Consider the following 288358-nt stretch of genomic DNA (forward strand, 5'->3'; position numbering starts at 1 on the left):
CACCCTCGCTGCTGCACTGATTAGAGTCTGCCCTCTAGTGGTGGGGTGGGGGTAAGAAAAGGAACAGCAGGCGAAGATCGAGGCTGGGAGGTCTGGGGCAGGAACAGCAGGGGGTGATGGGTCAGGAGTCAGTGTCCTTGGTAGCTCCGTGGGCGGGGCCTGGAGCAGCAGGGGTGATCAGCTCAAGGGGGGGGTTCTCGGTAGAGCTCTGGCAGGTGTGTACAGAATCTTAGAACATAACAAATTGCTGGTGTGTTTAGCTGAGAAAGGTGAAAAACGTACAGGTAAAGCACAGGAGACTGTAGTGACAGAGTCTGTTCTGTGCCTGTAAGATGAACCAGGAAGTCCCAGCGCACACAGAGAGGGGCAGACGCACAAGCACAGACACACCCACTGCACACAGAGAGAGAAATGAAAGTTACCTTTACTTCCTGCATTTCTGAATCATGGCGGCAGCAGCTCAGCTCGGGGACCTCCAGGAAGAGGCCACTTGTTCCATCTGTTTGGAATATTTTACTGATCCAGTGATGATTATTGATTGTGGACACAACTTCTGCCGCTCCTGCATCACTCAGATCTGGGAGGGAAGAGATGAAAACTTCCCCTGTCCCGAATGCAGAGCAACATCTTGTGGAAAAAACCTTCGACCCAACAGGCAACTGAGGAACATGGTAGAAATTGCAAAACAGCTTCAACTTCCCCCAGTAAAGCCCCCGGAGGAGAATCAGTGCAAAAACCATGATGAGAAGCTGAGGCTGTTCTGTGAAGAGGATCAGAGGATGATATGCTGGGTCTGCCGGGAGTCCAAGGAGCATAAAACTCACTCAGCAAGTCCTATAGAGGAGGCTGCAGAGGAGCACAAGGTACGTCTGTGGGCTTTCAGGGACAACTAACTCACACTATGAACCCTGTGAAGCCGGCAAAGGTGAACATGGTGTGTGTGTGTGTGTGTGTTTGTGTTCAGTATGGACTGCAGATGAGCACAAGATAGATCTGTGGACATTCAGAGATCAGAAAGTCACTCGGTGCTTCACATCAAGGGGCAGCCTGAGCACAGACCCTGTGTGTACAAATGTTCCGGGGTCACAGGTCACCCTGTGTGTCCCTCGGAGGAGGCTGCAGAAAACAACAAGGAAAGTGTGTGGATTTCGAGGGTTCACAAGTAAAGACATTGTAAGTTCCACACAGGAAGAAGTTGCAGAGGAGCACAAGGTATGTCTGTGGGTGTTAAGGATTTACAAGTGAATTTACTCGTTAAGTCTTGAAGAGGAGTATATTTTGGGGGGGGTGAAGGGATCAAAATTCACACCATCAATCCCATAGAAAAGGGTGCCTAAGAGCACATAGTGTGTATGTGGGTAGTCAGGATCCACAAGTGAAGAAACTCACGGAGTCACGAAGAGAAATTCGGGGAATATATGTCAGCTTTCAGGGATCACAGGTTGTATATGTACTGTGTGCTCTTTGGCTCCCTTCTCTTTAGGACTCTCAGAGTGAGTTTAGATCAATTAAAACACCAAACATACTTTGTATCCCCTTAAAGATTTAATGAATCACTTATGAATCCTGAACACCGACAAATATCCCCAGCTTCTTACTCTGTGGAACCCTATAGGAGGCTCGTCTCTGGTGGTCTGTTCCCTGTTGCAGACCCTGTATGAGGCTGGTCTCTGGTCATCTGTTCTCGGTTGCAGACCCTGTATGAGGCTGGTGTCTGGTTCTGTTCTCTGTTGCAGACCCTGTATGAGGCTGGCGTCTAGTTGTTGGTTCTCTGTTGCAGACCCTGTATGAGGCTGTTTGTATCCCATGTATGGGTTAGCTTCTGTTCTCTCACTCTCTGCACTTGCTTCTGCTTAGGGGTTAGTAGTAGAAGGCATTGTTCTATAGTGAAGCCTCAAAGAGGGTTCACTGTAGGCCACGGCCTGATGTTATTTAAAGGGAACTGGAAAAGAGACACCCTGAGGGTACCTCACAAATACAAAAAGACTGAGGGTATATATTTAATTAGTCAGGGAGGTATAGATGTAAATATTAAAGAGGAATATGGATACGTGTGGCCAGAATTTACAATCTTAGTTTTTGTTTTTGGTACGTACAATCTTGATATATTTTGCTAGTATAGAGCAGTAAACCAGGTGGGTCGCTAGGAAGACACAATTGTCGGGGAAGGTCAAGGGTGGGCTGCCGGGTCAGGGGTTGAGCTCCTTGAAGAGATGCTTCTTCAGCATTTTTCTATATTGTAGGAGACTTGAGCTGATGTCATATGGATAGGGATGCTGTACCAGATGCTGAGAGCATGAACAGATAAGGCTTACCTTCTATTTTTTTACCATCTTACGTTGTTTTGTCTCCAGTGAGGTGATACCATGATCCTGAACTAATGTTGTCCCCTTGACTTGGTTAGTTTATTTGCCAGGTAAGCCGGGGTCTTGTAATCGAGCGCTTGATAAGTGATGTAGATGATTTTGAAGATGGCCTGGGCTGGACGGGGGAGCCAGTGTAGGTCTTTTGATGTGGACATGATATGATCAGAAGACTAAAGTAGGTAACAGGTGATAGGGCGCACTGCAAAGGATTTTGGCTAAATTAGATTCACAAGTTTCTCAGGTTGCTACTAGGCAGAATAGGAAGGTTACCTAACTCCCCAACTAGTTCCCTGGTTCCAGGGAGCTTATATAAATTCAAAATTCCTGCCGAGCAATCAAAAGATGTATATAATATACATATACATGTACACAAACTGAAGTCTTAAAGTCCATATATTGTCCAATAGCCAGTTAGACACAAGAGTCCTGATATACGTTGATCCGTATTTATTTTCAGCTTCAAAGTTCAAAATTAATCTTTATATCCAAATAGCCAAGAATCAAAACTTTCTCTGTCGCCAGATTCACAACATTCTTTGTAGTCAGATCAGCCAACACGTGTTTCGTTGTAAAAACAACTTCATCAGGGCTGCAAGCCAAAAGCAACATATAAACATTTATATAATTACAAAACATCTCTCATTGTTTAGAAGAACTTTTATGTTAATTAATCTAACACCACCTAAGTGAGAGTGAAAGCACATAGTTCCCAGCATATAAGTGCCATTTGTTGGTCGGTTCTAATAAATTATATGTGACTCCCGGTGTCAAAAATCGATGCACAACAAAAAACATTCGGGTATTTCGCCATACATTGTGAACAGATGTATATTTTACCTAGTTTACACAGTTTATCTTCCGTTATTTTCAATCTGTAGTTTTATCGTGAAAAAGATATTTTTCATCCTTGTTATCAGTTAAAGTCTCTGGAATGATATAAGGAAACTCTTAGCTCTGTCCTAAAAATCACAACCAGTTAAACTGAATATAAAGTTCATCTGATAAATGGTTCTGATGGTTATTATATATGCTCTACCGGTGGATCATAACTGAAAACAGCTTCCACTAAACATATATTCTTAAAGTTCTACTTAAAGTCATTTTACTTTATCGTTGGACTAGTCATTTTATCATTACAAATAGTGTTATGTTACCTCGTTAGTATTCACGTCGGTCACTCAATATTGTGGTCTTTCGACATTTTTTTATATTGTTATTTTGTATTTTTGCAGGTTCTGTTAGGATAAATCGACATTAACTATTAATCCTTGTCCTCCATATTTGCATATCTATTATACCTATTTGTTAAATTCCGCTTACCAATCCAACCGCAGAATCTTGTATATCATATATTTGGTCCTTAGTTTGTATATTTCCGTTATCACCGTCTTAGGTCGTATCTCATTTATAAAGTCTATTAAAACTAGAAGAGGAGATCTGTAGATCCATATCCTTCGTTATTTTGATAGTTTTCGACTTCTAATGGAGTAACGCTTACCTTTTTAGTCTCAGTATCTTCCGCTTCATCCTATCGTGGTCGGTTTCTCTGGCGTCTGTCTTCAGCGCCATCTTCATTAAGTACTCTATGATCTAGTCGATACCGTGTAGTAGTTTAGGGCCGCCATCTTGTGTAAGTTTTTACAGCGTCTTATACAAAACCGATATAAAGTCACTATATAAAAGTTGCTATCTCGATTTTTTACTTTCTCTACGGAGGCAGAGTTATATTTAATTTATTTTTTGTAAACTTACATGTTATCTGCAATTTTAGGAAATAAAGCGTTTATCTTCAGCGCCATCTTCATTAAGTATTCTATGATCTAATCGATACCGTATAGTAATTTAGGGCTGCCATCTTATGTAAGTTTACCGCGTTTTATACAAAAACGATATAAAGTCACTATATAAAGGTTGCTATCTCGATTTTTACTTTGTAGTCCGAGGCATAGTTATATTTGATTTATTATTTATAATTTTTCATGTTATCTGCAGTTTTAGGAAATTATTAATATCTCTAAATTATCGTTTTATATGACAACCCTAATTATTATACGATATATGGGAAATATAATTGTTCATTAAATCGATAGAGTAACATAGATGCGGCTCGTTATATCGCTATTTATACTGTCAAAAATTAGCCTAAACTGACGAAACCTACTGATGGAAATGAATATTCTTGTCCCGCCATATTGGAATGGTATATCTGCCCATTATAATCATGGTCTAGTCTCTGTACACTATATTAATTTGTCTTGTTTCGGTTGCTAAGGGATATATAGGGATAAAGAATCCAGTTATATATCTTGAATTAAAGAATAGAGGTAACTTGGAGTTCTCACGGAGGCGATTGTCAGTGACAGAGTGTCAGGCACCTCCTATCATTCCATTACAACTTCTAATTGTGGTAATATATTGGTTATAACAGCAGAAGGGGTCATGGCAATAGCATTTAAAGCACCCTCACATCATAAAGAAAAATCATAATGTGCTTTTTTCAGACGGTATAGTCTGTTCTAGACTTGAGGAGCTAGTTCATAATCAGAGGTAATATTTATTCATATTCTTAATGTTCACCCAAGTAATATTGAAGTTCTGAATCTATGTTAAGTCCCTCTTCAACTGCTCGAAGGACCATAATCCATCTTGCCTCTTTACGTCTCAGGTTAAGTAGCCTATTTCCTCCTCGTCTATCTGATGCCACTTGTTCTATACCATGATACAAAAATGTGTGCTTTTTAGAGTCATTCCCATTTTGTATGAAGTGTGAGGCAATTGGGTACCTTGTGTCACCATTTTTTAGTGCACGATAGTGTTCAGTCATGCGATCTTTAAGTTTCCTTACTGTGCTTCCTACGTAGATTTTACCACAGAGACAAGCAATAACATAAATTACAAATGTTGTTTCACAATTAATAAAAGAATTGATCAGAAATGTACCAGTATTGTTATATTCAAATGTCTGTACTTTCCTCATTGCCCATCGGCATGAGCTGCAATTTCCACAGTGATAGAAACCTTTTGGGCGAGTTCGAAGCCAGTCACTCTGGTTTGCTAGTGTTATTGGTTTTGGGTAACTTGGGCTCACAATATTAGCTAGAGACATTCCTTTTCTGTACGTGATACTTGGTCGCTCCGTTAAAAAGGGCTTCAGATCTTTATCAGAAATGAGCATTTGCCAGTATTTGCTCAAGATATTAAAAAGTTTATAGCTCCCTCTTCCAAAGTTAGTAATCAGTCGAATTTTCTGATTATTTCTTGAAGCTTCAGGATTGCTTTTAGGTTTCAGTGTGTCATCTCTCTGTAATTTGTGGGCTCTTCTAGTCGCCTTATTAATTACAGTGTCTGAGTATCCTCTATTTTTAAAACGTTTAACCATATCTTTTACATTAGTATGAAAATCTTCGTCTTTAGAGCAATTCCTCCTTGCTCTAATCATTTCCCCATAAGGGATTGAATTGATTTGGCTCTTTGGATGGCAACTGTCTGCTCGTAGTAGTGCATTGCAGCTGGTTTCTTTACGAAACATACGGCTGCCCAGTTTGTTATTTTCCACAAACAATTCAATATCTAGAAAAGTCCATTTTTCTTTACTGTAATGAGTAGTGAATGACATATTCAAATCATTTGTATTGAGATACTCAAAGAAAGAATCTAATTCATCTGATGTACCTCTCCAAAATAGCAAACAGTCATCAATGAATCTACCCCAATAATATATATGGTCGATCCATTGACTGCCTTTAGGGCCCCAAATAAGCTCCGCCTCCAGCCTCCCCATAAAGAGGTTCGCGAAGGACGGAGCAGACTTGGAACCCATCGCAGTCCCAATCTTTTGTTTGTACCAGGTAGATTCAAAAAGAAAATAATTATTTTCTAATACCATCTTTGTCATCTCAAGTAGCATAGATGTATGATTCAGATATTCCACTGGTCTACTGTTTAAAAAGCTTTCAATAGCTCGTATTCCTTTCTCATGGTCTATATTAGAATAAAGAGATACTACATCTAGTGTAGCTAGAATCATATCATTATCCCACAGTACATCATTCATTGTGTTAAGAACATGTTTTGTGTCCTCAATGTGAGAGGGTAAGTTCTGCACATAAGGTCTGAGGTATGAGTCTACAAATTGAGATAGTTTCTCAGTTGGCCCCCCTATGCCTGAAATTATTGGTCTCCCCGGTGGTTTTTGTCTGTTCTTATGTATCTTAGGAAGGCAGTACATGCATGGGGCCCTCGGTGAATCAATTTTAAGGAATAAATATTCATCATGATCTAAAAGACAATTTTCATACCATTCCTTAAGCTTCATATTGATTTTATTTTTAATCATTTCTAAGGGATTGGAGCTTACTCTCTCATAGTATCTATTATCTCTCAATTGAGATAAAACATCATCAATATAGTCTTTACGGTTCATAACAACAATGTTGCCACCCTTGTCAGCTCTACGAATCATACGTTCTGAATGGTCTGTTAGTTTACGTAATGCTTCCCTTTCATCCATTTTTAAATTGTCTGGAAAATTTGTTTTATGCTGGTGATCCCTTTTAATCAGATTATCTATCTCCAAATTAACAGATTTATAAAAAGCATCTACCACATTACCCGTGGATAACTGGGGTGTCCACTTAGATCTCTCTTTAAAACCACTCCTGGATGCTAAGCTTGGGTTTATCTCAAGATCATTCAAAAGAGAATTCATGGTTATTGGATCTTCTTCTGATTCCGTTAGGGATAGCAATAGTTTTGTATCATAAAGTTCTTGAATAGTAAGTTCACTCAAAACAGGTTTATTGGTAGTTTTAACCACATCATCATCTTTGTTTGAAAAGAATTTTTTAAGCTTTAGTAAACGAACAAATTTATACAAATCAATCTTAGTGGCATACCAATCAGTATTTTTAGTAGGGCCAAATCCAAAGCCTTTCTTAAGTATATTAGTCATACTTTCAGACAACTCAATAGATGAAAGGTTAATTACCTCGATCTCATTAGTTCCTGTAGTCACTTCCTCCATGACCTCAGTCTCTCTTTCATCCCTGGGGCCACTTCTCCTGCGCTTGCCACGTCTCCCCCTCCTTGTCTTCCCATTTGATTGTTGCCATATCTCTCTCCTATATTTCGATTGCCTTTCCTGATTCTTTGAACTTCCACTAAAAAATTATTGTTGGAAGTTATGCTATCTCCACTAGGGACAGTGGGAGCCTCAGTATTGTCATCATTAGTAGATAGGCTGCTTGTTGATGTATTTACAGCCGAACTCAAGGGAGTGGTAGTTCTAGTCTTTCCCTGCCCTTTAGGGAATAAATAATCAAATTTGCGGGCAAAGGTAAATACTCTACCCGCTAGATAATCTTGTTCATCCCTCTTTATTTTACGTGCTTTTCTCCTCTTAATGTCTGCCTGTAAGTTCGCCAGTATCTCATCTAACTTGTTATAGTTTTTAATGGTTGCTTCCGGTAAGTTTAATTGTTTTATTTCATCCTCAATTGTTTGTATTTCTATCAATAATTTCGCTATCTTGCGTTCTGCATTATCAATAAGAATTCTTATCAGATTACACGAACTAGTAGTTAATTCATGCTCCCATTTGTCCAGTAAGTCTGGTTCCAGGTCTTCATAAGCTGGTATAATAGTCGATCTCAAACCTCTTGGGATTCGATTAATGGTTAGGTACTGTTTTAGTGTTACAGCATCCCACCATTTGTTAAGTTCCGCTATTTTCAGCCTTTCCAGTTTAACAAATTTGGCTCTAAGACCCTCTTGTTTAGTGTGCGTTGTAGAGGCTACCGCTACATTTATAGAGGAGCCTGTGCTTAGATTTTTGAATAGATCTTGCGCTTCTTGTTCACGATTCATTTTTATTGCAAGCCACAAGCGGCAGCCCAACCTAATTACAAGACTAAAGTAGGTAACAGGTGATAGGGCGCACTGCAAAGGATTTTGGCTAAATTAGATTCACAAGTTTCTCAGGTTGCTACTAGGCAGAATAGGAAGGTTACCTAACTCCCCAACTAGTTCCCTGGTTCCAGGGAGCTTATATAAATTCAAAATTCCTGCCGAGCAATCAAAAGATGTATATAATATACATATACATGTACACAAACTGAAGTCTTAAAGTCCATATATTGTCCAATAGCCAGTTAGACACAAGAGTCCTGATATACGTTGATCCGTATTTATTTTCAGCTTCAAAGTATGACTAATATACTTAAGAAAGGCTTTGGATTTTGCCCTACTAAAAATACTGATTGGTATGCCACTAAGATTGATTTATATAAATTTGTTCGTTTACTAAAGCTTAAAAAATTCTTTTCAAACAAAGATGATGATGTGGTTAAAACTACCAATAAACCGGTTTTGAGTGAACTTACTATTCAAGAACTTTATGATACAAAACTATTGCTATCCCTAACGGAATCAGAAGAAGATCCAATAACCATGAATTCTCTTTTGAATGATCTTGAGATAAACCCAAGCTTAGCATCCAGGAGTGGTTTTAAAGAGAGATCTAAGTGGACACCCCAGTTATCCACGGGTAATGTGGTAGATGCTTTTTATAAATCTGTTAATTTGGAGATAGATAATCTGATTAAAAGGGATCACCAGCATAAAACAAATTTTCCAGACAATTTAAAAATGGATGAAAGGGAAGCATTACGTAAACTAACAGACCATTCAGAACTTATGATTCGTAGAGCTGACAAGGGTGGCAACATTGTTGTTATGAACCGTAAAGACTATAATGATGAAGTTTTATCTCAATTGAGAGATAATAGATACTATGAGAGAGTAAGCTCCAATCCCTTAGAAATTATTAAAAATAAAATCAATATGAAGCTTAAGGAATGGTATGAAAATTGTCTTTTAGATCATGATGAATATTTATTCCTTAAAATTGATTCACCGAGGGCCCCATGCATGTACTGCCTTCCTAAGATACATAAGAACAGACAAAAACCACCGGGGAGACCAATAATTTCAGGCATAGGGGGGCCAACTGAGAAACTATCTCAATTTGTAGACTCATACCTCAGACCTTATGTGCAGAACTTACCCTCTCACATTGAGGACACAAAACATGTTCTTAACACAATGAATGATGTACTGTGGGATAATGATATGATTCTAGCTACGCTAGATGTAGTATCTCTTTATTCTAATATAGACCATGAGAAAGGAATACTGAATAATATTGAAAGCTTTTTAAACAGTAGACCAGTGGAATATCTGAATCATACATCTATGCTACTTGAGATGACAAAGATGGTATTAGAAAATAATTATTTTCTTTTTGAATCTACCTGGTACAAACAAAAGATTGGGACTGCGATGGGTTCCAAGTTTGCTCCGTCCTTCGCGAACCTCTTTATGGGGAGGCTGGAGGCGGAGCTTATTTGGGGCCCTAAAGGCAGTCAATGGATCGACCATATATATTATTGGGGTAGATTCATTGATGACTGTTTGCTATTTTGGAGAGGTACATCAGATGAATTAGATTCTTTCTTTGAGTATCTCAATACAAATGATTTGAATATGTCATTCACTACTCATTACAGTAAAGAAAAATTGACTTTTCTAGATATTGAATTGTTTGTGGAAAATAACAAACTGGGCAGCCGTATGTGTCGTAAAGAAACCAGCTGCAATGCACTACTACGAGCAGACAGTTGCCATCCAAAGAGCCAAATCAATTCAATCCCTTATGGGGAAATGATTAGAGCAAGGAGGAATTGCTCTAAAGACGAAGATTTTCATACTAATGTAAAAGATATGGTTAAACGTTTTAAAAATAGAGGATACTCAGACACTGTAATTAATAAGGCGACTAGAAGAGCCCACAAATTACAGAGAGATGACACACTGAAACCTAAAAGCAAACCTGAAGCTTCAAGAAATAATCAGAAAATTCGACTGATTACTAACTTTGGAAGAGGGAGCTATAAACTTTTTAATATCTTGAGCAAATACTGGCAAATGCTCATTTCTGATAAAGATCTGAAGCCCTTTTTAACGGAGCGACCAAGTATCACGTACAGAAAAGGAATGTCTCTAGCTAATATTGTGAGCCCAAGTTACCCAAAACCAATAACACTAGCAAACCAGAGTGACTGGCTTCGAACTCGCCCAAAAGGTTTCTATCACTGTGGAAATTGCAGCTCATGCCGATGGGCAATGAGGAAAGTACAGACATTTGAATATAACAATACTGGTACATTTCTGATCAATTCTTTTATTAATTGTGAAACAACATTTGTAATTTATGTTATTGCTTGTCTCTGTGGTAAAATCTACGTAGGAAGCACAGTAAGGAAACTTAAAGATCGCATGACTGAACACTATCGTGCACTAAAAAATGGTGACACAAGGTACCCAATTGCCTCACACTTCATACAAAATGGGAATGACTCTAAAAAGCACAAATTTTTGTATCATGGTATAGAACAAGTGGCATCAGATAGGCGAGGAGGAAATAGGCTACTTAACCTGAGACGTAAAGAGGCAAGATGGATTATGGTCCTTCGAGCAGTTGAAGAGGGACTTAACATAGATTCAGAACTTCAATATTACTTGGGTGAACATTAAGAATATGAATAAATATTACCTCTGATTATGAACTAGCTCCTCAAGTCTAGAACAGACTATACCGTCTGAAAAAAGCACATTATGATTTTTCTTTATGATGTGAGGGTGCTTTAAATGCTATTGCCATGACCCCTTCTGCTGTTATAACCAATATATTACCACAATTAGAAGTTGTAATGGAATGATAGGAGGTGCCTGACACTCTGTCACTGACAATCGCCTCCGTGAGAACTCCAAGTTACCTCTATTCTTTAATTCAAGATATATAACTGGATTCTTTATCCCTATATATCCCTTAGCAACCGAAACAAGACAAATTAATATAGTGTACAGAGACTAGACCATGATTATAATGGGCAGATATACCATTCCAATATGGCGGGACAAGAATATTCATTTCCATCAGTAGGTTTCGTCAGTTTAGGCTAATTTTTGACAGTATAAATAGCGATATAACGAGCCGCATCTATGTTACTCTATCGATTTAATGAACAATTATATTTCCCATATATCGTATAATAATTAGGGTTGTCATATAAAACGATAATTCAGAGATATTGATAATTTCCTAAAACTGCAGATAACATGTAAAATTATAAATAATAAATCAAATATAACTATGCCTCGGACTACAAAGTAAAAATCGAGATAGCAACCTTTATATAGTGACTTTATATCGTTTATGTATAAAACGCGGTAAACTTACATAAGATGGCAGCCCTAAATTACTATACGGTATCGATTAGATCATAGAATACTTAATGAAGATGGCGCTGAAGATAAACGCTTTATTTCCTAAAATTGCAGATAACATGTAAGTTTACAAAAAATAAATTAAATATAACTCTGCCTCCGTAGAGAAAGTAAAAAATCGAGATAGCAACTTTTATATAGTGACTTTATATCGGTTTTGTATAAGACGCTGTAAAAACTTACACAAGATGGCGGCCCTAAACTACTACACGGTATTGACTAGATCATAGAGTACTTAATGAAGATGGCGCTGAAGACAGACGCCAGAGAAACAGACCACGATAGGATGTAGCGGAAGATACTGAGACTAAAAAGGTAAGCGTTACTCCATTAGAAGTCGAAAACTATAAAAATAACGAAGGATATGGATCTACAGATCTCCTCTTCTATTTTTAATAGACTTTATAAATGAGATACGACCTAAGACGGTGATAACGGAAATATACAAACTAAGGACCAAATATATGATATACAAGATTCTGCGGTTGGATTGGTAAGCGGAATTTAACAAATAGGTATAATAGATATGCAAATATGGAGGACAAGGATTAATAGTTAATGTCGATTTATCCTAACAGAACCTGCAAAAATACAAAATAACAATATAAAAAAATGTCGAAAGACCACAATATTGAGTGACTGACGTGAATACTAACGAGGTAACATAACACTATTTGTAATGATAAAATGACTAGTCCAACGATAAAGTAAAATGACTTTAAGTAGAACTTTAAGAATATATGTTTAGTGGAAGCTGTTTTCAGTTATGATCCACCGGTAGAGCATATAAAATAACCATCAGAACCATTTATCAGATGAACTTTATATTCAGTTTAACTGGTTGTGATTTTTAGGACAGAGCTAAGAGTTTCCTTATATCATTCCAGAGACTTTAACTGATAACAGGGATGAAAAATATCTTTTTTACGATAAAACTACAGATTGAAAATAACGGAAGATAAACTGTGTAAACTAGGTAAAATATACATCTGTTCACAATGTATGGCGAAATACCCGAATGTTTTTTGTTGTGCATCGATTTTTGACACCGGGAGTCACATATAATTTATTAGAACCGACCAACAAATGGCACTTATATGCTGGGAACTATGTGCTTTCACTCTCACTTAGGTGGTGTTAGATTAATTAACATAAAAGTTCTTCTAAACAATGAGAGATGTTTTGTAATTATATAAATGTTTATATGTTGCTTTTGGCTTGCAGCCCTCATGAAGTTGTTTTTACAACGAAACACGTGTTGGCTGATCTGACTACAAAGAATGTTGTGAATCTGGCGACAGAGAAAGTTTTGATTCTTGGCTATTTGGATATAAAGATTAATTTTGAACTTTGAAGCTGAAACTAAATACGGATCAACGTATATCAGGACTCTTGTGTCTAACTGGCTATCGGACAATATATGGACTTTAAGACTTCAGTTTGTGTACATGTATATGTATATTATATACATCTTTTGATTGCTCGGCAGGAATTTTGAAATGATATGATCAGAGTCCTTCAAGACCTTGCTGAGAGGTGTCGCTTCGTGTATGCTTCCTTTAATGGTGCCAGGGTGGTATTGGGAAGGAGTTGAGCAGGGCTTTGCCTCCACCCTCATGGAAGAGGACTTGTACTATTGTTCTGATGTTGCTTTGTGTATGCAGCCTTTCAGGGGTGCTAGTGTAGTGTTGGGGAGACCATTGAACATGGCTTTCCCTACTTCCACTCTCGAGAGAACTTGTTTGTTTATTCTGAAGTCATCTTCCAAGCGAAATAACTTAATTTTCTTCTAGGGAGAGATTTGGAACCAAGCGTACTTCTTTCCAGTGTCTGGCTTGAATGAGAGGGGTGTGTCGAGTGTGGGAGAACAACCGGTAGTTGGAAAGTCAGGCTTGAACCCAGGGCTGTTTTGAGCCGGTGGTATACAGGAAGCACTCAATCTTTGTGGGGTTCAAATTTAGTACATTAGTTGACATTGAAGAATGGATGAGTTTGGGGTAGGATTTGGGGATGTTGTTTGGTTAGGATATTTTTGGGGTGGAGTTGAGTATTATCTGCATATTGAAGGATCTTGATGCTGCTGTCTGTAAGGATGGATCTGAGAGATCCCTTGTAGAGGTTAAAGATGATGAGAGAAAGTAGGGAGCCCTGAGGGACTCCGGGAGAGACAGGGAATGTCTGTGATATGGTGGAACCTCTTTGCATCAACTGCAGATGCTATGATTTCTCTCTTCTCTTCCAGGTATCCCCCTTGTTCGGTTACATATTTTAATAATTTTGAAGGGAAGGTGTGTGATTAATATAGAATACAAGGTTAGTTTGCCATTTTTCTTTGCAACCTGATAATCAAGCCTGCTTGAACGTATTCACATAATTTGATCTGAAGCGGGTTGTTCTGTTCTAAATTATTGTTATTGAATTGTGGACAAGATTTCATTTATTTATTTTATTTGAAAGGTTTTATGTAGCGCTGGCAACAGTTGATGTTGTTGCACCAAGGATATTGTGCGGCATAACTAAATACTTATAAGGTCCCAAAAGTGAGAGCTATTGGCGATGCCAATGCTTGTTCTAAGAAGATCTCCGGTTAAGAGCCCCGTCTTGAGTGTCCATTAGGCATTGCAGCACTGGCCTAACGAGGAGCTGCCCTATAATGAAGCAAGTCAACCAAGTGGCTGGGTGAGGGCTCTTCCTCCCGATTTACTTATGCTCATACGACCTGCTTTATATCAAGGGATGACAAAGTTTTGCCCTTGTAACTTTAGAAACTGCATACCCTTCTATCCTAGTACTGCTATTCTGTACCTATTCCACATATCTGAAATGAGCTTTCACTGCTGTTTGCTTTCCTTTACTTTCTGTGTAGGGGATGCTCACACTGATGCTGAACATACTTTATGTATACAGGGTGTGTGAGGAACGCCTGCACTGATGTTTCCCAGCCTCTAACTGATCAGTCTGTGAAGGAGGCTTGCCGCAAGCTGCATTTGTCCTGTGTTTGAACATAGCTTGCAGACCGCTGTGGATGTTACAGCCATTCGCCATGAGAAACTCGAGACATAACTGCTGTAAAAAGACATGTTCTGTGTGAGGAAATATTTCACTTCAGCTGCCTGAACTGTGCATTCTATCCTGTGACAATACCTTTCTCGCAGTTAAGTAGTTGGTGCCTGATTGTATGAGTGAAGGAACATGACACCTGCTGCTCAATGAGCTGTATCTGTGAGCTGTGGGAAGCTTGCACTGCCCCTGGCTGTGGTGTAACTTTTCTGTCTGTAAGGTCTAGTGCTGCTGTGACAATGTTGTACCTCTTCTGTGTATGCATGGAAGCATGCACCTTTGGTGGCTTCCTTGTGATGCTGTTGGATAAACCATGCTTGTGCAGTTAGCGATGCTTGTGAAGATCTTTTCACTGTACAAATTCCACCATGCCAACCGGTGATTGCTGAGTTTGGAATCGTGATGACAGGGTTCACAGGCTGTTGTTCATGCTCTTATGTGTTATATAGAGGGCTCAATTCTACACTGAGCATTCGCCCTAACTATTGGACAACCTAACCATCCTAAGACTTCAGTAGTCATGAGAAGCCACTTCAACTCTCTCCTCATCCATCACACATGAACAAAATCAGGCCAGCCCTGGACCGGGCTCCCTTTTTGTGCAGTAAAAGCCACACTACCAGTGTCTCGACAAAAAATCACCACAGGTGCAACTAGAGCAAAATCTCGGGGGATGGGGGGGCTAAGAAAAAATGTCGGGAGGGGGCTGAATCTTTAAGCAACAGGCAGAGTGTAGCTGAAGGGGTTCTTAGAAGAGGTGAAACAGCAGCAAGGCCTCATTAACAAGCAAATGATCTTTTAAAGACCTGTGAAGTGCTTGAGTCTGGCTGTGTGTGTGCCCCGGAAGCTGTCTCATCCCGGGCTGCTACACACGACAGGGGGGCTGAAGCCCCTTGAGTCCAATGGGCGTTGGGCGCCTGTCAATCACTGTAATACAAACTAAACTCCGCCAAAACAGTGGCATATCGAAAGGCACACACCTGTACACATTACAAGCTGTATTGTATATATATCAATGCTGGTGATCCAATACAGTTTGTTTGCTCTCGGCGCTGCAATCCTCCTAGGTAACTCTGGCAAGGAACGCGTGGACGCCTGCCAGGGTCTATGCACTCTATGGAGGACATGTAAATATACAGGTACGTGATTTGTAAACGCCCCATGCTTGTTGCAAGTAAACAAAGGGCTGGCAGGGACTCCCCATTCATAATATGCTGACTCTGTCTGAAGTCAGGTTCCGCCAGGGAGGCGCTGGCCTGCGATTCATGCTTTCCTCTGGCTCGCGGGTATGTCTCCAGGAAGAAGCCGGCTTGCATTCACAGTGTTCCAGGGAAAAGGACAGAGATTGCAAAATAGAAACCCGAGAGGCGTGCAATACCAAGATGTGCAGCTTCCCGGGGCACATTTCACAGTGTAAACACGCAAAGCCATCACTCAGCTATAATCTCCACAATTTTTAGCCTTCAACATGGCTGGATTCAGCAAAGCTTAGGGACATGCCGGGGAAAAAAAGTAAACATTTGTACTGGGGCCGCCACAAAGTGGTGGGGAGAGAAAGCGGGTGAGAGACTCTTGGCTGGGCCAACAATGGCGGAGTGACAGGTCGAGGAGGGGTGGGGGTCAGGTATGTTAATCTCGCCCAGCAATGCAATTAGGGTAAGAGCTGCTGGCATGCGGCGGGTCCCGCGGAATCCTGCCAGGAGGGAGTGTCTGCCAGAGTTTTTTTCTCCTTTCTTTTTTAATGCGGAGGCTTGCCATTCCTGCACTACCCTCATTACTGTGAGGCAAGGCTATGCTCAGGCCAGGACCTGTCTAGCCGAGCAAACACAGCGGCCCGCGCCTCTGCATCCCACATAAGGCGCGCATGGATGTGGCTTTTAACCGAGCACAAGTGAGTGTTCACTTAAACACCGAAACTGCTCCCAGCTGCGCTCCCCCCCACCTGAAAGGTCAGTGTTGATCAGATTGGCCTGATTTCTCGCTCTTTCTACTTTGATCTGTATCTCTCCATCTTTGTTAAATTTGGTAGAGTCAAGTGTATGTCTTTGTAAGCGCGCGACCTTTGTTCGTTGTAGCCTGTCTCATCACACAGAAGCCCGTGCCTTATGTGTGTAGATGATGTTTTCATGCTGTAGAGGGTTGGTTATGTAGCTAAATTAGGTTTCTTGTACAAGGACGGAAAGAGAGCAGTTAAAGCAGCACATGGTGCTAAAATGTGAACAACTCTGGGCTGAGCATAAGGATATTTACTTTGGTGTAGCTCATAATATTAATGACTGGCATGTTTCCAATTTGCCACATAAAGAAATCGAGACACATGATGATTTCAACGAAGCAGTGAGGCCAAGATTTAAGCACAGGTTTTCTGGTTCCAAACTTAATAAATCACTTCTCAGGCTCGGCATTTACACAAGCGCGGCAGCGAGTGGAGAGAGGAAGGGGCCTGCGCGATTCCCTTGCGGGAGCCAGCGGCTGGCGCCACGATAATTAATAACATTCGGCGCCAGCTGCTCGCTCCCGCGAGTAAATAGCCAGATGTGCATGCGTTGCCATTGGAAGCAATGCAACGCGTGCACGTTTTTGACGGGAAAGCTGTACCTATGGATAAAGGTCTCTTTCCTATGCAGCGCATGCGCGCTGCGTAGGTGACACCTAAATTATAAATGGGTGTAACAATGTAAGGCAGAGAAGAGAGGATGATATGTAAAGAGGGTGAGTGAAGTAAGGGTCAGGAAAAGCTGAAAGATAACTAATGCAGGGGAAACAGAAAGCAGGGTCAAAGGAGAGATAAGGACTCCAGTATATGTTGAGAAGGTGGTATTTAATGTCTTTTTTAAAGCTGAGGTAGGATGGGTTACAACCCAGGTCCTTTGGGAGGGCATTCCAGATGTTCGGGGCGTTACCGGAGAAGGAGCGAAATTGGGTGGATGTCTTTTTTAAAAGCGAGGGGACAAGAAGGAGCGCATTGGTGCTTCTTATCATTCTGGTGCTGCCCGCTTTATTGAGTTTGTTAGTTAGGTACAACGGGGTTAGTTGGTGAAGAGCTTTGTGCGTGATGCATGCAGTCTTAAAAAGCCAGGCATCTTTCTTCAACGGGTAGCCAGTTTATGGCTTTAAGGGCCAGGGAGATGTGGTCAAATTGTTTACAGTCAGTGATGAGCCTGGCTGCTAAGTTAAGCACAGCTCTAAGGAGGGGCTAGATGTACTTTGGGGGTTCTGGTGAGGATAGTCAAGTTTAGATAGGACTAGTGATTGGACAACCCAATTGAAGTCATCTGAAGGAATGAAGGGTTTGATTCTCCTAAGGTGTCGGAGAGTGAAAAGTGCTCCTTTAGCCGAGTTTTTATGTGGTCCTTAAGAGCCAGGTTTTTGTCCAGAGTGAAACCTAGGGATTTCGCCGAGTCGGATAAGGAGAATTGAGGGCATTGAGGTCAGTGATCCAGCCTTGGATGGGCAGCCGATTGTTTTTTGGAGAAAAGAGAATAATTTCAGTTTTTTTAGGGTTCAGTTTGAGATGGTTGGAGTAGAACCAGGATTGGATCTTACTTAGGGTATTGTTTAAATGAAGTATATCCGAGTGGGATTTAGTGTTATAGTAGAGTTGGGTGTCATTGGCATAGAAGTGATAGCTGATCCCGGCTTGTTTCAGAATGAGGGTGAGAGGTTCCATAAAAAGGTTGAAGAGAGAGGGGGAAAGAATAGAGCTCTGGGGGACGCCCAGGGAGACAGGTGTAGGATTAGAGAGGCAGGCGTTGATTTTGATTTGTTGTGTTCTGTGTTGGAGGAAAGAAGAGAACCATTTGAGGATCACACCATTAAGGCCAAAGCGGGCTTTAAGCGAATTAAGTAAGGAAGAATTGTTAGCTGTATAGAACGCAGCAGAGAGATCGAGGAGTATCAGAAGGCAAGCCTCACAATTATCTAGGGCACTGTGAAAGTAAGTAAGTAAGTAATTGTTTATTTGTACATGATTAATTAAAATCTTTACAAAACAATAAAACATTGCTAAAAATTGCTAAAAATTAATTGTATGCGTTCTCCTCAGTTTTACAAGTTTACTTAAAATCAGTTAATAATTGTCAATAAAATATTTCAGCGGTCGTTATACGTCTGGCTTTTCTTTGTCCGCTCCCAGGGTGCTCTTTTGTCTTTTTTCTGCTAATACAAAAAACATTATGACCCAAAAGTTTAGTTTTGTTTTAGTGGGGTTAAAACATAGTTTGACAGCCTGCCTGCATGTCCGAACGCCATGTAGTTTGAAGGAAGGACGTAATAAGTTGTACCTCAAGTCCTTTAGTTTAGGACAAATGCACATAACATATCAGCTTTACACAGGCGGCACTGCTGTGTGCAATTTTTTCTCACCCAGGGTGGTAAATGGGGGGTAGCCGGGATAACACCAAGACATAATTTTAAAAATGTTTCTTTCGTCTTTAGGTTCATTCCAATGTTAAGATATGCTTGTGGTTGCATTCTTCCGTAGTCGCTGAGTGTGATATAGCTGTGCACTCTTTTTGTTAATACCTCCTTGTCCTCAATACAGGAGATAATTTGTGCTGATTTTTTTTCAACTTTTTTGAAAGACAAGAGATTTAGTTGTAGTGCCCCAAAGGTCTGATAGACCCAGGACTTGAAGTGAGTAAAATAGATAATCTCTGGTTGAGGATTTGCGATGTCGGAGCAGCTCTTCCCATAGGTTGGAGTTTAAAGAGCCAACCTCAGCGCTGCAAATCTTGTGCCAACTGGTAACATACGTGCTCCGCCGGTCTAGTGTTTGTTTCAAAAGACCAAATTCTAACCGGATTTGTGTAAGGGAGATATATCTTGGCAGGTTAAAGATTGCCCTATATGAGTTAGCTATCACTGTGTCCAGTAATGCAGCATCCTTCCCTTGAAGTGGTTCGCTCCCATATGTGAGAGTCGGCTGTAACTTTGCGCGCAAAAACCTGAAGCAGAGGGTTGAGCATTAGGTCGGGTAGTTTGGCTTTTAAGGATTTTATCGCCAAGTGAGTCACGGTTCCCTTTCCTCCTAATGACTCCAATTGGGGTTTGAACGAGTTCTTGTGGTCCAGAATTACTCCCAAGTATTTATAGGTGGTTACCATGTCCAGCCCTTGTCCGTTTACGTGCCAATTGATTTTCCTTTTTTTCTGTAGTTCACTGCCATAACCTTGGATTTGTTGAAATTTATTTGCAAAGCATTCTTTTCTGAAAAGGAGTGGGCTATCTTCAGAAGGTGTTGGAGGCCAATTGGTGTCCGACTTATCAGCACCAGTTCATCACAGAGGCATTTGTCAAGTTCCCCTGCCAAATCTGCGAGAAAAAGGTTAAATAGAAGCGGAGCTAACACGCAAACGTGTTTTAACCCTTTTGTTGTCGGAATAGGGTTAGAGAGGTTTGTTCCTGCTCCTAGTTTAACCTTAATCCAGGTGTTTGAATGGAGTAATATCAACACGTCAAGAAGATGTTTAGGTATTCCCCAGTTGTCCAGTTTCTGCCAGAGTTTGTTGCGATCCACTTGGTCAAATGCGGCTGTATAAGCAATAAAGGAGAGGAATAGGGGAGATTTGTTCTCTTTTACTGCATCCATCAGCAGGGTCAATGCCATGATGTTATTTGTGGTCCCTTGACCCCGGCAGAAACCAGTTTGATTGATCAAGATTACGGAATTTTCAGATGCCCAAGATGTTAACTCCTCCAGTATGGTTCCTGTAAAGTACTTAGCCTCCACGTCTATGAGGGCAATAAGCCGATAACTGTTTGGATGTTTGCTGTTGTCGTGTTTGAAAATTGGACTTATTACTGATTCGTGCCAGGATTCCGGAAGAGTCAGGGTGTTCTTAATATTTCTGAATATTGGTGGTAATGCTACGCTCCAGAATTCCGCGTCTGGGCACTGTGGATGTCATCCACAATGTTCAGCATGGTGGTTTCTGTGCTGCATCCTTTCCTGAAACCGGATTGAAAGGAGTTGAGTAAGTTGAAATTGCCTATGTGTTTGTTCAGTTGAAGCAATGCACATTTTCAAGGGCTTTAGCAAGAAGTGGGAGGTTAGACATAGGGCAGAGATTATTAAAATCATTGGGGTCAGTAGGGAGGTTTTTAAGATTGGGAGTGATCTGTCCCAGTTGGAGGGAGTCAGGGACACATCCAGTGGCAAGGGAGGTATTGATCATTTTAGTCCAATAAGGGGCAATGATTTGGTTAAGATTGTGAACTAGGGAAGAAGGGAGAGGGTCTTTGGTATGCGAAGTCGGCTTCAGTTTAGCAACGATATTAAAGACTTCGAGCTCAGTCATAGGACGGAAATTATGCCATGAGCCGTTATTTTTCAGTTGTAAGTCAGGAAGGATGTTATCGGGCGAAGTTGGAGTGGGTAGGTGGGTGGTAGGATTAGATGGTAAGGGTCGTGCCGACCCCGAAAATATGTCCAAGGCAACGTCAAAGGTATATTGGGGGTTGGGCGCGTCCTGGATCAGAGGTAAGGATTGGTCAATTTTGGCAATTTTATCCGTGAGGGAGTTGGCAATTTCCTCATATCTCACAATTGACGCCGTCAGCTCTGGAGGGGCAGATGATGTTTGCTTTGTGACAATGTTAAACAATTCTCTGGGCCTGTTTTTTGTACGATCAAGTTCAGCTCGGAAAAAGGATGCCGTTTCATTTGACAATGTGCTTCTTATAAGTTGATCTAGTTGATCTAAGGAGGGCAAGATTTGAGGATTAAGGGTGTTGTGTCCAAGTTCTTTCAGCATGTCTAAGTTGTCGTCTTTCGTTACTGAGTTCAGGATTGAACCAAGATTTGGATTGAATTTTTCTTTGTTGTTTTAGTTTAAAAGGGGCAACTTGTTCCAGGGAGTAAGTAATGGTCTTATTGAAATGTTCAGTGAGCTTGTTAGCATATTGGGAGCGAGGTTGAGAGACCAAGTTGAGCTTGGAGTTTGGACTCAAGTTCACCAGGGGGGATTTGTTTAAGGTTTCTGGTCCACTTCATGGGTTTGTTATTTGTTATAGGAGGGAGTGGGGTACTGGTTGCGATCCTAAACAGAATTAGGTGATGGTCAGACCAGTCAACGGGGATGATGTTGGAAAGGGAGGCCAAGTCTGTGTTGGAGATGATCGCGTCTAGTGTGACCCCATTGATATGGGTTGGATTATGACATAGTTGCTTAAGGTTGTACATCTCTACAAGGTTGATGAGGCACATGACAGTGGGATGCATTGCTTTTTTCCAGTGGATGTTAAAGTCTCCTAAAAAGAGATTTTTCGAGTCAGAAAGGGAGGAGTGTGTGAGAAGATTGGATAGTTAATTGGCGAAGAGCAGAGGTTCGCCCGGAGGGTGGTAAATTTTATGTAGTCTAATCAGAGAGGAGCCCTTGACAGTGAGTTCAACACCAAGGTATTCAAATGTTAGGTGGTCCGTGTTCTTTAAAAGGGAGAGTTGAAGTTCATTTTTATGGATTATAGCTAGTCCGCCCCCTTTTCTGTCGGGTCTGTCTTGCCTAATGATGGCGTAGCCTGGAGGGGTGAGTAAGTCAAGAATAGCCGTCGAATGGTCATTGAGCCAGGCTTCGGTGAGGAATGCAATGTCAATAGCATTACTGAGGATAGTTTCAGATATTTCAGTCTGCCGATCTGCAGTTAACAAGCATGCAGGAAAGGGGATTTGGGTTATCTTTGACAGGCTTAAGAGACTGGATGGTGGTATATTGTGTTGGGGCTCTAGGTGAGGTGGGTGAGGAAGGAATTCTGTTAATGCCCAAAATAACTGGGATGTTGGAGTACGGGACGGGAGGATCAGTTATCAGATAATTAGGTAGATAGGTGTTACATAGGTTAATTTGGTCAGAAGTGGAGAGGTAGCTAACAGTACAGATTGGTCTATGTGTTCAAATGCAAAAGGGAGTAGTCTGCCATCGGGTGTGTTGGGAAATGTTATGGGGGCAGCAGCAAAAGGTATCAATGTGATTGGGGAAGGTCTTGGAGTTGAGGGAGTTGATATCTCCTCTAAGTCGTGTTAGTTCAATAGTCATTGCTGAGAGCTTCAATTCTATGTTGATAAGTGTCTGTGTTAAAAGATTGTGGGGAAAACCAGCTGAAAAGGAGGATGAGGTAGGGTTAGTGTTGACAGGGGAAGGAAATTCAACAATCGGAGTTTCATGAGGGGGTATGTGAGTATGGGAGGAGTTTATGTGAGATTCTGGGAATATGGAAAGGTCAGGGGGGAGTCAGTCGAAAGTGATAGGAGAGGTCGGAGTATAAGACATAGCGGAGAGTGAAGAAGACGTCCGAAGAGGGGGCAAGATAGTAGGTAGAGAGTTATGGGGAGAGTAAGGAAAGGTGGTAGGAGCAGGAGGGGAAGGTTAGATGATAAGAGTAGGATAGGGAGACGAAGGGTTTGACAAAGAGGAGAGTACCGGCAGGGTCCCGGGAAGGGGTAGGTGAGTCAGGGAAGAATTAGGGGGAGAGTCGGGAAAGAAGAAAGGGGCATGAGGGTAGCAATCAATGGTATGAGTGGGGGAGAGATCTAGAGTTCTTGGAGGGGTGGGAGGGGAGGTCCTACGCGAAGGATTGGGGCCTCGTCAGAGACGGTGAGAGAGGTTGGGCCTGAACCAGGGTGGCGGTAGACGACCTATGGGAGTCAGGTAATTGGGTTGATGGAGTGTTAAGAACTAGTTGGGAGAGTTGATAGGACAAGGAACTGAAATGGTTATCAAAAATGCTGAGGTGGTATTCAGAAGCTTGAACAAGAATGTTACCAGTTTTGAATATGGAAATGTCAATTTCACTGAGAAAGGCTGGGGAAGGTGTAGTTGACAGTTTGAATCCGTATGGAATTTTGCATGATTTAGTGATGGAAAGGTGGAGAAGGAAAGTGTTTTTCCATTTAGTGGGGCATTTGGAGAACAAAATAAAGTTTGTTTTCATAGGAGAGGACAGGCTGTGGTAGGTATCAACTATTAGCGTTTCAGGGTGATGTATCAATAATTTATGTTTGAATTTTGTCTTGGCGTTTTTTGAAAGATTAGACAGGTACGATGATCCATGAGTTGGGGCTATGTGTGGAAAAAGCAGGATCAGGGGGCGTGAGAGGGGAGTTGGGGGGACATGGTCGGACCTACAACAGGATAAGGAGGGGAGAGAAAGGAGAGGAGGTAAATATAGCAACAGGATAAAGGGAGTGAGTTATGGAGAGTAAGTAATTTGAAAAAGAGGAGAGTCAAAAGCTGGGAAAAAAGAGGGGTGATTTGTCAGAATAATAAACAATAAACAATTAAAAAATATCTAAAATAAGGCACAGGAACGGTCTAGTAATCAAGGCAAGGCAAAAAAACAATCACATCTAAATAGGAATATAACAATTTTAAGTAGGGCAGCCAAGATTAGAAATGACTATGAATTAAGAAAGACAAGGCAAAGCATAAAAAACAATTATATTAAAATAGGAATATAAAAATTAAAAGAAAGACATCAGAAGCAAAGAGCAAAAATCTTTTTTTCTTCTTTTTTCCAAGTAAGACATCGCTCTAGTGGTGGCAGTCTTTAATCTGTTTCATCAGAGTTCAGTGAAAAGAGAGAACTTTGTAAATTTTCAAGTCAATAGTTATAAGTACTAGCTTTGATTAGATGAGTGGAGGATGGTTTGTACTCGTCGCCATAGTAAAAGGAAAAGAAAAAATGTCCTAAAATGGGTACCCTCTTATGTGTACATCGCGATGGTCGTGAATAAACAAAATAGCAGTGACAGCGCAGGTGGGGATTGTAATAGGGACACTGTCCAGCAGAGCGAATGGTCGATGGCCAAAAAGATGGTAAACGCTGGTCATGGAACACAAGCGCGTCAAACAGCGTGCGCGTGTGCAGCGCGTCTCCCGCAAAGACTCCCGGTCGGACTGGACTTGTCACCTGTTGGGCTCCTATCTGCACTGCAGCCGCTGGAGGTCAATACCCTCCCGTGCATCATCAGTGGCAGCCCGTGAGACTCAAGTATGAGGGAGGGGGGTAGCACTCATCAGACTCCGTTCAAAAACTACCCCTCAGCTCGCAGACCCACAAGATGTGAGGGAGACGGCCGGGGGTTGGAACTCACTCCGGAATCAGCTTCCTGCAGCCAGAAGTGGTACACTCAAAGCAATAACCACTCCACGCATCAGTTAGCGTAAAAGGCCATTTATTAGGACAGGCATGACATTCACAAATAAACATAACATCATTAACTTAAACAATCCCCCAACATCCTGCCTTTCACCCATCATCCACTTACGTGCTCCCCCAGTCTTTTACTTTCCAACTCCTCCATCATCTCCATCCATCGCACACCCGTCTACCACTCCCCCCATCCTGCACCTGTAACCCCCTCCCCGGAAGTATGATTCTGCCCGTCATGGACTCCCCACCCCTCCCAGTTCCCGCAAACACCCCCTACTGTGCCATCCTGTCCTAAACTGGCATGTTGCCCAACTTGGCAACTCAACAAAACGCCCAGCGTCCCCCCTTTCAGCTGTGTAGGGTGGGTGGGCGGCAAAACTGGCTTCTCCCTGAGGCACTAGGGACAGGAAAAGGAAGTCCTTCCCCTCCTATCCCCCTAAATAGCCTCCTAACCCCTCCCACCCCTGACCTAAACCCCCTACCTAACTTCCTGCCTGTCCTTATCTCGCGCGAACACCCCGGGGAAAAGACTGGTCTGCCGACCTGCTTTCCCCGGGGGCCGCATCCCGCAATAACCACTCTACGCATCAGTTAGCGTAAAAGGCCATTTATTAGGACAGGCATGACATTCACAAATAAACATAACATCATTAACTTAAACAATCCCCCAACATCCTGCCTTTTACCCATCGTCCACTCACGTGCTCCACCAGCCACTCCCAATTCACACCACGACCTCTTTGCATATCATTCACTTCCCCCTTTCACTTTCCAACTCCTCCATCATCTCCATCCATCGCACTCCCGTCTACCACTCCCCCCATCCTGCACCTGTAACCCCCTCCCCGGAAGGGTGATTCTGCCCGTCATGGACTGCCCACCCCTCCCAGTTCCCGCCACCCAGGGAACCCCCGGAGGGCGGTTACCTGCCCCACCAAGCGTGCACCTTTCGAGCTCAGTTTCTCTTACACCATATCGATTCGTTCCACAAAAAACTAATCAGATCCCGCAGCTCCATCAGGTAAAATGCATTTTCCATGTGAGGAAGGTGCACGCCGTCATCCCTGAAAAGAAGTGGCTGTTCCAGCTGAAGCCCGACATGAGCCAGCACTTTAATACCCTGATCCGCACAGAAAAGTCTCATCGCTCTGTTCAAATTTCTGCGGGCCCTTTCAACGGCCGCAGGCTTGAGTGCACCCCTCCAGATCCTTCGTGGGATAAATTCAGTCCACACAATACAGGCGCCAGCCAGATTGCGTTTCATCGCCTCCAGATCCCTCTGCATCAAATGCAACAGTGACACCCCCGATTGCCTCATCAAGTCATTTTCCCCCAAGTGGATGATAAGCATGTCCGGGCAGCCCAGCTGCAACACTTTCCTTGTTAGCCCTGGCAGCAGTTCACCCCAGCGCATTCCGCTCTTACCCCACCATTGTACTTCGTGATGGCTGCTCCTCAGGCCCAGGCTACGGCCGTACACCTGCCTGTCAGCGTATTTCGAAGCCCAGTGCACAAAAGAATGCCCAACGACCAAGGTGACCGTCTTGGCCCCCGGTCCGCGAACACAACCTATGAAGAGAAAGAGATTAGTACCCCAGCATAACAAGGAAAACAACAATCAGCGCAGCTGGCCAAGCAGCACGCCCCGCGCCCTCACTTGCGCACGTAGCGCTCACAGCACCGCGACCGCCATCGACCAATCCTCCGGATCTCCTCCCACGACCAACCCAAACCCGACGCCGCAGTGGCTGCCCCAATCCAAAATGAGTGTGTGCCAAACCAAGCCGGATCCCTGCCCAGTCTCCGCAAAGCCAACCGCAGAACCACCAGCAACTGGAATGACGTCAGGTGCTTTCGCGACGCGTGCACAAAAATCTCCCCTTCCAACCTCTGTACTCGACCACAAAACCCTAGCCACTCTCGCACCGGGCACACACCTGCACACCCACTCTCCGACAGCCATACCCATTTGCCCCGACCCACCTGGTCCGTCTTAGAACGCCCCAACCATATGCCCAACCGAACCCCATCCACACGCACATCCGTAAACATCCGTCCCGGCGCCCCTCGGGTCCCCAGCAACTCTGACACCCGAAATGCACCAAAAAACATCCAGATCATGCACAGACGAAACAACGCCACCTCCTCCCCATCATAACAACAGAAATGCAACTCCCTCAAAACCTTCTCCAACAAGTCAAACGTGACCGCCTCACGGGGCAACTCCCCCCCACCCATTTCCGCCCGCACCCGCCCCCAACCCTTCAACATTCGACTCAGCAGATCCGATCTAGCCGGATCAAAACCCAAATATACCATGCTGTAGAAAGAAACTCCCGCCAACTTGCCAGCAATCGTCGTCTGCGACAATCCCTTATCCATGCAGTCCAACACAAATTGCACCACCCTTCGCTCACACACATCTTTGGGCAACCTCCACTCTCCTTTTTCCCAACCCACAAAGGCCCCAAACTCAGCCCATGCCAACCTGTACGACCACCTAGTGGACTCCGCTAACGAACTCTCCCCCAACCCAACCACTCTCACTCCCCCCATGCCCAGATACCCTCCGGCACCTTGGTCTTGCAAGCTTCCGCTACCTGCGCCAGCTTCCTGAAGCGCTGCCACTGCGAACGAGATAACGCATCCGCAATTTCGTTACTCGTGCCAGGCACATGTTGCGCGCGAAACCGCACATTGAAACGCAGACACAGCAGCATGAAACTTCGCAGCAAGCGCAGCACTCGCAGGTCCCTCGCCTTTTGGTTGTTCACCAAGTCCACCACCGTCATATTGTCCACATGAAGCAACACCGACCTGTTCATGAATTCTGGGCCCAACACAAGCAGTGCAACCAACAAGGGGAAAAACTCCAGAAATGCAATGCTCCTGCCCTGGCACAGCCAATGAGCTGGCCACTGCTCCGCACACCAGCGACCGTCCCAGAAGATTCCGAAACCTGCCGCTCCCGCCGCGTCAGAGTAGAGTTGAACCTGCCACACCATCCTGTCCCGCGTAAAATCGAAAGACACACCATTGAAGTCTTCCAGGAAGACCAGCCACACACGCAAGTCCGACCGGACCCCCAGCGTGACCCTGATCCTGTGGTGCGGGAGGGCCGCCCCCGACATGGCCATGCCGAGCCGCCTACAAAACGTCCTCCCAGCCCTCAACTATCCCAACAAACGCTGCACAGACCTCAACTCAATCTTTCGGCCCTTCAGCGCGCCTCTCAAGGCTTCCTGCCTCTCCGCCACCTTCCGTACTGGTAAACGCGCCTGCCAAGTTACCGAATCCAGCTCAATACCAAGGAATGTCAGGCAACAACTAGGCCCCCCCGTCTTCTCCGGTGCCAACGGCACCCCAAAATCCTGCGCCAACAACTGAAACTGCTGCAAAGCCGCTCCACATTCGCCAGATTGACCCACACCCACAAACAGAAAGTCATCCATATAGTGGGACACCAGCCGGTGCCCACTGCGGTCCACGAAGGCCCACTGCAGAAAGGAGCTGAAAGTCTCAAAGAGCGCGCAGGAAATCGCACAACCCATCGGCAACACCATGTCCACAAAGATGGCCCCGTCAAACTGCATACCCAACAAGGGGAAATCCGCCGGATGAATGGGGAGAAGGCGAAAGGCCGACTTGATGTCACACTTGGCCAACTCTGCCTCCCTCCCACAGGACCTCACCAAACCAATGGCATCATCCACTGACCCATACAGCACTCTGGAGTCCTCCTGCGCGATAAATTCATTCACCGACCCTCCTTCCGGCCAGGACAAGTGATGAATCAATCTGAACCCCCCAGGCTCTTTCTTGGGCACCACCCCCAGAGGTGAGACAATGAGATCCGACATCAGCCAATCAGTAAAAGGTCCCGCAATCCTGCCCTCCGAAACCTCCTTCTCCAGTTTACGCGCCACAACCTCCGGCAATTCCTTGGCGGACCGCAAGTTCTCAGACCAACGCCTCTCCCTCGGCCCCTGATAACCAATTCGAACCTTCCATGAACCCCCAATACAATCGCAACGCCACCTTCTTATCAGGGTACCGTGAGAGCCATGGACCCATGGCCTCCACCTTAACCGGAGTATGAACCCTTCGGCCCAGGCTGCCCACTACCCTTGGCAAATTTCCACTGCTCTGATGGCGTAGCCAGGGTGAGGCACTGCGAGACTGCGTGACGCCCCCCGCACTTTGAACACTCATGTTTAAACTTACAAGAGGGACGGTTGCAGAAACCCTTATTGAACCCCCACCAGGCCCCAGAAGACACTGGCTTGTACTGTTGCCCCGCTGCCCCAGACCACACAGCTTGGTTTCCCTGCCCACCTGAAGCTCCCTGACTAACCGCCCCAGACTGGGCGGGGCGCGACTGAAAAGACCGATAAGTGACCGGAAGACCACTGGCCGTATGCGTAGACGCCACCGCCTGCGTCGAAGACATCCACTGAATCCAGAGTTCCTGGTCTACGTCCCCCAATGGCGTGTCCGGATTAACACTGACCCTGGCCCTGAACTCCTCGTCATAGCTCAACCAGGCAAAACCCCCGAAATGGAGCTGCGCCTTCCTGATCACGTCCATATACTTGAACAATGCAATAGCCCGATCCCCGTATTTCTCGCAATAGATACTCGCATAAATCAAAAAGGCCGACGTCCAATTCTCCATCGTTACCGGCACTCTCGGCCGCCTGGTCAACTCCCACTCCTCTTCCTTAGACCCCTCTTTCGCCTGAATCTCCCTATGCAGAAGCTTAAACACATCAACATATTCATGCCTCCAGATCTTTGCCCTCGTCTTATCCGACAAATGTGATCCTAGAGGCATCGCCAGCCCCATGTATGGCAACTTCTTCCGGAGCTTCTCAACCCCTTCCTCCTTACCCCCATGTCCTCCGTCTTGTCAGTCTGCGCGCTGGCCGTCGCGACCTGCTTCCCCCCATCAGCTGTCACCGGCACCACCCCACCTGGGGACCCTGTCCGTACAGACCCATCCCCCACCCCCACCGACCGGCAGGGCTTCTTCCTTCCCCCATTTGCCCCCTCCGTCCAGGCGTCCCACCAAGCGCCCTCACCTGACAAAGTTGCAGGAGCGTCCCTCTCCTGCCGCCGTGCGTCCACCAGCTTTCAGCTCCCTTTGTTGGCCCGACTGGCGCCGTCCCGTGCCTCCTGGAAAACACCAACCTTGGCAGTTGCCACCCTAGCTTTGCTCACACTTCCAGGTTCACGCAACTCACCCTCTTCCAAATCATTCTCCTCATCCTCATATTCCAACCACTCATCCTGCACATCCAGCGGCACCACTTCCGTCACAACTCTCTTAGCACCCTTCCCTTTCACTCCAGGCATAAATTCGCACTCCAACATCGCCGGTGCCCGCTCCCTCGCTGGAGCGCAGGCCGCCGCGGACCCCCCTGCTTCTTCGCCCCGGTGTTTGGAGGCCGTGTTGCGCCCCGCCGGCCCACCCCGGCCTCTGCCAGCTGTCCCTGCTGGCTTGCTCCCAAACCCCCCCCCCCCCCCCGAGCCGTATGCGCTCGGGGAGGCCCCAGTGCCAACAGGTCTCTGATCCGTCAAGGCAGTCCCTGAACCTTCCACCCAGACCCACTGCCCCTGGGCCCCAGGCACCCCCCTTCCTCGACCCCCAGCCGACCCCCTACCACACGCAGGTGCCAGGGCCCCATCGCCCCTGGGAACCCCACCCTCCCTGGCCTCGCATAAGCGCTGCCACTCCCTCTCATATTCAAGCAATGACGCGACGCTGGTCGCGGGCCCTCTCCTCCTCGGACATGTGCTCTCACCTGTCATACATGGAAGACTGCCCCGACTCCCCCACTCCTCCCTGCCCGGGCACGGGTGCCGCAGCACTCCCCGCCGCCTGCCCCAGCCCAACCTGCTGCTGCACCTTCAGAGGGCCCTTGCCCTTGGAACCCTGAGGCCTGACAACTCCTTTCCGGCCCCCCGAAAGGTCGACCGGCTGCTTAAGGATGAGGAACACCTCCTCCCCCCCAGACTCCCCCCCTGACAACGTGAGAGCAAAATCCTCTCCAACCGCCGCCTCCCACTCACCCAGGTCCTCCCCCCCCACTGCTCTCACTGCTCTCGTCATACCCTACCAACTGGCCCTTGCTCCCTGACCCCCCGGCCTGTGAAGCCAGTGGAGCCTGACCCTGCCCGGGCTCCCCAACGGCACGCTTCCCCGACCTCGGTCCTGGCAGGGAGCAGGGAGGCTCAGCCGCCTCCCCCCTCTTTTGGGTGCCTCCTGCTGCCTTTTCCCCCTCCCCCGCTTGGGCATACCTTCACGAGCCCCAAAGGGCTCATCCATGCATGCTGCGACGACCGCAGCAACCCCCGCAGACACTGACCTAGGCGTGCGGGTCATCGCGACCCACGCCTGGTCCAGGACGCCGGGCTGGAGGAGATCAGTCCTCCCAGCCCGGCCGAGCACTAGGAGCGCAGCCCGCACCGCCTCTGCATCGGGCGTGGCCAATGTAATTCCCGAGCACTCGTTCCGTCCGCGAGATGCGTGAGATATTGCACCTACTCTCGCCGCACCGGGGCACCAGTGGCCACACGCTGTTTCGCCTAAAATACCACTCCGCCTACCAACAAACAAAGGAAACTAAGCTAATCGCCGCACCGGGGCACCAGTTGCGACGTCCAAACCTCTAATTTACACTCCGCCTACCTAAAATGACACTCCGCCTGCTACTCTCAAAACTGGCTTCTCCCTGAGGACAGGAAAAGGAAGTCCTTCCCCTCCTGTCCCCCTAAATAGCCTCCTAACCCCTCCCACCCCTGACCTAAACCCCCTACCTAACTTCCTGCCTGTCCTTATCTCGCGCGAACACCCCGGGGAAAAGACTGGTCTGCCGACCTGCTTTCCCCGGGGGCCGCAAAGTGCGGAGACTCAAGCAGGGAGGAGGGAGGGTAGCACTCACCAGACTCCAGCATAAGCCAATAGGTCCCGCTTTTGGGACCTTATAAGTGTTTAGTTATCCAGCACAATATCCTTGGTGCAACAACATCAACTGTTGAATGGCTAAACACTGATAAGGTCCCAAAGGCGAGACCTAATGGCTATGCCAATGCTTGTTTTATTTGTGCATGTTTGAGAATTAAATATAATGTGCCATCATTTGTGTAATTTGTGTGAATTTTTTTTCTGTACTGTTTGTGTGTTGTCTTGCGTTCAAAGCATCGATTATACTTCGGCTGTGGCCATCGACTAGCAGCCATTTCTCAGTGGGGGGGGGGGGTCGGATTCCAATAATGATTAGGGGGGGTGGGAGTCTCCGGGTTCCAGTAATGATTATTTGGGGTTCCCAGAAGTCTAACGTTTGAGAGCCACTGCAGTAGACAAACTGCTGTAGTGAGTGACAGATGTAGGTAGCTGCCTCTGTGCCTCACCTGGAGTTACTCTCCTACGAGGACTCAGGCTCCATGTTTGGGCTCTGAAACAGTGCTTCAGAAAAGCAGTTTCCCACTCTGCTTTCACGGTAATCAGCAAATGGGTCTGCGCGCCTCCCATAATCTTTTTTATGGCCACATTTCAAGGAAGTGATGAATATGTGTTTCTGCTGCAGGCTGCGGAGCTGAAACTTGTCATTAACTAGATCAGGACGCCAACGGATTGTCGGTAAAAGCAGCTTTAATTTCAAATGCCTTGTCTTTTGTTGATTTGTTATCCATTATTCCTGGCCATCAAAGCTTCTGTGCACACTGTGTGTACCTGGGATGAGCTAGGAACTTTGAATGCAAGAAGCCTCGAGGTGAAATCTTGGCTCAATCGCTTGACGCACTGTGTGGTCTTTGGCAGCTATATCTCATCTTCTCCTCTGGGGATTTGATAGTAGTCTCTAGATTGCAAAGGGGGCGCAGCGAGTTGCCACAGGGAAAATATTTTAATTCGACGATCCTGTAGGGTCCTGCTGTGGGACACGTTCTAGTGTCCCGCAGGAAGCTGTAATCCCAGCCACTCCCTCGAGGGCTGGACACACTGCACCCCCACACCCATCCATCACGGGTGCCACGAGTGACGTGCCCAGTCAATAAAAGGACCCGGGTCATTACCAGTTATTAAGCTAACCCTCCTGATGTCAGAGTCGGTTATTTTTATGATGTGGGCCTGAGACCCAACGTCACAGATCCAGCACTGGTGTAGGTATTGGGGGGTGAAGGAGGTTTGGCGCGGAGCTGCTTTTGGTAGATTTTGTTCTCCTGCAGAATGCCAAAACACAGCATCATATCTCTCCAGGAGTTAAGTCAATGGCGAGAAGATAATGCTGTGTAAATATGTATTTTATATATGTCCAACCCTAACCTTCTTCAACTTTCATTAAAATGTAACCTTGAGTGAATTTTAAAAATTAGTATAACCACTAGTGTCTGTAGTTGACTTTTGTACTTACTACCATTCTTATGTGAATTTTGAGTTTTTCTGTTTGTATCTTTTATGTAATTTATGTACTCTGAAGTCCTTATGTAATGTAACTAGTCCTTTTGTAAAGCGCTCTGACACCTTAGGGTAGAGTTTGCGTTATATAAAATCACATTAAATAAACAAATAAGGGCATCTAATATTTAAAAGCACTCAAGTTTCAAAGGTCCATGGGAGTCGCTAATCGAGTTAAACTTTTCCGAAGTGGCTTCCACCGAGCACAGACTTTGACGGCCATCTTGGAATGGTCTAACAACCATTTCAAGATGGCCAAGATGACCAATTTTGGAACGGGTGGTGTGAGGGGTCTGTGGAGACAAGAGGGCACTGGGAGGCCTCATATTTTAATAAAAAAAGAGATTGTGGATGGAAAGGGCGCGGGGACAGGAACATACATCGCGCAATAAGAACAACCACACCAAATATTTGCACTTAGCATAAAAGGTCACTTTATTAGGCCAGGCAACATAAATTAGAAACTTGCTACAATAAACATTCTTGGAACAAAAACCCCATTGTCATTACTCTTGAAACTTTTTGCTATCCAAACAAATATTCCCCACAAGATTTCTTAGCAAAAATACCCCATGAAATGCACAATCACAATCAACCTTTCCAACCTCCCTCCCCCACCCCAGAGGGAAGAATAAGCCCGCTCCAGACCATCCAACCTGCAAGAAAAAACACCACCCAGGAAAACCAGAGAGTTTTCCTGGTCCCCCCCTCCCTATAAACAAAAATTATGTTTGCTGCCACAAACTTAGTGGATATTAAAGGAACACCAAAGATTCTCGCACCAAAAATCCGCCAGTAGATCTCTCAACTCCATTAAATAGTATGCCTGGCCCATTTGTGACAAGTGCACCCCGTCTTCCCTGAAAAGATGATATTCCTCACCCGTGATTTTATCATGAGCTAAAAACTTTATCCCCATTGCAGAACAAAACATTTTCATTTCCCGATTGAGTTTCCTGCGAGCCCTTTCCATTGCCGTGTGGTTGCGAGCGCCCCTCCAATAGTGCCTGTAAATAAATTCAGTCCAAGCCAGAGTTGTACCTACCCAGTTATTCTTGAGCACCACCAAGTCCAATTTCGTTTTCTTCAAAAGGGATAAACCGGACAATGCCACAAGATCATTTCCCCCAAATGGATTATTAATAAATCAGGGATACCTCTAGCAGAAGACAGCTCAGAGAGCATAGGAAATAAATCATCCCACTTCATCCCCCTTTCCCCTGCCATACACGTTCAAGTCCCTTGCTAGGCAAACCAAGAGCTCGGCCATAAATCTGCTGTTGGGCGAAGCTGGCTGACCACTTTACAAACGAATGGAACACTATCCATGTCCGCCTCTTTGATGATAATGAACTTTTAACACGACCTAGGCGGGAGAAAACCAAAATTAGTTCTCATAGTAAATAACATCTAATTTCCTTACATAACGTGTGCAGCAATCAAATTTCTATCTCCCAATCTTTTTAATGTCATCCAAACCCCAACTCAATCTGTAGGCTTCAGTCGCTGCCCCTATCCAAAAAGAGTGAGTCCCAAAAAGTGTGGGGGTTTTTCCCAACAATGACAACGTTTTACGTAAAACTGCCAATAGTTGTCCACTAGTAATTTTACTCCCATTCTTGTGAATGAATATGTCCCCACGTTGCAGGCCTAAGGAAATGAAAAATGACTCCCATTCCTTCACTGGACAACAATCCTGCACTCCGCTACCCTTTAAAAAGATACAAGTGCCTCTACCCAGCGTATCACTTTTTGACTTCCTCAAAAGAATCCTAACCTTCCCACCTTGCACTTGAATATCCTCCACCTGCATGCCCTTCTGTTCCAGCAGACCTACCAACTCAGAAACTCTAAAAGCGCAAAAAAACAGCCAAATCATACAAAGTCTATAACGTGAAACCTCCCACAAATCATAACAGCACACTGTTACCTGCTTTAAAATTTGTTGCAAAATGTGAAAAGTGATTGGCACACGTAACTCCGAAGAAAAGAAACATTTCCTCCCCAGACTCTTCAACATACGCCTTAATAAAACATCCCCTGTAAACTCCTGTCCCCACCACAACTGACTATAAAACGAAATGCCGGCCAATTTTCCTGAGATTGTTGTATGAGATAACCCCAAATTGACCAAATGCGAAACAAACCGTAACATAACCTCATTCCCCCAGCGCCCAGATGTCTTTCGGGATCGAAGTTTTGCAGCCATCCGCCCCAGCGCCAAACTGCGAAATTTCTGCCAATTGAATCGAGACAGAGCATCCGCAATTGAGTTATTAACACCTGGAATGTGTCTCGCTCGAAACACAATGTTTAATCGGAGACTTTGCAGCATAAAAACACGCAACAGGTGTAATACACGCACATCTTTTGCCATTTGCTTGTTAATTAGCTCCACAACAGCCATATTGTCAGTATGAAAAAACACATTCCTGTCCTTAATCTCTTCCCCCCAAACTAAAACAGCCGAAATGAGAGGGAACAATTCAAGAAAGGCTATACTTCGGCCCTGTTGTAGCCAATGTGGAGGCTATTTTTCCGCACACCAACGACCCTCCCAAAAAATGCCAAAGCCATGCGTGCCAGAAGCATCTGAAAATGCCAGATGGTATCATCCTCCACAAAATATAGAGAGACTCCATTAAAATCCTTCAAAAATTGCAGTCAAATTAGTAAATCCTCCTTAATCTGCTTGGTGAGCCTAATCCTGTGATGAGGAAGAAATGCCCCAGACCATCCCCAAGCGTCTACAGAAGGTCCTGCCAGCATGCACCACGCGGCAAGCGAAATTCAAATAGCCCAAGAGACGCTGAACCTGCCTGAGCTGAACTTTTTCCTTGTCAATGATCTCCAATAAAAATGACCTAATCTCAGTCTTAGATGCTGGCAAGCTAGCCATCATAAGTTCTGTGTCGATTTCAATACCTAAATGTAAGTTTGGTACCTGGACCCTCAGTTTTTTCTCGAGCCAAAGGAACAGCGAAATCCTCAGCCAATTGTTGGAAAATGTTCAGGCATCTGTGACACTGATGTGACAGAGCTTTGCCAATAAACAAAAAATCATCTAAATAGTGACATACCGGTTTGTGACCACTTTTTTTCCGAAAAACACCACTGAAGAAAAGTACTGAACATTTCGAAGAGTGCACATGACACCGAACAACCCATTGGGAGGACTCTGTCTATGTAAAAAGAATCATTGAAAAACATGCCCAACAGCTCAAAATCTGATGGGTGAATGGGCAGTAAACGAAAAGCTGACTGGATATCACATTTAGCTCGTTCCTCACCACTCCCAGCTGTATGTACCATCCTCAGGGCATCATCAACCGTTGTATAAGACACATTGGAGTCTGACGGGGAAATTAAGTCATTAATAGACTGGCCCTCCTACCATGATAAGTGATGGATTAGTCTAAATTCACCTGCCAAATTTTTGGGAACCAAACCCAACGGAGATATCATCAAATTCTTCAAAGGGCAGTGCTGAAACGGACCTGCTATCCTGCCCTCCTGGATCTCTAAATCCAATTTCTTCTGCAACACTTGAGGCAACTCCTTAGCCGATTTTAAATTGTCAGACCATCTATTATAACGGGACACTGATAACCTATCTTAAAACCCTCCTTGAAACCCCAATAGAGTTTTGAAGCTGATTCTGTATCAGGATACCCTTCCAACCACTGTGTCATGACCGATAACTTAATTGAGGTATGAGCCCTTTGAGATAAACTGCGGAAAAGCTCCCCTACCTCTTGGTGATTTTCCCTGATCCCCAAACCTTTGGTTGGCAAAATACTGGATGATGGCATGTTTCCTACCGCACTGTGAACATTCGTGCTTAAACCTGCAAACTTGCCTGATGCAGGAACCTCAATCAAAGTTCCAACAGGATCCCGTAACTGGTAGTTGTCCACTTCCCACAACACCCACCCCAAATTGGGCGGGGCGAGGCAGAAAGGGCCGATAAGTAATTGGGAGCCCGCTTGCAGTATGTGTTGTCGCAGGCGTCTGAGACGAGGATATCCACTGAAGCCACAGTTCCGGATCCAAATCCCCCCCCAAGGCTTATCATGGAAAAGACTTACTCTAGCCCTAAACTCCTCATCATAGTTGAGCCATGCGAACCCCCGGACTGTAAATGTGCTTTGCGTATGATATCAATATACTTAAACATTGCAACAGCCCTGTCCTGATGTTTTTCACAATAGACGCTTGCATAAAATAAAAATGCTGCCGTGCAATATTCGATATTTTTTGGAACCCTAGGACGCCTCGAAAGCTCCCACTCTTCTTCCTTGGACCCCTACTTTGCTTGAATATCCCTATGAAGGAGCTTGAATACGTCTACAAATTTGTGTTCCCAAATCCTCTTCTTAGTTTTCTCAGCCAAATGCGTACCCAGGGGTATGGACAAACCCATGTAAGGTAATTTTTTATGCATGGGGTGAACGGCACCTGAAACATGCCCAGATGAGGATTCAGACCCATCCAAAACCTGTTTATCAGTGCTAACTTGTTTATCAATGCTTGACGCCTTATTTGATCCCACAGCACCTGATCCCACTCTCACCTGTTCTGCAGATTTACCAACCGCCTCCCCTGCCCCGCAACCCGAACCTTCCTTTACTGAGTCATCACCCACCCCCACTGAACGTACACTGGGCTTGTCTGTCAAAGGTTGCGGCCACGAAGACCACCACTGAGGCCTACCTGATGTCAATTTAGTAGCCCGCTTCTGGAACTCCTTAGGATCCTCTCGCCGTTGTTGCCCCCAAAGCCGTTCCTGCTCCGCTGTCTTGCCCAATCGTGACCTCTGAAAAATACTAGCAACAACAGTTGAACCCGACCCCTTTCAAACCGCTACTTGTTCTTGACCCATAGCTCTTGTATCAAAAATCCCTTCATCAAATAGAAAACCTTCATGTATATTTTCGTCCACCAAACCTTGACCAGCATATTCATCAGGTATGACCAAATCATTATTACTCCCACTCGGCATTTCCCCGTCTCCCACCCCGCCATCATAACAATCCCAATTGGTCACAGCAAAATCTGCCTTTGATCCGCTCTGTGACACAACACCCTTACCAACAGCCGCACCATGCTTCGCCTTCTTGTACTTGGACACGCCCGCCGCCATCTGCGGGACTGTTGGACTTGGCCCTTCTGGCAGGTTCACCCTCAAACTTTTTGCTTTGTGTGGTGACACAGTGGTAGTGATTTTTGGTTTCTGCGCACTTTACCACTGTGTCCCAGGGTAAAGCGCGTGCGTGTAGTGAGGTTGGCCTGCCCTCCCCTAGGAATGCATGGGGAATGTATCTGTCCATGTTAGTTCCTGATGCGTGGGGAGGGCAGGTGCGAGTTTGGTATGTGCGGACTCGTGTGATTAAATGCTGCGCAATGATGTATGCGGCATGATTGTGTCTAGTGTGGAAGTGCCACTTCTAGACATTGGTGTGCGTGTGCAGTAAGGGTGCTGGCGTGTGATTGGCTGGAGCTGGCTGGTGAGCCTGGCTCCAGGAGTCTGGATGGGTCTGCCCCGGTGGTGAGTGGAGAGATTAGCATGCTGATGTGAGGGAGGGGTGCACCTGGGACCTGAATAGGGCTGGGCTTTCCCCACACAATGCTGGCTCCGCCCCCTGTGGTGCGACTGATGTCCCTAGCCTGGCCAGTGAATAGTGAGAGGGGCTGAGCACATCAAGAGTGCTCCAAACCAGCTGCGACTGGTTTGTCCCCCAACCTGCACCTAAAGACAAAGGTTTTTACTGTATAGAAAGGGGCTGTGTCCCCTTACAAAATGTTCTCTTCCTGGATCCTTTTCCTGCGGGGGGCTGCTGCTGCTGGGCGCCAGGAGGACCGCCACTGGGGATTGCCTCCCTGCCTAGGAGGACCCTGTGAGCTGGCTCTGGGCCCAGCCTCGCCCCCCACCTCCTCAAAGACTTGTTGCTGGACTTTGGTGGCCTGAACTTTGACCTATAGCGCCTGGGAGCGCTTGATTTTCCCCCTAGCGCTTGGGAGCGCTTTATTCTCTCTTCAGCGCCTGGGGGCGATTGAATTGCCGATATTTTACGTCCTCGAGGGATTCCCTGGCATGGGGATCCCCCTTTGTGCCCCCAAGCGAGTGCCCACCTCGCATTTGTGCCGCTCGTGGCATAATTTAGCTAGCGGGTGGCCAGCCCGCTTTATATTGAAATTAAAGAGGGAGCCTACCCCTCGTGTGGCCCCGTTTATTATTTAACTCGAGGGAGCCTACCTCTCGGTTGTGCCAGGATAGAGAGAGGAGTCTCCGCCGCCGCCCGGCTAACCCGGAAGTCAGGCAGGCCGGGGGCGGGACAAGCGGGACGACAGGAAGCCAACGGGAGCCCACCCAGCGCTCCTGCACCAAAAGAGAAGGCCCCGGAGAAGAGAAGACCCGCTGACTCTTCCCTCCGCTTCCCCCAGTCTGGGGAAGCCAAGCAGAGACCGCGACCGAGGAGAGTCCCGAGAGCAGGAGCTCTCCAGCCAGCCGCCGCAAGACCGGTGAGTGCACCCGAGAAGGAGAAGGGGGCGCGGGCCACAATGCCAGTGCCCGCCCCTCCCCTCCAGAGCAGGGCCGTCATATCAGAAGGCCCGTGGGGCCTTACTTAATTCCGAGTCCCCCAGGGAGAGACTCCATTGTCCGGGGGCATCGGTATTGAAGAGCCCAGAGAGGCTCAGGCGGCATTACGTAGTTATTGAGCCCAGAGAGGCTCCAAGCGGCCCAGTTGCTGACGAGCCCAGAGAGGCTCGTGGGGGCATATTTGTCTAGGGCCCCCGTGGCTCGTGAAGGCCGCACTTGTTTTTGAGTCCCCAGAGAGGGACTCCCACGTAATCTGGGGCATTGTTCAGGTGTGAGAGCGGCCCCGGAAGGCAGCGGGCCACTCCCACTCGCCCCCCAGTTATTCTCGGCCCACAAGGGGCTCCAGGGGGCACATTTGTATTTCAGAGCCCGAGGCTCCCAGCCCACATTATTGGTTGAGCCACAGGAGAGCCAGGAGGCACGCTGGTGCCAGGCTCGAGTTCCCAGCTGCCCAGCACTTAGTGGGCAGCTGCCACGTTTTTCTTTGGCTGCCTGCAGCCGGGCCTGACATTTGGGACACATTTCTATTTTGTGCTACAGTGATTTTATATTCTATGTTCTAAGTGCTAATTCTACCAAGTGCTAGTTCTGAAGTGCATATTCCTGACAGTGGTCCATGTGGCCCTGTCCTGTACATATCCCCTGTAAATTCTGACCGTGCCTGTTGGCACATTGTAAAGTGTGTGTTTTTATCTACTGTGTTTGCTACAATACAAAGGCTATTTTTATACATAACCTTGTGTGGAGTTTCCTTTGTGGTGGGCCTTGGGTGTTGTTGCTGGGTGCGCGCGCAAACGCTTAACTTACATAGCCTCCGAGTTTAGCCTTACTACTCGTGTCACGTTACCAAGGGGGTGAGCAGGGGTTATCTTGGCGTGTAACTCCCTTGCCCTGACTTAGAGTGGTGGTCTCTGACTGACTTTGGCGCAAGCCTTGGCCAGCCAGAGATCCCATTTCTAACATTGGCGGCAGCGGAAAGGATAAGGATTTCCGTTTGCGTTGTACCGCAGTGGCAACTGGCCGCACTGCAAAACTCAGCATTTTACATTTTGGGGATTATTGTTTTTGAAGTTCCATTATTTCTTCTCCTAAGAGTGTCATTTTCAAATTGTGTCCAGTACATTTGTTCCCCGCCCTGCTCCCAGAGTTTGGTACCTGTGTCACGTGTGGTCAGGTTGAGAAATCAGGGGTGGTAGAAACTGCCTTACCAGTCCGAGGGGGGGGGTTGTGTGTGGATGAATGGTGTGTGGCACTAGACAAGTGAGTGTGAGTTTTCTGGGATAGGGAGCTTGCTGAATCCTTTTGTAAATTTTGCACTCTTGCTTCAGCTCTGACAGTTAAGTCCCCTGTGTTGCACGTGTCTGAGCATCCTGCCAAGATGGAGCCTGCTTTTGATTTCTGGGAACCTGCTTATGATTTCTGTGATCTAGGTAGATACAGTATGTGGGAGTTGCAAAGTTTCTATAGAGAGAGAGACATAGGGGTGGATGAGTCAGACACTCAGTACGGACTTAAGAACAGCCTGATCCTATGGCAAAAGGGTCAATGGGATCTTGAGCGCAGTGAGGAAAGGGCCCGGGCCTCACGCCATGAGGGTGGTGGGTCTGTGGGGAGCCCTGAAGAGTCTGAAGAAGAGGGAGAAGATGACAGTGCATGGATACCAGCAGATAGTGAAGACCCCATAGAGAGGGAGTCCCTTGCTGGATCCAATAGCGGAGGCAGCGCGTAATCACTTGCCCTGTCTCCAGAGGAGTGGGAAGATAGGAGGAAAGAAAGGGAGCCCCAGCTGGCTTTAGAAAAGCTCAGGCTAGAGCATGCCCAGGCTATGGCACAGCTGGGTGTTAGAAAGCAACAGCTAGAGACTGAGAGGGTCTTAGCGCAGGAGAGGATAGAGGAGGCTGAGAGGGCCTTCACCAGAGAGAAATTACCTCTAGAGGGTAGACTATCCCCTGCGCACAGTTTTAATTTTCTGGACTCCCCAAGGAGGGTTGAGTCCAGTGGTGGCAGCTATATAGAGCCCAGTGCAAGAAGTCCCACTCCCAGTTCCCAGAGTATGCTACCTGTTTCCCTAGAGGAGGAGAATAGGTTGAAATTCAGGGGCAGTAGGAAACTGATTTTCAGGAGGACTGTCTTGGAGCCCTGTGGGCTTGGGTAGAGATTTGCACGGAATCTGAATTTTACATCCTGTTCAATATGGTTCTCAGAGAGCACCTGCTCAGTTGTTGTTCGCCAGGGTTGCGCCAACACCTGTTGGAATATGGGTCTACTGATCCAGAGCTCCTGGCAAGGGAAGCAGACCGCTGGGAAGGTGCCAGAGGTTCTGAGGAGTCATTGGAGAGTGACTCCAAAAGTAGTGGTTCAGGTATCTTCCAGCCCAGTGTGGTGGAAGAGGCTCAGAGTAGCCCAGCTAGGTCCCAGTATAGTGAGAGGGGTGGAGAGGCTTACTACCTGGCTCAGTGGAGCAGGAGTCAGTGGGTGGCTGAGAGTCCCCAGATGCCCGAAGCCCTATCTCAGAACCTGGGTGGTTTCTTGAGGGAACACCAGGTTGGGGACCTAGGCTGTCCTGTTAGTCCATTTGAGGAGGATCTCCTAGTGTCTAGGGAACCTGGAGCATCTGTAACTAGAGCTCCAGGGGTTCCAGTGTCCGGCAGTGCTACTCCAGTTGGGAGGGCACAGTAGTCCGAAGTGAGGAGTGATTGGGGGATGAGTTCCCCAGTGGAAGAACCAGTGGGTCAGGGACTACCCAGTTGGGCTAGGTTCCCGTGTAGTGACCATGGTGACACCACTTCTGTTCTTGGGGCTCTTCGCGCACTGTCAGATGGACAGGGGACGGGAGATGTGCGCCACACAGACAGTCACACGACACATGAGTCATGTGTCAGCCTCAGAGGGATGGCGTGTGAATCCCCAGAAGTCCTGGAGTGCCAGGCAGTTATTCCTCCAAAGGTTCTAGACCAGAGGTTGGAAGGCCAGCTTCAGGATCCGCCTGACCTAAAGGGTAGGACGTCTGTAACCAGCGTCCTGACCGGTTCATCTTCCAGGGGTACCACTCCAGCTTGGAGGGTGCGGAACCATGGAAGGGGGTGCAGAGGGTGGGAGAGCCCGCCTCTGACCCCGGTGCAACCTGAGGGGTTAAACCCTAGGTTGGGAGAATGGCGTTCTAAGGTTCCCCCACGCAGGAGGTGGAGGAACCCTAGAAGAAGAGGTAGGCGGAGGAGAGCCTTCCCCGAGACTCCTGGTCCGCCTGAGGGTGTAGACCCTAGGCTGGAGAACCAGTGGCAGTCTAGGCCTGTCTTATAGAGAGGAAGAGTGGAGCATGGCTACTATGTACCAGGGGTTACTACCCCCCACTCTGTGAATAAGCAGGGACCAGTGGCACCTAGGGGGCCTACGGCCAGGTCCTGGCCGCGGACAGCTTGGGAGTACCAGTGGGGTAGCCCAGTTGTTCAGATAGTGTTTCGAGAAGGAATCCCATGGGTTCACCGTGGCGTAGAACAGGAGGGTGTCCCTGCAGTTGCGGGCCCGCGTCCGTAGTCTATCGCCCCAAGCAGGGAAGCCCATCACAGTGGTGATTGGTCTGCCCTGCATTTTGGCTGGAAGGGGGTTTTGTTGGACTTGGCCCTTCTGGCAGGTTCAACCTCAAACTTTTTGCTTTGTGTGGTGACACAGTGGTAGTGATTTGTTTTCTGCGCACTTTACCACTGTGTCCCAGGGTAAAGTGCGTGCGTGTAGTGAGGTTGGCCTGCCTTCCCATAGGAATGCATGGGGAATGTATGTGTCCATGTTAGTTCCTGATGCGTGGGGAGGGCAGGTGCGAGTTTGGTATGTGCGGACTAGTGTGATTAAATGCTGCGCAATGATGTATGCGGCATGATTGTGTCTAGTGTGGAAGTGCCACTTTTAGACATTGGTGTGCGTGTGCAGTAAGGGTGCTGGCGTGTGATTGGCTGGAGCTGGCTGGTGAGCCTGGCTCCAGGGGTCTGGATGGGTCTGCCCCAGGGGTGAGTAGAGAGATTAGCATGCTGATGTGAGGGAGGGGTGCAGCTGGGACCTGAATAGGGCTGGGCTTTCCCCACACAATGCTGGCTCCGCCCCCTGTGGTACGACTGATGTCCCTAGCCTGGCCAGTGAATAGTGAGAGGGGCTGAGCACATCAAGAGTGCTCCAAAACCAGCTGCGACTGGTTTTCACCCCACCCTGCACCTAAAGACAAAGGTTTTTACTGTATAAAAAGGGGCTGTGTCCCCTTACAAAATGTTCTCTTCCTGGATCCTTTTTCCTGAGGGGGGCTGCTGCTGCTGGGCGCCAGGAGGACCGCCACTGGGGATTGCCTCCCTGCCTAGGAGGACCCTGTGACCTGGCTATGGGCCCAGCCTCGCCCCCCCCCCCCACCTCCTGAAAGACTTGTTGCTGGACTTTGGGGGCCTGAACTTTGCCCAATAGCGCCTGGGAACGCTTGATTTTCCCCCTAGCACTTGGGAGCGCTTTATTCTCTCTTCAGCGCCTGGGACGCTTGAATTGCCGATATTTTACGTCCTCAAGGGATTCTCCGGCGAGGGGGTCCCCCTTTGTGCCCCCAAGCGAGTGCCCACCTTGCATTTGTGCCGCTCATGGCATAATTTAGCTAGCGGGTGGCTAGCCTGCTTAAATTTAAATTAAAGAGGGAGCCTACCCCTCGTGTGGCCCCGTTTATTATTTAACTCGAGGGAGCCTACCCCTCGGTTGTGCCAGGATAGAGAGAGGAGTCTCCGCCGCCGCCCGGCTAACCCGGAAGTCAGGCAGGCCGGGGGCGGGACAAGCGGGACGACAGGAAGCCGACGGGAGCCCACCCCGCGCTCCTGCACCAAGAGAGAAGGCCCCGGAGAAGAGAAGACCTGCCGACTCTTCCCTCCGCTTCCCCCAGTCTGGGGAAGCCAAGCAGAGACCGCGACCGAGGAGAGTCCCAAGGAGCAGGAGCTCTCCAGCCAGCCGCCGCGAGACTGCACCCGAGAAGGAGAGGGGGGCCTCGGGCCACATTGCCGGTGCCCGCCCCTCCCCTCCAGAGCAGGGCTGTCGTGTCAGAAGGCCCGTGGGGCCTTACTTAATTCCGAGTCCCCCAGGGAGGGACTCCATCGTCCGGGGGCATCGGTATTGAAGAGCCCAGAGAGGCTCAGGCGGCATTACGTAGTTATTGAGCCCGGAGAGGCTCCAAGCGGCCCAGTTGTTGACGAGCCCCGAGAGGCTCGTGGGGGCATATTTGTCTAGGGCCCCCGTGGCTCGTGAAGGCCGCACTTGTTTTCGAGTCCCCTGAGAGGGACTCCCACGTAATCGGGGGCATTGTTCAGGTGTGAGAGCAGCCCCGGAAGGCAGCGGGCCGCTCCCACTCGCCACCCAGTTATTCTCAAGCCCACGAGGGGCTCCAGGGGGCACATTTGTATTTTAGAGCCCCAAGGCTCCCAGCCCACATTGTTGGTTGAGCCACAGGAGAGCCAGGAGGCACGCCGGTGCCAGGCTCGAGTTCCCAGCTGCCCAGCACTTAGTGGGCAGCTGCCACGTTTAGGCTTGTACTTTGGCTGCCTGCAGCCGGCCCTGACATTTGGGACACAGGGCGTCCTAGCCCCAGAGAGGCCAGTTGGCTTGGGGACAGCCACCGGTTGTGGCTTACGTAATTTCTGGGAATTATTCAGTGCTGCACCTCTGAATGTGTTTTGATGCGTCATGTGCCTTGTTCTTACACCGCTGAATGTCTGTTTATGCATCATATGTTTTCCTTCCCTGCACCTCTGAATGTTGTGATGCATCATGTGTAATGTTTTCATGCCTACACCCCTAAATGTATAGTGATACTTAGGTGGTTCTTCTTTCTAGTACAGGTGTTGCTAGAGAGCTCCTGGTTCCCTGCGTGACATTCTCCTAAGGTGGTTAGGGTTGCGTAGGTGGTACTTACCTCTTACCAGTAGTTACTGGTTGTGTGCTCTAATTTCTATTTTGTGCTACAGTGATTTTATATTCTATGTTCTAAGTGCTAATTCTACCAAGTGCTAGTTCTAAAGTGCATATTCCTGACAATGATCCATGTGGCCCTGTCCTGTACATATCCCCTGTAAATTCTGCCCGTGCCTGTTGGCACATTGTAAAGTGTGTGTTTTCATCTACTGTGTTTGCTACGATACAAAGGCTATTTTTATACATAACCTTGTGTGGAGTTTCCTTTGTGGTGAGCCTTGGGTGTTGTTGCTGGGTGCGCGCGCAAACGCTTAACTTACATAGCCTCCGAGTTTAGCCTTGCTGCTCGTGTCACGTTACCAAGGGGGTGAGCAGGGGTTATCTTGGCGTGTAACTCCCTTGCCCTGACTAGAGTGGTGGTCTCTAACTGACTTTGGCGCAAGCCTTGACCAGCCAGAGATCCCATTTCTAACAGGGACCTTGTAAGATGAAGACTTCCAGCCGCTCCTGCCAGACGCCGCTACCATCTTACCACCATCCAGAAACTGCATGGCACTGCCCTACGCCGAAGATGAAAGAGTGGCATGATCCACCCAGACCCATTGCCCTCGACTTGGCCCTAATGCAGAGTCAAAAGAAATCTGTGAGAAACAAGGAGGAGAACAAGATTCCGGACAAATAGCTTCAAATCCTGAAGAATAACCAGGAGGTTCAGAACGTGACGTAGGGTATATATTGTGAGACAGTGAGTCAGCAACATCCAATTTCTGAACCTCCTCAAACGCTGAGTCTGTTAAATCAACAGCTAAAGTGTTGATATTGTCTTGTAAATATGAGTTGACATACTCCCCAGGCGGGCCCCTAGGCACCGGGGCCAAAAACACCTCAGGAATGGCTCCCTCCCCTGCAGTATCCTGCACCAGAGCAAAAATATCGTTCGGACTATTGTGCTATCCCGCTGCCAAATTTTGCACCCTTCACTGTCATCACCACTGTCACTGGAATAATCCACCAAAACAGCAGAGCGTCCCTCAAAAGACACAGGAGGCGCAATATTAATGGAAGACATTCCTTGAAAATTAGCAATGTTTGTGAGCACCTTGATACCGACGTGCGCTCAGTGTTGGATAGTGTAAGGGTAATTTGCGTTGTAATGGTATGTGTTGTAATGATTTGCGATGTAATGCCTGCGTTGTAGTGACATGCGTTTTAATGGTATCCGTTGTAGTGACATGTGATGTAATGGTTGGTTGTAATGGCATGCGATGTAAAGGATGTTTCGATGTAATGACTGCGTTGTAAATGTAGTGTGATGTAAAAGTTGCGTTGTAAAGGTTGTTTCCCCATTAAAACGCATTGTACCCTTACACTATCCGACACATACCCTACTGTTGCACTCACTGGAGCTAGAATAGTACATTTTACCCCTACACTATCCAACACTAACCTACTGTTGCACTCACTGGAGTTAGAATAGTAATTATTACCCCTACACTACCCAACACTTACCTTAAATGCGATGAAATGGTATGCGTTGAAATGGTGTAATGCGATGTAATGGAATTCATTGTAAAGGTAGTTTCTAAAAATGCGATGTAATGGCATGCGATGTAAAAGAATGCGTTGTAAAGGATATTGCGATGTAAAAACTGCATAGCAAAGGCATGCGTTGTAAATTTATGCGTTGTAACGTCATACATCTGTTGTAATGGTATGCGTTGTAATGACTTGCGATGTAATGCATGCGTTGTAGTGACATGCGTTGTAATGACATGTGTTGTAGTGACATGCGATGTAATGGCTGCGTTGTAATAACATGCGATGTAAAGGATGTTGCGATATAATGACTGCATTGTTTCCCCTGAAAGTAGGACCAAAGGAAGCCCTTCAAAAACACCTCTAAGTACGGAGTGTATGAAAGCTGTAATTATGCAGAAAATGGTCTGAAATGTTAAGAGACCTGATCCAAGTCTATTAAATAAATGTACCATCTCACTTGTATCAGACATGTTAAAGATACGATGAACCATTTCTCCAAAATGGATTGGGAAATTTGTACAGACCAGGGCCTGTATCTCTGCTGAAGACCTTGCAACCTGGAGATCAACCGTCTCTCGGGCTGAAGTTAAGGCCACATTTTGTTGAAATAACATGGCTTTCAGTCTACTCAGAGAATCAAACCCTATACTGGAAATATTCAGTGAAGGCCACAGTGGCGCCTCCCTAACTGTGCGAGCTGGGGGAAACAGTACTTGCTTACAATAAATAACCCTGGAGTTCACGGTCACTAGATATGCGATGCATGACGTGATCCTGCAAAAGCCTTGATCATTCAGCATTAAGTAACTCCCATTCAAAAATAACTCAAAAACGGTATATATTACAGCGGCTGGGGAGCCCTTCAAGTAGCACGACAGGTTCACTATTGACGCATTACATGACCTGTGAAGGGAGCCTTCTTTCATACTGAAGACCCACTTAAAGCCTTCACATAGTCTGTACCGCTTAAGAAAACCTCAGTGTCCTTATTCCTGCACACATATCTATACGGTAGTTCCCTGGTTTCCTGTATCTACCCTTCGCCTAACGCTTCATACCTGCCTGCTGGGTGATGTTTAAGGCAGGATTGGAACTGGAATTTCGTGATTGGCAGTGTGATATAGAAATTGAATTAACCATTCCGTAGACGGTGACTCTGCTACTGTAAACTGTAATTTCTCCAGTTTTTAAATGGTCAGCATGGTGTGCATCTTATCTACCGCCATGGAACGTGGCCGGAGCGCAATGATTGTAGCGTCCATCTTAAAAGCATAATGGAGCGCAATTGAGATTGCCCATGTTGTAGAATAGGCAAATCTTGTTCTATTATGTCAATTGCTGAGGACACAGTGTTACCCAGTGAATAAATTTGTGAAGAAAGTGCGGTCAATCCATTATCTACCACGGCTAAAGCTTTTTCTAGGTTAATTCTATCAAACTCATGTAGTCTCTCAGCAGCTTCCTGTTGGGAGATTTTGTTGTAGATGGCATTTAAGAAGCGTTTTCTACGTTGTTTCTTGGGACCTAGCAACAAATCCCTAAGATTCATGTCAGACAGAAGAGACAAGTGTTGCTTCACCTGTGACAGTGTCGAGGTTTTTAGCCATTGTAGGCACAACTTCCAAACATTGTAAGAAGTCACTACCCCTGGGTCGTCTGTGTACATAGCGTGGGTCAGGCCTATGGATACAATTATTATTATTTTTTTAAACAAACTTTATTGAGCCTTTATTCAGGGTGCATTACATCATGGCAAATGGTCTTGGCGTTTTACATTTTTCATTGTGGTGCAACATAACCCATTATTCACTATGGTTGAGTATACAGACTTTAAACCTTGTACCCATCAGTTTCATGACATAAAATGTACAATGCAATAAACACGGCTTGCAGTTTCATTCATGGTAATTACTAATGTCACTAACGTGTCGTGACATGAATTTTTATTTTTCATCCCCAAAATTAAACAAACTACTCCCCCCTCTCCCTCCCCACCCTTCCTGGTCTGTCAGTGCATTGCCATCTAGGTAGTCTCCTAGTCGTTCACTATCAGGAGTGTGAACCTATATCTTCGGTGTACTAGGGCCTTTCCACTTAATCTATTCTGTTTGTCCCTGTTGGTGTGGTGAGTGCCGTAGCGGATCAGGGTAGTGAATCCAGTCATGGAAATGGGATATCTAATTGCGTGAAGTCTTCTAACATAACGTCCCAGTCCATGGAAATAGGACGTTTTCGCAACCCCCTTGCCTCCTCCCGTCTAAGTGCAGCGCTTTCCGTGTTACCCCATCTAATTACTTCCTCTTTCCATGCATGTAGTGGGGGGCTCCTTGGGGATTTCCATCTCATCGTAATTGCTCTAATCGCTAGTATAAGTACTAAATCCAGAAATCTCAAGTGCACCTTCTGGTCTTTGGTGCGCCTGCTTGGGCCCAATAAGCCCTCCAATATGTTATCTGTCATTGGAAGGTGTGTGATTTCTCCCATCATATTACGAATGTGCCCCCAGTAATCTTTGAGGCGCGGGCAAGCCCATAACATATGTACGAAACCAGCCTCCTCCTCCCTACATCTTGGACAATAATTCTGGGCTTCTGGAAACATGCAATGTATCCGTTTCGGGGTTAAATACGCTCTATGGAGACACATGTATTGTATAAACTTGAGTTTTGCGTTACCGGAGACCCGCTTAGGGTGTTCTAAAATACCCTCCCAGGCTTTGTCGGTGATTACCATATCTGTTGCTTCTGCCCATTTCCCACGGAGGTTTGAGGCCTATGGATACTAAACCTTCCGGTGGTACCCTTGAATCTTGATTGACCCCTTTTTGTGTTGGTAGGCCAAACCAAACATCCCCTCCAATTGTGACCCGAAGAATTGTATGCACCATTCTGTATCATTGTACCCAGCATCTCCTCACTTATCAGTGTATCATTCAATATACCTTCAATAGGTTTGGGTGAGGGGATGCGTGGTGTTTTCAGGTCTTTTATTTTTGCAAACTCGTAGCAGGTAGTCTGTTGCATTGTTCTATTCAGGAAAAAGATCTGTAATGTTATGAGGCAAGCTCTAAATAAAGCCTCTGTTCCCTGAACCTGCCATTCTTTTGTCCCCCAGATGGATTTTGTGTCTATCATGTCCCTCCAATAGTCGAAACCCTGTATAGACAGTTGGAAGATGAAAGGTACTGAATATATCAGCTTGGTGTATGTCAGCATAATTTTCACTCATCGTTGCATTAGTATGTGTGACTTTATAATAATATGATGCTGGGTCTGATGACTTGAACCCTGAAAAGTATGCAAATTTCTGTGTGAATGTGGCAGAACTACCTTTCGGTGCTGTCGGGCAATGTTCTCATTGATGACAGGTGTCAATAGTGCGTGGGGCACTTGCTCTATGCAAAAAGTGATGATGGTAACAATATATAGTGTCAAAGTCAGTGGTATCCTCATACAATACACTGTAAGAAAATGCACAGACTGTTCTAAATCTGAAAGTATGGTAATGACAGGTTCAATGTCCAAATCATTAGAGAGTGTACCCTGGGTAATGAAATCATTGAATGAAAGTATAAATATATGTGAATTTGAATTTAATCTTCATTGTTTAGTTAATTAAAACCATAAAAAATTTCCTTTACAACTCAAGTAATGTTAAAAATACGTTCAGATAAAAAGGGAACCCAATAAGGGTTACATTTCAACGAGTGAGGACCAAATGATAACTCTCCTAAAATCTAAAATTGGAATAAGAAAAAAAGAGAGAAAAAAAACAAACAAGAAGACAATTGTCCTAATAAATCTTAAAGATATTAAATTGCCTTCAAGCGATTTTCAAAAGCCAGCATGAACTTTATCAATTTACAGTTAATTTGAGGAGCTGTTGAGTCCAAGGCACCAATGACTGCAGTCCTGCAAGTGCGTAGTCTCTTAACCAGAAAGATGTTCTTTAGGAAGAACGTTTGCTCCCGGTTCAGCTATTTACAGTGGCATATATTATGAATTAAATCTTCTTTAGTGGTGCCACAGAGGCGACAAGCAACAGATTCAATGTTTTTCCAGGTAGGCTCATCAGCCAAGGTTGGAAATTTGCCGAATCTCAAGGCCATCAATCTTTTTTTGATAAAAACAGAATAAGTTGAATCCAAGTAGGCTGCCGAAGTAAGTTTTTTATAACTATTGATCACAGTCCATGAATGGGAACGATGTGAAAGAATTTCTTTGTCAGTGATCAATGAATGAAATTTGGCAGCTTTATTTAATGCCTGTTTAAATGAAGTAAATGGCAAATTTCTGTCCCAAAGATTTGTAGAGCAAGTTAACTCCAATGCACAAGACAGGAATTTGTTTGCCTCTGATTTTTTTGCATTTCTAGTTCCTGCCAAAGAAAATTATTAAGATTGTTATCGATGGCATTTTTCTTAATCCGGTACCACACCTTGATGCATGTATACAATCTTCCCAATGATTCGTTCATTAGACCAAATTCTAGGCGCATAAATACATGTGTAATTTTCTAATGTTCAGTAGGAAAAATACATCATATGAAACCATATCCCAAACTATACCATCAGGTACTGGAACGGCTGTAATGTGCACTAGGAACAGGTCTTTTTGTTCATGATGAGATGACATATGAGGTTTCAGGACCAAGTTCACAGATTGTACTGCAGAGCGATGTGGAGGTAATGGCCATTCAGTAATAGGAAAAAGACAGCTACTATACCAATCCAAATTAACAGGAACAGGATTCCTAATGCAAACTAAAGATGCAACCAAGGGGACACTAATAAAGTCCTTTTCAGCCAGAGATAGAATTGTCAAAAATTCTCTTTTTTGGAAATGGGTGGTGTTTGCTCAAGTTCACTTGGATCTGAAGAACAGTAATTGAAGTTGATGAAATAACTAGACGCAGTTCGATCTATCTATGGAGTAAAAGCAATATCCCTGCAACAAGGAGCAAGACCCGCGGAAGGCCTCCAAAGACGTTTCCGAGGAGAGAGTGTCATGTAGTTCCTAAGAATCCCCAGGACCTGCACGTTTTGGATGACTTAACTGAGGGCTTGGTGTACAAACAGATTCCGGACACCCCCACAGGATATATCAGCCTTTACACCAGTTAGCTCTACAGTGCCACTACAACCCCCTGTATCCTACAGTGGTGTAGGTTGTTTCTGGCAACCACTGAACATGACAACACTGATTCCTCAGGGATCGTGGAAAACAGTACAGTACTTTTCGCCTAGTCACTTGTGCTTGCCTTATTCTCAGAACACACAGAAAGACGATTGGGACATTTTCAATTCGTATTTATTGGTCAAGCGTCAGTCTCGTGTAAAACATGTTTGCTGCGGCAATCAGGAGATAGGAGCATACAAAAGTAATTGCGAACACCAATATAGTAAACAGTAGCTACATTTCTACCTTAGAGCTAAAAAGATGAACATGGGCAGTTCAGATAAAACAATAGCATTTGCGTACTTCTACAATGCGCACCCTACCTAATTTGCCTAAATGTATCTAACCTAGATATGTAGGTGAAGCATGTATACGTGCATATGTGTGTGATAAGATATAGCCAAGAATCACCTAGGGAACAACCAACCCCCTCACCTGATGGTAAAGAACGAAGAACTCCGCCTCTGCTTCTGAGGAAGACACCCCGCGAGGGATGTCAGACCGCTGCATGTCGAAGATTCAGCATGCAGGAACCCGGCTCAGCTTGAAAGGAATTCTCCTCTGATTTGTAGGGGGAAATAAGGGTCTTATATACTGCAGTTGTCTCTCAAGGGATTTTTCTAGGATTGATGTTTTTTTAAAATAATTGTGAATGTTTTTCAAAACAAATGCGATCATGTACAGCGGGCCTTATGTTCAGAATGATGAAAAGTGATGACCTTTTTATAGAGTAACTATGCATTGCCTGAGGACCTCTTTATGTACGTCAGGTACATTTATTATGATAATACCAAGAAGCAGCATGTAAAGTAGAAGAGCCTGGTCGTGTAGAGACAGGGAGAAAACTACTGGGTAAAAGGTCACCAGTCAGAAGCGTTATTATCGTGTGGATAGGATCATTTATGTAAAAGAGGGCATACATGACAGGACTAGCCTGGAGAACAACAAGAGTGGATGAAGGACGGAATACCCCATAACACCATCTGGAAGGTGCTGACCAACCCAGAGCCAATGCTCCTGAAAAACTCTGCAGTTCCAGTCGTACTAGACATGTTAAAAATACGGTGCACCAGCTCCCCAAAATGTAGTGGGAAGTTGGTACGGAGAAGCGCCTGTATCTCCGAATAGGAACGCGCCCTCCTGAAGATCAAACGTCTCCTTCGCTGAAGTTAAGGCTGCATCTCTTTGAAACAAAGAAGCTTTCAGTTTGCTTATGGTGTCAAAGTGCACATTGATAAGATTAACTGAAGGCCACAGCATATCCTCCCTAACTACATGGGCAGGCGGAAACAGCACTTCTGTGCAACATGTTACAGTGGAAAAGATATCTGTTGATCAGAAAGATGGTAAGGTGAAAACAGATTTGCGATTTTAATCTATCGCCAACGCACGTGGCCTGAACGCAATGTTTGCAGTGTCCTGCTTAACAAAAGAATTGGCCTAAGTTTGGACTGCCCATATTGTAAGGCAGACAATTCTTACTGAAACACGTCTATTGTAAATCAATCAATCAATCAGGGGTTGTTAAGCGTAGCTACTCACCCAAGAGGGTCTCAAGGCGGTGCGGGGGGGTGTAGCTCCTGGATGTTCACAGCGATTCGTTGAAGAGCCAGGCCTTGAGGTTCTTCATGAACTTGGAGAGTGTATGTGTTTGTTGGAGGTGGAGAGGGAGGATGTTCCATGGCTTGGCCATGAGGAGGGAAAAGGAACAACCTCCTGTTCTGGTCTTCTTGATGCGTGGCATCATGGCACGGGAGAGCTGGGCTGAGCGGAGGGTTCTTTGGGGTGCGTGGAACGAGAGGCGGTGGCTCAGGTAGGCAGGTCCGGTGTTGTGAAGGGCTTTGTGGGCGTGGGTGATAAGCTGCAAGGTGATTCTCTTCTCGACGGGGAGCCAATGTAATGTCCGCAGCTGTTGGGTGATGGGGCAGTGGCAAGCTAGGTTAAGGACTAGTCTGGCGGAGGTGTTCTGGATGTTCTGGAGTTCATGGGTGAGGCTCTTGTTGATCACGGCATAGGGTGCATTGCCATAGTCTAGTCTGCTGCTGATGAGGGCTTGGGTGACGGTTTTCCTGTGTTCAAGGGGAATCCAGGTGAGGGTCTTTCGTAGGAGATGGAGGGTGTGGACACAGTAGGAAGAGCCAGCGTTGATTTGGTGGTCCATTTTGAGTTCGGAGTCCAGGATGATTTCGAGGTTGCGTGCATTGTTAGTGGGGAAGGGTGAGTTCCCGAAGGCGCCGGACCACCATGTGTCGTCCCAGATGTTGGGTTGTGGGCCCATGATGAGTACTTCGGTTTTGTTCATTTTAAGTTGTAGGCAGCTGTTCTTCATCCACCTGGCGACTGCTTCCATTCCTTCTTGAAAGTTGTGTTTGGAGATGTGGGGTTTGTTGGATAGGGAGAGGATGAGTTGGGTATCGTCTGCGTAGGATACAATGTTGAGTCCGGGGCGGGGTCATGTAGACATTGAACAGGGTGAGGCTGGTGAAGGTTCCTTGGGGAGCTCCCCAGGTGGTCGGTGTGGGATCCGAGAGGAAGGGTGGGAGTCTTACCCGCTGCATTCGGCTGGGTAAGAATGAGCGGATCCAGTTGAGGACCTTGTTCCGGATTCCTGCATCGTGTAGTCTGCCGGCTAGGGTGCGGTGAGAGACTGTGTCAAAGGCTGCGGAGAGATCCTGAGAGGTCCAGGAGGATGAGGGTCATGGTCTCTCTCATGTCGTCTGTCGCGGTGAGCAGGGCGGTTTCGGTGTGTGGTTTTTCCTGCAACCCCATTGGGTGGAGGCGAGGATGTTGTTTTCTTCTATGAAAGAGGCGAGCTGGCCGTTGACGGCTTTTTCAATGACTTTTGCTGGGTACGGGAGAAGGGAAATCGGTCTGACGTTTTTGAGGTCAGTGACGTCCACTGAGGATTTTTTCAGGGCATGGTTGATCTCGGGGAAGGAGGTGGTCTCGAGGGAGCGGTTGATGATTCGTCGAAGCTCGGGCGATGATGTCAGTGGCTCTAAGGTAGATGTAGTTGAGCACGGGTCCGTGGAGGCCCTGGAGTGGGTTGACATCAGTCTTCAGGGTGTCTTTGATGGTGAGGGAGGGCCAGCTGTCAAGTGTAGGCTACGTGGTTTGGGGAATGGTGGGTGTAGGGTCTACATGTAGGTTGTGCTAGTAAGGCACATGTAGTGCGTGTCAGAAAAAACATATTCGTTTTTTAGAAGGCCCTCATCCACCAACCTAGGTGGTGGCATGCTTCATCATCGGGCCCCACCCAAGGCACTGAGTGTACCTCGGGTGTGTTACAACGTCTATTTACAGCAGAGCGGATAGTATCAAGTGAGTGTGCAGTGATGTTGTTAAGTGTGTATGTTAAAAACTGTCCTAAGGGTCCCAGGATACACAGGATGATTTATTCATGGGCCCTTGGCAGTATTAAAAGCAAGGCTAGTGGATGTGGTTGGAGAGACTTATGGGCTCCTACATCCTGTGTGGTCAACTAGTTTCAGCCAGGCCAAGTGTTAATTCTGGCTTTCATCAGGACCAATGTGTGAGAGTGAGTTAAAAAGAGGTTTACAAAGTGTGTATATGCTCCTAAGTGACGCACTCGCTAAGGTGCGGTAACTGTAAGAGGAGGGTTTCCTCTAGGTTTGTGCCTGTGAAAAATAAGGGGACAAAACAACATAAAGACACACACATGTAGTTGAGAATCATGTCAGGCACGATTGTTGTGCTGACTTCACTGCATCGTGCCTAAGTGATTGTCGGATAAAACCGGAACTGAATGTGGTTTGTGTCGGCATGTGATTTAGACTGCTGAGATGCGCAATTATTCGTTACTGTGCTATAGATTAAAGGTGGGTTGGTGATACCTTAATTATGACCAAGGTGCTGAGCGCGACAGAAATCGGTAGTGTGCTTACTCTTATGTTGCAGAGGACAAACTCCATGAGTCCCTGGAGGGGATCTAGTTTAACAGTAGCATTCTGGTGATAGGTAAAGGAAAGTTAACGGAAAGAAAATGAGAAAATAGTAAGGCGTCGCCCTTTGGCACGCTCAGTGGCGCCCTTCACTCTCTAAATAGAGAAAAGTAGCCCGGTCCGGGTCATGGGGGCGTTTTACAAGGACATGTCAAATGTCCAGAGATCCCCCATGCCTCACTTACTTGGTGCTTGCTCAGAACCGACTTCTCAACCTGATGCGGCCACACAGGAACTCTGTCGATGGTTTCCGGCATTTCGTTCAGCGCTTATGTAGCATCCTGGCGCCGCAGCGAGTTCAGTGCACGTCGCGTTTCGCTGGCCTGAGTAGAGTCTGTGGGGAGAACAGTTGACATAGACAACCGACTACAACCGTGTTGTCCAATCGGTGTATATATGTCTGTATAGAAAAGGTATTCACATTAAAATATTCAGCGTGATTTATATGCTGAAAAAAGTGGCTATGGCAATTTCGGCACAAATGTGTGATTGAGATGAATTAATCACAGGAAAAGATTCATGATACATTTTTAGACGCCGTTTGAATGCAGATGGCAATCTCGACTAGAATGTATGTAAAGATCGCTAAGGCAAGAGTCAATTGGAGTGAGTGTGTTTGACTCGTTGGCAGAAAGAGTATGATTCTGAGCAGAGTGCAACCTGATCGAGGTTGTTCAGAGAGATTTTGAGGCAGGCAAGAGTTCTGCTGCTATTATAGTCAAGACAGATGTAGTAGGGTCTGGGGTTTCCCAATCTTTCGGCATGGGGAGTGTGAGCCTTTAATAGGAGGTAGACTAACAGAAGAGTGGTTACATAGTAGTATGTGGCATTCGGACATCACATATACGTGTGATAGATCTATTGCATGATGAGATGTGTCCCATGGTGGTATATATTGTATGGAGCTGGAGGCTGGTACAGCTATGTCGTATGGCAGTGTCCTTACTTGTGGTTGACTTATGCCTTGAGCCCACCCACTGTGTTATTTTCGTCCCAAGGGTTGAGCACACAGGTTATAAGATTCAGCGGCTGATACTGTTCCAAGGTATATTATCATTTAATCCTTGTGTATGAGTCGAGAAGCGGTATATCCAACGCTGTTCTTTATCAAGTAGGATTTTGTTGTTGTTGAAGGGATGATTTGCTATATGTTCAATCACTGTCCAGGACATATCATTGGGAGTGTGTACTTCTTGTAGGTAGTGGTCCATTAGTTTACTGTTGGTATTTTTGCATCAAATTGTACTACGATGCTCTTCAATTCTTGTCCTCACTTTCCGGGTCGACATTCCTACGTACCAAAGTTTGCATTGGCACTTGATGAGATATATTATGTTGGTCGAGTTACAGTTTGTATGTTTAAGTTGGTGCCATGTTTGCCTGGTTCTAGATTTAATGTCTTGCTGGGCTGTGTCAAGTGGCAATCACCGCATGGGTGGTGGCCGACCACATTCGGAAGGCCCCGTGCATTGAGAATTGTGTTGGTCATAGGTTTTCAGTTATTTGTGGGCGGGTGGAAACCAGTCGATCTTTCAGACCACTTATTTTTTTGTATGCAAATAGAGGTTTTCCTAGTTTCTGGTTCCTGTCTTGAGAAATCCTCCAGTTTTTCCGAATTATTTTAGCCACATGGTTGGATATTCCGTTGTAGGTTGTGACACAGGTCAGTGGTGCCGGTGTATCAGTCTGTATGTTATCCTCCAGTAGCGCCTCTCTGTTCTGGTTATGGGCGAGTTTTTTTGTGGTCTTGATGATTTTATTGGGGTAGCCACGTTCGTGGAGTTTTAACGTGAGGTCTGCTGATTATTTTCGGTAGTCATTAATGGAGCTACAATTGCGTCGAATGCGCAAAAATTGGCCAAACTGTAGGTTCTCTCTGAGGGGGCGTGGGTGAAAGCTTTTGAATTGGAGCAGAGAGTTTCTGGCAGTGGGCTTATAGTATGTAGAGGTTTTCAGGGTTCCGGCTTCTGCCTCGAGGTAGAGGCCAAGAAAGGCTATACTTCGTGCATCAGCAGTGCTGGTGAACTGTAGATATGGGTCACACTCGGTTAGCCAGTTGAGGAAGGTGCTCAAGGATTCCTCTGTGCCGGTCCATATCATGAGAATGTTGTCGATATATCGGCGCCAGAACCCAATGTTGTTAGTGTATGGGTTGGTTGTTGGTAAGATATGTATTAGTTCAGCCTTTGGTTGTGTGGAAAGTAGGCTTGAGGTGATCCAGAAAAGACAGGACTATACCACTGAATGTCACAGACTACTCAGCGATGAACGCAACTACAGACGCCTGAGAGATGACCCAACAAGCACACTGCAGACTACCATCACCTCAATGGTAGAGACAGCAGAGAACCACCAATACATCTCCAAACAGGAAGAAGACTACCTTTGCATGAAAAACCCTAGAGTCCCCTACTTCTACACAGTACCAAAAATTCACAAAGAGACAAGACCACCGCATGGACGCCCCATCGTCTCCGGCATTAACTCTCTCCTGAAACCTCTGTCCTGGTACTGCGACTTCTTCCTAAACCCACTGGTCCAGAAGGCTTTGACCTACATCAGAGACACCAAAACATCTACTGTCTCTGATTAAAGACATAAGCTTCGATCCTACCACACAACTTCTCGTGGGGCTGGACATTGAAAGCGGGTACACAAGCCTCCCCCAAGATGCCACCCTGAAAGTCCTCTACGACATGCTAATGGAGACTCTGTGGGAATACTCCACCCGAGAGAATTCATTCTACAGTGCACCACGCTTGCCCTAAAGGAGAATTAATTTGAATTTGAGGGGAAATTTTATCTCCAAACAAATGGCGGGACTATATGTATATCAATTTGAACTAATACATATCTTACCAACAACCACTCTGTGCCTTGGGTGGCATCTGATGATGAAGCATGCCACCAACTAGGTTGATGGGTGAGGGCCTTCTAAAAAACAAATATGTTTTTTGACACGCACTAGATGAGCCTTACTAGCACAGCTAACTCTCTTTGATTATCATCATAATCCTACGAGGAAGTGAACTAGCCACTCCTGTTCCTCACTCTCCTTTTGATAGTATCATCTGCATGTGGGTTGTCATCATCAAAGTTGTCATAGATGGTCTTGATTTTGTGATGGAGGAAGGCGCTGAGTCTGTCGCAGAGGTCCTGGAGGGGGGTTTGTTGTTTGTCTCACTGTTGGTTGGGCGAACTCTTTGAAGATGCCGAAGAGCTCCTTGCTGTTGTGTGCGTGGGCGGAGATTTTGTTCTGGAGTGTTTTCTTCCTAGTGTATCTGATGAGCTTGTGGTGGGCGGCAATAGCTGCTTTGAAGTTGTCAAGGTCAGCTTTGATTTGGAGTTCCTTCATATCTTTTCTAGGCATCTGCATGTTCGTCTTGATTCTCGGAGTTCGGTGGAGAACCAGCTGGCTCTCTTGGAGTGTGGGTTGGTAGTTATTCTTGAGGGGGGTGATGCTGTTGGCGCAGTCGGTGATCCAATTGCGCAGGGTTCGGGCAGCGGTGGTTGGGTCGTCATACGTGTCGGTCGGAACAGAGCTGCTGAAGGAGGCGGTGAGCTGGTCGTTTGAGATCTTGGTCCTATTCCTGCGCTGAAGCCGGTGTGGGCGTTTGCGGGTGATGTTAGTTTTGATGGTGAAGTGGACACGACAATGCCCCATCCATGGGAGTTCGGAGGTGTGGCTGAAGGTGATGGAGTTTCCTGCTGTGAGGATTGGTTCGATGGGTGTGTCCTGCTGAGTGCGTGGGCTCTGGTACGATATGTTTGAGTCTGATTTAGAGGAGGTTGTCCAGGAGGGAAAAGGAGTTGGGGTCTTGGAGGTTGTCGAGGTGGAAGTTGAGGTCTCCAGCAAGGTGTAGTCGGTGGAGGTGATGGCTTGTGGGTGATGACGTCAGTGATGGAGTTGGAGAAAAGGGCACGGGTCGGGGGTTTGCAGATGAGGGAGCCTCGGAGGGTGGGGGTCGGGTTGGTCTGAATCTTGAAGTGAAGGTGTTCCATCAGGTCTGTGGGCCCGCCAGTGTGGATGCTCAGTCGGAGGTATGATTTGTGATCAATGGCGAGGCCTCCTTCCGGGTGATCTTGTAGCCTTCTGGGATGGCAATCACGATGTCCGCCGCAAGACTGGTCCTCAACCTGCCAAAACACTGCCACATCTCCCAGCACCTGCGCACACTCCACTGGCTCCCCGTCGAGGCGAGAATCACATTTAAGATGCTCATCCACGCACACAAGGCCCTCCACGGCACCGGACCAGCATACCTGAACAGCCGACTCAAATTCCACGCACCCCAAAGGACCCTACGATCAGCCCAGCTTTCCTACGCTGTGGTCCCCCGCACCAGAAAGACCAGATCGGGAGGCCGCTCCTTCTCCTTCCTCGCGGCCAAAGCATGGAACGCCCTTCCGCTCCACCTCAGACAGACAACATCGCTCCCCATCTTCGCAAGAAACCTCAAAACCTGGCTCTTCGACAGACCCCCTCCTTGATGGAATGGAACCTGCACCCCCCCCCCCCCCCCACCCCTAGCGCCTTGAGACCCTTACGGGTGAGTAGTCGCGCTTTAACAAACTCCTGATTGATTGATTGATTGATTGATGTCCGGTCCCGAAGCAGCGTTCATCCAGGTTTCTGTGATGAAGTTGACGTTGAGGGTTGTGCTGTCGCGGAGGTCCCAGAGTTCCGCCGCTTGTCTGTGTAGGGAGCGGACGTTGGGGAGGATACATTGCAGGGTTTGGAGTGAGGTGGAATTGTGGGTGGAGAAGTGTGGCTCAATGGTTAGAGCGGCAGACCCTGATGCAGAGGTCTGGCCCGGGACCAGGGTTCAATTCCCGTCTCGGCAGGTCTTGGGCTCAATTTCCTCGGACCTGATTTCTCGCCTCGGTGCCTATTCTAATCATGGGTCCCACTCTGCAACTCTGGGCAATAGCTTGCTTAATCTCCACAACGGCCCCAAAAGCGCTGGGATGCCTGGCTGCACCTGGGGGGTGCCCAGGAGTGGACATTTCCCAGGGAAGCCAGGAAGGGTTCCTAAGCGGTATACGGACAGTGCCGGGACACCTCCGGTGGAGGTAGCTGTGCGCTTTACAAATTCCGACATTTACATTTGTTTATTTATTTTTGAGGTGGGTCCTGGATCTCGGTTTAGGCAAAGGAGTAGCAACAGTGGCATCAGGTGAAAGTTCCTTGGGTGTCGATGGGAGAAGAATGCTTGCAGTTGTTGCCCTGTCCGGTTTTGAGTGTGCACAGGGCCGAGGAGCTGTAGTGCTGGCGGGTCAGAGGACTAGTGTCTCTGGCGCTGGTCACAGTCACGGACGGGTGCAGGCGGATTTGCCTTTGGTGCGCTTTCGGCGCACCAGTGGCACGCCTGCTGCACGCATCTGCACAGCGGCCGCCATTCAGCAGGGGTCAGGGGGACAGCTGGGAGGTGGGAGCAGGAGCACCCATGAGGGGGACGGGCCGCGGCGGCAGCAGCGGTGGGGAAGAAAGGAGGCAAAGACAAAAAAGGAAAAACAGGAGGCAAAAGGCAAGTCAGGAGCGAGGCAAGGCATAGGGCCTCGAACACCGATCAGTAGCAGCTCTGGAGGCAGAGCCACTCACAACAGAGCTGCACAAGGCGAGAGCGGTTTCCTGTCCAGCAGGTCAGAGGTCTTGCTCACCCTAACACGCAGCGGCTGCCATTAAGTAGGGGTTGGGGAGGGTGGGACAGCTGGGAGGTGGCAGTGGGAGCCCCGTTGGAAGGGGAGGGGCCATGGGGGCAGCAGTCGCGGGGAAGAAAGGAGGCAAAATCAAAAAAGAAAAAACAGGAGGCAAAAGGCAAGTCAGGAGCGAGACGAGGCACAGGGCTTCAAACCCTGTTCAGTGGCAGCGCTGGAGGCAGAGTCACTCACGACAGAGCTGCGTGAGGGGATAGCAATTTAATGACCAGGAGCTCAGAGGTCTTGCTCACCCTATCGCGCAGCGGCATCCATTAAGTAGGGGTCGGGGGACAGCGGGACAGCTAGTAGGCGGTAGCCCCACTGGAGGGGGAGGGGCCACAGGGGCAGCAGCGGCGGGGAAGAAAGGAGGCACAGGCAAAAAAGGAAAGACAGGAGGCAAAAGGCAAGTCAGGAGCGAAGCAAGGCACAGGTCCTTGAACACCGGTCAGTGACAGCGCTGAGGGCAGAGGCACTCACAACACAGCTGCGGGAGGGGAGAGCAGTTTCCTGACCAGGAGATCAGAGGTGTTGCTCACCCTATTGCGCAGCGGCTGGCATTATGTAGGGTTCGGGAGAGGGTGGGACAGCTGGGATCTGTGAGCACGCAGGAGGGGGAGGGGCCGCGGGGGGCAGCAGCGGCGTGTAAGAAAGAGGGAAAGGCAAAAAAGGAAAAACGGGAGGCAAAAGGCAAGAAGGAAAAACAGGAGGCACAAGGCAAGCGGTGAAGAAGGAAAAACAGGGGGCAAAAGGCAAGTCAGGAGCGAAGCACACCGGTCAGTGGCAGCGCTGGGGGCAGAGGCACTCATGACGGAGCTGCGCGAGGGGAGAGCAGTTTCCTAAGGCAAAAGGCAAAAAAGGAAAAACAGGAGGCAAAAGGCAAGTCAGGAGTGAAGCGAGGCACATGGCCTCGAACACCGGTCAGTGGCAGAGGCACTCAAAAAGAAGATGTATGAGGTGAGAGCAGTTTCCTGACCAGGAGGTCAGAGTTCTTGCCCCCTGATGAGACAATTATATCTAAGAATAAATTCTAGATGATAAAATAGTCATTCCGTTGTCCACTACTGCAATAGCCTGTTCTAAAATGGCCCCGTAAAGCTCATGCAGTTTTTTAGCAGCTTATTGTTGAGAAATTTTCCATATCTCGTTATAGACATGAAAATAAAGATAAAATATATTTGTAAAGCGCTCGTTTGCCGCGGCGTCTTGGCGCTAGTAGAATTGTGAATAGGGAGCTGCTCTGTTTGATCCTGCACCTAGTTGGAGGGAAACAGCCAGGATTTGAGCAATTTCCTAAAAGACTGCCTGTTTGACTGCAACCTCATAGCCACTGGCATCTTATTGCATAGTTTGGCTGCACAATATGATACGGTCCTCCCTCCCCATCCAACACTGTGGACTTTGGGTACTTGTACAAGACCTACGTTTGCGGATCTAAGACTTCTCGTAAGTGCGTACTGTACAAACAGTTTTTGCATATCCACAGCCCCACATCCATAAAGTGCCTTATGCACCAAACAGATGGCCTTAAAATGCACTCTTGGCTGAATCGGAAGCCAATGTAGTGACCTAATACTAGCAGACGTGATGTGTCCTTTAGTAATGCTCAGTAGTAAGGGTGCCGCTGCATTTTGTAGGGACTGTAATTTAGTCATATGCGCCTTATCAATGCCCACCAAAAGCGTATTGCAATAATCTATTTTAGAAAGAATAAGGGCTACCACTACAGTTTTCCTAAGTTCCTGCGGTGTAAAAGGTAAGATCTTACGTAATATCTTCAATAAGAAGAAACAGGAGGACGTTAACCGATTGACTTGGCCTCAGAAACTGCGTTGGTTATCAAGGATCACTCCTAGATGCCTGGCCTTAGCTGTCAGGGTAGGACATTCACCCGCCTCAGTTGGCCATCATGTTTGGTTCCACAGCGATTAGCCATTACCAAATTCCATGATCTCCATTTTATCCGTATTGATTTTAAGGACATTTTGACTCATCCAGCTTATGATACTGGTGAGACAATTATGGAAGCAGATGACAGTAGCCTCCGGATGTTTAGATACGGATATGACAACCTGAGAGTCATCCGCGTATGAGACCAGCCTGAAACCAAGCTCTCTGATAAGTCTGGCTAACGGAGTTACAAAGATATTAAATAGGGTTGGTGATAGCGCCAATCCCTGTGGTACCCCGCACGGGAGATGGAAAACCTCTGATTGTAGATTGTCCCAATGTATTCACTGTGCCCTAGACGCAAGAAATGAGGAGAGAAGGGGGATAGCTGATTCCCTGATCCCCATAGCCTCCAGTCACCACGCTAACAGCTTGTGGCTTACGGTGTCAAATGCTGCTGATAGGTCTAATAGGATCAAGACGGCTCTGCCCCCCCCCCACCCATTCACCTGTCTGCGAATCTCCTCCGTAGCCATTATCAGAGCCGACTCTGTCAAATGACGTGGTCGAAAGCCATGCTGAGTGGGTTCTAGCAGATTGTTGTAGTCAAGATGTTGGGTTAGCTCACTGTTTACTGCTTTTTCAAGAATTTTGGCTGCTATTGGCAGACAGGATATTGGTTTATAATTTTTGACCTCAGTGAGGTCCAATGTGGGCTTTTTCAGAATCGGCCTGATACAGGCTTTTTTCCAAACACAAGGAAAATTACCAGTTTTCACTACATTGTTTAAAAGTGTTTTCAGTGGAAACTAATCTTTTCTGATGCCAGATGTGAAATGGCAGGGGGGCAGGGATTGTTGGGAGTTCCAGATTTTGTTCTTAGAAGAATGATGTTCACTTTCTCTTGAGTAAGAGTCATAAAGCCGGTTAATTGGTTCTGAAAAACATTCTCCTCTAGAAGTGGCCTGTTAGATTTAACAGCATCGGGTTGTCTTCAGTAGGTCATCGTATATATGATGAACCTTCATTTGAAAAAAGTCAGCCATGTTGTTACAGAAGGCTTGATCAGGCCTGAACTGATTGGCCTGCTGACGTTTGGATAGTGCTTGGGCTGATTTAAAAAGCTCCTTAGAGGAGTTTTTTGCAGCTCCGATTTTTGTTGTAAACTAATCCGTTTTGGCTTTTATAATAGCCTCCTTGTAATACCAACTTATGCTCCTTGCTATAATCGTTCGGCTCTCCTACATTTGGACTTGATGCTTTTAAGGTCAGTTCCATACCAGGGCGATGTCGCCTGGTATCTTTTAGTCCTAATAGTTTTTTCTGGTTGGCCACTACTCTGATCCAGTTCTCAAACTGGAGAGCTGCTCCTCGTTTGTATCCATGGCCTGTAAGAGGCGGGGGGGGGCACTTATCAAGAGACTGTTCTAGGTAATTTCTCTGTATTTTATGCCAAGATCAGATTTTTACAGATGGCAGTCTACTTGAAATGCCGCTGTTTGGCTGCATTAGTTTAATTTTAAAATGTATTGCCTTATGATCAGTCAAAGGGAGATTTTGACCCAGGAGATGTCATGGTTATTGGTAAATATGCCGTCCAGTGTATGACCAGCTGTGTGAGTAGATTCAGAAACAATTTGCATTAGGCCATACGCCTCCAGATTGTCAAGTAGCCTTCCCGTATCTGGATTGTTGTTCAACTCTAGGTGAAAATTAAAATCACTTAGAATAGTGAACATAAGGGATTCTAGGCAGGATTCAAGAAAAGTCTGGAGAGCCTGGATGAATGCTGCTCTGGGTCCAGGTGGACGATGCAAAGGAAGGCCATGAAAGGTAGAAGTGTTATATATTTTAACAGTATATAGCATGGCCTCAGCCGGAAGTTGGGTGATGGTATCTACTCAATCAATCAATCAATGAAGCACATTTGTAGAGCGCGCTACTCACCCGCAAGGGTCTCAAGGCGCTGGGAGGAGGGGGGGATGGTGCTGCTACTGCTCGAAGAGCCAGGTCTTGAGTTGCTTCCTGAAGGAGAGATGGTCCTGGGTCAGCCGTAGGTGGGTGGGGAGGGAGTTCCATGTCTTGGCCGCCAGGTAGGAGAAGGATCTTCCTCTGGTGGTGGTTCTGCGGATCCGTGGGACGGTGACGAGGGTGAGTGTGATGGAGCGGAGCTGGCGGGCGGGTGTGTAGAACGTGAGGCGGTTGTTGAGGTATTTGGGGCCCATGTCGTGGAGGGCCTTGTGTGCATGGGTGAGGAGCCTGAAAGTGATCCTCTTGCTGACGGGGGCCAATGCAGGTCTCTCAGGTGGGCAGAGATGTGGCTGTGGCGGGGGATATTCAGGATGAGTCATGCAGAGGCGTTCTGTATGCGCTGGAGTCTTTTCTGAAGTTTGGCTGTGGTCCCAGCGTAGAGGGCGTTCCTGTAGTCCAGACGGCTGGTGACGAGGGCCTGGGTGACCGTCTTTCTGGTTACGGTGGGGATCCACCGGAAGATCTTTCGGAGCATGCGTAGGGTGTTGAAACAGGATGACGAGACAACGTTGACTTGCTTGGACATCGTGAGGGAGGAATCCAGGATGAAGCCCAGGTTGAGTGCGTGGTCCGTGGGCTTGGGGGCGGTGTCCAGTGCGGGGGCCACCAGGAGTCATCCCAGGCGGAGGGGGATGGTCCGAGGATGAGGACTTCCGTCTTGTCCGAGTTCAGTTTCAGACGGCTGAGCTTCATCCATTCCGCGATGTCTTTCATTCCTTCCTGGAGGCTGGCTCTGGCGGTGGCGGGGTCGTTGGTGAGGGAGAGGATCAGCTGGGTGTCGTCAGCGTAGGAGATGATGTTTAGGTTGTGTTGGCGTGTGATGGCTGCGAGGGGGCTCATGTAGACATTGAAGAGGGTGGGGCTGAGCGAGGAGCCCTGAGGAACGCCGCAGATGATCTTGGTGGCTGCAGAGTGGAAGGGGGGGAGGCAGACTCTCTGAGTTCTGTCGGAGAGGAAGGAGGTGATCCATTCCAGAGCTTTTTCTTGGACCCCGGCGTGGTGGAGGCAGGATGTTAGGGTGCGGTGGCAGACTGTGTCGAATGCGGCTGATAGGTCGAGGAGGATGAGGGCAGCAGTTTCTCTGTTGTCGAGCAGGGACCTGATGTCGTCGGTGGCTGCGATGAGGGCGGTCTCGGTGCTGTGGTTTGCTCGGAAACCGGACTGCGATGGGTCGAGGGAGCCGTTTGTCTCGAGGAAGGCGGTTAGCTGTTTGTTGACGGTCTTCTCGATGACTTTGGCGGGGAAAGGGAGAAGCGAGATGGGGCGGAAGTTCTTGAGGTCTGTGGGGTCCGCGGTGGGTTTCTTCAGGAGCGCGCTGATCTCTGCATGTTTCCAGCTCTCCGTAAAGGTGGCAGATGTGAAGGAGATGTTGATGATGTTCCGGAGTTGGGGTGCGATGATGGAGTCGGCTTTGTAAAAGATGTGGTGTGGGCAGGGGTCGGCTGGGGAGCCGGAGTGGATGGTGTTCATCACGTGGGTGGTGTCTTCAGTGCTGACGGAGGTCCAGGTGCAGAGGGTGGTGGTGGGGGGCGTTGGTTCGGTGGTTGGGTGTGTGGTCTGGGTGCCGAAGCTGTTGTGTATGTCGGTGATCTTGTGGTGGAAGAACGAGGCGAGTGAGTCGCAGAGGTCTTGCGAGGGTGTGATGTCGTTGTTGCTGGCGCTGGGGTTGGAGAGCTCTTTAACGATGCTGAAGAGTTCCTTGCTGTTGTGGATGTTGTTGTCCAGTCGTTCTCTGAATGCTGTCCTGTTGGTGGTGCGGATCAGCTGGTGGTGTTTGCGGATGGCGTTCTTAAGGGCTATCATGTTTCCTGTTGACTGGCCGTGGCGCCAGGCTTTCTCGAGGGTACAGCAGGATTTCTTGGAGTTTTTGAGGTCGTTGGTGAACCACAAGACTTTCTTGCTGCCGGGCCTGCTGGGAGGAATCTTCAGTGTTGCAAGGGCATCGGCGCAGTTGGTGAGCCACTGTGTGAGGTTGCGGGCTGCTTCGTTGGTGTCCGTAGTGTTGGTGGGAGGGTTCTGGCTCAGCGAGGTGGTGAGCTGGTCGGCGGTGATCTTAGTCCAGCATCTTCGGGGAGCCTGTTGCGGGTGGTGGTGGGTCGTGGTTTTTCTGAAGTTGAAGTGGACGCAGCTGTGATCTGTCCAGTGTGGTCCGGTGGAGTGGCTGAAGGAGATGTGGTTGCTGGAGGAGAAGACTGGGTCAAGCGTGTGGCCGGCGTAGTGGGTAGGGGTGTTCACCAGTTGCTTGAGTCCAAGGTTGGTGAGGTTGTCCAGCAGGGTGGTGGTGTTGTTGTCATTGTTGTTTTCCAGGTGGAAGTTGAGGTCCCCTAGGAGGATGTAGTCCAAGGAGGTGAGGGCAAGCGGGCTGATGAAGTCTGCGATGGCTTCGCTGAATTGTGTGCATGGTCCCGGGGTTCTGTAGATGAGGGTACCTCTGAGGGTGGTCTTAGGATCGGTGTGTATCTGGAAGTGGAGGTGCTCGGCGGCGGTGGGGGTGTCGTCGAAGTTGGTCGTGATGCGGATGGTGTTTTTGTGGACGATGGCGATGCCTCCTCCGGTTTGGTTGACGCGGTCCCTCCGGGCGATCTTGTAGCCATCCAGGATGGTTATGGCGATGTCGGGGTCTGAGGAGGCGTTCATCCAGGTTTCTGTGAGGAAGGCGACGTCCGGGGCTGTTGTGTCGAGGAGGTTCCAGAGTTCGACGGCGTGCTTGTGGACGGAGCGGGTGTTGAGCAGGATGCACTTGAGGTGGTTGTTGCTGGTGTCTGGCCTGGCGGGTGCGGTGCCGGTCCGGCGGCAGGTAAATTTGCAGGCTTAGCAGGTGAATGGTCCGTGGGTGCGTTTCGGGTTGGCTCGGTGGCACGCGGGGGTCCGGCCGGTGTTGAGTGCGTGGAGGGTGTCAGCGTCGTAATTCATTTGGGTGGGATGGCATCGTCGAGGGCCAGGGGTCCCGGCACTGGGCGCGGTCCAGGCGCGGACGGGCGCAGATGGGCTTGCCTTAGGCGCGCCCGCTGCGCGCCGCTGCACAGCTTCCTTATGAGGGGGAGCTGGAGGGAGGAGCAGCTGGGAGGCGGAAGCGGGGCGGCCAATGGGAAGGGGGGGCGGGCCACGGGGGACGCGAGCGGTGGGAAAGGTGGCCCAGAAGGCAAGGGGGCAGGGGGGGGAAGGGACGGGCACAGCGGCAGAAATCAACAATTAAATAGCAAAGGGCACAAAATAAAGAGGGGGAAGTCTAAAGAACAGTCAACAGGAAAAAGGAGAAAAACGAGCAAAAGACCAGTCTGCAGGCAGCAGATAGCACAAGAGGCAGCAGCAGAGCACAGGGGGTGTGCGCGGTGGCAGAGGGAGCGACCTGCCTGGTTACAGGGTCAAGGGTCGCTCCTCTCACCGCCGCGCGGCCTCCATATGAGGGGGAGCGGGAGGGTGGAGCAGCTGGGAGGCGGGAGCGGGGCGGCCAATGGGAAGTGGGGGGGGCGGGGCCCCGGGGGACGCGAGCGGCGGGAAAGGTGGCCCAGAAGGCAAGGGGACAGGGGAGGGGAGGGACGGGCACAGCGGCAGAAATCAACAATTAAATAGCAAGGGGCACAAAATAAAGAGGGGGAAGTCTAAAGAACAGTCAACAGGGAGAAGGAGAAAAACGAGCAAAAGACCAGTCTGCAGGCAGCAGACAGCACGGGAGGTAGCAGCAGAGCACAGGGGGTCTGCGCGGTGGCAAAGGGAGCGACCTGCCTGGTTACAGGGTCAAGGGTCGCTCCTCTCACCGCCGCGCGGCCTCCATATGAGGGGGAGCGGGAGGGAGGAGCAGCTGAGAGGCGGGAGCGGGCGGCCAATGGGAAGAGGGAGGGCAGGGCCGCGGGAGACGTGAGCGGCGGGAAAGATGGCCCAGAAGGCAAGGGGGCAGGGGGGGGAGTGGAGGGGGCACAGCGGCAGAAATCAACAATTAACCGCATGCGCGCTAGCGGTTTTCCCGCTGTGCGCTGCGTTTTGCGAAAAGCCGTGTTACATGACGAGCTCAGCTCGTCATCAGCGTACGATTGCCGTAACTGATGACGAGCTGAGCTCGTCATCAGCATCGAAGGGGTTAAATAGCAAGGGGCACACAATAAAGAGGGGGAAGTCTAAAGAACAGTCAACAGGGAGAAGGAGAAAAACGAGCAAAAGACCAGTCTGCAGGCAGCAGACAGCCTGAGAGGCAGCAGCAGAGCACAGGGGGTCTGCGCGGTGGCAGAGGGAGTGACCTGCCTGGTTACAAGTTTCAAGGGTTGCTCCTCTCACCGCCGCACGGCCTCCATATGAGGGGGGGCGGGAGGGAGGAGCAGCTGGGAGGCTGGCGGCAAATAGGAAGAGGGGGGTCGGGGCCACGGGGGACGCGAGCGGAGGGAAAGTTGGCCCAGAAGGCAAGGGGGCAGGGGGGGAGGGGGGGCACAGCGGCAGAAATCAAAATTAAATAGCAAGGGGCACAAAATAAAGAGGGGGAAGTCTAAAGAACAGTCAACAGGGAAAAGGAGATAAACTAGCAAAAGACCAGTCTGCAGGCAGCAGACAGCACGGGAGGCAGCAGCAGAGCACAGGGGGTCTGGGCAGAGGGAGCGACCTGCCTGGTCGAACATTTAAATGTAAATGTAAATGTAAATGTAGTATACTTTTAAAGTGCACAGCTGCCCCAGCAACGGGGCGTCCCGGCGCTGTATAACGCTGTGGAACCCTTCCTGGCTCTCCCCGTGAGATGCCCCTCCTGGGCACCCACAAGGTGAAGCCAGGCATCCCAGTGTTGTTGGGGCCATTGTGGAGATTAAGCAAGCTATTGCCCAGAGTTGCAGAGTAGGACCCATGATTAGAGTAGGTGCCAAGGCAAGAATTATCGAGTCCGCGGACATTGAGCCCAAGACCCTGCCGCGTCGGGACTTGAACGCTGGTCCCGGGCCTGATCTCTGCTTCAGAGTCTGCCGCTCTAACCAGTGAGCCACACTTCTCCAGATTGAAATGGTATACTGTAGCAATATCCCCTCCTTTTTTCCCTACCCTATCTAGACAAAGTAACCTCCTGGGAGTGCTAAGTTACAGCCGGAATCAGATGCCTGATTGGTCCCGGTCTCAGTCAGAAAGACTATGTTGGGCCTAGAATGTTGTAACATGCACTCCAATTGATGTTTGTGCTTAATCAAAGATCGCATATTGAGCAATGTACAATGAAGAAATTCTTCCTGACTGACCTTGGTGCCCGTGCTATCTTTTGGCGAGCTAGCTACTGAAGTGTTTATACCCATTGAAGAGACTTGTTGTACTCCAGGCTCTCCTTTCATTTGTCCTGGGCCCAGTTTGAAAGTAGCTGGACCAGGTTCAATGTAACACTGCTACAACCTAACCCCCCACATTTCCCCACTTGACATTAAACATCAGGAGAAAGGCACTCGCCCCTCATAGACATTATAAAGAAAGTGGTTTTCACATGGTTTCCAGGGTCTTAACAAGAAGTCTTGTAATTCTAAGTCATCCGATAAAAGGGGCAAGTGCTGTTGTACCTGTGTCGAGGTTTTAGCCAATCAAGGCACATCTTCCCAAAACTGTAAGTTCTTGCCACCCGAATGTTCACTCTGCACATATCGTGCGTCAGGCCTGTTTACTATAAATCCCTTGGTGTTGCCTAGGAATCTATCCTGAAATTTGTTAGTGTCTAGTGATCACACTAACCATCCCTTCGAATTGGGATCTTGATGAATTATGTCTACTTTTACACAACATAGAATCTATAGGGTGTCATCACTTGGTGTTAACTGCTGCCAGTTGTCAGATTGTGTAAGAGTGGGAACCCTTGCTGTGTTCAAATCTTTTATCTTGGCTAAGCCAAGACACAGTGTGTGTTGCACAGTTTTATTCAGGAAAATCATCTATTGCAGTATTATACAAGCCCTAAATAAAGCCTTGGAGCCCTGATCCTGCCAGTCCTTCGTCCCCCAGATAGATTTTATATCTATTGTATCCCTCCAAAAGTTCAAACCCTGTGTAGAGAGCTGGGAAAGGAAAGAAGCAGAGTATATGCGCTTAGTATCAGTTAACATATTTTTCTTTGTAGGTGAAGGTGCAGGCCTATAATAAAATCAGGCTTCGTCAGAACCAGAAAAATAGTTAAACCTCTATGCAAATGCCTTTGAACTGACCCTCGGGTGGTGGGCAACGTTCCCATTGTGTAAAGTTAAACACGTCATGAGGTGTGCTAGCCTTGTGTATAAAATGATGACCGTAATGTTGAAAACAGAATATCTCATCAAAATTTGCCATACCATCATAAAATTCATCAGAGAAAACCACAGTTGAAAGTTCTAGATCTTCTAACATTTCATATACTGTATCAATATCCCAGTCATCAGAAACTCTACTGGGGGTGATAATGTCATTCAATGAAATGTTAAACAAATGTGGAATTTGTAACAGTTGAGTGGGACCATGCACATCAAATGATACCTTATCCCATACAATCCCAGCTGGAGCTCCAACAGCTCAAATGTTCCCCAGGGACAAGTCTTTTTGCTCATGGTGTGATGATCGGTGTGGTTTCTGAGCCAAGTTCACAGTGTGTACCACAGAGCATTCTAGGACAAAATGTCGATTTACGAGAAGGAAGAACACAGTCACAAAACCAATCTAAAGAACTAAGAATAGTAAGGCAATTGTAATCCAAAGGTGTAACCATGGAGAAATAAAATATGTTCTTTTCAGCCAACGATAGAAAACGCACGCCTTTAGTTCGAATGGCGGTGGGAGTGGTGAAACCTCCAATGTGTCGGAGCAGAAGTCAAAAAGTCGATGAAATATCCAGATGCCATCCAGTCTGTCTTTGGCAGTTCAGCAGGCTGGTTCAAATTTTATGCAGATTCGATCTGTGGTGCATTGACGTAGACCTTGTTCTTTTCAGGATTCTGAATAGAAATCTAATTTGATGTACTTGTAGATTGCAAAGTTGTAGTTGTTTTTGAAATGGGTAGAAGGCATACATTGTTGTTCACCGTAGTCTCATGTTGAAGAGAGCAGGCTTCATTTACAACTAAAGCTTCCATCTGAACCTCCTGTAAGGCAGCAAGAGAAAATTGGTAGCTATCCAGGCGCCTGCACAGCTTACTGTTACAAATCGGCCACATAGTGTGGTTCTATCAGATCAATAGAGACAAACTTTTTGTTGTGGCATCTAGCAAGGGACTTAAGAACTACAGTTCATGTACCTTCAACAGCCAGGACCAGCACAGGCGCTCTGTAAGATGGCCTAAACTCCTTTGATCCACAATCGTTTCTCTTACCAGATTCCCGATCTTTTTGATCCAGCCAGTGCTTGCCAGAACAACTTTCACTTCACCAGTGGCAGTGCGTTTCACTTGTACGTTGCTTTGTTCATCCTGGAAATCATTCAGTTCCTATAAAACAGCCTAACGTTCAGTGATGTCAAATGGTGTTTCGGCCACCACTGTGCTGGCACTATCAAGGTCTGGGACCCACTTCTTAAACCCAAACAAGATCTCATAAGGGGTACGACCACCCAGGGACTTTCTTGGCATGTTATTTAAAGCCCTCTGGATCCCATATAGGTGATGAACCAAACTGCGACCAGAGCCTTGTACCCTTGCTGTTAAAGACTGCTTTAAGCCCTGGCTTTTCCTCTCCACAACCGTGTTTCCATCAGGATGGTATAGAGATGAGAAACGCAGGGTCACACCCAAACGTTCAATGGGCTCTTTGTAAGCCTGCGGTAAACAACAATAGAGTGCGGAAATTTGAATGGGGTTATGTCCTCTTCCCCAAGTTAAGCAATAAATAACATGGACATACCCACAGAGGGATATGGTCACTGTTAGTGACCTATACAACTTTGAACAGGAGCACAGACAACCAGTGGTTGTTTGAGAAGACAAGCTACTCAAAAAGAGGAATTCTCTACCTATTTAGAATAATAATGTGCGTTACGTCACAATTGTGTAAACATCTGAATTACTGGCCGACAGACAAGGACACATAAATGTGAAAATATCAGATCAGATCAGAATAATGTTATTATTTTCAATTCATAAATAGAAAAAAGATTTTTTCAATAAGTGAACTGAAAACATGAAAATAATAATACTAAGGCACATCCCTCCCACACCACACACACTCAATCATACAACAGACGGAAACACGTATCATGATCCAGGCGGTGGTGCTAGAGAGCCAGAGAAGCCTGAGAGCGGAGGACGGAGGACGGAGCGGGAAGCCGGAGCCTGAGCCTGCAAACAAGTGAGCGGAGCCACAGAGCTACAGAAAGCGGAGCACAGTAAAGCTCTCGGAGCTCCCGGGAAAGCCAAAAGCCGAAAGTCTAAGCTGCTCCGCACCGCACCATACGTGTGTGGAGCCGAGCCGAGCCGTGCCGAGAGCCGGGAGCCGGGAGCCGGGAGCCGGGAAAGATCCGGCGAGTGTAGCAGTAGCGGTTTCTCTGACACTCAGCGGCGGCGGCGGCTACGCCTACCATCTGCTACTGCTATTGTCTCCAGCGGCAGTGGAAAAGGTGACCGGAGGTGAGCGGCGGGCAGCAGGAAGAGTGAAGAGTTAAGAAGTGAAGGCAAAGGCGGTGGTGGGCGGGCAGGCAGGGGGCTGAAGGCAGAGGAGAGAGTTAAGTCCTACAACCCTGCCTACAACCCTGCCTTCTAGGCCTCATCTGCCTAATAACACCCCGCCTCAGATCGTATTGCGCTACACTGTACCTCCATTAGACAGGGGATTGGCGATTCTCCAGTCCAAATTCACCGGACACCACTTCACCAGTTAACCAAGCCTGCTGGAGCCTGGAGCCAGGAGCCGGGTGGCTGCAAAACGTGTGTGGTTTGCTTGAGTTCAGAGGAAGAGAAGCATCAGCTTTGTCACTGCTGGGTGGCGCTGTTGAGCTGTTGCAGCTGTTGAGCAGTCGAGTTGTTGAGCAGAGCGGAGCAAGAGTGTAGTCTGAGGTACCTCGTAGTCCCGGTGGCCAGACGGGGGTCGGTGTGCAGCCGAATCGCCCAGGCGCCGGGAGTGGGGGTGCATGAGTCCGAGATCGGGGTGACATTTTTCCATACCTGTAAGGACCATTGAGGACCATTGAGGACCATTGAGGAGGCTCCCGTGGAGAGGTGCTCCCCTGATTGAATATTTGAACATCAGAATATTGGAATATTTGATCACTTGGAAGCTGCCCCGCCCTCGCCCTCGAATCTGTCAAACCCTGTCAAAACCTGAATCCTATTTGAATTAAGAACTTTGGTCACACAAACTCAAAAGTGAGAAGGAGAGAGAAGGAGTAGGTGGTCTTTTGTGTAAGGTGTAAGGTGTAAGGTGGACTTTGCGTGTCTAATGATGATGAGGTCCGGTCGCCAATGTGGGGGTCCACAAAACTCTATACAAATTCAAAAACCAGAGGAGACAACAGAGATTACAGAAGCCCCTCAAATGTGCAGGGATAAGGATAATGGAGAACAGGAGGGAAACATGCAAATTAACAAAAGAAGTGCCTGTTCAGAGGAGAATCTGTGTAACCCAGCTGAGGAAAAAGTGTCTTCTGTCTCCCTTAGTAAAGACTTGTGTCATATCCGGTCTCCATGTGTGGCGCAGTCGTCAATAAAGAGTTACTTTTTTAAGTACCATCAAACTCTATCTGATAAAGATAATTACGAAGATGATCGCAAAGATAATCATAAAAGGAAGTCCTCATATAAGGAAGACACTAGTGGGGGGGTTAGTGAATGTTCACTGTCTTCCCCTTTGCCTCCCCCGCTGTGTAAAAAAGAGAAAATAAGTTGCTCAGATAGTTATCTGATCCAACCTAAACTGCCGGAAAAATTGGATGCTGTAGTGGTTAATCAGGATAGGCGAGCAGTAGGCGAAAATGCTGTAACAGATAAAGTGTTGGCATCTGTCTCCACACCCCCATTCCATCCTTCAATGGTAGCTGGTCTGTTACAGTCTCAGGTACAAATTCATATCTGTGATGGGGGAGCTCAGGGGGTGACTCGGCTGGCCAATGATCTTGAAATTACCAATCAAGAGGACGACCTATAAAGGGGAATCTGGATTGTGCGATTTGTCTCCTTGTATGTCTAGGAAAGTAAATAAACATGATAATGTATATGATCTGGGAGCTGAAGCTGAAGCTGAAGTCAGTACCGAAGTTGGAAAGTTAGTATTTAAGGACGGCCAAAGTGAACCAATTCTAGTTACACAAGACTTACTGCCAAGCCCAATTAACTGTTCAGTTAAAGGTGATAATGTTAGCTTTTTAATCCGGACCAGTCAAATATAACAATGGATAATAGCCTTAATAACACTATATCATCATTCTATCAAGGTGTTGGCAGTTCTGAGAAGATTCTTAATACACATAAACAACATAGCTTAGAGCAGTCTAAATCAGTGAATATACTGTCATTATCTAAAGTAGAGGTTGACCAGCATGGAACCCCAGGTGACTCAAAAAGGGGTGAGCTTAGCACGGAGCAGGGTTTATGGGATTGCCTTTTACACACCATGGGCTCAATTACTAACTTAATTTCCACTCAGACAAACTGGATATTCAGGTGGATATTTTAAACACGCTAGCGTCCCATGTGGCGGGCATTGACACCAGACTCTTGCATCTGACTAACCTGATTATGAAGGTGCAAGCAGATAAAGATAGTCCATTCATAACCTGCACCTGTGCACAGTTGATCGATAAGATCTCCGATTTGCCCTCAATAGTAAGTTCTATGGTGCAAGAAGTTAAACTGCTATCGGGTAGAGATGACCAAGGTAGAAATGTAATCATTGAACCACCAAATAAATTAAGTATATCCATTGACGCTAATAAGTTGCCACATGTAAAGGAGGATAGCAACTTACAAGCAACCGAGCCCCCTATCCGAAATTCGAAAGCGACATAAATAATGATAGCTTGGTAAAGGAGGATGTGACTAGCGATTTTTCAAGGTTAACTAATGATTCAAGTATTATAAAAAAGACATGTTCAAAACAACACCAAGATCCAAGCGGATCATTAAAACCAACAAACCTTTCGAAAAGGACTAGAAAAAGGTTAAGGAAAGCTCATAATAAGAAAGCACATGAATTAAAGTCTATTAGTAATAAAATAAGTGATGATTCTAAATCCTTGAAAGTAAAGGAAGTTGAAATGAAATCATATTTCCCGATTTTTGGACCCAATAAGAAATCAGGATTTAAGGTAAAGGCAAATCAAACAATGGAGTGTGACATTGAAAAACTAGAGGACGTAGATCACAATTTTAGTTCTGGCCTCATAGACGAAGCTCCAAGAATAATAAAAGATAAAGCTTCTGATAAATCACTAATTGTGGAAGTCATTAGTACGCAACCTAGTCATATTGAGAATATAGTGGACTCTAATGATCAAGTGGGTACTATGAGCAACGAACTGGGGTTTAAATTAAGCCGGAAATCAAGTAATGAAGTAGTGGTTGACCAATATGCACAAAATAATATTGTTAATCAGAATTTAGTGAATCACATTTATCAGCAAGGTGTAAATAGATTCGATCAAGTGGCCCTCTGTGGAACACAAGAGCGATTAATAAAGGAAGTTAAAGAAGTCAACTTGATAACGGAAAGGATTCCTGTGCCCGTTAACCGCATGCGTGCGGGCGGAATTCCGCCCGTACGCTGGGTTTTTCGTAATCGCACTTTACGTGACGAGCTGGGCTCGTCATGAGCGTGCGAGGAGGCTACGCCATGACGAGCCCAGCTCGTCATGAGCGTCGAAGGGGTTAAGGATAATCCATGTCCGCAAATTAAAATTGAGAAAGATAATATTGAGCATTTAAATTTGTCGACCGATATGAGGAAAGTTGCCTTTAGCCCTCAATACACTTCAAGAGGCCTACATGATATCTTAAATCGTGGTAACATCCTGAAATTACTACATGCTACTATAGATCTTAAAGATGTGGTAACAACAAATCTGGAAGCTGTGGAGTTTAAAAAAGAAAGTGAAAAATGTGATAGAGAAATAACAATTACAACTTGGTCAAGTATAGAAATTGTTGATAAAATAATGGCGAACAGTAGTGTATTTGAAAAATGGGGCATTAAACTTTGGCGAGTTCAAGCATCCAGCTACCCGATGTTGCTAATACCAATTGAATCAAAAGGGGATGATAAAAAATTAGCTATGGCTACTCAAAAAATTGATGACAAAAAAAGAGACATAGTGGAACAAGTTAGAGTTTTAAAAAATGCGTCAGGCGCATCTAAGGAATTGAATTTAGCATATGGCATCAAGATAAGAAGTAGCCCGTCTGGTTTGCGAACCTGCGAGGAATTGAAGAAAGTCCCAGAGTTAGTAGAGGATTGGAGTTGGCTTCCAGGAATTCTAGCAAATCATAATTTTGAAACGAAGAATTGATATATATCAAATCCTTTGATTCTTTGTTCCTGGAACACCAATGGCCTAAAATCGTTAATCGAGGATCAATATGTAATTGATGTTTTAAAGGCTTTTGGTTTATTGATGTTTCAGGAAACTTGGATCACGTCAAAATAACCTTTTATAGGTTATGTTGAATACTGTAATGTTGCAACATGAGAAGCCAACTCAGGTCGCCCATGTGGTGGTCTTTCCATATATATATCATCAAAACTAAAAGCCTCTCACTTTGAAATTGACCTTCATATAAAATGGTTACAGTGCGTTAAACTAATAGCAAGTCACTCAATTATTTTGATAAATGTGTATTTAAGTTGCAAAAAGAAGGTTAGATCTACCCAAATTACTCAGCTTTGGGGGATGATAAAACATTATATTATGAGCACTTGGATTCAGTATTTATTATTTCTGGTGATTTTAATATGCACTTTGTTGCTCTTAAAAGGCAGACAATAGACTCAAAATGGTTAGCACAATGGACGGATTTTGAGTTTAAAAAATACAGCTTAAAGATTATGCATGACCTTGATAATATTCCGACTTTCAACAAAGCAGACAGCTCCTCTGTAATAGACTACACTATAATGTCAGAGAAATATATAAGTTAGTAAAAAGCTACGAGATTGCCCCAAGAATTGAAAGTGATCACAATCCACAAGTGATCAATTTTGATATAGATCTAGACCAGTGGTTCCCAAACTTTTGACTCCTGAGGACCCCATTGAGTCAACACTGGGAGCCGGGGACCCCCAAGCAATTTACATTTCATACGTTAAAACAGTCATAAAAAAAAGCTTAACACTGCCTTGTAAATAAGGCCCCCTTTCGCGTAATGCTTAGCGTGAAAGGGGTGGGTAGTGTGTTTTGCCGTGGAAGTTCCATCGCAATACCCATTGATTTTGATGCTGCCCCTTTTTACATGGGCAGCGTAAATAGGAGGCAGCGCCACAATTACGACCAGGGAAAACCAGGTCTTAACTTGGCGAAACGAGGAGAAATGCTCGTTTTTGCTTTTTCCATGTGTGCTGCCTTGTGCAGCACACATGGATAAAGCAAAACGCCTTGGATTGTTTATTTTGAAGAAGGTGACCCTTCCTGCACACAATCTTTTAAAAATGTCCTTGTACTGAATGGTCTCATGAGCATTGTTAATAAAACGATTTTTTTTTTTAATGCATTTTGTAACTTCCATGTGTGCTGCTAAGTGTAGCACTGCGATACAAAAGGGGATGATGGACGGAGAGTTTGAACAAATCAAACACTCACCCCCAGTCAACTGATCTGGGTTTCATCCATCACCATTCTTTAGTTCACTCAGCCACCCCAGTTCAGACATGGCTATATGCAAATCAGTCTGACCCTGTGCCTTATGGGAACAGTCCAGCCCGAACTGCCAAGCCATGTCTTCCCTGGACCGGAAACAAGCATCCTGGGACCGGTTTCGGATTCATAATCCTCATCAGCCAGGCTATCTTGAATCCAGTGGCCAAGTGAACAAGGGACTCATGTCTGAGCATACCCTGCCACACTTAGGGCGAACAAAGCTATGCAAAAGGGGATGATGGACGGAGAGTTTGAACAAATCAAACACTCACACCCAGTCAACTGATCTGGGTTTAATCCATCACCATTCTTTAGTTCACTCAGCCACCCCCTTTTGTACCGCTTTTGGCCGCCATAAGTGTGGCAGGGTATGCTCAGACGTGAGTCCCTTGCTCACTTTGCCACTGGATTCAAGCAAGCCGGGCTGAAGACGGCTGGAATGCCAGAAACCGGTCCTCGGAAGCTTGTTTCCGGTCCAGGGAAGGCATGGCTTGGCAGTTCGGGCTGGACTGTTCCCATGAGGCACAGGGTCAGACTGATTTGCATATAGCCATGTCTGAACTGGGGTGGCAGAGTGGGCTAAAGAACGGTGATGGATTAAACCCAGATCTTTTGACTGGGTGTGAGTGTTTGATTGATTCAGATGCTCCGTCCATCACCACCCCCTTTTGTACTGCTAAGTGTAGCACCTGCATAGGCCGAAATGTAGGGCTGCACCATATTCTTGTAAATATGGTGCAGGCCTGCGTTTCTGAAGTGGCGGAGCGTGTCGTTAAGCCATGGAGGCGAACGACACGCTCCGCCACTTCTTTTGTAAATATCCCCTTTAGTATTTTATATTGATAGAATTTGAAAAAACAAACATTTTAATGGGAAGGTTGGTGCTGCATCTCGGTGACTAACTTTTAAATAGTTGCTTTTATTTCGCAGTACTAGGCTCCTACTCCTGCCAGGGCCGGACTGGAAACCCAAAGCAGTCCTGGCGAATGTTTTCAGACCAGTCCCCATATGGTGCACCCCGAGTGCAGTGAGTGTGCCTGACCACTACAAAGGGGGCTTTGGGAGGCTTCCCCCCCCTGAGATTTAGGAAACAATGGTGCAGTTGACAACACATTTATAATTATATATTGAATTGTATTAGCTTTTAACGAATAGTAAATGAAGACCTCACTATGCACCAGGTTACGACAATCTTTGTTGGGGTTCTTCAATGATTTCCTTATAATCACCCTCCAACAGTGCCTCTCTTCTCTCCATAGCCCCTCTGTCACATGTATTTAATTTGTTTTATAGCATCTCCCATACCATTGTAGGATGCAAGAGCACTTTACATCACACACATATATAGACAATTAATCATAAGTGTAAATCAGTGTATATAAAATGTTCCATAAGGCAAAGAGGACTACAAGGTGTAGGATTCACATGTCATTTATACTGGTAGGCATTTTTAAAGAGTGCTTGGTCTGGAGAAGCACAAAAAAACTCGGGATTCAGAACATAAGACAGTGGTTCGCATCGACTTTAACAACAAAAATGTATTTCCACCCTAATAAACCTTTTTAGCAGCATCTGGATAATAAAAGACAGGAAAAAATCATATGTGACTAACTTGGACCTTGCAGTTTGCAAGCAGCTCTTTGATGACAGTTTATAGGTCACTGTGCTAGATTAAGGTTGTCACTTATGTACTGAACAGTAACAAAATAATCTTTGTGACAAAAGCAGTGACCCACTCACCTATGCACATAAAATACTGTTATTTAAAATGCCTGGTACACATTCTTTGCAGTAGGCATATTAACCCTCTGTGCTACATTAGATAAATCAAAGCTGCTACAGGACAAAACTCTCACCTTTCTCCAGCAGGTACATTAATCACTGGGGTTATCTTGACACTTTTATTGTTGCTCGAAAACTGCTAATCATACAAGTGCAGTGATTTTTAAACTGCTGCCTGCGGACCCCCTGGGAAAGGGTCAGGGACCCCTGGGGGTCCCCGGACCACAGTTTGGGAAACACTGATCTAGACTATTTACCAGAAACTAAGATTCTGGTAAAAGCACCAACATCCTTTAATCTTAAAAGATTAACATGGAATGCTAAAACTGAGGATAAAATCTTGAGAGTGCTTGACTGTTTAATCCAGGATGTTCATGCAGCTTATGACGAAGGGAAAGCTATGGTTGACTTACGGGCACATTTATGTGATGAACTGTTGGCTAAATCTGCTAGAGATGAGCCCTCTAATGGTATTATATTACATCCTAAGAAACCAGGATGGTACTCTTCTCATCTACTATATCAAAAAGAAAGCTTAATAAAGAGATAAGATCACTGCACCGGAACAAAAATAGGCTATCGTTGCAAATTGCATCGTTTAAAATCAGAGAGTTAAAACAGAGATATAAAAGGGAAATCTGGAGGGCTAAGCAAGGTTTTTATGAAACAACATGGGCAAAAGTCCATCATGCTTGTAAATCCAAAGATTTACGATTATTTTGGAGCATTATTAATAACATCGAGAACGGCAATAATAGAAGCAATAGTGCTAATGTTGATGAAGTGAGTTGGGTGAGCTTCTTTAATAAGAAAATAGATACCCAATGCCTAGATAATGATAAATGTTTTAATATTAGTCCAATTGATATGCATAAAATAATAGATAGAGGGAGTGAGGGTAGTATTCCCCCTTCCCAATGTAGAGTGGATTTGGGGCCCTGGCCGCTCGATAAAGTAAAAAAAATGATAAATAAGATTAGATCCAACGGAGCACCAGGTCCAAATGGTATCCCAAACGTAATATTTAAAGCTGATATAAGTAACTGGCCAGAGCTGCTAATGCTTCTCTTTATTGAAGTTCTTAAAACAGGTCTTATTCTGCTATCTTGGCATGGGAGTGTTATTCAACCGATATATAGGAGTGGCCCACAGGATAATCCGGCCAATTATCGTTTAATTACGCTCACCGATGTAGAAGCAAAAATATTTGCTAGTTGCCTGTTGGAAGAACTAGAGGCTTGGGCAACAATGGAAGATCTTATCCCCAATTTCCAAACTGGGTTTAGAAAGGGAGAATCTACCCATACCAATTTGATTTTATTAACATTATTAGGTGAGAGAGCCAAAACCAGGATGCAAAGATTATATGTGTGTTTTATCGATTTAAAAGCCGTTTTTGATTATGTGCCGCGAAATATTCTCTGGGGTAAGTTAAGGAATTGGGGTATTCCAGAATCTTTGTTAAAGATGATTATACTTTTATACTCCCAGACCTGGGTACAGATCAAAATTGGCGATGGAAAGCATATGACCCGTCGATTGGATACTAATGTGGGATTAAAGCAAGGCTGTGTGTTGGCTCCTTGCCTTTTTAATCTTTTTATGGCAGATTTGCCAGCCCATCTTAAAGATAGTAATTCACATTCACCTTTTATTCAGAGTCAAGAAATTAAATACCTGCAATATGCAGATGATACCATTTTATTGAGCCAAACAAAAATAGGGTTAAAAAGGTTAATTGACTCTTTTAATGGCTATGTTACACAAAATGGACTAACAATTAATACAAAAAAGACAAAAATAATGACTATGGGAAAAGGGAAACATAGGACTAAAGAGTGGAATATTAATGGCCTGGTAATTGAAAATGTGAAATCTTATAAATACCTTGGGATTACGTTTGATGACGGCCTAAAATTTAGACAACATTTTAATAACCTTGAAGCCAAGGGTTGTTCTCTTGCATTTGCCTTCAGGAAACTAAGAGACACATTATTATGCCCTAATTATGATCATTTGATGAAGGTGATGAGAGCAAAGTTAATTCCATCTTTGGACCACTGCTCACTCATCTTTTGGGGTAAAGACGCGAAAGTGCTCGACGACATAGAAATTAGAACGTATAAAGCTGTTTTTTAAATTCCTAAATATATCAGTCGAGCAAACATAAGATTGGAATTTGGATTGAAAAACCAATTTGTGGCGCGTCAATCGGCATTTCTGAAGTCCTTAATATCATTAGCCTGCTCGGAGGAAGGATCGTTAGCAAAGCTTTGTTGGCTCGAAATATCAGGAGAATATTAAAAAAACTGGCAGCTCTACCTAACTGAATGATTATATAATTTTGATTGCACTAATTTAGAAAATGAAATGAGGAGTAAAGTAGTTTTAAAAAAAGAACTGAATCAAATGGCCGCACTATTAACGGCCATGGCTGACAAAGAAGAATTAAGGAAAAGAAATCATTTCTGGTCAATTGCTAATTCCTTTGGTAAGCTGATGCCTCAACCCTATTTAGCATATCACTTAAAACCAAGGTTCAAGAATAAATGTATGCACTTAAGGTTGGGAAGATATGCGACAAAGGATGGCATACCAAAATGGGAAAATCAATGGCCATCAAGCATTTGCAGGCTTTGTAGGCAAAGGGATGAAACAATAATCCATATTGTAACCTTATGCCCAGCATTGGCAGACGCTCGGAAATCCATCTTAAAATCAATCTTTAATGAATTAGGAATTAGAACATGTAGACAAGCAATTATTACCTGTTTGAGTGGAGAGAATATTAAACTTACTTATCTTTTTGTTAAGTTTATTATTATCGCAGAGAAGAAACTCAAGGGAGTAGAACGGATAAATAACTGTATTGCGATATAAAATATGTAAAGGAACATAACTTAAGGATCATTGGATGCAAAGTGTTAATTTAGCTTAAGGGACTAGGAGTATATTTTAATATAGTCATGCATATTGCACTTCTTTGTATTGCTTGCATATGGAATATAGTCAAATTTTGCATATGCAATTGCAACTGCTAACAAAAGTCACTTTATGTAAATTATGCTATATTAGTTCTTGGAGTATTTATAAGGCACTTTTAGTAAGTCTTATGTATTTTAATTGTTGTGTAATGTAATAATGTTGTATTTTATCATTGTTCTTATATGAATTACAGCTAAATTCGGTATCTGCCAACACAAGTCATTTATGTAAATGCTGCTATAATAGTTTTTGGGGCAATTATAAGGCATTTTAGTAAGTCTAATGTATTTTAATTATTTGCGTAATGTATGAATGTCTTAATGGAATGGTCATCTACCACTGTATATGCTTGTTTTACTTGGTTGTTTTTATCTTTTCTTAATTGTAATGATTTTAATTAATCAACAAATAAATACTTTACTTACTTACTTACAATCATACAAACATCCAGTTGCATGCCATCACATACTCATACGTCCTGAAGCTCAAGTATCCAGTTATACATAATTTACAATTGGAAAAAGCAAGTGGACCACATCCCGTTATAGGTATAAATAACATCAATGTTTGTGATATATATGGGTATGAGATACTCGCAGAGAAGAAAAACATTAACAAAATAAGCAATGGAGAGAATGTCCACAATATATCATCAAATAACACATATACTTGGAATCAATGTTGCAAATATAAATCTTAGAGAAGATCGGGTGGCCTACCACTGGATGGCTCCTACTCCCTTCATGCCGCATATAGCGGTGGAAGACTGGATCGTGCACCCACTCCCGCTCAACGGCCTGCTGCACTGTCCTGAGATGTCCATCACCACATCGAATACCTCGGTTTCCTGCACATTAGATGCATGGCGCCGCATTGCTAGGCGACTGTTATGCCCGCTGCCCTACTCCCCCAGACTACCGCTCACCTATCATCCACAACTTTCCCTGTTATCAGAACTGGGATTCCGTCACCTCTGTGATAACCTACTTGTCACCTGCTGGGGTGATCTGTTTCATGAGAGTCAGTTCAAGTCCGCTGACCTATTTTTTAAAACGCATGAGCGTACTCCCCTTGAACTCTTTTACTATATTCGGCTACGTGCGGGGATGCGTGACATCCTGCCCGACTACCCCGATGAGCCTGAGATCCTGTCACCGCTGCACTTCCTCTTGGGATCGCACGACGGGACCCACCTGGTATCTGGGCTCTACCGCCAGGTCCGCAGTGCTGCTCCAGAGCAGGTCTCCACTGCTCGGCTACGCTGGTCTACTGAACTTGCCATCGATATCTCAGATGACCAGTGGACACACTGCTGTACACTGACTTCCCGCATCTCTGCCAGCTGCAGATTGAAAATTATTCATTACAAATTCCTTCAGCGGATATATTACACGCCGGTACGGAAGCATAGATTCGGGTTGGCTGATAATGACCGCTGTGAGCGTTGTCGTGCCGACCATGCTGATTTTCCTCACCTGGCATGGGACTGCCCCCAGATTGCTCGCTACTGGCGACAGGTGATGGAGGCCATTGCGGAGATGGTGGGGGAAGGCGATCCCTGCGGACCCTCTGATAGCCATCCTCGGCTAAACGATGCAAGTGCCTAGAGATTGCAGAAAATTCGTTGACACAGCTTTGCTCTTGGCCAAGCGGCGTGTTGCGTGCCGCTGGAGCAGGGGGAGGGCGCCCAAGTTCAAGGACTGGCTTACAGATTTGACATATTGCCAGGATCAGCATGCTACCTTTGCTGAGCTGCTACCTCTCTTGTGTCGACCCAGAGATATTTGGGATCCACTGGTGCACTACCTGCTCAAGCGCTCGGATGATGACGCGCAGTCGGGCGACTTCCCTATCACTCCTCGGCACCCTGAGCTCTCTCCTAGAACTTGACCTATAGATCCTGCTGCGGCATTCAGGCCTCCCTCTCTTTGTGTGCCCTCGTGTCCCTACGGACTCCCTGGCGATATGGGCTGCCCTGCCCCGATCGCCCTGCCCCCCCCTCCTCTCTGAGCATGTACACCCTCTCTCGCACTCACGACACGATTTCACACCTCTGGAGGGTGACATCCCGGGACACCCCGCGCTTTCCTAAGATAGACCTCTACTGAGTTTTACAGCACTGGGATGGGAGTTCTGGACACGACATCCCCCACACGCCTCTACCCGCCCGGACTGCCACAATACACCACTATCACTCATTACTACTACATGGTCATGCACTGCCTCTTTGTTGTTACCTCGTTGGGATGTTTTGGTTCCTGTTCTACAAAATACAAAAAAAAAAAGGAGAGACTCTTCTCTCGATCGAAAAACTCTGTTCGACTGCTGCTCATCCTTGCTTGTCCTACATCACCGGATGCGGAACCAGCGTCATATATGTCTATAATGTGCCGCCGGGCCCCCGGGATGCCGGCTTCCAGGCTGTGTATTGTTCATCCTCTCCTGCTGCCGGCCTCCGGGTTGTAGGCGAACCGAGCTGTGTACCATACTCTGTTTACTCCAATAAAGCAGATTTGAACCACCAAAAAAAAAAAAAAAAAAAGAGAAGATCGGGTGGCTAGGATTGATGGACAGAAAGGGTTCCACAGATATTTAAACGCTGACGTGCGTTTTGGTGTTCAACCCAAATTTGGGTCTCACCTTCCTCAGGGCTTAAACGTCAACATAGCAACATAGCCAAGGGACGTGCCTGGATTCAATAGAGAGCAACATACAGCAGGGTAATAGCAAAGGTTCAAAGGACGTGAATGTAACAACAGGTCCCAAATGAGACCACTCAGGGCAGCGCGGCGGTATGGAGGGAGGTTCAACAATCAGATCAACATGGAGTCCAAGATTAAAATTGCGACTGAGTCACGTGATATCAAGTATCCAAAGACTGCAGAAGGGTCGCTCCAAGATTGTGAAAGATTGTGCAGATTAGAACCCTCAAAGAGCAGCCTCCGCGATGTCCACACAAACTCCTAGATAAATAGGTAGCTCCGAGTGTGAACCCAAGGGAGAGGACGTATGCGATTTAAAAGTAATGCCGCATCGGTTTAAAAAGAAAAGGCTCTAGCGAATTTGTCTCCTTACGGTCAGCCAAGGCTCTGCCGGCGGGGAATCGGCAAGTAGCCGAATTCTTCAAGGATAGCTGTTCTCTCTTCTAACCTACGGTGTTTGGTCAGGATCTCGCCGTTGAGATCCTGACCGAACACCGTGGGTTAGAAGAGAGGGCAGCTATCCTTGACAAATGTTTGACTTCAGGAAGCTCCCCCTTTGGCAGGATCAGTAGGTCCACTTAAACAGTGAGTCAAAATACTCGCCTTGAAGGGTTCATAAGTCAAACGAACCTACCACACTCACAGCACGCTTTAGGACATGTGCTGATACGTTCATTTTTAGTGGCTGCTCCACTTTTTGGCCACTTCACATTTTGGTCCTGAAGAAAGCCTCACGAATATCGTAGAAGGCATAAACTAGTCGACCCACACATTGAAGGGATATTGAGGTACAATTTTCGACCTCTATCGTATCCAGACCATGTTTTTAACTATGTCTAAGTCCCTTTTATTAAACTCTCCCCAAGGGCATTTCTTAAAGACATTTTTAACATTTAATCACATTTCACGTAGCACTTCACCTCATCTCGATAATACCTGCTCCTCTGTAAATCAGGTGTTGAAGCACAGCTGGGTTGCATTCGGCAATCCAGCTGGGACCCAATGATGAAGCATGCCACCGACTATGTAGGTGGGTGAGGGGTCTTCTCAAACAACCACTGGTTGTCTGAGCTCATGTTCAAAGTTGTATAGGTCACTAACAGTGACCATATCCCTCTGTGGGTATGTCCATGTTGTTTATTCCTCTTTCTAAGCCTGACAGCAAAACACCTGACCCTGGCAAAATGTAATGTTCCAAAGACTTGCAGATTCTCTATAACAGTTCGGGCGTCAGTCGATTCCTGTGGTCAACCCCTCAGGAATCGAGAGCAGGAATCCATCACCGCCAAGATATACTTGTAAGCCCCATCCGATGATAGAGGGGCACAGTGGTCCAAATATACACATGCCAGGGGCTTGTTTGAAATCAAAAGGCGTGTCTGGGGTGGACGTGCCAAGGTTGAACCCCTCATATTTTGACAGATGTCACATCTTAGGACAAAGTCCTTGGTCTGTTTGTACAGACTTGGCCACCAGTAGCTTTGCTGGAATAATGAAATTGCAGCATGTGCAGAAGCCAGACCCTCATGGGCAGCCAGTATTATTCTTAGTTTGCAAACACTGTTTGGTGTTTCTCTATCCCCCCATCCCCGGAATCTGAGCATACGGTATATTTTGTGCATCTCGCTTGTAGGAGTAATTGAGTGGAAAGCCTTTTGGCAGGTGTGTGTTGTTGCGTGCAGTATTGACGGCCACCATTATAGCTCTGTCTATTCTCACAGTTATTGCAGAAACCGCGGAAGTGCAAACTGTTACCTTTGTGGCTTCCTCAGCCAATGAATTCCCTGCAATGTGCTCGCCAACAGGTTTATGACTCAATGTATGCATAACATGAGCCTGTGGCAAGCATTCTTTCAGCTTCACAACCTGTTCCCAAAGCAACTTGTGCTTCTCTGTGCAGCCTTTCGAATCCCCGAATCCATACTGACTCCAGTATTTAAGAAACTCATTATATGACTGCACGCAGTAATAAGTATCACACACAATGAATGTGGGGAATCCAGCATCCGTATTCTGTAGTGCCAATACTAGAGCCTTTAGTTCAGCCAGCTGTGGCATGCAGTCACCAAGTGACTGCTTGTAGGTCTTCTCAAGATTGAAAGTCCCATCATGCATACGTCCTTTTACTACTGTGCATGCGGCTGAATATTGCTGTTTTGTCTCTACTGCAGGCTGTGAAGAACCATCGGTGTAAATGATATAGTTATAGTGACCTAGAGGCATAACTTCATTAGGCAGAGGATATCATGCTCGTATTGGAGAGATACTTGTGTTTGTAATGTACAGTCAAATCTGTAGTCCACATCTGTTGCAGTGAGGGAGTTTGCCCATTGTATCCATCTTGGATGTAGAGTTTTTGCATTCGGAACATTGGCTCTTGTAACCGCCTCTAAAGTCGGTACTGGGGTCACAACAACAATTGGTTTCCCTTGTGCCAGTGCACCATCTCTCACTACAGCAGTTTGAACTGCAGTCAATATTTTTTTCAGTCGGTGCAAAATTAATTTAAGCATTTGTATAGAGATGCGATTTATATGCAATCGGTACTGTCTCAACTTCATTGAAGTTCACATATGTGTATCCTGATGTCCCTGCGATCACACGGATCACGAGGTTCATTGTGTTTACACGTGTGTGTAAATATTTGGAAGCTATCATGTCAGCTTAGACGAAATGTAAAGTTTCTGTGTATACTTCCATCCAATCTGTACTCTTAAATCAGGATGAGTTAGGTCATAAAATGGTTTTACAAATTCTGCGTAATCAGGAATGTATGTTCTGACAATATTTAGAAATCTTAATATGGACTGTACCCTGTTTAATGTGCTTGGTGTTTGGAGCAACACACATTTCTCTAAAAAAAAAATGGATTGTCAGACTCTTGCATTCACTTGACATCTCATATCCCAAAACTAAGATATTGAGATGGGCAATTTCAGATTTTTTTTAAATTGAGTTTGTATCCCATGTGAGCAGACCCCAGAATTATGCAGTCCACTCTGGTCAAGTGCTCTATCAGGCCATCGTCTGTTAAGTATATGTCATCGACATATGACAATGCTTGATCATCAAAATTCTCAAGTAATTCTTTGACTCTGGCTGAAAACAGCCGAGGGCTATTCTTATACCCCTGTGGCAAATGGCAGTATTGTTTCTGAGAGCCTGATGCCGTAAAGGCTTTCAAATATTTGCTTCCAGGTGCTAAATTTTGAAGACTAATCCATTTGAGATATCCAGTGTTTTGCAGTTCTTTCCACATTATGTTATTCATTAGTGTGGCACTGTGTGCATTTTGTACTACGAATGTTCAAGTAGCTGTGTTCAAATGTCTGTAATCTTATACTAGACAGTATGATTGATCTGGTTTCATTACAGGAAACAGAGGATTATTCATTGAAGAGGTGCAGGTTTCAATTACACCTTGATATTCAAATTGTTCTAATATTTCCCTAACTTGTTGTTTTGCCTCAGTTTTTATTTGGATATTGTCTCTGAGGTTGTGTGGTTGTCCTTAATAGTATATCATAATAATGTGGACTGTCATCCTACCCCACCCCACATGGTTCGCTATATAATGCAGGAGCTAGTACTAAAGCCCAATCCCTGGCGTATGATTGTTTAATGGATGCTGGAACGAGGTTGGAGAAAGCCGGTAAAATTACTGTTTCCCTCTTTGTGCAATCCAATACAAAGTCAGGTGGCCAATCATTTTTGACCAGCAAAATGTCATAACACTGAGTGAGTTCCTCCGAAAAGAGGAATTTATAAATCTGGGTACGTCCCCTTCCAACCATAACTGGACGTTCGTATAAACGGTGTGGAACGCTGACCCTGGAATCAGGTGTTTCCACCGTGATAGACTCACTCAGCGTTATCCCACCAGGCAATCCATCAGGTTCTGGTGAACGATTGTGACTTCTGCCGTGCTGTCCAGCATTGTTGATACCCACTTCCCATTCAGAAGCAGAGTCCTCAAAACCCGGGGCATGTCTGACCTTAAGTCCGGCTACCTTCTTCTTTTTAAATTGAGATTTTGATAATTTTGGTTTGTTTTCCTGTTTATGTATTCAGATGAGCATTGTGGGTCATTCCTGTGTTTCACTGCTCTTCTGACCTTCGCTCTGACCGTCCTCCTCTCTCCGAACGTCAATCGGGTGTATTCTGAAAGGAATGAAAGGAACATGTATCAATATCCTGATATCTATCAGGCAGTTTAAGATTATCCCAGTTACGTAAATTGTAAAAAATGTTGGTAGAGTCTTGAGTAGGAGACCCATTCTGTGACTTTGTTTTTTCTTTGTTTTTCTTATTGTCCCACTTCTTTTTTGTCTCGCTCCCAAATTATCTCTACTAAGCGTAGCATACGTTTCTTCGATAATTGTAGGCAATTTTCGGCAATTCGCGCTCCTGCTGGGCAGGAGTCAATTCCTTTAGGCGTATAGCTAACGCTGCTGTTTCCTCATTAATGTTACTCAACATTATGGCAGATACTGTGGCAAAATTTCCCATCAGTTTCATCCTTAAGTCCTGGACAGGTGCTGCCCCGTGCTCTTTCTGCACCTGTTTTAAAACTTCAGGTAAAACTGCCAGAGAAGGTGTACCATGTGCTCTGATATATACTGCAGAAAAGACTGTACCCCAAGTGGCCCAATCTTCTATGGGGTAGCCATCCCCATTGTTAAGCAAACTATTACTATTCTATCTTTCTCCTGCGGGCCCATATGGGGAAATACTGCTTCAAGCTGGTTTGGTTTTTTTGCAATCCAAAATGAAATTTCTTCCCTTTGGTGGGTATTTTCCCCATTACTGCATTCAATGTTTGCGGGCTATTGCCCGGTGTAGCTTACTGTGGTGCTACCACTTGAACTGTTCGGCAGGAGTGAGTGTTAATGTTCTCATCACGTATTGTGTAAGACTTCCTTATATTGTTCTAGATTATTGTAAAGTCCCCGTATTTGGCCTGCAGTTAGACGATCAACTTTGGGATATGGTGTGTAACTGGCTAGGACTGGCCATGTCACGCCCTCATTGCTGACTGAGCCCAGTCTCACTGTTGTATACTATGGGGAAGGGCACCTTTAAACCAATTAGTATGTTCTTGGTAAGTTAGTGGTATTTCTGTCTTCTTGGAAGGAGTGTATTATTCTTGTGTTTCACTTACTTCATATTCTTGAAATAACTGTGTAGCATCATCTGCAGCAGGGAATTTAACCCAAGAGTAAAATACCTCCATCCTAAATGCTTCGTGTGCCTCTACCACAAAGGTAACAACCCCACCAGCTAGTGTGAAGCCGTGTTGTAGTAGTTTTTGAGTGACTACATGTCTGCAGTTCTCGGAAATATTCTGTTCTATGTTATGTAAGAAATAAATTACAGAGTTCGGCTCACACAGCGGGAACAATATCCTTTCAAGCTTGAATTTACCAACGGCCGATACATAGGATATACCTACTGAGCTCAGGAGGATATTCCCTACCACCACGGACGTCTCCCATTTAATAGGTGTGTAGAGATCACTGAGCACAATTGAACTACTCCGTTGATTATTATTATTATCACTTATAGAGCGCATGGCTACCCCCGACGGGGGTGTCTCAGCGCTGGCAGCAGCAGGAGAGGGAGGCTAGGAGAATCATGGAAGGTTAAATAGCCAAGTTTTCAAAGCCTTCCTAAACAGTCTCTCTGTCTTGGCTTTCCTGATATGTATTGGCATGGTGTACCACAGTGCAGCTGTCTTAACAGTGAATGAGCAACCGCCGAAACGCGCTTTTTTATAACGAGGAACAGATAAGAGTTCCTGATTGTTGGATCTCAGGGATCTGGTCTGGGTGTATTTCTGTACTCCAGCTTTGAGGTACTTGGGACCTTTCTCTGTCAAAGCCCTGCGTGCTATGGTTAAAGCTTTGAACTCTATTCTTCTCTTTACTGGGAGCCAGTGGAGGCTCCGCAGGTGAGGGGAGATGTGATGACGAAGTGGGATGTTCCTGATCAGCCTTGCAGCTGAGTTTTGGATAATCTATAGTTTCCTGATAAGATAAGCAGGGAGGCCCAGATAAAGACTGTTGGCATAGTCTAATTGTGAGGTGATCTTCCTGCTGTCCATCGGGAGATAATGAAGAAATCTACGGAGCGTTTTTAATTTCCAGAAACATTGAGAGGAGACGTAATTAACCTGTGCTTTGCCGGAAAGAGCAGAATCAAATTTAAAGCCCAGGTTTTTGCAACCTGCGCAGATTCAGGTGGAGGGTTCAGCTCCCTCGGCCACCACATCTCTGCTCTTGGTGGTTGTGCCTGATTGAAGAATAACACCTCGGTTTTATCCGTGTTTAACTTCAGACAGTTGTCTGTCATCCAAGATGCAATATTGAGCAGACACTGCATGAATTTGGAAAAAGCTGCCTCCGTGTGCTCTTTGAAGGAGAACACCAACTGGGTGTCGTTCGCGTAGGGTCAGCCTTAACATCCCATTCCTCCACCAGATAAGCCAGTGGGGCAATGCAGGCATTAAAGAGCGTGGGGCTTAATGCCGACCCTTGCGGCACCCCACATGTAAGAGCTTTTGCTGATGAGATGTGAGGATGGAGGGAGATTAACTGGTGCCTGTCTTCCAGGAATGATTTGAACTAAGCAAGCACAGTGCCCCCTACACCCATCTTTTCCAGCCTTTTAATCAATATCCGGTGGGAGACCGTATCGAAGGCCGCAGAGAGGTCTAATAGCACCAGCAAGGCGCAATTTCCCTGATCAATTGTAGCACGCACCGTCTCTGCCACCTCCAGTAGAGCTGTCTCGGTGCTGCAGCCAGACCTAAAGCCTGACTGTGAATCATGAAGAAGGACATTAGATTCGAGGTGGGCAGTTAACTGTCTCTGGACCTCTTTCTCCAAGATTTTTGCCGATATAGGTAGGATAGAGATCGGCCTAAAATATTTAAGAGCGGAGGGATCAGCATCTTCTTTTTTTAGTATGGGTCTCATATATGCTGTCTTCCAGGGTGCAGGGAAGGAACCTGATTTCAAAGAGGAGTTCCAAATAGCATTGAGGACAGAATTAAGGACCGTGGCCAGTGATTTAAAAAATATGGCCGAACAAGGATCCATAGGTGAACCTGAACTTATGCTATTTAGATCAGCCAGTGAGGTATCCAGGCTGAATGGGCTAAATTCTGACCATTGACTCCCCAGTTGAGAGACACAAGGTGAGTTGTCTATCTTCTCTGCCTGCGAGAAAGAACTATAAATTGTCTGTTTTTTCTCCTGAAAATAAATGGCTAGATCTTCACACAGAGCAGGTGATGGAGTTACCCAGCTCTTCAAAGCCTGTGGTTTAACAAATCCTTGTACGAGGTTAAAAATCTCTTTAGTCAGGTTTTTTGAGATTTTGATCTGCTCCGCAATATAATCCCTGATAGTGTGTTGTTTAAGTTTCTTAAATTTCTTCAGCTCGATTTTGTATGTAATTTTTCCTGCAGTATCATAGTGTTTTCTCCATATGCGCTCAAGTTTTTTACAGGCGCTTTTACATGTCCTAAGTTCTATGGGGAACCAGGACGCAGATGGTTCCTTTCTAGCAGATTTTATTGATTTTTTTGGAATAGTATTATCGAGTGTTGATGACATCAAATGAAGAAAGGCAGAATTATCCTGGCTAAGGTCGCCTGTTAGCTCTGGGGAGGTGTTTAATAGATCTTTTTCTAATGATTTTAGATCTAATTTCTTCCAGTCTCTTATAGTCTCATAGGTGAGAGCCTTCTGTTTAACGCAGGAGGTGCGAGTCAAATTGATCCATACAAAATAGGAAACCAACCAACGTAGACGGCGCAATGTCGTGTAGTTTTCACTAATCAGTAGGAACTGTGCGTTTGCGGACGACATAAACTTAAGGTGTACAAAAGGGGGTGGTGATGGACGGAGCATCTGAATCAATCAAACACTCACACCCAGTCAAAAGATCTGGGTTTAATCCATCACCGTTCTTTAGCCCACTCTGCCACCCCAGTTCAGACATGGCTATATGCAAATCAGTCTGACCCTGTACCTCATGGGAACAGTCCAGCCCGAACTGCCAAGCCATGTCTTCCCTGGACAGGAAACAAGCTTCCAAGGACCGGTTTCTGGCATTCCAGCGTCTTTAGCCCGGCTTGCTTGAATCTAGTGGCAAAGTGAGCAAGGGACTCACGTCTGAGCATACCCTGCCACACTTATGGCGGCCGAAAGCGGTACAAAAGGGGGTGGTGATGGACGGAGCATCTGAATCAATCAAACACTCACACCCAGTCAAAAGATCTGGGTTTAATCCATCACCGTTCTTTAGCCCACTCTGCCACCCCAATTCAGACATGGCTATATGCAAATCAGTCTGACCCTGTGCCTCATGGGAACAGTCCAGCCCGAACTGCCAAGCCATGTCTTCCCTGGACCGGAAACAAGCTTCCGAGGACCGGTTTCTGGCATTCCAGCCGTCTTCAGCCGGGCTTGCTTGAATCCAGTGGCAAAGTGAGCAAGGGACTCACGTCTGAGCATACCCTCCCACACTTATGGTGGCCAAAAGCGGTACAAAAGGGGGTTGTGGTGATGGACGGAGCATTTGAATCACTCAAACACTCACACCCAGTCAAAAGATCTGGGTTTAACCCATCACCGTTCTTTAGCCCACTCTGCCAACCCCAGTTCAGACATGGCTATATGCAAATCAGTCTGACCCTGTGCCTCATGGGAACAGTCCAGCCCAAACTGCCAAGCCATGTCTTCCCTGGACCAGAAACAAGCTTCCGAGGACCGGTTTCTGGCATTCCAGCTGTCTTCAGCCCGGCTTGCTTGAACCCAGTGGCAAAGTGAGCAAGGGACTCACGTCTGAGCATACCCTGCCACATTTATGGCGGCCAAAAGCGGTACAAAAGGGGGTGGTGCTGGACGGAGCATCTGAATCAATCAAACACTCACACCCAGTCAAAAGATCTGGGTTTAATCCATCACCGTTCTTTAGCCCACTCTGCCACCCCAGTTCAGACATGGCTATATGCAAATCAGTCTGACCCTGTGCCTCATGGGAACAGTCCAGCCCAAACTGCCAAGCCATGTCTTCCCTGGACCGGAAACAAGCTACCGAGGACCGCTTTCTGGCATTCCAGCCTTCTTCAGCCCGGCTTGGTTGAACCCAGTGGCAAAGTGAGCAAGGGACTCACGTCTGAGCATACCCTGCCACACTTATGGCGGCCAAAAGCGGTACAAAAGGGGGTGGTGATGGACTGAGCATCTGAATCAATCAAACACTCACACCCAGTCAAAAGATCTGGGTTTAATCCATCACCGTTCTTTAGCCCACTCTGCCACCCCAGTTCAGACATGGCTATATGCAAATCAGTCTGACCCTGTGCCTCATGGGAACAGTCCAGCCCGAACTGCCAAGCCATGTCTTCCCTGGTTAAACCCAGATCTTTTGACTGGGTGTGAGTGTTTGATTGATTCTGATGCTCTGTCCATCACCACCCCCTTTTGTACCGCTTTTGGCCGCCATAAGTGTGGCAGGGTATGCTCAGACGTGAGTCCCTTGCTCACTTTGCCACTGGATTCAAGCAAGCCGGGCTGAAGACGGCTGGAATGCCAGAAACCGGTCCTCAGAAGCTTGTTTCCGGTCCAGGGAAGACATGGCTTGGCAGTTCAGGCTGGACTGTTCCCATGAGGCACAGGGTCAGACTAATTTGCATATAGCCATGTCAGAACTGGGGTGGCAGAGTGGGCTAAAGAACGGTGATGGATTAAATCCCAGATCTTTTGACTGGGTGTGAGTGTTTGATTGATTCAGATGCTCCGTCCATCACCACCCCTTTTGTATCGCTTTTGGCCGCCATAAGTGTGGCAGGGTATGCTCAGACTTGAGTCCCTTGCTCACTTTGCCACTGGATTCAAGCAAGCTGGGCTGAAGACGGCTGGAATGGCAGAAATAGGTCCTCGGAAGCTTGTTTCCGGTCCAGGGAAGACATGGCTTGGCAGTTCGGGCTGGACTGTTCCCATGAGGCACAGGGTCAGACTGATTTGCATATAGCCATGTCAGAACTGGGGTGGCAGAGTGGGCTAAAGAACGGTGATGGATTAAACCCAGATCTTTTGACTGGGTGTGAGGGTTTGATTGATTCTGATGCTCCGTCCATCACCACTCCCTTTTGTACCGCTTTTGGCCGCCATAAGTGTGGCAGGGTATACTCAGACGTGAGTCCCTTGCTCACTTTGCCACTGGATTCAAGCAAGCCGGGCTGAAGACGGCTGGAATGCCAGAAACCGGTCCTCGGAAGCTTGTTTCCGGTCCAGGGAAGACATGGCTTGGCAGTTCGGGCTCGACTGTTCCCATGAGGCACAGGGTCAGACTGATTTGCATATAGCCATGTCAGAACTGGGGTGGCAGAGTGGGCTAAAGACCGGTGATGGATTAAACCCAGATCTTTTGACTGGGTGTGAGTGTTTGATTGATTCAGATGCTCCGTCCATCACCACCCCCTTTTATAAACTTAAGGTGTGCCAGACTGATTCCATGTTCCCCCATTAGGATATGTTGTTCTTTGGACCAGCTAGCTCGTAGTGCCACCGTTGGCCCCCTAACCTGGTGGGTAAAAGTGTAGGACCCCTTCTTGATCCAGAATTGGACACTTCTCACAAAGATGTCAGTCAGCTGCTAGGCGAAAGCTTCAACATGCAGGGACCCCACAAAAGTGTCTAGCACCTTTTGCAGTATTATACCTCAAATGATACTTTGTTTTCTCTTGTAACTGCACACTTGTCACTTTTTCCTCCTTTGCACTTTTTACTACCTCATGTATTTTTGGCTGCTCACAATTTTTACTACCTCATGTATTTTGTTTGCTCACAATTGTCACTATTACCTTTACTACCTCATGTATTTTTGGTTGCTCACAATTTTTACTACCTCATGAATTTTGTTTGCTCACAAATGTCACTATTACCTTATGTAACGTAACGTATACTTTTGTAATCTGTTCTTTTGTAATGTTTCTCATTATGTTTCATTTCTGTTCCTTTTTGTGAAGCGCTCTGACACCTTCGGGTAAAGTCCGCGCTATATAAAAATGCATAAATGCATAAATAAATAAATAAATAAATAAATAAAGTCAGCAGAAGTGTCTCCTCCTATTGTATTTGGAAACAAAAGGATATCTATAGAAAAGGTCATCCTTGCATCGGGCTGTGGTTGTGATCAGGGTGCCTCTTGTTTGTATCCCGCATATAGCTACGTGGCCATATTGACTTAATAATAAACACATTTGTATCACATACGTGAAGACCTAATACATAATGCCATGGCAGTATGATAGTGTTCTCACAAAGTTATTTTGTGTCAGCAAGGCAGGCAAACTGATTCAAGCATTCTAAATGCAAATGTGTGTTAAAAGTTGTGACAAAGAGAAGGCAGCTTTAGGAAAGAACTGTGTAAATGTGGCACTACTTTCTACCAGGCCTAACTCGGGCAGATCACTATACCTATTTTAACAAACTTAGGGGCACATGCATCATTGTTTTTTGCGGTCGTAAATGGGCAGATTCGCAAAATCTGCCCCTTTGCGAGTGCAATTTTTGCATTTGGAATGCATCATCCCAAATGCAAAAATTGCTATTTAAGCAATAGCAAAATTTGTGATTACTTAAATTGTGATTGCATTTAAGGAATCGCAAATTGCAATTCCCTTAATGCAATGCAACAAAACAAATTGCGATTTCGCTTCTAAGAAACGCAAATTACCAACCACATGAAAGTTGATGGTAATTTGTGAAAACTTTGAAAAATGCACAGAAGTGCATTTTTCAAAGGTGTATGTTGCACACAAACATGCCCTTGGGACATGTGTGGGTGCAACATGTTTTTGAATTGCACTTTCAGGGGTGCATTACTTTGTCCTTTTGGCACCCTTGAAATTGCATGCACAATTTGTGAGTACCTATTTGGTACTCTCAAATTGCGCATGCAAATTCCATTGATTCTTAAGCCCATAGGAATGAATGGGAAGCCATTCCTTATTTGCGATTGGTGATTTACGAGTCGCAAATAAAGAAAGTGTAGGAATCACAATTTTTTTTGCAATTCCGGCATGCATAAGGAATTGTAATTCCTAGAAAGTGATTTCTTAAAAATCGCAATTTAGGAATCGCAATTCCTAGGTTTGATTCATGTGGCCTTTAGATATTTTATCTATCTACTTGTAGATTTTATGTTTGATGTATTTTTATATCTAGGAAATTCTTTGTATCTTTGTTTTTAAAGTTTGTATTTTATGTGTGTGCTTTTATGGTTTTATACAAAATAAAGCTTTCTAAATTTACTTTAATTGAGTGCGCTAGGATAGGATTTCATTTTAGAAATAAATCTTGACAATGTTTTCATAGTCTCCTAGTGTTCATGAGTGTGTTCTTCCTTAACTAAAGCAGGGTTGGGTTCCTGTATCTTTGTTTTTAAAGTTTGTATTTTATGTGTGTGCTTTTATGGTTTTATACAAAATAAAGCTTTTTAAATTTACTTTAACTGAGTGCGCTAGGATAGGATTTGATTTTAGAAATAAATCTTAACAATGTTTTCATAGTCTCCTAGTGTTCATGAGTGTGTTCTTCCTTAACTAAAGCAGGGTTGGGTTCCACTAAGTATCCTTGTAATGTCTCATGGATTTGATGAAGACCAGCCGACTGAAATTGAACTCAGACAAAACGGGGGTCCTCATTCTCGGCTCCACCCTCTCTGCATGGGACAACTCTTGGTGGCCGACCTCGCTGGGAGCTGCCCCGACACCCACAAACCACGCTCCCAATCGGGGGTTCATTCTGGACTCAACGCTCTCTATGGCCCAGCAAGTCAACACTGTCTCCTCCTCCTGCTTCAACACCCTCCAAATGCTCCGCAAGATCTACAGATGGATCCCCACTGAAACCAGGTGAACGGTCACCCAAGCACTTGTCAGCAGTAGGCTGGACTAAGGCAACGCCCTCTAGGCAGGAATCTCGACTACACTCCAGAAGAGACTCCAACGCATACAGAACACCTCCGCACGCCTCATCCTCGGACTGCCCCGCCACAGCCACATCACCACCCACCTAAGAGATCTGCATTGGCTCCCGGTCAACAAGAGGATCACCTTCAAACTCCTCAACCATGCTCACAAAGCACTCCACAACGCTGGAGCATACCTCAACGGACGACTGTCCTTCTACACCCCGAACCACCAGCTTCGCTCCACCGACCTCACCCTCGCCACCATCCCACGCATCCGCCGAACGACCACCGGTGGCAGATCATTCTCCCACCTCACCGCAAAAATATGGAACACCCTCCCCGCCCACCTGCGTCACACCCAGGACCTGTTGACCTTCAGGAGACGTCTCAAGACCTAGCTGTTCGACCAATAGCTGCCGCCCCCCACCCCTTGGCACCTTGAGACCCTCACGGGTGAGTAGTGCACCTCACACATATACTTGATTGATTGTTGTGGGGTGGTTGTAGTCAAACTAGTTTCTGTCTCTGTTGGCACATTAACCGAGGGTCAAATTTATATTTAGACGGACAGCCTGTTTCTTCGCCAGGGTGAGGGAGTAAATTACTCTGTGACGTAGACGGCAAGGTTTTCTTGATGGTGATGGACAATGAAAACTGACTTCTAATACCGCCCATCTAAATTAGGTGGGTGGGATTTGAGTTCGGCCTCCGATGGCTACAATTCCACATGTCTATTGGAGTGGTTTAAATATGGTGGAGACGGAGTAGTCTCTCTCTTGATTTAACCTATGGTCCGCTTGCATTTAAATCTGGTAGGTGGACCTCTATTTTGGCAGGAAGGGAACACCATGACAGTTGCAACATAGTTCCCTCTCAGACAACATATAAATTAGGCTCTAAGTCATTAGTGTCAGGGCATCTAGACAACCGAATTCTGGGCTGTGTTCCAGAGGATGATCTAGAAAATGTATCCCAGAGGTCCAGGACCAGGAGGTCAGTGGTTGTTCGTCTCATTGAGGACGAGGGCATAATTTACTGCTTGGAGTGTGGCTGTCTGAGCGCTGCAGAGAGGACCAGGACCAGGAGGTCAGTGGTTGTTCTTCTCATTGAGGACGAGGGCGTCATTGACTGCTTGGGGTGTGGCTGTGAGCACTGCAGAGAGGTCCAGGACCAGGAGGTCAGTGGTCGTTCTTCTCATTGAGGACGAGGGCGTCCTTGACTGCTTGCAGTGTGGCTGTGTCAGGGCTGCTAAGCGGTCCAGGGCCATGAGGTCCGTGGTTGTTCTTCTCATTGAGGACGAGGGCGTCATTGACTGCTTGGAGTGTGGCTGTGTCAGGGCTGCTAAGCGGTCCAGGGCCAGGAGGTCAGTGGTTGTTCTTCTCATTGATGACAAGGGCGTCATTGACTGCTTGGAGTGTGGCTCTCAGCGCTGAAGCGTGGTCTGAAGACAGATTGTTATTTCTGTGAAAGATAATTCTTGCAGATCTGCTCCTGCAGCTGGGTGGTGACAGCTTTCTTGATGATTTTCTCTATAAATGGAAGGTAGGTAATAGGGCAGACGTTTGTGAGGTCGGCAGGGCCCAGGCATAGTGTCTTTAGCAGGGCAAAGATCTGACCTACTTTCAGAGCATCAGAGAGAGCCCCTTGACTGAGAAACATGTTGACAGTGTAGCAAAAGTGTGTAAGGCCCCCTCTTTGGAACAGTCTGATGATGGATGAAGGAAGGGCGTTGTCTTCATTAGAGGTTACCTTGAGAGGGTTTAGGATATTGGCGGGACCCATGGACAAGACTGAATTGATGGATGTTCTTTTGGTGCGGAGGCAATCGAGGGTAGTTGGAAGTTGGGGGACGTCGAGGAGGTAATAATATTTGATCTGATTTTGTTGATCTTCTTGATGGAGGAGAGTTTGATGGCATTGCATCTGTCGACTGCTGCAGGGACTGTGGGCTTTGGGAGAGGATTGGTTCAATATCTGACAGCCTTGAAGAAGGCGTTGCTTCTGTTAGTTACCTCACTGATTGCTGCTATGACGAAGGATCTGCAGTTAGTGTTTTTAGTAGGCTAAGGCCATCTGGGAATTTGAACGTCTCCTGTTTTCATATGATACATTTATTTTTGTTAAGTTCTGACATCTGTGAATGGCTGAAGTGTTCTGGCAAGTTCTTGAATTTTTTCAGAAGTATGTCTTTGATGGAGTGGAGGGTTATTTATCCTCTTTTCTTTTACCCTTCATGCTGAGCTGTAGTATATGACGGTGAAGGGGATTGTGAGGTACATGTTTTGCTATTGGAGTCGGTTGGGTTTTTGATGAGTTCTGTTATTTCCAGTTTGTTGAGAAGTGTGTAGAAAGCTTCCTCCAAGCTTTGTGTTGGAGTTATGGTGAAGGTTGAAGTCTCCGAGGTTTGTGGAGTGGTTGTGATGGATGGAGGTAGAGGTGATAATATATGATATTTCTTCTGTTAGGTGCTTGTTTGGTTTGGGAGGTCTGTAGAGCATCAAAAAGGATGCTGTTCTGGAGAGTGATAGATGGAAGTGGCAGGAGAGAAGCTTGAAAAACATGGGCACGTTATAAGTTATATAGTATCAACAGTTGTGACAACAGTGTAAAGATGCATCAAAAACATAAAGAAAGCGAGTAACCAGACAAACATGAGACAGAAGAGTTCCATCTCTTTATAGCACATTGACCGACTGAATATAAGAATGATCATGCTAAGTTCACTCAAAATAGTTGTAAAGGTATATACATATTAGATTCGTATTGTGTCATAAGCATCTGTCAGATCACTAGTAAACTAACTACCTGCTGGGCTGTGATGTCTATTAGGATACATCTTGTGATCTCTCCGGAGGGATCTGACTTCACACCAGGTGGTCTAGTAGACATATTAGCTATATTAACTATGCCGTTGATTATGGTAGGAATTTGCTCATTAAATAGATCTTTGCTTCCATATTGAAGATTGCAGGGATGCTTCTAATGTTCTAAGGAAGCGAGTTCCAGACTCTAAGGGCGGCTCTGGAGAAAGATCTGTTGTAAGTTTTCTCCTTTACAGTACCTATTTGGCTTTTTCCAGTTATTGCCTTCTACACCCATGTGCATTCGTACAAAACCCTGTTCGACTTTGTTCCCACAGTGGAGTTAATTCCCCCTGTAGGAGAGTAGGGTCTGCTTCCTATGGTCACCCCCACTTTTTGCTGTGATTTTCTGGTTATTCGACTTTAGTGTGGCTGTGTGCCTGCTAATCAGACCCACAGCCCAGCTGTTCTCTCTCTAAATTGAGACCATGTACATTAGGTACATACCAGATTGGTTACTGGGTCACCTTTGTGAGCCCCTGTATAGTGTATCATAGGTATCAGGGCATAGGTGCATCCAAGGCCTACCAGGGGCTGAAGCATGTATTATGCCACCCCTGGCTGGCCCTTCAAACTGACACCACAGGCCGATCACTCAGCTTGGGTAAGGTGGTGTAATCACCCCTTACTTAGATATAGTATACCTATATCTACCTTATATATAGACACATATGCACCTTTAAGTCACTCCTATGGTAGGCCTCGACAATCCTGGAGGCAGAGTGCTTGATTTTATGTGAGAGGGTGCCCTAGCATAAGCTGAGCCCCTCTGCAGCTTTCGGAACCATCTCCTTATAGCTGTTCTATGAAATAGCCATACCATATACTCTTAAGTGCATTATAATCCGCGCGGTTAATGCTAACTTTGGTTTGGCTTTATCAAAACATGTTGTGTAAGGTGTCAAACACTTTGGAATACTACCCCCCCACCAGTTCTGGTGGCGGGGGTGGCATTCTACCCTTCTAGAGGGAGAATGTTAAATGTTAAATGTTGTATACTTGTAAAGCGCACAGCTGCCCCAGCAAAGGGGCGTCCCGGCGCTGTATACCGCTGGGGAACCCGTCCTGGCTTTCCCTGTGGGATGGTCCCTACTGGGAATCCCCAAGGTGGAGCCAGGCATCCCCGGCGTTGATGGGGCCGTTGTGGAGATTAGGCAAGCTATTGCCCAGAGTTGCCGAGTGGGACCCAAGGTTAGAGTAGGCACCGAGGCGAGAATTGTCGAGTCCGCTGACATTGAGCCCAAGACCCTGCCGCGTCGGGGATTGAACCCTGGTCCCGGGCCGACTTCTGCTCCCAGGTCTGCTGCCTCTAACCAGTGAGCCACACCACTCCGCATGTAGTTACTGCTAACCCCGGTTAAAGTAAATCAGAGCCTCAGCATCACAAAATGGGACAGCTTGAATCCAGCTACTGGTCATCGTCGATGCCTCCTGGTCATCGTGGCTGCAAAGACAAGCTTCACCTCTTCACCTGAATCAACTCAACATCGCCTGGTTCCTTCCTGGTCACTGGCTAGTGACCCAGACTCTGTCCCCTCTGATTTCGGGTTCTTCTCATCTCTGTTCCACCCGGACACTTTTCCTCTGGTCGCCTGCAGCACTTCTTTGCAGATCTCCATAGAAAACATCGAAGAAACCCGACACGAAAAGACACCTATGCACCCGGCTTCCCTGGGTGAGGTAACTCAAGTACTCCGGTGCTACCGTGGGTGCTGACTCTCGAAGTGTCCTAGTTTAAAGGGGTTTTACCATAGTCCATCCGGAAGTGTCCTTAATCAGTAACTTTGTAACTTCTACGTTCTCCATTATAAGTCAATGGTAACTCGCGACTGTGGTTAGACACTGCACGCGTCTCCCGTGGGTCTCCTACTTCCTAACCTTTGGTTGTCTAGTGTAGCCCCAGCAATTCCCTAGGCCCTAGGCCTATTCACTATTTCTGAAGTTGTTCTTATACCACTTACTTAGTATATGGTTGGTGAGGCCCCTAGGGCAGAACTGTATTTGTGCAATTTATAGTATGCTTAATGAGTAACTTGAGATGTATTTCGATCTCTGACCTCATAAAGAGAGCAGAGGGGTTGTGTTAGAAATAAATACATATAGATTTGATATATACCTTGTGTGGTGTCCTTTCATTTGGTACTCAAGGGATTATAATAGGCTAAAACTTCAGAGAGCATGTAAAGCAAGCTGTTTTACCAAAGACTGCTGGACCATGCTACCACTAGGATAGCTTTTCTTTAAGGTTGACTTTACAACTACCATCAATAAGGGTCGTTTAGACTGGTGCAAGGTGCCCACTAGAACAGTGGACATCATATGCCAGGCTAACTTCTCACACCCATGATATTTCCCTTGCAGGACATCTTGGCCAGAACAAGACTTGGGACAGGCTTGTCCCTCACTTTCACTGGCCCCACATGCAGAAGACACAAAGGAGTTTTGTTGCTCCTGTGTCACCTGCCAAGCCAGTGGCAAATCAGGTGGCACCACAAAGGCCCCCCTTATACCACTACCTTTGGTGGGGGTTCGCTTTGAAAGAGTAGGGATTGACATTGTTGGACCAATGGATCCCCAAACAGCATCTGGACACAGGTTTATTCTGGTGGTAGTGGATCATACCACCAGGTACCCAGAAGCTATTCCCCTAAGGACCACAACAACACCTGTTGTGGCAAGAGCCCTCCTGGGAGTTTACTCAAGAATGGGTTTTCCGAAGGAGGTTGTCTCAGACAGAGGTGCAAACTTTATGTATCGATATTTGACTGCTATGTGGAAGGAGTGTGGAGTGAACTACAAGTTCACCACACCCTATCATCCACAATGCAATGGTCTAGTTGAGAGATTCAACAAGACCTTAAAGGGCATGATTAAGGGTCTCCCTGAAAAGCTTAGGCGGAGATGGGACATCCTATTGCCCTGCCTTTTGTTTGCTTACAGAGAGGTCCCACAAACGGGGGTTGGTTACAGCCCTTTTTAGGTCGAGCAGACCTACTCTCAATGCGTGAGCATTGAGAGTGTCTGCTTCAGACCTTTTGTGGCCCGTATATAGGAGAGTGGACAGCTACCAGACGCGCGCTTTGACGAGGTCGGATTTCACCTCGGGAGCGAGCGTCTGGTAGCTGCGCATGCGCAGTGCAAATCCCTTGCTCACACACAGACACAGGCAGCCCCCACCCCTCTGCATGCACGCACGCACACACACAGGCGCGCGCATGCATACGCAGGCATACGGCACACCTACAGGCACACATACAGGCACACTATCCCCTACCTCGCATTCTCTCTCAATCACACACAGTCACGCATGCGCACACACATTCCCTCGCGCACACACGCGCGCACATACACTCCCCCCCCCACCCCCAGGCATACACACAGGCACGCACGCACTTCACATCAGCCCTGGGCCCCACTCACCGACTGCGCTTTTCCGGCGGGTCTCCTCTCGTGCTCCGCGTCTCGTCTCCTCTCCTCTTCTGAATCGGGGCTCCCTCAGGTCAGAGGAGCCCCACAACAGGCGCCACACTCCTCCTTCTCCTTGGCCCCCTCCTGGGGACCCGGGCTACCCCGGACCGGCAGGGCGCTCCATGCGCCGGCATGCCTGTTCACGGACCTCGGGAGGCGGGACTTCCGGTCGGCCGCGAGCGGATTGGCCGGGCCTGCCCTCAGAAGTGATTGCCGTGTACTGGCTGTGACTGCGCAGGAAGAGGGGGGATCCCGGATATCGTGACCTCATGTCCTGGAACAGCCAGGAAGGAAGTGAGGTCGGTCAGAAACGGCGGGGTATTTGACTGGAGTTGTGGTGTCCGCATCTATCTTATCATCCGCGCCATAAACTCTGAGCGTGCCCCTGGCCTCCAACCTACGCATATTACCCGGGGTTGCATGCCAGACTGCAGCTCTCTTTGTCAGTCATGGCCGCGCATGAGAGAGGCCTCGGGGAGAGCTACCTGCAGTGCTGTAGGGTCGCAGCGAGTGTTCAACTCTTGTTTACAGAAAGTATGAGACACTACTAGTGCCAGCTGCCTGTTAGACTACACAGAGCAAGTAAGTACATTGGCCAGGCTGCCTACTGCCACTGACTTCAGTAGTGTTGTTGTTCATGTAATTTACGATTTAAAATCTGCCCTGAGAAGGATGCGCGAAGAGGAGCAAAGAGAAGGGAATGAGGACTTGAGCTGATGTGTGATTGTCTAATTCAAAGCTCGTAGGAGTCTATAGTCACTGGAGCAGATTCCTGCACTTCCTCTTCAGTCCCTCTGATTTGAACTCATGGTACACTTAATTGCCGCAGTCTGCTTCTTTTTTGTGATATCGTCGTGCTGATGCCGCTTGTACTTAGCTGGCCGCGGTGCAGTGCACAGTGACTACAATAAAAATATTGACTCAGACTGACAGACATAACTACCATTGTTGAGTTAACCACGATTATAACACCACTTAATAATTTTAGCAGCCCGGGCGTCTACCTGGTAGAAGGCTGCTTACAGTGTCTCGAGCCTTCATCGGGCTCTTGCCACGGTTTTGGTGCTGGGCTCAGCTGGCTGCATTAGCAGCTGAGACCCCACGATTGTCTCAACTCTCTGTCACGTGGCTGATGCCTGCAGAACTAACTTCTGTGCCCGGTCCCTGTGCAGGTCATTTACATCCATCGCACAAACTGCCTGAACCCGTGCCTTGCTCGTCAACACTGTTATCTTTAAATAGACAGTCAGTGCCTCGTGTGTATCCAGGGGGACTGCGCTTTGCCTTTTCACATCTTCTGCCAAGTTGCGCCTCTCACTGTACTCATGCAGTGGTTGACTTCCGAGGCAAACACAACAGTGGGCGCCTGCTTAAAGTTTTGTTTTTCCACGCGCCCAACACTCCTGCTAGTGCTAGCGTCAAGTGTTGCCTGGCCTCCGTCGGAGTTAGGGGATCGAGTGTGTCATTCTGGGACCGTTCGATGCACCATGATTCTTTACTACTGGTTCCGGTACACAATCTACAGTGTAGGGCTGCAAGTCCTTCATATAACATGTAGACAAAACATGCAGCAAAGAATTACGATTCATTTTATGACATCATGCTACTTATGATGTCTCCTAAAACCCCAGCACACACACCCTGTTTCCGTATGGTACAACACCACTATAAACTAACCTGTGTCTGGTACTTGTAGTGCTTTTGCTTCAGCTACGGTTGTTTCCTTTCCACCAACAAAATACTGGCCAGTTGTTGTTTTAAAAGTCTGAAAGTCCCGTGTATCATATGTAAATGTAAATGTAAAGGAATTTATATAGCGCAAATCACCGAGCGGTTTCTAAGCGCTTGCTTAGGGAACCCGTCCTGGTATTCCCCTGTGAGATAACCCCGGCAGGGTATCCGCAAGGTGAAAGCCAGGCATCCCGCCGCGAGGGGCCGTTGTGGAGATTAAGCAAGCTATTGCCCAGAGTCGCAGAGTGTTATGAAATATGATTTTAAACAAAATCATATACATTTATTTATAACATCACTTTTTTGCCTTTGTTGCCTACAATTATTAACCAGGTCTCGTTAAAGTAGCCCAAGCACACATTTAAAAGTGCTTTATATTTATTGTTTGAAGTATGTACAGATAATGTATACAAATACTGCTTTCGTGATTTTGCTTATTGTTGTGCCAGCCTGTACAGCAAAATAAATACCAGTGGTGCTGGTAGAACACTGGCCAGGTCCCAACACAAGCCTCAGCAGTCCCTCCTCCCGGAGCATTTCACCCTCAACTGGCACCGGGCCTGCAGGCACTGAACCCGTCCCTTGCCCTCCCAGGTGTGTTGTGAGAGCAGAGTTGGGGCTGCAGGGCCTCGTGTCCCTCCGAGAGAAGTGAAGCAGCCTGTCAAGGTAATGACATGACCCAGCCTGCTGTGAGAATGAGTGACAGTATATCTCCTTGTTGCACTCGCTATGCTGTAAGATTTGTTTTTTAGGCTAGCGTGCGGTTATGAAGGATCCAATCAATGAGACAATCTCAGCAGCTGCAGTGCCTGCCTTCCCTCTGTCACTGAGAACTGCAGTCCCTCAGTCCGTCTTCAGTCATTGTCCTTCCATTTCTGGTGCTTTGCAGGAGTTTTAAGAATTTCTTAGTTTTTTGTTGCTCAAATGGGTGTAATTTGCGATATTTGTATTTTTCCCTCGTCTTCATTGCTTGGTTTTGCTTGTGAGAAAGTGTCACTCATAGTCCTTGAAATGTCACTCATAATTACACTGAAATTATGAAAATGTCACACATAGCAATCTGAAACCTTGGCAGCTATGCAGACTGTGTATTTATTATTCCTGGCCTCCCGTGAGGACTCAAACCCCCTTCAGTGCATTGGACCCTCCAGACCATCAAACATAGAATGTCAACAGCTCCGTGCGTCAGCCCTGGGACCCGGAGATAAACAAATTCACATTCGAGACCCTGGCTCACCTGAGAGGGTTCTGGAAGGGGGAGGGGCTTCTTGTTCCCCAGATAGCAGCGGTAGGCCAGCTCAGCGGAGGAAGATGTGCCCCTCTGCACGCGCTGACTCCGAGAGCAGTCTCGAGCGCAGCTGCGGGTGCTTCCTACCGTGTCCTAATGCCCCAATTATCAGCTTATTGTTTTACAGTAGCTGAGAAAAACCTTTTAATATTGCCAAAGGACACGGTGCAGCAGAGAGTCCGCAACAGAGGTTTATACATTTCATTCGAAAACAGTGCTGGGCCGACAGGATAAGCGCCAGGGTGGACAAACTCTTGGTTTATTAAGGATTTCGCTCCTCTTACCTCTCGCTGCCCTCCAGAGGCGACGGGACCTCAGGACGTCCCCTCGGATTAGCAAACTCCCACTGCGCGCCAAAACTTTGAAAGTAGCAAAAATAACCAGGTTTCGTGTTCCTTGTTAGCTGGCTGACAGGCAGCTGAGGGTGCTAATTCTGAAGGGGCTAACAACCGCGCTAGGGTCCTATCTGGCACGTGCCCTACAGGGCAGTTATATGTGGCACTGCTGAGAGCCGAGCCACAGAGATGCTTATCTGCGGATGACACTGATGAGGAGTACCTCGGAGGAAATGAAGAACTGACTCTCCCACCCACTCACTGACTCTCCCACCCACTCACTGACTCTCCCACCCACTCACTGACTCTCCCACCGGCTCACTGACTCTCTCACCAGCTCACTGACTCTCCCACCCACGCACTGACACTCCCACCCACGCACTGACTCTCCCACCCACGCACTGACTCTCCCACCCACTCACTGACTCTCCCTCCCATTCACTGACTCTCCCTCCCACTCACTCTACCTCACACTCACTCTCCCTCCCACTCACTATCCCTCCCACCCACTCACTCTCCCACCCACCCACCCACTCACTCTCCCACCCACCGACTCTCCCACCCACTCACTGACTCTCCCACCCACTCACTGACTCTCCCACCCACTCACTGACTCTCCCACCCACTCACTGACTCTCCCACCCACTCAATAACTCTCCCACCCACTCACTAACTCTCCCACCCACTCACTGACTCTTCCACCCACCCACTCACTGACTCTCCCACCCACCCACTCCACCCACCCACTCACTCACTGACTCTCCCACCCACCCACTCACTGACTCTCCCACTGTCACGCTCTCCCACTCTCAACAATACATATATTGCATTACAAATGCAATAGGTGTCACATTTGCGAAAGTATAAGCTATTGGCATTGTAAATAACAATGCTATTAATTTATCCATTTTCAAAACCAACACATAAAAAAAATATTGTCATTTACAATGCCAATAGCTCAAACTTTCCTAATGCGAGACCTATTGCATTGCAAATGCTTGTTAACTTTTGTTTGGGCAACTTGGCAGAGGACCCCTTTGTCTGGTGAAGGAAGGATGGGAGTTACCTCTCTCAAAGCTCCAAAGCAAGACATTGTGGACTATGTACTTGGTCTCCACTCCAGGATGGCTGAGTACATGAAAAGGGCATCCAAAAACCTTGAGGCTAGCCAGAAATTACAAAAAGCCTGGTATGACCAAAAGGCTGTTCTGACGGTTTACCAGCCAGGGCAGAAAGTGTGGGTGTTGGAGCCAGTGGCCCCAGCAGCTCTCCAAGACAAGTGGTCTGGACCCCACACCATTGTTGAACAGAAGGGAGAGGTAACCTATTTGGTTGATCTTAGAACTCCCAGGAGCCCCCACACAGTGCTTCATGTCAACAGACTGAAACCATATGTTGACAGGGCTGATATGGGCTTGCTCATGGCTACTGATGAAGGACAGGAGGAAGAGAGTGACCCTCTCCCAGACCTGCTCTCTCAGAACCCTGATGATGGGTCAGTTGATGTTGTAGCCTTGGCAGGCAGCCTCACTGATCAGCAGCAGAGGGACTGCAGGCAAGTTCTGTAGGCCTACAGACATATGTTTTCACTGACTCCAAGACAGACTACCTGGTGCACCCATGAGGTGGACACTGGGGACAGTGTGCCTGTTAAAAATAAGATTTACAGGCAACCTGATCATGTCAGGGACTGTATCGGGATAGAGGTCCAAAAGATGTTGGAATTGGGAGTCATTGAGCCCTCAGAGAGCCCTTGGGCCAGTCCTGTAGTCCTGGTGCCTGAACCTCACACCCAAGATGGTAAGAGAGATGAGGTTTTGCGTGGATTACAGAGGTCTCAGTGCTGTCACTAGGACAGATGCCCACCCAATACCAAGAGCAGATGAGCTCATTGACAAATTGGCTTCTGCCAAGTTTTTGAGTACATTTGACTTGACAGCTGACTACTGGCAGATCAGACTAGCTGATGATGCAAAAGCCAAGTCAGCATTTTCAACCCGAGGAGGTCATTATCAATTTGTGGTAATGCCCTTTGGTCTGAAAAATGCACCTGCCACATTCCAAAGGTTGGTGAACCAAGTCCTCTCAGGTCTGGATGACTACTGTGCAGCTTATCTTGATGATATTGCTGTCTTTAGTTCCTCTTGGGAAGATCACCTGATCTACCTGAAGAATGTTTTGGAGGCCCTGCAAAAGGCAGGTCTAACTATCAAGGCTACCAAGTGCCAGATAGGGCACAGTCAGGTTGTATACCTGGGCCACCTGGTAGGTGGAGGTCAGGTTCAACCATTGGAGAGCAAGATCCAGACCATAAAGGACTGGACTGCTGCCACAACCCAGACACAGGTCAGAGCTTTCTTGGGCCTGTCTGGTTACCACAGGAAGTTTGTCAAGAACTATGGGTCCATTGTGACACCTCTTAATGACTTAACTTCAAAGAAAATGCCAAAGAAAGTTCAGTGGACAGTAGGCTGTCAAAAGGCATTTGATGTCCTGAAGCAGGCCATGTGCACTGCACCTATTCTGCAAAGTCCAGACTACTCCAAGGAATTCATTGTTCAAACAGATGCTTCTGAGTTGGGGGTAGGTGCTGTTCTTTCACAACTGAATAAAGATGGTCAAGACCAGCCAGTAGCTTTTATTAGCAGAAGGCTGACCCCTAGAGAGAAATGTTGGTCAGCTATTGAGAGGGAGGTCTTTGCTGTGGTTTGGGCCCTGAAGAAGCTAAGGCCATACTTGTTTGGTACTCACTTCAAGATTCAGACAGACCATAAGCCACTCTTGTGGCTAAATCAGATGAAGGGTGAAAATCCCAAACTGGTTAGGTGGCCCATTTCCCTACAGGGGATGGACTTTACAGTGGAACATAGACCTGGGACTGACCATGCCAATGCAGATGGACTCTCCAGATATTTCCACTTAGAACATGAAGACTCAACTGGTCCAGGTTAGCTTAATGTCCCTACATTTGTGGGGGGGAGGGGAGTTGTGTAGGAGAGTAGGGTCTGCTTCCTTTTATCACCCCCACTTTTTGCTGTGATTTTCTGTTTTTTCGACTTTAGTGGGGCTGTGGGCCTGCTAATCAGACCCACAGCCCAGTTGTTCTCTCTCTAAATTGATACTATGTACTTTAGGTACATACCAGATTGGTTACTGGGTCACCTTTGTGAGCCCCTGTATAGTGCATCATAGGTACCCAGGGCATTGGTGCATCCAAGGCCTACCAGGGGCTGCAGCATGTATTATGCCACCCCTGGCTGGCCCTCCAAATTGGCACCACAGGCTGATCACTCAGCTTGGGTAAGGTAGTGTAATCACCCCTTACTTAGATATAGTATACCTATATCTACCTTATATATAGACACATATGCACCTATAAGTCACTCCTATGGTAGGCCTCGACAATCCTGGAGGCAGAGTGCTTGGTTTTATGTGAGAGGGTGCCCCAGCATGAGCTGAGCCCCTCTGCAGCTTTCGGAACCATCTCCTTATAGCTGTTCTATGAAATAGCCATACCATATACTCTTAAGTGCATTATTATCCTCGCGGTTAATGATAACTTTGGTTTGGCTTTATCAAAACATGTTGTGTAAGGTGTCAAACACTTTGTAATACTTCCCCCCCACCAGTTCTGGTGGCGGGGGTAGCATTCCACCCTTCTAGAGGGAGAAGATATGTAGTTACTGCTAACCCCGGTTAAAGTAAATCAGAGCCTCAGCATCACAAAATGGATGCTGCTGCCACAGACACGAGTCTGACCTCCTATTGCTGGGGGAAACTCCAGCAAGGGCAGCCTGGACAATAGGTTTCCTGTCCAGGGAGGTGCCAGCACCTCCCCAGACAGGGTTTTGTGTATTGGGACAGGGAGGGCTGCCGCAACAGATACTGTTTGAGACACTGCCTGGGGCACACAAGGTGCTCCATGCATAGCCCGGTTCAAACCAGTTGCTGGGGCACTCCAGCCCCGCTCTGGCGCGAAACTGGACAAAGGGAAAGGGGTGAAACCACCCCCTTCCAAGGTCCACTCATAGGAGGGACCTAGCAGGTAATCCAGCCCCTTTCCTTAGTATAAGTATAGGAGCTGTGTCCCCAGGACTTTAGATTATCCTGGAACTAAACATTGCTACAGAATTCTTGGACCTTCGACATTCTATTCTGACTAGAAAACAGAAGACATCTCCCTTGTGGTCAAGGAGTGACCACCCTGTTCAAACAGGCACCACCAGTAACTTGCCGGTCTGCTTTGTCGACGCTCCGGCCGGAACCCGAAGACTCAGCAACTAAGGACTGAACTTCCAGACTTCGCAGACTCCGACCTGCATCCACAGCAAAGCTGAGACCCGTGGCGGACACGAGAGATGTGGGACCAGACTCCCTAGACATCCTGTATTTTGCTAACTGCATCGACTTCTGAGGTAACTCAAAGTTGTGCATTGGGGCTCGAGAAGCCCCAATACCCGAGCACCATTTGCACCGAAGCTCAGCCCTCCACACTCCACGAGTGCCGCGTGGGGCCTGCTCTTCTATTTCAGCTTGATGCATCTTCCTGGTTCCTAGTCCGTTGGCTAGTGAGCCCCCCAAAGACTTACTTTTGAATTTACACTGCTGGCCTGGTTGCTCCAGGCTTGCTCGAGTTTCTCTCCAAAGGAAAAGAGCCCCAGATCTTTCAGGTCTGACTCGAAGCCAATCTTCACTTCCCACGTGGGTTGCGTTTGCCATGGCTTGTTGGGTCCAATCTGGATACCTACACCGCAGTCAACTAGATCCTTCGTGGGTCAGCTTGAACCCAGCTCCTGGTTGTCGTCGACACCTCCTGGTCCTCGTGGCTGCAGAGACAAGCTTCACCTCTTCACCTGAATCGATGCAACATTGCCTGGTTCCTTCATGGTACCTTCCTGGTCACTGGCTAGTGACCCAGACTCTGTCCCCTCTGCTTTCAGGTTCTTCAGATCTTCGATCCACCCTTGGATCCATCTGGACACTTTTCCTCTGGTCGCCTGCAGCACTTCTTTGCAGATCTCCATAGAAAACATTGACGAAACCCGACACCAAAAGACACCTATGCACCCGGCTTCCCTGGGTGAGGTAACTCGAGTACTCCGGTGCTCCCGTGGGTCTTGACTCTCGAAGTGTCCTAGTCTAAAGGGGTTTTGTCGTAGTCCATCCGGAAGTTCCCTTAAACAGTAACTTTGTAACTTTTAAGTTCTCCATTATAAGTCAATGGTAACTCGCGGCTGTGTTTAGACTCTGCACGCGTCTCTCGTGGTTCTCCTACTTCCTAAACATTGGTCGGTTAGTGTAGCCCCAGCGATTCCCTAGGCCCTAGGCCTATTCACTATTTCTGTAGTGGCTCTAATACCACTATTTTAGTATATGGTTTGTGAGGCCCCTAGGGCAAAACTATATTTGTTCAACTTATCGTATGCTAATTAAGTAACTTGTGATCTACTTTTACCTCTGACCTCATAAAGAGTGCAGAGGGGTTGTGTTTAGAATAAATACATAAATATTTGATATATACCTTGTGTGGTGTCCTTTCATTTTGTATTCAAGGGATTATAATTGGTAAAACAAACAGCTTCACATGCTCTTTGGAGTTTAGCCTAAGACTGCTGGTCCATGCTACCACTAGGATAGCTTGTCTATAAGGTTGACTTTGCAACCACCATCAATAAGGGTCGATTTAGGTTTAAAGTATTTTATTGCATCTTTGAAAACAATACAAACAAATGAATACAGTCGTCTCGAAAGAGGTAGTGCAAAGTTTCTGCCACTGGAGCGCAACCAGCGTGCAAGGTTCTGCAATTATAACGTCCCTCAGAGCATGGTGCCAGGTGCGTATGCGGTGACGACAAGTTCAAGAACCAACACCCCCTTCCCCAACTCCCCCCTCCCATCCCACCCACTGGGTCCCCTTCTTCCCTCCCCCGTACCGTGCTAAAGTCGCCCTCCCCTACCACCTCTGCAATGTGCCCACCCCTCCCGCCCGACAATCCTCCCAGGCATATTAGGTGGATGGGGTCGTCAGGGATGTCAGCCGTAGCAGCCGAAGATATCGGGGACAGGTAATTTCCTTGAATTCTGACTGTAGTAAGGTATGGAATGGCAGCCACAGCTCTTCAAACTTATCCACCTCCCCCGCCACCATGAGGGATAGCTTCTCCATTCCCAGGACATGCCACAACCTATGTAACCAACCAACAGTGGTGGGGAGCGTGGTGGTGCGCCAGTAAATGAGTATGTTCTGGATCGCCGAGCCCAAGGCGATCGCTATCTACCTACCCTTTCTAGACCTCAGAGGATACATCAGGCCGTTGGGCAAGCCCAGCAGGACATAGGCGGGGAAGCGAGGCAATTCAATGTCAAAGCACAGGTCTATCTCATCCAAGACCTCCTTCCAATAGGGACTCAATAGAGGGCAATCCCATAGAACATGTGTAAGCGTGCCGATCTGACCACAATCTCGCCAACAGGCGTTCACAATGTTACGATTCATTTCATGCAATCTCTCCGGCGTGTAGTACCAGTAGGTGGATATCTTGGTGAACGTTTCCGTGAGTCCGGCATGGTACGCGGAGTGGCGTGCCCGGTAGGAAATGTGGTCCCAATCTGTGTGGCTCAGAGCCCTTCCCAGCTCCCATTCCCAGCGCTCCCGCCCGGGATTGTAGATGTGGAAAGGGGGGGCTGCAGGAGCTTATACAGATCTGAGATGAGTTTGGAGTCCGAGGTGCCCGTCGCCAGCCATTTCTCGTAAGGCGTGAGCTTCCGGTCAGCTAAGTCACGTACCTGCGGCTGAAGCGCCCAGTGACGCACCTGCATATACCGCATCCGTTCGGTCTCAGGCAGGTGGTATTCCTGCCTGAGATCCTGGAATGATATGGCACCATCCGGGCCGTACATGTGAAACAGCGCACTGCATCTAGCCGTCCGCCAGTGCGTGAAGGCTCCGGGTTCCATCCCAGGATGGAAGTCCGGGTTCTCGACTAGCGGCGTAAACGGTGACGGGAAGGTGGTGAGCTCATGCTTAGCATTCACGGCGTCCCAGACTCGCGTGATGAAGGACGCGTAGAGGTTGGGGGGACGGTGAGCTCTGCGTAGGAAGGGCACCTCCTGCAGAGTACTGCCTGCCACTGCCTGATCTTGGAAAAGCCAGTGCTCGTCAGATTCCCACCTGCTCCACTCCACCAGATACCGTAGTTGCGTCGCCTGAAAGTATTTGTGAAGATCCGGTATGCCAAGTCCCCCGGACTCAGGTGCCAGTGTGGACAAGGCTCTCTTGAGTCTGGGTTTGCGGCCCTGCCAAATGAAGCGCGCGATATCCGCCTGAGCCTGCCTAATCCACCCCTTCGGGGGTTGAAGTGGCAGGGCCCGAAATAGATATAGTACCTGTGGTAAGAGAGTCATCTTCACCGCGGCTATTCTGCCCAGCAACTACAGTGTTCCCTTGTTCCAGCGGGTCAATTCTCCTTAATTTTCCTGCCTAAGGCTGCATAATTGGCTGTCACCATGGTAGGTAAAGAAGGCGCCAGTAGTATGCCCAGGTAGGGCACCAGGTCTTTAGACCAGCGCATGGGGAAGAGGCCCTGCAATTCGATTCTCGTGGCGGTGGTCAGCGAGATGTCCAGGGCCGCCGATTTCCCCATATTCATCTTGAAACCCGCCACTGCAGCGAAGGTTTCCAACTCGGCGACGCAAGCAGGAAGCGCCTTTCTCGGGTCTTCAAGTGTCAGAATCACGTCATCCGCGTAGAGGCTAACGGTGTGGATATACCTCCCTTTCCGAACGCCCGACGCATCCGGATTCTGGCGAATCCTCTGGGCAAATGGCTCCATATAAAGAGCGAAGAGCAGCGGTGACAACGGGCACCCTTGTCTGGTGCCCCGCTCTATCGCGAATTTTTGGGAACTGCAACCATTCACTCTCACTACTGCAGATGGAAATCTATAGCAGTTGAATACCATGGCGCGGAATTTCTCCCCTACGCCTATTTTGCAAAGTACCCTCTCCAGGTAGGGCCAGTGTACCCGGTCGAAAGCCTTCTCCGCATCAATCGAAAGAAGCATTCGCTCCCCAGGAATTCGGGAGGCCTTTTCCAGGATATGGACCACTCTCTTGGTGTTGTCTACCTTTTGTCTACCGGGGATGAACCCCGCCTGGTCCGGATCCACCAGCCCCGGCAGGTGAGGTGCCAGACGCGCCGCTAGGATCCAGGTATACAGCTTGAGGTCCACATTCAAGAGTGAGATCGGCCGGTAGGAGCCGCACTTAGTCTGGTCTTTTCCCGGCTTGGGGATAACCGACACCGTCGCTTGGAGTAGGTCTGGAGGAATAGCCCTCGGCTCAGAGAACGAGTTAAAAAGGCGCGTCAGAAGCGGCGCCAATTCTGGGCAGAACGTTTTATAGAAAAGAGGGGTATAGCCGTCGGGTCCTGGGGCCTTCCCATGTTTGAGTAGGGAGATAGCCGTGATCACCTCCTCGATCCGAATGTCCCGTTCCAAGTGCTCTGCCTGCTCCGGGGCAAGGGAGGGGAGGTCGACCGAGTCCAAATAGTCTGCCTCAGCTTGCGCCGAGGAGGGCGCGCCCGCATATAAGTCGGCGTAGTATCGGCGGAAACCGTCCGCAATCTGGCTATCCTCTGTGGCCGTCGGAAGCCGATAGCTCCTTCACCCGATGTTTTTTGTGCGTTATACGAAGCTTATTTGCCAGGAGCCGGCCGCACCTATCGCCGCCAGAGTAATACGCATGTTTCAGGTGCAACGCCGCGTACTCTGCCCTATCCATGTCTAGTGCCGACAGGAGTTTTCGGGCAGCTTTAAGTTGCCTCCAGACTCTGGGGGCCCCGGTTCTCTGATGCACCTGTTCCAGCTCTCTCACCTTGCAAGTAAGTTCGTCCCTCTTTTGCTGCCGTTCACTATTTTCCGCTGAGGAAATGGCGATAAACTCGCCGCAGAGCACCGCCTTCAAGGCGGCCCACTGTGTCGCTCGGTTGGTGTCACCATTATCATTGTGCCGCTGGTATTCGCTAATCGAGTCCCGTACATGTTTCACTACTGATTGCTTATGTAATAGGGTGTCCCTGAGGCGCCAGACCCCTCGCTCGGGAGACACTGGCGGTAGCCGGAAAGTGCCCGCTACCGGGGCGTGATCCGACAGTGAAAGAACTCCCATATCCGAGGCCGTGGCCAGTTCGTAGACCGGTCCCGTCACCAGGAGATGGTCCAATCTCGCGTATGTCTTGTGTGCGTGTGAATAGTAGGAGTAGGCTCGGGCAGTTGGGTGGAGGCGTCGCCACAGGTCATGCAAGTCGAGGTCTCCCATGTGGGATTTGCTCAGTTGCGAGATCTCCCCTGTTTGCGTGCGTCGCTGCGCCGATCTATCTAAGGACGAGTCGAAGACCATATTCAGGTCTCCACCAATAATTACGTGCCTATCTGGGGTGGTCGCGACGTCCTCCAGGGCCGAGTGCAGAAATCGCTCTTGGTGGTCATTGGGACTATATATCGAGCCAATAGTAAACACCAGACCTCCCGCCTTGACCCTATAAGCTAGGAGCCTCCTTTCTGTTCTGTCAATTTATGCAAGACCTCCCCCTTAAACTTTCTAGAAACCAAGATTGCAACCCCTGCTGTTTTGGTAGCTCCGGAGGAGAAGAACTGTGTTGGGAATTTCGGTGACCGCAGCCTGTGGCAGTCTTTGGGCAAAAGGTGTGTCTCCTGTAAGAGACAAATGTCTGCCTGAGCGTTTTCAAGTAAGGACAGCACCGCGTCCGCTTGACCGGGTTGTTCAGCCCTTTCACATTAAGGGTGACAATCTTAAGGGCCATCAGCGATAAGGGTAAGGGCACAGCTTAAGGAGCCGGTCGCGGCCCTGGAGAGGCGGCGCCAGTGTCAACAACGTGAAAAAGTGGTGTGAGGTTAAAGCAAATGCAGCAACAGTACAGTACGGTCCCCGAATCCCTCTCTCCCCCTCCCTTAGAACGACCCTCCAACAGCCCAACTCCACATCTCCCCGTCCTCCCAGTCCACCCCCCCTCAACCAACCCCGCAAGCAAACACCCAACCCCGTCTCTCCCCTTCGGGACCCGCCCCAACCCTCTCCTCCAGCCAACCCCCCCCCCCCTCCCAACTCCCCCAGCCATCCCACCCCCCTCCTCTGTCCCTGCAACCCACTGTCCCAAAAACTCCATTGTCCAAGTCCGGTCCCTTGTGGACAGGCCTACGGTAAGTTACTCACGTGGACGTCCAGCCACAAAACACCCTCCCTCCACCCACCCCCCGCCCGGGACCCCTGAACCTGCTTAGATGACGAGCTGTGTCGATCTCCCCCCGGAGTTCTCTCAAGCTGTCAAAGCCGTATCGCCAGACGCCGTGTCTCTGGCCACCACTCGAACTGCGCTGTCCATTTCAGCCTGGATGGTGGGCGGGTCTGGCCGCTGGGACGACGAAGGAGATCGCCGACCGGGGATCGTTTGCCAGCCGTCTCTGGTGATACGTCTACGGCGGGGGGTAGGTGCATCCTCGTCCGTTCGTCCGTCGCGGTGATTCCTAAAACACTACAGGTGTCTTGGAGGGAGCGAAGTTGATGTAGAGTCCTGTTCCACCGGAAGATGAGTCTAAAAGGGTGGTCCCAGGAATATTGCGTGTCGTGTTCTCTTAGAAAGTCCGTCGCTATTTTAAATGATTTGCGCTTTTGTAGCGTGATGGCTGATAAGTCTTGGAAAAGAGCTACCCTGTGTCCACGGAAACTCAAGGACTGTTGTTTCCGTGCTTCTCGGAGTATCCGTTCTTTCAGAGGGAAGTCTGGTAGAAAGGCCAGGATGTCCGGTGGTGGCGCCGAGGTGCGGCGCGGCAGGCCTACTCTGTGCGCCCTATCAATTCTTATAGGGTAGTCCCCCGGTTCGCCCAGGATCTCTCTAAACATGTCCCTCAGATATCCAGCTACGTCGTCGCCCTCTTCTTTGGACGGAACCCCCCCGGACTCGGATGTTATTGCGCCGAGATCGGTTCTCCAGATCTTCATTATGCGCCTGAAGGTCAAGCTGCTGATCCCGCAATCGTACCACTTCCTGTTGTAGCTGAGCGATCTCGTCATCTCGAGCGTGTCCGGCCTCCTCCACGGTAACCACCCTCTCGCCAAGCGCGTCGACTTCTCTCCGTACTTCCCGAACCTCGCCCGCCACCTCATGCTTCAGTGCCTGGAAGTCGTCTCTGAGCGAACTGAAAAGGCTTTCCAGGAATGATCTGGTGACCAGAGGCTCTCCCCCTTCTGCCCCTTGGGAGCCTCCCGAGGTACCCGGTGAGTGTTGGTTCTTATCTTGTCGTGGGGGACCCTTACCCAGCATTTCCGGCAATGTCCGGTCCCCTTTCTTGCCCCCTCTGTTGCCAGCCATCTTGAAAGCGGTGGGGACACACCAAATGACGCAGCGTGGTGATGGCAATCGCAAGGTGCGGCCCCGCTCCTAGGGTCCTGTGTGTCCAGCGGGCCGAGACCCAGTGGGATCGAGGACAGTGCCGCTGCAGTGGGCGTCGCGATATTCGCCAACTCCTGCCCCTGGGCCGTCAGGTCGCACGAAGGATCGCGACCGGAGGGGAGGCTAGGGTCCGACCCGAGGGATCGTCGCTTCAAGGCTCCGGACCACGCGACTCGGGTGCGCTCCGTAGCACACGACCAGGGAGGGGCCGGTCCGGTGCAGGTCTCCCTGGTCTGGCCTCGCTGCCCCACACATCCCCGCGGGGACCCCGCACTTCTCGACGTAGGGGTCGCGTCGCGGCCGGTCCCCGCTAAACCCCGGGGTGTCGGGCTATTATGGGCCTGACGCAGTCAATCCGGTGGCACCTGTGGGCTCTGGTCCGGCAGTGTCTCCGTTATGGTACCCGGGCCACTTGGTTTTTACTGCTGCTGAGATCCACGATAGGAGGGGGAGGGGGACCGCTTCTCTGGCAGTCCAAGTCCGGCCAGCCCCCTGCCCCACAATAACCATCGAGGGCCCAGGACGTTCCGATAGCAGGCCGCCCCCCGGGATCCGCTCAACAACTCCCCACCTGCACGGTGCAACAGCACCTCCGTCGGCTGCTCCCGGGCCTCTCCGTGTCTGTGCTTGACCGGGGGAGCCGTCGGTCACCCCCCGGCGCCGAACGTCTGCAGAGGGCCGGGGGTCGCGCTGCAAGGGCCTACTTCCGGCTCCGACCCCGGGCTGGCGTAGCGATTCAACGCCGATCTGTAGCCGCGGTCCCGGCTCCTCACCCCCGATGCACCTGGGAGGGCAATCACTGGGCAGATCGTTCCGATGGCAAACCGCCTCCAGGCCGCGCTCACTCAGGACGTCGACACAGCTGCCAGGGCCGTCCCCAGCGGCGGGAGTGCCGAACAAGCTCTTCTCTCCTCGTCCAGGGAGGTCCGCCGACCCAGAAGCTATTCACAAGATGGCGCCGGAAGTGCAGGCCGCAGCGGCGGTGTCGCGTAGTGTCACCAAGACCCCGGCCGCCTCTCGAGGCCTCTACCACGCCGCCAGGGTCACTCGCTGCCCAAGGGACACTGCTCGGCTCCCCTCCGCTTCTCCCCCGGAGCACCGTAGGCCGAGGGCGTCCCCCGGCGCCACCAAGGTCCGGCGCACAGGCCGCAGCCCCGGCCTCGCGTAGTGTCTGAGGCCGGAGCTCGTGTCTCAGCTCCTCCGCGTCCAGCAGCTGGTCATCCCGGACCACCGGGACCCTCCCCAAGGTCCGGTAGGCACCGCCGTCCCCTCCAGGCAGGCTCCGCAGTGTCGAGGTACTCCCCGGACGGCACCACCGCCGCGATGCAGTTCCCGGCTCCGCCTCCGGCCCACGTTCAGGGCCTCCGTTGTTCTCGGCGGTGCCTCCGAGGTCCTCACGCCACTTTCACAGGGTTCTCTGTCGCCCCGGCCGGCGTCACCGGGGTCTCCCTTCCTCTCGTCGCCTTTGTGCAGCGACGTGGGGGGAGATCGGCGTTTATTATCGGCTCAGGGACCCAGGCTCGGAGGAGCTTACGGAGAGTGCGACCACTCACTCCGCCATCTTGGCCACGCCCCCATAATGTGTATAAGGATCGATTTAGACTGGTGCAAGGAGCCACTAGAACTAGTGACATCATATGCCAGGCTAACTTCTCACACCCCCTAACAACCCTTCCCATTTGGATACAGAGGGTCCCAAGTTATCATTTTGGTTCCCCGTTTTCAGTTTCATACAATTATATGGATCAGTTATTTCTCAGTCAAATTTTTGTCAATACACCCAGTGGTTCCAAACCCACACTTCTCTTAGAATCATACCGCAAAACCTTTACACTCACCATTTAATAAAGATAAAACTTCCTCTGCCTGGCCTTCACTTTCTAATCCAGGTGCCAAGAGCGTTTTTTCCCCCTGGTATCCCTGTTCATTATTTGTAGGAAACCTAGAGTGTTGTGCAATACAATCACTCTGGGAGAAAGGAACGATCGAATATACATTTACTCTTTACTATTTCTTGAGGGTGTTTTTATACATATCCATGCCTTCCTCACCTGTTCATGTACTAAACTGTTCTAGTTTTCTTATCTTTCAGATATCTTAAGGCACTTGTGTAGGAGAGTAGGGTCTGCTTCCTATGGTCACCCCCACTTTTTGCTATGATTTTCTGTTTTTTTTACTTTAAACTGGCTGTGGCCCTGCTAATCAGGACCACAGCCTAGCTGTTCTCTCTCTAAATTGATACCATGTACTTTAGGTACATACCAGATTGGTTACTGGGTCACCCTTGTGAGCCCCTGTATAGTGTACCCTAGGTCCCCAGGACATAGGTGCATCCAAGGCCTACCAGGGGCTGCAGCATGTATTATGCCACCCCTGCTGGCCCTCCAAACTGACACCACAGGCTGATCACTCAGCTTGGGTAAGGTGGTGTAATCACCCCTTACTTAGATATAGTATATCTATATCTGCCTTATATATAGACACATATGCACCTATAAGCCACTCCTATGGCAGGCCTCGACAATCCTGGAGGCAGAGTGCTTGGTTTTATGTGAGAGGGTGACCTAGCATGAGCTGAGCCCCTCTGAAGCATTCGGAACCATCTACTTATAGCTGTTCCATGATATAGCCATACCATATACTCTCAAGTGCATTATAATCCTCGCGGTTAATGCTAACTTTGGTTTGGCTTTATCAAAACATGTCGTTTAAGGTGTCAAACACTTTAGAATACTACCCCCCCCCACCAGTTCTGATGGCGGGGGTAGCATTCCACCCTTCTAGAGGGAGAACACATGTAGTTACTGCTAACCCCGGTTAAAGTAAAACAGACCCTCAGCATCATAAAATGGATGCTGCTGCCACAGACACGAGTCTGACCTCCTGCTGCTGGACGAAACTCTGGCAGGGGAGGCCTGGACAATAGTTTTCCTGTCAGGGGAGGTGCTGGCACCATCCCAGACAGGCTTTAGTGTATTGGGGCACGGAGGGCTGCATTGACAAATGCTTTTCCAGACACTGCCTGGGGCACACAAGGTGCTCCATGCCTCGCCCGGTTCAAACCAGTTACTGGGGCACGCCAGCCCCGCTCTGGCGTGAAACTGTTCAAAGGGAAAGGGGTGTAACCACCCCCTTCCCAGGTCCACCCATAGGAGGGACCTAGCAGGTAATCCAGCCCCTTTTCCTAGTATAAGTATAGGAGCTGTGTCCACAGGACTTTAGATTATCCTGGAATGAAACTTTGATACAGAACTCTTGGACCTTCGACATTCTATTCTGACTAGAAGATGGAAGACATCTCCCTTGTGACAAGGAGTGACCTCCCTGTTCAAACAGGCACCACCAGTAACTTGCCGGTCTGCTTTGTCGACGCTCCCGCCGGAACCCGAAGACTCGGCAAATAAGGGCTGGACTTCCAGACTTCGCATACTCCGACCTGCATCCACAGCAAAGCTGAGACCCGTGGCAGGCACAAGAGACGTGGGACCAGACTCCCTGGACATCCTGCATTTTGCTGACTGCATCGACTCCTGACGTTACTCGAAGTTGTGCATTGGGGCATGAGAAGCCCCACACCCGAGCACCATTTGCACCGAAGCTCAGCCCTCCACACTCCATGAGTGCTGCGTGGGGCCTGCTCTTGCATTTCAGCTTGATGCATCTTCCTGGTTCCTAGTCCGTTTGCCAGTGAGCCCCCCAAAGACTTACTTTTAAATTTACACTGCTGGCCTGGTTACTCCTGGCTTGCTCCAGCTTCCCTCCAAAGGAGAAGCGGCCTAGACCTTGCTGGTCTTACTCGAAGCCAATCTTCACTTCCTGCGTGGGTTGCGTTTGCCAAGGCTTCTTGGGTCCAATACAGATACCGACACCGCAGTCAACTGGATCCTTTGTGGGACAGCTGGAACCCTGCTCCTGGTTGTTGTCGACACCTCTTGGTTGTCGTGGCTGCAGAGACAAGCTTAACCTCTTCACCTGAATCGACGCAACATCACCTTGTTCCTATCTGGTACCTTCCTGGTCACTGGCTAGTGAGCCAGACTCTGTCCCCTCTGCTTTCAGGTTCTTCAGATCTTCGATCCACCCTTGGATCAGCCCGGACACTTTTCCTCTGGTCGCCTGCAGCACTTCTTTGCAGAACTCCATAGAAAACATCGACGAAACCCGACACCAAAAGACACCTATGCACCCGGCTTCCCTGGGTGTGGTAACTCGAGTACTCCGGTGCTCCCGTGGGTCAACTCTCGAAGTGTCCTAGTCTAAAGGGGTTTTGTCGTAGTCCATCCGGAAGTGCCCTTAAACAGTAACTTTGTAACTTTTACGTTCTCCATTATAAGTCATTGGTAGCTCACGGCTGTGTTTAGACACTGCACGCGTCTCCCGTGGGTCTCCTACTTCCTAACCTTTGGTCGTTTAGTGTAGCTCCAGCGATTCCCTAGGCCCTAGGCCTATTCACTATTTCTGTAGTGGCTCTTATACCACTATTTTAGTATATGGTTTGTGAGGCCCCTAGGGCAAAACTGTATTTGTGCAACTTATCGTATGCTAATTAAGTAACTTGTGATGTACTTTTACCTCTGACCTCATAAAGAGTGCAGAGGGGTTGTGTTTAGAATAAATACATATATATTTGATTTATACCTTGTGTAGTGTCCACTCATTTGGTATTCAAGGGATTATAATTGATAAAACAAACAGCCTCAAATGCTCTTTGGAGTTTAGCCTAAGACTGCTGGTCCATGCTACCACTAGGATAGCTTGTCTATAAGGTTGACTTTACAACCACCATCAAAAAGGGTCGATTTAGACTGGTGCAAGGAGCCACTAGAACTAGTGACATCATATGCCAGGCTAACTTCTCACATTGGTGGCAGCGGTGGGATGAGAGCTTGCATTTAATTTACCATATAATCTTGAAATATCATTTGAAAGATCACATTAAGGTACCTGTAGGTACATATAAATCAAGTTCTTATAATACATAAATTCTACTGAACTTAGCAGTTGTAGGATTTAAGGGCTTAGCACACCCTGACTACAACTACTTGATAGGGTCCAGTAGAAAACATTTTGTGTTGGGAGGTGCACACACCACACCTCACTAGAAAATGTCCTTGGAAGCAGGGCCTAGTGTGCCTCTGCAAGAAGATGCCCCTAGGGTACCTTCTAAGTATGACAAATTCACTTTTCAAGAACTGAGAAGTGTGTATTCAGTCAGGAAACTGAGACAAGGACAGCGTCCAACCTTTAACCACCTGGTAGATATCTTAGTGGAGTATGATGAAGAACAGGCATCAAATCCAGATAACCATGGTCGTATAGAGGGGGGCCATCCCTCAACAGAGGATCCCATTGATGAAAATCAAGGGGGCACTGATGATGATGTGGATGCTAACCAGGTAGAAGTCAGGGAACTGCACCAGGTTAACCTAGGACTACATGGGACTGAGAATGGAAGGATCCAATCCAGACCCCAAGGTAGGACTAACACTGAGCACAGAAAAGAGCATAAAGCTAGGATGAGGGAATCCAAGCTTAGAATCAAGAGGCAAGAAGTTGCCATTGCAAAAGAGACCTTGGCTCTTGAGAGAGAGGGGAAATTGTGTGACTAGAGTCCACTGGTGGCAGCATAATTCCTAGTGATAAGGAAAGGTCTTATGGCCATAGAAAACTGAGTGAAATTGTGCCCCCCTATCAGGTAGAGGATGACATCCACAAGTGGATCACTGCTTTGGAGAGGGTCTGAAAGTACAGCAGGTACCCCAGAGTCAGTTGGCAGCAATTTTAGGCTCTCCTTTGCAGACAAAGGTAGAGATAAGCTGCTAACAGTTAATGAACAGGATGCTGCCAACTACACTGTCCTGAAGAGTACTCTGATAGAATGGTTTGGCTTAACCACTGAGCAGTACAGGTTGCTGTTCAGAGATACCCAGAAGACACAGACTCAGGACTGGACTGACTTTGTAGATTGTTCCACTAAGGCTCTGGAAGGCTGGTTACTGGGCAGTAAAGTAAGTGACTATACAGGATTGTATAACCTTATTATGAGAGAACAGAGTCTTAATAATTGTCAGAACCAGTTATTGCATCAACACCTGATTGACTCTGATTTGACCTCTCCCCAAGAATTGGGTAAGAAGGCAGACAAATGGGTCAGAACCAGGGTGAAGCAGAAGGTACAGAACCAAGGTGGCGATCAGAAGAAACAAGACCAAAAGGGTGGGGAGAAAGCAAAATACCAGAATTCTTCTCAATGGCCCCAAAAAGCTTCTACTGGTGGGGTTACCCAACCATCCAAAAAGAAAGAAGGTCCTAAGAAACCATGGTGCAAAGTTTGCAAATTAAGTTCTCACTGGACCTGTGATTGCACCAAAAAGGAGGCAGCTCCAGCCACCATTGCCCCTAAGGCAACTGTTCCCCCTAGTACAGCTAATAGTGGTGGTTCTCAACAGAAGGGTGTAGTAGGATCAACCCTGGGAACTGAGGTGGATTCTGGCCTAGTCAGAATACCAACTTAAGCTGTTCTTGTCTTTGATGTGGACATGGTTATGTTCTCTACTGTGAGCCCCAGTAACTTGGGTAAGTACAGACAGACTCCTTTAATTAATGAAAGAGTGGCTCAGGCCTACAGGGACACATGTACTAGTGTCACAATGGTGACGCCCAGCGTTGTGAACCCTGGACAGATCATACTAGGTTAAAATGATCTAGTGACCAATGCAAGCAATGTCACTACCACCCATAGTATGGCTATGGCAAATTTCTCCTGGGGGGGGGGTAACTGGCCTCAAAAGGGTTGCTGTTAGTTCAGACCTCCCTGTAGAATGTTTGCTTGGCAATGACCTAGAATCTTCAGTCTGGTCTGAAGTGGAGTATAGGACTCATGCAGAAATGTTAGGTATATCAGCACATGTCCTTGCTGTGACCAGGTCACAGGTCAAAAATTGCAACACTGAACAGGCCCTGGATCCTGAAATTATGGACCAGTTGCCTACCAGGAGGAGAAGCAGTAGGGTTAAGGCAGTGCCTCCCCCCCTTGCCTCAGAATGAGGATCAGCCTTCTGAGGAAGCTGATTGTGAGACCCAAGAAGGAGCTGTCCTAGAAGAGCTTGAACCTGATCAGGTTGAGTTTCTTGGGACAGGGGGACCTTCAAGGGCAGATCTGAGGCAGGCGCAGTTGGACTGCCCTTCTCTTGAACCCCTCAGACAGCAAGCTGCTGCTGAGGCTGCAGGGAATGCTAATGGAACCCATAGAGTGCATTGGGATGAAGGGCTCCTGTATTCAGAGGCTAGAGACCCCAAGCCTGATGCTTCTAGGAGGTTGTTCATACCTTTGGCATTCAGTGGCTTCCTTCTTACATTAGCCCATGATATTCCCCTTGCAGGACATCTTGGCCAGAACAAGACTTGGGACAGGCTTGTCCCTCACTTTCACTGGCCCCACATGTCAGAAGACACAAAGGAGTTTTGTCGCTCCTGTGTCACCTGCCAAGCCAGTGGCAAATCAGGTGTCACCCCAAAGGCCCCCCTGATACCACTACTTGTGGTGGGGGTTCCCTTTGAAAGAGTAGGGATTGACATTGTTGGACCAATGGATCCCCCAACAGCATCTGGGCACAGGTTTTTCTGGTGGTAGTGGATAATGCCACCAGATACCCAGAAGCTATTCCCCTAAGGACCACAACAGCACCTGTTGTGACAAGATCCCTCCTGGGAGTTTTCTCAAGAGTGGGTTTTCCGAAGGAGGGTGTCTCAGACAGAGGTGCAAACTTTATGTCTGGATATCTGACTGCTATGTGGAAGGAGTGTGGAGTGAACTACAAGTTCACCACACCCTATCATCCACAATGCAATGGTCTAGTTGAGAGATTTAACAAGACCTTAAAGGGCATGATTAAGGGTCTCCCTGAAAAGCTCAGGCGGAGATGGGACATCCTACTGCCCTGCCTTTTGTTTGCTTACAGAGAGGTCCCACAAAAGGGGGTTAGCTACAACCCTTTTGCACTTTTGTTTGGGCACCCTGTAAGAGGGCTCCTTTGTCTGGTGAAGGAAGGATGGGAGTTACCTCTCAAAGCTCCAAAGCAAGACATTGTGGATTATGTACTTGGTCTCCGCTCGAGGATGGCTGAGTATATGAAAAAGGCATCCAAAAACCTTGAGGCTAGATAGGAATTACAAAAAGCCTGGCATGACCAAAAGGCTGTGCTGACTGTTTACCAGCCAGGGCAGAAAGTGTGGGTGTTGGAGCCAGTGGCCCCAGCAGCTCTCCAAGACAAGTGGTCTGGACCCCACACTATTGTTGAACAGAAGGGAGAGGTAATCTATTTGGTTGATCTTGGAACTCCCAAGAGCCCCCACAGGGTGCTTCATGTCAACAGACTGAAACCATATGTTGACAGGGTTTGACATGGGATTGCTCATGGCTACTGATGAAGGACAGGAGGAAGAGAGTGACCCTCTCCCAGACCTGCTCTCTCAGAACCCTGATGATGGGTCAGTTGATGGTGTAGCCCTTGGCAGGCAGCCTCACTGATCAGCAGCAGAGGAACTGCAGACAAGTTCTGCAGACCTACAGACATATGTTTTCACTGACTCCAAGTCAGACTACCTGGTGCACCCATAAGGTGGACACTGGGGACAGTCTGCCTGTTAAAAGTAAGATTTACAGGCAACCTGATCATGTCAGGGACTGTATCAGGACATAGGTCCAAAAGATGTTGGAGTTGGGAGTAATTGAGCCCTCATAGAGCCCTTGGGCCAGTCCTGGTGCCTAAACCTCACACCCAAGATGGTAAGAGAGAGATGAGGTTTTGCGTGGATTACAGAGGTCTCAATGCTGTCACTAGGACAGATGCCCACCCAATACCTAGGGCAGATGAGCTCATTGACAGATTGGCATCTGCCAAGTTTTTGAGTACATTTGACCTAGCAGCTGGCTACTGGCAGATCAGACTAGCTGATGATGCAAAACCCAAGACAGCATTTTCAACCCCAGGAGGACATTATCAGTTTGTGGTAATGCCCTTTGGTCTGGAAAATGCCCCAGGCACATTTTAAATGTTGGTGAACCAAGTCCTCACAGGCCTTGGATGACTACTGTGCAGCTTATCTTGATGATATTGCTGTCTTTAGCCCCAACTGGGAAGATCACTTGAAGAATGTTTTGGAGACCCTGCAAAAGGCAGGTCTAACTATCAAGGCTACCAAGTGCCAGATATGGCAGAGTAAGGTTGTGTACCTAGGCCACCTGGTAGGTGGAGGTCAGGTTCAACCATTGGAGAGCAAGATCCAGACCATAAAGGACTGGACTGCTCCCACAACCCAGACACAGGTCAGAACTTTTTTTGGGCCTGTCTGGTTACTACAGGAAATTTGTCAAGGGGTATGGGTCCATTGTGACACCCCTGAATGACTTAACTTTCAAGGAAATGCCAAAGAAAGTTCAATGGACAGTAAGCTGTCAAAAGGCATTTGATGACATGAAGCAGGCCATGTGCACTGCACCTATTCTGCAAAGTCCAGACTACTCCAAGGAATTCATTGTTCAAACAGATGCTTCTGAGTTGGGGGTAGGTGCTGTTCTTTCACAACTGAATAAAGATGGTCAAGACCAGCCAGTAGCTTTTATTAGCAGAAGGCTGACCCCTAGAGAGAAACGTTGGTCAGCTATTGAGAGGGAGGCCTTTGCTGTGGGTTGGGCCCTGAAGAAGCTGAGGCCATACTTGTTTGGTACTCACCTCAAGATTCAGACAGACCATAAGTCTCTCTTGTGGCTAAATCAGATGAAGGGTGAAAATCCCAAACTGATCAGGTGGTCCATTTCCCTACAGGGGATGGACTTTACAGTGGAACATAGACCTGGGAGTGACCATGCCAATGCAGATGGACTCTCCAGATATTTCCACGTAGAACATGAAGACTCAACTGGTCAAGGTTAGTTTAATGTCCCTGTGTTTGTGGGGGGGGGGGGGGGTTCGTGTAGGACAGTAGGGTCTGCTTCCTATGGTCACCCCCACTTTTCGCTGTGATTTTCTGGTTTTTCGACTTTAGACTGCCTGTGGGCCTGCTAATCAGGACCACAGCCTAGCTTTTCTCTCTCTAAATTGATACCATGTACTTTAGGTACATACCAGATTGGTTACTGGGTCACCCTTGCGAGCCCCTGTATAGTGTACCCTAGGAACCCAGGGCACATGTGCATCCAAGGCCTATCAGGGGCTGCAGCATGTATTATGCCACCCCTGGCTGGCCCTCCAAACTGACACCACAGGCTGATCACTCAGCTTGGGTAAGGTAGTGTAATCACCCCTTACTTAGATATAGTATACCTATATCTACCTTATATATAGACACATATGCACCTATAAGTCACTCCTATGGTAGGCCTCGACAATCCTGGAGGCAGAGTGCTTGGTTTTATGTGAGAGGGTGCCCTAGCATGAGCTGAGCCCCTCTGCAGCTTTCGGAACCATCTCCTTATAGCTGTTCTATGATATAGCCATACCATATACTCTTACGTGCATTATAATCCTCGTGGTTAATGCTAACTTTGGTTTGGCTTTATAAAAACATGTTGTGTAAGGTGTCAAACACTTTGGAATACTAACCCCCCTCCCCCCAGTTCTGGTGGCGGGGGTAGCATTCCACTCTTCTAGAGGGAGAAGACATGTAGTTACTGCTAACCCAGGTTAAAGTAAAACAGAGCCTCAGCATCACAAAATGGATGCTGCTGCCACAGACACGAGTCTGACCTCCTGCTGTTGGACGAAACTCCAGCAGGGGAGGCCTGGACAATAGGTTTTCTGTCAGGGGCGGTGCTGGAACCACCCCAGACAGGCTTTAGTTTATTGGGTCAGGGAGGTCTGCATTGACAAATGCTTTTCCAGACACTGCCTGGGGCACACAAGGTGCTCCATGCAAACCAGTTGCTGGGGCAGTCCAGCCCCGCTCTGGCGCGAAACTGTACAAAGGGAAAGGGGAGTAACCACCACCTTCCCAGGTCCATCCATAGGAGGGACCTATCGGGTAATGCAGCCCTTTTCCTAGTATAAGTATAGGAGCTGTGTCCCCAGGACTTTAGCTTATCCTGGAACGAAACTTTGATACAGAACTCTTGGACCTTCGACATTCTATTCTGACTAGAAGACGGAAGACATCTCCCTTGTGGTCAAGGAGGGACCCCCTTTGCAAACAGGCACCACCAGTAACTTGCTGGTCTGCTTTGTTGATGCTCCCGCCGGAACCCGAAGACTCAGCAACCAGGACTGGTCTTCCAGACTTCACTGGCTCTGAACCACATCCACAGCAAAGACGTGGGACCGGACTCCCTGGACAGCCTGCACTTTGCTAACTGGATCGACTCCTGATGTAACTCGAAGTGGTGCATCGGGGTACGAGAAGCACCATACCCAAGCACCATTTGCAATGAAGGTCAGCCCTCCACACTCTACGAGTGCTGCGTGGGGCCGGCTCTTGCATTTCAGTTTGACGCGTCTTCCTGGTTCCCAGTCTGTTGGCTAGTGAGCCCCCTGAAGACTTACTTTTGAATTTACACTGCTTGCCGGGTTGCTCCTGGCTTGCTCCAGCTTCCCTGCAAATGAGAAGTGCCCCAGACCTTGCTGGTCCGACTCGAAGCAAATCTTCACTTCCTACGTTGGTTGCGTTTGCCAAGGCTTGTTGTGTCCAATCCGGATACCGACACCGCAGTCAACTAGATCCTTTGTGGGACAGCTCGAATCCAGCTCCTGGTCATCGTCGACACCTCCTGGTCCTCGTGGCTGCAGAAACAAGCGTCATCTTTTCACCTGAGATCGCGACATCGCCTGGTTCCTTCCTGGTACCTTCCTGGTCACTGCCTAGTGACCCAGACTCTGTCCCCTCTGCTTTCAGGTTCTTCAGATCTTCGATCCACCCTTGGATCCACCCGGACACTTTTCATCTGGTCGCCTGCAGCACTTCTTTGCAGATCTCCATAGAAAACATCGACGAAACACGACACCAAAAGGCACCTATGCACCCAGCTTCCCTGGGTGAGGTAACACGAGTACTCCGGTGCTCCCGTGGGTCTTGACTCTCGAAGTGTCCTAGTCTAAAGGGGGTTTGTCGTAGTCCATCCGGAACTGCCCTTAAACAGTAACTTTGTAACTTTTACGTTTTCCATTATAAGTCAATGGTAACTTGCGACTGTGTTTAGACACTGCACGTGTCTCCCGTGGGTCTCCTACTTCCTAACCTTTGGTTGTTTAGTGTAGCCCCAGTGATTCCCTAGGCCTACTTACTACTTCTGTCATGGTTCGTATACCACTATTTTAGTATATGGTTTGTGAGGCCCCTAGGGCAAAATTGTATTTGCGCAACTTATCGTATGCTAATTGAGTAACTTGTGATGTACTTTTACCTCTGACCTCATAAAGAGTGCAGAGGGGTTGTGTTTAGAATAAATACATATATATTTGATATATACCTTGTGTGGTGTCCTTTTGTTTGGTATTCAATGGATTATAATTGGTAAAACAAACAGCTTCACATGCTCTTTGGAGTCTTAGCCTAAGACTGCTGGTCCATGCTACCACTAGGATAGCTTGTTTATAAGGTTGACTTTACAACCACCATCAATAAGGGTCGATTTAGACTGGTGCAAGGTGCCCACTGGAACTAGTGGACATCATATGCCAGGCTAACTTCTCACAACTTGTCTTTATACAGAAAGCTTGGGCTGTACTGAACTTCCTGAACTTGGTAGGTGGCATTTAGAAACTTGCCTCAATTCCTACGTCGAGGAATTTGCTCAACCTCGATGTCTTATATGGATCCTAAGCTCCCCAACACTAAAATATGACTGTGAAAACTCAAAATAAAAACCCTAATCAGCAAGGAACAGTTCATGTTAATGTTTTATTACCGGTAGACAGTACTGTACGAGCAAATTTCTTTCCTTGAAATGGTGCTTGATCAATTTTTAATGGGTCACCCAATTTGTTGAATATTTTGGTGGTTGTTATTATCTATAAATAAAAGGGACAAGAACTATCATAGTTCCTAGCTGTACCCTACATATAGATCATAGATGGAGAACCTTAAGATCGTCTGGCATTAGTGGGCTCTTATATGCAAACAGCCCAAACTCTATTGACACCATATCCCATGCAGTCTGATACCCCTGGATGAATTTGTTACTTAAGAAGGGGGGGGAAGACTGTTAGATTAAATTACAGACATCCCGTGTCCTCTCTTTACAGAGATTATTGGTGAATATTATAGCACTCCTACCCGTCTTTTATTTTTAGGGTACACACACCCTCAGTCTTAGTTCCCTGCTGGTTTCGCCTACATAGCCCACACCATATTGGCATATGAGGAGGTATACTACATTACTGCTACTGCGTTATTCAGGAAGTTTGTTGTAAACTTGACTCTCTATTATGTAGTATACCTCCTCATATGCCAATGCGGTCCAGGCTATGTAGCATTACATGGGCATCGATATGTAGTGATTGTATTGCACAACACTGCAGGTTTCCTACAAATAATAAGCAGGGAAACCAGAGAAAGAAAACACCTCTTGGCACCTGGACTAGAAAGAGAAGGCCGGGCAGAGGAAGTTTTATCTGTATTAAAGGGCGAGTGTAAAGGGTTTGTAGAATGATTGTAAGAGAAGTGAGGGTTTAGAACCACTGGGTGTTTTGACAAAAATGTAACTGAGAAATAACTGATCCATATAATTCTAAGAAACTGAAAAATGGGGAAGAGATCGTGACAGCACCTGAAATGTAGAACTTTCATCTGTGCATGCTAAGGTACGGGGTCCACTGCCAACACCCAGAGATCTGGGGAGAGGAGTTGGCCTAACGGCTAGGGTGGTTGACCTCGAATCTGGGGAACTGGGTTCGAGTCTCGGCAACAACGCTGAACATCCTGTGATTCTGGGCAAATCACTTAATCTCCCCGTGCCTAACTGTGACAAGGCTCGTTCGCTGAACCCGAAACGTGAGCCCGATGTAGACTGATGGACTGCATTGCCTCTACCTTCCCCTTCTCAGCAGGACGAGTGGAAGATACAAAACGCAACTTTGTTGACACCGAAGGAGGACAAAGACGAAGTCGGCTCCTTTAACTGGGGCTTCCAATATGACGAGGCCCCGTCCCCGGCAGACATTAGCGCGTACCCGATGATAAGATTTAGAGAAACCGGGAAGTCGTTGTGCATCAACACCGGAGTGGAGAACGGAGACTTGGAAGTAGGAGCGGTTGCGGCAAGCCAAGGAGAAGACGAGGAAGGAGGGAGAGACGAAGGGACGAGACCATCAGGAGCCCGGGCTGAGCCAGGAGGCCACCGTCTCACGGGGGAGCGTGGCTTACACAGGTACGAAACAAGGTCTCGGGGTGGGTTGGGAGGAGGGACGGCGCGACTTCGTAAGCGGGAGCCCCAACAATACCGCAAAACCTCACAACCTGTTTTTTTTGTTTATACTCGCGCACTGATCACTGATCACCCTTCCGTTTTTGTTTGAACATGCACAAGAGTGTCTGGTGGATCCTTTACTCCCCGGCCCTGTAGTTGTGGACGTTACACTGGACCCTATCCTGACACATTGTTTCTTTATTCCTTACATGCCACTTTACCATGATCGGACTACAGAGACAACTTACCGGACCCTGGGAGAAAGAGACAAAGTCCTCACGAGGGAGCCAAGAGACATCCAGCACCACGGATCCCGCCAAGTTCGCCGCAGAAAGACTTACCAACCGTCATAAACGAGTTTTTGGCAAAATAAAACCCTATCTAACTAGACCTGGCCTCCGACCTGTTACTTCTACCCTGCCACGCTAACCAAAATGAATGGGTGTCCTCATGTAACGTAACTGGTGCCGTGTAAAGCACTCTAATACCCAATTCGGGTCAACGTTCTATATAAAACTCTAAAGATTTTTTTTTCTTCTGAGATATAACCACTTTGCTTTGGTAGAAGGGGAGAGGGGTTAGGCTACCCTGTATCATATAATAACACCTTTTATGATTTATGGACTACTTACATTGTCTGCATTTGTGTTGGGCATCTTCTTACTTATTGTGGCACGTATACTGCATACAAGAGTACAATAGTTAAAATAGACATTTTAAACTTTTCTTGTGTCTCTGTCAGATCTTATTGTGTACTATTACAAGTGTGAGAGCGAAAGGGTGTGTCCTGCAGTCGCGATTCCTAAGAGAATCAGGAGTGTTGTGTCCTGGGGTGTCTAATCACTTGTAGTAAAGTTAGACTTTAGGTCTAAATGTAGACTTTTGGTCGACGTTTACCTTTGTGAATCAGACATTGGGCTTGTGCAGTTGTCCCTTTAGCGATTCTTTTCTGTAAGTGGGACCACACCCTACCGATCTTTACATATTTCTTGCACTCTCATCTCTGCAGGTAAAACTTCAAGAGTGGCTGCGTCTTCTGAAGAAAGAGGAGGAATATATTCTGGAGTCTAAAGTCAAGGAAGAGGAACAATATAAAACCTTGAGGGTGAGTGGCTGCAGTGAACCCTGTGGGTCAATTCATGTCTGCGCCTTTGTCTCTGTGTGGACCTGATAAGGTTCCAAACATATGAAAACTGACGAGTCACCCAAAAGAATGGGTTATCATCCCCACCAGGTAAATTCACTGACCGGAGTCACTGCCGTGGATATTGGGGCTCACATTTTCCAAGGGTTGTCCTCAAATAAACAAAGTGTAGTGTGCTCAAAGACATTTTTTACAATAGAGATTTTCTCCGTTCCTAAAGGCTATTTGGTGGCCGACCGAAGGTCAGACCAAAATGTATATGTATTACGTTTCAACATAATAGTTGGGGTGCACCTAAATCAAACTTAGCTGCCTTGTAATGTATAATTTCTAAAATAAAAACACGAATTACTCTGCTGACCTTAAGGTATTTGGTGTGTAATAGTGTGTGTATGTTCAATTGTGGCATTATCTAGCTGTGAGTATGTACTAGTTTGTCTAAGCATGTTCATGCTTGTGTGTGCGTGTCTTAGGATGTGTTCATATGTAGATGGGTCTGGAGTTATCTTTGGGAGTGCATTTATGTCTGCACATATCTGTTTCTGTGGGCATAGGTAAGTGTGTGTGTATGCATTTATGGATGTTGAGCCACAGAGTATGCAAATTCATGTGCACATTTCTGTGTATGTGTATTAGCGGGTTGTGTATGCTTTGGTCTGTATTTATTTCCTGAGTTTGTACTTGCATTTGTGAATGCCTGTTTATAGGTTTGCATATTGCAAGGTCCGGTAGTGTTTGTGAGTATGTAAGTGCATGTGTGCTTCTTTATGAGTGTGTGCACTGAGAGTACGTGCGTGCATGGGTGTGTCCATGCGAAAGTGGGTATCTGTGGGTTGTGTAAGTACTGTTTAGAAATATTAATCGCTATCTATGCATCTGTGTGTCCACACTCTAATGTGTGCATCTGCGTGAGTGGGTGCCTCTGTAAGGTTTTGTATGCACGGAGTTCAGATATCCATCTGTGAGTATGGGCAAGAACCTATGCATCTGTGAGTGTGAACACTAATGTGTGCATCTCTATGAGTGTGTGCCTCTGTGAGGTTATGTATGTATGGAGCGGAGATATCCATCTGTGAGTATGTGCATGCGTCTATGCATCTGTGAGTGCGTACACTAATGTGTGCATCTGTATGAATGTGTGCTTCTGTGAGGTTATGTATGCACGGAGCAGACAGAGATATGCATCTGTGAGTATGTACATGCATCTATGCATCTGTGTGCAAGTGTGATCATGCATTTGTGCCTATGTAAGAGTGTGTGCCTCTGTAAGTTTGTGTATGCGTGTATCGGAACACTGTTCAGAGGGCCACGCGGCTACTGGACCCAACTAAGGTGTCTGAGGCCTTTTACTCGCGATGTCCCAGGGCCCGCCCTCCTATGGATCCTGTTCACCTGGGTCAAGCACCTCCTTCTGCTACTGAATCTCAGTTGGGTAGTGTAGGTCAAGCAGTCAAGGCTCCTTTGGGGGAAGCTCAGATCAGTGAACATGACTCATAACTCAACGTGCGAGCAGTGTGAACAATAAGGGCCAGATTCACAGAACTAACTTAAGACAAAATCCTAAACTTTCTACTTTTGGTATTCACAGAAGTTAGGATTTTGTCTTAAGTTTGTCTTAAGACAGACTTAAGACCGACTTAAGACAGACTTAAGTTAGGATTTTGTCTTAAGTCTGTCTTAAGTCTGTCTTAAGACAAACTTAAGACAAAATCCTAACTTCTGTGAATACCAAAAGTAGTAAGTTTAGGATTTTGTCTTAAGTTAGTTCTGTGAATTGGGCCCTAAGTCAATGTTTTTACAAAAAAAAAGAAGTATTTTAATTCTAACTACACAAAAAAGGTAAACAACATTCAAAAGCAATATTACAAAAAGGACCTAATACGATACCTACTGCACTTAAAATCTATCTACTGTTTTATATATTGTATGCCAAAGAGCTGCACAAAGGTATTTACGGGTGAGGGCATAGCCGTTATCATTGTATATTACGAGGCCACCTCTCCTCCAGTGCCAGCGCATGGAGTCAGACTATCCTTCCAAATAGCATACCAATTCGGTTTGTATACTACAAGGGGCATTTTTCCTTCTTTCTGGCATGCCAATTTTGCATGAATTAAAGAAAACAAATAGGCATACAATGTGAGAAGTTGGCCTGGCATATGATGTCCACTAGTTCTAGTGGCACCTTGCACCAGTCTAAATCGACCCTTATTGATGGTGGTTGTAAAGTCCACCTTATAGACAAGCTATCCTAGTGGTAGCATGGACCAGCAGTCTTAGGCTAAGACTCCAAGGAGCATGTGAAGCTGTTTGTTTTACCAATTATAATCCCTTGAATACCAAATGAAAGGACACCACACAAGGTATATATCAAATATATATGTATTTATTCTGAACACAACCCCTCTGTACTCTTTATGAGGTCAGAGGTAAAAGTACATCACAAGTTAATTAATTAGCATACGATAAGTTGCACAAATACAGTTTTGCCCTAGGGGCCTCTCAAACCATATACTAAAATAGTGGTATAAGAACCATGACAGGAATAGTGAGTAGACCTAGGGCCTAGAGAATCGCTGGGGCTACACTAAACAACCAAAGGTTAGGAAGTAGGAGACCCACGGGAGACACGTGCAGAGTCTAAACACAGTCGCGAGTTACCATTGATTTAATGGAGAACGTAAAAATTACAAAGTTACTGTTTAAGGGCACTTTTGGATGGACTACGACAAAACCACTTTAGACTAGGACACCTCGAGAGTCAAGACCCACGGGAGCACCGGAGTACTCGAGTTACCTCACCCAGGGAAGCCAGGAGCAAAGGTGCCTTTTGGTGTTGGGTTTCGTCGATGTTTTCTACGGAGATCTGCAAGGAAGAGCTGCAGGCGACAAGAGGAAAAGTGTCCGGGTGGATCCAAGGGTGGATCAATGATCTGAAGAACCTGAATGCAGAGGGGACAGAGTCTGAGTCACGAGCCAGTGACCAGGAAGGTACCAGGAAGGAACCAGGCGATGTTGCGATGATCTCAGGTGAAGAGGTGAAGCTTGTCTCTGCAGACACGAGGACCAGGAGGGGATGTATGACGGTACCACGCGTACTTTTACAACGCGTACCGTTACCACGCTACTTTTACCACGCAAGTCGTTACAACGACTTGCGTGGAGGGGCGCTGGATAGTAAATTATTTAATTTACTATTCCAACTCCAGTCCCCGTGGACTCTAGGGAAAGGAGTTGGATAGTAAATTAAAGTATTTACTATCCTGGAGCGCCCCCCAGCGCATGTCGTTGTAACGACATGCGTGGTAAAAGTAGCGTGGTAACGGTACCGCGTTGTAAAAAATGCGTTGTTACCGTTGTATACCCCAGGAGGTGTCGACGACAAGCAGGAGCCGGATTCGAGCTGTCCCACAAAGGATCTAGTTGACTGCTGTGTTGGTATCTGGATTGGACCCAACAAGCCTTGGCAAACGCAACCCAGGCAGGAAGTGAAGATTGGCTTCGAGTCAGACCAGCATGGTTTTGGTCGTTTCTATTTTGGAGGGAAGCTGGAGCAAGCCTGGAGCAACCAGGCCAGCAGTGTAAATTCAAAAGAAAGCCTTCAGGGGGCTCACTAGCCAACGAAATAGGAACCGGGAAGACACATCAAGCTGAAATGCAAGAGCAGGCCCCACGCAGCACTCGTGGAGTGTGGAGGGCTGAGCTTTGGTGCAAATGGTGCTCGGGTCTGGGGCTTCTCGTACCCCAATGCACAACTTCGAGTTACCTCAGGAGACAAAGCAGTTAGCAAAATGCGGGACGTCCAGGGAGTCTGGTACCACGTCTCTCGTGTACGCCACAGGTCTCAGCTTGGCTGTGGATGTGGGTTGGAGTCTGAGAAGTCTGGAAATCCAGTCCTGAGTTGCTGAGTCTTCAGGTTCTGGCGGGAGCGTTGACAAAGCAGACCGGCAAGTTACTGGTGGTGCCTGTTTGCCCAGGGTGGTCACTCCTTGTCACAAGGGAGATGTCTTCCGTCTAATAGTCAGAATAGAATGTCGAAGGTCCAAGAGTTCTGTATCAAAGTTTCATTCCAGGATAATCCAAAATCCTGGGGACACAGCTCCTATACTTATACTAAGAAAAGGGGCTGGATTACCTGCTAGGTCCCTCCTATGGGTGGACCTGGGAAGTGGGTGGTTACACCCCTTTCCCTTTGTCCAGTTTCGCGCCAGAGCGGGGCTGGAGTGCCCCAGCAACTGGTTTGAACCAGGTTATGCATGGAGCACCTGTATGCCCCAGGCAGTGTCTGGAAAAGCATCTTTCAATGCCGCCGTCCCTGCTCCAATACACTAAAGCCTGTCTGGGGTGTTGCCAGCACCTCCCCTGACAGGAAACCTATTGTCCAGGCCTCCCCTGCCGGAGTGTCATCCAGCAGCAGGAGGTCAGACTCGTGTCTGTGGCAGCAGCATCCATTTTGTGATGCTGAGGCTCTGATTTACCTTCACCTGGGTTAGCAGTAACTACATGTCTTCTACCTCTAGAAGGGTGGAATGCTACCCCCGCCACCAGAACTGGTGGGGGGGGGGGTAGTATTCCAAAGTGTTTGACACCTTACACGACATGTTTTGATAAAGTCAAACCAAAGTTAGCATTAACCGCAGGGATTATAATGCACTTAAGAGTATATGGTATGGCTATACCATAGAACAGCTATAAGGAGATGGTTCCGAAAGCTGCAGAGGGGCTCAGCTCATGCTAGGGCACCTTCTCACATAAAACCAAGCACTCTGCCTCCAGGATTGTCGAGGCCTGCCATAGGAGTGAATTATAGGTGCATATGTGTCAATATATAAGGTAGATATAGATATACTATATCTAAGTAAGGGGTGATTACACGACCTTACCCAAGCTGAGTGATCAGCCCATGGTGTCAGTTTGGAGGGCCAGCCAGGGGTGGCATAATACATGCTGCAGCCCCTGGTAGGCCTTGGATGCACCTATGCCCTGGGTACCTATGGTACACTGTACAGGGGCTCACAAGAGTGACCCAGTAACCAATATGGTATGTACCTAAGGTACATGGAGTCCATTTTATATGGAGAGCAGATAGCCTGGGGCCCTGAATAGCAGGATCCCAGGCCAACTAAGTCAAAAACCAGCAAAACACTAGGCAAAACGTTGGGGTAACCCTATAGTCAGATTTCCACCTTCCTACAAAACCCCCGCCCCAAACGAAAGGAGATAAGGTTATCCTTGTCCACGTACGCCTATATTGCCTAAGTGGCCATATAAGGAAGTACCTGCACTAGCATGCTTACCCCTGTCTAATGGTCCACTAAGCAAGCCCTCACCCTGAGGGTATCAGAGGGTCTCCACCATAGGGAATCTCTACCTGTGGTGTGTTTTGGCAAAGTAAAAGGCTGGTGCTGGGATGGAGTACCAAAGTGAGGCTGCACTAAGATTGGGCTCAGCTTCCTCCAATCACTATCCACCATGTAGGCCTTTCTTTCTATGACTGAGTTGCACTGTGCTCTCAGGGTCAACCTCTGGCTGCCTACAGCTGGAGGCTGGGTCCCTTTGGTTGGACCACTGGAGGGACAGGTCAGGTTGTGGGCCACTGGGTCCCAGGTTTCCCTGTGCCCAGCAGAGTCCATCTGGGGGAGGCTCCTACCCAAGGGTAAGGGGGATCCCTGAGAGGTTGAGGGATTTTCACCTGGCTAGGGTTGCTAGACTGGGTGCCCGTAACTGCTGATGGGGGGTTCCTCTGGACAGGGGGCCTGGGGTCCACTGGTTTCCCTGATCTCTACAGCCCTGGGCTGACTGAGGCAGGGTAGAGAGGGGCAGGTTACCTGCTCCAGACTGGGTCCCACCTTGGAAGGGTCCACTGACATCAGGGGCTCTGCCAGGCCAGGCCTGACTACCTCTAGGGCAGTTCCTTCACAAGGGGTAAGATCAGTTCCCTGAGGAGGCTGACCCTCACCTAATGTCTGGTGGGGGGGAGACTTTTCTTCCTCCCCAATGCTCTCTGTCTGAGTGGAGTAATCCGTAGTTTCAGGCTTCACAACACAAAAATCAGTTTGAGTTTGGGCTGTGACCATCACAGCCCTACCAACCTTTTCAGGAAGGCCTACCATTTTGGAATGGGTTTCTTTTTCTATCTCAGCCCAGGCTGAGATCTCAAGATCATTGCCCACAAGACAATCTACAGGCAAGTTTGTAGACACTGCCACTCTCTTTGGGCCAGTGACACCTCCCCAGCTGAGATTTACTACTGCCATGGCATGATCTTTCTGCACTACATCAATGTTGGTCACCTGGTATGTGAACCCAGATAGAAGCTGTTCTGAGGGGAATAGTCTCTCAGTCACCATAGTGATGCTAGCCCCTGTGTCCCTATAGGCCTCAGCCTTCTGACCATTGATGTGGGGCTCCTGTCTGTACTTTTTTCTAAGGCATTAGGACAAGCAGTGAAGTTGGCAAACCCCACACCACCATCACCGACAAGAGTTGCTGTAGTAGGGGACCTGGTTAGGCCAGAGTCCACCTGAGTTCCCCAAGAATACCCAACCACATTTTTGGGTATACTGCCACCACCTGGGGGATTACTACTAGTAGTAACAGGAGGTGTTGGAGTGTTTCTTGGAGGAATATGTTCCTTACTGTTGGCGTTTGGGTCACTGCTGCCAGTTTTCCAGTGTCCAGGTATCTTACATATATGACAATAAGGTTTCTTAATAGTAGAGGAAGGAGTTTGGGACCCACCCCCTCAGAGGATTTTTGGGGCTCTGTTGTGGATTTATCTTTTGATTTATCCCCACCTTTCTCTTGTGGTTTAGTAGAATCTTTCTTCTGGTCACCACCCTGATCTTTAGGCCTAACCCTGGTTCTGACCCAATTGTCTGCCTTCTTACCCAATTCTTGGGGAGAGAATACATCAGAGTCCACCAGGTGCTGTTGTAGAAGCTGTTTTTGACAATTATTAAGGATCTGCTCCCTCATAATCAAATTATACAATCCTGCATATTCATGTACTTTGCTTCCCAATAACCAGCCCCCAGAGCCTTAGCAGCACAATCTACAAAATCAGTCCAGTCCTGAGTCTGTGTCTTCTGGGTGTCTCTGAACAGCAACCTGTACTTCTCAGTGGTTAAGCCAAACCCATCTATCAGAGCACACTTCAGGGCAGCGCAGTTGTCAGTATCCTGTTCACTAAATCTCAGGAGCTTATCTCTACCTTTGTCTGCAAAGGAGAGCCATAAAATTGCTGCCCACTGACTCTGGGGTACCTGCTGTACTTTGCAGGCCCTCTCCAAAGCAGTGATCCACTTGTGGATGTCATCCCCTACCTGATAGGGGGGCACAATTTTACTCAGGTTTCTATGGTCATGAGACCTTTCCTTATCTCTAGGAATTATGTTGCCACCAGTGGACTCTAGTCCACACAATTTTCTCTCTCTCTCAAGAGCCAGGGTCCCTTTTGCAAGGGCAACTTCTTGCCTCTTGATTCTAAGCTTGGATTCCCTCATCCTAGCTTTATGCTCTTTTCTGTGCTCAGTGTTAGTCCTACCTTGGGGTCTGGAGTGGATCCTTCCATTCTCAGTCCCATGTAGTCCTAGGTTAACCTGGTTCAGTTCCCTGACTTCTACCTGGTTAGCATCCACATCATAATCAGCACCCCCTTAATTTTAATCAATGGGATCATCTGTTGAGGGATGGCCCCCCTCTATACGACCATGGTTATCTGGATTTGATGCCTGTTCTTCATCATACTCCACTAAGATATCTACCAGGTGGTTAAAGGTTGGACTCTGTCCTTGTCTCAGTTTCCTGACTGAACACAGACATCTCAGCTCATGAAAAGTGAATGTGTCATACTTAGAAGTTACCATAGGGGCATCTTCTTGCAGAGGCACACTAGGCCCTGCTTCCAAGGACATTTTCTAGTGAGGTGTGGTGTGTGCACCTACCTACACTAAATGTTTCCTACTGGACCCTCTCTAGTAGTTGTAGTCAGTGTGTGCTAAGCCCTTACCATCTACAACTGCTTAGTTCAGTAGAACTTAAAGTATTATAAGACTTGATTTATATGTACCTACAGGTACCTTAATGTGACCTTTCAAAGGATATTGTAAGATTGTATAGGAAAACAAATGCAAACTCTTATCCCATCCGCTGCACACCAATGTGAGAAGTTAGCCTGGCATGTGATGTCCACTAGTTCTAGCGGGCCCCTTGCACCAGTCTAAATCGACCCTTATTGATGGTGGTTGTAAAGTCAACCTTATAGAAAAGCTATTCTATTGGTAGCATGGACCAGCAGTGTTAGGCTAAGACTCCAATAGGCATGTGAAGCTGTTTGTTTTACCAATTATAATCCCTTGAATACCAAATGAAAGGACACCACACAAGGTATATATCAAATATATATGCATTTATTCTAAACACAACCCCTCTGCACTCTTTATGAGGTCAGATGTAAAAGTACATCACAAGTTACTTAATTAGCGTACGATAAGTTGCACAAATACAGTTTTGCCCTAGGGGCCTCACAAACCATATACTAAAATAGTGGTATAAGAACCACGACATGAATAGTGAGTAGGCCTAGGGCCTAGAGAATCGTTGGGGCTACACTAAACAACCAAAGGATAGAAAGGAGGAGACCCACAGGAGACGCGTGCAGTGTCTAAACACAGTCGCGAGTTACCATTGGCTTATAATGAGGAACGTAAAAGTTACAAAGTTACTGTTTAAGGGCACTTCCGGATGGACTACGTCAAAACCCCTTTAGACTAGGACACTTCGAGAGTCAAGACCCACGGGAGCACCGGAGTACTCGAGTTACCTCACCTAGGGAAGCCGGGTGCATAGGTGCCTTTTGCTGTCGGGTTTCGTCGATGTTTTCTATGGAGATCTGCAAGGAAGTGCTGCAGGCGACCAGAGGAAAAGTGTCTGGGTGGATCCAAGGGTGGATCGAAGATCTGAAGAACCTGAAAGCCGAGGGGACACCCGAGGTGGACCCCAAGGACCCCAAGGACCTCAAGAACTTTCGGCCCATCTCCCTGCTCCCCTTCCCAGTGAAAGTCACGGAGAAGATCGTCAGCAGACAGCTGACCCGCTACCTTGAAGATAACAACATCCTGGACCCATCCCAGTCCGGCTTCCGCAGCAACCACAGCAGCGAGACCGCCCTCATCGTCGCCAACGATGACATCAGGATCTCCATGGACAAAAGAGAAACCGGCGCCCTCATCCTTCTCGACCTATCAGCAGCCTTCGACACAGTCTGCCACCGCACCCTAACAGCATGCCTCCACGACGCCGGGATCCAAGAGAAGGCCCTGGCCTGGACCACATCCTTCCTCTCCGGCAGAACCCAGAGCGTCCGCCTCCCACCCTTCCGCTCCAAGACCACCAAAATCATCTGCGGCGTTCCACAGGGATCCTCCCTTAACCCTACGCTGTTCAATATCTACATGGCACCACTTGCCCATGTCGCACGACAACACAGCCTCAACATCATCTCCTACACCGACGACACCCAGCTGATCATATCCCTCACGAAGACCCCCACACCGCCAAAGCCAACGTGCACAGAGGAATGAAGGCCATCGCTGAATGGATGAAGGACAGCAGGCTGAAGCTGAATTCAGACAAGATGGAGGTCCTCATCCTCGGCCCCACCCCATCAGCCTAGGACGACTCCTGGTGGCCTACATCACTAGGAACAGCCCCAGAACCCACCGACCACGCGCGCAACCTGGGGGTCATCCTCGACTCCGCCCTCTCCATGAGCAAGCAAGTCAACGCCGTCTCCGCGTCCTGCTTCAACACGCTCTGCATGCTCCGCAGGATCTTCAAATGGATCCCCCCCGACATGAGATAAACCGTCACCCAGGCCCTCGTTACCAGCAGACTGGACTACGGGAACACCCTCTATGCAGGAACAATAACTAAGCTCCTGAGACGGCTGCAACGCCTCGGCACGACTGATCCTCGATGCCCCCCGTCGCAGCCGCATCACACCCCACCTGAGAGTTCTGCATTGGCTCCCGTCGACAAGAGGATCACCTTTAAACTCCTCATCCACGCACACAAAGCCCTACACAACGCCGGACCAGCATACCTCAACGACCGACTCAGCCTCTACACCCCCACCCTCCGCTCTGCCAACCTCGCCCTCGCCACAGTTCCACGCATCCAGAAATCCACCTCCGGCGGCAGATCCATCTCCTAACTCGCCGCCAAGACTTTGAACACTCTCCCTACCGACTTACGACAGACCAAGGACCTACTGGCCTTCAGGAGACTTCTCAAGACCTGGCTTTTTGATCAGTAGCAGCCCCCCCCCTCCAGCGCCTTGAGACCCTCACAGGTATGTAGCGCGCTCTACAAATGTAATGATTGACTGATTGATTGATTGACAGAGTCTTGGTCACTAGCCAGTGACCAGGAAGGTACCAGGAAGGAACCAGGCGATGTCGTGATGATCTCAGGTGAAGAGGTGAAGCTTGTCTCAGCAGCCAAAAGACCAGGAGGTGTCGACGATGACCAGGAGCTGGATTCGAGCTGTCCCACAAAGGATCTAGTTGACTGTGGTGTTGGTAACCGGATTGGACCCAACAAGTCTTGGCAAACGCAACCCATGCAGGAAGTGAAGATTGGCTTCGAGTCAGACCAGCAAGGTCTGGGGTGCTTCTCCTTTGGAGGGAAGCTGGACAAGCCTGGAGCAACCAGGCCAGCAGTGTAAATTTAAAAGAAAGTCTTCAGGGGGCTCACTAGCCAATGGACTAGGAACCGGGAAGACGCGTCGAGCTGAAATGCAAGAGCAGGCCCCACGCGCCACTCGTGGAGTGTGGAGGGCTTAGCTTCAGTGCAAATGGTGCTCGGGTGTGGGGCTTCTCGTGGCCCAATGCACAACTTCGAGTTATCTCAGCAGTCGATGTAGCTAGCAAAATGCAGGATGTCCAGGGAGTCTGGTCCCACATCTCTCGTGTCTGCCACGGGTATCAGCTTTGCTGTGGATGTGGGTTGGAGCCTGAGAAGTCTGGAAATCCAGTCCTGAGTTGCTGAGTCTTCGGGTTCCGGCGGGAGCATCGTCAAAAGCAGATGGGCAAGTTACTGGTGGTGCCTGTTTGCACAGGGTGGTCACTCCTTGACCACAAGGGAGATGTCTTCCGTCTTCTAGTCAGAATAGAATGTCGAAGGTCCAAGAGTTCTGTATCAAAGTTTCGTTCCAGGATAATCCAAAATCCAGGGGACACAGCTCCTATACTTATACTAAGAAAAGGGGCTGGATTACCTGCTAGGTCCCTCCTATGGGTGGATCTGGGAAGGGGGTGGTTACACCCCTTTCCCTTTTTCCAGTTTCGTGCCAAAGCGGGGCTGGAGTGACCCAGCAACTGGTTTGAAGCGGGTTATGCATGGAGCACCTTGTGTGCCCCAGGTAGTGTCTGGAAAAGCATCTTTCAATGCAGCCCTCCCTGCCCCAATACACTAAAGCCTGTCTGGGGTGGTGCTAGCACCTCCCCTGACAGGAAACCTATTGTCCAGGCCTCCCCTGCCGGAGTTTCGTCCAGCAGAAGGAGGTCAGACTCGTGTCTGTGGCAGCAGCATCCATTTTGTGATGCTGAGGCTCTGATTTACTTTAATCGGGGTTAGCAGTAACTACATGTCTTCTCCCTCTAGAAGGGTGGTATACTACCCCCGCCACCAGAACTGGTGTGGGGGGGTAGTATACCAAAGTGTTTGACACCTTACACAACATGTTTTGATAAAGCCAAACCAAAGTTAGCATTAACCGCATGGATTATAATGCACTTAAGAGTATATGGTATGGCTATATCATAGAACAGCTATAAGGAGATGGTTCCGAAAGCTGCAGAGGGGCTCAGCTCATGCTAGGGCACCCTCTCACATAAAACCAAGCACTTTGCATCCAGGATTGTCGAGGCCTGCCATAAGAGTGACCTATAGGTGCATATGTGTCTATATATAAGGTAGATATAGATATACTATATCTAAGTAAGGGGTGATTACACCACCTTACCCAAGCTGAGTGATCAGCCTGTGGTGTCAGTTTGGAGGGCTAGCCAGGGGTGGCATAATACATGCTGCAGCCCCTGGTAGGCCTTGGATGCACCTATGCCCTGGGTACCTATGGTACACTGTACAGGGACTCACCAGGGTGACCAAGTAACCATTCCAGTATGTACTTAAGGTACATGGAGTCCATTTTATAAGAAGAACGGATAGCCTGGGGCCCTGAATAGCAGGATCCCAGGCCAACTAAGTCAAAAACCAGCAAAACACTAGGCAAAAAGTTTGTAACCATATAGGCAGATATCCACCTTCCTACATACAATATATATATATAAAACAGTAGATACATTTTCAGTGCAGTAGGGATTGTATTAGTTCCTGTCAAGAAAGCTTTGGGATCGGCTTACGAAACATGTTGACCCAGTAGGGGGCATCTCATTAAAGCATACCCCATACGTCTCTTCCCACATTTTAATATTTCCAGCTAGGGAAGTGAATAAAATTAGTTTTTTTCCACCAGCCAGGGAATTTTTACAACTCACCCCACATTCTTCATAGACCCTACCACTCTCACTCTCACACTACACATAGCCTATTTGACAAAAAAGTGCATCAGCGTCTCCGTAGGTTGAATCACGCCCCCCCACCCCCTGTAGAGGGACGGGAAGACCCTTATGACGAAGCATGACACTAAGGGATTCTTAGTATGTGAGGGGTAGTTTAAAAACACTGTGGGCCCAATTCACAGAACTAACTTAAGACAAAATCCTAAACTTACTACTTTTGGTATTCACAGAAGGCATTTAGTAGTAGTAAAGTTAGATTTTGTCTTAAGTTTGACTTAAGACAGACTTAAGACAAACTTCAGACAGACTACCAAAAGTAGTAAGTTTAGGATTTTGTCTTAAGTTAGTTCTGTGAATCGGCCCCTTAGTGCTTTCCCATGACATCTCATAGATCACTAATACGCCTATTTCTAACCACTAAAAACGAAATATAAACTTCTTTTTGTAGGGTAGAATCTTATTGTTTATCGAAAGTCTGAACAGGAAGTTGATTATATCTTTAGACCTCTTTACTCCCTCCCCCATTTGTTATTTTTCTTCCTACCTATGACCTAGCCATGTAGATGGTATATGCAGTCCCATGACTTCTGGCAAAGCTGTTTACAAAGAGAAACTGACATCTTGATAGTTTTCCTTCTCATAAATTGCACATTATCCAGGGGATTATCTTCTGATTAAAGAAAACAAATATTTATTGTGATTTTGAAACCATGAATAGTTAAGTTCCTATAAACCAAATGCCCTATAATCTGGATACGTTTCAGGATATATACATTCCCTTCTTCAGGACAAATGCATTTCTAATCCTCAAATCGACATGGGCAGAGTACTGTTTAAGCTACTGACTTCAGACATTAGCTGATCAACACAGTCCTCACTTCGAGGTTCATCTGAAAGTCTAATAAATTGGTAATAGTTTGAAGTGGGATAATTTATGCCTGCATTCAACTGCTCTTAGAGGGACAGGGCATACATGAACGGAGCTCCCCAGTAGAACTAGTGTACGCAGTCCTGGCTTATACTGGAAGAAAGGGCAGGCCTGTAACATGGAACCACCATTGGCACATTTATCGCCACTCAGACATAGGAGTTGACTGCATTAAGCCTCATCTTGGACGTGACATTTAAGTGTTCATCGAGGGGGTATAGCAGGAAAGTCAGAGAGAGTTTCAATATAAAGATTTTGGTGGCATCTCATAATCCCTCTCAGAGTTTTCAGGAAGTATTTTCCTAATGTATACCCTTCACTCTGTAGTGGTTGTTATTTCATTTGTCGTTATACACTCAATAGAACTGAGAGCCGACTGACCCGTTCATTGCTGCAAAACTCTGGGCATCAGATCATAGCTCTGCTCACCAGCCTCAGGGTTCCAACTATTCCCCGGAAAACCCGACCAAGGGCATCCCTTTCTGCACTTGACTCTCAGGGTAGCGAGGTTGAGAAGTCAAAGTGTTCTTGGGGAGGTAACCGGGTGCGGCAAGCATTCAGGACTAACCAGTCAATCAACCGACACAGTAATGTTATGTGTAACCCTGTGCTTACTTTTAGTTAGAAAGAAATTCCTTTAAATTCACAGCAAAACAAAAAACACATAATTCAGTAAAGTTATAATTACAGGATTGCTATGTACAATCCCAAGAAAGGTCCAGCACCCCCCCTGGTGCCCTCTTCCCTCCCTAGGAGTTCTAATGTTTATAGTCCCCGGTATGTCGTAGGGACCTATGCATGATTCACACACAGGTTCAGTTCGACCTGGATCTCCTTACTGGCTGCTGCATAGATCAGTTCAATGACTTATGTCTCAATGAGTTCATATGGGCAGAAACTATATTACTCACACTGCAGGTTTCTCCTAAACCTTTGCTCTTTCAGTTTGTTCTAAGTTAGGACTGATTTGTGGCTCTCATGGCATTGGTGGACGTGCTGGGCATGCCCGTTCCTGTATCTGCATCTTCAGTAGTGTTGAGCTGTAACAGCAGCCTCTCTCGGGTCAAGGAGTGTTGACGACAATCATTTCAGCAGGCCTTCACAGTAAGGTTCATCTTTGACAGATGCGGCCTCTCACAGCAGTTGCGACCTAGGGTCGGGTCTTCAGTGAATGACTGTTATTGGCATTTGCGGGTTTCCAGGACGGATCAGTGGTTTTGCATCAACGTTGATGATGGTTTTTCTTGGGGCAGTTCTGACATCAGACAGCGCGGGCACATATTAGGGCACCAGAAGATACAATGTTGATTAGAACATTGAAATGTTGAGCGCTCCATTGAAAATAATGGAGTGCTTCAGACTTCTAATGGCCGGTAGAAGCCCCGAGCATCAACATTCCAATGTTCTTTTCATTTCACAGCTGTTGCTGTGAATAAAGACCTCATGCAGCCCGAGGGGCATTCAAACCCCTCGGGCTCCATGAGGCCTGTGTTTGACTAATTAGAACATTCTGCCTCCTAGGGGTGGAATGTTATAATCACCTTATACCCGTCCGTAGCAGGCTTTACCGGCCTTTAAAGGCCCGCTCCCTTGTTAAAGGCCCTCGCCATCGGTACTGGCATTTAATGCTGGGGAGGGCCTTTAATGGCCGGTAAGGGCCCCCCACGTTGGGCTATAAGGCTACATTCTCACTTGGAAACTTTGGCACAGATTGCTTTGAGAAATGGTCTGAGAGCCTGGAGAACCCACACAACATCATATCTGGCTTTTCTCCTACTGGCTGTCAGCTTTCTCTGGGTGTTTCTCATCCTGAGATTATGCTAGTTTCTCTCCTGGACAGACTTTGCTTCTGCAGGGCCTGGAACTCTCCTTCCGTTTCTCACCAGGCAGGCCTCTAGGTGCTAGCAAGACCTTCAGCTCTTCCACAAGTAGGGCAGACTTCAGGTTCTGTCCCCTCACCCCTGGGAGACTGTCTGTTATGCAGACACCAGCCCTGGTTTCACAGTAATCCTTTGAGTACTCTACATAGCGCAGCCTTCCTTGGTAAAGAAATAATCTACTCAGACCCTTCCCATACCCAGAGTACTATTACCACATGTGCTACACATCCACCGTGCCGACAAGCACTGGACATGCACACGGAGGGTTAGTACAAGGGTCTGAGGCTCACACCGAACAGTACAGTAGACATCTCACACAGGAAAGAGGTCTGGTCATAACTAATTATCCAAAGAACGTGGTACACGGCCACCACCACCTCAGGTGGCTAACTCAGGACTTGGGAAGTCGTGTCATATGGGTAATGGGGTCACGCTTGGCGCGCCTCTTCACATCAGCAAACAGGTTATGAAACTCACATTACCAAGGAAAAGGCTAGGCCTCTTTGCACACATTATATTAGGGGGATTACGGGCCTCACAAAAAGTCAGGGTACCAGTTTCACATGCAGTCAGGCACTCCGTGCAGGGGTACATGCCAGGTTACCATTCTGGAGGCAACTCCTCTCCTAATCTACCCTACTGTACTGTTCACTCAATACCTTCTGTACAGGTACCCTGTCTCGCAATATTTCTTACCCAATCGTGCTGTGGAATGCAGAGGGTGGATGTTTCATATGGTCAACTGGTTCCCGAAACTAACAACCCTGTCCTGACAAAGACCCCATTGAACCACGTAGGCTAGAAACACATCGTGTTGACAACATGGAGGAAAAGTATGAATTCAAAACTGAATATGAAAGGTCTTGCCTGTAAATCATTCCACTCAGGGAAGCATATATTTGATAACCCTTGGACGCTTATGAAAAGCCACATTGATCAGCTTTGATCTCCCTAGAGCACATTCCTTTAACTTGGGTGGACCACAAGTCCCTGCAGTATATATAAAAATAAAAAAATGGTAAATAGGGATGATGATGATGAACTATATGATTCTCGCTTTAATCAAAGCACTATTCCAGTTATATATGCAACAGATATACTAATGATAATACAAAAGAAGCTGCATATTAGATTTGTCTGGTGTGCACCTTTAAATATTTCTAAAATAATTCAAATCAGCCAAGAGACCGTGACAGATCCATATTCCTCTAGAAATGTCTTTAACGCTAACATATTGGAGCTAGTGGTCAGCTCTCTGCATGTTCACTTTTGGTCACTTCTGACCACGAGAGAAATTCCTCACTTGTACTCATTGATGAAACAGCCACAGACTTCCCCAGAGCATTTCACTAAATTCCCAGTTTCAAATGTGTTCACCGAGAGCATTCTGACATGTGTTGCAAATAAACATTTACAAAACAATTAAATGGAAATAAACCTCAGTCCCACCTATGTTTCAGGGAGCTATACCATTACACTTTCACACAACACAGGAACACTTTCCTTATTAGGACTTGTGACACAACACGAGGACACAACCCTCTACCAGGGAGCGAGCTAATAAGTGCAACGCTCTGCCAGGGTTTGTGACACAATACAAGAACTCAACACTACAAGTACTGGTTGCATATCACAATAGCACAATCCTCTGCCTGAAAACTAGTGACACAGCACAGACACACAATCCTCTACCTGTATACTAGTGATACATCACAGGAGCACGTCCCTCTACTTGTGTACTGGTGACACAGCACAGATGCACAACCCTCTACCTGTATGCTATCGACGCATAGAGGAGCACAACAGTGGGTAAACAGCTGGAGACAGACACAGAGAGTGCGATACAGGAAGACTTGTATTCAATCTCTCCTGGTTCCAAACATAGAGGCAGCACGTCTTGGTTTACTTTGTTTCCTTATCGTCAGGTTTTAAGGGTAGGTCTTTTACTGGTTCGTCCTCCGCTTTCATTCAGTTGAGGTTGTGTACCATAAAGAAAGAATGAAAGAAAAGAGGAATAGATGTCACACTAGGTTCTTTACCACACACGTTGCCTGGGTAAAGGAGTGAGGAAAGAACACCCGAACCGTCATCAAATGCAGCACATGAACGCTTGGGAGGGAGAGGCGGGGGGGGGGGGGGTGAGCAGACCAGCAGAACAAGAATATGTGTGTGAAAAAGGCCGCTTTATTGAAACAGGTGCACATTAACAAATTTTAAAACCTCGGCCAATGCCTTACAAAACTAAACCTCACTAATTAATACTAACTTCCTTCATTTCCCCCATCCCACCCCCACCCCTAAAACGTCATTGACCCCGCCCCCACCCAAGCATTACATCATTACAAAACCAACAATGCAAAACCCCGCATAAACATTTCAACTTATCAAACCCTCCAAACCATAAAACAATCTCCACAGTTTGCCCTCAACCCCTCTTGGTCCCCAACGTATGCAACCATCCCAAACCGTCAACATGCCCCAATACCCCAGCCGAATGTGCCAACCAAGTAAAAACCAACCCCAAAACTTACCAAGCCTGACAAAAACAACTAAACCCCGCACAGCACCTGTTCCAAGCGACAAATATAACAAAACAGAGCCCATGTCCACCTGTTCCAAATATAAACGCCTAAAAAGAGAATACAAAGGTAGAAAAAACCCAGAAGAAAAAACATACCGAAAAAAGAAGGAGGGAGGGAGGGAAAAAAATTCTCACAGCTAACTCCCGGCCACCAGGTCACCAAACCTAAAATGTTGGCCGGGAGGAGGAGCCAAAAGCATTTATGCTTGGGCTCCCCTAGTAGTAAAAGGAAGCCCAAATTATGAAAAACCGCCCAAGGCCTGAACACCCACCCCCCCGCCTGCCCCTCCCAAACTGCCCGGGGGGGGGGGACCTCCCAGGGGTCGGCTGCTCCCCCCAAGCCCCCCTTTGGAGGGAGAGGCGAGGGGGGGTGAGAAGACCAGCAGAACAAGAATATGTGTGTGAAAAAGGCCGCTTTATTGAAACAGGTGCACATTAACAAATTTTAAAACCTTGGCCAATGCCTTACAAAACTAAACCTCACTAATTAATACTAACTTCCTTCATTTCCCCCATCCCACCCCCACCCCTAAAACGTCATTGACCCCGCCCCCACCCAAGCATTACATCATTACAAAACCAACAATGCAAAACCCCGCATAAACATTTCAACTTATCAAACCCTCCAAACCATAAAACAAACTCCACAGTTTGCCCTCAACCCCTCTTGGTCCCCAACGTATGCAACCATCCCAAACCGTCAACATGCCCCAATACCCCAGCCGAATGTGCCAACCAAGTAAAAACCAACCCCAAAACTTACCAAGCCTGACAAAAACAACTAAACCCCGCCACCCAGAAAGTGGGGGGGGGGGAGAAATACACCCCCCTTTCTGCCCCCCAAAAACACAAATACACTAAAAGAAGAAAAAGAAGAAGAAAATTAACCAGAAAACTCCTGAACCTTCAAACAACGAGACAAAACTTCGCGCAATTCCAAGAGGTACAAATCCATACCGAAACGAGAGAGGTGAACACCATCATCCCGAAAAAACTCCACTGAATCGTAACGAATGTCACCATGTGACACACGGTCATAACCCAACTCCCTGCAAAACTTGGAAACCTCTGAGTTAATCTTCTTTCGAGCCTTATCAATTGGTTTGGGCTTATTCGCTCCCCGCCAAGATCTTCTCGGGACCAATTCAGTCCAAAAAACGTGACAACCCGCCCACTGCTGCTTCAATAGAGAAAGATCCTTCTTTATAGCACGTAAAAGAACAACTCCCTTTACCTTGCACAGATCATTTTCCCCCAGGTGTATAACTAAAACATCAGGACAATGACCCACACCCAACCAGGAATTCAGAGCAGGAATCAGTTCCTTCCAACACATCCCCCCCCTACCCCTCCAAATAACATTGAAGAGCCGTTCATTAAAACCAAGCAATGAACCAAAATAACAATTTTGTGCTTGAATCTGTGCCCACTTCACGAACGAGTGCCCGACAATCCAAATGGTCAGAGCCGTCGACCGGGGACCAGCCACCGAACCTGGAAAGAGAAAAGCAGCATCAAATTTTACGACAAAGAAGATGACGCAAGCGCCTTGCCCGCTTCAGGACGAACATAGCGCCGAAAACACTTGGATGACCAACGCCCTAAGCGCATTATATCTTGCCCAGACCAACCCCGATTATGTGCTTCAGTGGCCGCCCCAATTCGGAAGGAGTGAGTGCCATATTTCTTTTCATCCAGGCCAATGCTCTTTAACGCTTTGCGTAGTACCATGCGCAATTGATAATCAGTAACCTTGGCGCCATTAGCGTGCTGGAAAACGCCAGCTGCCATATCTCCCCCAGAAACAGCACACCAACTTCTAGCCCACTGCAGGGGGCACGTCACAAGGGGGGATGCTTCCAACCAGACCCCTTTTCCTTTACCCCTTTGATCCGTTTTTGAACGATGCAGCCATACATGAACACCTCTCTCGGACAAATGAACATCCCCCCACCCAACACCCACATGAACTTTAGACCCCAACAACTCAGAACCCGGAATGCTCCAAAAAACATCCACACCATAAGTGTAGAGAACAGACAAACCTCAAAATCATCAGTACAAACATAAGGAAGTGCCTCCACCACCCGGGCCAGGGACTGCCAAGACAAAGGGTTCCGGACAGACTGCTGTGCACTGTGTTCACGGGCCCACCCTTCCAACAATCTTCTGCCGACCTCACCTGCCGAAGGAGAGTAACCCCAAAGGAGTTTTCCCATAAAAGAAATGCCGGCCAACTTCCCCGCGATAGTAACCTTGGATAACCCTTTCTCAATCAAATCCAAAATTAAACGAACCACATCATCCAAACGCCTCCAGCCCGGTTCACGCCTGAGAGCTCCAGATGCCAAAAATTCCCTCCAAGCCAGGTCATATGCTGCTTGAGTAGATGAAGACAAAGAACCTACCACCAACTGTAGGACCCTGTGTTGCCGACCTCCCATAGGTGCTCCGGCATGCGTGTCGGTGTTCTGTCCGCCTCCAAGGCAAGCCCATGGAACCTCTCCCACTGCGAACGAGACAAAGCATCCGCAATGTCATTGTCCACACCAGGAATGTGTAGAGCCCTAAAGCTGATGTCATACCTAAGGCACCCTAACACAAAGACTCGCAGCAATTTAAGAATCTGGGGATCCCTGGCAGACTGCTTGTTAATGATGTCCACCACAGCCTGATTGTCGATTCGAAAGAGCACCTTCTTGTGAGCAAAATCCTGCCCCCACAGAGTCAAAGCAACAACCACTGGAAACAGTTCCAAAAAAGCAATGCTTCTGCCACCATTCATCCATAGTTCCGGCCACTTCTCCGCACACCACCTGCCTTGCCAATAGACACCAAAACCAACACTGCCTGCCGCGTCTGAAAAAATGTGAACCTCCCACAACCAATCCTCCTCACGAGCCAAAGGAACCCCGTTAAAGGAATGCAAAAAGGTAGACCACATCCGCAAATCCTCTTTCACTCCAGCAGTCAATCTCACACGGTGATGGGGTAAATGATGTCCCGACAGAGCCCTGCCCAAACGCCTACAGAAAGACCTGCCAGTCCTCACCACCCTGCAGGCAAAATTCAAATGACCCAACAACACCTGTATCTCTCTCACCGTAACCTTTGGTTTCACCAGCATAGTTTGTAGGAGATCCAACATTTTCACCTTCTTATCTTGTGGCAAACGAGCCTGCATGGCTCCTGAATCAAGCTCAATCCCCAAAAAAGACATGGTCGCGCATGGACCCATGGTCTTTTCCGGAGCCAAAGGCACTCCTAAATACTCCATAAGTCGTTGAAATGTGTCCAATGCTGCCTGACACTCAGATGATCCCTGAGGCCCCACAAAGAAAAAGTCATCCAGGTAATGTGTGACCAGCTCATGACCAGATTGGTGAGTGAAAAACCACTGTAAGAAGGTGCTGAAAGTTTCAAAAAGGGCACAGGAGATTGAACAACCCATTGGCAGTGCTTTGTCCACTTACCATTTACCATGGAAATGGATACCCAAAAGACACCAGTCTTCAGGATGGACTGGAAGCAGTCGAAATGCAGATTTGATGTCACATTTTGCCATTTCAGCCAAGGGACCCGCTGCTACCACCAAAGACATGGCCACATCAACAGAAGAATAGGACACTGAAGCTGACTCCTCATCAATAAAATCATTCACTGATGCTCCTTCTGGCCACGATAAATGTTGAATCAACCTATATTGACCAGGTTCCTTTTTGGGAACAACTCCTATAGGTGAAATTATCAAATCTTCCAAAGGCCAATCATCAAAAGGACCTGCCATTCTCCCTTCAAAAACTTCTTTATTCAGTTTGTCCTGTACAACTGTTGGAAGCTCATCAGCCGATTTTAAATTAATGGACCAACGCCGCACACGAGGGCCTGTATATCCCAATCTGAAACCTTCACGAAAACCAGTTAACAAAATTTCCTGAGCTCGCACATCAGTATACCCCGACAGACTGGCAGCCAACTGGACCAACCTAACCGGAGTATGAGCCTTTGGGCCCAATCCCAGAAGCACTTTTCCCCCCTCTGTTTGCCTGGGATTGTTGAGAGGGGCCAGACGTGCCACCACCCTGCTGCGCCCACTGTTTCCCCCCTGTCGGTCCAGGCCCCCAGCATTTGACTGAAGGGTGTTTCCTACCACATTGAGAGCATTCATGATGAAATCTGCAGAATTCCCTTGAACAGAGCCCCTTGTTAAAATCCCAACAAGCTCCTCCTCCTGACTGTGTGCCTGCCGAGCTTCCCACCCCTCCCCTGGTGGGTTTTCCTTGAAAGGGCCGGTAAACTAACGGTAAGCCACTAGCTGTGAAAATGGTCTTACCACCCACTGAAACACCCATTGTGTGTTGCCAAAGATCAGTGTCCAATTCGCCCCACATGGCATCAGGGTCCCACGCCATACGGGCCCTGAATTCCTCATCATATTGTGCCCAAGCAAAACCACTACCAGTGATCTGAGCTTTCCTGATAACGTCCATGTATTTAAATAATGCAACGCAGCGCTCTGGAAACTTTTCGCAGTACACACTAGCATAGATAAAGAAGGCTGACGTCCAGTTCTCAATAGTCAATGGTACCTTAGGGCGCTTAGCTAGCTCATACTCTTCCTCCTTTGACCCTTCCTTAGAGCGCACCTCCCTATGTAGTAGCTTCAAAAGCTCTACATACTCACCTTTCCAAATCCTTTCTTTAGTGGAAAGCATCAAATGTGCTCCTAAAGGCTTAGTGACACCCATGTAGGGTAATTTCTTAATTTTCAGTTCCTTACTATGCAAAGGATCCTTCCCTTCCCCTACGGACTCAGTGCACATGCCACTGTTGACCTTAGCGGACGCCTTCTCATCATCACCTGTACTTACCCCTTGATCTTTAAAATAGCGGCCCTTAAACAATTTACATCCTGACTCACCCTCTAAAGGCTCACCCCCGGTCCCCACTGACACCATTTTTGGTTTGGCCTGTGGTTCACGAAGCTCACCTGGATTCAACACGGGGGCTTGCCCTGGCCCCGACCTCCATGTCCTTCGGTCCACATTGTCCACCATCCGAGGAACCCTTCCTGCGGGGCCGCGCTCTCGAACTGGTTCAGACACCACCACTTTCTTTGCTTGCACCGCCACCGGTGCCTGTAAAACACTAGGAAAAGTATGAGAATACCCCCCCCCCCCCAGACACAATATCACGTATTTCCCCTTCCTCAGGGCTGTCCTCATCATAATCCAATAGTAAAGATTCCTCCATCCGGGGAGGGCTTGACGCCAGCAACCTTTTCTGAGCTTTACCAGGCTCTACCACACTGAATTGGGCCTTACCAACCCTCTGTTGAACACTCAAAGGGGGAGCCGACTGTACGCGCCGGTACTCCTCTGACTTTTTACTACCCCTGTAAATATTTGCAGCAGAAAAATCCATCTGTCGTGAATGAGGAAATGTAGGGGCCAGCGAGGTCGCACTGGACCTGCATCTGCTGACCGCGCCGGGATCCCCCGACGGTACGGGACGTGCCGCGCCGGGCTCCACCCTCTCTTCTCCTCGGCAAAAATGGGCTGGACTTCGCCCTACCGAGTCTGCCGTCCCACGCCGGTCCCTAACCTGAAAAGAAAAAGGCTGGACTGATGTGCCGGGACCCTGACAACGAACCACACCATGACCAACTGACCCCTGTACAACATCTCCCTGCATAAACTTTTTGCCTTGCAACACCCCATCACCCGACTGAAAGCAAACCCTACGAGGAGGAGGGGAAGGCTCCACCACTTCCTCCCCACTACTCCAATCCAGCATGGCCTGTAAGATAGCTGACGCAGGACCTTGAACTTGTCCCCCAGACCTAACCTGTCTCTGAACTAAGACATCACTAGCCTCCAACAACTGACTCCCCAAACTAGGCTTATGTAATTGCACCACCTGCCCCGACTCTCCCTGAAAACCAAGGCCCGCTTCAACCTTGCCCCTGGCAGAGTCCCGGATACCCTCAGACCATGAAGGAAAAACATCCAGACCTTCCCAAGACCGAGCTCCCACCACAAGCCCTTTCTGCACCACCCCTGACGGAGAAAGGGAGCCAGCCTGCAACAAATTAATAGGAAGCACCCTGTTAGACTTCAAAGAATAAACTGGCGAAGTTACCCCACTCACTTCCTGTCCATGAGCCCCCACCGACACGTCTATCCAACCCCCTGTCTGAGCCCACTCACCTTCCCCCACCGACCCACTATGAACAGAAAGCACTTCATCCCTAATAGAAGCTGCCGGGGAAAACAACAAAGGGCTGAATTGGCCTGACGCAACCTGACCAAAAACGTCTTCTGCTGCTTGAAAGTGCAACCGTTTTTGCTGCACCATGACCTCCTGGCCACTCGAAATGGGGCGCACATGCTGAAAAGAGCTCACCTCCTCCCTCAACACCCCAGACCGTGGCACCAAGGCAGACCCCAAGGCCCCCCTGAATGCCTGGCCCTCTCCTTCAATCAGGAAGAAATTCTGCTGAGGGAGAGACGGGGAGCACGCGACGCGCACCCGCTCCTCCTCCCCCTCCCGAGCAACCGCTTCAGAAATCAACGCGGAGGCCGAAGCAGAACGCTTCTGGCCTCCGCGCTGCACACCTCGCCTTCCCCGCTGCCCTGAAACCATGCCCGCCCTCACCGAGGCCACAGGAGCAAGATACCGCTCCTGCGGCCCACCAACATACAAAGCCCCTACCGACGCGGGTCTTACCGACAACGAAGACCGCTGGGCTTCGACAACCGCCGCCTCCTCCATCCGTCGCTGGGCCGTTTTCTTCGAGCGGGAACGTCCGCGCTCTCTCAGGCCCCCCGAGCGAGAGCGCTTAGGAGTCACACAGGCCGCCACCACAGCAGCAACACCGTCGAGGCTTGACGGTGAGTCCGTGACGGGCCCTCAGTATTCCCAATGACTAAATCAAGCCTCCCAGCCTCACTGAGAAGCCGGATGGCTTCTAAAATCCTGTAATCTTCAGTCGCCATAATAAACAACGAACTAGGACAAAGTACTAACTACTACACTAAATTATCTCAGACCAAACAATTCTCACAGCTAACTCCCGGCCACCAGGTCACCAAACCTAAAATGGTGGCCGGGAGGAGGAGCCAAAAGCATTTATGCTTGGGCTCCCCTAGTAGTAAAAGGAAGCCCAAATTATGAAAAACCGCCCAGGGCCTGAACACCCACCCCCCCCGCCTGCCCCTCCCAAACTGCCCGAGGGGGGACCTCCCAGGGGTCGGCTGCCCCCCCCAACCCCCCCTTGTGATTTTAGAAAAACAAAACGCCCGTCTAGGAGGTCGGGATCTCAGGGTTCTCCACCCTTCCCTGGGTTGTTACTCAGTCAGTTGTGGGAGCCCCCTTCCGGAACCAACACTGCACTCGAGCACGTACCTCTCGTTCGTAGTACCGGATCGGGTCCGGCTCACTTTCGCATATTCTCCCTCGGCAGCTCCGTTGAGTCTTCGGCGTCTCCTTTTCTCCGTCTCGCACCCGAACACTGGAAACGTCTCCCCACCGGTTGTAGATGTTGTCGGTTTCCCTCGGGCTCCTCCTCCACTCATAGCTTCCGTTGTTCAAGTACGCGACGTCCTTCTCGCTCTCTTCTTTGGTTAAAAAGGCCACCTCCTCGCCAGTCGGGAATTCCATAGGCACATGTGACCCAGTCACGTGGGGCGCTTGCTGCTCCAGGAAATCGGAAGGAGTTGGGTTAAAGGGACCACTACAGTCCTGATCAGGAGTTTTATTTATTTATGCATTTTTTACCCGAAGGCGTCAGAGCGCTTCACAATACGAACAGTAATGATGAGGAGAAAATTACAAGTGAACAAATTACAAAAGTAGACGTTACGTTACATAAGGTAAAAGTGACAATTGTGAGCAAATAAAACACATGAGATAGTAAAAATTGTGATCAACCAAAAAATACATGAGGTAGTAAGGAGTGCACAAGAGGAAAAAGTGACAAGTGTGCAGGATATAAGAGAAAACAAGGTATAGTTTGAGGTATAATACTGCAATATGAGCTAGACACAAAGGCACAAGAACAAGCGTTACATAGGCAAAGGTGGCACTTGTGCAAGTATCAAAGGCAAAAACATGTGAGAGGTAGCAAACCGTGTGTAACAAGGACCAAGTGGTGTGTGCATGTTACAAAAGGGTACCAAACACAAGTACATGGAAAATACTGCATAAAAAATGGCAGGATTTCCAACCACAAGAACACACTGGGAAAGCACTTCCATGGTCATGGAGAGTAGAGTTTTCAGTAGTGGGAGGTCTTCCTTCAAGTCACAAAGAGGACGTGAATTACTTTTGGAGGTGTCTCTGGAGGAGGAGAACTTTGAGGTCCCTTTTGAAGGCCTGGGAGGAGGCGGTGGTCCGGAGCTGAGGCGGTAAGGAGTTCCAGATTCTCACTGCGTTGCCTGAGAAAGATTGGGCCATCGTTCTTTCCTTCTTGAAAGTGGGAGGTTCAAGCAGTAGGTACTCCGCATTGCGTGAAGGTCTAGAGCCTCCAGAGAGTTTCAGTTTATTCGTTAGGTAGCGAGGAGAGGAGGAGTGCAAGGCTTTGTGGGTGATACAGGCAGTCTTGTAGATAGCTCTAGCCTCGAAGGGAAGCCAGCGGAGGGTGGATAACATCGGTGTGATGTGATCGCTTCTTTTGGCCCCATAAATGAACCGAGCTGCTGAATGGAAAACAGACTTAAGTGGGGACAGGTGAGTTTTGGGGAGGCCAGTAAGAAGAGAATTGCAGTAGTCTAGTCTGGAGAGGACCAGCGATTGCACCAGGGTTTTAAGGTCCTGCTCCGGGAAGAAGCGACGGATTCCCCAAAGAAGGCGCAGTTTGTATCGAGCAGATTTTGCAATGGAATTGATGTGGGGAGTTAGATTGGTTTGTTGTTTAGTAGATTCATCTGATCCATCCATGATTGAACCGGGGGAAGAGAGAGTGAGGAGGAGAAGAGGATGAATTCAGTTTTGGAGGGATTCAGAATCAGTTGATGAGTGGACATCCAGTTTTGAATGGAGTCGAGAGTAGAACTTAGGAAGGTGAGATCGTGAGTGGAGGCAACCTTGAGGTAGAGTTGAGTGTCATCTGCATAGAGATGATAGTGAATCCCGGATTTGCTTAGGAGATTTCCCAGTGGTTCTAAATAGAGATTGAACAATGTGGGTGCAAGTATAGAGCCTTGGGGAACACCTTGACCTACCGCCACAGGAGAAGAAAGACTGTTCGCTATTTTGATCATTTGAGATCTGCCCGAGAGGAACGATGCAAACCATTTAAGCACAGTGCCCTCAATGCCCATTCTCTGTTGAAGAATATTGAGGAGGGTATTGTGATTGACAGTGTCAAAGGCTGCAGACAGGTCAAGGAGAATTAGAAGACAGGACCCCCCTGAATCGAGTATCCTCAGCGCGTCATCAACCACTTGCAGTAGGGTTGTTTCAGTGCTGCAGTTTTGGATGAATCCGGATTGACAGTTGTCAAGAAGATCATTGTCCTTGATATGGCGATAGAGTTGTTCTGCTACACATCTTTCTGTGATCTTCGCAAGGAAAGGAAGGTTAGTGATGGGGCGGAAGTTATTGAGGTCATTCGCATCAGCAGTGGGTTTTTTGAGCAGAGGGGTGACCTGCCCAGTTTTGAAGGAGACCGGAAGGGAGCCTTGCCAGAGGGAGAGGTTGATCAGAGTGGTCCAATAGGAAAGGGAATGGGTATAGAAGTCAATGGCAATGGCACTGGGGATGGGGTCAAGAGAATGGTTGGAGGGCTTTGTTTCGCGTATGCACTTGAGAAGGGTATCCTCAGATATGGGGTCAAAGCTCTGCCAAATGGCTAAGGATTTGGGCTCCTCTGGAGGGGTAGGATGAGCGACCTGATCCACAAGTGATTTCACTTTTTCCTCGAAGAAGATAGCGAAATCCGCTGCTCTCTTTGTAGAATCATCCACCTTGGAGGTTGGGGGAGGGCAGCTAGGAATCTTGATGAGATCGAAAAGTTTTTTGGGTCTATTTTTGGCAGAGTCAAGGAGGGTTTTGAAGTGCGCCGCTTTCTCAAGGAAGATGTGAGAGAGCGCAAATCGAGAAAAAATTAGAAGTGCACCATATTTACAAGCACGTTGCATTAGTTTAGTAAAGATTACATAAGAGTGTCGAATTTATAGAGTGAGAATACATAAGAGTGTTTAATCAAAATAGAATGCATATATCTGTGTGAAAAGCTAATATAGAAGTGTGTAGAGATGTTATAATGATGTTGAAATACCATGTTATGTGGCTGTTGTAGAGGAGAACGTAATAACTGATAAACGTAGAAATGTGTAGGCCACATGGCAGTTCACGGAGAATGAAAGGTGATGTTATACTTTCACGTGATATGGATTTTAATGTTGTAATTCAAAGTATTATTGATCATAGAACTGAAATATATGTTTTATTGAAGTGTTTCATATAACCATTGTGTGTAATAAGTTAGAATACTGTTTAGACTAAGAAAATTAAAGGTTTACAGAGTGCACAGGCCCGTTTCATGTAATTCTAAAAAGGCCTGAATAGATAAGTTCATTTCTTTTGATCTGCATGTGTTAGTTAAAGGAATGTCATGTTAAGCATAAATTGCGGAGCCTGCTCGATGGTTTACGACTTAGAAGATATGGTGGAGGCCGGAATTTGGGGCCCACTGTACAAGTGTCTGTTTGCAGGTGCGAGGAGGTTCCAATCAAGAGAGTGATGAATAGGGTTTTGTTAAGAGAGCCAGGCACAGGCCTGGAGGACGCTTCAGGAATTTCCTGGGGGGTACCGTCCTGCCGGAGAAGAGTCTGAGAAGCAAGGTCAACGCTAACGATGGGCCCAGAGGAGTATCAGCATGGAAAATGCCAGAACCAACACCACGTGAGGGGCGTCTCTAAAGGGCGTTTCTATTGTAAATGTGATTTTTGTATTAGGGACAGCACCCCTGGGTGGAGTTAGGGCAGATGGTCTGAGGAACCTAAGAGAGCGGATGGGTAGGCAGATAGGTTAACTGCGAGACACCGATTTACAACGAAGACTAAGGGAAGTGAGTGATCTTCTTTGGAAGTCACCACGGCTGACACCTTTTTAGGTTAAGATTTTGCTAAGTAGGGATGTCACTTAGTCTAGTGTAGGGACAGTCTAATCTGAATTTTCTTCTTTTCTGTAAATGACTCATAAGCTACAGCTTGTGTCTATTCGCCGGGATGCTCCTTCGCTGGAGTCGCTGTGCGCATAACAAATTGTTATAACATAACATAACATAACATATTCTTGCAACTCTGATGATTTTTGAATTGGTTTTGGTGATATTCTTCTGCCGACTAAGAGCATTTAGAAAATTTATGTTTGTATTGATACCAGTATTTCTTTTGAACCTTATTTTGAGATGTTTGTATCTCCAGTTAACTTTGGCTTTATAATAAACGTTTAAAACTTATTCGTAGTAAGTGGTTCTTTAGAGTGGTGTAAATCCTTAATTGATTGACCTAGTAGTGGATTGCCTTTTACTCTATGACAGGTATCAACAGTTCAGTCGACCCGAGTTGGGATCTAGACCTATAACAATAGATCAGAAATCCCGCCGTAACAGTTGGTAGCAGAGGATGGTTACCTTCTAGAGGAAGGTGGTCTAGACTAGGTTAAGATTACCCCAAGGTCCCTAGAGATCGAGAGATGAGCAGCGGAAGAATCGCCTGCCGAAGAAGGTGCTGACGGTGCGAGAGAAAAGCAGCAGGGTCGGACGAGAGTGAGTATAACAAGGGTCATGCGTTGACAGATTGCGGTGTTTTGTGTTGTATTTGTATTGTAATGTCATGCGGAGTTGAATGCCTGTAGTGTGAGTGAGAGAGGGTTGTGAGCGCGCGCAACCTGGCTGGGAGAAAATCTTAAGTACGGGGAAGAGCTTAAGTGGTTCGGGTGTATCGAACATCCAGAGTAGTTGTCGACCAGAGTAAAGGGGGTCATGAGGTACCATTGATCGCCCGCAGGACCGAGATAGGGGGAACGCAAGAGTGAGTGTGTGGGTAACGGATGCAGGTCGAAAGTTACCGTGTGTAAGTAACCTATCAGTTAAGGCGATTGTCTGGACGTACACGGAAAGACATTTCGTCAGTTAAGGTGACAATTACAGTTAGACTGTGGGCGTACAGTCAAGGAAAGTGATCGCTTGGTCGGAAGTAATCATTTTTCAGAGTATGAATGGGACGCATGCATGACCGGGAGACGAGCGGAGAAAGGAGGGGAACTGCTGCGAAGGGGGACGAGTGACGTCAGCGAGAGCCGCGCTGAGATAGGCCGGTTGGTGTGAAGCCGCGCTGTGATAGGCCGGTAGGAGTGACGTCAGCGAGAGCCGCGCTGTGATAGGCTGGTTGGTGTGAAGCCGCGCTGTGATAGGCCGGTAGGTGTGACGTCAGCGAAAGCCGCGCTGTGATAGGCCAGTTAGCGAGAACCGCGCTGGGATTGGTGGATTGTCATCAGGAAGTAAACGAACGCGGAGAAAATAGAAATTTTGTAGATTTGAACATGAAGTGTTTTAAATGTTTGAGAGCGATCTTTAAGAGAAAAAGAAGGGAATCTTATTACGGGGAAGAGGCACCGCCAGAGGGTACACCAGCTCACTATATGGCAACGAATGTTGGGTTGCATACTATACTGTGGCTTGGTACTTGGAGTAAGATTACAGAGGGGAATGAGGAACTGACTTTTCCGAAATACGGAACGTTTAGATTAGAAGTGTTGCATCAGCTGAAAGCAGTTATGTCCTCATTGAGACCTTTGCCTAAACCAACACAGTTTGAGGCGCTTAATGCGTGGATTAGGGCGGCGCACGACAGGAATCAGAACAGGCGCCAAGAAAGGGTAAGGCGATCAGTAAGGGCAGTGCAAGATGCCAAATGGGATGCGGAGGCCAAGAGATGGAGGGTACAGACGATTGAAGTGGATAAGTTGTACCCAGTGAGAGAGGTTACAGGAGAAAAGAGACCAATAGAAGAGGATGAAGAGAGCGAGTCGGAGGATGGCCTAATAAATAGGTTGTTGATAGATAGACCACCTCCGGACAATAGGGAGATCGAAGGTACTGAGCTCCCAAGGGAAGATAGGGTTGACATAGAAGAGAACAGGCCACTCCCTATAATGGATTGGGTACCTACCAAAGGTGAGGAGACACCTCAACATAGTCCTGTACAGAGAGTAGTCGGAAGGGTTGTGGTGCAGAAGATGCCAGCAACAGAGAGGGTTGAGTCTTATGGATTGCCAGATGCTCTTCAAGTACCCGTTACCATAGGTCCTATAGTGTCGGTTTATCACCCAGAGAAAGGGAGAGAGGAAGAACAGGTACGGCTAGACAGAGAAAGAGTTGAGATGGAAAGGAGGAATAACATAACAAACGCCTGGAGGAAACTGCCAGGACCGATAACGTGGAGCACCCCATTGGATTCAGCAGTGGATCCCGTAGCAGAGCAGGGGGGTCAGAGAGGACCGATGGACCTGAGGGGACCACGGCCAAAATCCTATAAAGAGTTGAGGGCTGACTTGAAGGAATGGGATAGGTCCACAGAAGCACAGAGCAACAGGTCAAGAGCAGAAGCTGGATGGGGAAGTCGAGGCAACGGGACATTATCTCACTGCGGGGCTAGCGAAAGCAGTCAGGAGTGGGATGGTAAAAGTCGGGAGAGTAGAGGAGTTACACGTCATATTGACGGTGGAAATGGGCAGGAGCAAAAAAGGTAGAAGTGCGGAGTGTGGAGAGACGTCTCGTCTCATTCAAAGTGAGGGAGACCAAAGGACACAAGAGTACAGGGATAGATTTAAGTGCACTCTCCACGCACCTGATGGTAACGTACAGTACTGGAATTGTGGGAACATGGGGAACCGCGAAGGATCTTGCCATGCGTCGAGTGATCAGAGATCACTGGCAAATTGCGAAGGCATGGGGAATAATGGAATGTCTTACCATGCGCCCAGAGAAACTAGGCAGAACGGGAAATGTGGGACTATGGGAAATAGAGAAGTGTTTCACTATACACCCAGAGAGGATGGAACTGCATGGGACCTGGAGAGATGGGAGCATGGGAAGACTCTCCATAACACGCCTGAGCCCAGACGTAGGACTCAGAGCTGTGATGGGAGAGATGTAAATGGACTCTCTAGAGATAGCATACTGAAAGCTGTGATAAAAGCCAAAAGACTCGATGTGACCAGCTTAAAATCTGATCTGGACGAGATAATTGATGGTGTGTTGCCTTTAGAAAGGATTGACATGTACGAACAAGATGAGCTGCTGTTTATAGCAAAGGATGTTACTCAGAAGGCAAGAGCAACTCATGAGAAACTGTCTGAACTGGCAGACAAGTATATGGTAGATTTGTCCAGAACAAAGGCATTGCAGGGTAACCATAGGTTGCATTATTCAGATCAGGACCTAGATGAGAGAAGGACAACTGGATTAAAAACACACATAAGGGAACTGATCACAGTAATAAGAGCATGGAGAGATCTGGACAAATGGGAAGAGAGGTGGTCCAAAAAGGGAACTGTCAGGCGGAGCGCAAATGTGATGTCACCGGAGGGAAGGCTACTGCAGATGGAGGCATTCCCTTTGCGAGAAATAGCGAATGGGAGTTATGTACATGTGCCCTGGAGTAGGGGAGATTTGGCTGCATTCACAAACTCATTTCCGAAGTTAAGGGAAAATCCCGTAGAGTGGTACAAGCAGGTAGAGAGGTTTGTCAAGATTTCAAAAGTATTGTGGATTGATTTGAACACTTTATTTGACATTGTGGTCCCGGGAGACTTGTGGATAGCATGCAAGGTTAGTGTCGAATGGCCAACCTCAGAACCAGAAAGGGATGGACGTACTAATGGACCATCAGAAACCGTAATGTTAAAATATAATAGGGTGATGACATGGCTGAAGGAGAAGGTGCCACCACAAGATATAGATTGGTTAAAAATAGACCGAACAAGACAGGAACCCAAAGAGACAGTTCATGAGTTTTATGAGCGATTGCTGAAAACGTTCAAACAATACAGTGGATTAGATGTAATGGATCCCAAAGATATAGGACAGTTTGTATCGAAGTTTGTTTTGGGGTTGAGACCTGATATTTGTTTGATGATTCAGCAACATTTAATTTGTTGGCAAAACAAACCATTGGATGAAATTTTGAGATACGCAAGGTATTGCAGTGATGAAATAGATTCCAAAGCAAAGAAATTAAAAGAGAAACTGATGATGGTGCAGATGCAGTCGGCTGGAAAGGGTGGACAGCAGCAACAGGGAACAGGGACAATGGGACGGAAACCAAATAGTCAGAATAAGGACAGCGAGGAAAACTCAAGACCTAGAATAGACATTGCTACTTTGAAAAAAACGACGAAGTGTCACCAGTGTCACCAGGTGGGACATTGGAAACGTGAGTGTCCCTATAACCATGAAAATGGAGAGCTAGAAGTAGAGGAGGAGGAAGTTCAAGAAGTTCCAGTTCAAAGGGTGACAGTGCCAAAGAGTAAGGTGGCCAAAGGGGGGACTTCGGCTCCACGAGCCCAGTTCCCGCAGCCACCAAAGATTACGACAGGGGGAAAAATCTATAGACAAATGCCTCTTTTTATAGACGAAGAAGAGTGTTACTACGTTGATCCATTGACGGGACGACGTGTAAGTAGAGAGGAGGACTGTACCCTCGGGGCAGTTCTAGAGGTGGATCAAAGAGGACCGTTTGTAGAGGCTGAAGTGGCAGGGTGTCCTACAACATTCTTAGTAGATACCGGAGCTACTCGATCAACTTTGAGATCAGCAGTGGTTCCAGATCTACCAATGTCGGGGGAAACTATTCAAGTGGTAGGAGTCGCAAATAGGAGAATGACCAACCCTTTGACGGAACCAGTGCTAGTGAGAATAGGAAACCACAACTATGAACATCAGTTTGTAGTATGTGATTCTAGTCCTGTGTGTCTGTTAGGAAGGGACTTATTGTGCAAACTGAACTGCACAATATACTGCACACCTCAGGGAGTAGAGGTACAGACTACAGACGAGGATGCTACTTTTAAAGTTGCAAATTCGAGAGTATGCGTAGAACTGTATCCTACCCTGACTGTGGGGGACCTTCCTCGGGACTTGCGAGATACAGTGTCATCAGAGGTATGGGATTTTACTGGAGAAGAGATAGGATTGATCAAAGGAGTAGAACCAGTGAAGATCATGGTAAAACCAAATGTTGAATATCCAAGAACGCCTCAATACAAATTGACCCCGGATACGATTGCAGGAATAAAACCCGTAATCGACTCCATGATTCAACAGGGAATACTGAAGGAAATCGTGGGTAGTCCATGCAACTCCCCGATCATGGGTTTGCAGAAACCTAGTGGGAAATTTAGAATAGTGCAAGATCTTCGAAAGATTAATAGCATAGTTGTTTCATGTTGTCCAGTGGTACCGAATCCATCAGTGATATTGTTTCAGATACCATTCCAAGCTGAGTGGTTTACCGTGATAGATCTTTGTCAGGCTTTCTTTTCAATTCCATTAGATGAAGAAAGCCAGTATCTTTTCGCTTTTAAGCTGGAAAATCGTGTCCTAACATGGTGTCGTATCCCACAAGGGTATACAGAAAGCCCATCAATTTTCAACCAGCTATTGAAGAAAAATCTTGAAAGTCTAGTACTGCCACAGAACTCGGTTCTGGTCCAGTACATAGACTACCTACTTGTCGCGTCAGGAACGGAAGAAGCTTGTAAGGTGGATACCATCGCCTTGCTGAACCACTTAGGTGAAAATGGGCATAAAGTATCCCCGAGCAAATTGCAGTACTGTCTGACAGAAGTACAGTACTTGGGTCACCGGATAGAAAAAAGAAAGCGCAAGGTGTCACCAGATAGGATAGAGGCGATAATGAAGATGAACGCGCCTACGACACAGAGAGAAGTCAGGATGTTCCTAGGAATGGTGGGTTATTGCCGACAGTGGATAGCTAACTTTTCCCTGAAAGCAAAACCCTTACAAAAACTGACGCACAAGGAGGTGAGTGATCCGGTACCATGGGACAAGGATTGTTTGATGTCGTTCCTACAGCTGAGAGAGGACTTGTGCCGTGCTCCAGCTTTGGGGATGCCTGATTATGAAAAACCATTTTCACTTTACTGCTGCGAAAGAGAGGGTTGTGCTTTGTCAGTTTTAGTACAAACTCATGGAAATGCCCGTAGACCAGTTGCATACTTTTCGGCTACTTTAGATCCGGTAGCCGCAGCGTTGCCCGGATGACTCAAATCCGTTGCTGCAACAGGTGTCAGCATTGAAAGGTGTGAAAATATCGTTATGGGACACCAATTAGTGGTGTATGTACCTCATTCTGTAGAACTGTTAATGACCAGGACCAAGACACAGCACTTAACCAATAATAGGCTCACGCGCTACGAGCAAGTTATTCTTGCTGCGGAGAACGTGACCATTAAGGGGTGCTCTGTTTTGAATCCTGCTACATTGATGCCACTTCCTAATGATATAGAAGGCGAAGAATGTGAAGATCACGATTGCCTTGATGTGACTGAACTATGCACCAAGCCAAGACCAGATATTGTGGATGAGCCGTTGACTGACCCTGATGAAATTTTCTTTGTTGATGGCTCATGTTTAAGAGACGATACTGGTCGGTTGAGAGCAGCTTATGCTGTTTGCACCATTACTGGAGTTGTGGAAGCCGCTTGCCTGGAAGGAGTACACTCCGCTCAGGTAGCCGAAATCATTGCATTGACACGTGCCTGTTTAGCAGGTAGCAAAATTAGAGTCACCATTTAGACCGATAGCCAATATGGTTTCGGTGTAGTTCATGATTATGGGCAATTGTGGTCTCAGAGAGGTTACATGACCTCCTCTGGTTCGCCTATTCGAAATGGGGAATTTGTGCGATTGTTGTTAGAAGCATTACAAGGTCCAGCAGCAATTGCGGTCGTTAAATGTATAGCCCACACCAAAAATACAGATTTTGTGTCGCAAGGTAATCGATATGCAGATGAAGTTGCCCGCTACTGCGCGGAGCAAGGATATTCTTTCACGGAAGTGGAAGTAGGAGGGACTCAGGAAAAGACAGAGTTAAACATGATGCTAGAAACAGTTGATACTTGGGATGATTTAAAAGACCTGCAAGAGAAAGCACCTGATTCTGAGAAAAAGGCATGGGAAACAGCAGGTTGTGTGAAAGGTGAAATGGATTTGTGGGTTTCAGCAGATGGAAGGGCAGTATTACCTGATGAACTAGTGAGTCCAATGGCACGACAGATACATGGTCCAGTACACTTAGGAAGAGATGCCATGCTGAGGTTATTTAGGCAGACTTGGTATAATCCTAGGTTTAGGATAGCAGCAGAAGCAGTGTGTCGGAGGTGTGTCACATGCCAGCAATTGAATGTAGGGAAAAGAACACCAGTTACAATGAGTCACATTGGGAGGTCTGGGGGGCCTTTCAACAGAATGCAATTAGATTTTATTGAGATGCCAAAAAGCAACCGCCTCAGGTATGTTCTGGTGGTTGTATGCATATTTTCCAGATGGGTCGAAGCATACCCTACACGCAGGTGTGATACACTCACAGTAGCAAAGTTGTTGCTTAGAGAGTTGATCCCGCGCTTTGGGGTGCCGACCTCTTTGGAATCAGACAGAGGAACTCATTTCAACAGCGAAGTTGTGAAGATGCTTTGCTCTGCATTGAACATTGATCAGAAGTTGCACTGTAGCTATCGACCAGAGGCTTCAGATATCGTGGAGCAGATAAACGGAACTCTAAAATCCCGAATAGCCAAAGTATGTTCATCAACGTCCTTAAGCTGGCCTGATGCTTTGCCCTTGGTACTCATGAGTATGCGTAGCACACCAGACAGGAGGACAGGTCTCTCTCCACATGAGGTTTTAATGGGGAGGGCAATGAGACTTCCGTCTGTTCCAACTACCGCTTTGTTGAATATTACAGATGACCTGATCTTGGATTATTGCAAGGGACTTTCTGGTATCATTCATTCTGTGTCTCTTCAGGTGCAGGCTGCTGAAGTTCCATCTTCAAGAGACCTATGTCACGACTTGTGCCCGGGTGACTGGGTGCTTGTCAAGAAGCACGTCCGGAAGAACTGCCTAGACGTGCGTTGGAAGGGGCCCTACCAAATAATCTTGACAACGAATACGGCTGTAAAGTGTGGAGGGCTGCCAAACTGGATTCATGCTTCCCATACTCGAAGAGTTCCAGCACCCTTAGAAGAAACAGCTCCTCTCACAGATGAAAATCCAGCTGTGGACGGCGAACCACTAGAGGGGATCAGTCAAGCTGTGGGGGTGTCGGAAGAAGTTGGGAGTGCTACAGATCCAGAAGAAGAAAGACAGGACGACAGTGAAACTGAAGTTGCCACCGAAGGAGAAAGTTGCTGTGAATACGGCTCAGACACAGGTCAAGACAAGAGTGATCAAGAACCGAGTGTGAGGACAAGAAATAGGAGAACAAGGCGTGGAGAAGCTAGTTGGCCTGAAAGAAAGAAGAGGTCGAGCTTGAAGCCAACTCCAGAGAGAACTCTTGCTCCTATATCTGAAGACTCGGATTTGGCCGAAGGTGCACAAAGACAGGAACAGGAAGGTCCGAGAAGATCGAGGAGGGTGCGAGTGCCCTGCAGAAGATACGCTACTCCTGAGTGGACCTACCTAGCTGCAGATGTCCAGTGCACGGAGATCTGGGAGGGTGAGGGAAGTGACATTGATCAGTACTGACTCAATCATAACAGTGGAAATAGTGTTGGTGATACCCGGAGTGGAGGTCGAAGGGTTGCTGACACTCACTATCCCCAATTCTCCTTATCTGAGCGGGATAAGAGACATGGTTTTAAACAGAATCGAATTTCCGACCTTTTGTTCAACGAGGCCAACGCATGAGTAGATCACTCTTCGTTTGGAAATATTAGAATACGTGATTAGAGCCGCTGGAACACGTCTGATTCCAGATTGTTAAAGACTTTGTAAATAAACAGATTGAAAGATGACCTAGCGCCAAGTGGAAGAAGAAGAAATTTAGGGGCTTCCCATTTAGTGGACGGAGAAGGGCTAGGGTTGTCTGTTGCTATAGAACTCAAAGACTGATCTTGCGGAAGGGATTATCAGCTTCCAGGTGTGGTTCGGAAAGACTGAATAAGCAAAGAAAAGAGACTTTGTATCGTGAAAGAAAACCAGAACTACACTGTCTTGAGATCATGGAGGCTGGCAACTCAAACCGCAGGACAAAATGCATAGTAGGCACACTTTTAGTGGGAGTAATTTTTCTTATAGTTTTAGTAGTTACTATATCATATGTAGTGGGACATGAAAATGAAGAAAAGGCTACAAAGGAAGCAAAAATTGTATCGACACAGAAACGTAATACTGCTGGTAAAAAGGGGGACAATACAGAGAAAGATAAAGCTTTACTAGCAGCAGAGACTCGTAGGTTGCATGTGGATGAATCACAGGGAAATTTCAAATCAAATGCATATGCTAAGTTGCTTTACGAATATATTGATGCTATGGAGGCTAAAGATTGCTACGTGTGTATGCAATTGCCAGCCTCTGTAGACGAAGGTATTAGATATCATCATCTTCCATTGACTTATGGAATCACATGTAGTTTGTTGCTTAGTATATTTTATGAACGTGATGGGTTTGAATATTATTTTTCAAACTTTGATGCTGTTTTACCAGAAGTTCCAAACTACAAGCACATGAACAAGTGGGATTATTATAAGAGTGAAGATAGACTAAAGACATTTTTCATTCCTTGGAAAACGTTAGATACTTCACATGCCCGAAGAAATAATTTGACTTGTAAAGTGTCAGAAATTGAGAAAAGGTTTATAGGGCAGGTGGATGATCGGTACAGGAGACAGAAGATCTTAAAAGCTTCAGGTCAATGGAAAACAGATTGGACAGAGGAAGAAAGGTCACACCAAAGAAAGGGTAGTAATGGTCCAATAGCTTTGGATCGAGAGAAGAAAGAGAAACTGTGTATATATAGGGGTAAAACCTATGATGAGAATGTGTTTGTGGGAGAAGTAAATTGTGAACATGCTTTCCAATTAGAATATTATACCAAGGATTTCTTGAAGGGAATGCAGGTGATCCCGAATGTATATTTTGTTTGTGGAAGAAATGCATACGTGAAACTACCGGATAATTGGTATGGATCATGTTATTTAGCAATTGTCTTCCCCAAAATATACCATGCTAAGGATTTAGAAATTATAGAGGGAAGAACTCAAGTTAGAGGAAGAAGGGATGTAAGCGATGAGGAGGTAGTTGGAGACGTATTTGGTGCTATGTTTCCTCTTTTAGGGATAGTACTGAATGATGTCAAAATCAGAAGATAGGTTGTCCGCCAGTACTGCTAGATCATTAATGCTGGTGGAGGGAGAGATGCAATCGATAAGGGCAATGGTTCTTCAGAACCGACTTGCTCTAGACGTTCTGTTAGCCAAAGAGGGAGGAGTCTGTAAGGCTTTGAAGGTTCAGGAATGTTGTACTTACATTCCAGACAATTCAAAACCTTTAGAAAAGTATATACGGAACATCACTGAAATTCATCATGAGATTGAGGATTTGACACAGGTGAATGTGTGGGAAAAAGTAGGTCATGGAATGGGTAAAGTTGGAAGTTGGTCTGCCAACCTAGGAAAGGGTTTCATTTGGTACATACTGAAACCTATCATCATAATAGTGGTTTGTATAATCACTTTGTGGGGAATGGTGCGGCTGTACCAATGGTATAGATCAAATAGATTGCAGAGATCCATGAGAGAGCAGGAGAGGAGATTAGCTGCGATGCAGGATAATCAGTACAGGAGTCTGAGGGCTCTAGAGATGATGAAACGAGAGAGTACTGCAACGAGTTCAGTTTGATTTAGGTCATACCTCAGGGATGGTGTTGTGATGGTGATGACTACTAAAAGTCATCAAAGTGGGGAACTGAGAGAGCGCAAATCGAGAAAAAATTAGAAGTGCACCATATTTACAAACACGTTGCATTAGTTTAGTAAAGATTACATAAGAGTGTCGAATTTATAGAGTGAAAATACATAAGAGTGTTTAATCAAAATAGAATGCATATATCTGTGTGAAAAGCTAATATAGAAGTGTGTAGAGATGTTATAATGATGTTGAAATACCATGTTATGTGGCTGTTGTAGAGGAGAATGTAATAACTGATAAACGTAGAAATGTGTAGGCCACATGGCAGTTCACGGAGAATGAAAGGTGATGTTATACTTTCACGTGATATGGATTTTAATGTTGTAATTCAAAGTATTATTGATCATAGAACTGAAATATATGTTTTATAGAAGTGTTTCATATAACCATTGTGTGTAATAAGTTAGAATACTGTTTAGACTAAGAAAATTAAAGGTTTACAGAGTGCACAGGCCCGTTTCATGTAATTCTAAAAAGGCCTGAATAGATAAGTTCATTTCTTTTGATCTGCATGTGTTAGTTAATGGAATGTCATGTTAAGCATAAATTGCGGAGCCTGCTCGATGGTTTACGACTTGTACAAGTGTCTGTTTGCAGGTGCGAGGAGGTTCCAATCAAGAGAGTGATGAATAGGGTTTTGTTAAGAGAGCCAGGCACAGGCCTGGAGGAGGCTTCAGGAATTTCCTGGGGGGTACCGTCCTGCCGGAGAAGAGTCTGAGAAGCAAGGTCAACGCTAACGATGGGCCCAGAGGAGTATCAGCATGATAAATGCCAGAACCAACACCACGTGAGGGGCGTCTCTAAAGGGCGTTTCTATTGTAAATGTGATTTTTGTATTAGGGACAGCACCCCTGGGTGGAGTTAGGGCAGATGGTCTGAGGAACCTAAGAGAGCGGATGGGTAGGCAGATAGGTTAACTGCGAGACACCGATTTACAACGAAGACTAAGGGAAGTGAGTGATCTTCTTTGGAAGTCACCACGGCTGACACCTTTTTAGGTTAAGATTTTGCTAAGTAGGGATGTCACTTAGTCTAGTGTAGGGACAGTCTAATCTGAATTTTCTTCTTTTCTGTAAATGACTCATAAGCTACAGCTTGTGTCTATTCTTGCAACTCTGATGATTTTTGAATTGGTTTTGGTGATATTCTTCTGCCGACTAAGAGCATTTAGAAAATTTATGTTTGTATTGATACCAGTATATCTTTTGAACCTTATTTTGAGATGTTTGTATCTCCAGTTAACTTTGGCTTTATAATAAACTTTTAAAACTTATTCGTAGTAAGTGGTTCTTTAGAGTGGTGTAAATCCTTAATTGATTGACCTAGTAGTGGATTGCCTTTTACTCTATGACAGGTATCAACGGTTCAGTCGACCCAAGTTGGGATCTAGACCCTATAACAATAGATCAGAAATCCCGCCGTAACAGATGTGTTTGTGGTATTTGGATCTTGCTGAGCGAAGCATGGCCACATTGTCAGTGGAGGGCACTTGCCTCCATTGTTTCTACAGGAATCTTAGCTGCTTCCTTTCCTCATAAAGGGATTTGTTGAACCAAGGTGCTGAGGGAGTGGGCCTTGTCTTTTTGCTTTTGAGTGGAGCGACGTTATTAATTTCAGCTGCAAGAACTGTGAGGCATTGGGAGGTGAGATCGTCAACAGCTAGGTTTGGGTCTAGCCTTGGAAGTGATAACAAAGCTGATTAACAGAGGGGACCGACATCAATATTTTTGGCGTCATGGAACCAGGAGATGGCCCTCTTGGGTTGGCCAAGAGTTATAGAGTGTGAAAGTTGAAGAGAGAATGGGACGAGGAGGTGGTCAGACCAATCTACATGAATTGGGGTAGTGGTAGAAAGCATGCCTGCTTTAGATATAACGAGGTCCAGGATTGCGCCCTTAGAGTGTGTTGATTCAGAACAGTGTTGAATAAGATCGTTTGCAGAGAGGAAGGTGGCCAGTGAGTTCGCAGAGGAGTCTTGCGGTACGCCCCAGTGGAGATTGAAGTCACCCACGAAGGTCTGATTGACACTTTGCGAGTATTGGTCGCTGATGAAGTCAGTGAGATCTTCCATAAACGAGGGGCCACTACGGGGCCGGCGGTAAATGACATGGAATCTGAGGGGTGAACGGTGTTGCAATTGAAGCTCAAGAGAAAGGCATTCAAAGGTGTGGGAGGAGCTGACAGGAGAATCCTTAAGTTGGAGGGCGTTTCTAAAGATGACTGCAACACCTCCCCCCGTGTTGTTGTCAATTCTGTCATTCCTCAATATAGAATAGCCTGTGGGTAATAGGAGATCAAACATAGAGTGAGAGGTATCTTTGAACCAGGTCTCTGTGAGGAAGAGCATGTCAATATTGTAAAGGGTGATGGTATCGGAGATTTCAAGTTTGTGTTTTACTGCAGATCTGCAGTTGTGAAGCATACAGCGCAGCTCTGTCAAGACTGTTTTGGTAACGGGGGCACTTGGGCTCTGAAGGGTGATTGGGATATTGTACTTATGCGGAGGTGCTCGGGAGGGTTTAGGTGGATGCTTTGTTCTGACAGAGGTGATGGTCGGAATAGTGTAGATAGTGGGGTTGCTAGGGTATGCCGGATGAAGAGGGGTGGCGTTCAAGGGCTTGTGTGAGTTAACTAAGTTTGCAGACGAAAGGTTGAGCTTGGCTGAATTGGGGTGAGGGGGCGAGGTGCATCTCGTGGGAAGTTGGAAGGGAGTAGAGGTGCATGGAGGGGTGGAGATCTTAGAGCATAAGTGTGAAATGGCAGCTGTAAGCTGGGAGATGGAGGTGATAAGAGAGCCTAGCGTATTTTCCAGTGAGAATGAGGCAGAGCACGGAAGGTTGGGTGGCTCGATTGAAACAAAGGGGGGTGGAACTGGTGGTGGAAGGCAGGGAGAGGTGGGGGGACCGGAGGTAAGTTGGGGTGTGGTGTTCACAGATGGGGGAAAGGTGGAGGTTGAGAGCGGGAGTTAGTGAGTTGGAGGTTAAGGGGGAGTTGTCCTTGTTGGTGTTGCAAGAGGGAGAAGAGTTAAGGACAAGTTTAGGGGGAGAAGGGTGCGTAACACGGCGGTAGGGAAGAAGGAGAGGGGAGGCCTGTGTGGAATCATGGGAATGTGGGAGGTTTGGGAGGAGAAGAGGTGCAGTGGTTGTGGAGGTCCTGTCAGTTAGGAGAGGCGGCTGTGAGGGAACGGGCATATGGCAGAGTGAGGGGGTTGAGAGAAAGGGAAGTTGAGGAAAGGAAGTGGTTCTGCTGGGCTTGAGGGAGGGAAATGGAAGGGATTACTAGGAGGGGAAAGGGAGTAGTGCAGCAGTACTGGAGGAGTAGGAGGGAGGAGAGAGATGCAGTGGAATTGTGGAGAAAACGGGGTGAATAACGAGGGGATGGAAGGAGGGATATGGGGAGCCTATGGAAAGTTCATTGGGGGAGAGGGTTGGAGGAGAGGTGGACTAAAAAGGGGGGTGATGGGGAGGAATATGGTGGAGGAGAGGAGATTGGAGTATCGGGATGGTGAAGATGGGACGAGGAGCGTATTAGCTAGTGGTAAGGCTGAAGTAATGTAGGAGGGGACATACTGTGAGGGGGGAGGGATAGGAGAGGAGGTCAGAAGGGAGGGGAAGGGAAGAATACCGACCTGTGCTTCTCGAGAGTGCAGCCAATTGAAGTGAGGTGGGGTCGGCGGAGGAGAAAGGGAGTAATGGGTGGAGCTGGAAGGAGAGTCAGGGGGAAACCCGGTTGCAGAGGAGGGGAGTAAGGAGGGGAAGAGGAGGTCAAAGAGCGAGAGGCAGGTGTCTTTGCCTTGGATCATGACAGTACCGTTGTTATATAGTGAGATAGTGAGGTAACCTTTGAAGCGCGCAGAGGGGGACATTTTTAGTTGTTTCCCATATGGGATAGAGGAGGAGGAGGTGACGTTAAGGGAATTGTAAAAACTGTTGGACCACGAGGGGGTGTCGTGGGTGAAGAAAATGAAATCGTTTTTACACCTCCCAAGACTAACATTGTAAAATTGGTCAACAAAAAGGGAGTCCGGGAAACGTTCAATAGTGTTATGCTTCAGTCGTTTAATTGTAGCTTTAGTCTGGTCAGGAGGATAAATGATTCTGTAGCAATTGGCTCCAGACTTAACTCGTGAGGTGGCCATGTTGGGAAAATGAGGCGGAGGAGGGTGGGGGGGAAATGAGAGGAGTGTTACTGGGAAAGCGGAGGTGAGAAGAAGTAAAAGGGCAAAAAGGGGGCGCATAATCCAGATGTTTAAGGTGGAAAAACCGAGCTAAAGTGCTGTCCGGGAAGTGAGGTGGGTATTTGTTGGGCCCTTCATCTAGGAGTACAAGGTGCCACCTGTCACTCGAAAAATTGACCGGGGGAATGTTTGCACATAGTAGGACCAGGGAGTCATAACTCAATTTGAACTGTCCCCACCGAGAAAGCTGCTTAACGGGTGCAGCAGGCACTACTAGATGCGCAGCCGTAAAAGGTCTAAACAATGCAGCAGGCACTCCTGGCTGTACATCTGATTGATGACCAAAACGGTGTAGCTGGCACTACTTGCTGCGTAGCTGTAAAAGGCCTAAACGATGCAGCTGGCACTACTTGCTGCGCAGCTGTAAAAGGCATAAACGGTGCAGCTGGCACTACTTGCTGCGCAGCTGTAAAAGGCCTAAACGGTGCAGCTGGCACTACTTGCTGCGCAGCTGTAAAAGTGTACAAGATAAATACCACACATTTAAAGTGTTAAGCGGATAGCGTTTAAGATGGAAAAATTCATTACTCGCAGACGCCCCCAGGGTTGACTAGTTGCTGCAGGAGGCACTGGTCGCAAAAATGTAACATCTGGAAGACAGGCTGTGAGCTCACTAAATACGGCTCAGTAATAAGGAGTATTCCGCGGTGACTGAAAGCAAACGACAGGAGAGACATAAGGAGGAAACTGGTCACCCTTCTCATCTCTTACCGGGTCTCAGTAGGCACATTGTGACAACAACCCTTCACCTGTATGCTATCAACACATACAGGAGCACAACCCTCCAGCCGTATTCTAGTGACGCATCACAGGAGCACAGCACTCGACCTGTGTACGAATGACACATCACAGGAGCGCAACCCTCTACCTGTATACTAGTGACATATCACAGGATGCAGCCCTCTAACTGTATTCTAGCGATACATCACACGAGTACGTCCCTCTACCTGTATACTAGCGGCAATGCACAGGAGCACAACCCTCCACCTGTATTCTAGTGACACATACAGGTGCACAGGCCCCCACCAGGGGTGGAGACATACCTGGCTCCACAATATTCCTCGGTCCAGCTCTTCATGGTGACGCTTGAGAGACAAACCTCTCTCATCAGCTGCAACCCTCTATTCCAGGCTGGGGTGTGATCTACTTCACCTGATGGCTCACACCCTGTTATTCTATGCTAGGATGTGAGATACCTTATCCGGTAACTCAAAGCCTCCTATCATAGGATAGAACAAGATGTCACACCAACCTCCTCGCCCATCCTCTGTAGGAATTTGTTGGGAATTCCCTGAAGAAACTGGTGCTGTAACATTGATTTATCTGGTAATTCTTGATCTCTCGTGTTCATAGCACAAAACCCATAATCCTGGTATAATTGTGAGTGTGAAATTATTACATTAGTAATTCTTCATCACTCTCAATGGGGGCGATAGTAGGATACCCCCAGAGCATCTCCTGGGCGAACGCAGCAAATGTCCTCACAGCACAGGGGCAGCCCGCACTCCTTAAGTGTCGTGTCTTTCATCCCAAGTGCTGAAACTTCCTGGCCCCATTACTTTTACATTCTCCCGTGTGAGTCACATTTACTCGCGCTTGACTTCTGCCAGTCTCTCCACTCAGCCTGTCTCTTGGTCTTAGTCTGTCTCTGCCTGCAGTGGGTTCTCTTCCTTGCACTCGCTCCATGGATCGAGCGTCTCTGCCTGCAGTGGGTTCTCTTCCTTGCACTCGCTCCATGGATCGAGCGTCTCTGCCTGCGGTGGGTTCTCTTCCTTGCACTCGCTCCATGGATCGAGCGTCTCTGCCTGCGGTGGGTTCTCTTCCTTGCACTCGCTCCATGGATGGAGCGTCCCTGCCTACAGTGGGTTCTCTTCCTTGCACTCGCTCCATGGATCGAGCGTCTCTGCCTGCGGTGGGTTCTCTTCCTTGCACTCGCTCCATGGATCGAGCGTCTCTGCCTGTGGTGGGTTCTCTTCCTTGCACTCGCTCCATGGATCGAGCGTCTCTGCCTGCAGTGGGTTCTCTTCCTTGCACTCGCTCCATGGATCGAGCGTCTCTGCCTGCGGTGGGTTCTCTTCCTTGCACTCGCTCCATGGATCGAGCGTCTCTGTCTGCAGTGGGTTCTCTTCCTTGCACTCGCTCCATGGATCGAGCGTCTCTGCAGCTTTACAAATTCTGACCTCTTTACAGTTCGTGAGGTGTCTGAGGGAAAGAAGAGGGAAGGAGTATGAGAAGGATGGAAAACGCTAGAAGGGAAGGTAGTAGGAGGCTGCAGTTCAGAAATTAGGAAAAGCACGCTAGTGTTGTTAAGAAACTATCAACCTCCCAACCTCCCTCTGGACTCCCACTCTAAGGACGGCTTGTTGGAAGCTTTTTTTTATAACTAACCAACTTTTCTTTGCTCCTGACAGGACACGTTAAGAATTGAGAAGCAGAAAATTGAATCTGAGATTGAAAAACTGCAGAAGCTCCTGAAAGAAAATAAGCAAACATTGCATGAAAAACTGGAGGAGATGGAAACTAAAATTAACATGGTAGAAAATTCAAATATTGCCAAACTGTCTAATCAAATCGCCTCTCTAAAGGCCCTGATAATGGAGATAGAAAGGAAGTGTGAGGGGTCAGCGTGGGAACTCCTGAAGGTGAGATACTGTTTGGTAAATGCAATAAAAGAAGGAAGTGAATTATTCATACTTTGTGTGAAGTGTTACATGTGTTGGCAGAACACACATAATCTCCGGCCAGGGTCCATCCACAGTGACGCCATGCACTCTGACAGGCACACAACATACAGACAGACATTTTTATACTGTCCCTTTAAATGCTGAGAGCGCAATTCAATATACAAACCGTTGACTTTACATTAACTTCTTACAGTGTCACATACATGTCACTAACCCATCTAATTATGAAGACGATTTGTTTCATATGTATGCATTTTTTCTATTAGGGGCGATGCTGCACACCAACCAATCCCAGTGACAGTAATTAACATATGGAGACAAAGAAGCCAAATGTAAAACAAGCAGAATAAAGATGTGCAGCCTAGCTAGGAGCAAAATCTGAGAGAATTGGAAAGAAACCACATTTCTCAGAAGTGTGAAAACACTTCTTTCTCTTCTACAGCGCTTACTTTTCTCCTAATGAAGGACACTACACATTTCAATTTGCTCCAACCTCACGTTAGGGTGAACAGTGAGCTATATAATTAGACATTTGAAAAAGTTAATGATTTCTTTAATAATATTTCTTTATTGGCATTTCTTTATATCACAAGAGCAGATCACAGATATATATCAATAAATATATCGGCACTTAAGTTCACACTGGAAACAGTAGTATGACAATATATCAGCGAGCAATATAGAAGTGGAATCAGTGTACATGGAAACGTGTTGTTCCAATACTATAGCAAATGGAATTAACAAAGTCGTTAACGCTCCATCAGGGTGATGCCAAAAATATAAATTTACAGTTATAAAAACTGACAACAGATTAGGTCCTCGGGGCGGCAACTGAAGCCCAATAACACGATCACTGTAAGAACAGGGGCCTCACTTATGAGGTTTTACCGTAGGGCAGCGCCGCACGCCTTCCTGCTGCGCTGCCCTACGGTACAAGAAAAGGGAAGCAATGCACCGTATCTATCAGATACCGCACATTCCTGCCCTTTTCCCCGGCGCCGGCGCACAATGGGCTGCTGTGCGCCAACGCAGCACCTTTGCACCATGGTGCAAGGGGCCTGCTTTGTGTGGATGATTATTTCTGTGCAGGAAGGGAAACCTTCCTGCATAGAAACAACCCGAAGAGGCTTTTTTCTCTTTTTATGTGTGTTGCAGAATGACAGTAAATTAAGGTATTTCTCCTCGTTGTGCCTCCAGCAATGCTAATGCTAGAGTTTTCTGAATTGTCTCCGGTGAGAAAGCATTAAACTTTCTTAAACTGGTGGCGCTGTCCGAGTGGGGCGGGATGAAATTCATCTCCACACATGCTTGCTCAGACAGGCTAGGGGAGTTCTGAGGGATCACTTTGATTTTGTCTTCAAAGTGGTTGGACAGAGAATCACAAAGAGCTTGTGATGCATGTATTTCTTGAGAGCAAAGTCTAGGGTTTATGAAAGGGTTAAGCACTTCAAATAGCACTTTGGAAGAATATACAGCCTGATGGATTTGGTTAGAAATATATGTTTTCTTGGCTCTTTTTATGTTACGGTAGGTCCCGTGCTAAGGCTGCTCTATGGGCCTCCTTATCAGGTATATTGTTGGTTAGTCGCCAATGACTATTAAATTATTTACAAGCAGCTTTCTCTGTCATTGGTTCTGATGTGTACCAGAGAGCATGAGATCCATGTTTGGAATTTGGACACAATTTAAGAGGGATAATCTTGTCTAGAGACAAGTTTAGGGCTCTATGATGGTGTAAGTCTGATCGACGTCTGCGTCTATCGATATGGTGGTAAATTCGAACCCTTAGCCAAAGAGTCCGAAGTGATTTCCATCAGTGTGTGGATAGTTTTTTATGGGCTTTGGACGTTTTATCATAATCTTTTTGCATCGGAATCCAGAAAGGAATAAGTGAATGGTCGGTCCAGAGTAAAGTTTCAGGTGGTTCACATGTTAGAGATATGGCATTGGTAAAGATTAAGGGCCAAATTACGATGGTGGACGGAAAAGCCCTCCGAACGGCATGGTGATGGGAAAACACCCCATGCATGACCCGCAGCATTTCCGTCGGTCAAATTATGATGTAATGTACGCAAAAACTGACTGCGGCGGACGCATGCCACAAAACACCATCCACCACAGTCAGAAAAGCCGCAAATCTGACTATGGCGGATGGAGAAAGTTATACAATGGCACGAAAAGGCCGCTCCTGCCGCGACATGACCGGACGGCCAATTACGATGAGAATGTGGAGCTGGCGGACCGAGCACTGCCTCTGACCGCCGCGCACGCACATAGGCCAAATGAATGATGGACGGAATCAACCCCACAACAACGCCCGAAGTGTGCCTGTACTCCCTGCCACCGTCAATCACAACACACACCACAATGATAAAGCCCAACTTGCTCCTGGTAAGGAAACCCATGTGCAGCATGGAAGAGACGGAGGTCATCACTCATGCGGACACACCCACATACCATTATAGAAAACCAACCTCAACCTGGACCAGCAGCCTTTGCACAAGCCGAGAGAGACAGGACACCATTGTCATACACTGCACAACATCACACCCACCTATCTCCACACAATACCACTTTCACCCACACACCTCACACACTACACATATCTCCAATATTACCCTGCACCCTGCACCACTCATTAATTTGCACCATGCCCCCCAAGAAAATGCCCAACTTCACTGACTCAGAATTGAAAATGATGGTAGACAAGACAATCCGGGCAGGACCACATTTATTCGGGCACTTGGTCCAACACACCCCACGTGCTTGCAAGAATCAGATATGGGCAAGGATCCACAGCAAAGTCAATGCTGTAAGTGACAACCCTACGCACTGTGCGTGACATCAGGAAGCAGTGGGGCGACCTCAAGGGAGGGAACAAGCATCCAGCCCAGAGGAACCACGCGGGGGCCCAGAGTACTGGTGGCAGCCCTCCCATTCCACCACTAACCTTCACTGAATGGGGCAAGAAGGTGCCTGCCATAATGCATCTAAGAGTCTCACATGAATCAAGGGGTGACTGGAGGCTGGTAATTACCAACAAAATGATCACATCACACTACAATACACCGTTGTGCACAACAAGTGAGCTCCAATCGCCCGCACACATCAAACTCATGTGGAATGCATGCTTACAATATGAATGTGTCTCAAGGACAGCATTTCCGTAATCAGTTCAAGTTCACAGGTAGGAGGTCAGCTCATGCACCCTGGCCTCCCTCTCAAACAGCATGGCTCACCCTCCCCACCCACAGCCATGTGGCAGCTAACACCGTCGACAGTGCCTCCCAAAAGGTAGCTAGCCATCTTACTGGGGAGTGGTCATTGAAACCTGACAGCAAGAGCACGACTCCCACAAGGCCCTCTGTCTTCCCTCACAAACAGCATGGAGCCAAATGACCCACACATCCCGCAATGGGTAGCCAACTCCGGAAACCCCCAAAAGTGTATAGGCTGTGCACCAACAGCTTACACCATCGAGAGGCCACATAATTCAGAGTGTAACTGATGAAGTCACATGCAACTGCAATGCAGAATGCAAGAACGCTTCCCCAAAAAGGCAATGTGCAAGTCCCATAGCCACAAAACAAAAAGACTTGGGTCAACACATCACATGGAAGGACGCTCTGTCAAACATCACAAAACCACAGGAGGCAAGCACAAAAAGCACAACACAAAGCATGAGGTAGCGGCAGAGTAGTCCATGTTCTCGGAAATTCTACATCGGCACATATGAATGGCCCTTTAGCCACGTCACATCGCTAACGAGCAATGTAGGTACCCAGGTCTTTAAGTGGGATGACAAAGCTGGGGGTGGGGGGGACCCTCAAAGGAGCCTGGCCAATATAATTAAGGGTGTGGCCCAAAAACCTCCGACATTAATCTGGTCTTAGCATATTGGGCTACCCCACTAGCATTTTCCTGTCACTGCCATTGCACCCAGATATATGAGACAACAAGGAACATGATACCTACTACAATTCCAGTCAACTGTCCTTGGCAATGTTTATCAGTTGCTTAAGATAAGCAAGCTTCCACTATGGCTTGCATCTAACGTTGGAAAATCTTCCACTGAAACCCCTGATGACACCATGACAATGTTGCTGCACATGAGTCTACAAAGGAGTGATTTCCCGAGACAAAATGAATCCACAAAGGATTTCACTTCCCCACAATGCTCACCTGGCATGACGTCATGCTGTAACTACTCCACCAGTGAGAAGTGAGAAGTGTGACCATGAGCACCTCGATGTGCCTGCTGGCTATGCATTCCAGCAGAAAGAATGGACTGCCTGTGACAGGGCACAAAACAGAGCACAAAAGAAACCAGCACCGGGGCCCACTCAGAAAAAGGGACGGTGCATAGCACCGATGAGAACCGGCCCTGTGAAACATGAGCATCTAAGTTGTGCTGTGTGCATAACATGCTCACAAAAGTGACCTAACTCCAAAAGGTGACTCGATAGCAACAGCAGGCGACCGTGCCATGGATGAGCCCAGCCAACCCCCTCCCCCCCACCTGGACGGTGAAGTCTTGGATGCATAGTCCCTGGTCTGTTCAGGTGAGGAGGACCTACATGGCCCCTCCTGCGTGCACAGGCCAGGCATTACGCATATGGGAACAGTTGCACAGCGTGTCCTTTTTGTGCCAATGTTCTGCTAACTCCCCCATAAGTGATTGTGGATAGTCAATCAATCAATCAATCAATCAATCCACTTTATTCGATTTTTTGTAAAAAATCATAAAAGTACAACAACAAAAAAATACAAAAAGAACAACACATCCTTTAGAAACCTTTGGGTCATCTCAAAATACAATGATTCTACAATAGTTTTAAAAAAGCGAGTATACAAGTTAAAAACATTACTGTTGCAATTTATACACAGTCTAGTTCAGGACCTCTTTTTTTCTTCAAACGGACAGCAGCAACAAGAAAACAAGCAACAGTAAAAGTATCCCAGGGGTTACTCAGCATTTGGAGGTAGAGTAAGGCCGGTCTTACTTGTCCAAAACCCTTACCCCTCAATAATGGCATTATGAACTTCCTCCTAATAACATTGTAATAATCACAGAACATCATAAAATGTAGGGTGTTCTGTTCAAAAAATTATCGCAATGGCAGGGTTCACCCTCCTCTAGCTTACACCACCCCCGGAAATCACCCAAAACCAAGTGGATCAAATTGAAAAGGAATCTTGTCAGGAGCCAGCGGTGAAAAGGTTTAGTCACCGTTATCAGGTAAGGTTCAATTGACAAGGTGGTTTTAGTCAAACAATGCGCCCTAGCTGATGGTTTCTGTAGCTCCCGCTCTTCCCGCTCCAACATTAAAATATTTAAAAAATTTATTTTGACCCACTTCAAATCCTCCTTACAAATCCTATCAGGGGATTCAAATAATTCTGGCCGTCCTATTTTAAAAAACATATGTTTAACATATGTCAGCCACTTAATTTCATTGGCTTTATCCAGATTGATAATATCTTGCAGAATCAACTGATTAAATGTCAATTCTGGAGTAAGCCAAGTTTTGATCCAGCACAAAAGTGAAGCTAAGCTCATAATATCTGATACCTAGCCCTGTCCTAATTCCTGATGAATTGCATAGGTGGGTGTTGATTGAGGGACAGACAAAAGGCTACGGAGAAATCTATTTTCGACAATCTGGACCCCTGGCTGTTGTTTAAGACCCCAAATAGAGGAACCATAGGCGGCGATAACCAGACACTTCGTTCTATATATTTTCAGGATTGCCTCAACTGGCTTAGCCCCCAGACGTTGAGCAAACCCTAATAAGGAAGTCGTCAACCTACTTACAGCCAGTCTCTTAGCTTTATCTTGGGGGACCCATGAGCCAAGAAATAAACCAGACGTGGCTCAATGCCCATTTCTAGCAGTATGTTCCACAGCCTAGACCTGTTAACCATGTCAAAGGCTGAGGATAAATCCATAAAGGCCATGTGCAGTGTGCCTTCTTTGGCCACAGTGTACTTGCCAATTAATAAATGCAGATTGAGGCACTGGTCCATAGTACTTCTTCCATGCCTAAAGCCATACTGCAGGTCTGATTCAATCTTGTTTTCGTTAATCCAGTCTGTAATCTTAGCTAAGACCACTTTCCCTAAAATTTTAACCGCAGAATCGATCAACGATATAGGTCTATCGCATTGCGGGTCCTCTCTCTGACCTTTCTTAAAGACTGGGATAATGATAGATTGACTCCAAGATACCGGGAACCCATGAGTGCCAGAGGCATTGAAGACATTAGCCAATATTTTTTACCAAAAGTTAGGGTCGCATTTATAAAGGTTCACCAGGACCCCGTCAGGACCTGGGGCTTTATTACCCGCTGTCTCCTTTATGGCTTTCTCAATGTCGATCTCATTGAACATAAAAGGGTCAGTTTCCAGTCGAGGAGGATGGCTGGTAATAGGGATCAGCGTGCTAGTGGACTCATAGATTGCCCCAAAATGAGCTAACCATTGTGCCTCTGTTATATTACACTCCTGCACATCATTCTCAGCAGAGAGAAAAAAATGGGGCATTTATAATAGACCAAAATTTGGAACTATCTTTTAAAATCTCTACTGACATAAGTGCATTCAAAGCCTCTGTTTTAATTTCTGCTTTCCGAGATTGTACCGCTAGCTTGTACTGCTTACGGAGGCTCGCTACCCACGCCCTATCTCGTGGTATGCTTTTCAATGCTAAAATGCATAGTCGATGTGCACTCGAGCAGGTGTTGTCAAACCACCTAGTACCCCGAAACCCTTTGGTCTTCGAGTCAGTCATAAGATCTGCTACAATCTGGCTACATATGCCCTCAAAGGCTTTGAAGATCAAGTTTTTTGGATTGGAGGAGTCTATACACATAGCAAGATTCCCTTCCACCTTTAGGCAAAGGTCCGCAAAAAGGTATCAGGGGTTATTTTAGACCATTTAAGCCTCCTCCTCTGGGCGCATGTTGCCAAACTTTTTGGCCCATATTTCCCCCCACCCAGGCCCATGATGCCAGCAGGGCCGGACTGAGAACCCAAACCGGCCCTGGCAAAGTGCTCGGCCGGCCCCCCCAACGCCGGGGGGGGGGTGGGGGGAGGTTGGGGGTGCGACCGCGCTCGTTGCCAGGGCCGGTTTTCGGCCGTTTTTGTTACAGGGCCGTTTTTGCAGCAACACTGCAAAAACGGCCCTGTAACAAAACCGGCCCCCAGAGGCCCAAAACCGGCCCCCACCCTTGCGGCGCACCGGGGGATTGCCCGGTGCCCGCAACGGCCAGTCCCACGGTCCAGTACTAATATAACAGGATTATGGTCACTATATGGTGACAACCTGGCATTATAGGAAACTACTTTATCTAACCACCTGGAGTACAGAAATATGAAGTCAATAATGGTGTCTTTATTCCTATGTTTAAAGGTAAGACACCGCTCTGTCTGGCTAAAAAAGCCGGGTTCAAAGAGGTCTGCTTCGGCCAAAAGATCCTCCAAGACCTGCCCCCGGGATGAAGGTTCAGAATGTGGAGTCTCCGAGTTACTTTGTCCTAAAGGATCATTTATAAGACAGTTTAGATCACAAGGGTGTACATTAAAATCGCCCATTAATAAAATATAATAAGACGTGGATTGTTTTGACCTATATTCTTCTAAAAAGGAATTAAGAAAACACAAGTGTTGGTTCCTAGAGTCCGATTCCCCAGAATTATAAAAATTTACCAATAATAGCATTGAGCCACTAGGCCTGGTTACCTCTACCACCAGACAATTTGGAGAATCAGCCTCTAACATTTTAAGAGAACCCTCTATTCTAAGAGAAAGAAGGAGGACTAGCCCTCCTGTTGCTATTCCGGCTTCAGCAGGGCATACAGGTTTGAAAAAAGACCTATACCCATCCACCCAGAAGTTTGCCGCGTATCCCTTGTTTCCTGTAGCGCTATTGTAACATGGGATTTAATAAAATCCCGCCATAAGCGATCAGCTTTTTTTGATCTCAGTCCCGCGATGTTCCAACTGAGAATGTTACAGTTTCGTGAAATTTTGCCTCGAGCATCAATAATGAGAGGACCCTCCGAAGAAAGGGCAGCATTACCACCCACCTTATCATTCAGTCAATCATTCTCATCCAATTGTGCTAAAAGTCAAAATCTGTTTGAGAGGGGTAGCTCCCCCTCAACCAACTGGGGCGGACACTGGGCCAATTGTGATGGCACACATAATTCCCTAGTATTATTCTCTAAGCCTAACGTGGCATAACTTCTAATAGGGTGATTCATTGATGGCTTGGGACAGCTCCTCAAATCCGCAACCCTTACCCCATCTCCAACTTTTGTAGAAATTTTTAGAGGAGGGTAAAAAAAACCAGCGGAAATGCCTTAATGTCGTCCCCAGATACAGTGGAGGAGTCCCAAAACAGCCTGTCTGCAACATCCCGTTTATTAAAATGGAATATAATACAGTGACCAGGTACTTGTTTAGGACCATTTCCAACCCAGGACACCCTACTTGCCATTATAATATGTGTTGAGATCTCAGATCAATATTGAGCACACCAATGTTTTGTCTTTCGTATAAGGGCCATTGTGGATTCACTGTCTGGATCCCTCTCAGGGGGAACCCCAACAAGAACCGCAACCAAAGGGGTTGCTTCAGGAGGAAGATTAATTCTATCACCTTTGCATTTTCCATTAGTAATTTGAGGTACACATTTCTCAGTGCCTGTTGCCATTAGGCCAGAGGACAATGAATTATCTGGGCCACAGGTGATTTGACGAGACTACATTAATTTTTGATTTCCCCCCACATCCCCCTCAATGTTAGATTTTACCCCTCCACATGTAGATGGATATAGTTGATAACCTAAATGTTTCTCAACAAAATGAGTGCTTTTTAGGTCCCGCTGGCGTTGCAGCACGAAGCGCTGCTGCCAACGAGCCTTATAGTCGCCGTGTTTCCTCCCAAGGGAGACAGACCTGGGTACGAGCCGATTCAGGTCTGGGCACGAGCCGATTCAGGTCTGTGAACGCGCTTCACAGTGGAACAGCTTGTGCGCGTTAATTAATGCGCAGCACGTCAGGCGCCGCAAGTAACAATTATCACAGCATGAGACCCCACTTATCACAGCATGTCAACAGGCGCCCCAGGCTGCTGGAGCACTCAACTATAATTAATGCGCAGTTGAGTGCTCCAGCTGCGTGGGGCGCCTCTCGGCATGCTGTGATAATTATTAGGGCTCGCCTGCGTTGCAAGTGATACAGACCGGTGCACGAGCAGACACCGGTCTGTGAACGCGCGAGCCGCAGGGACCAACGTGCACGCTCACTGCGTCACGCTCCTGCCCTCCCGCGTCTCTTCCAGGGCGCTGCAGGCCGACTTGTTTTAAGGATGGCAAAGACCTGCGGTTGTAGTGGCAAGTAAGGAAAAATCTAATTAATAATAATAATTTGTCGAATAATTGAAGTTTGACTGGATTGTGGCTTTTTGTCAACAGGAAAGCCGTCCCTATCCCTTCCCCCACCACTACCCCCATCCGGTAGTCCCTGCATTGGTGCAACTATGGGCACTTTTTTCCCCTTGCTCTCACTCCACCCACAAACACTACAGTTGAAACAACAGTTGATGCTGTTCTAAATAATAGTGGGTTCTGTCGTGGAGTGTTCTCAGTTGTGTTGCTGAGACATTAAAGCACAGTAAAATGTAAAACTGTTATTGAAAAAATGTGCCCCATAGAGTGCACGGCCAAATTATACCCTTCAACCAGACGCAACAATAATATAAGGCGACTCCATCATACCCACTCAGCCTTCTATGCTCCACTAGCTGCTTCAGCCCAGCGACTTACGTTTCAGGAGCATCCCTGCAGTCATCACGCCTGACACTCAAACACAACAACAGCCACATCTTTCAGACAATCACAACCTACTGTGCAGGATGCTGCCTGTCTGCTAACGAGCTATGCTTCATCGTCTGGGATACAAAGCGATGCAGAAATGCATCTACTCTATAGCGCCAGCCATCTTGAGTGGCATCGACAATAAATATCTTGCATTCAGATGTGGTGTTCTCGTGGCATGTGCCCTGCTGCCCACCTTACTACTTCCTTACACTGTAACACTCGGGATCAAAGGTTTGATAATCACTGCAGGCTGTTCGTTATTTTCGCATGGGGCAGACAGGAAGAGGGCCAGCTTCCTGCAGTGTTTTGTTCCTTCATAATATACACACACATTGAATTCTGAAGCTTTCAACGGATAGTTGTGATTGGACAGAGTTCTGAACGGAGCCCGGTCGTGTTCACACATGACTGCTTAGGAACGGAAGGATGTTCTTATTGCAGATAGAAAAGTTAAAAATACCCCATAGATGTGTGCTGCACCAACTGAGTAGCGAGCCCGAATGGACATTCATTTGTAATTGGGAAGTCGAGCTGCCACGAAGTCCAGTTTAAAAAGAAAAGAAAGATTCTCCAACATTGTTTGGGCCTTCTGTTTATTTCAGTAAAGATTTAGCAAGTGTTGGGGAAATCCTTTTAGGTACGTCTGAAGGAATCTGTGTAAAGTTCCGGAGGAATCCCTCAAGACTTTGTAAAATGCGTATCACAACAATGAAAAGATTGTCCCTTTTCTCATGAACTGAAAGCACACATGTTGACTCATTCAGCTTCCTCTCTCCCTATTGCGTCTTCTGTTATGTGGTGTTGAGCTGAAGAAAGTGGTGTTTAAGCAGAAGAATGTGGCAGGTTCCTGTGGAAGTGGCTTGTAAAGAATTTGCCTGACTGGTGCCATGGAAAACTGACAGCGTGTTCAGGAAGACAGCTGTGCGCGCAGGGAGCGGGGGGCTGTGCAGGCAGGGACTGGGGTACGTGCATGTAGGGAATGGGGTTATGCAGGCGGCCGGTGCGTGTGCTGAACCAGCCTGGGGAGGGCGTCTGAGCAAGTTAAATATACATATTGGGCTCTTTAATTAACACGAAATATCCGGAATTTTGTTGTTAATATTTTCAGTTAAGTTAGCCCCATGTACGGGAAGTGAGGCAGATAGGGTAGAAACGTGCGGATTAAAATCGAGAGTTTATGAGCACTCCGTATGATAAGATGGTGCATTGGTTAGCGCCGTATGCAGATAATAATAAATGTGTTTGCCACGTTGGGTACCTACTTTTTATTATATTTGAGAGGTTAGCGCCTGGATCCCCCATCCACCCCCCCTCACATACACACATTACCTTGAATGCGGACCGTTTACACCATGTTAATTGCGCGCGGGTGTGTATTGATAGAGTGACAGAGGCAGGCAGGCCTATTACGTGTACCCCTGTGACAGCTTTTCAGTACTGCTGCGCTGCACTCCGCCCCCTTCATGTCTCTTCTTGACTCAGCACTGCTTGATTCAGGGCTAACTTTATGCGCCAAGCTGGGGTTCTTATAGCTCGTCCCCACTCACACGTGATGCGCAAATCTGCTCTACTTCATGCCCATGCAGACAGCTCCCCCAGAAAGTAATCCCCTGAAGGGATCTTTTTTAAAGCTGCAGGTTTCAAAATCATTCCCAGGAATGACGTGAAATGATATTGTTTTATAAAGTGCACTAAAACCCAAGGTACCAAAGCGCTATTGCGAGACAGACTAATCTACAGAGTCAAACCAACCAAGAAGTAAGGGAACTGTAGTGAGAAAACCAAGTTTCCAAATGCGTTTTAAGGGAGACCTGCTTCAAAATTGTGAGTGGGCTCTGCCTTTCATCCTTCTGAAGTAGATAAAGCAAGCATCATGCATCAGAGCCACACCTCCCTCATTTACTGATCTGATTGGTCCCAAAGCAGGTTTCTTTCGCTTTGCCAACACCAGCCACAATGTTTGGAGCACGTCTTCGAACCGCATGTACAGAAGACCTCTCTCCCATCCGTCCAGTATATTACAGATGGTACACAATATTTCATGTCCCTTCAGCACCCTCACACACCCTCTCATACCCTCACCCACTCTCTCACACACCCTCACTCACCCTCACACCCCCTCACCCTTACTCTCACACCCCCCACCCTTACTTTCCCACCCACTCACCCTTACCCTCACTCACCCTCACACACCCTCACTCACCCTCACACACCCTCACTCACCCTCACACACCCTCACACACCCTCTCACCCTCACACACACCCTCACACACCCCCTCACACACCCCCTCACACCCTCTCACCCTCATTCACCCTCACACACCCTCTCACCCTCACACACCCTCTCACACACCCTCTCACCCTCACATCTCCTCACCCTCACATCTCCTCACCCTCCCATCCCCTCACCCTCCCCTCCCCTCACCCTCCCATCCCCTCACCCTCCCATTCCCTCAATCCCTCACCCTCTCACACACCCTCACCCTCTCACACACCCTCACCCTTCTCTAACTCCCTGTTCTATTCTCTTCTCCTGTGCTGATCTGCTGCTCTCTTCCACCCGCTGCATTCTTTAACTCCCTGTTCTCTTCTCCTGTGCTGATCTGCTGCTCTGTTCCACCCCACCACCTTCTTTAACTCCCTGTTCTCTTCTCCTGTGCTGATCTGCTACTCTCTTCCACCCGCCTCCTTCTTTAACTCCCTGTTCTCTTCTCCTGTGCTGATCTGCTGCTCTCTTCCACATACATCATTCTGTAACCGCACACACATACATACATACAACCACGCACACACTCACACATACAACCACACAACCACACCACACCCAATCTCACACACAACCACACACACACAACCCCACACACAACCCACACACAAACATCACCCCACACACAAACACACATCACCCCACACATCACCCCACACATCACCCCACACATCACCCCACACATCACCCCGCACATCACCCCGCACATCACCCCGCACATCACCCCGCACATCACCCCACACACTTAGCCACACACACACATCTATCTATCGCCCTCACGCTATCTATCTATCGCCATCACGCTATCTATCTTTCGCCCTCACTCTATCTATCTATCGCCCTCACTATCTATCGCACCACCACAGCATCACTGATCGCTACAGCATCACTCGTCGCCACCACAACATCACTCAGCGCCACCACAGTATCAATCTGTGCAACCATTCAACAACAACTGGTTCAAATATGTTCTCTCAATGTTTCAAGCTTTATTACAAATGCCACAAAAAAGATGTTAATATTTCACTCCTGTTCTTGGATTTTCATCACAATAAAATACACTGAACATAATCTTCACAAAAGTTATTTACAAAAGTTTAAGCTATTGCCATTATAAATTACAATAACTTTTATTTAAGCATTAATTATTTAAAAAAATTAAAAGCCATTGTTATTTGTAGTATCAATACATCTAAGTCACGTAAATACAAAACATGTTGCATTACAAATGCTATAGGTGTCACATTTGCAAAAGATAAAAATTTTGGCATTGTAAATGACAAAGCTATTAATTTCGCTATTTTCAAAACCAACACATAAATAAAAAACGTGTCATTTACAAGACCAATAGCTCAAACTTTCCTAATGCGAGACCTATTGCATTGCAAATGCTTGTTACTAAAGAGGGATTAGGCTACAAACCTTCATTGGGGATAACTTCTATAGTATGTTTTTTGTCCATTAAAAAGGAATCAAGTCTCTCGCATTTTTTCTTGAGGTCGCCAACACATGTATTAAGAGTATCAATAATATCTTTGGATATACCAGTTAATATAGACTCAAACCGCTCACTAAAGATCTCCTCAATCAAAGTCCGTAAAGTTAATTCTATATTTTGGTCTAACTTAATAGTCGATTTAGAGGGACCTTTTTTTGCAGCTTTTTGCCTATTGGCAGCCTTTTCTCCTCAGGGGCCCCAATTGAACCTGTTATAAGGCGGTCCTTAACACAGGATGGAGTCTCTGTAGGAGAGTAGGGTCTGCTTCCTATGGTCACCCCCACTTTTTGCTGTGATTTGTGGTTTTTCGACTTTAGACTGGCTGTGGCCCTGCTAATCAGGACCACAGTCTAGCTGTTCTCTCTCTAAATTGATACCATGTACTTTAGGTACATACCAGATTGGTTACTGGGTCACCCTTGTGAGCCCCTGTATAGTGTACCCTAGGTACCCAGGGCATAGGTGCATCCAAGGCCTACCAGGGGCTGCAGTATGTATTATGCCTCCCCTGGCTGGCCCTCCAAACTGGCACCACAGGCTGATCACTCAGCTTGGGTAAGGTGGTGTACTTAGATATAGTATATCTATATCTACCTTATATATAGACACATATGCACCTATAAGTCACTCCTATGGTAGGCCTCCACAATCCTGGAGGCAGAGTGCCTGGTTTTATGTGAGAGGGTGCCCTAGCATGAGCTGAGCCCCTCTGCAGCTTTCGGAACCATCTCCTTATAGCTGTTCTCTGATATAGCCATACCATATACTCTTAAGTGCATTATAATCCTCGCGGTTAATGCTATCTTTGGTTTGGCTTTATCAAAACATGTTGTGTAAGGTGTCAAACACTTTGGAATACTACCCCCCCCCCCCCCAGTTCTGGTGGCGGGGGTAGCATTCCACCCTTCTAGAGGGAGAAGACATGTAGTTACTGCTAACCCCGGTTAAAGTAAATCAGAGCCTCAGCATCACAAAATGGATGCTGCTGCCACAGACACGAGTCTGACCTCCTGCTGCTGGAAGAAACTCCTGCAGGGGAGGCCTGGACAATAGGTTTCCTGTCAGGGGAGGTGCTGGCACCACCCCAGATAGGCTTTATTGTATTGGGGCAGGGAGGGCGGCATTGAAAGATGTTTTTCCAGACACTGCCTTGGGCACATAAGGTGCTCCATGCATAGCCCGGCTCAAACCAGTTCCTGGGGCACTCCAGCCCCACTCTGGCGCGCAACTGGACAAAGGGAAAGGGGTGTAGCCACCCCCTTCCCAGGTCCACCCATAGGAGGGACATAGCAGGTAATCCAGCCCCTTTTCTTAGTATAAGTATAGGAGCTGTGGCACTAGGACTTATGATTATCCTGGAACGAAACTTTGATACACAACTCTTGGACCTTCGACATTCTATTCTGACTAGAAGACGGAAGACATCTCCCTTGTGGTCAAGGAGGGACCACCCTGTGCAAACAGGCACCACCAGTAACTTGCCTGTCTGCTTTGTCGATGCTCCTGACTGAATCCAAAGACTCAGCAACTCAGGACTGGACTTCCAGACTTCTAAGACTCCGACCCACATTCACAGCAAAGCTGAGACCTGTGGCGTACACGAGAGACGTGGTACCAGACTCCCTGGACGTCCCGCATTTTGCTAACTGCATCTACTCCTGAGGTAACTTGAAGTTGTACATTGGGGTACGAAAAGCCCCAGACCCTAGCACCATTTTCACTGAAACTCAGCCCTCCACACTCCACGAGCGCCGTGTGGGGCCCGCACTTGCATTTCAGCTTGATGCGTCTTCCCGGTTCCTAGTCTGTTGGCTAGTGAGCCCCTGAAGACTTTCGTTTGAATTTACACTACTGGTCTGGTTGCTCCAGGCTTGCTCCAGCCTCCCTTCAAAGGAGAAGCGCCCCAGACCTTGCTGGTCTGACTCAAAGCCAATCTTCACTTCCTGCATGGGTTGCGTTTGCCAAGGCTTGTTGGGTCCAATCTGGATACCGACACCGCAGTCAACTAGAACCTTTGTGGTACAGCTCGAATCCAGCTCCTAGTTATTGTCGACACCTCCTGGCCCTCGTGGCTGCAGAGACAAGCTTCACATCTTCACCTGAGATCAACGCGACATCCCCTGGTTCCTTCCTGGTACCTACATGGTCACTGGCTAGTGACCCAGACTTTGTCCCCTCTGCTTTCAGGTTCTTCAGATCTTCGATCCACCCTTGGATCCGCCCGGACACTTTTCCTCTGGTTGCCTGCAGCACTTCTTTGCAGATCTCCATAGAAAACATCGACGAAACCCGACACCAAAAGGCACCTATGTACCCGGCTTCCCAGGGTGAGGTAACTCGAGTACTCCGGTGCTCCCGTGGGTCTTGACTCTCGAAGTGTCCTAATCTAAAGGGGTTTTGTCGTAGTCCATCCGGAAGTGCCCTTAAACAGTAACTTTGTAACTTTTACGTTCTTCATTATAAATCAATGGTAAATCGCGACTGTGTTTAGACTCTGCACGCGTCTCCCGTGGGTCTCCTACTTCCTAACCTTTGGTTGTTTAGTGTAGCCCCAGCGATTCCCTAGGCCCTAGGCCTACTCACTATTTCTGTCGTGGTTCTTATACCACTATTTTAGTATATGGTTTGAGAGGCCCCTAGGGCAAAACTGTATTTGTGCAACTTATCGTATGCTAATTAAGTAACTTGTGATGTACTTTACCTCTGACCTCATAAAGAGTGCAGAGGGGTTGTGTTTAGAATAAATACATATATATTTGATATATACCTTGTGTGGTGTCCTTTCATTTGGTATTCAAGGGATTATAATTGGTAAAACAAACAGCTTCACATGCTCTTTGGAGTCTTAGTCTGAAACTGCTGGTCCATGCTACCACTAGGATAGCTTGTCTATAAGGTTGACTAGCGGTAAGAATTTTTATAACTCTGATATTTTGAGTATAAATACATCGACTAGGTCTCTTTGATTGTAAGTGTCTCTTTTATATCTACGCATGCGGCCGTAATCAGCCAGCATACTACATTTCCCGACAGGTTAACGCGCGTGATCGAGCGCGTCACTATTCCGGCATGCGAACTACAATTCCCATGAATTTTGTAGTTTTTGGCGCATGCGACGGAGTCCGTCATGTGACTCTCCCGTCGGGCCACGAAAAAGAATTCAAATACCCACTGCCTGTCCGTCCAGGTACCTCCCACTGACAGCCAAGACGGAGGCGAGGAGTACCGACGGACAGGTAAGGGGTTTGGGAGACCACGTTAGCAACGATGCGAGCTCGAGTGATTAGTCCTTGCTGAAAGGCTGTTAGCTTTGGAATGCGACTCGAGCGCATTAGAGAGCACCGCCGGTACTTGTGTTCAGTAAAGGCACCCGTTTTTAAAAAAAACACATACGGGTAATTTAGACGACTCATTTTGTACTAAAAGTAGCTCGAGCGCATACATCTCCTACAAAGTGCCAAACTTGATTGTATTTAATTTAAACATCATTGACCTTCCCCATACCACGCTGTAACACAAGACTGCTACAAACCGAACAGGTTGGGGAAAGGGTGTGTCTGTGAAACTAGCTCTAGAGAGGTCCTCCTCTTTCATGGTGTTTTTCTCTTTTTACATTCACTAGAGCGGTGCTCCATTTGTACCTGAGCTGTAGCCGGGTGAGGTGGAGAGTTCATTCCCCAGATTTTGGGTGAGTGAATACTGAGATTTATTTTGTTTATCTCCACTTGGTCATTTTGACCTTGCTACCAGATTGACTAGAGAGCAATCAGTGACCAATACTGTTTGGCATAACATGTAATATCACGAGAGTTTGTCCTTGTGTCTAAAGCCATCTTGTTTAACTAAGTGCATTTTTTCTTCATTTGTTTGTGTATGTTTGTTCGTCTACCTGACGTTGACCATCTGGATCACTCTGTTTGGCGACCTCAGGTGATATGATTTAATCACTACAAACACTATTACCAGCAGTAGCATTTTATTGTGAAGGTCCTGATGAAGCAGACAGGCATCGTGTGAGCCTACAAAATCTGCAGAAACATGTCGACCTAGATTACACCTAAGTAGTTATTTGTTAACACTACTTTGCACTGTTTTTTAACCTTGGGTGTGGGTAGGATCCTATTAAAAGTCTTTCTTTCCATTCCTACAACCCAATATTAAATTCACTTATTCACATGCTACACATAGCATTTTCTGCACTGCTAATTATTTTTTACCCCCTGATACCAATATAGTTTACATTAATCCATCATTGTATCCTTCAAACACGATTAGGACACAATCTACCTAATCCAAAGTGGAATATATTCCACTTCCTTCTGGTGAAGGATCCCAAATGATGTAGGGTGGTACAGGACGGGTATCTGATGGGAACATATTTTTCACCATGTATACTTTGGATTCATGGATTGTATCCTATTAATAGCACATAGTTGTTCTGATGGCTTTTCTCTCTGTTTCTTGACCCGTTGTTATACATCGTTTTTCACTGTGCTTAGGGATAACAATGCAAGGTCAGTAAATATTTCCCTCATACGCCCTCTCTAATGTATCAATGACTTTACAACCACCATCAATAAGGGTCGATTTAGACTGGTGCAAGGTGCCCACTAGAACTAGTGGACATCATATGCCAGGCTAACTTCTCACAGTCTCCACAAAAACAAACTCTGGCAAAGCAGGCTTAGGGGCTTGGACTTCCCTCCTTGTATTTGAGGCATTAATCAAGACCACCGATTCCAAGGGTGTGGGAGCAGATAATTGTTGTTCAATAGCCGGAAACCCCCACTGCAAGTTTGGCTTGAACCCAGCCCCAGCTCTTTTTCTGCATTAGCAATCTCTTTGTTCAGTTCTCCCAAAGCAGAAGTCAAGTACGAAATTATTGAGGGAGTCATTGTGTGAGTCTTTCTGGGAACTTTGGCCTTTAAACCCTCCAGCTCCACATTACCCACATATTTGCACTTACCCATTTGGCAGATGTTAGAGGGGGGCCCAGCCCACCCTCTGTCAGGCTTTGACGGGCGCTGACGGGCGCACCCTTGGCCAAGGCAGCGACCGGGCATGCCCGCGCACGCCCCGCGGTGTGGGAGGGCAGCGCTGGCTATTAGGGCCTCCGGCGCCCTCCAATGTCATCACTCTCTGTCGCCCCACAAGGCCCCCTGGAGCTTGTAGTTGCTTTTTGCTGTTCCCCTCACGGCGGATTCAGAAAGGTGCAATGGCCAGGCAGCCGTTCCCCTCACTGCGTGGAGCAAGACCAGGTAAGGCGGTGTGAAGGTGGTGAGCTTCGTGAAAAACGCTGTTCCCCTCACAGCAGCCTCTGAATGAATGCGCGTCAATAGTGGATAGTCAATTGTGGCCTCACATTCCCACCTTCGAAAGCATACTACCATGAGTGTGCATGCACAATGGACCTCTGTTTAGACAAGTAGTCACTCCCACACCGACTTGTGGGCTCCGGCCTTGTCTCTTTCTTCCACGCTTTTCCAGGCATACCAGCAGGTGTCAGTCCTCCAATTAGCACACTGCATCTCGTGCTTCCTGATCATAAGTTTGGCTGTACACTGAGCGTTGGTTCAGAGATTGCTCTCACGCCATATCTGACCATCCAGTGGGCCAGGCCAGCCCGGTCAATAGCAACTGTGCTGTCCCCACATGCAACTTCTTTTTTGGACGTGTCCCACTGGCAGGACGTTATAGGCTAACGTTCCTCCATGCCTATTTCAGCTGCGTGCAACCCGTCTTTTCCTGCAGAAGATGTCTGTTCGAGTGGGCCACGGATGTCTGCCGTTCAAATACATCCCTTGGTGACCTGGATCATGAGCTGTGGATGACTCCTTTGTTGGTCTTCGTGCAAGACTGCTTTGGCGAGACACTTTTATGGGATGTGTCAGGCAGGCTGACAGCTGCACCTGTGCATTTGCGCAATGGCTCCTGTGCAATGCCTACATCGAACCTCTTCCAGGTTGCGATGGGATGCACCTTGCAACCTTGTGGTGCGAGGAGCACATCTGTTCCTTCATACTGCTGGATTGGATGGCGGTCCTCTTCGTTGAAGATTAACTGGATCGTCTCTTGGAACTGGTTGCCTTCGGCCTTCGAAGCTGCCTGTGCCTTCTTGGATCCGTAACTACTTCACAGCAACAGGAACTGTTGGTTACTAATGTAATCATCGATTCCCTTTCTTCACGCCTCCTGACAAGAATTGGCAACCAGCTGACTGACTTTGGCCCTGTCTGCATTGCCTTGGACTGCGCTGTGCTCTGAGGTCTATTTGGCTTGGTACCACAGACCAGAGCAAGTGGAGGCTGTCATCTGACCATTGTGGACATTGTCGTCTGGCATGAGTCCGGCTTCCATTATGCGGCTGTTGCGCACGAAGATTACATGGCGTTGTTGTTTTGCAAGTACCCAGGGCTCGAGTCGGGGGTACATGCAGGTACACTGTACCCCCCTTTTTGCACGGGGTGGATGCCGTCCCCCCTTCCAGGTCGTTGGTCCCCACATGGATATGCTTAATTTGTCCCAGTGTACTCTCCACATACCGGGAAATGTTCTGCAGCACCTGCACATTGACTGCTGTCCATTCTCAGCCGCAACGTGCATGCAGCGAGTGAGCCTTATCACACCTCCAGTCTGGCCGAGGTAAAGGGGTCATCCGGCCTCCTTTTGCTTGTAAATGCTGACTGGGCTCCGCCTTGGACCTTACATTTAAATGTAGATGCCACAGAGAGAAACATATGCACACAGCTTGCTGTCTCTTCACAGATACTTAAGGGAGGCATGCTTTTGCCTTCGTTCAGTCCCTGTTTATCAATACAGACACTGTTAGACTGTCAGATGGGTTAGTCTGTCCCAGTATTTACACAAATCATGTTAGTCACACTATTTTATTTCTTTCATAGTGCTACGTCGTGACGTTGTGAGGTCATTTGCATTTTGTCCTATTTGGTCAGTCCCCCCACTTATTTTTTTAGGACTTCTGCCATGCAAGTCCCTTAGTACATGTCTGTCACATGAGAGGTGTCTGCAGAGCTTGTTCACTGCGCAGTCCTGGAGTACTGTTTGGACATTATGTCCATGGTCTGAGAACCTTGTCCCTTTTCATTCAGTTCTGTTCAGGCCATTGCACCCAGACTCAACAAAGTCTCACTGCTGCAGGAGGACATGGATCCCCTTTGAATGACATGGGATTGCGGGCCAGATGCCCCACACTTGGAGGGTGATATATCCAGTGATGAGTGCGACACAGCCAATGTGGTTTAATTTCACCATGTATAGGCTGAGTAATGGGTTCTGCTGACAAGGACCGTGGACCAGAGCCATCCCATAAATCTCCTTCCTACATGGGGTGGAGGGATATGCATGTGGTTCGACGTCCAGGGGGATTATTGATGCAACATCTGGCTTCATGTTAAATGGATATGTCACTGTGGTTACTGGTTGGATACTCTTGCATTTTCAACAATGTGTGGGACATATGTTGCATGTTGTGACACTGTAGTAAAAACTTCACTTTTGGAAGAGTTTCTTGTCTTCAACTTGTCTGCTTGTGTACATGCGCTTGGATGCCTCAGAGTGATTAGGGGAGCGAGTGAGGCAGTATGGTCATGGTGTCCTGTGCCTAAGGGTGCTTCCAGGTGCTCATTCCCTGCATGCATCTGTTATCTAATCTGGCGCATTGTCCAGTATGTGCACGAGGTCTCTGGAACATTTGTCAAAGTCTGTGAGACAACAGCAAGGCACACAGACATAGTCATAGTCACTCATTATTGCATCACACTCAACGAAAGTAGTTGACGATGAGCTTTTGACGCTGGTCAAGGCCTTCTTCCTCACCACTGTCATCGTCACTGGGCATGTGTGGGTTGGGAGCGGGGGAGATGTTGCTGGTCCGCCAGATGTAGCAGTCATGTGCTGACACTGGATACTCTGCACACATGTGTGAGATGATCTGCTCCTCTTGTCATACCACTTGCACGTTGATAGTGTGGTAGTGTTTGCAGTTCCTATTGATGGGTTCACTTGCCTGTGGTGGTACGAGGCCAACGGGTTTACCATCAATGGCTGCCACCAACATTTGAGATGCCTCCAAGGCAGACCCGGCTCAAGGAATCTTTATTTGTGTAGTCCAACTAGGCACTCGGTTGGGCCACTGCTTGTCCGATTTGTCATTTATGTCTCTCGCCAGGGCTGCTTCAGGGCCCTCCTGTATCTCTCCTCAGTTTGACAAGGGCTAGGGAGACGCATCCTTTCCTTTCAAATTCTGTTTCTAGATGTTGTCACTCTCAAGAAATGTGTTTTTTTCTTAAAAGGTACTCCTGATGGAAGGAGGAGGTTTCCTGAGGTGGGAGTATCAGGCAAGTGACACTACTCATGCTCTCAATCCTGCCCTTCTCCTCAGATTCCCTCTCTGCCACCCTCGTCCAGCGCCCCTCATCTATCCATAGCCACTCGCTCATGTGCATTTCGTTTGTTGTATGGCGCTACTGATATGAGTGTAGGGTGTGACAGTACTTTACAACACGCACAGATTGTACAAAGACAATCAGTAATGCAGGTATGTAAGTACATCAGTCTACAGGGAATGTCACAACAGCCAATGAGGATTGCAAGGTGTGGTAATCACATGTCGTACATACAGGTGGGCAGGATTTTTGAGGGTGTTTGGTCTGGAGAGGCACTGACTTGGGACGTGTGTGGGGACATTTACAGGCAGTGGCAGCTGGGCACACTGCATGCCACACCAGTATGTGTGTTGGAAGTGCTAGGGATTGCACGTATGTCTGATTCGCAGACAATGGACACCTCTGGTTGTCTGCCTACGCCACTGACCCTACACAAGATGACCCCTGACCCAGAGATGCCAGTTAGATGTCAAGGGATATTCAAGAGGGGTACACAGGTTGGATGTTTCAGTACTCAACATTGGACCAGTGCGGGAGACCTTTTTCCTTTTTGACTCCTTCCCTCATTTAAGTACATCTGGCCATGACGCATGGCTATGTATGTAATTTCACTCTCCTTTCCTTGGACATTCCATGTGTGTGAAGACTTGGCTCCCGGGTCACACTCTCTCATCCCTTCCCAGTGTAGTGAGCAGCTGGTCACCGTTCTACTTGTTCTGATGTACCAGCCACTCCCAGGGGGCTGGCTTACCCCGACTCCACAGCCACCCAGCGCAGGCGTCACTGGACATGTGACCCTGCCAACAAACGGAGCAGGACGCAGGTGCCCTGGGCCGGTTCTCCTATACATGTACGGTGTCTGTGTGGTTACTTTATATGCATGGGGGCCTCATGCCATACAACATTACACATGGGGTGCACCAATCATTTTTGGCAAATGAGTTGTGATGTGTGATGTGTTGGCAGGGCGCCAATGCAAATGCAGTATGTGTTCGCATGCGGGTTAGCTGGCATTCGCAGCGATGACACGCATTGGCCCCACTTGAATGTTGCAGGGTTGCGGTCGCAGCTTCCGGACCGCCAGTTTGTGGCACACACTATGCGGATGAGCCATCAGCCTATGGGTACATTCGGCATACATGTTTAGATGTTGCTGTGTGTATGCTCTTCAACTGTGAGGCTAGTCATTGGCCCCAATGCCTTCGGGGGCACCAAGGGGTCACTCATGGGGATTGAGTGGGCCTCGCACTTTGCATTTGGCAGGTTTCCACAATCATCGTGGTGCCGCCACGCTTGCTGGGAGTTGAAGTTGTTCAGAGGTTGCATGCGTGGAAATGTTTGGTAAGTACCTCTGCTGTTGGGCATCTTGTCTGCAGGTGGTACAGCAGGTGATGCAGCGGGAAGGCCTGTTGTGCTGGATCCATGGCGGCTCCGGAGGTTTAGATGGCTTCTGTTTCGGCTCTTCCTCTCCATAGTTGTGTTTCCGCCATCAGCAACATGGTGGATTTTACACTGCGATGGGAAGGCCTGTCTGCAACATTGGCGGAAGGAACGTGTTTCCGCATGCTGGTCCTGCCCTGTTGGCTCTGTCCGCCACTCTTGTGTATGCAAAAAGCGTGCGGAGTCTGACAGACTGCGCGTGAGGACAATGGCCTCTGCGGGTCCATTTTGATTTCTTGGTCGCAATGACCGCACCTGGGGCGGAAAAAATGACGGTTTTCCGCCACCAGCACAGATGGCCTTGCGTCCATCATCGTAATGAGCCCCTAAGTCTAATGTTTGCCCTGCAGCATGGGTAGTTCCATTGACTTTTTGGGTCAGGCAAAGTGTGGCTAAATCAGAAATAAGCTAATTTGCCTCTGTATTAAGCGGGTCTTCCTCTTGGTAATTAAAATCTCCCAGCAAAAGAAACGGTTGCAATGCCAGGATATAGGATGCAATATATCCCGTTAGGCGCTGTCTGAAACATTTTTTAGGCCCTGGTGAGCGATACACTAGGGCACCTTTCCAACAGTCCTTGGGGGAGAGTTCAAGTTTAAACATACAAATCTCAGCCCAATCCACCGGGGAAGTGTCTATTAATGAAGATTTGGTGGTATCTTTAAAAATAATGGCTATCACACCACCTGTCTTGTCTTCCCTGCCCAATCTTGGCATGCAATAGTTATCAGTAGTGTGGTGGGGCTCAACCAGGTTTCAGGAAGGAAACCACCCTCAGATGACATTTAGGAAAGCAAGTCCCAAAGCTTGACCACACGCTTTGGTAAAGACCCGACATTGACAAGGAGGCAGTCAGTGCCCTTGGGGGGCTAAGGAGTCAATAGGCAAAGGGGGAGTGCTGTGTGAGTCTATGGGGGTGTCAACTGCCTTATGTTTATTGTTGTTAACCCGCCGTGCTGACATGCTCGTGTCTTTTAAAGCCTCGTGAAGACAGTGAAATCTACATTCCATGGTCTACCACTTATTGTAAATCTGTGAATGTGTCAATATCCATTAGTTTTGTGTCACCCATGCACCACCCATCGAACGCCTCCCTGGGGCAGAGTAACACAACGCAGCGATGCGTGCTGCGTTACTTTGCTGTGGATCTATCAAGCCGCTCAGGGCCACAGAAGCTGGTCATGCGTGGCACAGTTACGGGTTGTATTGTGGTGCAAAAGCAGCTCAATCCATTCTTAAATATGGCCCTAGGGATCATCTTTCTCTGGTTCCTGCCCAATTCTGAAACAGTCTGCGGTGAATTTGTTTATTCTGATCATGGCCTGCCAATGTTGGTACAGAAATGTGTTTGACCTAATAAAGTTAGCCTAAATGCCATTTCTGCTTCTAGGAAAATTATAATAATAATAACAATAACGAGCATTTGTAAAGCGTGCGACTACCTCAGACGAGGTGTCCTGGCGCTAACATGGCAGACAGCAGAGCAGAGGGACCCGTTGCATAAAGAACCAGGTTTTCAGAGCCTTTCTGAACTCTAACTCCGAGTTCAGCATGCATAAGTGTGGAGTAAAGTCGTTCCACATCTTGGCCGACCCCACCGAGAAAGACCTGCCCCCTGGCTGACTTTGGAGAAGCCGGGGACAGTGAGGTAACTTCGTAGATTGGATCTTAAGGTCCGCACTTGGTGGTACGGAATCTTTTCCTCAAGTAGCCGGGGCCCAAGCCATGGTAGGTGAGGAAAGCCCTTGCTAGAGCCTTGTATTCAATCCTCTTGGCTATAGGGAGCCATTGGAGTTGTTTGAGGTGTTGGGAAATGTGCTGGTGCAGAGGGAATTGGATTAGCCTGGCTTCAGCGTTCTGTACCAATTGGAGCCTCTTAATCAAGAATCCATGAAACCCAGGTAGAGGCCATTTGCATAGTCGAGATGAGAAGTCACAAGGGCATGAACCGTCGTTTTTCTGTTTTCTTCTGGCAAGAAGCCCAAAAATGTTCTGATGGTTTTCATCTTCCCAAAGCAGGCTGCCGAAACTTCCCTTACTTCGGCCGAGAGGGCTTAGTCCTTATCCCACCTGACTCCCAGGTTTTTTACCAAGTCTTTCGGTGCAGGTGGGGAGCCGAGTTCCACCGGCCACGATAGGCCTGAAGGAGGTGGAGGCTTGATGAATAAATAAGACCGCCATCTTGCCGGCATTTAGCTTTAATCGGTTTTCGTTCATCTAGCCTGCTATGTCTCGTAGACAGTCTTTGAATGAGTCGAACGCTGCAGCAGTTTCACTAAGGAAATGAACGGGCGAATATGGACTTGTTGTCCTCGGTCAGTGAGATAAGAAGCAATCCACTCCAGTACGATCCCCTGTACACCAAACTGCTTCTGTCTGTACAGCAGAATCGGGTGTGAGACAGTATCAAATGCAGCGGAGAGATCTAAAAGTATCAGCATGGTACCATCAATACCAGCATTATAGCTAAATGTTTGTGAATCACTTGAGCTCACTTGAGAAGGGGTGTGGCCAAGCTTGTGCTCACTGTAGACCCTCATCTGATAATGAATCCATTTTGCCTGGGGTGATCAAATTTGGGGCTCAAGGCCTCCACCCATGAAGATAAAAATGTGGATTACCATCTCTTTTCTTCTGATTTCAAAGTATTTTATTAAAGGTTTTTTATACAAACAATTGTCATTGCTTTATCGTTACTGGGTAACAGCCCAAACTGGCTGCGTTTCTCAGGATCAGGTAAGTGGTATATATGTTTGGCTGTCTCCTTTCCCACTGTCTTGCTAAGAGAATAAGAGTGAAAGTGAAGGGGAAAGATAGCAAATAAAAGAGAGAGAGTAAGAGATAGTAAACAAGAAGATTATTTCAGTTGTGGGTCTGTTCTAGGGCTATGGGGGTATGCTCGCGGTAAAACGTTCTGCTCCGGTTTAGCTCATTGGGGTTCGTAGAGGTCCAGGAACTCATCCAGTGATGCCCACATTCCTCTGGTTGCTGGCTTCCAGGATGAGTTCCGCAGGGCTGTACTGTCTGCACCTCTGAGGTACGTCACCCAGTTAAGCCATCCTTTGAATGCCGCCTTGGCTATATCCTTCCATTTGGACAGTATTATTTTCACTGCCGCTGTCAGTAGGAGATCTAACAGGTCCCTGTCGTGTTGTGAGTCTAGCTCCGCGGTCATAAACGCGGTGGTAAGGGTAGAGAATTCTGGCTTTAGTGTGCATCCCAACGCTTTTTTTATGAACGTGAATATTTTCTACCAGAATTTTTTTATTTTGGGGCAGTAAAAAATGAGGTGTGCTAAGTCCCCCTTTTCTTTGTTGCAGTTCTAGCACAGGTCGTTATGCCTGAGGCCCTTTGCTGCAAGGCGAGCCAGGGTCCAGTGAGTATTGTGTAGTAGCCAGAATTTTGTCTGAGCAAGTACTGGGGAGATTTTGTTTCTTGAGGGGGAGGCCCAGAGGAGGTTGAGCTCGTGCTCGCCAAGTGCAGTGCCAAGTTGTTTTGCCCAGTAGTCAGCTGGTTTGCCAATAATTTTGGTGGCGCTAGGGCGTAGTAGCTTGTATATGTGCAATACTTGGTACCCTACTCTGTTGAGGTTTGTCATGTATTGTATTATTGATGGGCTGTGTGTATCTAACTTTGCTTTGGTCAATACTGTCCTGATCTTTAGGCAGTTGTATAGTTCGATGTCAGGTAAGTTATATTTCTCTTTTAGCGAGGAGAATGTGACGTGGCCGCCTCCTTCTTCTAACTGAGCTGGGTAGGAGATACCTATTGACTTCCATGTCTCCAGGGAAAGTGGTTTCCCCCTGTATTTAATCTTGGTGTTTGCCCATAAGGATTCCCACTTCGAGTTCTTTATACTGTGCTTCATTTTCCCATCTATTTTGAGCAGGGCTATTTTTGTGTTTGAGTATTGGATTGGAGGTGTGTGTGTGTTTATTGGCTGTAAGGAGTACCAGTGGTTCCAGGTTGTTTATGATGGCGCGCTCGACTATTAGCCATACCGGCGTGTACCCCTGGAGGGGTGACAGCCAATAGGCTCCTTGTTTTGCTAGGAATGCGGTTTGGGAGGTTCTGTAGTCTGCTAAGTTTAGTCCACCCAGTTTTTTGTCTAGTCTTAGTTTTTTTATGCTTATTCTCACTTTTTTGTCCTTCCATAGAAATGTATTAATCATCTTGTCTAGCTTGCGGTGGAAGTGGTCAGTGAGCAGGAGTGGTAGCATGCTTAGCAGATAGTTAACCCTCGGGGTGATCATCATCTTGACTGTTTCTATTCTACCCCACCATGCTATAAATTTGGGGGACCAGGATTCTAGAAGTGACTTTATTTTCTCTAGCAGTGTCTTCTCATTTTCATCTAGCGTGGATTTAAGGTCATTGCTGAAGTGCACCCCTAGGTATTCGATGAATCCCGTTTGCCAGGCCAGGCTTGATCCTCCCATCATGTCTTTAGTAGTGTGGATGATGAGTGGTTTACATTCAGACTTGTCCTTGTTGATTTTGTACCCTGAGTGGCTTGAGTACGTTCCTATAATTTCTATGAGGGCCGCGATGGAGGTCCCAGGTTGCTCTGTCACTATGAGGATGTCATCCGCATGTGCGGCTAATTTGACTTCCACTTCGTTGATGCTGATGCCCCTCACTTCCTAGCTTGCCTTGATGTCCCTAATCAGGGGTTCCAAGGCCAGCAGGAATAGCGATGGGGGCAAGGGGCAGCCCTGTCTCGTTCCACGCCGTAGATCAAATGCGTCGGCCATTAACTACAATGCGTGCTCTGGGGTTCCTGTACAATGCCATTACCTTCCGTGTGTATGTGTCCCCAAGGTTAAATGCTTGCATGCACTGCTCTAGGAAGCCCCAAGATACCCTGTCAAATGCTTTCTCAGCATCTAGTGTGATCGGCACCGCTGGTTCATCTGTTTTGGAGGTACGTTCAAGGATGTGGCATAGGAGTCTGGTGTTATCATGTGACATACGGGTCTTAAGGAATCCTACCTGTGAGGTACTTATTAGTCCTGGTAGTATGGGGTTTAGTCTTGAGGCCAGGATTTTAGCATATAGTTTGCAGTCCACATTGATTAGGGATATGGGTCTGTAGTTTTTGGGTAATAGTACATCCATGCCCTCCTTTGGGATTACGATTATATTCACCTCCGACACGGATTGGGAGACAATCCCCTCCTCTGCACAGTAGTTGAACACTTTTTTCATGGTGGGTTTCAGGTGCGTTAAAAAGGTTTTGTAGAAAGCAACCGTGTTTCCATCTGGACCTGCTGCTTTGTTATCTTTTAGGGACTTGACCGATATCTCTAGCTCTGCCGAGCTTATTTCCTGTCCTAGTTTATGTGCCTCCTCATCCGTTATCTTTGTCTAGGTATTTTGCACACCCATCTTGGTCTAAGGCCTGGTCTTTTTAGGTCTCACCTGGCAAACGCAGCGCAAAAGCGCTGTCGCCAGCGAGATCTATTGTTGCTGACTTGCCTCAGAAGTGGGACAGGAGATGGACACGCGCAGGGCAATTTAGTGATTGGAGCCTGTGAACGCGCTCGTACAGACACGCGGTGTGCCCATCTCCTTTCCCCCTTCGATCCACTCAAGCCAGCTGCATGCAGTAAGTGCGCCAACAAACACACACACACCTACCAGCTGCCCCCAGCCAGTGCACGTGTACTCGTCTCCCTCAACAACAAACATACACACACACACACGCACCAGACACCCCCAGCCAGTGCACGCATACTCGTCTCCCTCAACGCGCGCATGGCATGCTTTTGCTTTTCCTCCCTCCGGCTTTTCAGCCCACGCTCTCCGACCTGGCCCGCTCTCACCTGCTGGACTCCAGCAGCGCCTGCTTCGCCGAGTTCTATGCGTCCTGCTTTTTTGTTGCTTTAGGTGCTTTGGCGGGCCTTCCCCCCTCGGCCGCACCAGCCGCGCAGCACTTATTCAGGCGCCGCCACTGGGCACGAGCCGCAGGCCACGCTAATGTGCATGCTCAAGCCGTGCCTACAACGAGCGCATGGCGCTCTTTCGCTTTCCCTTGTTTTTTTAACCTTATGTCACTCTTTGCTGGTCGTTCTCTTCCTCCGACTTTGAACCTATTTTGTTTGTCTCTTTCTTACTTTGGGGTCTAAAGTCGGGCGGCGCCACAATTTCAATGATGGCACAGCTCGCAGCACTCCTGCAGGCAGTTCGCACCGGCCCGGGCCGCCGTGCTAACTCAGCTGATATTAATTGTACCCCCGCCGAATGCAGCCAATTCAGAAAAGGTACCCAGGAATTGTAGCGCCAAGTGGCCTTGAGGAAAGTATCACAGGCCGCCCCCACTGAACTCATGAGGAGTCTGTACAGCGGCACCCCAATCACTGTGTGGAGGCCGCAGCCAGGGTGGCAAACAGTGATGGAATAGCGCCCTCGCCTGAGCTCAGCCTGTCTGCAGTGCTGCAACCAGCCCATGTAGACCAGAGTGCGTCACTGCCTCTCAGCGTCATCCCCCTGCAGCTTCTGGACACTCAGACTCATCTGCGACCGGGCCGCGGCCCAAATAGGTACCAGCCCAAAGCCTCTGTTTTAGTCCATAAGATGGATCATGTTATTTCTTGTCCTGATGCTTCAGTTCCTTGATGCTTCATTATTGCCCTCTATGATGCCTCATTATTGTGTCCGGTATATGGTTTTTGCACTCGCTGGTGCCATATTATTGTTGTGTCTGGATAACCTCACAGGGGCCTTATTATTGTCCTCTTTGATGCCTTCTTATTGCCCCTGTGATGACAATATAACCCCTCTGATTTGCTCTGCTCCCCTCTCGGATGCCCGATTATTACCCCATCTGAAGCACCCCTTTATACTCTTGGACGCCCTGTTATTGTTTTATGTAATTTGCTATTATTCCTGCCATGCTCTGGTATTGACACCTCCGAGGCCCTATCATTGTACTTTCTGATGCCATGTTAACCCCCCTGATGCCCTCTTAACGCCCCCTCAGATGCAGTATTATTGTTCTCTCTAAAGTAGTATGACTTCCTTATTTATTGCCCTGTTGTTAACCCATTCCAGGTGATAATATTGTCCTGCCTTATGCCGTTATTGCCTGCTCCATCTCTCTGTTAATACCCCCTATGATTCCTTATTACTGCCAACTTTGATGCCAGTGTTGCCCTCTCTATTGTTCTGTTAATGTCTCATCTGAGGTCTCATTATTGCCCCCCTGATGCGTTTTTGTCCGCTCTATTCCCTGTTAATGTTAATGCTCCCTCTGATGCATTCTTATTGCCCCCTCTGATGTAGTTATTGCCCTTTCTGAGGACCTGTTATTGCCTCCACTGACTCCCTTTTATTTCCCCCTCTGAAGCCCTGTTATCGCCCCCTCCCCTGGTCACTGCCCTGTCCCTGGTTTGTTTATTTTGAGACCTTGAAGGAGGAGGGAGGGGGTCAAGAGAGCAGTAAGGAGTTTTTAAGGTTGGTAATGATGGTGGAGCGGTTAGCCGTTGCAATTAATGAAACAAAATATATTTTACAATTTATTAAAAAAAATGTGAGGAACTACAGTACTCTGGGACCTCATGCACACCAACTTTAGAAATCCTAAACTGTCCTTTGTTGAATTTGGTGATCTAATCTATGTATTACAATACATGTATGATTTTCTATTTTGTCCCATTCACGTTTTCTTCCTAGCTTCTCTTGATAAAGTGTCACATGATAGATGTAAATGCCACTCATAAGTAGAGTATACAAATAAAAATGTCATTAATATGCATGCTAAAATCTTGGCAGCTATATGCGTTAGTCAAACCCCTGATGGGTGGTACTTGGCAGGGCTGGTGAAATTTGCATTTATATGTTTCCCTCGTCTTCATTGCTTCATTATGCTCGGGAGAAAGTGTCACTCATAGTTCTTTACATGTCTCTCATAATAACACTGAAATTATGAAAATGTCACACATAGCAATCTGAAACCTTGGCAGCTATGCCACAGATAGAGCAACCACTGCTAAGGGGCAGGCGCCCCCCCCGTGTTGGTAATTGGTAGTGACTCATGAGTCTAAGTGGGATGTGTGTCTGAATTAAGCCCTGCGGCGCCGCGGGCCACAGGCTGCCGGGCAGATCTGTTACATTGTAGCACTCTCAGCCACTCCAAAGCTGAGAGCACAAATTTAACTATTTAGCTTACTGAGCCCAGCTGCTGGCAGCACGTCTGCGGGAGCAGCAGAGACGGCGCAAAGCAATGGCGGCGCACGCTGGCACCCTGCGTAGCCAGGTGTTTCAGATTTGTATTAAATGCGCGTGACAACGCATTTGAGTGCGGTGATGCAGAACACCACACTGAAATGCGTGAGCGTCACACCTGATGCGTGATACTTGGCAGGCCTGCAGAGAGTCACCCATTCACCCCTTAAATTACCCCCTAACTCCCACTCACTGGTCGTTTCACACCTACTTTACGTGGTGTGCCGCACCAAAGGGCATATGACAATTAAATTTTCCCCCCCCCGAAAAACATGTGAATTTATCAAACAACTGACAGCGAGAAAATCCAGCAAATATTTGTTTAGGTTCTGCTTTTTGCATATCACGCCGTGTACACCGACGCTCATCATCGAGTCTGGTGCCTCCGTGGACGCCACGCTTTCACCTTAGGGTGTGCGCTTCACCCCACAGTCACAATATTGAACCCCGGCGGGCCCAGCCATCCTCTGCTAACTCCAGCCAGTGCAGTTGACACCTTGGCTAACTCAGTGACACCCAGTACAGGTGGGTGGAACACACCGGGGGTGGGGGTCTGTCATCACCTCTGGCACCAGCTGCAATGTGATTGTTTGGCATAACTTTATCCAAACAACTAACCCCTGCCTTTCTAGACGCAGGGCCTACCCGGGCCATTTTTTTGGCGTAGAGGTTGCAAACGTCTCTGTTTGAAGCGTTCAAAGTGAAATTAAAAGTAATCCCATCAAAAGGACGCTGCTGGGACAGATGGGAATTCAAACATGGCAGTTAAAACATACTTACTGTAACCAGTTTGGCAATTTATATTTCCCACAATTCCTGAGTAAAATCAAACACTCCAGTTCACCAACAAAAAAATACTTGTTTCAAGTGATCCGTTTGTGGTAAAACGGTTTTCCAGCATCAAGCGGATGGGATTATTTTTTCTATGGTGGTGCAATTTAAGTCAAAAAAGCACACAAGCCACAGTCAAACTTATCAGAAATAATATGAAGCTGGCACTTAGGCCTGAGGAAACACTCTGAGCGAGAAGAGAGGTGGCTCGGGCAAGTAAAATGAATAGTCACATAGAATGATTTGGGTAAATGAGAGTGATATTCAGTGCGCATTGGATGACTGAGTGCGCAGAATGAGTGAGCAGGTGGGGGGAGAGGGATTGGCATTATGAACAGGACACGAGGAACGTGGGTTCCCCACACTACACTTCAGTGTTTACCTCGGGACAAAGTCTCCTCTCCTTCACACACACATCAGTGTTTCACTGATGGCAGAGGGTTGCCTCCTGCACTAATTCACACCTCTCCCTTTAACTCCCGAAAAGGGCACCCCTTCCTCACACACCCACACATCACTGCATAACTCATGGCAGAGGGTTGTCCCCTATTCTAATTCACACTTGAGTGCCTAACTCGTACAAAGTCACCTCTCATTCACCCACCCACCCAGAAGTGTGTCTCATAGCAGAAGGTTGTCCCCTATACTAATTCACACATAAGTGACTAACTTCCGAAAAAGAATTTGCAATGCAATAGGTCTCGCATTTGCGAGGGTTGGAGCTATTTGCATTGTAAATGACAATGCCTTTTATTCATTTGTTTTGAAAACCTGCAACCGATGCATAAACACGCACTTTGTACGCATAGTCCTTGCTTACGAAAAGCAAGGCTGGCAGTAAAACAGACTGTACAAAGTGCTTGTTTACGCACAGCTTGCAAGTTTTCAAACGCATAAATAAAAGGCATTGTCATTTACAATGCCAATAGCTCAAACTCTCGCAAATGCGAGACCTATTGCATTGCATATGTTTGTTTGTAAAGTTCTTGATAGAAGTCTTGGAATACCCTTAGTATTTCTTTATGCCTAGTGTACGTGTTGTTGTGTGCATCGGTGATTGCTGAGATGGTGAATTGTCTTTGTTTGTGCTTTAGGTAGGAGGCTAGAAGCTTCCCCGCTCTATCACCAGATTCAATCTCAAAGACCCATGGCGACTCCAAAACCCGGACACCAGAGACTACACCTTCTACTCCAACCCGCACAACTCATACAGCAGGTTAGACTACATACTAATCCCAGGTCCACATACACACCTAATAGAGCACACTGACATTGCACCTATTTTACTCTCAGACCATTCGTGCATCAGCTTACAGCTGAGCGGACACCACAACGAAGACATTCCCTGTAGGTGGAGGTTCAACAGCGACGTCCTGACAGACCAAGGAAACAAAACCAAAATAGAGGAGGCCATAAAGGAATACCTTACACATAACAACACGCATGACACTGACCCCAAGACCTTGTGGGACGCACTTAAGGCATCAATCAGAGGCACAATAATAGGGATTAAGGCCAAAATCAACAAAAACGCTAACCAACAACTGACCCAACTCGAGCAGGGCATCGATAGACTTGAGATAGAACATGTCGGAGACACACAGAACACTAGCACCCTAACAGGGCTCACTATAAAGAAATATGAATACCGTTTCTTTTCAACGCTTACAAGAGAAAGTGGGAGACTTATCCGTCTCAAAGATAGGGAAACTCTTGCCTCCTGTTAGAATGGTGGTCCGTAGCCCGTTAATGTGACCTCTCGAGGAATCTTTAGAAAGACTGGGTGAAACACCCTGAGAGTTCCTTGTATTTCTCTCACTGAAGACCACTAGGAACAGTATCCTGAGCATTTCAAAGCGACCTCACGGCCTCCTATATATCTTTAACTCTGTGAATTTAAGATACAAGACCGTGCCTGGGTCCAGGACCACAACAATAACAGCCATAAAAAGCAAAGATATCGATGGGAGATTGGACCCCTTCACAATACCCGCCGCAAATCTTGCTTACTATGCTGGTTGCGTGTATGCCACTAACACATCCCTATATGCAAGTTAGTTCTTACTGCATGGTTCTTGCATGTCAGTGACCCATCCAATATATATGTCAGTTCAGCCCACGGTGATGCATGCATGCCAGTAACCGATCCCAGTATAAAGGTGAGTTCAGCCTACAGTGTCCCATGCATGCATGTCACTAATCCTTCCAATATAAAGGTCAGTTCAGGCTACGTTGTCCCATGCATGTCACTAACCTATCCCAATATAAAGCTGAGTTCAGCCTACAGTGCTGCATGCAGTTACTAACCCAGCCCAGTATATCACTGTCTCTGCTATGTCATGTGACCCCTTTCAGAATATTACAGATTGAGCTGTGTCATGGGATTTCCATCCAGGATGTCACCGCCTGTGCCAACAGAATATCAGACGTTGTACGCGGCTGTGGGGGCAGCCCCCAATGTCTTGTAACTAGAGATAGAAGAGTTCAATGAAGCTTAGATTTCCAAACACATTTCACTTCTAAAGTAATATTAAATGTTAACATCTTCTGTGGAAACTGATCTCACTGTATTTCTTTCTCTGTTTTGCAGGATGTCAAGAGCACCCTGAGCAGGTAAGGCTGATGTATTATCCTCCTCTCAGTGTGTAAGAAGCATGCCTTGCTGCTGCAGTGTGCAAAGGCCACTGCTGAGCTCACAAATCCCTATCCTGCAAAAGAAATATGTCAAAAAGCTAATTTTGTAAAAAAAATATTATTCACCTATGGTCCTCAGAAAGTTAGGTCCAGAAGTTTGAAAGATCTAAACTGTACCTGCACTATTGTCCCTGGTCTCAGAAGCCACAATATATCCACACGTTCTTTCAAACCCTTTATTTTGTCTTAAGAAATCTTCAGATCCTCATAAAAGTTCATTGAGACTCAGAAATCTCACCTGAGTCCCCTGAAAACATCCGTGAGTCCTGAGAATTCTCACTCGCATCCTCTGGAAACTCGTTTGAGTGCTGAAATAATTGAAATAGTCCAGCACAAATGAACGTCTATCTTCATAAAACTTCTTTAAATTGTGTTAACCTACCACAAGTCTTATAAAAAGTGCCATGAGCCACAGCAAACGTCATTGCATTCCTGGAAAACCCCTCAAGTTTTCTGCCAGGCTTAGGGGTGGTGCACAGCTGGTCCTCGATGCCAATCCCAAACCTCCCGTCACATATCGCTCAAAAAGGCCTTTGAAAAACAGTTTCCAAGGATATTATCAAATGGGGAAAGTGGGGATAGGGTGGAGGGATCCGCACGGGACTCAGTGGGTCCCTGAGGGTGAGTGTCACATGCATGAAGCTCTGATGAATGGTAAAGGCACAGACTCATAGATCAGAAAGTAATCACACTGCAGACCGAGTATTGTGAAACATACCTGACCATATGATTAACTCCAGATCAGCTCCCTTCCCACTTCAATGTATAAATGCCCCAGTTTTAGGCCTTTGCTGCTTATCCACACAGTAGGTGATCTTGAGCCCAAGGGTGACAGGGTACAACCATCAAACCCTTTGCTGTACAGAAAAGATAAAATGTGAAAAACAGGTACAAAAGCCAAATAAACTAAAATGAAGGAATCAAAGTAAAAAATGAAACAAATGAGAGCACAGCCAGCCACAACTACTCGGACAAGGAAGAATGTAACAGCACTCAAAAGCTGCTCGGCAAGTTGTTTCTGAGAGTTGTTTCCAGCGGACTCTGCCTGAATAGCCCCAGAGACTTTCTATCTCTACCTCTTCTCTGGCCTGTGTCTCTTGAGCTCCATCCTCAGTCTGTGCCTCAGGCTCCACAGGCCCATTGTCAGCTCTTCCAGTGACCTGCGGCTGTTCTTGTTTTATAACCCTGTGTAATATTCTTTCTACTCTTGCGGTTGCAAATCTCAAATTCTGACATGGCTGAGATTGTCCTTTTATTTGACACAATTCAAGATGTTCCAACAACTGGGTCAGAATTTCCTAATCATGACAATCCTCAAAACATCAGTTTTGTGCTTCCAAATATAATTATAATTTGGTTAAAGACAAGTACTTTGTCCAGTTGGCTCCTTGTGATCTGAAGAAGTCTCCTCCAGTTCTCATAAACCTCATTGTAATCCTTAGATCTGCCTCTAGACCTGTTAATCTCTCTCCAGTCTTCCTTGTCCTCCCTCCTGTCCATCCTCTGGGGTCTCTGGAAGCCTTGTTTCAATCCTCAAACCTCTGCCCAGGTTACTCAGTGCTCATTCTAGGGTGCAAATGCTTCAAGTCCCCGGTGTCTTCCTTTCAGTCCATCTCTTGGGTGTTTAAAAGCCTCATTCCAATCCTCTAACCTCTGCCCAGGCAATTGACCACTTGTTCCAAGCACCAAATGCTTCTCCAAGTCCTCAGTGAGTTCCCTTCATACCTCAGCACCCTGCAGTGTCTTCAGACGCCTCTGTGCAATCCTATAAATAAGTATCCAAACCCTCTTCAAAGAGATGACATAAGCACATTACCTGCTGGTTTACTGACTAGTCTGGATGAGGTAATATTAACAGAGCTTAATGAGAATAAGAGCTGGGATAGTGCGGGGGAGAAACACACAAAGATAGAAAGAGAGAGTGAGAGAAGTGCAGAGAGGGATACCTAAAGGATATAGCCAAAGAGAGAGGAAGGAGAAAATGGGGAGACAGAGTGAAGGAGAAAGAGAGAGATGGAAAGGGTGGGGCAGAAGTAAAGGGAAATGGAAACAGGGAGGGTGAGAGAGGGACAGAGATAAAGACACAGGGCAAGAGATGAGAGGGAGGGAGAGGAAGAGAAGGAAAGAGGGAGACCGAGAGACAGAGAACGAGAAGGAGATTGACCCAGGGGAAGGAGAGCGAGGAAGATACATCAAGCGAGACAATGGTAGACGTAGAGCGACATCAAGAGTAAGATTTAGAGAGAGAGAGATACAGAGACGGGGAGAATGATATATATTCCCTCTTGTGTGGTGCTATCCTTGAGGGGATATCTGCATATTGTTTGATAGTAAATCTGTAAGCAGTTGCGGGTCACAGCAGAGGGGTCACCCACCCAGTATTACACAGCAGGGAAAGCAGGACAGAGAAATGCAGAGATTTCAGTGAGCACGACCTCATGGATTCCAGGTGCAGGATTTCAGAGATTCTGTGTTACAGGGCTTCAGAGATTCCAAGGTGCAGGAAAACACAGATTACAAGGTTCAGGACTTCAGAGATTCCAGGGTGCAGGACCCCAGAGATTCTAATGTTCATGGCACCATAGATTCCAAAATGCAACACCACAGAGAGATTACAAGATACAGGACACCAGGGTTTCCTTTCTCTAGAACCCCAGAAATTCTAAGTTACAGAACTGAGAAAGTAGAAGGGACAGGACCTCAGCTATTCCATGCCTCAGAGATCCCAAAGAGTGAGCCTTCATAGATTTCAAAGGCAGAGGCCTTCAGAGCTTCCAAGGCACCAGACGAACGAGATTCCAAGGCGCAGATTTCAGAGCTTCCAAAGTGCAGTGCTGTGGAGATTCAGAGGTGCAGGGCTACGGAGACATGCAGCATTGCTGAAATTTCGAGGCGCAGGACCTTGGAGATTTCATGGTGACTATCTTCAGATGTTTAAGAAGGCAGAATGTCAGATTCTCTGAAGTGCATGACTTCATTGTTTTGAAAGAGCAGGCTGGACTTCACAGACTCCAAGATGCAGGGCATCAGAAACTCCCCAGTGCAGGACTTAATAGAGTTCAGGGTATAGGTGCAGGACCTCACAGGTATGAGATGGGCATCGTCAAATATACTACGGTGCCCGAGCCTCTATTATTCCAAAGCGCAGGACTGGGACGATTCTATGTAGAAGAGCCTGAAAGATTCTGAGGTGGAGTGTTCAGAGTTTCCATGTTGCTGAAACGTGTTGGTTCAAGTAGTCAGGGCTTCGGAGATTCTAAGATGTAGGATTGGAGATATTACAAGGGTCTGGCCCCCAGAGACTCCATGGTGCATGTCCCTATACAGAAATCACAGGGATCAATAGCTCAGTGCACATGCCCTGGGTGTTGTATTCTATAATATATACATCTCACAATACAATTCATTATAACATACCGGCCATTTCATACTAATGAAAAATACCATGAATACCATTGTTAATATGGCCTTTGTTGATTACAGGTTGGACACGAAAAAGAAAGTATACTCTTTGCCCCTAGATGCAGTCGGTTACATGCATCTGTTGTGTATGAACTAGACACAGCCTAACGCGCAGTCATAGGACCACTGAATCCTAATTCCCTCTTGATATTCTTTTTAACATCCCGACTTCTCCACTAATAAAGAGATACCCTGGAGAGAGACGGAGGATTTTTAATCTTTATGCCCCCTGGTCTCATTCTTTTATCTGCTCACTGGAACATGGTGGAGCCCACCCTGACCTTTAGGAGTCCCATGACGCATGACACTATTAGAGTGTGTGAGGGTTATTTAAATAAAGGGAATAATTGAATTGGACCAGTTTGAATCTAGCGTTGCTGAATGGTCTTTTTACCCATTGACAGGTATCATTGGCTATGGCCCTTCTTGATTGCTAGCATCGTGGCCCGGGTTTGTTCCGTATTCTGTGCTTTTAGTTGGGTTTTCACCAGTTATCTTCACCCAACTACTGCTCAGCAGGGTGTAACTGGGTTGCCATGTATCATTGGAGCTTTGATTGTTGTGTGTCAATAGTAGCAGGCGCTGTGCACTGGTCCACAGGAGCGCCTGGGATTACAGGATTATATTTCTAATAACAGGCGGTATGTGGTGTTCCCTATGTTATCCTGTAAACTGTGTTTGTTCTGTAACACCAACATGATTTATGTGCTGTTTCAGGTGTAATAATGTGAAGCCTCAGTGCCCAGAGATGGTGAAGAGCTATAAAGGTAAATAGAATTGGGTTTATTATGCATGTTTGATACTGTTTATGAAAATTATATAGTGTTTTATAGCTATATGCTTGATAAAGTGCGCACACATGCCAAAACAGCAAAACATCTAACTATACACACAGCTCAAGAAAAACATTAATCAGGTCAACTCAAGACAGCAAAAGCAAAGTAACTTAGAAGGTATTTTTGTAATGACAATTCGCACTAGTTCTCAAATAAAAGTCCAATTGCACGCCACCCGCAAGCACCACCAGCTCATCCACACCACCAAGAAGAAATCACTGAAGGAACGACTGGACAACAAAGCCCAAGACAGCAAGGAACTCTTCAGCATCGTCAAGGAGTTCTCCAACCCCAGCACCGGCACCAACGACATCACTCCCTCACAAGTTCTCTGCGACTCTCTCACCTCGTTCTTCCACCGCAAGATCGCCGACATCCACAACAGCTTCGGCGCACCATCCACGCACCCAACCGTCGAACCAACGCCCCCCACCACCACCCTCCGCACCTGGACCACGGTGACCACCGAAGACACAGCCCGCTCAATGAACACCATCCACTCCGGATCTCCAACCGACCCCTGCCCCCACCACGTCTTCAACAAGGCCGACTCCACCATCGCACCCCAACTCCGGAACATCATCAACACCTCCTTCAACACCGCCACCTTCCCGGAGAGCTGGAAGCATGCCGAGCTCAGCGCCCTACTGAAGAAACCAACGGCGGACCCCACCGACCTCAAGAACTTCCGCCCCATTTCGCTCCTCCCTTTTCCTGCCAAAGTCATCGAGAAGATCGTCAACAGACAGCTTGCCGCCTTCCTCGAGACGAACGGATCCCTCGACCCCTCGCAGTCCGGTTTCAGAGCCAACCACAGCACCGAGACCGCCCTCATCGCAGCCACCGACGACATCCGATCCCTGCTCGACAACGGGGAAACAGCGGCACTCATCCTCCTGGACCTCTCCGCAGCGTTCAACACTGTCTGCCACCGCACCCTAGTTCAACGCCTCAGCAACATCGGCATCCAAGAGAAGGCACTGGAGGGAATCATCTCGTTCCTCGCCGTGTGGTATATAAATAAATAATACCTGATCTAGGTTTGTCTGGACATAGCAATAACAGATAGCTCAATAAATAAGAGTCAAGATTCGAGGTAGTAGGAGTTTTGCAGGTTTTAATACAGCATAAAGGACAGGAACAGGACAACCTGCACGGGAACAGAATGGCAAGCGCTGCCGGGGGCAGGATCTGGAATGGCTAGCAACTTTTAATAACAGTGCACAAGTATATATACATTAGAACAATTACATAGCACTTCATTGCAACAGGCGTAGCAGTGGGTGGAGCAGAAGGCGTGACGCGTAGCAGTCGCGAAAGATAAGGGTGAAAAGAGGGTGTAACAGGGCGTATACATAGACATGTGATGCGAACGTAACAGAATATGTCATGAATGGGGCGGAAACAATGGAGGGGGCTACCTAAGGAGCCGGGACCTCTAACCTAATGGTGCACGCAAACTGGCAATGACGTGTTACTAGGAGAAGCTGGGGGCTATGAACTCTGTGCTAGGAGCAGAGACTGAAGTCTGGAGGGTCGGAGCGACATGTACCTAAACCCTATCTAGTATCTAATGTTTAGAGAACATGTTGATATAAACTAAGAATCAGGAGGGGAAAGGCTAACAGACTCTAAGACTGGAGCATGCATTATTCTACATGTAGTGCGTGATGGAGAATATTAAATGACCATTAATACAGTATTTCTCTTACATGGAGCCGTAAAGGCTAGACTATGACGGTAACTATTGATGCGATTCAGTAGCTTTAGGAATGCAGAGAAGGAGGGCTGGACTGATAACTAGAATCATAACATACTCTTGGCAGACTCAGAGGTAGAGCCAGGCTGAACCGGGCACTGTGAGGCAGGAAGTAAGTGAAGGGTCGAGGATACAGGTGGGGGCTGTATCGCTCCTTAGCGAGGGCTCAGGAGACAGGAGCTGAATCTGGTGTCCGGGCCCTTTTGAGGCCTAGAAACGGGGACTTTACAATGAAATAACGTGCACACTGAGAAACGTGGCAACGTAGCTTTACATAGGTCTGATATTCGTAGTATTCACGAGAACTGGAAACTGGCATACTAGAGGTGGACACAACTATAATTGCGTCTTTAATCGAACATGGGGAATACATATGCATATTAATCATGCACACATAACATATGATGGAGGACGCGTAGGGACACAGAACATGGCAAAATTTACTTTTCCACATTCCCTCCTTGTCACTACGTTTCCATCAGGAAACATCAATATTCATGATACCATCTATCATTTCATACAGTATCATTTGCTCGTCTCGAATTCTTTTTGAACGGGATTTAGAACGGGACTTGGGACTAGGAATACATGATGTAGCACAAATGCCGCAAATCGCAGGGCCACATTGTATACAGAGGCAGCAGCTGAATATGATCGCTACTGCTATACCTAGAAATGACAATACTTTCCATCCCCAGGCAGAAATTATACTCCAGAGCCAACCGGACCATGTCCAGGTGCCTGGATTCTGGTGTAACATATGGGCAATTTTATGAAGTCTGGTTATAGCTGAATAAACAGACGGCGCGTTATTTGGAATGAAAATGCAGCAACTAGATCCGATGACTCTACAAGCCCCGCCCCTATCGGCCAGTATGACGTCAAGGACGAGACGATTTTGCAAAACTACAAATCTCATAGCAGATTGCTCTTCGGTTAAGTTACCTAGGGCAGAGGCAGTCTCATTTACTACAGCTTCCAGGGTTCTGGTTAATCTACGGATTAGCTTACTATTCTGGATAGGTCCTATAAAGAAGAAGAAACCTCTATTGAAATCTGTATACTGTTCTAGAGCAGTTTCAGTATAATCGACAATTGGGGACTCGATCTCCCTTCTATGTCTAATGTGTACTAGATGTGTGTTTCTATGATAATCAGATGGGGCTAAGAAAACTGGTGGCAGTAGGAAGGCAATGTAACAGGTTCCCTCCCAATCGAGGGGCAGGCGAACATATGCGGTCTGACCACAAATAAAATATGAATGACGTGAAGCTTTGAAAATAGATTTCCCACTGTCACTATACTTGACAATAGTAGTACAATCGCTGTGTCCTACATGTACGGAACCATTCTTTCGGACACATAATTTGCCTTTGACTGGTAGTACTGAAATAGCAGGTAAGTCTGGAGTAGTATCAGACTGAACATTCAGGACCATAAAATTCGAAGAATAATTACCTAAATTGTAAACTTCATTTTCTAGATCTAACCCGGTTCTGTGGGGAAGACCTTGCTTGTCTGGAAAACATGTACTGTTAAGAAAAGACATATCTGTTGAGGATGACGTTAACGTGGACCATGCTCCACACGAACCATTATGTGAAAAAGGATAAGGAAAGAGTGGCAGAACTCCCTTCGGTGTCTGAAAAGGGGGGAGTCGACCACATACCCAACAATTAGTGGCATTGCTGGTCTGGTGTGAATAATGTAACATGCGGATAAAAGAATTGTTACGCATAGCGAGGCGGTAAGAGAGTTCATGAGGGGGCAGATCACTAAACGTGTGCTCTACCGTAACATTAGTAGACTTATTTTCATGAGAAACTGGAAAATACAGGTAAAATGCATAACTGGTGCAGGAAATCATAATGCTGAGAAACAAAACGAAACTTAGAAAAACGATACATCGGATTGAGTTTTGACTAACTCTCTCACTATGGGGGTCTATTTTATACATGTCAGAAACAGTCTAACCGTTTCACCTAGGGGAGGACTTAGACAATCAAACTGGCTGACTTATTTTACTAGACCGGAGTTTCAACTTATACTCCTGCTGCGGAGTTTTCTCTAACAGGGAGGGTGCAGTATCAGTGTCTTTTGCGGGACAGTCCTTGAGAACAATTTTTTGGCAGTCTTTCAAATGCCCGGAAATGTTCTTTGAAACGGGCTTCAATCCATAAAATTTCTTGATATGCGAAAGATGCACCCAGCCTTTGCGTCCCTCCAACTTCACGGCTGTACGGGTGGCCAGGAGGACCTGTCGGGGCTCCTTCCAGCGAGGCTCCAGCGGACTTGAACAATCGAAATTTCTCACTAAGACCATGGATCCGGGAACGATTTCATGCGGTGCCACCTCGGTATTGTCTGGAAATGCGGCGGCAACCTGTGAACGACAAGAGTTGAGGGCAGACATCAAGGAAGCTAGGTAATCTGTCAGCATATTACTTGAAACATCGGTAATACTTCGGGGTCTGGGTGTACCCCACATGTTAGGGGGGCGGCCGAATACGACCTCGTACGGGGACAGACCTGATCTGGAATGTGCGACCATGCGCATGTAAAATAGAGCAACTGGCAGAGCTACTAGCCAGTCCACACCTTTCTCTTGACAAACTTTTGCAATTCGAATTTTCAGGGTCTGATTATGTCTCTCTACGAGACCTGCTGCTTCAGGATGGCGTACACAATGGAACTTCCACTGATATCCTAACAAAAGGGAAACATGTCTCATCAACTCAGATGAGAATGGCTGGCCGTTATCAGAATATACGACCCTAGGGAGTCCGTAACGGGGGAAGAACTCACGAACCAGCTGCTTGGCAGTGGTCGCGGCTGTATAATCTGGGACTGGATATGCTTCTGTCCACCTGGACAAAGCGCATACAACTACAAGAACATACTTGAAACCTCGACATCGCTCCATCTGAATGTAATCCATCTGGAGGACTTCAAAAGGGTGGTCAGGAGGTTGGAATCCCCCTTGTTCCACCGGGACACTTTTACCTGGATTAAACTGACAACATATCATACAGGTACGGACTTTCTGCTTGGCTGCAGCTCGTAAATGCTTGTTGAACCAAATGTTCTGGATACTGTCTAACATAGCTTTTTCCCCTAAATGTGCTGGACTATGTGCGGTATTGATAATGACTTGAACCATAGAGTCGGGGAGAAACCATGTGGCTTTTCCCTTCGTCACCCATCCTTGATCTGTCTGGACCCCTCCTTGTTCGGACCATTTCTTGATTTCTTCGGGGGTAGCATGTAACTGGATATCTATGACATCTTGAGTAGGATCCTTAACTGTCATACATGTAGTCGGGTCTGGAGTATGTGTCTGTGTCGAATTAACTGGAATGTCTGGAGTCTGAGCTGTAAGCTTGGCTGTGCGATCTGCTAGATCGTTACCTTGAGAAATAATGTCAGTGACTTTCGTATGTGCTTTGCATTTCATGATAGCAATGGATGTCGGTAAATGTATTGCATCTAACAGAGCTTGAATAAGGAGACCATGCTGAATCTTGGTTCCATGAGAAGTCATGAAACCTCTCTCCTGCCAGAGCACTCCAAAGTCGTGTACGACTCCAAATGCGTAGCGTGAATCTGTGTAAACATTAACTTTCAGGTTCTTGGCATGTATGCAGGCTTGAGTCAGAGCAACTAGCTCTGCTGCTTGAGCAGACAGGGTGTCAATACGGTGTGTCTCAATAACTTCAGTATCAGTAGTCACTGCATACGCGGCGACTAGTTCTCCTGTACTAGTTCTCATGCATGAACCATCCACATAAAGTGTCAGGTCAGGGTCTGGTAACGGAATATCTGTCAGATCTTGTCTTGGTTTCGTCATGATGTTAACTACTTCCACACAATCGTGTGTGGCCGGATTTGGATTAGCTGATGGTAACAGTGTAGCAGGATTGAGAACGTTGCAGCGTCTGATTTCTATGTGTGGCTGGAACAGTGTCAATTCATAACCTGTTAAACGTGCAATTGTCAAGTGCTGAGTTTGTGTTCGATTTAAAAGAACTTCCACGGAGTGTGGAACTTGTACTGTCAGGGAGTGTCCTAATACTATGGAATCACTTTGTCTGATAGCTAGTGCTGTGGCTGCAACTGACTTGAGGCACGCAGGCAGAGCCTGGGCTACAGGATCTAATGTGCTCGAAAAATAAGCACAAGGCTTGTATTGTCCTGCTTGATCTTGTGTGAGAACAGATAATGCTGTACCTTCACGTTCAGTAACGAAAAGTGTAAAAGGCTTACTGTAGTTCGGTGTGGCTAGAACTGGAGCTTGGCATAAAGCTTTCTTTAACTCATTGAAACTAAGTGTATGTTCAGATGTCCAAGGGAGGACAGTCGGTGCGGCTGCCTCCTGTGTCGTTAACTGTATCAGTGGCTTGGCTAGAAATGCATACTGAGGAATCCATTGTCTGCAATAAGAAGTAAGGCCGATAAAAGCACGTACCTCCTTCTGGGTCTTGGGCTGAGGAAGACTCGCTATTAACTGGATACGGTCTGGTGTCAACTGCCTACCCCTCTTGGACAGTAAGTGTCCTAAGTAGACCACTTGCTGGACACAGAATTGAAGCTTCGAAGGGGACACCTTGTGCCCCATCTCGGCTAGGAAATACAGAACCGTCAGTGATGCTCGCTCGCAGTCACGTTCAGAACGGGCTGTGATCAGTAGATCATCAACATACTGGAGCAGGGCAGTGTCAGTTGGCATGTGAACATTATCAAGTTGTCTCTTAAGTGCTTGACTGTAAATACTAGGACTTTCTGTGAAACCTTGAGGAGCTCGTGTGAACTGGTAGCTCCTTCCATTTAAACAGAATCCGAAAAGAAACTGGCTGTCTGGATGAATTGGAACACTGAAAAATGCGTTCTTAAGGTCGATTACAGTAAAGAACGTGGCTTCGGAATCAATGGCTGTCAATAGGGAAGAGATATCTGGAACAACTGGGTACTGAGGAATAATACATTTATTAAGTTCTCGTAGGTCAATCACTAATCGATATACTGGGGGTGCATTTGGATCTGTACGTTTCATGACTGGAATGATCGGAGAATTGCATACATTGGAGTCAGTTTCTACAACTACTCCTTGAGCGATAAGCTCGTCAATAATTTTGGATAAGGCTGCTACAGCCTCAGGTGGCAATCTGTACTGTCTGATTCGTGGTAACACTACACCTGGCTTGAGAGTCACACGATGGGGTGTGATTTGCATATAGCCAACATCAGTCGGACCTTGCGCCCATAGATGCTGCGGAACATTAGACAATCTTGGATCAAAATCTCGTAACACATAGTGACCCTTAAAGTCACGTAGGAACAGACGTATTCCCTCTGGGGAACAGCATATAACTGCACCTAACTCTTTCAGTGTTTTAATGCCTAATAGATTTTCTGGACATGACTTAGTAAGTAACAGATCAGTAGTACGGGACAATGGACCTACTTCTAGAGTAACTGGCTTTGATATTTCATTTACAATGGGTTTTCCTGAAAATCCAAGGGAAACATTTCTAGAGCCTGAGAGCGGAGCCCCTGGAACTTCGGCGTGACTAATTGTGGTCCTACTTGCCCCTGTATCAATCAAAAACTTTCTGTCTTTCCCTAATACTTGACTGTGAACATAGGGACCTTCTTGATCTACAGGTACCTCGATGAGAGGCAAGCCTACCTCCCTCTCTAGGCTGTTTCATGAATATGGCTGATACTCTGGATACTCAGACTGTGCATACTGGTACATCTGCTGTGTGACATGCTGTGTTGCAGCAATAGGCTGCGGTACTGTAACTGTCTGTGATGCATTCTGTGGCTGAGGAGTCTGTGAAACTTGTTCTTGTCTAGGTGGACGTGGTCTTTCTTTAGTCTTACCGGTAGCTATGTTGTGTTTCAGAACTGCACACTCGTTTATATAATGACCTGGCTGTTTACAATAGTTGCAGGTCCCTTTAACGGGAGCTGCAGGATGACTGGCTTGATTCGAACCCCTCTTCTGGCTGTCTTGTGGAATAGATTGTGCAACTAATACTTTCATTTTCGTGTCTTTCATACGTTTCCTTTCGTGATCTTGTTCCTCTCTGATTCTATTCTGGTGATATTGGAGCATCTGTAACATCTGGGACGGGGTATTAGCTTGCCAGGTACTTTCGACTTTCAAAACTCGATTTTTAACTTGGGGACTTGAATTCTCGACTAATTTAGTAACAAAGAGATGAGGGTATGACTCACTACTGGTCTTGAGGCCACTGTTGATGCTAAAGCATTTCTCAAATCTAGAATAAAAATCACTAATGTCTTCGTCTTGTTTCTGTTTACAGGCTGAGATGGCATCCCAGTCTTCCTTTTTAGTTGTTAGTAATCTGGGTAAAACTTGAATCAATAATTCAGGTAATTCTTTACATTTTGCTCCAAGACCGGTACCTGGTACTCGTGCCTTATCTTCAGCTTCTAGAACTGCCCAATCTATCTTTTTCTCTCCCACCTCCCATTCTTTTTCCTTGAGCTTTTCATACACCCCTGCGGGCAACAGAACTTTTAACATTTTAATTATATCTGGATACGTGTATTCTCCCATACGGAGCATGTCTTTTAATTCTCTATGGAACCCTGCTGGATCTTTATCATGACAGGGAATTAATTTTTTCATCTCTAAGAGTTCCATCTTTGTAATCGGGGTGTAAACAAACACTCGTTCTAGTTCGCCACCCGTTCCTCTAACTGGGTGGACTTCTCGTAACGGATTCTGTCTCTCCATGTAAAATGGTTTACTTTCTGGGGGTGAGACATGAACAAAATGCGGGTTCAAAAACGTTCTATATTTGTGGCGCTGTTCTAGAATGACACTAATCAAATCGGTACCTAAACCTTTCCATCTATACTGGAGTAGCTCGTTCAGGATATCATGTAACGGACCTGGATCAGAGTGCTGACCCTCATACAGAGTAATGAGGTGCTGGATCATATACATACCCACCAGTCGTTGCTCGGCTGGGGGCAGTTTCAGAAACATTTGTGCCACTATTTCGTCTGGAAAAGTGGTAGAATCAGTAGTCCATCGGATTGCTGATCGGGCTAGTTCCTGTTCATGCATAGTACTTAACTCACTGTAACCGATTCGTGATTTCAGAATGTGATCGGTAGCTTGAAACACTTGTTCTAGAGAACCTTGTTCTAGTGCTGGATGATGGGAAGTTGACTTGTGTTCTAGGCGTAAATGGCGGTCTGGAAATCTGGATTTTCCTACATACGCTATTCTGGCGGGATTCTCGTCCTCTACCTCTTCCGCAGAGTCATTTTCTTTCTCGCTTACTTGTGCTGCTTTACGTTGTTCGTGTAACCTTATTATTTCTTTACGAATTTTCTTGTACATACTCTCTATACTACTGATAGTCTTGTGCTTACCCTCGGCTATGTTCTCACTCCACCTTGTCAGGATTCTCATTTCGGCCGGATCTTTAGACGGGTAATCTTGTTCTCTTATTAGACAGTTAATCAGGAACTTTAGTATCATGAGCTGGATCTCAGCTTTCCTTTGAGACATGGCCTCCCCAATGCTCTCTGGATCATCCCCTGTACGGATGAAACGATATATTCTGTCTAAATCTTCTTTCATATTCGGTAAGGTAACCAAATACTCGGACACCTGCCTAACACGCACGGAAAATATAACCATACTATCCTCGCCTGGAACTGGATCATAACAGCATTCAGTAAGAGCTCGCCTGATTTCTGCAATGGACTGATATTTAGGCGTACGCTGTGATGCACGTTCATGTAACTCGACTGCTCCTGCGCGTCTATTTGGCGGCGGGGTCTGAGGAGGACCTCCTCCCGCGGCTCCTAGACTGGAATCGTCGACTGATGCTCTTCGTGCTGGCAGAGTGGGAATTTGAAATGCAGGCTGGATCTGGGGTACCGTAGCAGGTACTGCAAGGGGTGCCCCGGTGTCTGGAGGAGCAGGAAGTGCCTGATTTACAGGGACTGGCGGAGCGGGATTTGTATATTCAGGGACTGTGTCGTCCAAATAGGACGAAATGAAAATATCAGCTGCGGTCGGTTTATGACGTATCTTGGTCGGAACTAATGGTGGCGGAAAATTACTGGATGCCTCCGGGGTCGCTTTTGGCAAGCCCTCGGCAAGAAGAGGATACATACCCTTAATAAGGGCGTTCCTCTGTCTGTCTGACTGTTCGGTTTTAACTTGTTCACCTATCTCGATTAATTCTTTTTCTTGGGCTCGCTCTAAGGATTCTCTACTTAGTTCTGACTTTCTGATTTCTTTTTCGGTTCTTTTATGAGATTCTTTGCGCCATAACTCGATGGCATCTTTCTGTGACTGTCTGGCTTTCTTTTTCCATAATGCCTCTTCTACTCTCATGATGCACTCGGCATCCCACGTACCTGATACGGGCCATCTATACTTTTCCTCTAAATCTTTGGTATACTCTACCCATAAATCTAGATATAATATGGCACTTATGCCATGCTTCTGATACATAAAGTGACCTGGACTGTCCCTGGGCGGGACGGGAACTGCTGCTTCCAGCAGACCTTTTCTGGTTTTTAACTGACGTAACTTAGAAAACAAGGGCATGGCTGAACTGTAACTTAGACACAATACGATACACAATGAACACGATAATTACTCCACATTCATACCACGACAATAACAGTTCGAACAGAATACTACCTGGAATACTGAGAACAGAACACATGAATTTTCTCGAGAACAGAACTGACTAGAACAGAAACGAGATGCACTGCTAAAACAGTACGAAACTTACCGGTCTCATAAAGAGACACGTCAGGACCCGCATCCACCGAAATGGACACTTCGTTTTGGGTCTGTGTACCACCAAACCCCGGACCAGAGACAATTAGATTGACCCTGTCTAGATACTACCCCAGCAACGGTACTCACCGGGCAGCAAGAACGGAAGGCCTCGGACTGGACTGGACTGCTACGACGACGGACGACGAACTTCGGACTTCAGTTACGGGTGGGCCTCCGGATACCTCGGACCTTGGACTCTCGGCTTGGGCTCTGGTCGGGACTCGCCGCGTTCCTCCACCGCCTCGTCTGGATGCTGGACCGCCTCCTCCGTCTCCTCCGTGGGCCTGAGGGATACTTGAAGCAGAAATATCTGCACGTGCACGGTATGGTTCCGTCACGGCTGCAGAGGGTCAGGGGGCCGGCGTGGCTTCACCGGCGCGTGGGGAAAGGGCAAGTCCCTATTCGGGCGCCATTATGTGGTATATAAATAAATAATACCTGATCTAGGTTTGTCTGGACATAGCAATAACAGATAGCTCAATAAATAAGAGTCAAGATTCGAGGTAGTAGGAGTTTTGCAGGTTTTAATACAGCATAAAGGACAGGAACAGGACAACCTGCACGGGAACAGAATGGCAAGCGCTGCCGGGGGCAGGATCTGGAATGGCTAGCAACTTTTAATAACAGTGCACAAGTATATATACATTAGAACAATTACATAGCACTTCATTGCAACAGGCGTAGCAGTGGGTGGAGCAGAAGGCGTGACGCGTAGCAGTCGCGAAAGATAAGGGTGAAAAGAGGGTGTAACAGGGCGTATACATAGACATGTGATGCGAACGTAACAGAATATGTCATGAATGGGGCGGAAACAATGGAGGGGGCTACCTAAGGAGCCGGGACCTCTAACCTAATGGTGCGCGCAAACTGGCAATGACGTGTTACTAGGAGAAGCTGGGGGCTATGAACTCTGTGCTAGGAGCAGAGACTGAAGTCTGGAGGGTCGGAGCGACATGTACCTAAACCCTATCTAGTATCTAATGTTTAGAGAACATGTTGATATAAACTAAGAATCAGGAGGGGAAAGGCTAACAGACTCTAAGACTGGAGCATGCATTATTCTACATGTAGTGCGTGATGGAGAATATTAAATGACCATTAATACAGTATTTCTCTTACATGGAGCCGTAAAGGCTAGACTATGACGGTAACTATTGATGCGATTCAGTAGCTTTAGGAATGCAGAGAAGGAGGGCTGGACTGATAACTAGAATCATAACATACTCTTGGCAGACTCAGAGGTAGAGCCAGGCTGAACCGGGCACTGTGAGGCAGGAAGTAAGTGAAGGGTCGAGGATACAGGTGGGGGCTGTATCGCTCCTTAGCGAGGGCTCAGGAGACAGGAGCTGAATCTGGTGTCCGGGCCCTTTTGAGGCCTAGAAACGGGGACTTTACAATGAAATAACGTGCACACTGAGAAACGTGGCAACGTAGCTTTACATAGGTCTGATATTCGTAGTATTCACGAGAACTGGAAACTGGCATACTAGAGGTGGACACAACTATAATTGCGTCTTTAATCGAACATGGGGAATACATATGCATATTAATCATGCACACATAACATATGATGGAGGACGCGTAGGGACACAGAACATGGCAAAATTTACTTTTCCACAGCCGGAAGAACGCAGAGAGTCCGCCTCCCCCCGTTTCAATCCGAGGCCACCAAAGTCATCTGCGGCGTACCGCAAGGATCATCACTCAGCCCCACCCTCTTCAACGTCTACATGAGACCTCTTGCAGCCATCGCACGCCAACGCAACCTCAACATCATCTCCTACGCCGACGACACCCAGCTGATCCTCTCCCTCACCAGAGACCCCGACACCGCCAGAACCCGCCTACACGAAGGGATGAAAGACGTCGCCGAGTGGATGAAGAACAGCCGCCTTAAACTGAACTCAGACAAGACGGAAGTCCTCATCCTGGGACCATCGCCCTCCGCCTGGGACGACTCCTGGTGGCCCCCAGCCCTGGGCACCACTCCCAAGCCAACAGACCACACACGCAACCTGGGCTTCATCCTGGACTCCTCCCTCTCGATGACCAGACAAGTCAACGCCGTCTCCTCATCATGCTTTCACACCCTACGCATGCTTCGCAAGATCTTCAGATGGATCCCGACCGAAACCAGGAAGACGGTCACCCAGGCCCTTGTCACCAGCCGACTGGACTACGGAAACACCCTCTACGCCGGAACCACAGCCAAGCTTCAGAAAAGACTCCAACGAATCCAGAACGCCTCCGCCCGACTCATCCTGGACATCCCCCGACGCAGCCACATCTCCGGTCACCTGAGGGACCTGCACTGGCTCCCCGTCAACAAGAGGATCACGTTCAGGCTCCTCACCCACGCACACAAGTCTCTCCACGACCTGGGCCCCAAGTACCTCAACGACCGCCTGACCTTCTACACGCCCACCCGCCAGCTACGGTCTACCAGCCTCGCCCTTGCCGCCGTACCACGCATCCGAAGAGCCACCGCCAGAGGCAGATCCTTCTCCTACCTGGCGGCCAAGACATGGAACTCCCTCCCCATCCACCTTCGGCTGACCCAGGACCATCTCGCCTTCAGGAGACAACTCAAGACCTGGCTGTTCGAGCAGTAGCGGACCCCTTCCCCCAAGCGCCTTGAGACCCTTCCGGGTGAGTAGCGCGCTATACAAGTGCTATGATTGATTGATTGACTGATAGTTTGTATCTCTACCTTCAAACTATTCTAGAAGTTCTAAAGACTTTTTGGGAATTCATGCCTTTGAAATATAGTGTTTTTTCAACATTGAACATCTCCACAGTTGATAGATCTACTGACCTGGTTCCCGTTTGATTCATGCTTCCACCCATTGGATCTTAAGAAATTCTACTGCTATAATTTTGCTCTTGAAAATACTGATACTGTTACCGATAATTTCAGGCTACACATTTTGCAGTATTCTGAGATGTTCCCTATAGAACAGAAAAGTAACTCAGAAATTGTTGTTTCAGAACGAATCATTACAGACACCTGATTGTTGTTAGAAAGCAATTTTTTTCAGGAGCAATCTGGGCACACCATAGTTTTATTGTCACACCTGCTAATATGTATATATGTATGTTTGTATGTATGTACATGATATTTCTAAATCGCAAACATAGCTAAAAGGCAGTGCAGCCTCATCCTTAGCGCCCTTCAGTCCACCACCAGAAGAAACCCTGAAATTTCACTTCTGATCCCCCCAACCTATTGGTTGTCTTACCTGCCCATCCACCACCTTCTTAGCACCTCTGTCACCTTCTCTAAATAAAGTGTATATCACAGCAAAGGTGAATGGACACTATCATGTCTAAATTACTGTGGGTTCTCAAACAATGGCTGCATGCCTCACTACTGCTACCCCCTGCGCCTTACAAAGTCCAGACACCTCTCTGTTCACCTCCTGCCATACCTTATAGCTGGGCCGTAGGTATCCCATAGGGCAGGCTGCTGTGAAGGTAAAAAGGTAGGACATGTCCTAGTAGTGATAAACATCCAAATTCATTTTTCACTACTGTGAGGCCTACTCTCATAGGTTAAAATTCTGATTTCCTTATTACACTTTTAACTGTAATTCCTGATTGAGAAGGAGTAGTCATGTCATGTTTTATGTCTTTGAAATGGTAATCATAAATTCTCTTTACTGGTAAAGTCAGATTTAACATTACCGTTTTACAAATTCCACTTTTAGAAAGTCGACATTTCTCTGCTTTTATAGCTCTGTGTGTCTGCAGCCTGTCTCCAATACATGTGGGTGGGTAACAGCTTCACTTTGTGCATTCCCTGTAGACAGCCACATACAAAGGGAGGGTAGGTGTGTCTCAGTGCACATCTGCATCCTAATGGCTCATCCTGGGCAAGATGGGAGGGAGGAGCTGACACTTACACCTGAATAGGCAGTGTCCTTTCACCATACAAAGGGCTGATTACCCCCTACAGATAGTCTGAAGCCAGGACTGAGAAGAAAGAATGTATGTGCACTTCAAAGACCCTTCTTTGAAGTTGCCTCCTATTCAAAGGCACAACTGGATATAAGCACTGGGGGGCCGATTCACAGAACTAATCTGAGATAAAATCCTAAATTTACTACTTTTGGTATTCACAGAAGGCATTTAGTCGTAGTAAAGTTAGAACTCCTAACTTTACTACTACTAAACTGGGAGGCGTGACATGCCCAACAATGGCTGATGGCCATAGGCTGTCAATGTATGCTTGTAATGCACAAGGACATGCCAAGTTTTTGCGCTGAGATTCAGGCAGAACGATCAGTGCACAAGTAAGATTACTGATGCATGCTGGATCTTGTAGTATGCTGCACCCTGTATCAGAAAGACATTTCTTTTTTATAAAATTATTAGCACTGGTAGCAAGGGTTTTGTTTTCTTTTTCTTCATTTTTTTTTTTAGTCATTACAGTGTTTATGGGGTACTCAAACAAGGAGCGGCACTATAACGGTCGTGTCTGAGCACAGGGTTCTAAGCACATACTGGTGGTGTGCTGAATATTTACAGTGCATGATGACTGATTTGCAGAGTTGGTTTACTACACTGTTCCGGGCATTTCGCTCTTTCATGCCATTGATAGAACTAGATTATTTTAGAAACGAGTCATGTTCCTTACAATGTGGTAATTGGCATGTTATTGGGTTTACAGCTGCCCGTGAAGAAGGGTGGAATAATCCGAAATGCATTGGTAATTACACACAAGTCATGATTTGCCATTCTGTTAATAACTTTAGGAATGTATTCAAAGTAAATAATAATGTGAGGCAACATTGTTGGAATATTATGCATTGACAAGGGTGTAAAAAAGGTGTTCATGTGTTTTACAAAAGAAAGCTTCTTGAAACCAATCAAAAATAAAATGAGTACTATTTTTTACATTTGCCTAATGCTTTGAATATATTGTAGTCTACTGGCTCATTTCATAGTGCGCTTTATTTCTAGTTTATTTTAGGGGTGGTTGGCATGGGGAGAGCATGCTGAAACTTGGAAAGTGGGGAACAGGGTTCATGTCGCTACCTACAGATGGTGTGCTACATGTTTAGCTGCTGTGATAATACACAGCTACTTTCAAAACATTAACATTTCAAACAAATACCCGATTTAATCCTACCCCTACACACCCTTCAAAAAACAATATTGTGCTTATAAGGTCCCAAAGGCGAGACCCATTGGCTATGCCAATGCTTGTTCTGTCTTGTCAGTGTTCTCTGTGGCCTCTTTCTACAACCCGCTAGCCTCTTCGCTCAGCATCCCCCTGACAAGTGGTGTTTGTTCATGATGGTGCCTTTATCCGACGGTCTGGGCTACTCTTTCCCATCCTTATCCTTGCACACATCTTTGCCACCAGTTCCCTTTTTAGGTCTTGCGTGCGTTGCAGGGCAGAGCCCTGCTCCGCCTCCGTGAGATATTTTGTAGGAGAGGATTTTCAGAAGAGGGCTTTAAGCCTCGCCCCTCAATTCCATTGGCTGGCGTCACCGTTTATGCTAAACGGTGGCCAGCCACTGGAAATGAGCTATGTATGTTACCTCCCTTTGGCTTTTTGTGCCGGCCCACTTGGACTGGCTTGCCTGCTTTCCTTCTGTTGTTAGTGATTTCTTATCTTTATGGGGCCATGTGAGTAAACAAAGTGTTATCTCCTCCTCACAGCTTCTCCAGCTCTTCTTCTTGGCAGTCTTCTTGGTCCAAAAGAGTTCTAAGGTTCTGTGGTCTGGGCATCAGTACTTATACCACAAAATCCTTTGTTCTCTCAGGCAGAGAGTGTCTTTGCTTAGTCCAAACCAGTTCTGTCCTCTCTATCCCAGCTCCCTGGCAGGAGGTGGAGACAGCATTGTGGAAGGCAGACCAGGCCCATTCAAGTGAAAGGAAATCTCCCCCCTACTCTAAATGCAGCCCAGAATTATTCAGCCCAGTTGTGACTCATCACACTCTCTGGAGCCACAGTACCTCCCCATCCTGTCACCCCCAAAGCCAGATAGTCAATACACATACTAGCAGAGGCACAGTGGATGGCTAAGCAAGAAAATACCTACTTTCTAATAGTGTTATTTTCAAACACAGAATGTAAACACCACCTTCACTAAAAGATGCATTTTAACATTCTGAGTTCAGGCATACTAAACGTTATTTTCCTACCTGGTTCCCAGGGGTAGTTATGTTTATAAGATGTTATAAGCAAGCTCCCCATTCCATCCTATGGGAATAGGTAGCCTTGCAATAGTGAAAAACGAAATTTGCAGTATCTCACTGTCAGGACATGCCACACACACCAGGGTATGTCCTACCTTTCACATAAAATGCACCCTACCCACATGGGGTACCTTGGGCCTACCTTATGAGTGACTAACATGTAAGAAAAGGGAAGGTTAGGGCCTGACAAGTGGGTGCACTTGCCAGGTCGACATGTCAGTTACAAACTGCGCGCAGACTCTACAGTGGCAGGTTTGAGTTACCTTTAAAGGGCTACTTCTATGGGTGGCACAATCAGTGCTGCAAGTCCACTAGTAGCATTTGATTTACATGCCCTGGCTTCATCATGGAAACACCAATCCATAACATAATTTACAACAGAAAGCATATGCACTATAGCACTGATCAGCCATGGTAAAGTGCCCAGAGTCCTAAAACCAACACAAATAATTCAGAAAAAATAGGAGGAAGAAGCAGAAAGTTTTGAAATAACCCTGCAATAGGGCCATTTCCAACAGAGAGTGTGTGGGATTTTCCAGCTTGCTAGTTTCTTCCAGAGCCTTGCTTGATCTATGTTGTCAAATGGAGCCCTGAAGTCTATGAAACAGATATGCAGTGCTTGTTTGGTTACCTTGCCTGTGTCCATGAGGAGAGATATGGTTAGAATATTGGTTGTTGTGCCAGTTGCTTTGTAGAACTCTGTCTGGTTAAATAGAATAATTGTGTGTTCCATGGCCCAGTCTTGAAACTCGGTTAGTAAAGTGCCGTCAAAGTATTTTGGCTCGATGTAAAGCAGGGCAATAAGGTGGTAGTTTTTTCGTGGAGGATTTATCGCCTGATTTATGGATTACAGACATGACAAAGCCCTTCCAAGAAGCTGGAAGTTGACCCATCTTCCTGTTTTCACAGAAGATCGGGTAACGTAGCTGCCCAACAATCTATGTCTTGTTTAAAAATGGCTGGTGGAATTCCATTTGGTCCTGGCACTCCCTCTTGTCTGCCCTTGGAGATCTGGTGCTTGATTATGCCTAAGCGAGTTGGCTTGTATCCTGGTATAGAGTGATGGTGTAAGGAGAGTCATTGTTCTGTTGGCTTCCTGGCTGGTGGAGGTGGGATTTCAGGAAGTGAGTTCAGGTCTCCTCAGAAATATGAGATGTCACTCCTCCATGTAACGGGCGCATTGCTTTTTTCACCAATGCCCAGAAGCGCATACTGTTTTTAGTTTTGGAGTTGTGAAGCAGTTTAGCCTAGAATTCATCATCCCTGGATCTCTTAATGTCCCATCTTATTTTTTTAAGCATAGACCTTTGTTGCCGCAGTGAGTGATTGAGGTTTAGATCTCTGGGAATGTGCCTCAATAGTCTGAGGATCTTATTGATCAATTGTTTTACTGTTGTTACCTGGTGCCGCTGTCCACTGCTGATCCATCCGGCTTTCTTCGCTTCATGGGGTGGTCTGCATTTGATTGTTGAAGAGAATATGCTGGATAGTTTGACGGTGGAAGTTTCCCAATTGCTGGCAAAGTTGTTTTTCTGCTCTTTGCTGTTATGTAGCAGGTCCTGCCTGAAGTACTTTCCCGGTATTTGCTAGCGAGGATTTAATTCTTTTATGATTGATTGTGTAGTTGGAGCAGGATCCCCCTGGTACAAGTTTGCGTTGTGCGGTAATGGCCTAAAGGAGTACCTCTTGTGGCCGATGGTCCCTGTCCCCCTTGTCACAGAGGGAGAACGAGACCACACTGTGGAAAAATTAAAGGGAGACCAGAGTGTAATCTAATGTGGAGCATGCGGTCTCAGTGTAGTATGAAGCTGCTCGTGGGGAGTCGGCGGGGATTCTGCTATTTGCTACCCGAACATTGATTTTTTTTTTTTTAAACTCTTTATTCGTGACTGGATCAGATATTACATATTGTAATACATTTCTTTTAACATACTGTCAGTCTTTTCCTTTTTCTGAAACATAACTTTGGCGCAGTGCTCCATACATCAAATCGTACATCACGGTTCGTGAAATTCCAGATATCAAATCAGAGTATCGTATATCACTTATTACATGTCAGTAGGATACTGTATCGCCCAACCATTCCCCGTTCCCTCCCACCTCCTCCCACCCCGTTCCCGTCTTCCGGTCATTCCCTTGTACAGTTGCATAACGCTCGTCTAATAGTGATGTGACGGTGTAAATGGACAGTACAGGGCATAGGTGTGGTCACCAGTGTATCTAGGCAGTCGGCCTCACACATCTCCTCCCCCCATCTCCAAGGAGCACTCAGGTACCCTCCTCCCCGGGCAAACTCAGGTCCTCATCCTCCAATTCCAACAGCATGCGATCCCAATCCTGTGCTACAGGGTATTTCCGGTGGCCCTTCTCCTCTTCCCTACGCAATTCCGTTGCCTCCGCCTTCCCCCACTTCAGCATATCGGATCTCCACATCTCTATGGCTGGGGGCCTAAGGGACTTCCATCTCATAGTGAGGGTCCGGAGTGCCAACAAGAGGGCTAGGTCTTTAATTTTCAGCTGTGCCCTACAGGCCTTGGGTCTCTTCCGATTCCCTATCAGGCAGGGTAAAGCGCCCGCCGGGACCTGCATACCCGTTATGGTGTGAAGTGCGTGCCGGATTGTCTCCCAATATGTGCGCAGTCTCGGGCACGCCCACAGCATGTGGACAATATCAGCGTCATCACCCTGACACCTAGGGCAGCAGTGGGAGACGGTGGGAAATATCCTATGCAATCTTTGTGGAGTGAGGTAAGCCCTATGTAGCACCATGGCTTGTATAAATTTGAATTTAGCATTCCTGGACACTCTCCTGGGATGTCCGAGGATGATCTTCCATTCCCCGTCTGTAATTCCCTCTCCTGTGTCCGTGCTCCAGGCCTCCCTAAGTGGGGTGAGGGATCCAGCTGCGTGTTCTCTAATGCCCACATATAGCCATTTTACTAAATGACCACCCGACCCCATATAGTGGAGAAGATGGACCAATTCGTGTTGTGGTGGTTTAGTACGTTGTGTAGCCCAAGTGCGCCTCACAAAATGGGAGACCGTGGCGTGTAGAAGATACAACCGTTGCGGGGCTCCCGTGGATTGTGTAAAAGTGGCATGGTCTAGCAAATTGTCGTCCCCAAATAAGTCTCCAACCCTGTCTACCCCAGCATCTATCCAGGGTTGTAATCTACGTCTCGTCAGGGGTCCCTGTGGAGTCGGTAGGCCCAGTAGAGGAATGTTGTCTGCATAAGGAGGGGTCCCTGCCGTGTATTTAAGTGCATTCCGCCAGCACTTCAATGCCACGAGCAATAAGGGGTGGCAGTCTCTCGGAGTCTTGGCCGCAGGCAGCAGAAGGGAATGGAGAGCCCCTCGCGCCAGCTCTTGTGGTGTGAAAGCAATCTCGTGAAGGTTTCTGCCCGCCACCCACCTAGCCAGCCACTGTAGTTGGCTAGCGTAGTAATAGCCACGTAAATCAGGCACTCCCAGGCCCCCTTGTCTGGTAGACAGTTGTAGTTTCTTGAGGCTTATCCATCTCCTCCCCGAACCCCAAACCAGGGTGATCAATAACGAGTTCAACATGGTAAAAATGGGTTGTGGCAGAAGGACTGGTAGATTCACAAAATAATACAGGATTCGGGGAAGCAGGACCATCTTTGAAAGTGCCACCCGACCCATGACGGACAGAGGCAGAGACGTCCAGAAGTTCACACTACCGCGGAGGCCAGTAATTGCTCTCCGCACATTACCCTCAATTTGATCGTCAGGGTTCCGGTAAACATTAATGCCGAGGTACTTGAAGGTAGTCGGGGCCACCTGGATCTCGTGCTCCCCAAACTGTATGTGGGTGGGTAGTTGCCCGTCGCGGAAAAAGAACCCCAGTGATTTCCCGGGGTTAATCGCCAGGCCCGATATCCGTTCGAACCGCTCAAAGGTATGCGCCAGGAGGGTATGGTCGCCCTGCAGGTCTCGTAGGAACAGCAATATGTCATCAGCGTAGACGGAAACCAGATTATGGGGGTCCCCAACCCGGATTCCCGTCTCCGCCGCCCTAGTCCGGAGTGCAATTGCTAGGAGTTCTAGCGTAAGGACAAATAACAGCGGTGACAGTGGGCAACCCTGTCGGGTGCCCCTGTGTACGCCATAACTGTCCGACGTGTGTCGGCCGGTGCGTGCCCGGGCCGTTGGGTTGGTATATAGTAGACAAACCCATTTGATTAGGGCGTCAGGAAGACCAAAGCGACGTAAAACTTCAAACATAAAGTCCCAGGTCAGGGAGTCAAACGCCTGCCGCAGATCTAGGGTTATACATCCAGCCTGCGGCAAGTCCGGGGGGGGTCGTGGACATGAGGGCATGGAGACGTCTCGTATTTTGAGAGGTGCTCCTCTCCGGGAGGAAGCCACACTGATCTGAGTGGATCAGGCCAGGGAGGTGGGCTTGTAGTCTCAGGGCTATAATTTTACTAAGGATTTTATACTCCGAGGGGAGCATAGACAGAGGCCTATAGTTACTCACGTCCAGTGCATCCCTGCCGGGCTACGGGATCGAGATGACCAAGGCCTGCATAGTCAAAGCCGGTAGGTGGCCAGTCTCGTACGCTGTTTTGTAGATCTTTTCTAGAATAGGGGCTAGCGTATCACAGTAAGTTTGGTAAAACTCACCCGGCAGACCGTCCATGCCTGGGGTCTTGCCTCGGTTTAAAGAGTGGATGGCTATTTTAATTTCTTGCTGTGTAACAGACCCCGCTAGTATTGTCTGTATATCTCGGGGGAGGGCCGGGATCGGAAGCTCATCCAGGAATTCTAACATGGCATCTCTAGTATCAGTATGGGGTGGGGCGTACAGTCTCTCCAAATGGGCCTTAAACACATTATTGATCTCTATCTGCGTATTTACCTGCCTGCCCTTGTCGTCTCTGACACTCGTGATTACCGGGGTCTCAGGGGTGTCTCTAATCAGGCGAGCCAGCAGCGCACCCGACCTGTCCGCCTCCGCCTGTTGCCGTCGCAAGTATTCTCTGTAGTCCATTACCCTTAGGGTCTCCAAGAGCTCTGCATGTTCAATATTGCACAATTGGAGATCCCCCCTACGTTCCGGGTCCGTCCCCACTGCGGTCTCAAGCATTGCCAGCCTGTCCTCAGTCGTACGGAGTCTATCATATACCTCCTGCCTGGCACTCACCAGCCGGCCAATCGCAGCACCCCTCACCACCGCCTTCATAGCGTCCCACACAACCAGGTTCGAGGACGCAGAGTCCCAGTTATCCCTGAAGTAGTCTGCCAGCGTGTTCTCCAGGTGGGCACGGAACGGGCCATCCTCAAGTAGTGATGGGTTGAGCCACCAGGTGGGCACCGGAGAGGGGATCCTGCCCCAGTTCAAGTCTAGCGTTAGCGGCCTATGATCCGAAAACGTCTTGGCGAGGTAGGCCGAGGACGAGCATTGTGCCATCAGGGACCTGGTGCAAACAAATCTATCCAGGCGTGTATGCAAGTTATGTAGTGGGGAATAGTATGAGTACTCCTTGTGTGTCGGGTACAGTGTACGCCACATATCTGCCAACCCCCACCCTTGAAGCCATACTCGAAAGGAGTCAGACAATTTGTGAACCCCTGCCCCTTGAAGCGGAGGGTGCGATCTGTCCAGCCCCGTGTCCAGTATCATATTCCAGTCCCCACCCAGGATCCAGGGGATGTCCGCCCAGTCTTCTAAGGCCCTACTCACAATTGGGAGGAATCTGTCCTGGTCGTGATTTGGGGCATAAATACTGCCCAGGACTACCAACACCCCATCCAGTGTGCCCTTAACCAGAAGGTATCGCCCTTGGACATCTGTCTTCCTATCTACTTCCACGAAAGGGACACCATAGCGCACCCAGATCGTAGCTCCTCTAGAGAAGGCAGAATATGTTGTGGAAAAGACAGTCCCCCTCCATTTCTTCCGCAGGGTGTGTACTTCGGGCTGCATCAGGTGGGACTCCTGGAGGAACACAATGTGTGCTCCCTGGCGGAGCAGGAAGGCGGGCACTCTGTGTCGTTTCTGTATCGCCCCTAATCCTCTCACATTCCACATAACCAGCCTATACTTCCCTTTCGTGTCAGCCATAATCAGATACCGATGTTCGAGTAGACAACAAAATATAGTGCAGTGTGTGCAGTCGCCACGGTGACCAGAAGACGGTTCCCTCCCATCCCCAAACCCCAACTCTGGACGCGCAGCCTTGGAACCCAGCTGTGCCGAACATGAAACAAAACAACAAAAGCAAACAATGAACCATGCATACGCTCTTGGGGGGTCTGCTGCACTTAAGCCACATCCAATGGACCATGTCAATCGGTGTCGCCTGCTCAACAGCGCCGCCGGGAGGGACATTACTTATAATCAGTCACTGTTACCGGCCTTCACTTGGGAGGGGGGCCCCCTTTTCAATCCCGCAGAACCAGTGAGGTATGTCAGTGATAAATCAGGGTGGTGGCCTAGTTCAGTTCACCCTGTAGGGGGCAGCAGACAGGATCATAACATTGCAAGAGCACTCGTTTACTGCAAAACAACATGCATGTCTCCTGTTCTCAGGGTCCCTCGCACCCCACTCCCTCTCCTCCTCCCCCCCCCACGGAGCCTCATGAAGGTTACAAGAGTAAAAAGGATACCAGGGGGACTCAGCGAGTCAGAGTACATTCACAGCAGTCATTATTCCAAGGCAGTGTCCAAGATTTCATCCGCCGCTCGGGGCGTCACATTCGGGAAAAGTACCAAGCTGTTCTCAGAATCCGAATGTACAGTGCTGTCCTCCGTGTCCGTATTCACTTGTTCTCGGTCTTCTATGAAGGAACCCACCATCGCAATGGCGTCCACTTGACCCTGTTTTTGCTCGTGGGCCGGAGGCCTCCGACCCCTCGATTCCGAGCCTCCCAGATCCGCTCCGCCAGTCTTCGGGCCGCTCCGTCTCTAGCTCCACTGGACATCGGTCCCTGAGTCTGGGTCACATCTCGTTCAATGTCCATCACTTCCAGCCACTCTTCCGCGTCTGTAGGGCTGTCAAAGAAGTGGGTCTTATTGTCATGGATTACTTTGAGTCGCGCCGGGAACAGTAGGACGTAGCGGAGCCTGGCTTTCTGGAGTTTCCTCTTAATCTCATAATATGAGGACCGCTGTTTCTGCACTAGATTGGTGTAATCCGGGTAAAGTGAGATGCGTTTGTTTTCATATTCTATGACAGCTTTTAGCCGGGCCTGTCGGAGTAACGTGTCCCTATCCCGGTAATTGAGGATCCTCACAATCAGGGGCCGGGGCGGTCGGCCCGGGCTCGGCTGACCCGTAGGAATCCTGTGTGCCCTCCCCACACAAAAGTACGGGGACAGGCCGTCCGTAGCAACATGCTCCCGGAACCAGGCCTCCATGAATTCCGCTGCGTGGGGCTCCTCACAACTTTCCGGCAGGCCTATGACGCAGATATTATTTCGTCTATTGCGTCCTTCCGCATCTTCCACCCTGTCCAAAAGAGTCTGTACCTGACGCTGGATACGCTGAATAGAATCTGTGTGCTCAGCCACCGTCGGGGTAAGATCCGTCAGCGACAGACCATGGTCCTTGACTTTGTCCGACAACTTGGAGTGATCGGCTTTAAGCAGGGAAAGATTTGAGGTAAGGGTACGCAGTTGCATCTCCATCACAGTTCTGGAATCCCTAATTTCTTTTAGGATTAGGTCTAGTTTGTCACCCTGTTGGCTAGTAGCCGCAGTCCCGGGCGCGGGATCGCCGGGGGCCTCATCCGAGACATTGTCCTACTCCATCGCCTGGCCAGGGCAGGAATTGGGGGAACAGCATATACATGGATTGAATCCTTTCTAGCCGGACGGTCATTTCAGGTGTGGGACGGCAATTTTCGCTCTGACCCCTTCCCTCTCACGTGTGGAGTTCCCCAGGGGTCCTCGCTTAGTCCCACCCTGTTTAATGTTTACATGGCCCCCTTGGAAGATGTCGTGACCCCTTACGGGATTAAAATTGTAAACTATGCTGACGACACACAACTCGTCGTCTCTCTTTCGCACCTTGACAAGCACCCAGATAATCTTTTGAACTGTCTGCAGGATATCCACACCTGGATGTGCGAATCCTCCCTTATGCTCAACGGTGCGAAAACCGAAATCATGCTCCTAGGCAACAAATGGTCTTCCATCCCCCCATCAGTGTGGCCGGAGGCCTTTGGGAACATCCCCACGCCAAAGAAAGAAATTAAAACACTAGGTTTCTGGCTGGAGCAGGACCTCTCCATGAAGACCCAGGCAGCAAAGACCGCTGGAACGTGCTTTGGCCTCATGAGGTCAATCCGTAAGATTCTCCCACTCCTTCCCCCCCCATCAAGGAAACTATTGGTCCAGGGGCTGATACTTGCCCGGCTTGACTATGGGAACGCCGCCTACCTTGGAGCTCCTGATTTCACCTTGGCCAAGCTCCAACGTGCTCAGAACGCCGCGGCAAGGCTCATTCTGAACCTCCCGCCCAGAGCCTCGACCAAGCCGGCCCTCAAAGCTCTGCACTGGCTCCCTGTGCGCCAGCGTGTAGAGTTCAAGGCCCTGTGCACCACGCATAAACTTATAAACGGGGCTGGTCCAGCTGCCCTTAAAAACCTGATCATCCCCTACAAAGCCCCCAGAAATCTCCGCTCTGACAGCGAACACCTGGCCATAGTTCCTAAATTCAAGAAGTCGCGTACTGGTGGCCGCCGCTTCTCGGTCAATGCCTCCGCAAAATGGAACGCTCTCCCTCGCAACTTGCATCTGGAACCTTGTCTCCCACACTTCCGTAAAAAACTTAAAACCTTCCTTTTCCCTAAATAGTCCCCTCGGTCTTCCTCTCCAGGATCTCACAACTCGATAGCGCGGGGATGCCTTCGGGTCACCAGGCGCTCTACAAAACACAAAAATAAAAATTGTCGGTAGGAGTACCATCTTTAAGATCGGCCGCTTTTACCCCCCTCCGCCCCATACTGTTTGTCGTAGGGCAACCTCCTAATCTCCTTGCAAGGTGCAGGGGTCAGTATCTCAGCCCTGTCCGTGGGCACTGACCAGTCTCAACAGTCTGGCCGCGTCGCTGTAGCCCTCACGTTTGAAGGCACGAATATGCAGGGGGCCAGGGGGGGGCGGGGGGCTGCCGCTGTTCGGTGGCCTGCTGCGTAGGCCTGGTTCAAGTTCAGCCCACAAAGCTCCTCACAAGTCGCGGACCTGTGCTCAGTCCGCTGCCCCAGCCGACGCAGCAGAATCAACAGGGCGCCGCAAGCTCAGTCCTCCAGCAAGCGCTCTCCTCGTAGATGGAGAGGGGGTGGGGGGGAGCCCAGGGAGGGGGCCGCCGGTTTAGCGCAGCGCCAGCCTCCGTGTCCCCAGAACCCTCCAGAAAAGATGGCTGCCTCGTCTCCAAAGTTACATCCAGGAGGCCCTCGGGCCAGGGGGGAGGGCAGGGGGTCAGTCAAGGGGTGGCCGCCAAAGGTGTGGGGTCGGCTTCCCCAATCCCGCCAGATGCAGGGTCGACCCTCGTACCTCAATGGGCAGGCGGGTCCTCCGCGAAGTAGCAAGAGGCGACGCCACGGCCCGGCCGCCGTCCGCGGCCGAATCCGGAGTAGTCCGTTCCTCTATCAGGCTCCGCCGGTCTTTCCTCGTAGTACTCAAGCGCCTCGGGGGCCCTCCATGCAGGCGGATCTCCGCAGGTAGTTCCGGTCACCGCGGAGCAGCTTCCAGCCCCACGTAGGCCGCATCAGATCTCGGGCAGGTCCGGCCGGCCGCAAACTTGAGGCCCCGGCTTTCGGCCAGGGACTAGGCCGCAACAGCGCCCGGACTCGCCGCACCGCCCCCTTGTCTGCCGGAGGCTCCAAACTCGGCTCAAAGCTCCCGGGAGGGCAGCGCAGTCATGAGCATCCTTTCCTGGGCAATGTTCAGCTCCGTAGCGGCCGTCGCAGGATAATGGCTTCCCGGCAGCACCGGAGCTCTAACGACCTCCGACCGCCATCGTGGCCAGCTAGCCACGCCCCGCCCCGAACATTGATGTGAGATAGGTCTTCTAAAATACGCTTGGACATCTAACTTGCTCTGCCGTGCTGGCTCCCCTTTTGTTCGGGAATGTTCCACGCCGATGACTGAGCCAGTGTCTCTTCTGCAGACGAAGAGCCCAAAAGATGTAAATTGAGATACCCTGTGAGAATAAGGTTTGGGTTATCCTGTTACATTATGATTTTCAAAAGATGGTCCATCATATGTCTAGCATCTTGGGTTTTTCGTTTTGGGTTTATGTAAGCATTAAAACATTTTTGTTTGATAATCAAATTTATTTGCATTTATATAAAACAGGTAAACAAAAAAATGTAGATAATTGCACAATAAGTCAAAGTCCATCTTTAGCAAATAGCAAAAGTTCCAGCCACAATATACATCCTTCAAGTCAGTCCCGGCATTAGAAGAACAATAAAACAGTATAGGAGAAAGAGCAGACACATATTTCAAGACAGTAGATTCAACCATTTGCCCCATATCTTATTAAATTTCTCGGGACATCCCTGGGACTCAAAGAGGGGTTCTTCTGTAGCAGCACACCAATCCACCCCTCGTTGCCACATTCGTATTGTAGGAGGTTTGGCCTAAGCCCATGCCGCTGCAATGTCTCGCTTGGCCACCGCTGTACCCAGGAAGCGTTTGTCGGGTCTGGAGCCGTCCAGGCCATCGAAAACTCCCAGCAGAAGGTGCATGGGATTGTGAGGGATCTGCCACCGTACGGTCTGTGTAAGCCCAGACCCTACGTCCGACCAGAACGAGGCAAGGGCAGGGCAGGACCAAAACATGTGATAGAAATCGGCCGGTACTTGGCCACAGCATGTGCAGTCTGGACAGGCGCGCATCCCTGCCCTATACAGGCATGCAGGAGTGAGGTAGGCAATGTGTAGATAATACAGTTGGATGAGACGCAATTTTGAGGAAGTGGTCAGGGTTTTGGGGGCCATAAGGGCATCGGGCCAATCTGCTTCCTCCAGGGTACCCACCCAAGCCTACCAGCGGGTTCGCAGTGAGTCCAGGGTGGCAGGGCCGTTGTTAACGAGGGAACGATATATCCAGGACATCCCCCCTCTGCGCAAGTCACCCATCATAACCTGAGCCTCCAGCGGGCTGAACTCAGAAAAGAGAAGGGACTGATGGAATAGGGCTAGTCTGGGTGTGACACTGTAAAATTCGGTGGTGTGAAGGGAGTAACGGTGTCGCAGATCTGAGAAGGCCCAGACATGATTGCCCACCCAGACATCTCCAAGTAACGAGATTCCGATCTGGTCCCACTGCCGAAAGCCCTTGAGGGACGATGTTTCACTCAGCCACGCGCTGTGCCACAAAGGAGTATGTTCGGAGAGTCCCTTGTTGTCCCATCCCGTGTAATGCAGGGCGGAGCGCCAGCCCACTAGAACTCACAATTGCTTTGCTCGCCTATTTTCCATACCTTGTACCTGCACCTCTCTCCTTCCTACCCCGGTCCACCACGGGCTTCGCCTGATTGTTGTGAAAGGTAGTGAGGGCGACCGTGCATCACTTTCGGTGGCGAGGGCGGAGTCAGGGGTTAGCGGGCTAGACTATTTAGTTCCATGCAGTTCATGACGCGCAGCGGACGTGCGCTACTACTGAGGTTGGTTCGCGCTAGCTGCTAGTCCACTGCTAAAGTTTTAAAAATTGATTTTATCCTGTATTACTGCTCACAATTGCTTTGCTCGCCTATTCTCCTTACCTTGTACCCGCATCTCTTTCCCTCCTACCCCGGTCCACCACGGGCTTCGCCCGATTGTTGTGGAGGGTAGTGAGGGCGACCGTGCATCACTTCCAGTCGCGAGGGCGGAGTCAGGGGTTAGCAGGCTAGACTATTTAGTTCCATGCAGTTTACGACACGCAGCAGATGCGCGCAGCAGGCGCGCCGCTGGCGTGCCAAAGGCAAGCCCGTCTGCGCCCATCCCCGCCTGGCCCGCGACTAGCGCCAGCTATACTGCTGGTTGCCCCCTGACTTCCCGACTCCGCTGGTCCAGGTCTCAGCTTCTGAGACTGAGATACGGTGCTTGTACCCCTGAAGTATGATGCAGTCTTTCTGGGCTTGAAATGCAGCATTTTAGATGCTTGCATTGCTCCTTTGTATTGGAACCCCCCAGAAAATGTACCAACATGCAGGTCAGAAATTCCAGGCCATCTAGTCTCCCTGTGACCTTCAAGGCTGGGCTGCTTAACTGTCGCTCTCTCCCCGCCATGCTAGTGATATCTGGCTATCACTCTCTCTACCCACGTTTGGGATATCCTGTTTTTGGCAGAGACTTGGATTAAAGATTCTTCCAGTCCTGATATTAACCTGGCTACCCCCCCAGGCTATCGCTTTGTGGGAATAAATCGTGAGGGCACGAAGGCGGGTGGGGGATCGCTATTATTTTACAATCTCATTTAAAAATGACTACCAGGAAAATCCCTAACTTGGGCCTCATTGAAGCAATGTACTTTACCATCCTGGATACTTCCTCCGTCGTTTTAGTGGGTGTCTTGGTGTTAACCCTCCTGGTGCTTTACCCTCCTCACTTTCTACACTCGTCGCCGCGATTGCGGACCTCTCACTTAAGCACCCCCACTTCACTGTTCTGGGAGACTTTAATCTCCACGTAGATGTGGCCACATGCACACGGGCTAGTAATTTCCTGGACTCTATGCTCAGACTGAACCTGACTCAGCTGGTCCAGGGCTCTACACATTTAGCAGGCCACACCCTTGATCTCGTTTTCTCTAATCATCCGGGCCTAACTACTCTTGCCTCCCTACCTCTTACTTGGTCGGATCACTACCTGATCCCGATTGAGCTGACTATGCCACATCCATCTGGCTCTCCATCAAAAGTCAGGGATCTTGGTAGAAAATGGTACAAGGTTACCTGTAATGCCCTAGAACCCATCTTTACTAAATTGATAGGGCAGCCCTCCAATGATCTGAACTCAGACGTATCCAAGTTCAACACCTCCCTTTCCTCCTCTTTTGATCTCATCGCTCCAATGCTACTGATAGCTTCCTTAAGATCAAAGCCGTCTGCGCCCTGGTTCTCTATGGCATTACGTGAGGAAAGGAGCAGATGTAAAAAATTAGAACGTAACTGGCGAATGACGTATGATGTTGCCGCAAAAACCATCTATAGAACTGCACTAAAGAATTTCCACAAACTTAAGCGCGCCACCATGAGGGAATATTTTGTAGAGAAAATCAAGACTGTCAGAAATTCATCAAAGACCTTATTTAAGATCATTAAGGAATTTTCTAATCCCCCAGCCTTCGCCTGCCCGATTGCCCCCAGCCAGACCCTCTGTGATGGTCTCTCTTTTTATAGGATAAGATCATTACTATCTTATCCACATTCAATCAGGACTGGGCTCCTCCCTTGCCTGATCCTAAAGCCATTCAGGAGGAGACATTTGTCTCATTTAAGAATCTAACCATGGTGTCCGCCCTGACTTTGTTACGCCGGTGCAAATCTGGGTCTCCCCTTGACCCGGTCCCAGCACAAGTTTTAGGCAGCCTTGCCCCCCTGGTGATTAGCCCCCTTCTCTCTATCTGGAATACCTCACTACTCACAGGTCAATTCCCCTCCGCATGGAAGCAGGCTATGCTGATCCCAATCATTAAGAAGACGCTGACCCGTCACTGTTCAGCAATTATCGGCCGATATCACTCCTCCCCAAGCCAGCAAAAATTCTCGAGAAAGTGGTGCAGGAGCAATTAGCCGATTATCTTGAATACAAACAACTCCTTCATGACTCCCAGTCCGGTTTTAGACCAGGTTTTAGCACTGAGACTGCACTACTTGAGGTGTCGGAGTCCATTCGAGAGTGCGTGGATGTGGGTGAGAAGGCCATGTTGGTCCTCCTCGACCTGTCCGCGGCTTTCGATACCGTGTCTCATGACATACTATTGGACCGTTTGCGTAATATTGGAATTGGGGGTACTCCTCTGGCCTGGGTTAGATCTTTTCTCATGGGTAGATCTCAGCAGGTCTTCCTCCGGCCATTTGTATCCAAAGAGAAACCTCTGCTCTGCGGTGTCCCGCAGAGCTCTGCACTTAGTCCTGTGTTTTTTTACTATTTACCTCACTCCTCTGGTAGAAGTGGTTGAATCCTGGGGGGTCAGAGTGATCTCTTACGCTGATGACACTCAGCTCGTGTTTTCTTTTAGAGATCACTCTGACGGCAGCCTGACCAACTTTCGCTGCTGCCTCATTAACATATCCTCTTGGATGACTTCCAACAATCTCAAACTTAATACAGACAAGACCGAAGTCTTGTTCTTCAATCAGAATTCTCCAATCTCCTCCACACTGTGGTGGCCTTCGGAGTTAAACCCTTCACCGGTTCCAGTTCAAGCAGCTCTCAATTTTGGTTTCCAATTTGACAACGCTTTATCTTGTAAAACCCATATCATCAAAGTTACCGCAGCCTGCTTTGGTAAACTCCGCATGATTAGGAACATTTTCCCTTTCCTCCCCCTTGATTCTCGCAGGACCGTTATACACGCCTTAATCACTTCTCATCTCGATTACTCTAACAGTTTGTACGTAGGAGCTCCAGCTTACCTGATCAAGCGGCTGCAGATTGTGCAGAACGCTGCTACCAGGTTGATCTGTAACATCCCTTACCGCCATTCGATCACCCCGTACCTGGTGAAGCTTCATTGGCTGCCAGTGACTTGTCGCATTCAATTCAAAGCATTGGTCTTTGCCTTCAGGGCCCTCAATGGCTTTGGCCCGGTCTACCTGAGAAATAGGCTCAAACCTGTCCACTCTACCAGAGCTCTCAGATCCAACAATCTTCGCCTTCTCGCTACCCCGTGCTTCCGCCGTTCTAGAATGGGGGGTAGAACCTTTGCTATGGGGATGGCTAAACTCTGGAACAACCTCCCATTGGACCTTAGGCTCACTACATCGGAACCGCTGTTCCGGAGCAAACTGAAAACTTGGCTGTTTTCCAATCACTAGTTGCGTTCATTTCCTCTTGTTGCCTGCTGTCTGCAGCGCCGGCACACCCCCGCTGGGGCTAGCCATGTGCTTTATAAGCTTCAAAATAAATAAATAAATAAACTGCCCTAGTGATAGGGGGAATCGCCTGTGGGATGGCAGCCCCGTATAAATAGGCTTGGATTTGCGGAAAGTCCATTGTGTGGAGTCCGGTCCGATATGCTGGGTCCGACCAGCTGCCATTGAACCAATCATGGACGACAATATGTCTGTTGGCCTAGTAGTAGAGGTGAAGATTCGTCATTCCCATGCCACCATCAAAGGGAGGAATGTGGCATCGGGCCAGGGCTATACGTGGTCTCCCACCTCCCCACAGGAACCTGGTAATTATCTCATCAAAGTCTCGGAACCAACTACCCGGAAGGTGAAAGGTGGCGTTCTGTAAAATGTATAAAAAACGGGGGAGAATCATAATTTTAAAGAGTGCCCCTCTGCCAAGGGGATTGAGAGAGAGAGAGAGATTGCCATCGCTTGAGGTCTTGTTTGGCTTTCGTGATCAGGGGTGTAATGTTGAGGGCCCATTCCAACTCCGGGAGCAGAGCCACCCAGATCCTGAGATATTTGAACAATAGCCTCCGTAGGGGGATGTTAGACGGCCAGTCAAAGCAGGCCCTCGAGGGATTGAGGGGGACCAAAGTGGACTTCTTCGGGTTAAGTCGCAGGCCCGAGGCGGTCTTGAAAGCCTGGAGCACCTCCAGGCAACGCGGGCTGCTGCTCTCCAGGTCGTCCAAGAAAAGCAAGACTTCATCCGCATAGAGGGCAATCTTATCCACCTGGTGAGGGTCCCAGGTCCAACCTCGGATTAGGGAGTCGTTGCGTATGAGGCAGGCATGGGCTCCATCGCCAATGCGAACAGGAGTGGCGAGGGAGAACACCCCTGGCGCGTACCTCTCCGAATTGGAAATGCTTCCGAGCGGGCACCGTTGTTCAAGACTCTGGCTTTGGGATCGAAATCCAAGACAAGGATGAGGCATCTGAAATGGGGGCCGAACCCTATCGTGGTGAGAACATCCTGCAAGTAGCCCCAATCAACCGTATCAAAAGCCTTCTCGAATTCGATGAGCAACAGGGCCAGGTATGGCGTGAGGAGATGGCGGTGGGCCAAGGCAAGGTCAAGGCGTCATATACAATGCCGAGTACCGCACACTGGCATGAAGCCACATTGGTCTGGATGAATCAGTTTGTGCAACAATGGACAGAGACGCTGGGCCAGGGCTGTGGCAAATATTTGCATTTCTGTATTAATTTAAGAGATCGGACGATAATTCGCACTAGAGGGAGGTAGTTGGGTCTTGGGGATGACCACTATAGTGGCGATGTCAGTCTTGGTGGGGAAGGCACCCCTCTCCGCCACATGGTTAAAGAGGTCAACCAGATGGGGCACCAATAAGTCTCTGTAAGTTGCATAGTACTCTTGTGGAAATCCGTCAGGCCCTGGCGTCTTCCCAGAGTGCAGTAGGGAAATAACCCCATGGATTTCCTCTGGGGTAAGAGGAAGCTCCAGGTCTGTCGGTTTGGCCTGGGCAAGGCCGGGTAATTGGACCCCTACTCGTTCCAGTAAGTCAACCAGAGAGGCCCTGGGGAGCCGAGCCGAACAGAGCTGTGCATAGTAGCCTGCGAAGGCTTAGGCAATGACTCTCGAGGTGCATTGGTGGGTCCCATCTGTGTCTCGAACTTTAGGAATGATTCTGTTAGCCCTGGGGTAGGAGACCAAGTTATGGAGCAACTTTCTGTTTGTGTCGCCCCAACCATACACCCGTGCCACAGAGGAGCGCCATAGCATCTTGGTTGACTCCAGGGAGATCTGACGGATCTCATCTCGAATTGCCGCAAAATGTCTGGCCGGCTGAGCATCCTCAGTCCCCCCAAGTGTCAGTTCTAGCCGCATAAAGAAAAACCAAAGGTGGTGATGGACGGAGTGTTGACAATACAAACACTCACCCCCAGTCAACTGATCTGGGTTTAATCCATCACCGTTCTTTAGCTCACTCCGCCACCCCAGTTCAGACATGGCCATATGCAAATAAGTCTGACCCTGTGCCTCATGGGAACAGTCCAGCCCGAACTGCCAAGCCATGTCTTCCCTGGACCGGAATCAAGCTTCCCAGGACCGGTTTCTGGCATTACAGCCGTCTTCAGCCGGGCTTGCTTGACTCCAGTGGCAAAGTGAGCAAGGGACTCACGTCTGAGCATACCCTGCCAACTTAGGGCGAACAAAGAAAAACCAAAGGTGGTGATGGACGGAGCGTTGACAATACAAACACTCACCCCCAGTCGACTGATCTGTGTTTAATCCATCACCGTTCTTTAGCTCACTCCGCCACCCCAGTTCAGACATGGCCATATGCAAATAAGTCTGACCCTGTGCCTCATGGGAACAGTCCAGCCCGAACTGCCAAGCCATGTCTTCCCTGGACCGGAATCAAGCTTCCCAGGACCGGTTTCTGGCATTACAGCCGTCTTCAGCCGGGCTTGCTTGACTCCAGTGGCAAAGTGAGCAAGGGACTCACGTCTGAGCATACCCTGCCAACTTAGGGCGAACAAAGAAAAACCAAAGGTGGTGATGGACGGGGGCGTTGACAATACAAACACTCACCCCAGTCAACTGATCTGGGTTTAATCCATCACCGTTCTTTAGCTCACTCCGCCACCCCAGTTCAGACATGGCCATATGCAAATAAGTCTGACCCTGTGCCTCATGGGAACAGTCCAGCCCGAACTGCCAAGCCATGTCTTCCCTGGACCGGAATCAAGCTTCCCAGGACCGGTTTCTGGCATTACAGCCGTCGTCAGCCGGGCTTGCTTGACTCCAGTGGCAAAGTGAGCAAGGGACTCACGTCTGAGCATACCCTGCCAACTTAGGGCGAACAAAGAAAAACCAAAGGTGGTGATGGACGGAGCGTTGACAATACAAACACTCACCCCCAGTCAACTGATCTGGGTTTAATCCATCACCGTTCTTTAGCTCACTCCGCCACCCCAGTTCAGACATGGCCATATGCAAATAAGTGTGACCCTGTGCCTCATGGGAACAGTCCAGCCCGAACTGCCAAGCCATGTCTTCCCTGGACCGGAATCAAGCTTCCCAGGACCGGTTTCTGGCATTACAGCCATCTTCAGCTGGGCTTGCTTGACTCCAGTGGCAAAGTGAGCAAGGGACTCACGTCTGAGCATACCCTGCCAACTTAGGGCGAACAAAGAAAAACAAAGGTGGTGATGGACGGAGCGTTGACAATACAAACACTCACCCCCAGTCAACTGATCTGGGATTAATCCATCACCGTTCTTTAGCTCACTCCGCCACCCCAGTTCAGACATGGCCATATGCAAATAAGTCTGACCCTGTGCCTCATGGGAACAGTCCAGCCCGAACTGCCAAGCCATGTCTTCCCTGGACCGGAATCAAGCTTCCCAGGACCCGTTTCTGGCATTACAGCCGTCTTCAGCCGGGCTTGCTTGACTCCAGTGGCAAAGTAAGCAAGGGACTCACGTCTGAGCATACCCTGCCAACTTAGGGCGAACAAAGAAAAACCAAAGGTGGTGATGGACGGAGCGTTGACAATACAAACACTTACCCCCAGTCAACTGATCTGGGTTTAATCCATCACCGTTCTGTAGCTCACTCCGCCACCCCAGTTCAGACATGGCCATATGCAAATAAGTCTGACCCTGTGCCTCATGGGAACAGTCCAGCCCGAACTGCCAAGCCATGTCTTCCCTGGACCGGAATCAAGCTTCCCAGGACCGGTTTCTGGCATTACAGCCGTCTTCAGCCGGGCTTGCTTGACTCCAGTGGCAAAGTGAGCAAGGGACTCACGTCTGAGCATACCCTGCCAACTTAGGGCGAACAAAGAAAAACCAAAGGTAGTGATGGACAGAGCGTTGACAATACAAACACTCACCCCCAGTCAACTGAACTGGGTTTAATCCATCACCGTTCTTTAGCTCACTCCGCCACCCCAGTTCAGACATGGCCATATGCAAATAAGTCTGACCCTGTGCCTCATGGGAACAGTCCAGCCCAAACTGCCAAGCCATGTCTTCCCTGGACCGGAATCAAGCTTCCCAGGACCGGTTTCTGGCATTACAGCCGTCGTCAGCCGGGCTTGCTTGACTCCAGTGGCAAAGTGAGCAAGGGACTCACGTCTGAGCATACCCTGCCAACTTAGGGCGAACAAAGAAAAACCAAAGGTGGTGATGGACGGAGCGTTGACAATACAAACACTCACCCCCAGTCAACTGATCTGGGTTTAATCCATCACCGTTCTTTAGCTCACTCCGCCACCCCAGTTCAGACATGGCCATATGCAAATAAGTGTGACCCTGTGCCTCATGGGAACAGTCCAGCCCGAACTGCCAAGCCATGTCTTCCCTGGACCGGAATCAAGCTTCCCAGGACCGGTTTCTGGCATTACAGCCATCTTCAGCTGGGCTTGCTTGACTCCAGTGGCAAAGTGAGCAAGGGACTCACGTCTGAGCATACCCTGCCAACTTAGGGCGAACAAAGAAAAACAAATCTGGTGATGGACGGAGCGTTGACAATACAAACACTCACCCCCAGTCAACTGATCTGGGATTAATCCATCACCGTTCTTTAGCTCACTCCGCCACCCCAGTTCAGACATGGCCATATGCAAATAAGTCTGACCCTGTGCCTCATGGGAACAGTCCAGCCCGAACTGCCAAGCCATGTCTTCCCTGGACCGGAATCAAGCTTCCCAGGACCCATTTCTGGCATTACAGCCGTCTTCAGCCGGGCTTGCTTGACTCCAGTGGCAAAGTGAGCAAGGGACTCACGTCTGAGCATACCCTGCCAACTTAGGGCGAACAAAGAAAAACCAAAGGTGGTGATGGACGGAGCGTTGACAATACAAACACTCACCCCCAGTCAACTGATCTGGGTTTAATCCATCACCGTTCTTTAGCTCACTCCGCCACCCCAGTTCAGACATGGCCATATGCAAATAAGTCTGACCCTGTGCCTCATGGGAACAGTCCAGCCCGAACTGCCAAGCCATGTCTTCCCTGGACCGGAATCAAGCTTCCCAGGACCGGTTTCTGGCATTACAGCCGTCTTCAGCCGGGCTTGCTTGACTCCAGTGGCAAAGTGAGCAAGGGACTCACGTCTGAGCATACCCTGCCAACTTAGGGCGAACAAAGAAAAACCAAAGGTGGTGATGGACGGAGCGTTGACAATACAAACACTCACCCCCAGTCGACTGATCTGTGTTTAATCCATCACCGTTCTTTAGCTCACTCCGCCACCCCAGTTCAGACATGGCCATATGCAAATAAGTCTGACCCTGTGCCTCATGGGAACAGTCCAGCCCGAACTGCCAAGCCATGTCTTCCCTGGACCGGAATCAAGCTTCCCAGGACCGGTTTCTGGCATTACAGCCGTCTTCAGCCGGGCTTGCTTGACTCCAGTGGCAAAGTGAGCAAGGGACTCACGTCTGAGCATACCCTGCCAACTTAGGGCGAACAAAGAAAAACCAAAGGTGGTGATGGACGGGGGCGTTGACAATACAAACACTCACCCCAGTCAACTGATCTGGGTTTAATCCATCACCGTTCTTTAGCTCACTCCGCCACCCCAGTTCAGACATGGCCATATGCAAATAAGTCTGACCCTGTGCCTCATGGGAACAGTCCAGCCCGAACTGCCAAGCCATGTCTTCCCTGGACCGGAATCAAGCTTCCCAGGACCGGTTTCTGGCATTACAGCCGTCGTCAGCCGGGCTTGCTTGACTCCAGTGGCAAAGTGAGCAAGGGACTCACGTCTGAGCATACCCTGCCAACTTAGGGCGAACAAAGAAAAACCAAAGGTGGTGATGGACGGAGCGTTGACAATACAAACACTCACCCCCAGTCAACTGATCTGGGTTTAATCCATCACCGTTCTTTAGCTCACTCCGCCACCCCAGTTCAGACATGGCCATATGCAAATAAGTGTGACCCTGTGCCTCATGGGAACAGTCCAGCCCGAACTGCCAAGCCATGTCTTCCCTGGACCGGAATCAAGCTTCCCAGGACCGGTTTCTGGCATTACAGCCATCTTCAGCTGGGCTTGCTTGACTCCAGTGGCAAAGTGAGCAAGGGACTCACGTCTGAGCATACCCTGCCAACTTAGGGCGAACAAAGAAAAACAAAGGTGGTGATGGACGGAGCGTTGACAATACAAACACTCACCCCCAGTCAACTGATCTGGGATTAATCCATCACCGTTCTTTAGCTCACTCCGCCACCCCAGTTCAGACATGGCCATATGCAAATAAGTCTGACCCTGTGCCTCATGGGAACAGTCCAGCCCGAACTGCCAAGCCATGTCTTCCCTGGACCGGAATCAAGCTTCCCAGGACCCGTTTCTGGCATTACAGCCGTCTTCAGCCGGGCTTGCTTGACTCCAGTGGCAAAGTAAGCAAGGGACTCACGTCTGAGCATACCCTGCCAACTTAGGGCGAACAAAGAAAAACCAAAGGTGGTGATGGACGGAGCGTTGACAATACAAACACTTACCCCCAGTCAACTGATCTGGGTTTAATCCATCACCGTTCTGTAGCTCACTCCGCCACCCCAGTTCAGACATGGCCATATGCAAATAAGTCTGACCCTGTGCCTCATGGGAACAGTCCAGCCCGAACTGCCAAGCCATGTCTTCCCTGGACCGGAATCAAGCTTCCCAGGACCGGTTTCTGGCATTACAGCCGTCTTCAGCCGGGCTTGCTTGACTCCAGTGGCAAAGTGAGCAAGGGACTCACGTCTGAGCATACCCTGCCAACTTAGGGCGAACAAAGAAAAACCAAAGGTAGTGATGGACAGAGCGTTGACAATACAAACACTCACCCCCAGTCAACTGAACTGGGTTTAATCCATCACCGTTCTTTAGCTCACTCCGCCACCCCAGTTCAGACATGGCCATATGCAAATAAGTCTGACCCTGTGCCTCATGGGAACAGTCCAGCCCAAACTGCCAAGCCATGTCTTCCCTGGACCGGAATCAAGCTTCCCAGGACCGGTTTCTGGCATTACAGCCGTCGTCAGCCGGGCTTGCTTGACTCCAGTGGCAAAGTGAGCAAGGGACTCACGTCTGAGCATACCCTGCCAACTTAGGGCGAACAAAGAAAAACCAAAGGTGGTGATGGACGGAGCGTTGACAATACAAACACTCACCCCCAGTCAACTGATCTGGGTTTAATCCATCACCGTTCTTTAGCTCACTCCGCCACCCCAGTTCAGACATGGCCATATGCAAATAAGTGTGACCCTGTGCCTCATGGGAACAGTCCAGCCCGAACTGCCAAGCCATGTCTTCCCTGGACCGGAATCAAGCTTCCCAGGACCGGTTTCTGGCATTACAGCCATCTTCAGCTGGGCTTGCTTGACTCCAGTGGCAAAGTGAGCAAGGGACTCACGTCTGAGCATACCCTGCCAACTTAGGGCGAACAAAGAAAAACAAATCTGGTGATGGACGGAGCGTTGACAATACAAACACTCACCCCCAGTCAACTGATCTGGGATTAATCCATCACCGTTCTTTAGCTCACTCCGCCACCCCAGTTCAGACATGGCCATATGCAAATAAGTCTGACCCTGTGCCTCATGGGAACAGTCCAGCCCGAACTGCCAAGCCATGTCTTCCCTGGACCGGAATCAAGCTTCCCAGGACCCATTTCTGGCATTACAGCCGTCTTCAGCCGGGCTTGCTTGACTCCAGTGGCAAAGTGAGCAAGGGACTCACGTCTGAGCACACCCTGCCAACTTAGGGCGAACAAAGAAAAACCAAAGGTGGTGATGGACGGAGCGTTGACAATACAAACACTCACCCCCAGTCAACTGATCTGGGTTTAATCCATCACCGTTCTTTAGCTCACTCCGCCACCCCAGTTCAGACATGGCCATATGCAAATAAGTCTGACCCTGTGCCTCATGGGAACAGTCCAGCCCGAACTGCCAAGCCATGTCTTCCCTGGACCGGAATCAAGCTTCCCAGGACCCGTTTCTGGCATTACAGCCGTCTTCAGCCGGGCTTGCTTGACTCCAGTGGCAAAGTAAGCAAGGGACTCACGTCTGAGCATACCCTGCCAACTTAGGGCGAACAAAGAAAAACCAAAGGTGGTGATGGACGGAGCGTTGACAATACAAACACTTACCCCCAGTCAACTGATCTGGGTTTAATCCATCACCGTTCTTTAGCTCACTCCGCCACCCCAGTTCAGACATGGCCATATGCAAATAAGTCTGACCCTGTGCCTCATGGGAACAGTCCAGCCCGAACTGCCAAGCCATGTCTTCCCTGGACCGGAATCAAGCTTCCCAGGACCGGTTTCTGGCATTACAGCCGTCTTCAGCCGGGCTTGCTTGACTCCAGTGGCAAAGTGAGCAAGGGACTCACGTCTGAGCATACCCTGCCAACTTAGGGCGAACAAAGAAAAACCAAAGGTAGTGATGGACAGAGCGTTGACAATACAAACACTCACCCCCAGTCAACTGAACTGGGTTTAATCCATCACCGTTCTTTAGCTCACTCCGCCACCCCAGTTCAGACATGGCCATATGCAAATAAGTCTGACCCTGTGCCCTCATGGGAACAGTCCAGCCCGAACTGCCAAGCCATGTCTTCCCTGGACCGGAATAAAACTTCCCAGGACCGGTTTCTGGCATTACAGCCGTCTTCAGCCGGGCTTGCTTGACTACAGTGGCAAAGTGAGCAAGGGACTCACGTCTGAGCATACCCTGCCAACTTAGGGCGAACAAAGAAAAACCTAAGGTGGTAATGGACGGAGCGTTGACAATACAAACACTCACCCCCAGTCAACTGATCTGGGTTTAATCCATCACCGTTCTTTAGCTCACTCCGCCACCCCAGTTCAGACATGGCCATATGCAAATAAGTCTGACCCTGTGCCCTCATGGGAACAGTCCAGCCCGAACTGCCAAGCCATGTCTTCCCTGGACCGGAATCAAGCTTCCCAGGACCGGTTTCTGGCATTACAGCCATCTTCAGCTGGGCTTGCTTGACTCCAGTGGCAAAGTGAGCAAGGGACTCACGTCTGAGCATACCCTGCCAACTTAGGGCGAACAAAGAAAAACAAAGGTGGTGATGGACGGAGCGTTGACAATACAAACACTCACCCCCAGTCAACTGATCTGGGATTAATCCATCACCGTTCTTTAGCTCACTCCGCCACCCCAGTTGTGGTTCTGAAAAATATGGATCCGTAATAGTACCGGACTCGAGAATAAAAACTTCGTCGAAACAGGACTAATTTGGTATCAAAAGACCGGAAATGACGAGTACATCAAGTACATGTATTTTCGGCATATTCGAGTGACAATTTCACCTCGAAATCGTCATTTACCTTCTGAACCCTTAGTTGCATGTTGCCCTCTACATAGGCCTTAATCCAGTCGAATTTGATTCCACAAGGACACATACTCCTTAATCGACTTCTTCCTGACCCCAGTACAAGTTAGAACCATTGCCCCAGGCCGAGCTCGTTAGGTCAGTTCCCTCCCAGTGGCCGAGCAAGATAGTATCTAGGCCCAACCAGCCATAAAGCCATTTCAGCACGCACACCTGCCATATCTCGCTCACATCTTTCTTTTCTCCTTTTCCTCACTTATTTTATGGTGGGGAGGTGACCATTTTTATTAGGGGTCCAGCGATATCTGATGAAATGTTGGGCCTTGCCGGATGATTTGTTATGGGCAGCACGACGTGAAATATGTACATGTCATCATGACTCTGTTTTCTTTTTGTAATCGGTAACCATAAATGAAATACCACGCACCCAAGGAATGTTTCGCCAAAGGGTAAATATTGTGTATAAGAAGAGAAGCCTAACTTTGTGAAAGTGTGCAGTCTCTTGAATATACTGGCATTGTACTTCTAGGACCCTGTCACCTTGGTTGCAGCCAATAAACGAATCTTTGACTTCACCTGGAAGACTCTGAAGTTTCTGTGGGTCTGACTCAGGAGAACCCGAGGTCTCTGGTGTGTTGATCCCCTGGCACCGCTGGGTTACCGGTTCGGTACCGGTTCATAAAAACCCAGTACCTCATTTGGCGCCCAGCGTTGGAGCGATTCCAGTGGTACCAATCAGCCTGAAGATCGTGAGGAGCTTCGTGTGAAAATTCCGGAGGAGGGCCCACCACCTCATCGACCCCTGCATGTCGACGTGGTCCGAAGGTCTTTACTACGAGGTTCCCCGCTTCTCGACGGCTACAAGGACTGCTGCCCTGGCTATCGCCCTGACGTTGGACCCTTGACATTTTCGGTAGAGCGAAACGCTGAGACGAGTCTTCTGGTGAAGCCATCGATAATTTTCAGTTAAGTATAAGTGGAGCGCCTCCTAGTCCTTAGTTGGACTTACTTTGTGTCATCTTAGAGATACATAAAGGTTTTTATTGGTTCTTGCAAGCACCATAACCGAAGGACTCGTGTTTTCATGAGCAATATCGTAATCGATAACTCCTTTGAAGTTTTGGAACTAGACTAGAGAGAAAGGATGCCTAGTCTTAAAATCAGGAATGTGTTTTGTCTTGGTAATAATAATAGGGACTCCCGATTGGAGGACTCATGTCCGGTTCCTCCAGTTGGAACTCCGACTTACGAGCTGTACGCTAAACATGGGGTAGGCCCCATCGTTTACAACGAGGTATGGATTAAATACACTAGGAAAGATGGTGTTTTAAAATGGCCCCAATATGGTAGCTTTGATTCTGAAATCTTAGACAACCTTGAAGTTAAACTCTTCAAAAAGAAAGCCCGGCCGGCGATGTTTGACTCTTTCCGCATATGGCGCAAAGAAGCCAAACAAAAAGAAATTAAATTAGCTAAGCAAAATAAGAGAGAAGAGGGACTTTCAGTAATGTAAGCTGCTGTGCAGTTTAAAGATAATGAGGAAGAGCAGATAAATGAACAATTGCACAGGCAACGTAAAATGGCAATAGATAAGTGCTATCCAGTTTTGCCGTCTCTTCAGCAAGGGACAGGAAAAGAGCGTGAAAAAGACCAATTAATGTCGCAATTGTTAACTTCGCCACCGCCCTATGCGCAGAATGCTACAGCACCCCCGCAACCCTTAGTTGCACAAGCTGCGCCTCTGGCTTTTCCACAGCACCCACCAGCTGTTCTCCAGCTGGCTCCTACTTCTTCGGTGCAGCCTCCTCCAGGCCCACCGACCACTTCTGTTGCTCCTGTGTTTTCTACGATTTTGCCTACTGTACTTTCTACAAATGCCCCTTCTATGATTTTGCCTAGTACCACATCTATTATTCCTCATACCTCTTCTGCCATCTCTGCATCCGCTTTACCTCACCCCGTTCTTTCATCTGTTTGTTCTTCCGTTTCACCTTCCCTTCGGCAGAAAATGGCCAGTACTGTTACTAATCTTCTTTTACCACTTTTCGGGTCGCCTGCCACGACCCCTAACATAGGAAGAAGACAGTTGCGAAGTCAACTGCCCGATTATCAAGAGAGAGATTCCCTGAATAGTTTAGCTCGGAAATGGGTCATGGACACTGCAAAATATGATTTACAGTCTGTCATGGAAGTTTTCCATCAATGGGAAACAGCGACACAGAGATATGTGTTCGAACAGATGTGTGTTTTTCTTTGCGAAGATTTAGAAGACAATGATCAGGATTGCCTCCCACAAGAGATGTGTCGTATAAGGTTTAAGTTTAGTCTGGGTATGATTGTAGGTCCCGATGTGGAAGAAGCAGTTGAAATGCTATTATCACATCGAAGTAAGGGAAGTAGTTCTGGGTCACCATCGGAATCTAGTGCATCTAGTAGGAAAAAGGCACGACAATACCCTATGAGAGAAGTTCCCCCACAGTGGAGAGAGGGTGACGCGACAGCTGTCCCACCTGTCCTGCCCCACTTTCACCGAGTATGGGTACATGTTCCATGGAAGCGAGCTGAAGTTTTAGCACTCAAACAAACACTACCAGATCCGCGTAAAAATCCTGCAGGGTACTATAAAGAATTGTCGCAAACTGCTGGGTCATGTATTATGAATTTAGCCGATATCGATATGTTATTCGGGAACGTCGTTCCACAGCCTTTATGGGGAAAAATTCGTCATGAAGATCATGACCAGGAATTAGGTGACACGTGGGCTAATATTACTGTTGCAGATGCACGACAAGTTGGTGGTGCCAAGCCTGAGCCCCTGATAGCAGAACTACCTGGTAGGATAGTAGATTACATGAAGACAATAATGCCTGCGATACGTGTAAATTGGGATAAGTTATCTGCATGCAAGCAAAAGAGAGAAGAAACTGTGTCAGATTTCTTCACCAGATTTGAAGAAACATTCATTGACCACAGCGGTCAAGATATGACCACAGAAGGTGGCCAGAGATTGTTTGTCGATAAATTTGTGCACAATCTGCTTCCAGACTTGTGTAGAAAATTGAAAGATTCAGAAAGCTCTTGGGCAGTCTCATCTTCAGCCCAGATATTAGCTACCGCACAGTACTACGAGAATAGAGATAAGGATGAGAAAGATAAAGTAGAGAAGAAAACTAGAGAACTCAAAACGAAGGTTTTGCTACAGCAAGCCTATCCTCCACGTGGTGGTGGTAATAAAAATAATAATGGTCCGAATCACTACCGGAACACTTTTCAGCAGCCGCAGAGAAACTTGCAGAGATTCGATTACAATCAAAGCCGTGTAGGTCCCAACCAGTGTTTATACTGCAAACAAGAGGGTCATTACAAATATGACTGTCCTGCCCTGCCGCAACGTACAAATGAATTTTCTGGCGTAAGAGGTCGTGGTAGTCAGCAAGCGCCTAGAGGTAGAGGGCGTGGAAACACCCCTCAGGACGCACGTCCCCTTCCACCACAAAACTCTATGAACAGGTTTGACCAGCAAAATAACGTATCTGACAGGACAGCGCAATACTACGTCGATGAGTATTACACAGAAAATGAGCAGTGGGAGAATAATGATTGCTAGGACAGCCTTAGACAAGGAGAGGGAGTTGTTTCAGTTCCAGTAGATCAGAGTGGACCTTACGTTGAGGTGATTACATCGGGTGTGTCAGAACCTTTTCTGTTGGATACTGGTGCTACAAAGAGTTCTATTATGCACTCCAAACTCCCTGGCGCACCTTTGTCTGGCGAAATGAACGTTTCCGTAGGTTTTTCTGGCGCCCCGGTTAGAAATCCGATTTCTGACCCTTTATCTCTTTCTGTTGGTCCTTGTGAATTCGAAGCACCCCTTATTTTGACAACAGGTTGTGGTGAAAATTTGCTAGGATTAGATTTGCTGAAAAGACTGTATGCGACTTTGTACTGTTCTCCCTCAGGAGTACAACTGACTTTAGGTAAGAAAGTGGTTTCTCCCATGTATTTGTCGAGAAATACGCTTCCAACAGAATTGACACTTCTACCGGATATTCTTTGGGCTACTGGTCCGAATGATGTAGGTCTTTTAGAAATTCCACCGTATATTGTAACGTTGAAGTCGAATGTCAAAATGCCACGAATTCCCCAATACAGAATATCCAATGAGGGCGAAAAAGCTTTGCTAGCGATTGTTTACGAGTTGATTGAGAAAGACGTAATTGAGGAAACACGAGGAAATGTTTGCAATAGTCCTGTTCTGCCTGTTTTAAAACGAACTGACCCTTCTCAGCCACCTGTGTATAGATTCGTGATTGATCTTAGGGAAGTAAATAAGATAGTGGTGCCACAATTCCCAGTTGTCCCCGACATTACAACATTATTGACTGTGATTCCAGCATCCGCATCCTGGTTTTCGGTGATTGACCTGAAGAATGCTTTCTTCAGTATCCCGATCGCTGAGGAAAGCAGGGATATTTTTTCCTTTAGTTTAGGTAGTCGCAGTTTCCGCTTTAAACGCGCTCCTCAAGGCTACTGTGAGAGCCCCTCAATATACAGTCAAGCTCTGAAAAGCCAGCTCGACGCGATGGTTTTGCCCAAAGGTTCCACTCTCGTACAATATGTGGACGATTTGCTCATAGCCGCGGATACTGAGAAAATATGTAAAATGGCCACATTGGCACTACTGCGTCATCTATGTGATCTACATCACAAGGTGTCACTTTCCAAGCTCCAATATTGCCGACAAGAAGTGACCTACTTAGGTCATCTCTTATCGAAGGAGGGAAGGAAACTGACCCCAGAAAGAATTCAGGCAATAGCGAAATTAAATGTGCCAAAAACGCAGAGAGAAGTACGCGCTTTCTTGGGCATTACATCGTACTGTAGACAGTGGATTCCAAATTTTTCGTTATTAGCCAAACCCTTATTGGCACTAACGTGTACAAATACACCCAATCCCATTCCTTGGTCCGATGAGTGTCAGAAACGTTTTCTCGAATTACGCACAGCATTATGTTCGGCCCCTGTGTTAGGTAACCCCAACTACAGTAAACCTTTCACATTATACGTCCACGAGAAGGAGGGTTGTGCATTGTCTGTGCTGACTCAGTTATACGGAGATAGACAACGGCCATGCGCCTATTTTTCGTCAACTTTGGATCCGGTAGCACGAGCATTGCCAAGTTGTCTAAGGGCCACAGCAGCAGCAGCTGTTTCTATTCGACAGTCTGCAGGTCTAGTAATGAATAATACACTAATTGTGATGGTCCCGCATGCAGTAGACACATTGTTAAATAGGACTAAGACACAGCACTTAACTAGTGCTCGACTGTCCAGTTATGAATTGACGCTACTAGCAAGCCATGTGCACATCAAAAGGTGCAGTACTCTAAACATAGCCACATTGTTACCAATTGCTGAGGAATCGGATGCTTCAGAACAGCACGATTGTTTCCTCAGAACAGAGGAGGAGACCAAAGGGAGAGTTGATCTATTCGATACTCCTCTCGCCGAATGTGATGGTACATTATGGGTGGATGGTTCATGCTTTAAACTCCCAAATGGTAACGTGACTACAGCGTATGCTGTCACAACTCTGCACACAATCGTTGAAACTGCGCGAATACCACATGGTTCGGCTCAAGCCGCCGAACTCGTGGCGTTAACAAGAGCATGTGTGTTATCAAAAGTAATGAAAGTGACTGTCTATACCGACAGTCAGTATGCTTTTGGAGTGGCTCACAGTTTTGGACGATTGTGGAGAGAACGTGGGTTCCTGACTTCGCATGGAGCTAAAATTCAGCATGGTCAGTTGGTGAATGAGCTTCTTGAATCACTGACGTTGCCCCTGAAAGTAGCGGTCGTGAAATGTAGTGCGCACAAGAAAGTGATCGATGATGTTGGTCGTGGAAATGCATTTGCTGATGAAACTGCTAAAAGAACGGCAAAGAATGTGATGAGCCGAATGTATGTTGCGAGCCCAGAAAGATGGACTGGTGATGTTGGAATATGTGAAGACACGATAGAAAGTGTGAAGTCCATCCAAGCTGAGGCCACGGAGAAAGAGTTAAGCATGTGGAAAGAGAGTACAGGGAGAATGGATGCAAATGGTTGTTGGATTGAATCGACAGAGCAACAAAGATGGATGTTACCCGATGCATATGTGCCTGCAGTGGTTACAATGGCTCATGGGATGGCCCATATCAGCGCGAAAGGGATTTGCGAGTTGTTGACCCCAGTGTGGAAGAATTCAGGGATTCCCAAGTGTGCAGAGAATGTTGTCCAGAATTGCATGGTATGTCTGAAGCACAATCCTGGTAGGGGAACCCCAACTCCAGCTGGTCATTTCGCACCTCCTACGTATCCGTTCGAGGTTTTGCAGCTAGATTTCATACACATGGAGAGGTGCAACAACTTAAAATATGTGCTCGTGGTTGTTTGCGCCTTCTCAAGGTGGGTAGAAGCCTATCCCCTAAGGGACAATACTGCCTTGTCCACAGCGAAAGCCCTTGTGAAAGAGTTCTTCCCCAGATTCGGAATGCCTAGAATGGTCTGGTCGGACAACGGAAGTGAATTTGTGGGTTGTGTGATGAAACGAGTGTGTGAAGGGCTAGGCATTAGTCAGAAGTTCCACGCTGCAAATCACCCCCAATCAGCTGGATTAGTGGAATGTTACAATGGCACGCTTAAACTTAAATTGGCCAAAATCCAAGCGAGCACGGGTCTTAAATGGCCCGACGCTCTACCCTTAGCACTCCTATCCACCAGAATGACTGTGCATTCGCGAATGAAACTCAGCCCTTATGAAATAATCTTTGGTCGGCCAGCCAACATATGGGGAGTGCCTAGGCCCACGAAGTTTAGCGAGCTGCAACACCCCATTTTGCTCGACTATCTGTATGAATTGACGGCTAAATTGCGTGTTTTATATCAACAGGTCCACAACACCTTGCCTCCGGTTTCCGAGACACCGGGTCACTCCATTGACCCTGGCTCCTGGGTTCTGGTCAAGAATTTCCAGAGGACAAGGAACGACCAGCCCAGATGGACCGGACCACACCTCGTCCTCCTGTCTACAAGGTCGACTGTTAAAGTGGAGGGGAAGGCCAATTGGGTCCACGGGATCCATTGTAAGAAAATACCTTTCCCTCTGCCACATGACTAGTGGGTCCGGACAGGAGGCGCTGACTCAAAACGCACAACTGATGAACGTGTAAAAGAAGCTAAACGTGATTGTGACAGTAAGAACATTTTTCAAGAGACTACGCCGCCATCAGAACAATTGAACTCTGTGGAACCTGAGCTACTATTTCCGGACCAGACAGCACCCGGGAAAAGACGCTATAATTTGCAACCGAGAAAAACAGACTAAAGTAAAAGTGATTTATTTTTATGATCCGAGAGAAAAACCTGTGGACTAATAAAAATAAGTTTTTCCTTCCAAAATGCTATTTTTGAAAATGCAGATTCTCCCATCTAGGTAACTTGCTTATTTTTGTTTTTTTCGAACCGCCATCCGGGTTCCGCTGCTAGGGTCGCGGTTGATAAAAGACTTTTGGGTGCAGCTGACAACAATAGGTTGCTGGTTCCAGTTGGTCGAAGGGAGCCACCCTAGACTGACGGAAGCATCCTTTAGCAGAAACAAAGTACCGCCGCGGGCAGCACCTTAGAGAGGATGGAGTTTCCTGATGTGGAGAGAACTGCCAAACAAATGAACTTTAAGCAGAGACTTTTGAAAGCAATGAGAAAGAAAATTTTTATAATAATGTGTATTTTTATGCTATTTAGCGTAATGGTGTTTTTGATAAGCTATGTTTTATTCTCTTTTCATGTGACATTCACGCCTACTGCATCACCCATACCTCCCCCTACTGTTTCCTCTCATTCTTTCCACTCTTTGCCTGACCACGAATCAAATAGGAGATTAGAGTTCATTAATAACTCCTTCGTTCAGCTATTACACCAACACCAACTTGTAATGAACACAACCAACTGTTGGGTGTGTGGTCTCATGCCCCACACCACGGATAGAGGTATCCCCTATTTGGTCTTGCCATTTAGTCGCAATGGGTCAGTATGGGCATATAGGACAATGTTCATATATGCACGAGAAATCCAACCCCTACGTTCTGTAAAAGACAACCTCAAGACTAGCGCCCTAGTCAAGGGTATAATTGACATGATCAAGGAAGTAACTTCTTACGAAGATACCCCAGATGATGAGATACTTGCATATGTAGGTTGGAATGTGACCGGATATGGCGCTACATTAAGTGAGAAACAGCAAGCCAAGAGATCGTCCCCTATCTGGATCGTACCCCATCAAGGTCACCTGTGTCTGCAAGGTATTGGTAGGAATCCCAGAGCTCAGCTAGGGAAGAGTGTCTGCACAGAAACGTACGTTTTTGGATCTCAGACTTCCCCTGCCTTTTCAGCCGCAAAGGGTACTTACTTTATCTGCCACGATAGAGCCTATACATGGTTGCCCCCTGACTTCTCGGGCTCATGTTTTGTTTCATTCCTGTTACCTCCCACCTACACAGCAGCGGCGGATTACCATCGGACAAGGATAGTTAGAGGTGTTCTGAGTAAAGAAGACACTGCGGGTCAAGAATTTGGTGACTTTGCAATGGGTGTTCTGCCGTTCTGGGGAGCCATGGTTAACAGCAGAAACATAAGGCAATTGACAAGGGTAGTTGAATCCACCGTGATTGAAACTGCTGGTGCCCTTAGTAACCTGACTGCTGAGCTCCAGTCGGATCGACTGATGACCCTTCAGAACCGGGTCGCTTTGGATGTAATACTTGCGGACCGGGGTGGAGTATGCAAATTGATCCAGTCCAGTTGTTGCATTTTTATTCCAGATAATGCTCCAACAGTGTACGGGGCCATCTCCAAACTACATAAGATTTCCGAATCTATTCATGTGGATAAAGGAGATTGGTCATTAATGGGATGGTTCTGGGGACTGATATCTGCCTGGGGATGGAAAATTCTGATGGTCATTGGGATGGTCTTAGCCATTCTTTTCCTGTTCTGTCTATGCATACAGTGTGCTCCTGCAATATGTGGCCTCTGTGCTACATCATGTGTAAGGAAGCCTGTGTCAAGACACGAACTCAGCACTAGAATGATGTTGCAGCAACATCTCAATGACTTTAGGAATATAGATCTGGACTCAGATTAACATGAGGATAGATTAATTGCCTATGTAAGGGCAAAAGGAGGGTCTGTGGTTCTGAAAAATATTGATCCGTAATAGTACCGGACTCGAGAATAAAAACTTCGTCGAAACAGGACTAATTTGGTATCAAAAGACCGGAAATGACGAGTACATCAAGTACATGTATTTTCGGCATATTCGAGTGACAATTTCACCTCGAAATCGTCATTTACCTTCTGAACCCTTAGTTGCATGTTGCCCTCTACATAGGCCTTAATCCAGTCGAATTTGATTCCACAAGGACACATACTCCTTAATCGACTTCTTCCTGACCCCAGTACAAGTTAGAACCATTGCCCCAGGCCGAGCTCGTTAGGTCAGTTCCCTCCCAGTGGCCGAGCAAGATAGTATCTAGGCCCAACCAGCCATAAAGCCATTTCAGCACGCACACCTGCCATATCTCGCTCACATCTTTCTTTTCTCCTTTTCCTCACTTATTTTATGGTGGGGAGGTGACCATTTTTATTAGGGGTCCAGCGATATCTGATGAAATGTTGGGCCTTGCCGGATGATTTGTTATGGGCAGCACGACGTGAAATATGTACATGTCATCATGACTCTGCTTTCTTTTTGTAATCGGTAACCATAAATGAAATACCACGCACCCAAGGAATGTTTCGCCAAAGGGTAAATATTGTGTATAAGAAGAGAAGCCTAACTTTGTGAAAGTGTGCAGTCTCCTGAATATACTGGCATTGTACTTCTAGGACCCTGTCACCTTGGTTGCAGCCAATAAACAAATCTTTGACTTCACCTGGAAGACTCTGAAGTTTCTGTGGGTCTGACTCAGGAGAACCCGAGGTCTCTGGTGTGTTGATCCCCTGGCACCGCTGGGTTACCGGTTCGGTACCGGTTCATAAAAACCCAGTACCTCATTGTTCAGACATGGCCATATGCAAATAAGTCTGACCCTGTGCCTCATGGGAACAGTCCAGCCCGAACTGCCAAGCCATGTCTTCCCTGGACCGGAATCAAGCTTCCCAGGACCCATTTCTGGCATTACAGCCGTCTTCAGCCGGGCTTGCTTGACTCCAGTGGCAAAGTGAGCAAGGGACTCACGTCTGAGCATACCCTGCCAACTTAGGGCGAACAAAGAAAAACCAAAGGTGGTGATGGACGGAGCGTTGACAATACAAACACTCACCCCCAGTCAACTGATCTGGGTTTAATCCATCACCGTTCTTTAGCTCACTCCGCCACCCCAGTTCAGACATGGCCATATGCAAATAAGTCTGACCCTGTGCCTCATGGGAACAGTCCAGCCCGAACTGCCAAGCCATGTCTTCCCTGGACCGGAATCAAGCTTCCCAGGACCCGTTTCTGGCATTACAGCCGTCTTCAGCCGGGCTTGCTTGACTCCAGTGGCAAAGTGAGCAAGGGACTCACGTCTGAGCATACCCTGCCAACTTAGGGCGAACAAAGAAAAACCAAAGGTGGTGATGGACGGAGCGTTGACAATACAAACACTTACCCCCAGTCAACTGGTCTGTGTTTAATCCATCACCGTTCTTTAGCTCACTCCGCCACCCCAGTTCAGACATGGCCATATGCGAATAAGTCTGACCCTGTGCCTCATGGGAACAGTCCAGCCCGAACTGCCAAGCCATGTCTTCCCTGGACCGGAATCAAGCTTCCCAGGACCGGTTTCTGTCATTACAGCCGTCTTCAGCCGGGCTTGCTTGACTCCAGTGGCAAAGTGAGCAAGGGACTCACGTCTGAGCATACCCTGCCAACTTAGGGCGAACAAAGAAAAACCAAAGGTGGTGATGGACAGAGCGTTGACAATGCAAACACTCACCCCCAGTCAACTGAACTGGGTTTAATCCATCACCGTTCTTTAGCTCACTCCGCCACCCCAGTTCAGACATGGCCATATGCAAATAAGTCTGACCCTGTGCCTCATGGGAACAGTCCAGCCTGAACTGCCAAGCCATGTCTTCCCTGGACCGGAATCAAGCTTCCCAGGACCCGTTTCTGGCATTACAGCCGTCTTCAGCCGGGCTTGCTTGACTCCAGTGGCACAGTGAGCAAGGGACTCACGTCTGAGCATACCCTGCCAACTTAGGGCGAACAAAGAAAAACCAAAGGTGGTGATGGACGGAGCGTTGACAATACAAACACTCACCCCCAGTCAACTGATCTGGGTTTAATCCATCACCGTTCTTTAGCTCACTCCGCCACCCCAGTTCAGACATGGCCATATGCAAATAAATCTGACCCTGTGCCCTCATGGGAACAGTCCAGCCCGAACTGCCAAGCCATGTCTTCCCTGGACCGGAATAAAACTTCCCAGGACCGGTTTCTGGCATTACAGCCGTCTTCAGCCGGGCTTGCTTGACTACAGTGGCAAAGTGAGCAAGGGACTCACGTCTGAGCATACCCTGCCAACTTAGGGCAAACAAAGAAAAACCTAAGGTGGTAATGGACAGAGCGTTGACAATACAAACACTCACCCCCAGTCAACTGATCTGGGTTTAATCCATCACGTTCTTTAGCTCACTCCGCCACCCCAGTTCAGACATGGCCATATGCAAATAAGTCTGACCCTGTGCCTCATGGGAACAGTCCAGCCCGAACTGCCAAGCCATGTCTTCCCTGGACCGGAATCAAGCTTCCCAGGACCGGTTTCTGGCATTACAGCCGTCTTCAGCCGGGCTTGCTTGACTCCAGTGGCAAAGTGAGCAAGGGACTCACGTCTGAGCATACCCTGCCAACTTAGGGCGAACAAAGAAAAACCAAAGGTGGTGATGGACGGAGCGTTGACAATACAAACACTCACCCCCAGTCAACTGATCTGGGTTTAATCCATCACCGTTCTTTAGCTCACTCCGCCACCCCAGTTCAGACATGGCCATATGCAAATAAGTCTGACCCTGTGCCTCATGGGAACAGTCCAGCCCAAACTGCCAAGCCATGTCTTCCCTGGACCGGAATCAAGCTTCCCAGAACAGGTTCTGGCATTACAGCCGTCTTCAGCCGGGCTTGCTTGACTCCAGTGGCAAAGTGAGCAAGGGACTCACGTCTGAGCATACCCTGCCAACTTAGGGCGAACAAAGAAAAACCAAAGGTGGTGATGGACGGAGCGTTGACAATACAAACACTTACCCCCAGTCAACTGATCTGGGTTTAATCCATCACCGTTCTTTAGCTCACTCCGCCACCCCAGTTCAGACATGGCCATATGCAAATAAGTCTGACCCTGTGCCTCATGGGAACAGTCGAGCCCGAACTGCCAAGCCATGTCTTCCCTGGACCGGAATCAAGGTTCGGGTGGCGGAGTGAGCTAAAGAACGGTGATGGATTAAACCCAGATCAGTTGACCGGGGGTGAGTGTTTGTATTGTCAACGCTCCGTCCATCACCACCTTTGGTTTTTCTTTGTTCGCCCTAAGTTGGCAGGGTATGCTCAGACGTGAGTCCCTTGCTCACTTTGCCACTGGAGTCAAGCAAGCCCGGCTGAAGACGGCTGTAAAGCCAGAAACCGGTCCTGGGAAGCTTGATTCCGGTCCAGGGAAGACATGGCTTGGCAGTTCGGGCTGGACTGTTCCCATGAGGCACAGGGTCAGACTGATTTGCATACGGCCATGTCTGAACTTGGGTGGCGGAGTGAGCTAAAGAACGGTGATGGATTAAACCCAGATCAGTTGACTGGGGGTGAGTGTTTGTATTGTCAACGCTCCGTCCATCACCACCTTTGGTTTTTCTTTGTTCGCCTTAAGTTGGCAGGGTATGCTCAGACGTGAGTCCCTTGCTCACTTTGCCACTGGAGTCAAGCAAGCCCGGCTGAAGACGGCTGTAAAGCCAGAAACCGGTCCTGGGAAGCTTGATTCCGGTCCAGGGAAGACATGGCTTGGCAGTTCGGGGTGGACTGTTCCCATGAGGCACAGGGTCAGACTGATTTGCATACGGCCATGTCTGAACTGGGGTGGCGGAGTGAGCTAAAGAACGGTGATGGATTAAACCCAGGTCAGTTGACTGGGGTGAGTGTTTGTATTGTCAATGCTCCATCCATCACCACCTTTGGTTTTTCTTTGTTCGCCCTAAGTTGGCAGGGTATGCTCAGACGTGAGTCCCTTGCTCACTTTGCCACTGGAGTCAAGCAAGCCCGGCTGAAGACGGCTGTAAAGCCAGAAACCGGTCCTGGGAAGCTTGATTCCGGTCCAGGGAAGACATGGCTTGGCAGTTTGGGCTGGACTGTTCCCATGAGGCACAGGGTCAGACTGATTTACATACGGCCATGTCTGAACTGGGGTGGCGTAGTGAGCTAAAGAACGGTGATGGATTTAACCCAGATCAGTTGACTGGGGGTGAGTGTTTGTATTGTCAACGCTCCGTCCATCACCACCTTTGGTTTTTCTTTGTTCGCCCTAAGTTGGCAGGGTATGCTCAGACGTGAGTCCCTTGCTCACTTTGCCACTGGAGTCAAGCAAGCCCGGCTGAAGACGCCTGTAAAGCCAGAAACCGGTCCTGGGAAGCTTGATTCCGGTCCAGGGAAGACATGGCTTGGCAGTTCGGGCTGGACTGTTCCCATGAGGCACAGGGTCAGACTGATTTGCATACGGCCATGTCTGAACTGGGGTGGCGGAGTGAGCTAAAGAACGGTGATGGATTAAACCCAGATCAGTTGACTGGGGGTGAGTGTTTGTATTGTCAACGCTCCGTCCATCACCACCTTTGGTTTTTCTTTGTTCGCCCTAAGTTGGCAGGGTATGCTCAGACGTGAGTCCCTTGCTCACTTTGCCACTGGAGTCAAGCAAGCCCGGCTGAAGACGGCTGTAAAGCCAGAAACCGGTCCTGGGAAGCTTGATTCAGGTCCAGGGAAGACATGGCTTGGCAGTTCGGGGTGGACTGTTCCCATGAGGCACAGGGTCAGACTGATTTGCATACGGCCATGTCTGAACTGGGGTGGCGGAGTGAGCTAAAGAACGGTGATGGATTAAACCCAGGTCAGTTGACTGGGGTGAGTGTTTGTATTGTCAACGCTCCATCCATCACCACCTTTGGTTTTTCTTTGTTCGCCCTAAGTTGGCAGGGTATGCTCAGACGTGAGTCCCTTGCTCACTTTGCCACTGGAGTCAAGCAAGCCCGGCTGAAGACGGCTGTAAAGCCAGAAACCGGTCCTGGGAAGCTTGATTCCGGTCCAGGGAAGACATGGCTTGGCAGTTTGGGCTGGACTGTTCCCATGAGGCACAGGGTCAGACTGATTTGCATACGGCCATGTCTGAACTGGGGTGGCGGAGTGAGCTAAAGAACGGTGATGGATTAAACCCAGATCAGTTGACTGGGGGTGAGTGTTTGTATTGTCAACGCTCCGTCCATCACCACCTTTGGTTTTTCTTTGTTCGCCCTAAGTTGGCAGGGTATGCTCAGACGTGAGTCCCTTGCTCACTTTGCCGCTGGAGTCAAGCAAGCCTGGCTGAAGACGGCTGTAAAGCCAGAAACCGGTCCTGGGAAGCTTGATTCCGGTCCAGGGAAGACATGGCTTGGCAGTTCGGGCTGGACTGTTCCCATGAGGCACAGGATCAGACTGATTTGCATACGGCCATGTCTGAACTGGGGTGGCGGAGTGAGCTAAAGAACGGTGATGGATTAAACCCAGATCAGTTGACTGGGGGTGAGTGTTTGTATTGTCAACGCTCCGTCCATCACCACCTTTGGTTTTTCTTTGTTCGCCCTAAGTTGGCAGGGTATGCTCAGACGTGAGTCCCTTGCTCACTTTGCCACTGGAGTCAAGCAAGCCCGGCTGAAGACGGCTGTAAAGCCAGAAACCGGTCCTGGGAAGCTTGATTCCGGTCCAGGGAAGACATGGCTTGGCAGTTCGGGCTGGACTGTTCCCATGAGGCCCAGGGTCAGACTGATTTGCATACGGCCATGTCTGAACTGGGGTGGCGGAGTGAGCTAAAGAACGGTGATGGATTAAACCCAGATCAGTTGACTGGGGGTGAGTGTTTGTATTGTCAACGCTCCGTCCATCACCACCTTTGGTTTTTCTTTGTTCGCCCTAAGTTGGCAGGGTATGCTCAGACGTGAGTCCCTTGCTCACTTTGCCACTGGAGTCAAGCAAGCCCGGCTGAAGACGGCTGTAAAGCCGAAACCGGTCCTGGGAAGCTTGATTCCGGTCCAGGGAAGACATGGCTTGGCAGTTCGGGCTGGACTGTTCCCATGAGGCACAGGGTCAGACTGATTTGCATACGGCCATGTCTGAACTGGGGTGGCGGAGTGAGCTAAAGAACGGTGATGGATTAAACCCCGATCAGTTGACTGGGGGTGAGTGTTTGTATTGTCAACGCTCCGTCCATCACCACCTTTGGTTTTTCTTTGTTCGCCCTAAGTTGGCAGGGTATGCTTAGACGTGAGTCCCTTGCTCACTTTGCCACTGGAGTCAAGCAAGCCCGGCTGAAGACGGCTGTAAAGCCAGAAACCGGTCCTGGGAAGCTTGATTCCGGTCCAGGGAAGACATGGCTTGGCAGTTCGGGCTGGACTGTTCCCATGAGGCACAGGGTCAGACTGATTTGCATACGGCCATGTCTGAACTGGGGTGGCGGAGTGAGCTAAAGAACGGTGATGGATTAAACCCAGATCAGGTGACTGGGGGTGAGTGTTTGTATTGTCAACGCTCCGTCCATCACCACCTTTGGTTTTTCTTTGTTCGCCCTAAGTTGGCAGGGTATGCTCAGACGTGAGTCCCTTGCTCACTTTGCCACTGGAGTCAAGCAAACCCGGCTGAAGACGGCTGTAAAGCCAGAAACCGGTCCTGGGAAGCTTGATTCCGGTCCAGGGAAGACATGGCTTGGCAGTTCGGGCTATACTGTTCCCATGAGGCACAGGGTCAGACTGATTTGCATACGGCCACGTCTGAACTGGGGTGGCGGAGTGAGCTAAAGAACGGTGATGGATTAAACCCAGATCAGTTGACTGGGGGTGAGTGTTTGTATTGTCATCGCTCCGTCCATCACCACCTTTGGTTTTTCTTTGTTCGCCCTAAGTTGGCAGGGTATGCTCAGACGTGAGTCCCTTGCTCACTTTGCCACTGGAGTCAAGCAAGCCCGGCTGAAGACGGCTGTAAAGCCAGAAACCGGTCCTGGGAAGCTTGATTCCGGTCCAGGGAGACATGGCTTGGCAGTTCAGGCTGGACTGTTCCCATGAGGCACAGGGTCAGACTGATTTGCATACGGCCATGTCTGAACTGGGGTGGCGGAGTGAGCTAAAGAACGGTGATGGATTAAACCCAGATCAGTTGACTGGGGGTGAGTGTTTGTATTGTCAACGCTCCGTCCATCACCACCTTTGGTTTTTCTTTGTTCGCCCTAAGTTGGCAGGGTATGCTCAGACGTGAGTCCCTTGCTCACTTTGCCACTGGAGTCAAGCAAGCCCGGCTGAAGACGGCTGTAAAGCCAGAAACCGGTCCTGGGAAGCTTGATTCCGGTCCAGGGAAGACATGGCTTGGCAGTTCGGGCTGGACTGTTTCCATGAGGCACAGGGTCAGACTGATTTGCATACGGCCATGTCTGAACTGGGGTGGCGGAGTGAGCTAAAGAACGGTGATGGATTAAACCCAGATCAGTTGACTGGGGGTGAGTGTTTGTATTGTCAACGCTCCGTCCATCACCACCTTTGGTTTTTCTTTGTTCGCCCTCAGTTGGCAGGGTATGCTCAGACATGAGTCCCTTGCTCACTTTGCCACTGGAGTCAAGCAAGCCCGGCTGAAGTCGGCTGTAAAGCCAGAAACCGGTCCTGGGAAGCTTGATTCCGGTCCAGGGAAGACATGGCTTGGCAGTTCAGGCTGGACTGTTCCCATGAGGCACAGGGTCAGACTGATTTGCATACGGCCATGTCTGAACTGGGGTGGCGGAGTGAGCTAAAGAACGGTGATGGATTAAACCCAGATCAGTTGACTGGGGGTGAGTGTTTGTATTGTCAACGCTCCGTCCATCACCACCTTTGGTTTTTCTTTGTTCGCCCTAAGTTGGCAGGGTATGCTCAGACGTGAGTCCCTTGCTCACTTTGCCACTGGAGTCAAGCAAGCCCGGCTGAAGACGGCTGTACAGCCAGAAACAGGTCCTGGGAAGCTTGATTCCGGTCCAGGGAAGACATGGCTTGGCAGTTCGGGCTGGACTGTTCCCATGAGGCACAGGGTCAGACTGATTTGCATACGGCCATGTCTGAACTGGGGTGGCGGAGTGAGCTAAAGAACGGTGATGGATTAAACCCAGATCAGTTGACTGGGGTTGAGTGTTTGTATTGTCAACGCTCCGTCCATCACCACCTTTGGTTTTTCTTTGTTCGCCCTAAGTTGGCAGGGTATGCTCAGACGTGAGTCCCTTGCTCACTTTGCCACTGGAGTCAAGCAAGCCCGGCTGAAGACGGCTGTAAAGCCAGAAACTGGTCCTGGGAAGCTTGATTCCGGTCCAGGGAAGACATGGCTTGGCAGTTCGGGCTGGACTGTTCCCATGAGGCACAGGGTCAGACTGATTTGCATACGGCCATGTCTGAACTGGGGTGGCGGAGTGAGCTAAAGAACGGTGATGGATTAAACCCAAATCAGTTGACTGGGGGTGAGTGTTTGTATTGTAAACGCTCCGTCCATCACCACCTTTGGTTTTTCTTTGTTCGCCCTAAGTTGGCAGGGTATGCTCAGACGTGAGTCCCTTGCTCACTTTGCCACTGGAGTCAAGCAAGCCCAGCTGAAGACGGCTGTAAAGCCAGAAACCGGTCCTGGGAAGCTTGATTCCGGTCCAGGGAAGACATGGCTTGGCAGTTCGGGCTGGACTGTTCCCATGAGGCACAGGGTCAGACTGATTTGTATACGGCCATGTCTGAACTGGGGTGGCGGAGTGAGCTAAAGAACGGTGATGGATTAAACCCAGATCAGTTGACTGGGGGTGAGTGTTTGTATTGTCAACGCTCCGTCCATCACCACCTTTGGTTTTTCTAAGTTCTAGCCGCATAGCCTGAGCCTCAAGCTGGGTCAGGCGATCAGTCTGCGCCACCCTTTTTGTATGTACCAAACCTCTGGCTACACCCCGTAGGGTAGCCTTACCAGCCTCCCAAAGTGTGCGCGAGGAAGGGACCGAGCCCTGGTTGGCAAGAAAATAGTGCTGCAACTCTACTGCAAGTGCGTCCTTAATGTCCGGGTCCTGCAAAAACCAAGCGTGCAGTCGCCAGACCGCTCACACCCCATCAATGGTACCGCCCAAACGGAGGGAGACGGCAGAGTGATCTGAGACACCACAGGGTAGAATAGAAATGGTAGAGACCTGTTGGCAATCAGGTGCAGCCAGGAGGACCAGATCGATATGGGAGTGGGTATGGTAGGCCATTGTAGTGTGAGTGTACTGTTTTGCCCGGGGGTTCCAAACCCTCCAAGCATCACAGAGACCAAGGGCAGCTGACCAATCAGACAGTTGCTTAGAACTGGCAAGACGCGATGAAGACGGATTGCCCGATATGTCGAGTGACGGTTACAAGACTGCATTGAAGTCCCCTCCAATTATGATCTGGCCCAGGGGTAGGGCGGAGATCGCCTCCATAAGGTGACAAAGGGAAGAGGGAAGTGTGGCAGGGGAAATATATGCTGATAGTAGGTTCAGGACATGACCCTCATGCTTACCGGACATGGCAATGTAGCGGCCCTGTGTGTCGGTCTTCGCATGGATAGGAGTAAAGGGGAGACCGCTCCGAATCAAGATGACCACCCTGCGAGAACCCCGCATGAAACCGGAGTGCCACACCCTATCAAACCAGTATTTTGCTAGAAAGGAGCAGTGAGTTCCCAGGAGATGAGTCTCCTGTAGGAGGAGCACATCCGGCGCAAGACTTTGGGCGCACTTAGGACCGCCGTCCACTTGATAAAGTCCAACAAGCGATTCACATTCCATGACAGGACATGAAGAGATCTTCCGTGAGTGGACATCTGATGATGACAATGTCATGTGCAAGTGGCAGGATGACAGAAAAGGAAAAAACAAAGGCTCAAACAGAGCTGTAAGAAAAACAGTTCAGAGGGCAAAATTGAAGCCGCTGTCGCGCTAAAGGAAAGCAAACCAACAATAACAAATAACTATTCTAAAACTTAGTAGGGCAGTTCGTGGCAGTGATGGGCCCCTCCATATTAAATGGATGTCACAGTGTCATCAGCTGCACAGTAGGCTTAAAGTATTACAGAAGTTCTGCTGGTATCCCGGCCCGTGAGCCTCCAACAGTCAGAGTCCAACATCCTCACCGGACCCCTGGAGCGCAGGGCTTCTGGACAGGTCAGAGTCAGACAGGGCAGGGCGCAGCGCCCCGGGTGGGTCCAGGCCCCGGTTCAGGTCGCGCATTGAACTGGTTTGGCTGTGGTTGGGGAGAGCTGGAGGAGCCTCGGAGGAGATCAGCAACTGGCACCCAGGTTCTGGTGACCGTGTGGACCTTGCCCGCTGGTCTCCCCTCCGGCGGGACCTGGTATGTCTCTCTTGTTGCTTGGGAGGAGACGAACGTGCTTGTGGAGGGTCAGACAGGGCGGGAGGGGAAGCAGATCGGATCCGCACAGGCTGCTCCTCAGTGAGCCAAGTCCAGGCAGCCTGTGGGGTGTAAAAAACACAATGTCTTGCCCTGAAAGACGACCCTGAGAGGGGCCGGAAAGAGGAGACCATATCGAAGTCCCAGAGTGCGGAGTTTTTGTTTGTTTAACTTCTGCATACGTTCATTGCTTGGCCTCCACCTATTGCGTGTAGTCTGGAAGAGCATGATCATGCTGTTCTGGTATTTCAAGGGGCCCTGGGCCTGAGCCTCTCAAAGGATGGCATCTCTGACCCGGAAGTTGAGAATTCAAAAGATGAGGGGGCGGGAAGGGGCCCCATGAGGAGGTTTGGGCGTCAGGGAGCGATGAGCACGCTCGACCACAAACCATGCAGAGAGAGAGCCTTTGGGTATCTACGATTTCACCTAGGTCTCCACAAAGATGTCCGCCCGTTCCTGTTCGACCCCTTCAGGGAAACCCACCAGGCGTATGTTGCTCTGCTGCCAGTGGTTTTCTGCATCTTCTGCCCGACGGTGTAGTTCCGAGGTTGGATTCTGCAGGCGAGCCACTTGGATTTTCAGTTGTCCCAGCTCATCTTCGGCCGTGGATAGACGCGACTCCGCTTCCGACATTTGCGCCGTGGCGTTGCGAATGTCTTGGTGGATAAGGGCCATGTCCACCCGGACCTCGCCGATCTTGCTCTCCACCGAGGCCTGGGAGGTGCCAATAGCTTGCAGGATGGTCGAGAGGTCACCCTCGGCATGGGGGGAGCCACCGGCAGCCCCCTACGCTGAGTTCCGCTTGGAAGTGGTGTATTGGTTCATTTTAGTTTGAGTCTGCGGAGCGAGTGTCTTCGGGCACGGTCCCTGCCCATTTCGGCCACGAATGGGACCCATGGGTAGGCAAGCCGGCTGAGAGGTAAAGGCTCCCGGGGCATGTGGATCCCAATGGGGGAGACCCAATGCCCAAGCCATCGATACTCAGGCCCAGGCACCAAACCCATCCCAGCACAAGCTCAGCAGCGCCAGACACAGGCCAAAGCAGGGCCGGGCACCCCTTCCTCCTCTTCCCAAGGCGACGGCCGATCCAAGGAGACTAAAGCCTCACCCAGCTCGGGACGGGCGAAAGCCCAGGCACTGACGACTCCTTGCCGCTCGATGAGCGTGGCCGAAACTGCCCCCTCCGCCCACGATGGTGAGAACGTCGCTAGAGTGGGATCCATTGATCCAGGTGCGTGCGCCCCAACGACTGAGGCCCACCACGAAGTAGGGGGGTTGTTTCAGGCCCATAGTGATGGCATATGGCCGATGGAGGAGGCCCACTTCCAGGGTCCCACGCCGCCCGACAAGTGCACCCGAATCCACCTCCCTCAGCGTCGGCACTTACACCCGGGGTGCGCCAGAGTCAAGAACAAGGATGGGGAGCCGTAGGGAGGATCCACACCCGGTCCTCCATTACTCATTATGAGTGTCCGATTTCACCGCGCAATAGGTGGACTATGGCTCCCTAAGCATCATCTCAGGTCGGCGCGATAGACCAAAGCCCGGTGGGTCCCATGCAACAGAAGAACAGGCGCTCTGGCCGCTGAGTCCCCAACCAGCCCAGATGTGCGACGGGCCGGGGTAGAGCCAGCGCTGGACGTGTCAGTAGAGGGGGCCAGGCTGTACCAGGGTGGGCCAGGTCTCAACAGGAGGGTGGCATAGCAACTGAGGGGGAGGCAGGGTGCGGGATTTCAGGCTCACAAAAGGGGGGGCAGCCCAGTCAAAAAGCCCCCCCCCCCCACTCACCCCCACCACAGGTGTAGCACACTCACCCCTTTCAGTTAACTGGTTCGTCGCTGGGCCCAATGCAGGAGGCTGGTGGAGAGCCACCCAGGCTGACCCCTGAGCTTCACCACAGGAGGCAAGGTCCCAGGACCGTGACGGGGCAAGGTAGGGATCGGGAGCACTGATGTGGCACACTCGGTGGCAGCCAGGAAGAGGCCTCACATCCCTAGGTCCCAGTAGCAGCAGGGATGACACAGGCATGCCCCAAACACCGGGACCCGAGTGCAATCAGTTGGCAGCCTGGCTCCAGAGACAGCCAGGCCGCACCTTCTCCCCAAGGCAGCGGGCAGGGAGCCGGAGCGAAGTCAGGACAAATGGTTAAAATTCAGGACAAAGCTTCGGGACAAAAGGTACGTTTTACAGACACGTCAGAGGTGGTCGTGCAATAGTATATAAGTAAGTAAATTAACAACCACCTAAGTACAAGTCTAAATAAGTTTATATTAGGTTGAGACAATCATGAACTTCACGATTTTTCAGTATGCCCGCAGCTTGCTACCGTAGACGATTCAAAATTCGCACCTCGCTCCAGCAGGTACATTAGTCACCAGACAATGGTGAACCGCACCGGAATATAAGTGAGGCCGCTTTTATTGTTGATTGAAAACTACTGGCTATACAAAGAATAGAACTACGTATAAAACTGTAAGGGTGACGCGACAAGCACTGGGAGAAAATCAATATATTAATGACAGTATACTGTAAGTAGTCCGTACGCTCTTCTTCCTTGGGCCTACCGTTTAAGGCCCCAAATGATCCAGACAAATGAAGATTAAGGAAGTTCAATTCAATGAGATCCACTGTGCCTTACAGAATAAGGAGTCAGATTGGATTATTGAATCCACATTCAACTAAACTTTTGTGCTGTTGGAATAAATCTTTGATTGCTGATATTGGATGAATTTTACAATAATAAAACTTTGGAACACAGCATTCGAACTGAAGACTTGTTTATGAACACAACACTCCTTCCTTAATCTTAATTTGTCTGGCTATACAAGGAACTTTGCAGTGCCAGCCCCCAGTAACAACCCCCCCCCCCCTTTCCAGCCTCCCAGTGAAACACCCGATGCTCGGTCCGGCCTTGCTACCACCCTCCAATGGTGCCCCGCATCTTCACTTAGACGGTCTCTCATGTGTATTTAATTTCTTTTATAGTGTTACTCATCCCAAGTATGTAGGGCAGGGTGTCGGAGTGTGTTACATCACACACACATCATATAGAGACAATGACTCATATTAACATGAAAGTCAATGTATAGAAAATGTTACTTAAGCTAATGGGTGCTACAAGGTATAATCATTCTTTCATCCATCATTCAGTCTTTCGCCATTCATTCTGTCCTTCCATCTGTGTGCCCATCTATATCCAAACATATTCAACCGTTTGCAAACCTATCCACCATATATCCTTCCATCCATCATTTCATTCATCCATCCCTCCATCCACCCTTTCACTCATCCATCCATTATTCATCTACCCACCCTTTCACCCCATCCATCCATAGTCATCCATCCACTCTTCCACCTATCCATCTATTCACCCACCCATCCAGCCATTCACCCACCCATCCAGCCATTTATCCTTTTACCCATCCAGCCATCCATTCACTTACTCATCCATCCACCCATTCACTTACTCATGGATTGGTGTCACTATATCGCGGATTATTACAACGCATTCCGTTACATCGGAATTTTTACAACGCAGGATCTATTACATCGGATGCCATTACAACGCATGGCATTACATCGCAGATGCTATTACAACGCATGGCATTACATCGTAAGTATAGGTAAGTATACTTTTTAAAAAAAATGTAATTAATTTAATTTAATTAATTTAATTTATTTAATTTAATTAAAATACATTTTAAAATAGTAATTAATTTAATTTAATACATTTAAATCTATTTATTTAATTTAATTTTAATAAAAATTGTAATTAATTTTAATTAATTAATATAATGAAATTATTTTAATTTAAATATGTTTAAAATTGTAATGAAATTAAATTAATTAAAATAATTTTTTAAATGTAATTAATTTAATTAAAAATGT

General features: G+C 47.8%; 1 protein-coding gene across 1 annotated transcript; it reads left to right on the top strand.

Moving 5' to 3' along the window:
- Positions 1-446: 446 nt before the first annotated feature.
- On the top strand, positions 447-184464 carry LOC144752388 (E3 ubiquitin-protein ligase TRIM39-like). The gene is made up of 4 exons (XM_078640323.1): positions 447-863; positions 136970-137065; positions 183732-183962; positions 184447-184464. The coding sequence occupies exons 1-4, from the start codon at positions 447-449 to the stop codon at positions 184462-184464; spliced, it is 762 nt and encodes a 253-aa protein (XP_078496449.1).
- Positions 184465-288358: the final 103894 nt, after the last annotated feature.

Source organism: Lissotriton helveticus, chromosome 5_1 (genome assembly GCF_964261635.1).
Source record: "Lissotriton helveticus chromosome 5_1, aLisHel1.1, whole genome shotgun sequence".
NCBI lineage: Eukaryota > Metazoa > Chordata > Amphibia > Caudata > Salamandridae > Lissotriton > Lissotriton helveticus.

Excerpts from the sequence above, each read along its gene's own strand:
- LOC144752388 (XM_078640323.1), top strand. The coding sequence starts at position 447 with ATGGCGGCAGCAGCTCAGCTCGGGGACCTCCAGGAAGAGGCCACTTGT. Across the intron at positions 864-136,969 it reads AGGCTGCAGAGGAGCACAAG|GTAAAACTTCAAGAGTGGCT; the intron begins GTACGTCTGTGG and ends TCATCTCTGCAG. Across the intron at positions 137,066-183,731 it reads AACAATATAAAACCTTGAGG|GACACGTTAAGAATTGAGAA; the intron begins GTGAGTGGCTGC and ends TGCTCCTGACAG.